Consider the following 236,533-nt stretch of genomic DNA (forward strand, 5'->3'; position numbering starts at 1 on the left):
GTTGCTGGACTCTTCTGTGTATGAACAGAACAGTGGCAGAAAGCCTTCAGACACTAAAAAGCCAACATCCCCTCTGTCCTTGCGGAGAAGTTACAAAGAAATGGAAGATAGCTAACTATTCACGCTCAACATTTGCCTATACGCTACAGCCTCTAATCAGTGACAGACTCTGACAATTAGAATGTCATTTGCCCTGTGTCATCAGCCATGACAATATTGCAACATCACAGCCACCAAAACACTGATTAAACAAAAATCCTCTTACCCATCCAGCTAAGCCCTCATAAAACGGTGCTCTATACATTCACACAATATATTTACTTCACAGCCCAACCTAAACCATATGATTGTACAGTAGGACAAACTCCTACTTTTTGGGCGAGAATATTTTGGTTTGATTTGAGTACAGGCAGGTCAAACCATACAAAGTGTGTTAGGGAAGTAGAACACAGGGAAGAATACAATGTTATGGCTGTAGGGAAGGTGCACAAAGAGCAAAGTCCATTCAGAAATCTGTTAACAGTGGGAAGAAGCTGTTCTTGAATCTGTTGGTATGTGGTTTAAGCTTTTTTAATATTAACTACAACCAGGTGGAGTGCTTTCTCCACTTGGCCCCACCAATGTGCAGAATCTTACAAATGTTCCTCCGCATCCTTGCCACTCACACAAGGAGGAGAATTTGAATCTGTGAGTCGGGTTTAATATGAATCTGTGGTTCCAGAATTGAGGAGACAATGTGCTGAAGAAAACTGATGGAATTTCCAGAGTACTTTGTAGAATTTGGGTTGGTTAACGTAGAGGCCTGAAACCAGTTGTGGGATTCTCTTTGATACCATATTTGCAGTTCCCATGTTTTCCAATTGAATTTCTACCATGAGAAGATACGTGAAAAGAGAGACATGTCAAGGAAATGACATCAAACGTCTGTGTCACAATTTTCCTTATCGTGTTACTCATTTGATTATTCACAAAATTTACTATCTGCACTGTCAAACTTTAAAATAGCTTTAATTTAGAAAGTATGTAGTAATTGTAATCTCAAAAAGATAAATAGACATTTCTAATCATGTTTATGGACAGTTATCACCCAGTTATGGACAATTTATCAGTTATAAGAATTTATCATTCACAATTAATTAATGCAAGACTTTATTAAATTGTACACAATCATCACACACAAAGGATTTGTTTCATTTGTAAAGATGACTAGAATTTTTTCTTGCTACAAAACAAAACAGGACTCATATGATTCACATATGGAGTGGAATGTTTAATATAAACAAATAATTGAATTCTGCTTGGTAATTATTAGCTAATCTGAAAACGCTTTGCCAAACAGTACTCACCTAGAAGTGAAAAAAATAAAAGCGCCATTGTGATTTTCCCGAAAAAACCTGATCAAGCTGAAGGCAAATTTAAATTAGGCAAACTTGAGATTCAACTACAAAAACAAAAATAATGTGCTTTGCAGGTTCTAAAATGTAGAAACTGGGCTTTTCTCTGACCTTTGTCCAAGATTGAAATTACATGGAATTGTGTGGCAACTACCAATATTTTTATAAGCAGAGAGAAGTTAATGCAGATTGTTTTTATATATTCAGACAACTGTGTAATTTTCTTGCGACTCTAACTTGCTCCTCCTGTCCAGATGTCAATCAGAGTTGTTATCATGTTGAACACTCCTGACCCAGACAACTGGTCATAATTTACAAAAACAGTCAATACATTCTCTCTAGGTGCAGAAAATCCAGCAATCCCAGCCCACAGCTAATAAGGGAACAGTTCTTCATAAAATATTCTTAAGCCTTTTTTTCAACATTTTAAAATTTGTTTTGCAGCTGCCAAAGTATTTTGAGCAATATTTTATTTTCAAAAGGCTCTTCAGATAACAAAGTTTGCCAACCACTGTCCAGCAAAATAATAACATATTATCTAATTAAATATCTTATTTAATTTGTGCAACTTAGCAGAGATCAAATATTCTGCTGAGTTCAGAGCTGTAACAACTTTCGTTATGACTCACTGGGGCAGTGCACTGAAAATCAAGCCCTACTATTCCCAGAGACATCATAAGTGTGAAAAGATGTAACCAAACTTTCTAAAATCTTCTATTTGCCTGACTGATGCTCTCATGTTAAAAAGAAACACTCACCAGGTGTCTGTACTTAACAAAAAATATTTATTTAGTACAAACAAATTGTCTTTGATAAATGGCAATTAGGAAATATGAATTGCTAGCTTTCAACACCTCGTAACTTAAAGGCTAGCACTTCTTAATTTCCCCCTTTTCACAAAAGGACTGACTCACAAAGATAGAAAGCGCATGAGCATTTAAAGTGGAAGGGAAAAACATTATGGAAACACAGTTCACTAGCACCAGTTTGAGCACAGGAGGAAATGAATTGCTTTCATTCTCTTGTTTTGAATTTGTTGAAGTTAACACAAGCTTATTGGCATATCCATGTCCAGTCTTTCACTCACTTATTGAGAATTCAACATTTCACTGTTTTTGAATGCATTTTACTTTTCTGTCAACATAGGATCTGCAGAAAAAACTGAGAGGAAGCCACTAGCTGTTACTGAAGACCTTATTTCTCATAGGGGAGAGTTTTTTTTTATACCTTTTTCCTTGCACATGTGATTCTCTGCTACACTGGCTCCATAGAAAGCATCATCACCTTGTCAGTATCACAATGAATTGTCAGCCCAAATTGGCTGTTCAGGTCTTGAGATGCACAGCAGCAAAAACTACAAAACTATCTTTCTCAGACACATCTTAGATGTTGCTCCTTAGGTCTCTATTTATTCTATCCATGCCCCTCATGATTTTATAAACCTCTATAAGGTCACCCCTCAGCCTCCAATGCTCCAGGGAAAACAGCCCCAGCCCATTCAACTTCTCCCTATAGCTCAAATTCTCCAACCCTGGCAACATCCTTGTAAATCTTTTCTGAACCCTTTCAAGTTTCACAACGTCTGTCCGATAGGAAGGAGACCAGAATTGCACGCAATATTCCAACAGTGGCCGAACCAATGTCTGCACAGCTGCAATATGACCTCCCAACTCCTGTACTCAATACTCTGACCAATAAAGGAAAGCATACGAAACACCTTCTTCACTATCCTAAAACCTGTGAGACCACTTTCAAGGAGCTATGAACCTGCACTCCAAGGTCTCTTTATTCAGCAACACAACCGGGGACCTTACCATTAAGTGTATAAGTCCTGCTAAGATTTGCTTTCCCAAAATGCAGTACCTCACATTTATCTAAATTAAACTCCATCTGTCACTTCTCAGCCCATTAGCCCATCTGATCAAGATCCCGTTGTAATCTGAGGTAACCTTCTTCGCTGTCCATTACACCTCCAATTTTGGTGTCATCTGCAAACTTATTAACTATAGCTCTTATGCTCACATCCAAATCATTCGTATACATGATGAAACGTAGTGGACCCAGCACCGATCCTGGTGGCACTCCACTGGTCTCAGGCCTCCAGTCTGAAAAACAACCCTCCACCACCATCCTCTGTCTTCTACCTTTGCGCCAGTTCTGTATCCAAATGGTGAATTCTCCCTGTTTTCCATGAGATCTAACCTTGCTCACCAGTGTCCCATGAGGAACCTTGTCAAATGCCTTACTGAAGTCCATATAGAGCACATCTACCACTCTGCCCTCATCAATCCTCTTTGTTCCTTCTTCAAATAACTCAATCAAGTTTGTGAGATGTGATTTCCCACGCTTAAAGCCATGCTGACTATCCCTAATCAGTCCTTCCCTTTCCAAATACATGTACATCCTGTCCCTCAGGATTCCCTCCAACAACTTGCCTACCACTGACATCAGGCTCACTGGTCTATAGTTCCCTGGCTTGTTCTTACCGTCCTTCTTAAACAGTGGCACCACGTTAGCCAACCTCCAGTCTTCCAGCACCTCACCTGTGACTATTGATGATACAAATATCTCAGTAAGTAGCCCGACCTGATCAGGTCCTGGGGATTTATCCACTTTATGTGTTTCAAGACATCCAGCACTTCCTCCTCTGTAATACGGACATTTTTCAAGATGTCATCGTCTATTTCCCTACATTCTATATCCTCAATGTCCTTTTCCACACTAGGTACTGATACAAAATACTTGTTTAGTATCTGCCCCATCTCCTGCGGCTCCACACAAAGACCGTCTTGCTGATCTTTGAGGGGCCCTATTCTTTCCCTAGATACCCTTTTGTCCTTAATGCATTTGTGAAATCCCTTGGATTCTCCTTAACTCTATTTGCTAAAGCTATCTCATGTCCTCTTTCTACCCTCCTGATTTCTCTCTTAATTACAGTCCTACTGCCTTCATTCCTGAAGAAGGGCTCATGCCTGAAACATCAGTTCTCCTGCTCCTTGGATGCTGCCTGACCTGCTGCGCTTTTCCAGCAACACATTTTCAGCTCTGATCTCCAGCATCTGCAGTCCTCACTTTCTCCTACTGCCTTTATACTCTTCTAAGGATTCACTGGATCTATCCTGTCTATACAGTACTAATTAACAAGAGGAAGACAGCCAAGATTTAAGGAAATGCAATTTCCGCTAGTGTGTCAGAAACAATATATCACATCTACTGAACTGATTGCCTTATTTCCAAATATTGGTATACATTAGAAAATCAGCCTAAATCCACTTGTACTGAAGAGTCTCCTTTTATTCATACTGTATACAGGGCAGCTAACTATGAAATTTTTTTCTTTAGCCAATGTCAGAGAGCTTTGTTTTAAAACCCCCTCCCAGCATGACTCCAAGTTTATATCCACTAACTTTCATGCAGTTGCTCTGCAATGACACTGCTGAGGTACCCAGGAACTACAGCATAACAGAAGGCTTCTCAGCTCCAGCAATAAATGGAAGCGGCCTGTGTTTATCTGAAGAATTCACTGCATGGGCTGATTAGCAGCCAGTGAAAACAAAGGTCTCAAGCTGTGATCTGAGTACTTCTTGTATAATGATGATTATTAATCATCTTCTGCTTTTCTCAGCAGTCCAGACACTTCACTGTCTGTAATCAATGCAGCACTTTGACACTGAGTAATGAACATCATACACCCGACTTGTCTCCTTCAATAACCCACAGAGCTGTGTGTGGGCAATTTTTGGATAAGGGCAGAAGGTTACAAGGAGGAGCGACATCCAGAATGACTGCTTATGATCTGTATCCACTGTCTGGGGCTGAGAAAGGTCTGTGCGTTGACATTGAGAAGAATAAGCCTTAGTCTGATGCATATTCTACTCAGACCAAATATTCCACTAACACACATGTCTGAATTTTCCACATTTAGCCTGTTTGGCAACTTTGGAAGATAGGAGGCTGAATATTAATGCAACGAGTTGTGGTATTTGCAAGGCATTTCACAAACATTAAACCCCATCAATTGGCATCTCACCAAGGGAGATTTGTGCCATGCTGCTTATGAAAACTGTAAATGATGAGCAAGGTGATTGCAACATTAAGGTGGGCCTTGCCACACTTGTCACCTGATTCTGCCACACATCTCGGCATCACCCATGTCACCGTCACCCCTAAGATTGCATCTGTAAAATTGAGTGCAATGGGAAAATAAGCAAATGCCACACCCTCCCCCACCCGCCCCCTCCACCTTAATTTTGAAGATTTCTGGATGCTGTATTTTTAAAATCTATGATTAAAGTATGGGCATCATAAGCAAGGCTGACATTTATTGCCATTCTCAGATTCTCTTGGCAAGGTGATAATAGTCCTTCTCCCTGAATCATTGCTCTTTGTCTGGTAGAGATTGTCCTGCATTATTAATAAGTGGAGGGGCGAGGTTCCAGTAATTTAGCCCAGCAACAATGAAGCAATCATGATATGTGTCCAAGTCAAAATGACGTGTGACTTGATGAGGAACTTGATATTGTTCCCATTACTTGTTGCCCTGGCTTTATCCTTCCAGCTGGTGGATATTGGAGGTTTGGGAGCAATGTCTCTTGAACTATATGCAGTAGCTTGTTGCTCACTGTCTTGGTGGAACAGGAGTTAAACAGAAGGTTGCACCTACATAGGATGTTTTCAAGCTGCATCCTAACTAAATGCCATGGGTTTCATTACTTTATGGAAACTATAAAGAAATTGAGAAAGTTTGAGTGTACTGAAAAGAATGTGGCAGTTGAAAATACATTTTTATATTTTATGCTTTTAAAATTAAGGTGAATATTGTCATTCATCCATGTCTTGCTGGTGTGAAATCCAAAAAGTATAATCCATAACATCATGGCCTGGATTTTCCGAGCAGTGATTATCTCACGCAGATTGCCCTGTAGTGTAGAGCAACTGGGGGAAGGCAAACCATAGTATATTTATCACAGCAGTCAGTTGCTGCTTTCTGAAAATTATAGATCCAGAATCACAGGCAGGAGGCTGGAAGAAGTCAGCAAGCCAGGCAGCATTAGGAGATGCACAAGTCGACGTTTCAGGTGTCACCCTTCTTCCGGACTTTAGGTCGACTTCTCTACCTCCAGATGCTCCCTGTCTTGCTGTGTTCTTCCAGTCTCCTGCCGTGACCTCCCCAGAATCACAGACAACCACTTGAACAGCTCCTGTGAAAGGGTGAGTGTGTAAGGTGAATGTGAGGCTCAGTGCTTGGAGGGAAATGTGCTGAGTGGGTAACAGAAGCAGGAGTAAGACATCAGCCCTTTGACCATGCTCTATCATTCCATATGCTTATGGTTGATCCTGTACCTCAATGGATATTCCCACTTTCTATCCATTCTCCCAATACCTATACAATCTGAACATTTCTTTCTTTCTTGAACATATTCAGCGACTGTGCCTCATAGCATTCTGTGGTAGAGAATTCCATAGATTCACTACTCTTTGAGTGAAGCAATCTTTCCTCATCTCACTCCTTAATGGTCTACCCAATATCCTGACACAGTCTTCTAGGCTCCCCATCTAGGGAAAACATTGTCTTTGCATCTAATCTGTTCAGCCCTGTTAGACTTCTATCACAGTTCAGTCAGATCCCCTCTCATTCTTTTGAGCTCTAGTAAATACAGACCCTGTCTAAGCAATGTTTCCTCATAATGCAGTCCTGCCATCCCCTGTATTAACCTAGTAAGCCTGTACTGCACCAGGGAGATCAAAACTGCATGCAATACTCCAGGTGTGGTCTCACCAAGACTGCATACAACTACAGTAAGATCCCTACTCTGAACTCAAATCTTCTCGCAATGAAGGCCAGTATGCCATTTGCCTTCCTGATTGTTTGCTGACCTTACCTGTCTACTTTCATTGACTAGTGTACATGAATACTCAGACGCATTTTACATCCACACGCCCCAAAGTATCACCATTTAAACAACACTCTTCCATTCAGTTTTTCAAACCAATGTGTATAACTTCACATTTAGCCATATTGTGCTGCATCTGCCATGTGTTTGCCCACTCAATCAACTTGTCCAAATTCTTTGAAGACTCTGTGTTCTCCTCAAAAACCCATCAGGTATGTATCATCAACAAACTTAGAAGGATTACACTTTGGTTCCCTCATCCAGTTCATTTATACATTACGTGAATACTTGGGCCCAATCATCCCAATAGTCACTGCCAGCCATTCAGAAAAAGACCCATTTCCTCCTATTGTCTCTTTCCTGCCTGTCAATTAATTCTTGATCCATGCCAATGGTTTATTTCCTGTCATATATACTTTAACTTTGCCCGTTAACTTCATGAGGGGGTCCTGATGTAAAATCTTCTCAAAATCCAATTATGTACACTAGTTCTCCCTTATCTATACTACTAGTTAAATCCTCAAAAGGCTAATTTATTAATTTAATTTAATTTACAGTTAACTTGTTAAGCATGATTCGCCTGTTATAAACTCATGCTGGATACAATTCCAATAATGCTTTCCAAATTTCCACTTTTGTTTGTCATTTATAAAAATAATATAGATGAGAAAATAGCAAGCAAGATTGGTTGTATTGTGAACAATGAAGAAGGTTATCTAAAATTACAAAAGAATCTTGATCAATTGGGTCAGTGGGCTGAAGAGCAGCAGATTGAGTTTAGTTTTGATAAATACAAGGTATTGCATTTTGGTAAAACAAAGGCAAGACTTATATAATTAAAAATAGGGCCTTGGGTAATGTTGTAGATAGAGAGACATAGGGGTTCAGGTAGATAATTCTTTAAAGTTTGCATCAAGTGTAGAGATGGTAGTTAAGAAGGGATTTAACATGCTTGTCTTTGTTGCTCAGACAGTTGAGCACAGGAATTGGGACATTATGTTAAATTTGTACAGGATGTTGGTGAGGCCACTTCTGAAGTGCTGTTTCCAGTTCTGGTTTCCCTGTTAAAGGAACGATATGATTAAACTGGTGAGGATTCAGAAGAAATTTACCAGATGTTGCCAGGAATAGAGGGTTTGAGTTAAAAGGAGAGGCTGGATAGGTTGTGCCTTTTTTACTGGAGTGCAGAAGGTGACCTTATAGAAGTTTATGAAATAATGAGAGGTATAGATGAGGTGAATGGCAGGTGACCTTTCCCTAGGGTGGGGGATTTCAAGACTAGGGGGCATATTTTTAAGGTGAGAGGAGAAAGTTTTTTAAAATACATGAATAACAAGTTATTTACACAGTGGTTCTTGTGTGGAATGAACTTCCAGATAAAATGATGGATGCAGGCACAGTTACAACGTTTAAAAGACATTTATTTAAGTACATGAGTAAGAAATGTTTGGAGGGAAATGGGCATGTTGGAGTAATTTAGTTTAGGATTATGGTCAGCATGGACTAGTTGGACTGAAGGGTCTGTTTTGGTGCTGTATGACTCGACCTCTTCTGTCATCGTGTCTTTGTAATAGACTCTAGCATTTCCCAGACTAACAATGTTTAACTAACTGATCTGTAACCTATCTGTAATTCTGTATTTTCTCTCCTCCGTCCGCCCACCTCTTTTTAAATAGTGGGGTTACATTTGCCACTGTCCAACTTTTTGCAGGTAATGCTCCACAGGCTATAGAATTTTGGAAGATGCCATTGATGAATTCAATATTTCAAGGGCTACATCATTCAGTGGTCTGGGACATAGATTATTAGTCATGGTGATTTGTCAGCCATTCTCTCCATTAATTTCCCCAGCACCATTTTCTTACTAATACTGATTTCCTTCAATTTCAACCTCTCACCCTTGGTTGCCTAACATTTCTGGATAGAGGGTAGGGTGCCAGGTAAGTAGTGCCAGGTGCATAGGGTGCAAGGAAAATGTCCCAGGTCAGTGCGGTGGCAAGGAATTAGGTAAGTGATTTAGTCCTTAGGTTAGGTCAGGGTGTGTGGGTGATATCAGAAGAGTGGCAGTGTTTGCAGTGGGTTGTCGGGGGGTGGGGGGGGGGGGGGGGGTTGCGACCTGGAAGAGTACAGGGTGTATTGAATGTGGCAGCAGGACTGGTTAGTCAGCTGTCAGTGGGGTGGGGATGGGGTTCAGGTCCACAGCTTGGCTTTTGGGTCCAGAGCGAGGGGGGTGGGGATGTTGGGTCCGTAGATGGTGTGGTCTGAGTGGCCTGTTCTTGTGGTTAAATGTCAATTCATGCAGTTTGTAATTTGTTACAAAAAAATGTAATGTCATATTAATTTAAAATTTGTGTTCAGGCTTGGAAACTCAGAGGAATCCAAATGTGCCTCAGTTTCTGGCATAAACCCAGATGCAAGAGACGATATCGACTGTTCCATAAGGTGTTTGATTTTTAACACCATTGATGGCCATGGAACAACATATGAGGCATTGTGTATAATGGACAGGCCATCTAATAATGCCTCCTAATGTCACAATCTGACATGAAAGTTTGCCCGACTCCATTCTATCGGTAAGTCATTGTGGGCAAACATTACACATAACCCAAAAACAACAGCAATAGTTCTGACTGAGGGCCTCTGTTTAAAAGCACACGAGTTTGTTTTTTTTTCTTTTCAGGGATTAATGGAACTGCTGTGTAATTACAACAATTCTTTTGCTTTTATGTCAGGAACCAGAATGTTTTCCAATAAGCTTCATAATGACTCTAGTCATCTCACGTGACCATCTCTCCTTTCCTCCAAAAATGCCTGCAACCAAAGCAGAGTACAAGAGTTCCATTGTGCAACATTTGACAACATTTGACAAATGCCTGTTTTTTTGCTTTCTCGGTTTAATGTTGATCTTTCAAGGATGAAAATGTAACATCATACTCACCTTAAAAATCACCCTCCCCTCCCCTATCAGCATTCCGTACTCTCCCCTCCCCTATCAGCATTCCGTACCCTCCCCTCCCCTATCAGCATTCCGTACCCTCCCCTCCCCTATCAGCATTCCGTATATATTTCCCTCCCCTCCCCTATCAGCATTCCGTAAAGACCACTCCCTCCGTGACTCCCTTGTCAGATCCACACCCCCCCACCAACCCAACCTCCACTCCCGGCACCTTCCCCTGCAACCGCAGGAGGTGCAAGACTTGCGCCCACACCTCCCCCCTCACCTCCCTCCAAGGCCCCAAAGGAAACTTCCATATCTGCCACAGATTCACCTGTACCTCCACACATATCATCTATTGCATCCTTTGCACCCGATGTGGCCTCCTCTATATTGGGGAGACGGGCCGCCTACTTGCGGAGCATTTCAGGGAACACCTCTGGGACACCCGGACCAACCAACCCAACCACCCTGTAGCTCAACATTTCAATTCCCCCTCCCACTCCACCAAGGATATGCAGGTCTTTGGACTCCTCCATCATCAGACCACAGGTTGGAGGAAGAACGCCTCATCTTCCGGCTAGGAACCCTCCAACCACAAGGGATGAACTCGGATTTCACCAGTTTCCTCATTTCCCCTCCCCCCAGCCTGTCTCAGTCAAATCCATCAAATTCAGCACCGCCTTCCTAACCTGCAATCTTCTTCCCGACCTCTCCGCCCCCACCCCAGTCTGACCTATCACCCTCACCTTGACCTCTTTCCACCTATCACATTTCCGACGCCCCTCCCCAAAGTCCCTCCTCCCTATCTTTTATCTTAGCCTGCTGGACCAACTTTCCTCATTCCTGAAGAAGGGCTAATGCCCGAAACGTCGATTCTCCTGTTCCCTAGATGCTGCCTGACCTGCTGCGCTTTTCCAGCAACACATTTCCATCTCTGATCTCCAGCATCTGCAGACCTCACTTTCTCCTCACCTTAATTAAATACAGTTACACCATTTGTTGAATTATCCAATTGATAGAAGCCTTAATCATTGTAACAATTATTTCAGAAGAAAGAAAAGTCCTCGAACGCAAATGCGAAAAATGGGTCATTTATAGTTGAATTGTTTTGGTTAATTACAATGGCACACTCGAAACAAAGAAATCATGTGACCAAAATTGCAAGCAAAGTCCTTCGATTAGTGCCAGTGACATACTCCATAGACTATTATGGTCTACTCTGAGGGTGCACTGAAGGAGTAATTGGGACATAAAGGATGTTTAATCCTGAGGTTTACTAATCACGGTTGAAGTATTGATTAAGATCTTGGTTAAGAAATGGGTTCATTCCTAAACATTCACCGATAGTCACTACCTTAATGAGGATTCAACCTGCACCCCCTCCTGTCCGCCATATTTTGTAGGTTGCATTAGATTGGAAAATGGTTAAGTGCATGACAATAGGGACTTAATTATGAAGGAATTTCAAGGCATTTATGGACAAAATTGAGTGATCATATTTCTTCCATTTCTATCCTATGTTGAGTACTGATTTGGAGAGTATATTGGAACTTAGGGGCAGGAGTAAGCCATTCATACCACCCTCTCAAGAGTAACTAGGGACGGGTAATAAATGCTGGCCTTGTCAGCATTGTCCATGTCCCACATGTGAATTACAAAGAAATTCTGCCAGATCCTTCACCATCTTTCAAGATCATGGCTGATCATCCATTACAGTACTACTTCTAGTGCTATCCCCATATTGAGTCATAGAGTCATAGAGGTATACAGCATGTAAAAAGATCCTTCGATCCAACTTGTTCATGACCAGACATCCGAACCTAATCTAGTCCCATTTGCCAGCGCTTGGCCCATATTCCTCTACACCCTTCCTAATCATATACCTATCCAGATGCTTTTTGAAGGTTGCAATTGTACCAGCCTCTACTACTTCCTCTGGCAGAACATTCTATATACACTCCATCCTCTGCATGAAAACCTTGCCCCTGAGGTCCCTTTTATATCTTTCCCCTCTCACCTAAACCTATATCCTCTAGTTATAGAGTCATAGAGTCATAGAGATGTACAGCATGGAAACAGACCCTTCGGTCCAACCCGTCCATGCCAACCAGATAGCCCAACCCAATCTATTCCCATTTGCCAGCACCTGGCCCATGTCCCTCGAAACACTTCCTATTCATATACCCATCCAGATGCCTTTTAAATGTTGTAATTGTACAAGCCTTCACAACTTCCTCTGGCAGCTCATTCCATACACGTACCACCCTCTGCGTGTAAAGGTTGCCCCGTAGGACTCTTTTATATCTTTCCCCTCTCACCTTAAACTTGTGCCCTCTAGTTCTGGACTCCCCCACCTCAGGGAAAAGATTTTGTCTATTTATTCTATCCATGCCCCTCATGATTTTATAAACCTCTATAACGTCACCCCTCAGCCTCCAACGCTCCAGGGAAAACAGCCCAAGCCTATTCAACCTCTCCTTATACCTCAAATCCTCCAACCCTAGCAACATCCTTGTAAATTATGTCTGAACCCTTTCAGGTTTCACAACATCCTTCTGATAGGGAGGGGACCAGAATTGCACACAATATTCCAACAATGGCCTAACCAATGTCCTGTACAGCTGCAATAAGACCTCCCAACTCCTGTACTCAATAGTCTGACCAATAAAGAAAAGCATACCAAATGCCTTCTTCACTATCCTATCTACTTGCGACTCCACTTTCAAGGAGCTATGAACCTGCACTCCAAGGTCTCTTTGTTCAGCAACACTCCCTAGGACCTGACCATTAAGTGTATAAGTCCTGGTAAGATTTCCTTTCCCAAAATGCAGCACCTCACATTTGTCTAAATTAAACTCCATCTGCCACTTCTCAGCCCATTGGTCCATCTGATCAGGATCACGCTGTAATATGAAGTGACCTTCTTCGCTGTCCACTACACCTCCAATTTTGGTGCCATCAGCAAACTTACTAACTATACCTCTTATGCTCATATCCAAATCATTTATATGAATGACAAAAAGTAGAGGACCCAACACCGGTCCTTGTGGCACTCCATTGGTCACAAGCCTCCAGTCTGAAAAATAAACCTCCAACACCACCCTCTGTCTTCTACCTTTGAGCCAGTTCTGTATCCAAATGGCAAGTACTCCCTGTATTCCATGAGATCTAACCTTGTTCATCAGGTCGAACGCCTTACTGAAGTCCATAGACATCACATCTACCGCTCTGCCCTCATCAATCCTCTTTGTTACTTCTTCAAAAAACTCAATCAAGTTGGTGAGACATGATTTCCCACGCATAAAGCCATGTTGACTATCCCTAATCAGTCCTTGCCTTTCCAAATACATGTACCTCCTGTCCCTCAGGATTCCGTCCAACAACTTGCCCACCACTGACGTCAGGCTCACTGGTCTATTGTTCCCTGGCTTGTCCTTACCACCTTTCTTAAATAATGGTACCACGTTAGCCAACCTCCAGTCTTCTGGCATCTCACCTGTGACTATCGATGATACAAATATCTCAGCAAGGGACCCAGCAATCACTTCCTTAGCTGCCCACAGAGTTCTAGGGTACACCTGATCAGATCCTGGGGATTTATCCACTTTTATGCATTTCAAGACATCCAGAACTTTCTCCTCTGTAATATGGACATTTTTCAAGATGTCACCATCTATTTCCCTACATTCTATATCTTCCATGTCCTTTTCCACAGTAAATACTGTGCAAAATATTCGTTTAGTATCTGCCCCATCTCCTCCAGCTCCACACAAAGGCCACCTTGCTGATCTTTGATTGGCTCTATTCTCTCCCTTTTGTCCTTAATGTATTTGTAAAACCCCTTTGGATTCTCCTTACCTCTATTTGCCAAAGCTATCTCATGTCCCCTTTTTGCCCTCCTGATTTCTCTCTTAAGTATACTCCTACTGCCTTTATACTTTTCTAAGGATTCACTCGATCTACCCTGTCTATACCTGACATATGCTTCCTTCTTTTTCTTAACCAAACCCTCAATTTCTTTAGTCATCCAGCATTTTCTGGACTCCCCACACCAGGGAAAAGACTTTGTCTGTTTATCCTATCCACATCCCTCATGATTACATAAATCTCTGTAGGGTCAACCCTCAGTCTCCAATGCTCCAGGGAAAACAGCCCAAGCCTATTCAGCTTCTCCTTATATCTGAAACCCTCCAACCCTGGCAACATCCTTGTAAATCTTTTCTGAACCCTTTCAAGTTTCGCAACATTCTTCCGATACGAAGGAGACCAGAATTCCATGTATTATTCCTAAAGTGGCCTCACCAACGTCCTGTACAGCCCCAACATGACCTCCCAACTCTTGTACTTAATACTCTGACCAATAAAGAAAAGTATATCAAACACGTTCTTCACTATCATATCAACTAGCAACTTTACTTTCAAGAAACTATGAATCTGCACTCAAAGGTCCCCCTTGATGTTATTAACATCTAGACATCTATCAATCTCAACTTTGAATATACTTACACAGTTCTCTGGAGTAGAGAATTCCCCTCTGAGTGAAGAAATTCCTTCTTAACTCAGTTTCAAACAAATTGTGCCTTATTCTATTTTGGATTCCTGATTCTATACCACTTCCAACCAGGGAGCATTACCAGTGATACATGTCACAGTACCTTCACTGCTGCTGCTTTAAGCCAAACTTTGGTAATAGTGATCTCAGTCTTGAATGTATAAAGTGATCAGGGCTAGCCTGTAGCCAAACAGTCACTACTCTCCCACAGTAAAAGTGAAAAACCTATATAAATATAAGAATGATAAAAGTACTTTTGAGACTTCAGTGTGATTAATTGCATCATTCAGAATATGCATGAGTAACTTAACCAAGTACCAGCGGTGGGGCACTATGTAGTTTCAATTCCTCTTCCCTCACTCCACCCCCAGCCTTTGAAAATGTCTAGCCAGCAACAAGAGTGTGCAGCTCTTTCCCAGCCTCACTCAGTACCCCGCCCTTGCATGTAGACAGATGTCCAGTCATTTTCATCCCTGTAGCACATGAATGTTCTCACTGACCATCCAATTTCTTGAAGCCTGGCATCAGTTGTAAGTCCATTACAGAAGGTTTAATAACTGAGCACTTGGAAAACAAAGAGAGGATTGGAAAGAGTCAGCATGGATTTATAAAAAGGGAATTCATGCTTGACAAATCATAGAAGACCATACAATCCCTACAGTGTGGAAGCAGGCCATTCAGCTCATCGAGACCACATTGCCCATCTGAAGAGGATACCACTCAGACCCACCCTAGCCCTGGAACCCTGGATTTCCCATGGCCCATCTACCTAATCTGCACATCTTTGGATTGTGGAAGGAAATCAGAGCAATGGAGGAAGCCCACACAGATACAGGGAGAATGTGCAAACTCCACACAGACAGTCACCCAAGGGTGGAATTTAGTGTCCCTGGCACTATGAGGCAGCAGTACTGACCACCATGCCACCCATCAACTAGAAGTTTTCAATAATGCAACCAGGAAAGTTGATAAAGATGAGCCAGTAGATTTGGCTCGAGTTCATTTGGATTTGGAAGACTTTTGGACATGGTCCCATAGAAGAGATTAACGTGTAAACCTAAAGCACATGGGATTGAGCCATGCACTGATATGGATAGAGAACTGGTTTCAGAGAGGGAACAAAGAGTAGGAATAAATAGGTTTTTTTTCTGAGTGGCAGGCAGTGATAGGCGGGGTAAAATAGGGATCAGTGTTTGGAGCCAGACGAGTCACAATATATATTTATGATTTAGGTGATGCAACTAAATATAATATATCCAAGTTTGCAGAAGATACAAAGTTGGCTGTGAGTGTAAGCTGCAGGAAGGATGCAGGAATTGTCATGACTTGGTCATTCAGCCCATCAAATACGCACTGCTCATCGAGACCAACCCTATCCCTGTAACCCCACATTTCCCATGGCTAATGAGATATGCAGGTGCAGCAGGTAGTAAAGAAAGCAAACGGTATGTATATATTCATAGTGAGAGGATTCAAGTACAGGAGCAGGGAAGTCTTGCTAAAATTCTACAGGTCCCTGGTGAGACCACTTCTGGAAGATTATGTGCAGTTTTGGTCTCCTTATCTAAGTAAGGGCAATCTGGTTATGAGTGCAATGACAGTTTACCAGACTGGGGTGGCAAGACTGATGTATGAGGAGAGAATGGATTGGTTAGGACAGTGTTCACTGGAGCTTAGAAGAATGAGGGGGCATCTTATAGAAATCCACAAAACTCTAACAGGACTAGACATGGTAAACACAGGATGCTTCCAAAGACTTGGCAGTCCATAACCACAGATCTAATCTAAGGTTATAGTGCAGGCCACTTAGGACTGAGATGAGGAGAAATTTCTTCACCCAGAGAGTAATGAGCCTGTGGAATTCTCAGCCATAGAAAGCGGTTGAGACAGAAATATTAAATGTTTTCAAAAAGGAGTTAAATATAATTCTTAGGGCTGTAAGGTCCAAAGAAATGGGAATAGGGTACTGAATTGGTAAGATCAACCATGCTCATATTGAATGGTAGAGCAATCTTGAAGGGCTGAATGGCCTACTTCTCCTCTTGATTATATGTTTTCCGACCCAGTCCTGTCCCAACGAGCACTTGCTCAAGTAATTGCCAGCTGTTTTCCTTCCACAGTCCCGTGAGAATCAGATGTCCTGTTTACTTCTCAGCTTCTGTAACCCTGTCACCACCTCCTGTGCTTTATGGCTATGCTATTGGTCTTGACCTCACCTTGACTTAGCAGCTTGGAACTGCCTTTCAGGCCATTTTCAACCATCTCTGCACTCAGTGAGCAGTCCATGCCCCCTTCCATAACCTGCTCTCTTTCCTTGGTCACCACTCACGCTCAGGTTAATTAAAAGCTGTTGTTCCACCTGGACCATGTTTTTAAATTTTTTAAAATGTATTCATTTTGTGGGATGTGGGCATCACTAGCTGGGCGAGCACTTATTGCCCGTCCCTCGTTGCCCTTGAGAAGATGGCGGTGAACTGCCTTCTTGAACCACTGCAGCCCACCTGCTGTGGGTTGACCCTCAATGCCATGAAGCAGTGAATTCCAGAATTTGGACCCAGCAACAGCAATATATTCAGCAACGTAGACAAGATGAGTGATGTGAGAACCAAGGACAATTCAGGAGGGATATAGGCCTTATTTTAAGAATCTGGTTGAGGATTATTGTTGAATTAAAAAGCCTCAGCCTTCAATTAAATATATTATTTCTGACTTGGTTTATGCCATAATCAGGTGCATTACTCAATGGCCTGTCATGAGACATTTTTACTTCTGCTTTATTTTCATGTGGTGCATGAATTCTGTTTTCTTTTTCTGTTACCATGATCACCTGATTAATGTGATCATTGTTGCAAATGCACAGCAAAAATCTGAAGAGTCATTATTAGTAGTTACACTTCCTACGCTTGGTTGATATTTTCTTTCCAGGGCGCCATTTGCTATGAGGTGTGATTAATGAGCTGAGTGATGTTATTGCGGATCATTGTTCAATTCTTGTACAAACATATGAAACTAAGCTGTCCCATCTAGGCTGAGGCAGAAAAAAAGAAAGATTTGCATTGATAAAATACCTTTCCCATCCTCACAATGTTTACATTGCTTCACTGCTATTGTAATTCCTCGTAAGTGTAGTCACTGTTACAATGTGGGAAACACAACAGCCAATTTGTGCGCAGAAAGCTCCCATAACAGCAATGTGATAATGACCAGATCACTGAGTTTTTGTTTTCATTGATTTCGTTGGAAGGTAAATGATTGCCAACTCATTGAAGATAACAGAAGGAAAATCCCAAACTGGTATTATGGCATCTTTTATGTACACCTGAGAGGACAAATGGAGTCTCAGGTTAATATCTTATCCAAAAGGCAGCACCTACTATAGAGCAGCTTGCCCTCAGTACTATGTAGGACTGTCAGCCTTGATTTTATACTCAAGTTTCTGCATTGGAACTTGAACCCATAACTTTGACTTCAGAAAGAAGCAGCTGATCACTGAGCCACATATATTTTGACAGGGCTTAATATAATTCACCATAAAGGAAGAGTGCATGTATATTTATTTTTAAATCTGAAGGCAGCAGATATTAGCAATGTGAAATGTAATGCTCATCTACATTTGGAACCCAGTGTCAATATCAAGCAGTCCTGAGCCAAGTCTAAGTCTTTGGAAGGTAAACTGCTCAACAGCAGAATTGAATTCCCATGCCACTCCAGACCTGCAGTAAGCACGCAACAAGCAGCCTGGTAACCTGATAGTTTGAAATACACACTTATGCCATGAATCAAGTATGGCAAGTCAATTTTTTACCTTCTGTGCCTTGTTCTGCAATCTCAGAAAGGCACTCATGCACACTGATATGACAGTTTTGTTTCTTCTCCATGTCTGAGATGATGACTGAGTTACCAATGAAACCACAATTTGGGCTGAATTTTGTATAATGTTTGCACTGTATTTCTGTGCTGAACAAGGAATGTGTTAATGCTGCTCACTCATATTTAATATATATACATAGCTACCAGTGAGAGACATTTGTATTATATTAGATCACAAGAGGTCAAAGAGCAAACCACTAACCTATTAAACGACATGAGTCCCATATCTCTTCTAAAAATGGCAGCTGATCGCTGTTCAATGTCAGTCATATATCAGGAAAGCAGCTTTCGCTATAATAATGTAATGATTTAATTCTGTATATATCAGTTCATGTTTTGCCCTCAAGCATCCATGGAGGGAACACAGCCAGGCCTGACAGCCTGCGTCATTGGTAATGAGAAATTCGTCTGTTTTTAAGTGTTGGTTGAGAGATAATCCTGACCAGGACATGTGGGAGAACTCTGTCCTCTTCTTCAAAATGCTTCTATGGGATGTTTTAAGGCCACCTGTTAAGATGTTTTGTTCTGTCATATTTGAAAAGTCAACTTGTTTGTTTCTAAAAATGGTGTGGGTCAAAACTAACCCGAACTTAATATAGAAACTTAGGTCAGTCTTTGCTCCTGTTCAAGTTTCTCCATGTATTTCTTTGACAGCCTGTTTGATTCGGCTTTGATTACCTCATTTGGCTCTATTTTTCTTTTCCTTACATCTTTATGCCTCTTTCCTTTGTCTGGTTTAGAGAGTCTATCAGTAACCTTGAATAGCCCCTATTTCTTCGTCACAGTATTGCAATTACATCTGGATTGATAGCTCAAGGTTGTCCCATAAATGTAATGTAATGTGAACCAGGGATTAGTCATAGTGCTGGTAGATTTCTCTCGATCTATTTCAGAGCATTCAGTTTCAGAAGCTTGCAAGTTCTTTTTTCACATGTTACATAAAAGAACAAAGTGCTCCCTGAGTGCTTGGATGGTTTCTCTTCAAAATTACTTATCCAAAGTGACTTTGTACAGTCATCCAACCTCACTTTTCTAAAAGAAACTTCTTCATGGGTTCTTTAAAAATCATTTTTCAGTGCACTTCTGTTCAAGTGGATGAGCAGTACCTGTATTGATTGGTGAAAATTTTGTTTTTCAGGTTATTGCAGTCAATCAACATGAAGTAATCCAGGTTAGCCCATGGCTAATCCACAGAGTAAAACGACATCCATCCATATATACTGGTATAAAAAATATATTTTTGAAACCAATTTCTTGACCTCTGTGTAGGCAATGTTTCTGAGGGGATTGCTTTCACCAATCCAACAAACTCGACATGACTCAGAAATTAATCTCTAAGGTAATTGGATGGCAGTGTGGCTCAGTGGTTAACTGCTGTCTCACAGCACCAGGGACCTGGTTTTGATTCCACCCTTGGGTGACTGTCTGTGTCTGCATGGGTTTCCTCCCACAGTCGAGACATGTGCAGGCTTCAATGGCTTGGCCATTCTAAATACACATAGCGTCCAGGGATCTGCAATCTAGGAGAATGAGTGATGGGAAAGGCAGGGTGACAGGGATAGGATAGGGAGGTGGGCCTAGTTTAAAGAGCTGATGTGGGACCCGATGGGCCAAATGGCCTACTTCCATCCTGTATGGAGTTCTATGATTCTAGTTAGGGAAGTGGTGTCACACCTGCTGTTTATTGTCTCTTTTTTATCATCTTTCCACCCTCTGTTGTGACTGAGGACTTCCTCACCTAGCAACAGAGCCTCCCCCCTACACTCCCCCTCCAACACCCCCCCCCCCTGCTTCCCCCTACCAAACTCCTCACCCTACAGGAGAGGAAGTAATGGTGTCAGCTGGGCCTGTGGTTTCAATTCTATTTGGAGGGCAGGGAAAGAAAAAGGAAGGGAAGGGTTAAATCTTTGGGGGCTGTTTTGCTGACAGCCCCCAGACTTTGACTGAGGCTCTTGTGCAGAGAGATTGCACTGAGTCAGCATTTGAAAAGGCCCAATTGGCAAGTCCTGAGCACCCCTCTTTCCCTCCCCAGCAAGACCAAAGGTGATGACAAAGATCACAAATCCCAGGCATTCATTTAATTAAAGTTCGCTCCTGAGGTTGTTCCTGTATCCTGTTTCAATGTGCACTGTTTATTACTTTTCTACAATCTGCCAGTTTATCCCAATAAAAATCCAAATCAACCTGCATTCTTCCTGTCTTAAATGACAAGCAGGAACTAGAGGAAATGTGGTAAGTATAACTTTCTTGATGAATAATAAGTTGAGGTTTTTGATGTGACTGTAGACGTTAATATGGTGCCACTTGACAAGTTGTTTTAATTCCAGATTTTATTCAAGTTTCACAATCTGCCTTGATAAGGTTCAAACCTGTATCCCCAGAGCTTGGGGATCTGAATTATCAGTCCAGTCACATTACCACTAAAACTCTCACAATCAGATTAAAACATTGCAAAAGAGAAAGGTATTGATATAGGAAATGATAAACAGGTCATGTTTGATTAGATTAGATTAGATTACATTACAGTGTAGAAACAGGCCCTTCGGCCCAACAAGTCCACACCGACCCGCCGAAGCGAAACCCACCCATACCCCTACATTTACCCCTTACCTAACACTACGGGCAATTTAGCATGGCCAATTCACCTGACCCTGCACATCTTTTGGACTGTGGGAGGAAACCGGAGCACCCGGAGGAAACCCACGCAGACACGGGGAGAACGTGCAAACTCCACACAGTCAGTCGCCTGAGGCGGGAATTGAACCCGGGTCTCAGGCGCTGTGAGGCAGCAGTGCTAACCACTGTGCCACCGTGCCGCCCACGAAGGGAAAGAAAAAGCAAATGTTAGAATAAATCAAGATATAAAGTGAGAAAGCACAAAAAGAATTAAAGGATTAAACTAAGGGGCTCTGTATTTGGTGAAGGTAGCATTCAGAAGAGCTCAGATGAGGGTGCAAATAGAAATAAATAAACACGATCTGACAGTCCTTACGGAGATTTGATTACAAGATGATGTGGATTGGTAGGTAAATATTAAAGGGTACAGGACATTTAGGAAGGACAGGAGGCTAGGAAAGGGTGAAGTCTCTGTGAATTAATAATGGCATTAGCATAGTAGAAAGAGATGACTTAAGTTCAAGAAATCAGATGTGGAAATGGTTTGGGGAGGGATGAGGAATGAAGAAGGGATGAAGTCATTTGCGGCAGTGGTGTCCAGGCCCACTAAAAAGAACCAAATGGTAGGGTGAAGCAAAGAAATGGGGCTTGTTGATAATCATGAGGGATTGTAAAGTATCTAGACTGGGAAAATCAGATAGGCAAAGGTAGCCTCAATGAGGAGTTCAAATAACGTCTTTTGAGGTGCTTTCTTTGAACAGCATTTCTGGAGCTAATGGGAAGTGTTATGAGATAGAATTAATTCAAGTTTTCAAAGTTAAAATGCCCCTAAGTAGAGAAACCATAATACAATTAAGTTTTACATTCAGTTTGAAAGAGAGGAGTGGGTCAAAGACTATATATTTAAATTTAAATCAGGAAAATTGTGAGATCACAAAAGCACAGCTGGCTAAGGTGAAGTAGCAAATTAGGTTGGGGATAGGTCATTAGAGTTGCAGTGGCAGACAATTAAGAGCATGCATCACAAATACATTCCAAGTAGCAAGGAGAATTCCAGGGGATTAACCTAACATCCATGATTATCTAGAAAAGTTAAAAATAGTATCAAACCAGAAAAATTACGCATAATTGTGCACAGACAGGTTACAGGTCAGCAGATTAGACAGAATATTTTAAAAATCATAAAATGACAAAAAGATTAAGGAGTGAAGAATTAGACTAAAGAGAAAACTAGCTAGATTTATGAAAATAACTGACAATAAGAAATTCTATACATATTTTAACAAGAAAAGAGTTCCCAAAGTAAGTGTAGTTCCTATAGAAAATAAGTCTGGAGAATTAATAATGGAAAATAATGGCCCTCACTGGTGATAATTACTTGTTAATGGGTACAATTGGCCACTTAGGAACGTCCATGTAACTGGTCATGGGTCCTGTGGATCCTTGTGAGGCTGATGAGCCCGATCCCATAGCCACATCTCCGACCATACACTTGGCGGGAGGTGGAAATGATCATTCGCCTTGAGATTGTTGACATTTCTTTCTCTGGCTCCTTTTACTTACTTTCTCTTATTGATGGGCATTTTCAAAGAATTAAGTCCTTTCATATAGGAGGTTCCTTCAAAATGTTCCTTATTCTTCTGAATAAGGGACTCCCATGTGTTGACATCTATGTTGCATTTCTTAAGGAAACTCTTCAGGGAGTCTTTGAAACACTTTCATTATCCCTCTCTAGTTTGAATGCTTTCCTTCAGCTGGGCAAAGAAATTTGGCTTTGGTATTCAAACTCAGCCATCCCGAGAGGTTGAATAGGCTGGGGCTATCTTCTCTGGAGCGTGAGAGGCTGAGGGGTGGTCTTATGGAGGTTTATAAAATCATGAGGGGCATGGATAGGATAAATAGACAAAGTCTCTTCCCTGGGGTGGGGGGAGTCCAGAACTAGAGACCATAGATTTAGGGTGAGAGGGGAAATATATAAAAGAAACCTAATGGGCAACTTTTTCATGCAGAGGTTGGAACGTTAATGGAATGAGCTGCCAGAGGAAGTGGTGGAGGCTAGAACAATTACAACATTTAAAAGCCATCCAGATGGATATATGAATGGGAAGGGTTTGGAGGGATATGGGGCGGGTGCTGGCAGGCGGGACTAGATTGGGTTGGAATATCTGGTAGGAATGGACGAGTAGGACCGAAGGGTCTGTTTCCGTGCTATACCTCTTTATGATTCTTTGACTCTATGATTCTATGACTCTTAGTACATGGCCAGCCCAGCAGAGTTGGTGTTAGATGATCATGGCCTCAATGCTGGTGCTATTAGCTGCTTTAAGATGCTGATGTTAGTGTGCCTGTTCTCCCAACTGATCTGGCAAATCCATCTCAATCAATGATGATGGTGCTTCTCAAGAGTCTTGAGGTGATGTCTAAATGTAGTCCAGGTTTTGGAGCCTTATAGAACAGTCAAAAGGATGACTGCCTAATGCACAAGGATCTTGGTATCAGCACGGATGCCACATTCATCAAAGACTCTCACCCTTAAGCATCCAAAGGTGACATTGGCAGATTGGATGCAATATAAAACCTCTGCATCAATATCAACCTTGGATGAGAGGTAGCTTCCTACGTAAGGGAAATGTTCCACATTTGGAACGGTTTCTCCATTGATCTTAATAGAGATGGAGTGGAACTTGACCTGGAACAGGTTGGTGAAAGATTTGCATCTTCTTAATGTTGAGGGTGAGACCAATTCTTCGATGTGCTTCTGCATAAAGGTATGGCAGATGTGACCAGGCATTTTGCATCAGTCTTCACTATTGAGGACACAATGCCAACTCAAAAGTAGCTGTAAATCAGGAAATGGATGAAAGGGCAGAAATCAAAAACATTACAATCACTGTGCAAATTATTGGATCTGTGGTTGATAAGTGTCCAAGTCCTGATGAACTTCATTTGAAAAGAAGTGAGGTAGTTGATGTATTTTTTTTAATTTTATAAAACTCTCTGTATTTATGGAAGGTCTGATTAGATTGGAAGATAACAAATGTAACTAGTCTATTCAAAAAAGGAGGGAAATTTAAATCAGAGAACCATAGCCCAGGTAATAAGTGTCAAAGTGATAATCAAAGTTTGTGAGAAGATTTGTAGCTCAGGTGCTCATTGTTGTGGTTCAGTTCGCCGAGCTGGGAATTTGTGTTGCAGACATTTCGTCCCCTGTCTAGGTGACATCCTCAGTGCTTGGGAGCCTCCTGTAAAGCCCTTCTGTGATGTTTCCTCCGGTATTAATAGTGGTTTGTCTCTGCCGCTTCCAGGTGTCAGTTCCAGCTGTCTGCTGCAGTGGCCGGTATATTGGGTCCAGGTCAATGTGTTTGTTGATAGAATCTGTGGATGAGTGCCATGCCTCTAGGAATTCCCTGGCTGTTCTCTGTTTGGCTTGTTCTATAATAGTAGTGTAGTCCCAGTCGAACCCATGTTGCTTGTCATCTGAATGTGTGGCTACTAAGGATAGCTGGTCGTGTCGTTTCATGGCTAGTTGGTGTTCATGGATGCGGATCGTTAGCTGTCTTCCTGGTTGTCCTATGTAGTGTTTTGTGCAGTCCTTGCATGGGATTTTGTACACTACGTTGGTTTTGCTCATGCTGGGTATTGGGTCCTTTGTCCTGGTGAGTTGTTGTCTGAGAGTGGCTGTTGGTTTGTGTGCTGTTATGAGTCCTAGTGGTTGTAGTAGTCTGGCTGTCAATTCAGAAATGTTCTTTATGTATGGTAACGTGGCTAGTCCTTTGGGTTGTGGCATGTCCTCGTTCCGTTGTCTTTCTCTTAGGCATCTGTTGATGAAATTGTGGGGGTATCCGCTTTTGGCAAATACATTGTATAGGCGCTCTTCTTCCTCTTTTTGCAGTTCTGGTGTACTGCAGTGTGTTGTGGCCCTTTTGAACAGTGTCTTGATGCAACTTCTTTTGTGTGTGTTGGGGTGGTTGCTTTCGTAGTTCAGCACTTGGTCTGTGTGTGTGGCTTTCCTGTATACCTTTGTCGTGAATTCTCCGTTCAGTGTTCTCTGTACCATCACGTTTAGGAATGGGAGTTGGTTGTCCTTTTCTTCCTCTCTAGTAAATCGGATTCCTGTGAGTGTGGCGTTGATGATCTTGTGTGTGTTTTCTATTTCTGTTTTTAATGATTACATAGGTGTCATCTACATATCTGACCCAGAGTTTGGGTTGAATTTGCGGTAAGACTGTTTGTTCTAATCTTTGCATTAGAACAGCACTAAAAGAAAAAATGGCCATACTAACACACAACAGAGAGGACACCAGAACACACTCCTGGATTAGAAACCTCTCCCACAGACAGCTCACGGACACAGAAAGAACAATACTGGCCAAGGGACTCAACTACAACAACAGGGACGCCAAGACAGCAGACATCCTAGCAGCACTAGAATGCACACTCAGGAACAATGGACTAACAGAAGAGACACAACAAACAGTGAGACAAAGTATCGTACCTCTGATAACAAGGAAAAGACAAACACATAACCTCAACACCAAGGAGAGGGAAGCACTAAAAGCACAAAGAAACGATAAGAACATAATCATACTACCAGCAGACAAAGGCAGAATGACGGTCATCCTGGACAAAGCAGAGTACATCCAAAAAGCACAACAACTACTTGCAGATACCAACACCTACCAAAAGAGGGAGTTTGACCCCACCCCACAGCTCACCAATAGGATAAACAACACACTGAGGAACCGACAAAAAAACGGACAGATAACCAAGTTTGACCTACAGAGAATGAAACCTGAAAGCAACAACACTCCCAGATTCTATGGACTACCTAAAGTGCACAAACCAAACATCCCACTCAGACCCATCATATCGCTACCAGGGACACCATCACACAAACTTGCTAAAGAACTACAGCAGAAACTGAAACACATGATCAGCGGATCCCGACACTCGATACAGTCAACATAGGAATTTTTGGACATCATCAGAAATATACACATAGACAAGGAAGAAACTATGGTCTCATTCGATGTAATGGCACTGTTCACCTCTATTGACAAAACCCTAGCCAGAGAAACAATAGCCAACCTGCTGGACATACAGAACAGACAACAGGACAGGGAACCTATCAACAAAGACGGCATACTCAAACTACTGGACCTATGCCTCACAACACACTTCACATTCAACAACCAAATATATGAACAAATAACCCATGGACTCACCCATCTCTGGACTCATAGCAGAAGCGATAATGCAAAGATTAGAACAAACAGTCTTAACGCAAATTCAACCCAAACTCTGGGTCAGATATTTAGATGACACCTTTGTAATCATTAAAAACAGAAATAGAAAACTCACACCGGATCATCAACGCCACACTCACAGAAATCCGATTTACTAGAGAGGAAGAAAAGGACAACCAACTCCCATTCCTAGACGTGATGGTACAGAGAACACCGAACGGAGAATTCACCACAAAGGTATACAGGAAAGTCACACACACAGACCAAGTCCTGAACTACGAAAGCAACCACCCCAACACACACAAAAGAAGTTGCATCAAGACACTGTTCAAAAGGGCCACAACACACTGCAGTACACCAGAACTGCAAAAAGAGGAAGAAGAACACCTCTACAATGTATTTGCCAAAAATGGATACCCCCGCAATTTCATCAACAGATGCCCAAGGGAAAGACAACCGAATGAGGACATGCCACAACCCAAAGGACTAGCCACGTTACCATACATAAAGAACGTTTCTGAACTGACAGCCAGATTACTACGACCACTAGGACTCATAACAGCACACAAATCAACAGCCACTCTCAGACAACAACTCACCAGGACAAAGGATCCAATACCCAGCATAAGCAAAACCAACGTAGTATACAAAATCCCATGCAAGGACTGCACAAAACACACATAGGACAACCAGGAAGACAGCTAACGGTCCGCATCCATGAACACCAACTAGCCACGAAACGACATGACCAGCTATCCTTAGTAGCCACACACTCAGATGACAAGCAACATGAGTTTGAATGGGACAACACTACTATTATAGGACAAGCCAAACAGAGAACAGCCAGGGAATTCCTAGAGGCATGTACTCATCCACAGATTCTATCAATAAGCACATCGACCTGGACCCAATATACCGGCCACTGCAACGGACAGCTGGAACTGACAACTGGAAGCAGCAGAGACAAACCACTATGAACATTATGCTTCAGTTATGTAAAGCACTGGTAAGTCCTCATTAACAGTACGGTTTATAGCATTGGTAATTTTTTTTAAGGAAGGATGCAACTGTATTGAAGGCAGTTCAGAGAAGGTTTATTAGATTAATACATGGAATGGCTGGTTAATTTATGAGGAGAGTTCAGACAGGCTAAGTTGTATCTGCTGGAGTCCAGAAAAGTGACAGGTAAGTTGATTGAAATATATAAGATCATGAGTGGTCTCGACAGGATGGATATCTCTCCTTACGTAAGAATCTAGAATGAAAGGATTCTGTTTAAAAATCAAGATCATTCATTTAAAACAGACATGAGGCAATTATTTTTCTCTTAAAAGCTCATGAGTCTTTGGAAATATCCTCTTGGAAAGGTGACTCAAGTAGTTTTTAATAGCTTTGAAAATGAGATGATTTGATTTATTATAGTCGTATGTGCCTAGGTGCAGCGAAAAGTTTTGTTTTGCATGCAGTACAACAGATCATAGCATATGAAGACACAAAGGTCACAGGGTGATTGAATAGAGCACGGAGTACAAAGTTACAGCTGCAAAGATGGTGTACAGAAAGCAAAACCAGTATTAGATTTGAAATTTGAAAGGTCCATTCAGAAGTCTAATTACAGCGGGAAAGGAGCTGTTATTGAACCTGTTGGTATGTGGATGTAAGCGTTTGTATCTTCTGCCTAGGTAAATAGGTTCTTGGTTTAAAAAATGTAAAAAAATTATTAGCAGGAGATGAAAATGTGGAGTCATCAGGTTAGCCTGGTGGAATGGTGGAATGAATTCGAGGGGCCTATTTCAACTTCTAATTCATTTGTCCCTATCTGAAAGGTGGCAACAGCTAATTAGGAAGCTACCACTGCTTCCAAATGAGGATTAACTTGTTGATGACATTATGAGAGGCCAATTTGTATATTCAAAGAAGACAACTCTTAAGGCCAATTGTATTGTGGCCTGTAATTTAAAATTTAATTTGGCAGGAAACCATCCAGAAGTTTCTTACTTCTCCTTGAAGTGCCCACCAGCCTGCTTTCCGTTAAATGGTTGGAGGAGTTAAAATTAAATATACTGTCTATCTATAAAATCTCCATTGATACTAATTTACTAATCTTACCAGGAACTCCCCTCCTCCCCAATCACACAACCATCAAAAGCAAGTATAATTAGAAACATTTTATGTAGAAATTATTTAGAATTCTGAAAATCCTATTCAAGATCAGTTACATAATAGAACAAAATATTCATGGCTGTGGGTTATGATTATTTGAAGGAGATACTTGAAGTGTTTTCAGTTTAAGACCTTGTAGGAACTCAACAAGTTATTTGCATAGCTAAAAATGATGCAACTGGACTGGAATCTATTTGTATGGTATAAAAGTTTCTCACAGATTTATAAATAACAAGCCAGCTAATCACTCACTGATTGCATATGGAATATGATTGTGACAAATCAGCAACAAGTTTCATGTATCGAAGCATTGTCAGAAACTGCTGATATTAGGATTGGGTTTAAAGCTCAACATAACTGGCAAAATAGTTGAGTCAAACTATCACACACAATATTGTTTATTGCAAGGTTAAATGGATTAAGTCAAAATAAAGCATTTGGTAATCATACTGGCAAAAGATACTGAACACCTCAAACTCCATCCCAAAAATGAAATAGGTAGTAACGGGCTGAAACTCAAAATGTTGTGCCTGTTCTAAAGGCATAAAATAGCAGCAAACATATGTTGAAGCCATTGCTAAATTGGTCAGGGTTTAGTTTTAGGGAACTTTGGTGCCAAATAAAATGAATGCAGACTTCACTTCAACATTGAATAGAGATTCCTCTTCCCATTTCTGTCCCAGATTCCTCAATTAACTTTGTACATAATCCCACTTTAATTAGCATTTCCAGATTTTTAGCTCATTTACTAAACCAAAGGTCCTCTGAAAGGCAGCCTCGAGGTACAAAACCTATGCAATTTTTTTTTGTGGACTCAGAAGGAGCAGACAGACTTCCCATAGTTCTATAAAACCACTATAGGCCAGTACTAACTCTTACCTACGTCTCCACACCCAAACAACCACTCATCCTCAGACATCACTGTGGCCTACGTGGTGCCAACCAAATTGGATAGGCCCTGATTCTCCCAATTATGATGTTTAAACCAGAATACAAATTTGTTTCGTCCACTTCTCAAATCTTGCATGCCATTGTTATGAGGCTTCAGCGCAGTTTGGGGCTATGACCTCTGTTAGACCCTAGTATTTCCGGAACTTGATACAAGAGACATTTCTTTGGCTTCCAATGTTAATTTCTCAAATGCTGCAATCTGGTGTATATTGATGATGCCTGTAGGTACATGACAGAACACTTTCCCTTCCAGAAAAGTCTGAATTGGGAACCAACATTTTTTGTAATAATTTTCTTTTGAGTCCAAGAGAAAATTGGGCAAGTCTGGGATGCTTAAGAATACACAAAAAAGAAAATTATTGTGGGAATTCAGGAAAAAATAGAAATTGTCAATCACCTTCAAGAGGATTCAGTTTTAAAGCTCTATCTTTTATTTTTAGTCACAATTGGTTTGCTTCATTTTATTTTAAACACTGTATATGAATTAAGCACTCAAACACCTAGCTATGACCATCTGTTCTTGTAGACATTATGATGAAAGGTCATACCTCTTCATTGGTATTGCCAGACTTGCTGAGCAATTCCTGCATTTTTTTAAAAATATATGGTACTGTAAACTATTAGTAAGCACTCCTGTTCTTCATCAAATTATTCTGGAGAATGTTGTAAAACCACCCATGAGAGTAGACATCCTTTTGGCTTAATTTCCTATGTGAGAGATGTCACCTCTGACTATACAGCATATCCTTAGTACTGCATTAGATTACTTACAGTGTGGAAACAGATCCTTCGGCCCAACAAGTCCACCCCGACCCGCCGAAGCGCAACCCACCCATACCCCTACATTTACCCCTTTAACCTAACACTACAGGCAATTTAGCATGGCCAATTCACCTGACCCGCACATCTTTGCGACTGTGGGAGGAAACCGGAGCACCCGGAGGAAACCCACGCAGACACGGGGAGAATGTGCAAACTCCACACAGTCAGTCGCCTGAGTCGGGAATTGAACCCGGGTCTCTGGCGCTGTGAGGCAGCAGTGCTAACCACTGTGCCACCGTGCCGCCCACATTGAAGTGTAGTTTTAGTAGGACAGCCGAAAATCATATTGGCATGAAAACAACAAATGCTGGAGATCACGGTGGGTCAGATAGCATCCATGGAGAGACAGCAAACTAATGTTTCAAGTCTAGATGACTCTGCATCAGAGCTGATGAAGCTATTGTGTGCTCAGCTCTGATGCAGAGTCATCTAGACTCAAATGTTCGCTTGCTCTCTCCATGGATGCTATCTGACCCGCTGCGATTTCCTGCATTTGTTGCTTTCAGTACAGATTCTAGCATCTGCAGTAATTTGCCCAACCTTAATTTGATGAAGAACAGGAGAGCTCTTCCTGATATTGTAACCAATATTTATCCCGTAAGTAGCATCACTAAAGCAGATCATTATCACAATGCTGTTAGTTGGATTTTGTTCCGTGGAAATCAACTACATTATAACAGCTGGTACACTTCCAAACTTATTCAATTGGCTGCAAAGTGCTTTGAAGCGTCCTGAGGTTTTGAAAGATGTTATATAAACAATCATTTTTCTTTATGCGGTATGAGATCGAATAGCTAAACTACATTTCCCGTAAGTGTGAGTTCATAATACAAAACGTATCTGTTTTGCCTCACGTAGATGCCTACAGAGTTCATCTGCAAAATGCTCATTGAATTATTGTGAAGAATGTTAACGTATAGGTGTGAATTTTTTTGAGGAAATAGTGAGGATTGCAGATGCTGGAGAACAGAGCCGAGAATGTGGTGCTGGAAAAGTACAGCTGGTCAGGCAGCATCCGAGGAGCAGGAGTATCAACATTTCGGGCATAAGCCGTTCATCAGGAGTTCTTCCTGATGAAGGGCTTATTCCGGAAACGTCGATTCTTCTGGTCCTCGGACGCTGCCTGACCTGCTGTGCTTTTCCAGACCACATTATGTGAATTTTTTTTTGATTTTGATGCCCAGCACCAGCAAAAACCATTAGCAGGCCAGGAAAGTAAAAAGGGCAAAATGCTGCATCACAACATTTTAAAATCATTTTTCTTCATTCTGCATACTGGGTAATCTGTTCATAGGAATATAAGAACAAGAATTGGTCATTCGGCCCCTCGAGTGTGTTCTGCCATTCAATGAGCTCATGGCTGATCTGTGGCCTAACTCTCTATACCTACTTTTAGCCCATATCATATCCTTAATACAGTTTACCTTAGATTTAAAATTAACAGCTGATCTAGGACCAACTGCCATTTGTGGAAGAGTTCCAAACCTCTACCAGCCTTTTGTATGTCGAAGTGCTTCCTAACATTTCTCCTGAACAGGTTGGCATTAATTCTCAGACTAAGCCTCCTAGTTCTAGAATCTCCAACCAATGGAAATAATTTGTCTTTATCTACCCTGTCTTTTCCTGTCAATATTTCGAAGATTTCAATCAGATCTCCCCTTAACCTTCTAAATTCTAGAGATAACAGGCCTAATTTGTATAATCTTTCCACATAACTTAATTCCAGAAGTTTAAATATTACCTATTACATGGTGTCTCCAAGATGCATTTATCCTTCTGAAGGTGTGATGCCCAGATCTGCTCACAGTGTTCCAAGTGAGGTCTAACCAGCATTTTGTAAAGCTGCAGCATAACTTTTGTGTCCTTCCACTCCAGTCCTCTTGATGTAAAAGTCAGCATTTTTCTAATTATTTTCTGAACCTCGTGGTATTTTAAAGATCTATGCACCTGAAGTCCTAAGTATCTTTGGACATCGCAATGAATAAAACTTCATAATGTCTCGAAACTGTCAATTACATGCTGTCAACTCATGACCTCTATGAACTTACCTGACTTGGTTCCTTAACACCTGAGACCCTTATCCACCAAGAGTCATCTAGACTCAAAATGTTAGCCTGCTCTCTCTCCATGGATGCTGTTTGACCTGCTGTGATCTCCAGCATTTGTTGTTTTCAGTTGAGAACTAACTCACTTGGTTTTGAAATTTTCAATTGATCTCCAGCTTTACCCATTTTGGGAGAGGGAGTTCCACATTTCAAATACATATTGTACTCTGTGAGGAAGTGCTTCTTGCTTTAACCAGGAGACTGAGCTGTACATGGATTTGTGATTGATCATGTGGCATTAATCAAAATTTTAAGGATGAACTTGTTCAGGCACCATGAGAAAAAAAATGCACCTGCTGTCACTGTTTGTTTGAGAAATTGTAAAACATAATGTGAAGATTCCCCATATTTATGCTTTCAAGTATTTCAAAAAGGCAGTGGTTTCCTTTAGATAAAACATCATTGCCAGGATAATATCATAAAAGTGTTTTCCTATATGTCAGCCATTGTAATATATTACACCAAATCTGGGTTTTTGATGAGGCAGGTGTCTTGAATTTTATCAGCGACCCTAACTATAGACACTGATGTGATTTGTTAGACTTAGTTTGGCTTCTAATAGTTATTTTTGTTACTATTACAATATATACAAGACTGACTAGTTGGATTATTGATGAATTGACTGACTGACTGCTTAACTGAAGGAGAGTGGGTTGGAGAGCCTTTTTACAAGAGGGTCACATGTCTTTATGTCATCATGCTGTCTTAAGGATATAACTTTTCTGAGATCTGTGCAATGATACAACAGACTCTATTTCTGACTTTGCTTGAAATTGCAGACAAATAAAATCTGAACTCTTCAGTTAAGTTACCAGAGTTACAGTAACTGTACCGAATATTCCAAATAATCTCCAGAAGTGACCATGGAACATAGCAGGAGGTGGTGAAGCAGTTAAACGAACAATTGAGTCATAGAACATGGAAACAGACTCTCTGGTCCAACCAGTCCATGCCAACCACAATTCCAACCAAACCAGTCCCACCCATGCTTGACCCATATCCCTCCAAACACGTCACACTTGTGTGCCCATCCAAATGTCTTTCAAACGTTACAACTACATCCACATCCACCACTTCCTCCAAATGTCAATTCCACACACAATGGCTCAGTGCCAGGGACCCGAGCCTGACCCCAGCCTTGGGCGACCACCCGTGTGGAACGCATATACTCCCCCAGTGTCTGCGGTCAGAATATTATTACCACAGCAACAGAAAGGCCAAAAGCTGGAAACACTCAACAGGGCAAGCAAGATCTATGGAAAGAGTTAACACTTCAGGCCAGTAATATTTCATCAGAACTAGAAAATATTGTGGATGTACGTTTGCTCGCTGAGTTGGAAAGTTAATTTTCAGACGTTTCGTCACCATACTAGGTAACATCTTCAGTGAGTCTCCGAACAAAGCTGGTATTTCCTGCTTTCTATTTATATGTTTGGATGCCCTTACTGGCATAAACCTCACTAAAGAGGAGGGAAACTACGACAAACTGCCATTCCTAGATGTCACAGTAGAGCGAACAGCCAATGGTTGAAATTTAAAATCAGCATCTACAGGAAAACAACACATACGGACAAAATATTGAACTACAGAAGCAATCATCCCAACATCCACAAACGAAGCTGCATCAGAACATTATTTCAACGAGCCACCTCACACTGCAGCACAGAGGAACTATGCAGAGCAGAGGAAAATCACCTATACAGTGTATTAGAAAAGAATGGGTACCCAATGAACACAGTCCACCAATTTTTCAGCAACAAACCCAAACAAGCAGACAAAATGCATCCAGAACCCCTATCCACTCTCCCCTACATCAAAGACATCTCGAAAATGACTGCCAGACTGCTCAGACCCCTTGGCATTATGGTAGCCCACAAAACCACCAACACACTAAAACAGCAGCTAATGAACTTGAAAGACCCTATACAGACAACAGGCAAAACTAATGTCACTTACAAAATACTGTGCAAGAACTGTAACAAACATTACATTGGACAAACAGGCAGAAAACTAGCCACCAGGATACATGAACATCAATTAGCCACAAAATGACATGACTCTCTCTCACTAGTATCCTTACATACAGATAAGGAAGGACACCACTTCGACTGGACCAACACATTCATCCTTGGACAAGCCAAACAATGACATGCACGAGAATTCCTCGAGGCATGGCATTCCAACCGGAACTCTATCAACAAACACATTGACTTGGATCCCATTTACCACCCCCTGAGGGGAAAAAACAAGAAGTGACATCACCATGGGAAATGATGTCACCACAGGAAATGACATCACCAACCCAAGGAAACCCAAACATATAAATAGAAAGCAGGAAACACCACTAGTGCTTTGTCTAGAGGCTTACTGGAGATGTTACTTAGTATGGCGATGAAACATCTGAAAATGAACCTTCCAGCTCAGCGAGCAAATCTACATCCAGAACCTCCACCTGAGCTACAAATCTTCTCAAAATGTGCTAGAAAATGTTACAAATGCAACAGGGTTGGAAGCGACTGCAGAAGCAGGAAAGGGCAGGAATGAGGGGAGGAAAGGGAAAAAGTGAAGGTCCACAGCAGGATGGAAGGCAGGAAAAGTTAAATGAGAAAAGGGAAAATGTACAATTTAAAACAAGATTGCTAATGGAGCAAATAAAGAACCAAAAGATGAATCCATGGGAACCATACATGGCATCAGAAAAATAATTGTCAGTACCCACGCTTTGAAAAATATACAAAAAGTGAAGTTATTGAGCTCAATGTTACATCTGGGATGTTGTAAAATTCTAATTGGTTGCTGCTACTCCGGATCTTGAACTTCTTTTTAACTTCAAGGAAATGGTTCAGGCAGATGGAAGTGGGCAAAGACTAAAATATATCAAGCTACCAGCAGCTTGCATCCACATTTGCTGACAGAATGGCAGCGTTCAGCAAAGAAATCTCAGCCTGCATTTGGTCTCGCTACTTTAGAGGCACACATGTGATAAGCAGTGAATACATTACATGTACTTGAAGGAAATTGTGGAAGGAGTGTTTGGTGGGTGGGCGGAGGTGAAATGACAAATGTTGCAACTTCTGCACTTATTTTAGACAGTGCTGTGAAAAGGGAAGTGGGATTTGGAGTGATGGAGGTGTGCACCAAGATATCACAGAGGGAACAGTCCCTTTGGAGAAAGTGAGGACTGCGGGAGGAAACAGAGCAAACCCACGCATTTGGGATGCTGGAGAGCAGAGTCAAAAAGTGTGTTGCTGGAAAAATCCAGCAAGTCAGGCAGCATCTCTGGAGGAGGAAAGTCAACGGTTCGGGCATAAGCTCTTCATCAGTCTCTTTGGAATAATACAAAGGGAGGAGAAAGGAACATGTGCTTGGTAGTGTCAGGATGGAAGTGGCTTAAATCCTTGGGGATAGTCGATTGAATGTGAAGGCTGGTGGGATGGAAAGAATTGGATTGTTAAGGGGTACCTAAGTTATGGTTTTGTAGGGATAGGAAGGTGGTATTACAACTGGCAATTTCTTGGCATGTATAAGATTTTTTCAAATCAGAGATGTTATTGCACACCTCTGGAGCAGGTAGGATTTGATGTGCGTCCTCCTGGCCAAGAGGTAGGGACATTACCTCTGCACCACAAGAACATTAAGTAATTAAGGAAATCACACTTTGATGAGGTCTGAGGAAGTATTGAAGCTACATGAAAACTTTACTTTGCCTGAAGCGCAGTGATCAGAGCTTTAAAGCAGTACCTCTGTAACTGAAAATGATGAGAATAGAAAATGGGTGCCTTTAACTGCATGGCGTTGCCTAAAATAACCAGGTGCTATTTAAGTTATGGGGTCTGTATTTCATCTACCTCCACCAGTCAAATGTGAATCCTCTCTTTTTCTGTTAATTCACAAGAAATCCATTTTTTAACAGAAAGAATAGGGAGATATCCTGATACACTGGGGTCAGTGGTGTTGCAATAGGTATAAATGGGAAAATCTATGAAAGAATTAAATGGATACGATTCATATATCTAGTGGGAATTTGCAAAATCTTTGGAGAAGAAATTTCTGTGTCAATAAAACTACTGCACATCGCCAAGGAACATTCTTGGTGTAAGTTCAGGAAGATAAAGAAAAGCTGGTCATTGTCCCAAACTACCATAAGATGCAAAGAGACAAGACTTGCTGAGAAGTTCTTGCAAATATGACATGTTGAAAGGTTAGAAAAGAGGAGTTCTAAAAAGTTAGAAATAATTTAAGGCAGTGAAATGCACAACTGTGAGAAGGGCCGGTCCTCAACTTACTTTCCAAAATCTGTTTAAGGAAGTCAATGGCTATAAGAGGACTTTATTTCGCTTAACAAAATCCTAAAAGCATAAAATTAATTTTGCCCAGTTTAGTATTTTGGGTCCATTTAATGTACCTCACCCTGAGGATAAAAGGAGAGAACAAGGGATCCTGGTGCATGGTTAGCACTGCTGCCTCACAGCACCAGGGTCCCAGGTTTGATTCCAGCCTTAGGCGACTGTGTGGAGTTTGCACATTCTCCCCGAGTCTGTACGGGTTTGCTCCAGTTTCCTCCCACAGTTCAAAGATGTGTAGGTCAGGTAAATTGACCATGTTAAATTGCCCAGCGTGTTAGGTGCATCATTCAGAGGGACAAGGGCCTGGGTGGGTTATTCTTAGGAGGGTCGGTGTGGATTTGTTGGGCCAAAGGGCCTGTTTCCATACTGTAGTGAATCTAATCTAAACAGCTGGAATCAGACTGAATAATTAGCGTTGTCATCAAATTTGGAAAAGATATGCTTTGTAAATGTGACCATGGTGCATTATGTTTCCTGAAACATCTCAATGTATTTGCAGAATTAGACATAGTCAAATACATCATCTCCTCCGATATGTTTTCTCTATTGTTCAGCTGAGTGTGACTGTCCTTGCCTGGTTGTCATCTTATCTGTCAGTCATAGCAAAGGACCCTCTTGCAGTGATATCTCTTCACTCTCTAAAGCAGGCACCTCTGTAATCCTCTAAACATCTAACCTTCTCACCCCTTTTATTTCTCACCTACACATTATCTCTAAGTGACATCATACGATAACATAAAGAAATGATCACATATACACTAGTGTCATGCAACTCTCTCATTAATACCTCCCCCAACCCCAATCATTCTGTTGTCAGAATACTTGTCCAGTCCTAGATTTCCTCAAATTAATCAAGGCCAACACCATTTTCTTTCTCCCATCACCAACTTTGTTTTCTTACCATCAAAATCATTCCCTCCCAAGCCATTATCTAAGGACATTATTAAAATAGTTGACACCAGAAATAACAAAATGATGGTTTCAATGCAGATAAGCTGAGGCAAACCTGGAGTTGCACAAGGTACAGAGATGAAAGCTGGCAGTCTTTGTATTGAGAAAATATTGGGTTAGAATCCCAATTCAGGGCCAGCTAGAATGGAAAGTTGTCAACAGTCTAATTGCAAGATTAATTGATAGATTTTAATTGCTATAATAAACCAATAACTTCAGCAATTCTTGAAAACGAGACATGATGATAGAAAGTAAAACGAGACGGGCCTTATTGTGCACCACATTAAATGGACTAGGATGGAAGATTTTGACAGTAAGCCAAACATTGTTTTAACAAACTGACATGGAATGTTGTCTACTCAGATCACAAATGGATTGCGAAATAAAATGCTGCTAATGTTGAAAAGCATGCTCAGTTAAGTGGCTATAAGAATCTGGTGCTATAGTGACTCGTTACTGAAAACAATAATATATACCACACTGAAGAACATTAGCTGTACTTCTGAGAACCCAGGTGAGTCATAATCAATTTGACTGTATTGGGTTTGTTAATTTGTGTTTTTTCAATAAACTTACAGTTTGTCTAAGGGCACACATTTTTCATTACCAAGCAGAACAAAATAGACAAGTTTCTCTGAAAGTACAATGGTTATTGATCAACAAAAACAAAACATTTGCCAAATTCTCCTAATAAAGACCTCTGCTTGACTTCTGAAAGAACAGAACTTCTTCATGTACTAAGGATTTTTGAAAGCGCTTTACAACCAAGGAATCATTTTTGAGGTAAAGTCACACCAATGATATTACAGGCATATGTAGCAACCAACCTGTCTCTAACAAAGTTTAGGGAATAACAGATGACATAAATGGGCAAGTAACCTGTTTGCTCATGATGGTTGAGAGACTAGTAATCCTGTTCTTTTTTTTGAAGAGTGTCATGGGTTCTGTGTCCATCCACCAATGAAACAAAAGCCTTGGCTCAAAATATGATTCAACGTTAGCACATACAGCAATGCAGCATTCCTTCAGCATTGTGACAAAGTGTCAATCTAAATTGTATGCTCTGTGCATGTAATGAGACAAAACAAACTGCAGATACTGGAATCCAAGGTAGACAAGCAGGAGGATGGAAGAACACAGCAAACCAGGCAACATCAGGAGGAGGAGAAGTCAACATTTCGTGTGTAACCCTTCTTCAGTATGGGGTTGGATGTAAGTGGAGCTGCAGATGAAGGGGGTGGGGTGGCAGGGTGTTGAGGTGGGGATAGGTGAAGACAATTAGAGGGTACGAACTGGTTGGTTGATGGTAGGAATGAATGCGGTTGGTGACTGGAAAGAAGGCTCTAGGAGAGGAGCTGGAAAAGAGTGAGAGGAGCTGGAAAAGGAGTTGGGGGTTGTGAAGGTAGGTTATTTGAAATTGGAGAACTCAATGTTGAGTCCTCCAGGCTGTAGGCTGCCCAGGCAGAAGATGAGGTGTTGTTTCTCCAATTTGCGGTCTGATTTGTTCTGGACGCTACCAAGAACATCTTCTTCTTCCTACCCCTCTCTGCCTTCTGCAAGGACCATTCCCTTCACCAATCCTTGGTTTGCGCCACTCTCCCCACCAACTGCCCTGAATCCCAGGTACCTTCTCCTGCAACTGGAAAAGATGCAAAACCTGCCTTCACACCACCCCCTCACCTCCATCCAGGGCCCCAAACAGTCTTTCCAAATGAGACAGAGGTTCACCTGCCTCTCCTCAAACCTAATTTACCACATTAGGTGCTCCCGATGTGGTCTTCTCTACATCAGAGAGACCAAACATAAACTTATGTAATGGTTCACCGAGCATCTCAGCTGGGCCTGCAGGGGCTGACCAGACCTCCCAGCTACTGCCAATTTTAATTCCCCTTCCCATCCCTTTCTGACATGACCATCCTTGGCCTCTTCCAATGCCACAATGAATCAGACTGCAAATTGGAGGAACAACACCTCATCTTCCGCCTGGGCAGCCTACAGTCCAGAGGACTCAACATCGAGTTCTCCAATTTAAAATAACCTCCCTTCCCATCCATGACTCCCTTCCCAGCCCCTTCCCCTCCCTTCCATTCCTCTCATCGACCCTTCCATTCCTCTCATCGACCCTTCCTTCCAGCAACCAACCAGATTCATTCCAGCCAGGTTGTACCCTCTACCTGTGTTCATCTATCCCTACCTCACCACCCTGCCCCGCACCCCCTTTATCTGCAGCTCCCCTTACACCCACCCCCAGTCCTGAAGAAAGGTTACAGCTGAAACATTGACCTCCTGATGCTGCCTGGCTTCCTGTGTTCGTCCAGCCTCGTGCATATAATGACACAAATATCTACAACTACTTCATACTTAAAACTGCTCCCCTTGAAAGAAGCTGATATAAATGCTGTAAATTGTTTTGATCTATCTGCCATCTCATGGTTAATAATAAGTTAAGGTAAATTAGGTCAATAGGATTGCTTAGAATTTTAGGTAATAACTCTGAATCACTTCTCTATAACCTGACCTTAAATTAAACTCAGATCAATAGGATGAAAATCTGTGCAGAATGAGACAGGACCATCTTTTGAAAATTAAGTACTCAACATGAAACACTATTTATTACTGATGTGATTTACAAGCACACTTAAAAAAGTCAAGGTCAGTATCAGAATGGATATTTTTCTGATTTTGCCCTTTATGTGTGAATAAGGACTTTAGCTTGTAATTGATTGTGTTATACACAGTAATAGAACAAAGATATGTATAAATTATTTCCATCCACTGACACTTCTTATCTTGCTGAGCAAAAGTAGTCAATAAAACATAAATAAAGTAGCATGCTGTAACTCATTAGTAGCCTTGAACTGAAACAACTCATTATATAGAATATTTCATCTAATAAGATGTCCCAAGGTGCTACACATACGCATTATAAACAAAATTAGACACGATATTGTGATAAATAGCCAAAAGCTTGATCAAAGAGGCAGGATTTTAAAGAACATCTTAAGAAAGATTGGTAATCATTTGGAGAGGGTCAGACAGTCAAACCTAGGCAGTTGCAAGGCGTAGACACCAATGTGGATTAATTAAAGCGAGGGATCCCCGGGCTTAAATGAGCTGATAACCTTCAGGGTTGTGGGGCTGAAGCAGATTTCAGAGACAGGGAGAGATATGAAGGCTTGCAGTGATTTCAAAAACAGAATGAGAATTTTAATAACAAGGTTGCACAACTAGGAACCAATGTAAGTCCTTAAACAAACAGATACTAGGTGAATGAAATATTGAATGAGTAAGGACACGTGAAACAGAATCTCTGAATGACCCAGAGTTATGCAGGGTATAGTAGGGGCAGTTAACTAGGAATAGAGTAATCAAGTCTAAATGTAACAAATGTATGAAAGATGGTTTCAGCATATACTGAGTTAAGGCAGGAGCGAAGATGTAAAATGTTAAGGAGATGAAAATACATGGTCTTACCAACAGTATGATATATGATCGTGGTTAAAAGCTCATCTCAGGATCAATATGACACCAAGGCTACAGTCTGGTTTCCTCTTATTTAGTTGCTTGGGAAAGGAATGGAGTCAATAGCTAGGGAAAGACGTTTGTCACCAGGTCACAAGACAAAAGTCTTACCAATATTTAATTGTTAAAAAAAAACTGAGCTTGTACATTATTCCGTGTGCCATAAAAGGACTGATAACATAGCCAGTAGACGAATAGAACGAGGTGGAGGTGAGGTAGAGCTGAATGGCATCAGCATCAGGTGAAACTTAACACTTTCAGATGGCATTGCTGAGGAGCAAATAGAAAATAAAAGGGGGCTACGGATAAGTCCTGGGGGAACACTAACGATCTTGATGTGGCAGTATGAAGTACAATGATTATAAAGTGAATAGTACCAGTTTATTTATTAGCTTTTGCTGAATGTTTTAATTCTTTCTAACTTAAACATAGCTGCTATAATGCAGGACAAGATAATAATGCTGAGAGCCATTTTTAGCATTTGTACATTTCTTTGGACACAGCAGATCGGTTCTCTCTGGTGTAAACAAGTCCCACTTAATGTTATTGGTATTGTTGTGGTTCTGTTCGCCGAGCTGGGAATTTGTGTTGCAGATGTTTCGTCCCCTGTCTAGGTGACATCCTCAGTACTTGGGAGCTTCCTGTGAAGCGCTTCTGTGATCTTTCCTCCGGCATTTATAGTGGTTTGTCTCTGCCGCTTCCGGTTGTCAGTTCCAGCTGTCCGTTGCAGTGGTTGGTATATTGGGTCCAGGTCGATGTGCTTATTGATAGAATCTGTGGATGAGTGCCATGCCTCTAGGAATTCCCTAGCTGTTCTCTGTTTGGCTTGTCCTATAATAGTAGTGTTGTCCCAGTCGAACTCATGTTGCTTGTCATCTGAATGTGTGGCTACTAAGGACAGCTGGTCATGTCGTTTCGTGGCGAGTTGGTGTTCATGGATGCGGACCGTTAGCTGTCTTCCTATTTGTCCTATGTAGTGTTTTGTGCAGTCCTTGCATGGGATTTTGTATACTACATTGGTTTTGCTCATGCTGGGTATCGGGTCCTTCGTCCTGGTGAGTTGTTGTCTAAGAGTGGCTGTTGGTTTGTGTGCTGTTATGAGTCCTAGTGATCGCAGTAGTCTGGCTGTCAGTTCAGAAATGTTTTTGATGTATGGTAGTGTGGCTAGTCCTTTGGGTTGTGGCATGTCCTCATTCCGTTGTCTTTCCCTTAGGCATCTGTTGATGAAATTGCGGGGTTATCCGTTTTTGGCGAATACATTGGATAGGTGTTCTTCTTCCTCTCTTTGCAGTTCTGGTGTGCTGCAGTGTGTTGTGGCCCTTTTGAACAGTGTCTTGATGCAACTTCTTTTGTGTGTGTTGGGGTGGTTGCTTTCGTAGTTCAGGACTTGGTCTGTGTGTGTGGCTTTCCTGTATACCTTTGTGGTGAATTCTCCATTCGGTGTTCTCTGTACCATCACGTCTAGGAATAGGAGTTGGTTGTCCTTTTCTTCCTCTCTAGTGAATCGGATTCCTGTGAGTGTGGCGTTGATGATCCGGTGTGTGTTTTCTATTTCTGTGCTTTTAATGATTACAAAGGTGTCATCTACATATCTGACCCAGAGTTTGGGTTGAATTTGCGTTAAGACTGTTTGTTCTAACCTTTGCATTACCACTTCTGCTATGCATCCAGAGATGGGTGAGCCCATGGGTGTGCCGTTGATTTGTTCATATATTTGGTTGTTGAATGTGAAGTGTGTTGCGAGGCACAGGTCCAGTAGTTTGAGTATGCAGTCTTTGTTGATAGGTTTCCCGTCTTGTTGTCTGTTCTGTATGTCCAGCAGGTTGGCTATTGTTTCTCTGGCTAGGGTTTTGTCAATAGAGGTGAACAGTGCCATTACATCGAATGAGACCATAGTTTCTTCCTTGTCTATGTGTATATTTCTGATGATGTCCAAAAATTCCTATGTTGACTGTATCGAGTGTCGGGATCCGCTGATCATGTGTTTCAGTTTCTGCTGTAGTTCTTTAGCAAGTTTGTGTGATGGTGTCCCTGGTAGCGATATGATGGGTCTGAGTGGGATGTTTGGTTTGTGCACTTTAGGTAGTCCATAGAATCTGGGAGTGTTGTTGCTTTCAGGTTTCATTCTCTGTAGGTCAAACTTGGTTATCTGTCCGTTTTTTTGTCGGTTCCTCAGTGTGTTGTTTATCCTATTGGTGAGCTGTGGGGTGGGGTCAAACTCCCTCTTTTGGTAGGTGTTGGTATCTGCAAGTAGTTGTTGTGCTTTTTGGATGTACTCTGCTTTGTCCAGGATGACCGTCATTCTGCCTTTGTCTGCTGGTAGTATGATTATGTTCTTATCGTTTCTTTGTGCTTTTAGTGCTTCCCTCTCCTTGGTGTTGAGGTTATGTGTTTGTCTTTTCCTTGTTATCAGAGGTACGATACTTTGTCTCACTGTTTGTTGTGTCTCTTCTGTTAGTCCATTGTTCCTGAGTGTGCATTCTAGTGCTGCTAGGATGTCTGCTGTCTTGGCGTCCCTGTTGTTGTAGTTGAGTCCCTTGGCCAGTATTGTTCTTTCTGTGTCCGTGAGCTGTCTGTGGGAGAGGTTTCTAATCCAGGAGTGTGTTCTGGTGTCCTCTCTGTTGTGTGTTAGTATGGCCATTTTTTCTTTTAGTGCCGTGTTTTTGCCGTGTGTGGTCCTGTTCTGTCCTATGGTGACGGCCTGCTCTATGGTCCGGATCCATTCCTGATTGGTGGTTTTTGAAATTAATGATTTTTGGCGAGCAATGTCTTGTCTGTATTTGTGCGTCTGTAATCATTACCTGGATCATCCTGAGTCCGTGCTGTCTGGCTGTGTCTCTGGCTTGTGGGTTGTTGACTGGTGGTCTGTACCTGACACATTGTGGAAGGATTCGATTCTTTCGGCATTCATGCAGGAACCGGAGTTGTTCGTATGTGGCGGTTAGGCGGTTGGCACAGGATTCCCATTTCCTGGCTTGTCTTAGTGTCTCTCGCCCATAGGTGTTCAAAGATTGTGGAGAAAGTGAGGTCTGCAGATGCTGGAGATCAAAGTTGAAACTTTATTGCTGGAACAGCACAGCAGGTCAGGCAGCATCCAGGGAACAGGAAATTCGACGTTTCGGGCACAGGCCCTTCTTCAGGAATGAGATTGTGAAAAGATTGTGAAAAGATTTGTAGCTCGGGTGATCGTTGTTGTGGTTCTGTTTGCCGATCGGGGAATTTGTGTTGCAAACGTTTCGTCCCCTGTCTAGGTGACATCCTCAGTACTTGGGAGCCTTCTGTGAAGTGCTTCTGTGATGTTTCCTCCGGCATTTATAGTGGTTTGTCACTGCCGCTTCCGGGTGTCAGTTCCAGCTGTCTGCTGCAGTGGCCGGTATATTGGGTCCAGGTCGATGTGCTTATTGATTGACAACTGGAACTGGAACTGACAACCTGAAGTGGCAAATAGAAACCACTATAAATGCCAGAAGAAACATCACAGAAGCGCTTCACAGAAGGCTCCCAAGCACTGAGGATGTCACCTAGACAGGGGACGAAACGTCTGCAACACAAATTCCCAGCTCGGCGAACAGAACCACAACAACAAGCACCCGAATTACAAATCTTCTCCCAAAAGTTATTGGTATTATTTTCTTGTACAATGCATTTTCACATTAAAATTCATTACATTTTCACAAAAAATTCTCTCAATGTGATATAGTTTACATAGAAGCATAGAATACAAGAGAACCTCAATAAGGAAATAAAGGGTATCTTCTCCAATATGTATCTACCAAATCTTATGTCTGAGAAAATATTCTGTGCCCTTTATGTTTATAGATAATAATTTTTAAGTTGCCATTATGCAGAGATGCCAGTGTTTGCATGGGGTGGACAAAGTTGAAGCTTTTTAACTAACTTGCCATTAGCATCTGACTTCCAGCATATTGGGAACCATTGGATGTGATTATCTCCATTGTTCTTGCTGTGCTCAATCCCAAAAGAAGGTAAATTGATGCAGCATTAATGTCCTTAAGTGGTAAACTATTCTGCAAATACAAAAGTGATAACATTAAAATTATTTTGATCAAGTTCTGAAAAAGGCTTGTTAATTTTATACTTGCCTTCCCATGATGGCATTGCTCGTAAAACTTTGTTTATGAACAGCCTTGAAACATCAAAGCTATCCAATCAGTTGCCTTTGGTGCAGAGTGCTTTGTATGGTCATACATTTATGATCCAATTAAATGACTTTTTAACTGCACAAACATGTTAGTCTTTGCACCGGCCACTCCAGAAACTTGTGATTTATGAGAGGCATAAACGTAATTTTAAAATATTGCTCAGTATAATTGCTGCTAAGTAATTAAAATAGCAGTAAACTGAGGAGTGATGGAATCATGATGTTTTACTGGTCTATCCTCCTTTAAGTCACTCCTTAAAATCTCACTCTTTGACCAAATCTGACCTCTTATCTCCTTATGTTGCTTGTTGTTGACTTTTGAATGATAGGCTTTTGTGAAATGCCTGGGATCCTTTACAATGTTAAAGGCACTGGATGCTATATTTAAAGTAATTGGCAAAAGAAGCAACAAAGACAAAAATTATTTCACGCATTGAAGAGTTTGGATCTGGACTGCATTGCTTGAGAATATGGTGGAAATATTTGGAATGGAGGCATTTTACAAGAAATTTAGGTCATTATCTAAAAAAAAGGAAGAATGTGCAGCAAGATATGTAGCAGCATGAGGTAAGATGCTACTTTAAAGAGCCCATGTGGATGACAGGGCAAATAGGTTTGTGTTATAACCATTCTGCTCTATAGAGTCATAGAGACACAGAGATGTACAGAAGGAAACAGACCCTTCGGTTCAACCCATCCATGCCAACCAGTTATCCCAACTCAACGTAGTTCCACCTGCCAGCACCCAGACCATATCCCTCCAAAACCTTCCTATTCATATACCCATCCAAATGCCTTTTAAATGTTGCAATTGTACCAGCCTCCACCACTTCCTCTGACAGCTCATTCCATACACGCACCACCCTCTGCGTGAAAAAGCTGCCCATACATGCAAGTTGTTACTTTATATTGTGACATTGAGATTTATTAAATAAAACTTGACTGTATGATTATGCTAAAACTATTAATTTACAGCAATGTGTTTACCTTGATGTCCATCTGTAACTGTGGGATATAAGGGTCTGTTTCTGTGCTGTACATCCCTATGACTCCATTTGAAATTACATTCTATCCTCTCTTATGAAAGAGCTCAAATTCCTTCATCGTCACAACATCATAGTCACATTAAGTTTACATCCCTTCAACATCATATGTTGTGTTCTTAAGTCAGCATAATGTCTACAATCATGTATAGGGAAGGAATTTGTCAGTTCCTGAAGTGTGAGATTTTAAAGCCACCAGCACTACTTTCAGGCCATGAATTAAACTGCCAATCAAACATTGCGATCAGGAATCATCTGGTCATTCTGTGTACTGTGACCTTGTATGTTGACTGAAGGCTGCCTGCATTTGGTATTTGAATGAAATTCTGAGCATGCTGCTTTGGAAATGTTGGCTGTTCTTGTGTTTTATACTAACTGGCAAACTGGGTGGAGTGGAGGCAAAATACTGTTCTGATGAAAGTAATGTGGCTCTATTTTCTAATCAACCATAGGTTAAATTCGTGATCCAGACAGATAACAATGTTTATATTTGCAGGTCAATAAGGCGTACATTTTATACATGCGTATATTTCTGAGAAAGAGAGCTTCCAACTCAGAAAGAAAAGTGACCACAAGCTATAACACAAACACACAGTTAGTGCCAAAAGTACAGTCACTATTTGGAAAGTTCAAAAAATAGGCTTGGTCTCTCCCTCCATGGTTCCTTCACGCTTAGTTGTCATCTGCCGTTCGTTACTGCTTTAAAACGTCGAACACTCCTGTTTGAAGAAAATCTACTGGAAACCCTCGATCTACAGTGAACCGTTGTGCTGGGAATCCAAAGTCTCCATTACCTGTCAGAACAACAGTTATTTAACAGTCTTGATTACATTTAAGACAACAAAAAAATGTTACAGCAGAGTTGCTGGGAACGTCCAGGTTTGTTTTGTTATTCGCATGGATATTCACAATTGTGGGTGTTTATTGGTTCCAATTTCCTCCCAGCCATGTGTGAGGATTTTGAATTGCCTGTTTGGTGCTATAATCCCAGGTTCCGTTCATTGTCTCTCCCTTTGCTCCATGTATTGGACTTGGCAACACCGCCAGAATGCAAATACATGGCATTGTTGTGGAGCGGGCCACCCGCTCCAGACAGGAGGGGTGGCCACTGGACTAAACATCAGAAGTCAGCGGAGGACACTTCTCTTTAGAACGCAGCACGGGCAGCCGTCGACTTTTACAGCAAGGAAACACTCATTGCAACCGAAGATGGACGCCTACTTAAATCCTAATGGATGCAGTCGACATTGACCGCGCCTCCTCCCCCCGGCGCTGCAATGGTAGAGGTAAAGTCGCTGTCTTGGTACCCGATACAATTGTGTCACTGGTGAAACCTTGCACAGGATGACGCGGTCTGGATGTGTGAATTACAAGGGAATTCCTGTCTTCTGACTTGATTTGAACCGAGCACCTTTTGCAGCTCACAAATATTGCTTTTCCCCCCTTTTATCGTTTCGTTTTCGCTCGGGTAAGAGGCACAATACTTTTATCTTTTTTTGCTAAAAACAATTATTGAATGATAAACTTGCATGAATTGTGTTCAGATTGTCAGATTTGGAAAGCAGTTGTCACGTTTATTTATTTTACCCGCCCCCCCAAGTATCAACGAAGACAATACTACCTCTACCATATCTCCCTGTTACGGCAGTCACATAACCGACCGGTTTATTGTAATCCAATTTCTGTCAGTTTCATGAATACAGGACAGCGTTTCCCCTGCTCGGATTAATTCAGAAGCGAGTCAGCAAATTGTATTTAAATATCACAGGGCCAACTGGTAGTAAGCAGGGAGATTGCGAAGAAGTAATTGCAAAAATGCAGGCTTTTTTAAAATTAAAATTGAGGCTAAAGTTTAAAAGAAATCGTTCCTCCTCCCCACCCTCCAACAAATTATGTTATATGGAATAGCTCCAACTAAAATTTGAGTTCTCCTTAGTGACTGTGTGGAAATCACATGCATTTGTACATCATGTGATTTAAGTCCCGTCCCCCCCCCGTGTGTGGTGCTGTGTTAAATGGAGAGAGAAAAAGAAAAAAAAAGAACCGCGTCAGGACATTTTTATAACCGCGTCTTGGCGTTAAGGGTCTTTCCAGCTCTTGAGTGAAGTTGCTTCGTCTGACTAGTTGTATTATTTTATCTCGGGATGTTGTAATCGTCTGTCCTGGACATAACACCGTGTTCACTGCCCGTCACTTTGTTTAATTTTAATAGACTTTTTAAAGCAATCTTTGTGTTTACGGTACAGCGACTGGAAACGACCTGACCCCAGTGCTGACGCGACACCCTTTTTTTATTGCGATATGTCGGAGTTATTTTCTTCCCCATAATTGGCATCACCACTGCACACTGGAACTGTAAATATTGGTTCATTCCACATTTCCAGCTGTTTCTCGAAACTCAAACTTCCCCCACACGCCCAGTCGATTTTCTTTGTAAATATTTGTTCTCGGATGTGAGCTCTTGAGGCCAGTAATAATTGGGATTTTCCTGGGAGGCCGATTTCCTGGAAGAGTCCGTCAGTTAATTTCCCATTTCCAAAAAAAGGTTCAGTTTGGACATGTTGCCGCCTCGGCGGATATGCTCTTGAAGCAAATACTGGGCCAGTGTAACTATTTTTACCTCAACCTGTTTGAGGTAATATTAACATTATTATTCTATTAAGTCGTGTTCTGTTTGTTTCAAATAGTTAGCACACCTCAAAATTATTGTACAGTATCTGAAGAGTTTTGAGAGTTGTGATAAATGAGTATATTTAAGGAACCAGTTTGTAGAGGTGAATGCAAAACACTGAAAGGGGATTTCGTAACAATGTTAATGGAACCACCCATTCTCAAACAGAGACGCGTTTTATTTAATGCCTTTTGGCATCTTATTACACCTCTGCACTGCTTCAAGAAAGCATCTCACCACCACCACAAATGCTGGCAACTGGTGACGCCCACTTCCCTTGAACATTTTTTTTAAAAGGGATGCCTCAGAAGCTTCTCTGGCAGAGGTACTTTAGAAGTTGACTTGGTGTTAGAGGAAACACGCAGCAAGCCCCTATATTTGAACTACACAATGATCGGGTAATCTATTTTAGGGATAATGTTTAGCAGATCAATGTTGGCTAGGATAGCAAGGATAACTTCCCCTGCTATTTTTCAAAATTGTGTCATTGGATCTTTAACACCCTCCTCAGAGGGTGGATGTTGCTTTGCTTAATGTCTGCTCTGAAAGATAGTGCACTGTCATTAGTACAGTCTCAGTATTGCATTGTTGTAGTGGCCTAAATTTTAAATATAGCTACCTGACTTACAATCTGGCACTGTGGTTGAGGTTGCTGGTTAAATGTTAAGATATTGCTTAGAAGGGATATGTGTAAAGAAAGCTGCAGTATTTACTTGTCTTTCTCCAGTGTTTTTCAAATTTCTAGAACTATAGGCTTCACTTAGAAGCCTTCTGTCTTTTGGAGGATATTTTTAAAACAGAGTGTTTGATTAAGCTGCCTATGAATTGGTGCATTCTAATATGTTGTTTGAAATTTTCTTTCCGGAAGAAAACCCACCATTGTTTTGAATACTGGCCCCATTTGTGGGGAGATCTTTTCCAACACTCACTGACCCCTATAGGGGACAGGGAAAGATGCTTTTGAGAGAATATAAAGGTAATTTGATGATAAAAGGAACAACTGAAAAAAAAGTATAATGCAAAAGTTATCTTTGTGTTAAAAAACACACAACACCAGGTTATAATCCAACACGTTTATTTGGCAGCACTGGCTTTTGGTGTGCTGCTCCTTCAGTAGGTGGTTGTTGAAAGATTAAGTTCCATCACTTGACTTTAACACATCTGGATAAGGGGCACAGATGTTTTGGACACTTTTTAAAATATTATATATTTTGTAAGAATATTTGCTTTTCTTTTCTAGAATTTCAGATTCTGGAACAGTACGGTATGCAAGGAAATTGATTCTTAAGTTGACTATTTTCTCCCATGGGATTGGCATCTGGGTGATGCTACCTGACATGATTTAGAAACTGCAGGGTATTGGTAGAAGTAGTGTGTGGTTTTTCTGGCCTTGATTAGAGAAATTCTGGGTCTGTGATAGCTTTGACTTTTCTGACTACCTTCCCCATTGCCCATGGGCAAGAAATCTCATCGAAGTACAGGGCACATTTCATACCTGAATTGCTTGACTGGTGAAACCAGTGAATATCTGAGATGTAAGGATCTGTTTTGAGCCTTGAACTGTGCTGCATCAGCACTTCTCAGCAAGATAATTATAAAGTTGCTAAAATTGTTTTTGGTGTCCTTGAATTAGAGAAATCGAAGGTGTGCAAGTAAATGTGATGACCACAAGTTCTCTTTCCTCCCCCATTGTCAGTCACTTGCTAACACTGGCTGTCTAAGTATTCACCTGAGTAAAGAGTGACCATTGACATAGTGGAGGGTGTGAAGTACTGTACTTTAACAGAAGGTTAAACTATAAAAACCTCTGCCATGATGCTACAAAAAGGATGTGTCCCAGCTGATAATACACAATGATTAATGGAGATCCCAAAGACACATATATAAAAGATAGTCCTAGAGATGTACAACATGGAAACAGATCTTTCAGTCCAACCTGTCCATGCCGATCAGCATTCCTAAATTGCTCTAGTGTCATTTGCCTACATTTGGCCCATATCCCCCTAAACCCTTCATTTTCATGTACCCATTCAGATGCTGTTTAAATGTTGTAATTGTACGACTACCATCACTTCCTCTGGCAGCTCATTTCATACACGTGCCACCCTCTGCGTGAAAAGATTGCCCCTTAGGTCTCTTTTATATCTTTCCTCTCACCCTAAACCTGTGCCCTCTAGTTCTGGACTCCTCCACTCTGGGAAAAATACCTCATCTACTTACCCTATCCATGCCCCTCATTTTATGAACATCAATAGAGTCACTCCTCAGCCTCTGACGTGCCAGGGAAACAGCCCCAGCCTATTCAGCCTCTCCCGATAGCTCAAACCCTCCAACCCTGGCAACATCCTAATAAATCTTTTCTGAATCTTTCAAGTTTTGCAATATCTTTCCTATAGCAGGGAGACCAGAATAGCACACAGTATTCCAAAAATGGTCTAGCCAACGTCCTGTACATCGCAACATGACCTCCCAACAACTACACTCAATGCGTTGACCAATAAAGGCAAGCATACCAAGCGCTTTCTTCACTATCTCATCTACCTGTGACTCCACTTTTAAGGAACTATGAACCTGCACTCCAAGGTCTCTTTGTTTAGCAACATTCCCCAGGACCTTAGCGAATCGGTCATGCTCTGATTCGCCTTTCCAAAATGCAGCACCTCACATTTACTTAAACTGAACTCCATTTGCGACTGAGCCTTGATTTATATTATCAGTTGACACATTACTATCACAGTGAATTCAAGGAAAGGCAAATTGGCAAAAGAAGTATCAAATTTTTTCACTAAGTTCTATTCCTGTTATAATTGTTGAGTGCTTTTTGAATGCATATGAAGTACAACACTAGCTCATCCAGCTTGCTCTATTTATAACTTCACAGCCAGGATCCATTCAGATAATTTTCATCTATTTCCTTTCCAGCTGTTTTTGACAATGTTCATTGGTAATGAAATTGTGCAGAGGTGGGAGTATTAGTCTGTCATAAGTGATAGTCGAAGCAAAAATTGAGCACTGTTCTTTGAAAATGTGCTTCATAAACTGAGAGAAATGAAAACTTGTTGAGAGGAGAGATTTTTATTGGAACATCACAAGAACTCCTTTTTTATTTAATTGGAGTGGGTTTTACAGAATATTTTCTTTATGGTTATAGCTCTGCTACCTGATATCCATTCATAATTGCATTGAAATAGCCTACAGTTATTGTTGTAGAGAACTGTCCATTTTTATCTACAAGACCCGTTTAGAATGATATTCAATTGAATAAACTTGTTTTTAAAGGCACTTCTGTGGCAGAAATGTTTTGAGTGAAAGTGCCTCAGCAACGCAAGCCTACCATGAGGTAGTATCATGCTGTTTAATAAAAGCAAATTTGGTGTGAATGCTAGAAATCTGAAATAGAAATAACAAATACTGAAGATATTCATTGGGCCTGACAACATTTGAGGACAGAAAAACAGCTGTTAACTTTGAAGTAACTGAGCTCGAAACATGTAACCCTCTTTCTCTCTCCACAGATGCTACCAGACCTGCTGAGTTTCTACAGTGTTTCCTGTTTTTATTTTAGTATCATACTGTGCCTCTGGAGTAGAAGTGGAATTTACAACTTGGATCAGGGCACAGTTACTGACAGTTATAACTGAGTTCACCATGTTGTTTGAGACAGATTGTGTTGTAACAAAGGAGCCATATTCAATGAATAGAAGCCACTTGATTTATGTTTTGTGATTTAACTGGATATGAGAGTTTGTGTTTATTAGAGAATCTGTTCAACTGATAACTATACCCTTATCCTACCAGACTATAATTATGTCAAAGTCTGTACTTTTGATAGGGGTTTTATTCTTTTTTGATGGTTGAAGTTGGGAACAAAAGATGATCTTTGGAATTTCGAGAGCTCGGGTCTGAATAATCCCATTCTTTAATAGTGCTAATTCGTCCTAAGTGTTTTGCTTTATGCATTTTAAATCGAACAGAAGTGGCACTTGTGGCACAGTGGTAGTGTGCCTGCCTCTGGGCCATGAAACCCATGTTGAAATCCCATCTGCTCCAGAGGTGTATAATAATATCCCTGAACATGTTGACTTAGAAAATATATTAAACTGCTTTTTTGTGTGTTTATATCTTTTGACCCAAAGTCTATGTCCCAACTGACAAAATGTTCTTTTGAGAGCCCTAGTACTATCTCACACCAAACTGAGGTACCAAATTTGTTTTTTTTTTGTGTAAAAATGAATAATATCCTTTTTTGTTTTATTTACTTAAGCAAAATGAAGTAAAATTAGTAAACTGTCATCCACTCGCTCCAATTACTTTTCTTCAGTTTAGTATCACTCTGTACCAATAGAAGATGATGGACAAGTAAGTGATTAGCTACTGTTTATCTTTTGCTGTTCTATACTCACCCTGGAGGAAATGATTTGTGAGTGATGCAATTTGGCATCAGAGCTATGAATCAGGGTATTATTTTGAAGTCTCTCCTGTTGGACTGGTGTTACCTTGTCAGAATTACAGTGCAAAGCCTGTTGATCTGTATCAAGGAGATTTACACCACTTATGTCAAAGTGATGTTAGTAGTGGTTATAAGTTAGAGGAAATTCCTGCCTGAATTGCTGGGTTTAAACACAGAGTTGAATGACAATAGTTTGTAAATAATAGATAATTGGGGCAATGAATAGAAACATCAGAAGTAGCAAATTGCAAGATGTCTTATGCCATTGTCATTAGCCTCCCAACCACAGGAGCTCACCATCATCTGTTCCATTGTGAAGAATTCTATTTGTGCCAGTAAACCAAATTGAAGAAGCTGCAGAAAGTTTGAGACATACTGCAAAAAATGGTGAGATTTATCTTCCTGCACACTCTCACTCCCCCACCCACCCACTTCACCACCATCCAACCTGTATTCTCTATATTTCTGTACTTATCTCTAATTCATCTTATTTATTCTCTGCTCTTCCTCTGCTTTTCTCATTAAGGAGACAGTTATCCAGTGAATTCCCTGATGAGCTGCTGACCTCATCATTCGCAGCTCCCTCTCCCAATAATATGCTGCAAAACTACTTTTTCGAGCTGAGAGTAAAGAAAAAAAACAAGAACAAATTGAGTGTTCCGTGAGAAACCCTGTTCCAGCAAATTCTTAGCAATCCTTTTCTTTCCCTCTGTCGTTCTGCTATACCTTGATATGCCCATTGTTGACTTCCTGTGCCCCAAATTTATGGCACTTTGTCACAAAGCTGCATATCTTATTTAAAGGATATTGTGTATGGATGACATTATTGATTTTTGTTTTTGCATTATATCTCAGGGAAGGGTATGTGATATTGCCATTACCAATTAGCACTTTTTGTTGTGGAGCATAGGAGACTGAGGGCGACCTTATAAGAGGTCTATAAAATCATGAGAGGCATAGATAAAGTAGATAGCAAAAAGGTATTTCCAATGTGGTGGGGTGGAGGGTTTAAAACTAGAGAGCATAGATTGAAAGTGAGAAGGGAGAGATAGAGAAGGGTCCACAGGGACAATTTTGTCAGAGGGTGAGTGTGTCTGGAATGGACTGTTAGAGGTAGTGGTGGAGGTCAGTATGGTGTTGTCATTTTAGAAACATTTGGACAGGTACATGGATGGGATAGATACAGAGAGATATTGGCCAGACGCAGATAAATGGGACTCGATTAATTATGAGAACTGGACAGCATGGACAAATTGGGCCGAAGGGTCCATTTCCATGCTGTAAATATCTATACACTATAAATGACAGCCTTCTCTTTGTTTAATTAGGAACGTCCCTGGAATAGTTTTTTTTTAAAAATGCTGTTCATTCACCTAGTTCCATTCTCGACTTCTTTCAGAGAAGAAATTTAATAAATGGTGTCACACTGTGGCTCAGATCGTAGCACCCTCCACTCTGAATAACCAGGAACTAGGTTCAAGTCTCACTACAGAACTTTAATGCCACCATTAAAGCTGACACTTCAGTGTGGTGCTGAGCAGTACTGCTCTGTCAGAAGTGTCATCTTTCAGAGGAACTGTTAAACTGAGGCCCCATCTGCGTGTTCATCGGGATGTTAAAGATTTCATGGCACTCTTTTGAAGAAGAGCATGGGGTGTTATTCCCAACCCCCCATCAACATCACAAAAACAGATTATCTGGTCTTTATCACATTTCTGTACGTGGGAGTATGCTGAGTGCAAATTGGCTGCCACATTTCCTATGTTAGAACAGTGATTACATTTCAAAGTACATCATAAAGCACTTGAGACGTCTGGTGGTTTTGTCAAATGTTATATTAACGTGTGATGCAATTCGTAACATTTGCATTCATTAGTACCATGTGAGTCAGCAGTGTGTGAAAATTGTAACTTAAGGAAGACTGTTCCAAGAGGTTGTTAACTTTGACTGTTCAAAAGTATTATTTATGTTTAATACTGCCTACAAGCAAGGGCATGAATTCTTACAATTTTTAAAAAATAGATCTCTCAAAGTGTTAAAGATTCACCAAACAGTGGTCTGGTGGTTACAGTCCGGTTAGAGATAGTGGGGGGATTGACAAAGATGCAAAAGTAGGCTCATGCAAAAAGAATATGCTGTTAAGTTGTGTAGGGGCTTGGGGAGTGTCACAAGAAGTGCCGAGTAGCCCTGTGCAGTGAGGACGCTTGAGGTTCTCTGAGCTAGTAAGTGCAGGTTAGCGTTGGAGTAAGGCTCAGGAAATTCCTGGAAGTTATGAGGGAAACCTGAGAGTGGATGGTACTTCAGTGCCACCGAGAGTGAGGATTGCAAAGCCCCTGGATGTACCTGCGTAACATTAGAATTCTGGGTGAAGAAAAGAGACAAGTGGCAACACTAGCTTGGTAAAGCTGAAATTGCGATGATGAGTAAGTACTGGATTACTGCAGGAACCAGGAGAAGAGCATAGTCTGAGGAAAAGAGGATGAAGAGCTACAATATGAGAAATTGAGGAGGTAATCAATAATGGTGTGGCTTTTGAGTGAGTTCTGAAGTTGAGCCTTCAAATTGAGAAGAATTGGAATCCTTTGTCTGGTTTTGATAAAAATTGTTGAACCACAGTGCCATTAACATTTGGATTAGTTGAGAAATCCAAGAAGTTTGACTTGATTACATTTGCTGTTTGATGGGCTCCATGAGATGTTCAACCACAGTTAGTCTGTTACTGACATTTACCTCCAGTTAAATCTGGAGGTGCATCTTGGTTGATGACTAGAGTGTGGTGCTGAACAAGGCCAACAGTGTGGGATCCATCCTCGTACCGACTGTGGTAGTTCATGGAGACCTCAGTCCTTGCTGTGTCCTATTCTTTTGGAGTAACTATCCTCTGCTATAATGAACTAATCATCTATTTTCTAACTGAGAGATACTTAAATTACTTGTAGACTATGGATCCGTGTGATTTGTGGATATTATATTCTGTATACAGTAGATGGTTTACTGCTCTAACTTTGTAAAGTTTGTTGCAGTTTATTCAAAACTTTGGAGTATTGAGGCATTAGTCTTTTAGATTTTACATTTTTGTCTTTTTTTTCAAGTTGTTGCTCCTTTGTCTCATTGTAACAAATTTGGTAGAATAGTTTGGATCATAAATGCGAATCTTTCCTTTTCACTCCTGCATTTCCATGATGTGGTGAATCCTACCTGACTGAAGTGACTGTGATTCTGATGTATTTTGCCTGTAAAGGGGATATCCTGAGATTGTGGAAGATGCTACAAATTAAAAGTATTCTTTCCATTAGATCAAACTAAGTGGATGGCTATTCTTTAAAGAAAGAAAATCTCCAATTTGCTGCTTGCAGTTATAAAAATAGAACCTATGCTTCCTGAATGAACGTAGTGCAGGATTGATGAATGCTAGGGCTTCGAAAATAGGTTAACTTCTTCATCTGAGCGCGAGGACCTTGATCTGTTGGTTTGGAGATGGCGCATAAACAGGGCAGTCAGTTTTCGGCTGTAAAATACATGAAGAACAACCCTTTTTTTTTTCATGGTGAAATAAATTAAATCTGTTGTACTGAATATTTTCTTTCAGCAAAGTCCTGGAAAGTAAGTTGCCAAAGTGGCTTTTCCCAATGAAAATGGCAGTGAGCAATTCTCAAAGCAAATGCAAATGAATTCCAACTGCAAAATTGATTTTTCTTTTATAAGTTTTATAGCAAATTATCTTGCAGTATTGGCATTATGTCACTGTCAACTAGAGCTTTGTGGCAGTTATTAAAAACTTGTTTTGACTCTACAATTGGCAGAGACATGGCTTGGATTGAAGCTTGCTAATTGGATATCTTTGGGAGCAGGGCAGCAGTACTGATCAGATAGTTCTTTTCAAGAGCCGGGCCAGTCGTAGTTGTGCTGATTTGCCACCCAAGCTCTGATTCCTGAAAAGGAGATTGAATCCTGTGCTAACTGGACATCTAGCCAACCAGCCAACCAACTGCCCAAACTCCTGGCTATAAATGCCCTGAGTGGAATTGGCTTTGCCCAGGTTTAGCCAACTCTGTGACCCAACCTTTAATTTGATACTGAAATGATAATCTCAGAGCAGTGATGGGATATCGGAAATCTAAATTGTCTCCGGATACATTAGTGACTTGGATCTGAAATATATCATTGAGTGGAGGAAATTGTTCTGTGTCTAAATGCACTGTACTTAATTGGTTGAAGTGGAAAGTGTTACGTTCTTTGGCACTAACATACTGTACCTTTTTTGAGTCTCAAAATTCGTAAAAAGGACACAATGTTAGACTTAAATCCTGATAGTCACAAATGGCAGAATTGCCACTTTAGGGAATGAAAGTTTTACTGAAGTAGTATTTCTAACATTTCTACAAAAAACATATTTACAGAATTAAACAACTGATCTGTAGGGCTGTCTTCTAGGATGTTCCTTTTAAGACTTGTGTTCCTGCACTGAGTTAAGTGGCACTGCATGGAAATCCCTGCAGTAATGGAAAGGACTGAATTCAGTCTGCATGAATATAGGACTAATGGAGCTCACTTTCAAAATGAGAGAATTTGTTTTATTTAGTATCAAACTTGTTGCAAAAGAAAAAGTCCTGCCAATATAGTAACTAACTGTACCTTTCTAATTGATATGTTAAATCCTCAATAGTCTGGAAAATAAAACTGCATGAGTATGTTAGCAGCCGAGTGTGACACTGGAAGAGTACAGCAGGTCAGGCATCATCCGAGGAGCAGGAGAATTGGCGTTTTGGGCATAAGCCCTTTGTCAGCTCTTGCCTGAAACATTGACTCTTCTGCTCCTTGGATGCTGCCTGACCTGCTGTACTCTTCCAGCACAACACTCTTGACTCTGATCTGCAGTCCTCACTTTCTCCTGAGTATGACAGCGGTTTTCATTCTGTGTTTGTAAAACAATTTAACTCATTGTTCTAACACGTGCAGGCAAACATTTCAATTTATCTAACATTGGATCTTTTGTCTTAAAAAAGATGGCTGTTTTTGCATGTTTGTTTGTATTTATGGTTGTGTAGGGTTTGAGCCAGGCAGTGGAACAGCTTCAGTTTTGGCCAGCTTGGATCAGCATCAACAAATCCCAAGAGAGATTTAAAACAAAGTAGGCAGGAACAGATCATACAGTCCATCAAACCAACCTGACAAAGCCTGAAACAGCATCATTTGACACCTTTTACCAAACAGAAATGTATAATGGCAAAATCAAAATTAAAATGGAAAGCCAATTGGGGGAAGAAATTTCTGATTTCAAGATTGTAACTAAGGGGCCAGACAAAGTTGTGTGTTTTCATCACTTGGTCATAAAAGGAGGATTAAATTTGGGATCTCTGCCCTTGCCACAGGTTCACCAAACCCCATGAAAAGTATAGGCTGTAGAGCTAGCTGTCAGCTCACAAGTCAGATTTTAGTTCAAGAAACCCACTATTACTACTTTTTTTTTTAAAAGATGTGAGAGATTGTGTTGGAGAAGAGGATATTCCAGAGCTTAGCGCCTTGGCATGTAAAGGCACAGCCAGTAATAGCAGGGAGACTAAAATCAGGGATGCTCAAGAGGCTAGAATTGGCAGACTATAGCTTTCTGTAAGGAGATTATAGGTCCAGGGAGGGCTGAGGGTGTGGAGGGATTAAAAAATCAGAACATGGATCAGGCATGGCTTAACTGGGAGCTATAGGTGAGAAAACACCAGACTAACCAGTGAATGGGACTTGGTTCAAGATAGAGTTTTGGATAAGCTCAAGTCTACTTTTGGGAGAAGTTGTTAAGTTGGCCAGGAGAACATTGAATTGATCAAGTCGAGGAGTAGTAAATACTTCCAGAGTTTAAGCAGCAATTGAGCTGAGGTAGGGCCGATTTATCGAGGTTATGGAAGAAGGTGATCTGCATGCTGACAGATGTGCAATGGGAAAATTATCTCTTAACTTGATGTTGTCAGCAGTCTGGTTCGGCTTTGAGAGAGTTCCCAGGGTGAAGGTTGGAGTGGATGAGAGAGCAGAGTTTGTGGATAGAAGATTATAATGGGCTGTGCTCGACAAAACCTCGCTGGTATAATTTCGATGAGGGTCCTGGTGGGTTTCTGTCTGAGATCTAGAGAGTTATCTTGTGCAGTTCTCTGCTGATCTTTTCTTTGAGAATACACCATGTTGCTTTGGCATCCCACTTGGACTATCTTGTGACTACTGTCGGCAAAGTACTCACCATTGCTGGGAGGTTTGCTACTGGAACCATTTAAAGACCAGCTGTGTGCCTGGCCAAGCGATGCCAGCCACAAATAGCTCATCACTGCACATAATAGGAGGGAAATGGATGGCATGTGGGTGGCATGGGTGACTCATTGTTGGAAATAAGCTCCATTTTATAAATGGGATGTTGCTACTTTACATCACCTGTCTGACGATGTAACTACAGCTACAAGAATTAATGTACACAGACTATCCATCCCTAGCCCCATGCCATTGTTAGAACCCTGTCCAATGGAGTGCTAATCTTTCCCAAATGCTTGGCATGGCACAAGATTGTCATTATGCAATGTGGGCACATGAATTGCTGGAAAGTCTTTAAACAGATTAAAACGTTGCTTTTTTTAAAAATTGAATAACCGGACAAATGGGAGAAAAAAAATTCAAAGGCTACATTTGCTTCTGGGAATAAATAGCAGCTGCTTGCTTTGCGAGCAGCAACAAGTTAACAGACCATGAATGATCACTTTATCCAGTTCTGATCAATTGGAAATTGGTGTCAATGAAGTCCTGTTGGGTCTTTTTCACTTGACAGTACACCACTTGTTCATGCTGAATGTGGTATTAACCCTGCCCCTTTCCCAATCTTCGGTGTTTATTGGATCCACTCATTGTCTGCACCAGTGATGCAGAGCACCACATTCAAGGATTATGCCTGTTGTACTACAGTGAACCCTCCTCTACAGGAGGCCGATCACCTGCCTCTCTGTGGCCCTGGAAGAACTAGCTGAATTGTGTGGTGTTTGACCTCAGTCAGGAGGTTGCATGACCGAGTCATCAGCCATGGTTTGCAGATGGTATCTTTATTTTTTGGGAAACATCTTTGTATAGCATCTGGCCTCTGGGACAAAGCAGGGACATGAGTCAAGGATATAGGCTTCATGGTAGCTTTCAGGATACATGATGCAGACCTCTGAGATGCAGTATCAATAATCCGAGATGACTTGTACATTGAAATGGAACCCTTTTCCTGTGGATGTTAGCTGCATTATTGTGTGGCACTGTCAACATGACGTACACAGTCCATCAGGACCTACACCTGGGTAAGCCAGCTATGTTGGCAAAGCCCTCTGCTCGAGTTGCTGCATTGACCTGTCACTCGGGAGACCAGATGAAGTGGTGTGAATGTCAGAAATTGCATCAATAATTGCTTTATATTTGTGGGTTGAGGATCGAGTTTCCACATTGTTTCCCTGTGGATCTATGAAAGCAGCCTGTCGCAACTGTCACTTGATAGCCAATAGGAAAGGACAGCCACCCACTCCAGTTGGCACAGTCTGTCCCATCTCCACATCCTGTGGGGGTCATTCAGCTGCACCACCTTCATGGGGAGGCTGTTTGGCAGCTCCTGGAGGTTGTTACTGGTCCTGGGTCACTGACACATTGATTCCTCCTCAATATCCATACATCTGTGAAAGGATGCCTCACAGGTGGATGTATTCCACCTGCGGCTGGATTCTACGGTTACTAAAACAGTTCTTTAGTCAGCATATCACTCCAATGATAGTCCAGCATAGTCTTCCATTTGTACTGGGTCTTGCAGAACTCCCAAAAAGGAGTAGCATGGAATACCTCTCCATGGATTTGTTTGATACGGGACCTATTCTGATGTATGCCACACAAGATTATAAATGCAGTATGATTTAATGAAACTTTGTCTCCACTCCAAATCCCCACATTACTGAAGGAGGGAAACACAAGTACAGTGCGTATCCTCAGACAGGAAATTCCATTTACACCATCCACTGCAGATGCGGTGGCAGCTATTTATCAATAGTATTGTGCATTTAGATGAGGGTAGAACACAACATGGCTTATGCTTTGCATTGAGTTAAAAATCACATCACCAGATTATAGTCCAACGGGTTTATTTCGGAGCGCTGCTCCTTCATCGGGTGGTTGTGGAGGTTAAATTCATGCTCACAGAATTTATAGCTAAAGGTGTCCAGTGTCATGGAGCTGTGATCCAGTGAATAATCTTAGGTTAAACCTTTCATCTTTTATAATGGGATATGCTGGGTTCTATTCTGTTCTGTGTGATTTTTAACTTTGTCCACCCTAGTCCAACACTGGCACCTCCAAGTCATGCCTTGTAGTGAGACATCCTTAAATATCTGACCACGGCAGTGACCTTTGATAATCTACCTTGGCTTTCAGTGAGGAGAACTCCAGCAATGACTATAACCCTTCCCGCCACCCAACCACCACCTCAGACTGACCTGGATGGACAGATCTGACTGATGAGTGACTGGACCCCTGACCAATCTCTGACTTAGCACTGATCTCCCCAGACTGGTTGGTCTGGCTGTGGCCCACTCTCCAGCAGTTAGTGGTACAAAGCCCTGTAATGCCCCAAGCAGACAATTAATCCTTCCCAAGTCTCCGGGCTGATATTGCTTCTTGTCCCTAACTGTGGGGACTGGTTGACTAATGACAGTTCTCCCAGGTTTGACTGAAGACTGACGTTTTCTCTCAGATTGAGATGTAGCCCTTTGGTTGAAGCCATATGCAGCTTGTTTACCACATAAACTGCTGGTACATGATGTAGGTGTGATGTTGACATAGCATGGTACTGTACAGCAACACGTCCACCTCCCTGACGGATCACTGCCGATAGCTGTGACAATCTGTCTGGCTTTGTGTTCGCACTAAAAGGCGCAGCAAGACAGAACTATCCTGAACCTGTAAGCTCTGAATGAGGCAGCAACGCCCAATGGCAAGGCAAGACAGAGGTACTTAGAGCACCCAAGTAGATTTGGTGCATAAGTGCTAAGAAAACAAAGAGCCCTAATATCCATCCTGCTCCATTGCATGAAATTTAATTTGAAGTGATTTATTATTGTCATGTGTACTGAGATACAGTGAAAAGTTTTGTTTTGCAGGCTATCCAGACAAATCATGTGTTACATTAGGGTAATAGAACACAAATGCAGAATATAGTGTTACATCTGCAGAGAAGATGCAGTGAGAGAGAGATCAACTCTAATATGAGAGGTCCATTCATAAGTCTGGTAACAGTGGAGAAGAAGCTGTTTTTAAATTTGTTGGAGCGTGTTTTCAAACTTTTGTGCCTTTTGTCTGATTGAAGAGGGTGGGAGGGATGAATTTGGAGATGCCAGTGTTGGACTAGGATGGACAAAGTTAAAAATCACACATCAGGTTATAGTCCAACAGGCTTCTATGGAAGCACTAGCTTTTGGAGTGCTGCTCCTTCATCAGGTGGTTGTGGAGTATAAGATCATAAGGTGTGAGGGGTCTTTGATTATGTTGGCTGCTTTCCTGAGGCAGTGGAAAGTATAGACTGAGTCAGTGGATAGAAGGTTGGTTTCCACGATGGACTGGATTGTGTTTACAACTCTCCCTACGTTCTTGCGATCTTGGCAGGGCAGTTGCCATGCAAGCTATGATGAATCTGTAAACGTTGGTAAGAGTCATTGTGGACATTCTGAAATTTCTTAGCCTTCTGAGGAAGTAGAGGAATTGGTGTGCTTTCTTGACTTAGCATTGATGTGGATGGATCAGGATAGACCATTTGTGATATTTACACCACTGATATAGACAGTGACGTGTCCTCCACTCCACTTCCTGCAGTTGATGACCATCTGCTTTGTTTTGCTGATATTGAGGGAGAGATTGTTTTCACACCATGCTCCTGCCTATAAATGGAGCAGGATAGGCAATAATGAAATATTAAGTGCAGATAGGCCTTTCGCTACTTACTAGCAAGATTCCCATTTTGCCATTCAAATCTTTGCTTAATCTTTCTCTTCCTCGGTCGAGTCTCGTTTTATTTTTATCTCGCTATATTTTCCCAACTGACTAGCCACTGTCCACGTCGTTCAGTGCCTGGAAAATCTCCACCCCAATTTCTGCTTATGAAATATGGGTAAGCTGTCTTGTATAATTTAGTAAACATGAAGGGATCAAGAGAGCTAGTGCTGAAATAAAGCTAAGTGTCATCACGATAGATTTTGAGATGGACCACTGAAAATATGTCAGAGGGGTATCATGTAGGAGAGAAATAGAAGAGCCAGGATAAAGCCTGAAGGGAGACTGGAGGTAACAAGACCGCTTCTGAAAAGAAAGAGTTTGTAAGTCATTCTCTGGCTGTGGTTGTGTACATACAAGTGTGGAATCAGCTGGCAATGGAGGATGGTGTGGTCAAAGCAGCAGACAAGATGAGGGATAATTTGCCTTAGTCACAATTGACATCCTATTTAAGTGTGACATTGATAAAGAGCCATTTCAACGCTGTACTGGGAGAGGAATTCATAGGAGTTGCAGGAAAGTAGAGTCTCAATTTGTGAAACAACAACACATTCAAGAACTTTGGAGAGGACAGAAAGATTGGAGAGGTTGTTTAGAAGTTGAGGGAAAGCTGATATTTACTTTTGAGATATTTTCGTGGTAGTCAATTGGAACGATTGATCTTTTGAAGAAAGAGGCCTTGATAATAAATGAGGGAGCCAGGAAGGGATGCTGGGTGGCGCGCACATCAGTGAGAAAGCTGGTCAGTGAAGCAGGAACTGGGTCCTGCTGGCAAGGTGACCTATGAGCAGGCATGAGAAAAGGTAGCACTACAGGGGTGAAGTGAGGAGGACAATTGACCTGGTAAACTAGCAGAGTGAATGGCAAGAGATAGAACATCTGATTTGATTCTCAACTGACAGCGGTATTAGCTCCTCATGACTTTGTAGACCTATCTCCGGCTGTTCTTGCACCACCAACCCCCAGCCCCATCTAGATGCGCACACTGGCAATGATCAACTAGGGTATACGTTTGTCTTTCAACTAATGCTATTTTAAAATTGTCAGCCAATCACTGAGTCTTTGTGCATATCTCTATTTTGATTGAAGTCAACCCTTTAAGCCTTGGAGTTGTTAAGGTTTCGCAACTGAAGACACAGTCTCTCCAACAATGATTTCAACTTGAACTCTTAAAAAGATATGCCATTTTGCATCTGCATGCAAGTTTTCCATTTACCTCATTTAACTTCCCTGAATTGACTGACACTAAATTTACATCTATACAATGCCTTTATTAGGGGTATTATTCTGTAAAGCATTCCATACTATCTGTGATACAGCAAATACTTAGTAAAAAGGATTAAAGGTCTTGTGTGGGAGATTTATTATGAAAGTTAAACTTCTTGCAGTAGGAATAAAAGTAACAATTATAGATACAGTGAAGCCAGGATTTAGAGAGAAATTGGATAGTTTTTATGTAAAGTTGGCCCAGGTAGGATTGGCTGATTAACCACATCCTGTGCTTTTAAGATTGAATTTAGCTAAGGCGATTAAGAATCATTCAATCATTAGTTCATTGAAGCTTATTTTAACACCGCATAGAGAGAAGAGGGAGATATTGCAAGCCTAAATGCTTTTTTTTTGGCATCTGATATAGTAGTGAAACTTCTTAATGCACAAAAGACAACTGTGGATGCTGAATCTGAGAGAAAAAAAATCCTAGAAGCTGCTGGAGAACCTCAGCAGGTCATCAGAACCAAGAAGTGGCGTCACTGAACCTGAAACGTTAATCCTGCTTTTGCTCAATAGATGCTGCCAGACCCATGTTTCTCCTCTAAACCTATCTGATATTAATACCTGCTCAGAATAACTAATAATGTTGGGTGTGGCTTCAGTCGAACATTTACAATGGAACAGGAGTGTCAGTTGAATTCCAGTATACTGCACTGTGGAATTATTGTAAAGATTTGTTTTTGAAAATTTAAGCAGACTTGACTTGTTTGGTATTAAATTTGTTCCAAACAAAGACATAGTGACATGACTGGTAATAGAATAATATTGCTCGTTACGGATTGACTGTACACTAGAAATGTATTTTCAGAATTAAATGTTCATGGAAAAGAAGTCCCTAGCTTCTCCAGTGGTTTAGTTGGTGAACATTCTGAGAGGAACTGGTAAAATTTCAGGCTCACTTTGCTCCAAGTTACTTGATCTAGAATACAACAGCCTGAAGGCTGTATGGAGCCATTGTGTTAGGAAGTAAAATGTCTATGTGGATCTCATGAATCTGATTGCTGTCCTGCGACATTTGCTGGAAAGTGTGTCTGTAGACGTCGGGGAAAGATATTATTATGGTTTCTCTTCATCTCCACTATAAGCTAACTTCCTATTTTCATGTATGAGGAATGGCCACTTGGAATGTATTGCAAGGGGGACAGTGCCTGTGTGGAACTAATGCCACACAGAATGCTGTCAACATTATGGAGGAGAAGATTAGGAAAGGATAGAGAATTTTCATTTCGCTAAAGGTTTGTCAAAACCCTGAGAGGTACCATTGACCAAAACTGAACTGGGCTAGTCGTATAAATATTGTGGCTGTAGAGCAGGTTAGAAGCTCGGAATACTGTGGCGAGTCACTCCCCTCCTGACTCTCAAAGCCTGTCCACCATCTACAATTCGGAAGTGTGATGGAATACTCCCCACTTGTCTGGATGAGTGCAGCTCCATCAACACTCCAGAAGCTTGACACCATCCAGAACAAAGCAACCCGCTTAATTGGCATCGCATCCACTCCCTCCACTCAATAACAGCAGTGTGCACTATCTACAAGATGCACTGCAGAAATTCACCCAAGATCCTTAAACAGTCCCTTCCAAACACACGTTCACTTCCATTTAGGAAGACAAGGGCAGTGATACATGAGAACACCACCATCATCATGTTCCCTTCCAAGCCACTTCTGACCTGGCAATATAATCACCATTTCTTCACTGTCGCTGTGTCAAAGTCCTGGAAGCTCCCTCCCTGGTATTTTGGGTCTACCTACAGTAAATAGACTGCAGCGTTCCTGGAAGGCAGGTCACCAACATCTTTGCAAAGGATGAGTTAGGGAATAAATGCTGGCCCTAGCCAGCAACACCCACCTCACATGAATTAATTTTTAAAAATGGAGATGGTGGTGTTGTAGCAGTTGACGCTGAAGTTACAGCTTTAACTACTGGTAATGAATCTTCCCAGTGACTGGCTGAGGGTGGAGGCAAAGTACTCCAGTTGTTCCAGGACTAAATCTGCTTGAAATCCTGTTGAAAGTTTAGGAGCTTATTGTTGGATTCATAACTAATTTGTTCATTGACCTAAACCGTTATGTAACTGCCTGTTTTTTTAAACTTCCTTTGCTTTAGCAGTTGAAAATGGTTTACTGTCCAATTGGTTTTATTGGCTTGAGATCTGTTTTCATGAGCCAGAGAATGTTGAGCTTATAGTGGGACTGTGCCAGCTGAATATGATACCTATTATTCCATGAAATATTAAGAAATATTATAGCAGTGTTCTCGCTCTTCTGCCCTCTTGCTCCCCCTCTCCCTCTCATTTAGTTCACCTTGCTGTCAGACATTCTGTGCTAGTTAGGTGTCAGGGGGAGAATACTTTGTTTGCATGCTAACGCTGTGTTTTTGAATAAAAGGTTCATGAAAAGTGACGGTGCAGCCATATGCTATTCTGTTTGTTGTGAAATTGTGGAGAAACATCCGTTGGCTAAATTTGAAAATTTGTCATCTGTCTCATTATGTTATTGTGAAGGAAGTTACACTTAGGTACTTAATGTCATCTCTTCTTTCCTAAGGAAACTTAGATTAGTCAAAAGATTTGGAAAGGGTGTCTATAATCTGATAGTTAATCTGAGAATGTAAATCAAAATACCTAAACTCTATAAATTGCCGGTCTTCTTAATGCTTTCCTGGAGGCCAGTAGAGACTATTTTTGTATTTCTCATGTACAACCAATTGGTAGCTCAATGCCATGGGATGTCAGTGGATAGACAATACAGTTTGTGGTATGTCTCCAATCTTTTGGTTCATATGCACCAACCAACCAACCCCATCTTCCCGTGGCCATCCATTTCAACTCTTGACCCCCCCTGATGATGACATGTCCATTCTGGGCCTCCTCCACTGCGTAAACAAGACCACCCGCAAACTGGAGGAGGAACACCTCATCTTCCGCCTCGAGAGCCTACAACCACACGGCCTCAACATTGAATTCACAAGTTTCCAAATTTCCCCTTCCCCAGCCCGCCCGAACTTAGATCCTACCCTCTAACTCTGCAATGCCTTCTTGACTGGACCTACCTGTCCATCTTCCTTCCTACCTATTCGCTCCATACTTCCCACCGACCAATCACAATCGCCTCCTACCTTCATTCGTCTATTGCCATCCCAACCACCCTTCGGTAAATGATGGATTATGCTGAAATGTCTACACTCTTGCTGCTGAGATGCTGCATGATCTGCTGTACCTTTTCCAGCACTACACAGACTCTCCAGCATTTGCAGTCCTACTGTCTCCAATTTGTTTAACTTGTTCTTTGGGAATGTGTGTGACACTGGAAAGGTGAATGGCAAGTTCACTTCCCTAAAACACGTTAGTGAGTCAGTGATAATCTGAACAAGTTTCACGGTCTTTCTTTTTTGAACCTACTAGTTCCAAAATACTATGTTTAAACAGACCCCTGGATGTTAAATGGATTGACAGCAAGAAAGAGTTGCAGTCACAACATCTCAAAACACTTGGCAGCTGTTGGCAGCCAATTTGTGCAGAACCCACTCCCACAAGTGGCAGATGATAATGATAATATTTGGTTTTGTTTTAGTGATACTGATCACAGAATAAATATTATCCAAGGTGTGGGATAATACCCTTGTTCTTTTAAATAGTGCCATGGGACCTTTTTATGTTGAACTGAGAGAGCAGATGGGGCCTTGTCTTAACACCTCATCTAAAAGGCAACATCTGCATCAATGCAGCATTTTCCACTACATTGGTGCATCAGCCTTAATTTTATATGCTCTGATCCTGGAGTGGTCATATGTACCACAAGTTTCTGACCCCCAGCTAGAGCGTTGACTAAAACACAAGGCTGTTCACCATTCTGCTTGGACTACGAAAGGACTGGACGTTGGGTCGCTTGGTCTGTTTTCACCTTTTGCTTTCATAATTCCTATTGAAATTTTAATTTAATTTTATCAATGGGCCGATATAATTGAAATGAAGACATGGCAGTACTAAAAGAACAAAAGGAGTCCAGCTCAATGTGGCATGGAGAGGAGAGTTGTATAAAATGATTTCTGGTATCCAGCTGTGTTGGGAGAATAGCTATCCCGAGCAGATCATGAAGTTTTTTTTCAGATGGTTTCAATGAACTAGAAAATTCCAGTTTGGTTGCACATTCAGTAAATAAGAGTCGCTTTATCGGGAACCAATTGCCCTAACTTTCTCATATATTGTGAAAGTCAGTAAGTTGTATTTTAAAGTGAGCAGTGAGGTGGTTGTGCAACAAGAAATTTCTCCTGAGGGACTAATTTTCTGGTGTGAACCCGCACGCTTCCCCAGAGTGACAAATAGTCTGAATGCATGGGACAGGCCATTACTTGGGATAGTTTTTTTTTCTTATGTTGCAACCGAATCCAACCAATGCCTTTTTGAAGGGTGAATAAAACTGGGAATCCGATCTGATTTATTTGTGGCGGTCAACAAAAACACTTTGCTGTTTAACTAACTAGAATCCAATTCAGGTTGAACTAATCAAGATAGGATTTGGCCAGCAAGCGATGATTTTTTAATTGAAACTCCAATAATTATCTGGAAGAGAGAATTTCTAGATTTAATTGTCGGTGGGATACTTGTTTAAGTCATTTAAGTGCAATTATATTGCTGTGGTTGTTGAATTGCTAGTTCAGAAATTGGCATTTTTCCATCAGATTTTCATGAGCATTTATGTTTTCTTGACTCTGCCATTGTTTTTATGATTACGTATTTTTATTTTATGCAGGCAAATTCATTTGTATTCCTTAATGTGGAACATTGACCACTTGTGAATGGTGGTTCTATGACATTGGTAATAAAATCATAGAGTCATAGAGATGTCCAGCACGGAAACAGACCCTTCGGTCCAACTCGTCTATGCCGACCAGATCTTCTAACCCAATTTAGTCCCACCTGTCAGCACCTGGCCCATATCACTCCAAACTATCATGTACCTGTCCAGATGCCTTTTAAATATTGCAATTGTGCTAATCTCCACCACTTCCTCTGGCAGCTCATTCCATACACTCACCACCCTTTGCGTCAAAAAGTTGCCCCTTAGGACTCTTTTATATCTTTCCCCTCTCACCCTAATTCCCTCTAGTTCTGGACTCTGCCACCTCCGGGAAAAGACCTTGTTTGTTTAACCTATCCATGCCCCTCATGATTTTATAAACCTCCATAAGGTCACCCCTCAGCCTCCGACGCTCCAGGGAAAACAGCCCGAGCCTACTCAACCTCTTCCTATAGCTCAAATCCTCCAACCCTGGCAATATCCTTATAAATCTTTTCTGAACCCTTTCAAGTTTTACAACCCCTTTCTGATAGGAAGGAGACCAGAATTGCACGCAAAATTCCAACAGTGGCCTAACCAATGTCCTGTACAGCTGCAACATGACCTCCCAACTCCTGTACTCAATACACTGACCAATAAAGGAAAGCATACCAAATACCGCCTTCACTATCCTATCTACCTGCAACTCCACTTTCAAGGAGCTATAAACCTGCACTCCGAGGTCTCTTTGTTCAGCAACATTCCCTAGGACCTTACCATTAAGTGTATAAGTCCTGCTAAGATTTGCTACGTGATGATGGTTTGCCACGTTCATTGTTTAATGTATCTGTCACGATTAGAGTGTATGGCTCTATCCCTGTAACACTGTGCTTTTCCACAGCTGGAGGAGTATTGCCTTCTATGTGGTAATGGAGGTCATTAATAGCCAAGAACTTCCCTGCAGCTCTGGGTCACTCCTGACAACTTAATGTGGTCTTGGGTGGGTAGAAATAGAGATTTCCCTTTTTGATTATCCACTGAATTTTGTTTTCAAGACCCTTTCATTTGTTTTCTCTCTTCCACTCCTATGTACTCACCCTTTTAATGAAAGGAATTGCCCACAGTTCAAAACTATCCCGGGCAAAGAGTCCACGTATTTCCATCCTATTTACTACCTTAAACATGGATCCCTGGTGTACTGTGCCCACCTACAAAATCGCAAAGATTTCTCCAAAAATCCCTCCTGAACCTGTGACCTGGGAGATGTGCGTGCGGTGAGAAAAAAGGAGAGAGAGTAGTGGTAAATTATTTAATGTCATTTATATGATTATATCTGCATACAATGGATGAACTTCCTTAAAGGCAAGGAGTGCATGCAACAGTGTTACCCAAAGAAAGCTGGAAAACAAACTTCCTTTGATGTGCTTGTGAATTTATGTTGGTGTTGGTATTTGGGTTCCAGGTTTAGCTCCCTATGTTTGGGCAGCATGTTGTCTTCGATGCTTTATCCATTGTCACGGCAAAAAAGCTGGGGCTACCTTAACTACAGAACTGTTTGCTTTATTAATGTCTCGCTGGTCTATTCCTCTTGCTCCATGATGAAAAGTGAAAAGAAATCTGACTTTCAAGGCCCCTCTTCACAGCCTCATCCCTTTTTGTAAATTGTTTAGCCACAGTGGCTTCTCTGCTCAAGTCGAATTTCAAATTTGAGTTAGGCTTCAAGAATCTCCTCAACCTACAAATATGTTTAAAGGAAAAGACTACTGTCTTCAGATGGGTACCTTTTCTTAAAATTAATATATATACCGAACAGGTGAGGAAAGGATGGATAAATTATCTGGCAGCACATGGATGACCCACTTTTTAAATCTTATTTCTGCTTAGTTGGGGTTGGATTGTAAATCCCATAACCAGCAAATGAATAATGTCTTCTATTAATAGAAGTGTGACGTTACAGTTGTTAGTTTTGTACTGGGGAGGATTGCATTCTGTTTCTGTCTCTCTCTCTCTCTCTCTCTCTCTCTCTCTCTCTCTCTCTCTCTCGACATTAACAAAAAGTGATGTCTGATTAAGTGCCACATAGATAGCAGGTGCACATGTCCTTTTTACTGTTTTTACTGCTGTGTTTAGGTTTTGGTAGCTGCAATGGTTTGTGTAGTATTCACCTCATTGTACATTTTAAATTGCATTTTGTTTGCAATTCTAGTATGGGATTTAGATATCACTGACAAGACCAACATTTGTTCATCTCTAATTGCCATTGAAAAAGTAGTGATGAGCCATTGCCTTGAACCGCTCTAATTCATCTGACACCAGTTAACCCACAGTGCGATGAGGAGTAGAGTTCCAGGATTTTGACCTAATGATAGCCAAAGAACAGTAATTACAGTTCCAAGTCAAGATGGCTCAAAGAGAAACTTTGTTGCCATATATCGAGTGCCCTTGTGACCTCAACCACCTAGAAATGCATGGAAGGTGCTATCATGAATTTGATAGCATTTGATAAGGTTCCCCATGGTAGGCTCATTCAGAAGGTCAGGAGGAATGGGATACAGGGGAACTTAGCTGTCTGGATACAGAACTGGCTGTCCAACAGAAGCAGCGAGTGGTAGTAGAAGGAAAATATTCTGCCTGGACGTCAGTGGTGAGTGGTGTTCCACAGGGCTCTGTCCTTGGGCCTCTACTGTTTGTAATTTTTATTAATGACTTGGATGAGGGGATTGAAGGATGGGTTAGCAAGTTTGCAGACAACACAAAGGTTGGAGGTGTTGTTGACAGTATAGAGGGCTGTTGTAGGCTGCAGCGGGACATTGACAGGATGCAGAGATGGGCTGAGAGGTGGCAGATGGAGTTCAACCTGGATAAATGTGAGGTGATGCATTTTGGAAGGTCGAATTTGAAAGCTCAATTACAGGATTAAGGATAGGATTCTTGGCAGTGTGGAGTTACAGAGGGATCTTGGTGTGCAGGTACATAGATCCCTTAAAATGGCCACCCAAGTGGACAGGGTTGTTAAGAAAGCATGTGGTGTTTTGGCTTTCATTAACAGGGGGATTGAGTTTAAGAGTCGTGAGATCTTGTTGCAGCTCTATAAAACTTTGGTTAGACCGCACTTGGAATACTGCGTCCAGTTCTGTCACCCTATTATAGGAAAGATGTGGATGCTTTGGAGAGGGTTCAGAGGAGGTTTACCAGGATGCTGCCTGGACTGGAGGGCTTATCTTATGAAGAGAGGTTGACTGAGCTCAGACTTTTTTCATTGGAGAAAAGGAGGAGGAGAGGGGACCTAATTGAAGTAAAGAAGATAATGAGAGACATAGATAGAGTCGATGGCCAGAGACTATTTCCCAGGGCAGAAATGACTAACATGAGGGGTCATAGTTTTAAGCTGGTTGGAGGAAAGTTTAGAGGGGATGTCAGAGGTGGGTTCTTTACACAGAGTTGTGAGAGCATCGAATGCGTTGCCAGCAGCGGTTGTGGAAGAAAGGTTATTGGGGACATTTAAGAGACTACTGGACATGCATATGGTCACAGAAGTTTGAGGGTGCATAGATGAGGATCAATGGTCGGCACAACATCGTGGGCTGAAGGGCCTGTTCTGTGCTGTACTGTTCTCTGTTCTATGAATGTTCAGAAGGGAAGGGTGGAGAAGAGCAATAGTTATTGGGGACTCAATAGTTCGGGGCACAGATAGGCGGTTTTGTGGGAGCGAGAGAGACTTGTGTTTGGTATGTTGCCTCCCAGGTGCAAGGGTACGTGACGTCTCTGATCGTGTTTTCCGGGTCCTTAAGGGGGAGGGGGAGCAGCCCGAAGTCGTGGTCCACATTGGCACCAACGACATAGGTAGGAAGAGGGGTGAGGATGTTAGACAGACTTTCAGGGAGCTAGGTTGGAAGCTCAGAGTTAGAACGAACAGAGTTGTTGTCTCTGGTTTGTTACCCGTGCCACGTGATAGAGAGTCGAGGAATAGGGAGAGAGAACAGTTAAATGCGTGGCTACAGGGATGGTGCAGGAGGGAAGGATTCCGGTATCTGGATAACTGGGGTTCTTTCTGGGGAAGGTGAGACCTCTATAAACAGGATGGTCTACAGCTGAACCTGAGGGGCACCAGTATCCTTGGGGGGAGGTTTGCTAGTGCTCTTGGGGGGGGGAAGAGGAGTTTAAACTAACTCTGCAGGGGCTTGGGAACCTAGACTGTAGCTTTAGGGTGCAGGACCTGGAGTATAGGGAGGTTAGGAACATGGCATCAATCTCAAAGGAGGGTGCCTGTAAACAGGAAAGTGGCTTGAAGTGTGTATACTTCAATGAAAGAAGTATACGAAATAAGGTAGGTGAACTTGCAGCGTGGGTTGGTACCTGGGATTTCGATGTTGTGGCTATTACGGAGACATGGTTAGAACAGGGACAGGATTGGCTGTTGCAGGTTCCAGGGTTTAAATGTTTTAGTAGGGTCAGAGGTGGGGGTAAAAGAGGGGGAGGTGTGGCATTGCTTGTCAAAGATAGTATTACAGTGGTGGAAAGGACGATGGATGAAGACTCGCCATCTGAGATAGTTTGGGCTGAGGTTAGGAATAGGAAAGGTGAGGTCACCCTGTTAAGAGTTTTCTAAAGGCCTCCTAATAGTCCTAGAAACGTAGAAGAAAGGATTGCGAGGATGATTCAGGAGAAGAGTGAAAGTAATAGAGTGGTTGTTATTGGGGACTTTAACTTTCCAAATATTGACTGGGAAAGCTATAGCTCGAATTCGTTAGATGGGTCGGTGTTTGTCCAATGTGTGCAGGAGGGTTTCTTGACACAATATGTAGACAGGCCAACAAGAGGTGAGGCCATACTGGATTTGGTTCTGGGTAACGAACCAGGCCAGGTGTTTGAATTGGAGGTAGATGAGCATTTTGGGGATAGTGACCACAATTCGGTGACTTTTACTCTAGTGATGGAGAGGGATAAGTGTGCACTACAGGGCAAGAGTTATAGCTGGGGGCAGGGAAATTATGATGCGGTGAGGCATGACTTAGGATGCGTGGCTTGGAAAAGTCGGCCTCAAGGGAAGGGTGCAATTGATATGTGGAGCTTGTTCAAGGAGCAACTATTGAGTGTCCTTGATAAGTATGTACCCGTCAGGCAGGGAGGAAAGGATCGTGTGAGGGAGCCGTGGTTTAATAAGGAATTGGAATCCTTGTTAAAGGGAAGAGGGTGGCCTATATAAAGATGAGGCGTGAAGGTTCAATTGGGGCGATTGAGAGTTATAAGGTAGCCAGGAAGGATCTGAAGAGAGAGCTAAGAGCAGCAAGGAGGGGACATGAAAAGTCCTTCGTTGGTAGGATTAGGGAAAACCCAAAGGCTTTCTATAGGTATGTCAGGAATAAAAGAATGACTAGGGTAGGAATAGGTCCAGTCAAGGATAGTAGTGGGAAGTTGGGTGTGGAGGCTGAAGAGATTGGGGAGACACTGAATGAATACTTTTCGTCAGTATTCACTCAGGAACAGGACATTGTTGCCGATGTGAATACTGAGTCACAATTAATTAGAATGGATGGCTTTGAGGTATGTAGGGAAGAGGTGTTGGAAATTCTGGAAAGGGTGAAAATAGATAGGTCCCCTGGGCCTGATGGCATTTATCCTAGGATTCTCTGGGAAGCAAGGGAGGAGATTGCAGAGCCATTGGCCTTGATTTTTATGCCCTCGTTGTCGACAGGAATAGTGCCAGAAGACTGGAGGCTAGCAAATGTGGTTCTCTTGTTCAAGAAGGGGAGTAGGGATAACCCTAGTAACTATAGGCCGGTGAGTCTCACTTCTGTTGTGGGCAAAGTCTTAGAGAAAATTGTAAGGGATAGGATTTATGAACATCTGGATAGGAATAATGTGATCAAGGAAAGTCAGCATGGTTTTGTGAAGGGCAGGTCGTGCCTCACAAACCTTATTGAATTCTTTGAGAAGGTGACTAAGGAGGTGGACGAGGGTAAAGCGGTAGATGTGGTGTATATGGATTTTAGTAAGGCGTTTGATAAGGTTCCCCATGGTAGGCTACTGCAAAAAATACGGAGGTATGGCATTGAGGGTGAGTTGGAGGTTTGGATTAGGAGTTGGCTGGCTGGAAGAACTCAGAGGGTAGTAGTTGATGGTAAAGGTTCATCTTGGAGTGCCGTCACGAGCGGTGTTCTGCAAGGATCTGTTTTGGGACCATTGCTGTTTGTCATTTTTATAAAATGACAAGGTTGGGTGAGCAAGTTTGCGGATGATACGAACGTCGGTGGAGTTGTTGACAGTGAGGAAGGATGTGTCAGGTTACAGCGGGATATAGATAAGCTGCAGAACTGGGCAGAAAGATGGCAAATGGAGTTCAATGTAGGTAAGTGTGAGGTGATTCACTTTGGTAGGAGTAACAAAAAGATGGGGTATTGGGCTAATGGTCGGATACTTGGTAGTGTGGATGAGCAGTGGGATCTTGGTGTCCGTGTACACAGATCTCTGAAAGTTGCCACCCAGGTAAATAGTGCGGTGAAGAAGGCATATGGCGTACTGGCTTTTATTGGTAGAGGAATTGAGTTCCGGAGTCCTGAGGTCATGTGGCAGTTGTATAAGACTCTGGTGCGGCCGCATCTGGAGTATTGTGTGCAGTTTTGGTCGCCATACTATAGGAAGGATGTGGAGGCACTGGAACGGGTGCAGAGGAGGTTTACCAGGATGTTGCCTGGTATGGAAGGAAGATCGTATGAGGAAAGGCTGAGGCACTTGGGGTTGTTTTCATTGGAGAAAAGAAGGTTTAGGGGTGACTTGATAGAGGTGTACAAGATGATTAGGGGTTTAGATAGGGTTGACCATGAGAACCTTTTTCCACGTATGGAGTCCGCTATTACGAGGGGGCATAGCTTTAAATTAAGGGGTGGTAGGTATAGGACAGATGTTAGGGTAGATTCTTGACTCAGCGAGTCGTGAGTTCATGGAATGCCCTGCCAGTAGCAGTGATGGACTCTCCCTCTTTATGGGCATTTAAACGGGCATTGGATAGGCATATGGAGGATAGTGGGCTAGTGTAGGTTAGGTGGGCTTGGATCGGCACAACATCGAGGGCCAAAGAGCCTGTACTGCGCTGTATATTTCTATGTCTATGTCTATGCAGTGCACCTTGTATGTGGTATAACCTGCTGCCACTAAACCGGTGGTGGAGAGAGTGAATCTTTCTAATAAAACAGAACTATATGCCAAAAATGTGAAACAAAAACAGAACTTGCTGGAGAAATCCAAAGATGTGCAGTTTAGGTGAATTGGCTGTGCTAAATTGCCTATAGTAATCAGGGATGTGTAGATTAGATGCATTAGTTAGGGGTAAATAATAGGGTGGAGGAATGGGTCTGGTTGGGTTACTCTTCAGAGGGTCGGTATGGACTTGGGTCAAAGGGGCAGTTTCCTCACTGTAGGGAATCTATTCTGGATTCTATTCTATTCTATTCTCAGCAGATCTGGCAGCATCTGTGGAGAGAAAGCAGTTTTGGTGAATGGTCAGAAGACCCAAAACTCTGTTAGTTTTCTCTCCACAGATGCTACCAGACCTGCTTAGTTTCTCCAGCAATTTCTGTTTTTGATTGAATCTTTAAGTTGAGAGATGAGATATCGAACAAGTGTGCAATGTTGACATGGCTGGTGATGACCATCTTCAGTGTTGGAGCTGCACCCATTATAGCAACTGGACAGTGTTCCATCTCATTCCTGACTTGGATTTATATGCTGGACAAGTTAGGTGGAGACTTGCACAAGACAGAATTCCTAGCCTCTGACTAGTTCTTGTAGTCACAGTTTTGACATGGCTAGTCCAGTTCAGGCTGTAGTCTGTGGTACCCTATAAAGTGCTGATGGTGATGTTTAAGCAATGATAATGCCCAGGGGAAGTGGTTAGATCCTGTATTGTTGAAGATGGTCATTGCCTGGCATCTGTTTGGCACAAACCTTATTTGCCACTTATAGGTCCAGAACTGAATGTTATCCAGATTTTCACATGGACACTGGCTTCAATAACTGAGGAATCTCTATCTCTGAGCCAGGAGGCATGGGTTCAAGTCCTCCCTACAACAGTGGGGTTTAGTAACCTCTGTGAACAGATTGATTGGAAAATATCTGAGGACTTGCATTGTACCACATTCAATGCCAATCATCAGGCTTTACCATAGTAAATATGACCAATTTTCTCCCCTTAAAATGAACCAGATGGGTTATTTAAATTTGTAGCAGTTCCATAGCTCTAATACTGAGATTAGCCCTCAGTTCTACGTTTTATTAATTATTCGCTCCTAGTATATTAGAGTAGGGCCCTGAATTATAAGCCCAGTGAAAATAATAGTACACCATCCTCACAAGTTTGTTTTCTGACTTCCATTCTATTTTTATACTGAGGTGTGTGACATTGGACATGTCTACACTGAAGCAATTTATTTTGACTTGTGCTGTTATGTACAATGCACAGCCATCATGTGGACAGTAAAACAGCTCAGGCCATGATGAATTACTGCCGATGCTCAACTTTGTTTTGAAAATATAACTTGACTTGTTTAGATTTTCAAATTTTTGTACCTGACAATCTTGGATAGGTCAGTTCCTCATTGGCCGTGAGGCAATTGATCAGAATGACAGAACGCTCATGGAGGCTATTTTTCACGTGAAAGAGACAACTAGACAAACAGCAGGGAGTTCACGGCTGTCAGCACATTTTGTCTTTGTGTCATTAACCATAACTCTACATTTGATAGTCTCCTGACCATCTGTTATCAGTTCCTGGCCCTTCTCCTTGCATCACTTAAAACTTGTTTGAATGCATTGCACATCCATTTCTGAAATTGAGATTCACTCCATTGCTCAAATCCAGATTTTCTTCAATTTCTTTTTACTTTTGTGAAGCTGTTCTAGTAGGCTGCAGAATTTCAAAGCCAGTTTAGTATCACTTACATCCTTATCACTTTTTTTGTATCTTTTTTGTCCTTGTTTCACACCAGTACTTGTGCTTCCAAGGATTTCATTTTGTTATGAAGGCCTTCGGGACAATGAGACGTCATTGAAGGAGCTTGCTGAATGCATCTTTGTCCATCAGTTACATAGCATTAATGATAAAGGATTGGGAACTAATTATTTGTGAATATGCACCCAGGATGCCAAATTTACTGTTAAACTACAGTGGGGTTCTGGACAATAACGTATCAATCCACCAGTCACATGGAGAGCAGAAAGAAGTACAATCAATGAAGCTCCTGAATTTTGAGTCTAAAAGCATGATCATTTTGAATTTACAGGAATTGGAAGTTAACAACTTGTTTTGACCACCTTGTCCTGCAATACATATCTTGCCCATAATCTATAGCTTCCTGATTTTATTTTGTATCTTTTAAAAAAAAAACGTACTTTTTAAAAAATTCTACTTTCTGCTTGGCAAAAATCCCCTTGGCACGGTGCACTGTTCTCTGCTAAAATGTCACATCTAATCAACATAGATGCATAAATCCTAGTCGAGTGACAACAGAAATGGGCAGATACCATACCAGAGAGAACCGAAAGGACTGCGAATGCCATAAATCAGAAACAAAAACTGAAGTTGCTGGAAAAGCTCAGCATGTCTGGCAGCATCTGTGGGGAGAAAGCAGAGTTAATGTTTCGGGTTGAGTGATCCATCCTCAGAACTGAAACGTTAGCAATACCAGAGAAACCTTTGTTAAAGAATCTCGGACGAAGAACTGAACCTTTTGATCTAGTTCATGCCATCATCAAGGTCATCAGGAGTTGATTTATATTTCCTGTTGTCACCGTTTTCTGGGACTGTATTGGCAGTCCATTCCTCAGCAAATTCTCTATGGCTTTTTGCTGAAACTTCCAAAGAAACCATCCTGTACCCATGATTTGGAGATGCTGGTTTTGGACTGAGGTTTACAAAGTTTAAAAATCTCACAACACCAGTTTATAGTCCAACAGGTTTAATTGGAAGCACACTAGCTTTGAGTGTCTCTACCTCATCACGTGAAGGAGCGACGCTCCAAAAGCTAGTGTGCTTCCAATTCGACCTGGAACACAGGACTAGAACCTGGTGTTGTATAATCCCGTACCCAGTGTGCTAGTCTTTCCTACATGTGTAACGTGGACACCTCTCACATTAATAATGTTCCTACCACTTTCTGAGAATAGACTGCATTCCAGTTTGCAGTGTATACATTTCACCATGAAATAAGTTTGAATAACGTCACTGGCACAGGCCCAGGAAAGTTAGCACTTCCATTAACGGGCTGTCGTGTTATAAAATGTGGGGTTAAAGCTTAATTACACCTTGAGCAACACAAATTCCCAACACTCTACATGTGTAGCCTTAAGAAATGAGGTCAGAGATACAAAAGCAGTTTGACTGAGAATAATTATAAATATTTGCTACAATTTAGTCAGATGTTATGACATACCTTTGTCACAGGTAGGACTTGAACCTGAATCTTCTAGCCAAGAGGTAAGGACACTACCACTATATCACAAGAGTTCCCAAAGGAGATATTTTTAAGTTTATGCATGCCTAAACTGAATTTAAACAGCAAAAGTGCAAGGATTTATTTTCTTTGGAGGTTTTGGTTGAAGAGCATCAATTGTGAAAATTCTTCCTTTTTTATTTTTAGCAATGCCTTTGGAGACATGCCCAGATTGCCTTTGCCTTTGATTATCTGTTTTGTTAGTTTAGCTGCATTTCTTTTGGAACGCTGTCTTTTTTAAAAATGACATAAATAACATTCCGGAAGGATTAATTTGCTTTTGACAGGAAGTTACAGATTTTAATAAGATTTTAAAAGATCTATTGGGAATTCAACTTCTGTTTAAACCTTGCTCATCTGCAGATTTTTATAGCCTGTGCCTAATGAAAGCTAAGACAGGATCAAATCCTGCTGATGGCACTGAGAGCTGAGTGGCTGTCAGTTTATTGGAGAGGCTGCGACCTCAATCTGCCTCCGATCCAATTGATGCATACTCCATGGCAACACCTCAACCAACCAGAGGCTACTTTGCAACCAATCAAGCTCCTCCCTTCTAATGCAATATAAAAATGGTTCTTTTTTTTCCCCACATTTGCTACTCTTGCAAATTATCCTGATGAAGCTTTTTGTCAAACATTCAGCAAAATGTTTTTTCCTGTAATGTGCAAATTAGAGTTTAAAAGAAAACAGTACATGGGCAAACATTACTTGAATTTTGAAATGTAACTGAGAAACACTTTGAAATACTCCACAGGTTTGGCAACAGAGAGAAACAGTTAATGTTCTGTCTTGATGAGTTGATGAAAGAACATTAATCTGAAACATTTTAATTTTGCTTCTATCTAAATAAGTGGCTGAAATTTGACAGGAGGATCCAAAATGTTGGATATGATTTCTGAGGAAGGATTTCGCTCTGAAGTAAAAGCAAAATACTGGGATCTGGAGATCTGAAATACAAACTAAGTGCTTGAGAAACGGTAGAGGTTTGGCAGTCTCTCTGGAGAAAAAAAAAAACGAGTTAACATTTTGAGTCCAATGTGGCTTTTTTTTTCAGAATTGAAGGGGCTGGAAAAATGATGGCATTTATGTGATGGAAAAGTGAGGTGTAAGAGCAAATGGAGCAGATAAGGGTGCATTAAAAAAAGGCAACGTCAATGCAAATGGTAGTAGAGTACGGGAATAAATGAAGACTAAGTGTTAATGGTCGGTGTTGATAATCGATAACAGGTAGCAATGGGGTTGGGGAGGGATGCAAAACGAATGGCAGAATCATGGTCAGAATTTAATGTTGAGTCCTGAAGGCTGTAAAATGCCGAAGTGGAAATTTAGGGGCTGATCCTCCAGCTTGCATTGGGCCTCACTGGAACACAGGAGTAGGCTTAGGACAGAAATGTTAGCAGAAGTTCAAAATGGTTAAAATAACAGCAACTGGAAGGTTTGGTGTCATTTCTGAAGAAAGGGCAGAGGTGTTGCACAAAGCAGTCCTGCAATCTACATTTGTTCTCACCAATATACAGTAGAGCATACTCCTGGCAGTGAATACAGTAAATCAGAATGAAAGAAGTGCAGGTATAACACTGCATTACCTGGAAAGTGCTTTGAAGGGTCCTTGGGCTTTTTTATCCATAGCTGCTGGAAAAACCTGCTGAGTTTCTTGAGCACTTTGTACCTCTCAACTATTGACTCATCTTCGAGGGAATAAAAAGATACCTCCTGAGCATTTTTGTGGTATTCTATTATGAGCTAATTGACTTGGGACATGGTAAGTGAGATAACATTACATTTTCTATAATGATCAAAAATCTGTTTTTTCGCTAGATGCAGTGATGATAAATATATATCTTGCTCCCAGACTGAGTGTGCTGGCATTTAAAATATTGTCATTTTACTTGGTCTTGCTAATCAGTGGGAACGAATGTCTGTGTACAGATGACCTTGATTAGGGTCTTGTGGTACAATGATTAGTGTCATGAAGTTTGGGTCAAATTGCACCTGCCCTGGAGGCACTTCATAATGTGTCTAATTGGATTGATTTATAAATATTACTTTTCTGAAATAACTATCTTTCTAGATTACTGTCACTGGATTTTGTAGCAGCAACTAGAATTTTGAGGTCTTTTAACCCTGAAACTTAGTCTGCCCATTTAGATTCCAATGGCCTGTTCCCTTAATTTTTCTCCCTGATGCATGCCTTCTCATGGATGCCTGTACTACAGGGTTGTTGACTCAGGTTAGTCATGTTCCTGGAGGTTTTCTCACATTACCGCTTGCTTCTTACTTTTCCGCCTCCTCTCTGCTGCTGTTCACTGTTGACAGGCTCATCCTCGAGATGCACTGTCTTCCCACTTCATTTGAAAAAGTGTATCGGCTCTTCACCCCAAATGTTTGATTCGTAACTGTCAATTATGTACTCCCTCTTTTCCCATGTCCTGTATTTTTACAACAAATTTGTCAAAAAAAGGTTTGCAATAGCTGGTGTAAGATTAATTTGTTTTCAATTTTTATGACTGTAGGTTAATGCTTGAAGGATGCGAGCTATGCTATCCTTGACTGAGGAGAATCGACGTTTCGGGCATAAGCCCTTTGCTTTTCTAGCAACACTTTTTTTTCAGCTCTGATCTCCACCATCTGCAGTCTTCACTTTCTCCTATTCTTGCCTCAGTCAAGTCCTGAGAAATATGTAAATTGAGCCTTGCCTCAGCACTGCTGGGCTACCTCTGAATTGTTCTTGACAAACCCTCTGTATCAAAAGTAGAGCCCCACCCTTTCGGGTTGAGGGTCATTGTTCTTCAAGTAGCCTGATTCCTTTGTACTTGCTACCTATAGTTGCAGAGTTTCCCCACCCAATGCACTGCTTCTTTGCTAGCTGAGTTCTTTATTAATTATCTGTTTTGCCATAAAGTGAAAAATCACACAATACCAGGTTATAGTCCAACAGGTTTAATTGGAAGCACACTAGCTTTCGGAGCAGTGGACTATAAATTGGTGTTGTGATTTTTAACTTTGTACACCCCAGTCCAACACCGGCATCTTCAAATCATGGCTATAGAGTGAAGTAGCCACCTTCTTTAAAATATGTGTTAACCATAAACTTTGCCTGTTTCCCTTGGAATATTTAAAAGTGTCACTGATACAGGTGCATCCCTCTTTTTTTGTGGAGATTGGCGAAAGAATATGATCCAACGTGGCATTAGGGTTAACAACTCTCCACGATTGCCCTGGAGTCTCTAGGTATTGAAAATGGACAAAGTGCCACTGATGTACTAGGAATAATAAAGCTAATAGCCAAATGTGAACTAATGAGCTATTGAAAACATGTTTGTTTACTAAGTGGCATGGAAAGGTGTGTTGTGAAGATTGATGAATATAGGGCGACCAGGAATATGAGACTGGGGTCAGAAAAGGTCAAGTGATGAAGCTACCAGAGTTGACAACCAAAGGAGACATGCAGGCAAATGTATGCATGTTCAGTTATAGTGTACCTTTTATACCATCATCTGTGTGCTCTGAAACAGAGTGCCATATCTAGGCATATCTGAAACAACCTTCAAATGAAGCACAGAATTCCCAGAGGAAACTAGCACTGATCTCTGTGCAGTTCTGCAGCTAGAATGAAAACCGCTTTCAATGTAGGAACAATTGTGTCAAAGATTGTGAAAGTCATTGATGTGCTGAACTATTGGTATTTTGATCCTTCTAAGCAATGAAAGGAGATATCTGTCAAATGTATGAAAACAATTCTAATTTATGCTTTGAGGGGGAGTATTTTAAGATATTAAAATTGTATTAGGAAAATCTATCTTAAACATGTTTTGTGCAACTATTAGTTCTTAAACTGAACTTGCTTTCTACCCTCCTTCTATAGTGGTTTTGACGTGAATTTGTAATTCCCTGATAGCCAAAACTTAAAACTAAATACATTATTTGACTTGTACTCTTGTGGTCATCTAACTGTACAGTATGTTGCCTTCCAGTGACCTGATTGATCTCTGATCTCTGGGGAACCATGCAGTCATCGAATCCCGACAGGATCATGGAATCCCTCCAGTGCAGAAACAAGCCATTTGGCTCAACAAGTCCACACCGACCCTCTGAAGAGTATCCCACCCAGACCCATTCCCCTACTCTATTGCTCTACATTTCCCCTAACTAAAGCACCTAGCCTACACATTCCTGAACACCAGTGGGCAATTTAACACGGCCAGTTTACCTAACCTGTACATCTTTGGACTGTGGGAGGAAACTGGAGTACCTGGCAGAAGCCCACGCCAACACCGTTGGAATCAAACCCAGGTCCCTGGTGCTGTGAGGCAACAGTGCTAACCACTGAGCCACCATGATCTGTGACACTATGGTTACTCACTGATTTTGCTTTCTTTGGGTAATGGCAATTGCTGTCAATTTTTGTTTTCTCTTCTCAGCCCTACTGCTGTTTCTGACATCTGTTAGAACTCCAGGTGTCCTCCTTTAGCTGCTGGCCTCGCCCCCTTTCTCATCTCCTCCCCAATAAAGAAACTTTTTGTTCATAAATTAAAAATGTTAAATTCACTGCTCGAATCACCCGGCACGAACTTTTTAAAAGAGGAATGCAGCCTGCCTGCACTCTGATCCGAGCTTGCCAGCTAATTCCTTCCAGCTGTGACCTTCTGCTCAATCCTCCCCTCCTACTAGCAGCTCCCAAGTGTTGACCTTTTGCTCTCACCACACTGACCTTGAATACTTTGGCTTTACTCCCTCCCACTACTGCTCTGGGACTTGGAGTGGCAAGTTACTAAGGAGCAAGTTAGCCTCAGAGGGGAGTAGAGATGACTAAATCTCCAGTACTGAGCAATAATGTTTACTTTTCATAACTGACCTTGAGACCAATGTAGCGTTTTGTGTTTCAGATGAATAGGTGCACCTCAGACAGCTGTGTATCTGACCATAGGGCCAGCAATTGAGAGAATCTGCTCATTGTCCTTCTGGATAAACCTGTTGTCTGTGTTTGGCCTGTCTTGGAACCAAGCCCATGTATACATCTATACCTCCAGCAGTTAGATAATTGAAAGACAGATTTTAATTATACAGCATTTTTCACAGCCCCCCGGGTGTACCAATGCATTCAATCAAATGAGGCACTTTGCAAAAGTAGTCAGTATTGAAATGTAGGAAATGAGTTTCTGAATAAAAACTGAACCGAGCGCAATTTGTGGTAATATTGATAGTTGATCCAATATGTGACAACTGAACTAAACCAGCTACATATTTGCCTTTTTTTTTAAGAACAACCCCATTAATACCATCCTTGCTGTTTTCTTTGCTGTGTACATCTCTGCTCTGCGTGTCTGTGTTTTTGACATTAGCACCACAGCCCATTTTTGCTTTTGTGCTAAACATCACTAATGGCACCATTTGCTTCATTTCCACAATGTTCCTTGATCCAGAGTCTGTGCTTTAGCAGATCCGGAAGGTCTTGCACCATGGTTCGATTCCAGTCTCTCAACCAGTTGCACTCCTCATTCAAATATCCTACTCCAGAACTTTACATTCACCATTGCTGTCAACTATCCTATGGCCATCAAATGCCCCAAACTCCCCACTGTCAGGGGATGTTCCTAATTGTTGCTTGCATGGCAAGACCATATCGGGTGACCTCAATCAAACAGGTATTCATGTGTACGAGGAAATATGAAAAGCACAGCTATATCGTTTAAAAAGTATATCTGAGGAAATAGTTAAAGTACATTTGAGATTTTGAAGAGACAGAATTGAGAGGAAGCCAGGAGGAGAAGTACAGAAAATGTAAAAAAGAGTGAAGACAAACAGGAATGTGGAGATGACAAAGGCTCAGAAATGAGAGGTTAACATCAGCGAGTGAAAATAATTAACTTAGTGAGTTTTGCAGGATTTTAAAGGAACTGAGAGAATGAGATTTTGAAAATGACAAACGATAGCACGGGGGGGACATTTCTCCGATGAGGGAAAGACTATTATGCAACTCTGCAATGTCAATGCAGAGTAACAAACACTGCTGCATTAAAAGGATTTACTTTTTTTGGTAGCCATTGTTATTCTTCAGGGATAGTGCCAAGGAGTTATCATAGTGACTGAAATGTATTCTTTCATAGTGATTGCTGTTTACATACAACCAGTATCTCAGTAATTGCACTGCAAACATTTTAAAATTCAGATGAACTGCATCCATGGAAATTGCATTTATGACTTCAAACAATTTTAGAATTTAATATGTAACTCTAGAAGTTGAGCCCTTGGAGAGTAACTATCATAAACTACCAGCTGCTGCAGAGAGAATGTGGGAACATGTTTGTCATCATCCTTTCATAATTGAAGATGCAAGAGCTAATATTATCAACAAGTCCATCACTGACACTAAAGCTGTGCTATTATCACTGACACACTTAGCTGTACACCTTTTTTGTGAATTTTTCATAGCTTTGTTACAAGCCGTTTTTTAAAAAAAGCATCCATAATGCCTGTATTGTCAATTAGAGGCAGTTCTTAATATGCAAACACTGTCATACAAAGTGCAAACATGGGTGAGCTGTCAGAAAGTTCATGCTGAGGATAAAACATCAGTTGACAAGGGTAGTATACTAAGGAATGGAAGAAAGAGACATCAAATAGAATGAAAACAAAATATATCAGAGTAATTACTTCTTTGATTCACTAGCAATCTTTTTATCCAATTTCTACCTTTCACAGATTGGGCCCAGTCAGTATAAGGATGGCAAGAGTCTAATCTTGGAGCATAAAAATTTGGACAGAGCCACTTTTTAAAAAAAAGTGTCGAGTAGCATATGACTCTGAGGGAAGGTAGGTTGCATTTATCTGCTGAATTATTTGGGTACTTTTCACCACCTAAGAATCTTCCAAGTTGATTTTGGAACTAAGATGAAAGGTGGAGGAGATGTAAGCTAATTGATGGTTCTTGCGTTTTTGTTTGACTGAGTGAGCAATTGTACAAAGATTATTGATAGTACTCTTCTTTCAATAACACAGACTTGTCTGTTTATAGCACCATTTTAACACAAAGTATTCCATGGCCCTTTGCAGGAACCAGGTAAAGCAAAATTTACCTTGAGATATTTGCTCAGGTAGTGAAAAGCTTAGTTGGGGGGGGGAGTTTTTCAGTGCCTTAAGATAGAAAATTAGGCAGAGAGATGGAAAGCTTAAGGCCCAGGCAGCTGAAAGCATAACCACTAGTGGTGAAGCAATTAAACTCGGGGATTTTGAAGAGGCTGGAGTTAGATGGATACAGATGTATTGGATGACTGTGGAGTTAGAGGAGATTACAGACTCGAGGGGGCAATGCAACAGAGGATTTTGAAATTGAGGATATCAAAATTAAAACTAAGTTGTTGTTAAACTTCAGTTTGATTTGTAGGTTGGTGAGTACAGGAGTGATGTGTAAATGGAGTTTTGAGAAGATTTGTAGTTCCGGTTGAGGTTCTGGATGTAAGTTTGCTCACTGAACTGGAAGGTTCATTTTCAGATGTTTTGTCATCATACTGGGTAACATCATCAGTGAGCCTCTGGTGAAGCACTGATGTTATGGCTTGCTCTCTGTGTTTAGGTTTCCTTGGGTTGGTGATGTCATTCTGTAGTAATGTCATTTCCTGTTCCTGAACCTGAAAGACCCTATACAGACAACAAGCAAAACCAACACCATTTACAAAATACCTTACAAGAACTGTAACAAACACTACATTGGACACAAAGAAAACTAGCCACCAGGATACATGAACATCAACTTGCCACAAAAAGACATGACCACCTATCACAAATATCCTTTCGTATAAATGAGGAAGGACACCACTTTGACTGGGACAACACATCCATACTAGGACAAGCCAAACAAAGACACGCATGAGAATTCCCAGAAGAATGGCATTCCAACTGGAACTCTATCAACAAACACATCAATTTGGATCCCATCTATCACTTTGAGAAAAAGAACAGGAAATGACATCACCAACCCAAGGAAAACTAAACATGTAAATAGAAAGCGGGCCATAACAGCAGTGCTTCACCAGAGGCTCACTGATGTTACCTTGTTTGGTGATGAAACATCTGAAAAATGAACCTTCCAGCTCAGTGAGCAAACTTGTATCCAGAGCCAAGTTTTGTATGATATCAATTTGATTTTGCAAAATTATAAATGTTCTGGAAGCTGATGTTTTAAGGCCAGGGTAAGATCAACCCAAGTCTTTCAGGATAGCTTCTACTGCTAATTGCCTCAATCAAATTGTCAACAGTCATTACCCTATTCTGTTTTTTAAAATGCAGTTCTTTCTATTATATATGCTAAAAATTTCAATTTAGCAAAAATTAAATTATCCTCTGGCCCTCATAGCCTCTCTAAGTGCACTTGATACAACTTTCCCAGTGTTATTAGTTATTCATCCATTTTGCAACGCATGTTTAAATTTTTGTTCTGCTGGGTAATATAGTGCTTGCATTTACTTGTATCCACAGAGTGCTTCAAACCTGAAATTCCCCTTTGTGCTTTAACTACCTCAGCCTTGCCATTTGGAGTGAGGTGGAGGACAATAAAATGAGTGCATCACTTGTTTCTGTGTTCATTCTATTCACACCAGCTTCGGTGTGTTCATGCTCCATGTGAGCTGCTTCCTGAATCATTAGAGCACAATCCTGTATTACCATCTCCCTTGTGCCTTTATGTATTTTGCCTTTAAAGCATCTTTTCCCTATTTTGGTCAACTAATCATTGTGATAGCAAGCTTGTCATTCAAGCAACTCTGGCCAAGATAATATTTCCTTTTTCCCTATTGGATTCATAAGTGAATGTATTAAGTGTGTGACTTCCAGTTTGGGTCGACTCCTTGACTGGAAATATCTATCATGTTAAATAAAAGCAAAATACTTGGCTTATTGGAGTTGTGAAGAAGTGTAATACTTGACTCAAAACATTTAACTCTATATTTTTCTCCATTAAGTTTTTCCAGTATCTGCTATTGAAAGCCTGTTCAAACCCTTTGATAATTTTAAAGGCCTCCATCAAGCCAGTCATCACTTGTTTTAGCCTATCTTTTTCTACAAGTCCCAGCCTGCTCAACCATTTTCTGATAGGTGTAACATAAAACATATAGAACAATAAAGCACAGAATAGGCCCTTCGGCCCACGATGTTGTACTGAACATTTGTCCTAGCTTAAGCACCTATCCATGTAACCTGTCTGGATCGAATGGAACAGATGTTTTTCTATGCTTTTCTGAGTATCTGACCCTAACAGAGTGGGGAGAGGCCAAGGAGATTGTAGGCTTTTTTGGTTCGTGCAGGAAATTTCTTGGAGGAAATGAAGTTAAATAGAATGAGTGGCAGTGTGACTTGTCTGTAAAAATTGCAAAGTAATTATTGAAGACCACTCTTGACTAGTTTTAATGAGTAGTTGTTGGCTTATAGGGCCATGTAATTGCGATGTTTGCAATGGTAAAGGGAACTGTTTTGCATTGTTGGATAAAATAGTTTGAATTGCTCTGAAGTGAAAATACAATGGTGCTCGTTTTTGGGCATGAGATTAGCCTGCCTGAACTAGGAAGCCTGAGTTGAACTAGAGGTCTCATCTAAATAATGTGGGCTTTAAGAGGCTGTTCTTGCTGCTTTGAAGTTTGGGTTGCCCTGGCTCACTTGGCACAGTGCTCAGAGTGAAATGAATCTAGGAGAGAGATCAGGGCAGACCTGTCTATGATTCGAAGGAATTGGGTGGATCAGGCTTAACTCATCTCATCTGCTGCAAGTCACTTTTGATGAAGGGCACAAATAGATATTACCTCTGATTTCAAATTGTAAAAGACTAATATCTATTTTAAAGGTTGCTTGGGGCTTCAGAAAACTGGTGTGACCCAGTTTTGGTCTCTGATTTGATTTTTTTTTGGTGGTGGGAAGTAGGATGTTGGTCCTCAAAATTGTCTTGTTGCATCCAATAAAACTAGCACAATGAGATCTAATTTCTACTGTAGTGGATTTCTGAGGTTGGGTTGAATGGATTTCCAACAAATCACAGTATCCTTTGTGTTGGCGTTAACTGTGAAGTTTGTTGTGTTTGTGAATACAAGCCAAGTAACATTTGAAATACTTTGGATCATACAGACTTGGGCTTTATGCTCACTTTTTGTTGTTTCCATGGTGACTGTACTGCTGTGTCCTCACGTGTTTTTGATACAGTAAATCACTGCAGCAACTCTGTCCAGTGTTTTCTCGGCCGATGGGACATCTGGCCATGCTGTGTGCCCTGGAGGGATCTCTTATTTGTTTGCAGAGATGACTAGGTCACGTGTAAATGAATATGTTTTTAGAAACGCTAGATAGTAGTGAAACTTAGACCATTTATGTTCAGGGGAAGGGGGCCAGGGAGGGAGGAGGAGTCAAATGTGCAACCAGGTGCTCAATAACTATCATGGCTGCAGTTCAAAATTTCCAATGCATATTGATACTATCAAAACACACAAACAGTTCAAAATATTCTACAATTTAGTCACAAGTTTGATATTGCTTTGATAAAGTGATTTGAAGTTTTTAACCCTTTCCCACGACAAATGGTCAGGCCCATGCAAATTGTTCTGTGATTGAAATTCAGCAAACTACCAGAGCTTAGTGTTCTAAGTCTATATGATGTAATTGTGGCATTCAGTATTATTAAGGGATTTGATGGGGTAGGTTCGTATATAAAAGATTTGGTTTCTGATCTGTGCTTAACTAATCTCAATCTGGATAATGGTTTTGGTCATACTACAATTTGATTTACTGCCTTCCTGGCACACTCAGGGGTGGGAGGGGAGGTAGGATAAATCAAATCTGATGCAACTGATTGTTCACAGACTAGCAGTAAATATGAACTGGGAGAGGATGGGCAATAATGGATCTCGTGATGAATGACCCACATGCTCCCTTCCCTATTCATGTGAAGCCCTATTCGTAACCCTAGTGTAAAGTTGGCTGAGGTTTGTACAACTTTATGAAGATGAGGAAGTGATGGAGAAACTGATCAAAACTAAACTTATATAGATTATATTGGAGACAATTTCATGCTGATGATCTGAAGACTATATCTGAATTCATTGATTTGTCTCAAAACATTACAGGGAGAAAAAATGAAATTATTGGCTAGGTGAATAGATGCATTTTTGTTTTATAAAGGAAGCCATTATTTCAAGTATTATTTAAACTAATTTTGAACGGGAGTGTCCCAAATTTGAAAGTTTGTTTGATTTGAGGTTGCCCTTGCTGTGTATGATTACATATTTGGGAATATTAAATGAAAAGGTTGACATTAATCCTACTAAAGGGGACATTTGTTGTATTTTTACATGATTTGCAAATGTACATGTTCAATCGTTTCAACGTTTCATCCTCCTCAGTGTTTTATGTAGCACATTAGAATAGGAATGGATGTGAAAGTTGCTCCACAATTCCGAAAACAGTTTTGTGAAAATGTTGAGTATGAAAATGAAAAATCTTGCCATAAACATTAAACCGGAGCCTGTGTATCAATTGTTTTTGTTCTCCTCCATTTCATCAAACTGCTCCTAATCCACTTGTATGACTGTGGCAAATCTTTTGTCTCTGATAGAATGGATGATTCTGCACTGATACCTTCCTGAATCAATCAAATTATTCAGTGATGTTTTTTCATAAATTGAAGTGATTAACCTTTTGCATCCTATACTGTGTACTTGTATTCATTAAACTGTGACATTGATTTCATAAAATTCTAATAAAAATCCCATGAGCCTTACACAAGTATGCCCCTTCATAACATGTGTGATTTCTGAACCTAATTTCTTTACCATAACCAAAGAAATCTCAGGTTGCCCCCGAAATAATAATAGCAGTTCATTGCAGATCAGTCAGATTGAATTGTCTTTACTCATTACAAAATTGTTGGATTGTTAACAGAGTCTGCATTAGCACAACTGTGATGAGAGCCACCCTTATTGGTCAGAATAGTTCACTTAATTTCATTAGAGTGCTCAACTGGATTAAGAGGCAATTTTGAGTAGGCTTAAGGAGCTTGAGCACCTATTTATGCAAACCTGGCTAATAAGAACTTGAGAGAACGAACAACTTAAGTATATAAGGCTAACGCCCTGCATGTTGGGAATGCAATCACTAAACAAACATTAATAGGCTCTCGTGGATCAAAATATAATCTATTCATGAATCCACTTATTTCGATTTCCTTTCTAGAAACTCTGAAAGCAGCACTTGGAAACTTTCCAGCAGTAACTTTAGAATACAATTGTTTACATTTTTTTTTCTCTGCTGTTTTCCCCCACTCCCCAATTTTTCCTTTCCTATCATAGGTATTTGTCATCTATCAAGACAGTGTGAGAATTGGGGGAAGATGAGAAAATTATCTCTCTTTTTTCTAATCTGCTAAATTATAGTAGGTCATCTTTAGATTTCTTGATGGTAGTCACGAGGAAGGGAACACTATACGTCACTAGCATACATCAGATATCCTTATGCTTACAGGAATTCATAGTTCAAAAATGCATCCATTTCCATCTGTCTGTTGTGTCCAGTCTACTTCATATAAGGAGATCAAAACTGCACATAATAATCACGGTATGATCTCACAAATGTCTTGTTAAACTGAACCATATCAACCTGGCTTTTAGGTTCAGTTCCTCTCCATAAAGGATAGTATTCCATAAACCACCTTAATTATGTGCTGCAACTTTCTGAACCGTATACTGCATTTGAAATTATGTGGTGATTAATTTAATTATTGCTCTGCATTAGTACTCTATCGTTTTAAGAGAGCATAAGCTGTGCAGCAATGAAATACTCTAGTATTGGTCTGGAGTTTGAAAGTAAATTGAAATTTTCTAATAAGCAGGAAGTATTTTGGAAATTTTTGTGTAAATGTGATAACCTGAATGTAAAGTGGAATTTTTTAAAAAAAATAATAACCTGCTTGGGCTTGCCATGTTATATGATTTCAAACCAAGTAAAGGTCACCGAATTGGCAACTTTGACTTTTTTTTGGTTGGTTGGCTTTGAACTAGAATCTAGTATTCAGGTTATACATAAAAGCTAAATTTAAAAAGCCAAAGAACTGTAGCTGCAGGAAAACAGAAATTGTTGGAAAAACTCGGCAACTGTGGCAACATTTGTGGATGAAGGTAGTGAAGGATCAGTGGACCAAAACATTAACTCTGCTTACTCTTCACAAATGCTACCAGAGTTGTTGAAATTTCCCAGCAATTTTTCTCTTTATGTATTGAATCTGTTTTACTATAATTGTGTTTGCCAAGAATTTTGGAATGGTGAATCACTAAATACATCTCAATTTTTAAAATATATTTTTAAAAAATCTCTCTTCCAAGTTTGTTTTATGCAAATAGCTTTATGCTGCAAGAGCTCGTGGTGGACAAGTTAGAGCAGATTCCTCTACTGGTTTCATTATTAGTGAATGTGCATATTGCAAGCACTGAACTGAACAGCCATAACACATCCATGAACTCTCACCTGATTGAATGAAATTTAAAATCGTGTGAATTATTGATTTTAATTGCTTTAGCATTGTAGAATTTGATCAGAGGTTTTTCTTTTCTGCTTAATGACATGACAGTTGGATGAATGACTGTTCTATTAAATTTCTGTTAATATCTGACTGTTCTGTTATCATAGAATCTCCACAGTGTGGAAGCAAGCCATATGTTAAATATTGTTGTATTTCGAGGAACACTGATACAGATGATTTATAGGTCGAAATAAGACAAAGGCTTTGTTCTATCCTTTATATTTAAAAAAATGTAATTTTTGGAATATGGGTGTTGCTGGTTGGGCATTTTTTGCTCATTTCCAGTTTCCTTCGAGAAGGTGATGGTCTTGAATCACTATAACCTGTTTTTGTAGGTCGACCCATAATCCCACTAGGGAGGGACTTCTGGGAATTTTGAACCAGTGACACTGAAAGAACAGTGATTATATCTTTCCAAATCAGAGTGGTGTGTGAATTGGAGGGGAGCTTGTAAGTGATGGTGTTCTCATGCATCTGTTGACTTTTGCCCTCCTAGATGATGATGATTGTGGGCTTGGAAGAGGTCTTTGGATCTTTGCTGAATTTCTGAACTGCATCTTGTAGGTTAGTACACATTGCTGCTTTTGAATGTTTGCTACTTGAATAGCTAGTCCAGTTCAATGGTAACCCCCAAGATGTTGTTTGTGGGGAATTCAGTGATGGTAATGCCAGTGAATCTTAAGGGCCGATGGTTCGATTCTTTCTTGGTGGAAATGGTCATTGCTTGGCACTTTGTAGAATATAGCTCAAGATAGGCTGTACAAGAAACGAGGCTTCCTTACATTCTTATACACTGAGGTATACCATTTGTCACATAAACAGTAAGATCAACAATTTTGCAACAGATGCTTAAAATGCAAAACTGAGCAGTGTTATCACCTTTTTAAACAAATGTCCTGTGGATTAATTTTGTCTTGACTTGATTGTTAAAAATTGAAAATCAAAATCAATGTACAGCTAGGATTTCTGCTTTTGTTTCATCTGTGAGTGGTATCCTCACCATCATGAACTGTTGATGTTCCCTGTAATCTCACTCTCAGCCTATCTTCTTAATCAGAGAAGGTGATTAAAGGGTTCTTACCAGAAAAGAATATTTTAGCCTTTTCCCAGATGTTCTTGCCCTCTGTGACGTATAAAAGACAGGGAGTCAACTCAGACTTTGATGAAACAAATCCTTTCATTATTTAACTTTTTAGATACCGATTATTCAATATCAAACTTAGACTCATAGCTTCCCTTTAGTGCAGAAGCACACCATTCAGCCCGATGAGTCAACACTAACTCTCTGAAGAGCATCCCACCCAGACTTCCCCCTTGACCTGTTCCTGTAACCTTGCATTTAGCATGGTCAATCCCACCTAGCCTGCACATCTTTGGAGTGTGGGAAGGAAACCAGAGCACCTGGTGGAAAACCATGCAGATACGGGGAGAATGTGCAAACTGCACATATGCTTGAGGATGGAATCAAACCAGGGTTGCAGATGCTGTGAGGCAGCAGTGCTAACCTCTGAGCCACCATTTCGCCCTCATTAAACATTTACTTCTTTCTTCTAGTTTAACTTCAACTTGAATTCACTTCATCTGACAACTTAATTCACATGTAATGCAAACTTTAATTCAATAAGTTTGGCTTGAAACAAATATAACCTATATTTGAGTGAAGTGGCCAACTTCCGCTTTCAGTGTAGATCTTGCCTCTTGATTTTTTGTTTCTGAAAGTAACTTCAGGGCACATGCTTTCTCAAATATTGACCTCTGTTCGCTCCTGCAAAATCCTTTGTGCTGGTAACTTTTATCTCATGCTCACTTTTCATAAACTTCTCTGGTACTTAGCCAATGAATTGACCAAATCTAATTCCAGCCAATGAAGTTAAATGATAAACGATTCCCAAATGTTTCTACAAAGTAGTAGACAGTCATATGCCGTGCTCCACACAAGATCATAACGGTGCCAGTATGTCTAGCAGACCACCATGACACCTCCCCTATTTGGTCAACACAGGAAATCGTAGGTCACACCATGTCTTGGCTGCAGTTTAAATCGAAGTCAGAGTTGAAACTAGCTTGACCAAAGTTCCCAGCATCTTGATTGTTGCTCTTAGCCAGCAGCAGAAATGGCTATGAGACTGGTTATCTAACTGTAGGGTACTTGCAAACTCTATAGCAAGATGATAAATATGGCTTGCATTTTTTTTCATAACTTAACAAACTGCATATATTTTAAAATTGCAGAAGTTGCTATGTGAAGTTTTCGGTTGAATTCAAACTTGAATATTGAAACGCATTTTGATTTGAGAGGCTTGGCAAGGATTTTGATCTGGGTTCCTTTTGGGAGAGAGAGAGAGACTGTCTAGTCCTAACTTTAAAAACTATTCAAGCAGTTTGAAATTTCAATATGTACTTGACTGTATCAATATAAATTGCTGTTGTGCTGTAAACTCTTAAATTGTTGGATGTATATTGGCATCAGAATCCCTCAGAGGGGTTGGTGTGGGAGAGGAGAAAATAATGGGATCAGAGGGAAAAGTGAACAACTACAAATTAATGTTGTGCAGTATATTTTAAGGATGATACAAAAATTACGTGAAGAAACAGAAGCAATTGAGCAAGATGAAAGCAAGAATATGCAACCTCCATTACATGAAGTTAAATTACTGTTTTTTTTGGTTGAAACATAGCAGATTGAAAGGATATCTGATTCGAGCTGTTAAAATTCTGAGCATTTCTCTTGAAATAAACTGGGGAGAGAAAAGCTATTTATACTCTTAATGAAATGACATAAATCAAAGAGCGTCACTGGAAGGTTAGAAGTTTTTTTTTTACTGAAAGGGCTGTTTGGACATTTGAGTGCTGAACAGTGGTGGAAACAGATGTTTAAAAGGCAGCACATAAATATTTTAAGACAAAATGCTGAGAGTGAGCAACAGGGGAACTCTTTAAAAGAGTTGGCACAACACAACGGGCCAAAAGGCAACCTCCTGTGTTTAAAAACTATATGACACAACAAGATGGTTATCCACGCTGTGCAGCTATTTTCAGAAAGGCGACTGCTGTAATAGAATAGGGTATGTGACAGCATGTGATTGAGAGAGTTGCTGGTTAGAGGGCAAAAGTAGAAGTCACCTACAGGCTTTGTCATTTCTTAGCTGTCTTATGAAATAGACAAGAACACAGTCGTCTTGCTTGGCGATAGGAGAGAGGGGAGCATATAAGGGAGTATAAACTAGTAAAGAGTATCTGCCAAAGCCAGTTGCAAATGAACTGAGTGTGGGCTGATCACGCAACTTGTATAGACTATAGCCAAGGAGCGTTGAGCAGCCCACTCTGTTTTCTTCTGTATGGCACTGTGTGACTTGCACAGTGAAAGTAGAGTTGGAGATGAAAGGATACACAATTATTGTGTAGAACTGTACATGTTAATAATGCTGTCCAAAAATACTTGATGCTGAACTAAATTATAGTCTTGCTTCTCATGATCACATATATTAAGTGTCATAAAATTATAGTGTTATCACTTGATAGAGAGATCATCAACTATTTATAATCGAGGTGGTGTTTAGGCTGCTTAGAACATGGTGAACTTGCAAATAGGCATTTCTCTCATTTCACAGCATTATACTGTACTGTTGCAAAACACAAATGGCATGCAGTGATGTGAAATACTATTTGAGTAGTTTTGTTTGCACCTAGAGTCTCAGTTCCTACAAAATCAGAAAAGAGATTTTTGGAGCTGACCATATATCACCAAACCTTTACATTCCAGTTTACAGATGATCAACAACTTTAGACTGCAATATATTGAATTCAAATTTAAATTACAGCTGTGGCTACTTTCCTTCTGATGTGCAAAGTCAGCCTGTAAAACTGATAAGTTAGATTTCAAATATTAACGTGTATCCGAGACCACCTCTGATTTCATGCCTAATAAAATTCAATGTTGCTTGAAACTTTGCTTTGGGACTATTTGAATTCTGAATTAGGTTTTATTGTCACGTACTTTAGAGGAGTATAGTGGAAAGTGTACAATGTTGCCCCACATGGCACCATCTTAGGTACAAATCTGAGATACTAAAATAGATTAAGTACTAAAATAGAGAAATAAAGAAAAAAGCTAAATGTTTTACATCTTTGAGAGTATCTGAAAACACTTTAAGTCTGGGTGGGTAATGGAGGGAAATACATTAGGAACTGACAAAATAAATCATATGCAATGGTTAGTGCATGAATGAGATGAGCTTGGTTGGGTTAGATGGGCCATTTCTCATTCTTATGAGTTGACCAAATAATGATCTGACATAATAGGTACAGTTGCTCATTGAAAGCAGAGGAAGCAATGTGGAGAGAATTTTTAACTTAAGCATTTTGTGAGATTATATAATAAATGTTAATATTTTGTAAGGGGTTGTGCTCATTTTAAAACTGGATTTTGACCACTGAATGTACTTGCGGTTTTACTGCTATTAATTTAGATTCACATTACTGAAAATCGTCTTAATTGTGGACATCAGCAATTAAGTAGAAAATCAGCAATCAAATCCCTAATATATAATCATGACAGACCAAGAGTCTGACCAATTCCCTGTCAGATTTTGACCAGCAATTATGGGTTTTATTAAACTCAATATTAGCTTCTTTTCAACTCAGCAGGCAAGTATTTATTTTGCAATCTTGAGTGTACAGATGAAGTGAAGTATTTTTAGAAATCATCAATCTTGGCTGAGCTGTGATCGTGGAGTTTTGGAGGGATTTTGCATCATCTTAGACGGTAACCTTGGTTCTCTTTTGGTAGCTAATTTCGTATCTAGCTCAGATACATTGAAAAGGTTGATTGATATGCACTGTACCACAGCTCTCAATTGCTGAGGTGAAAAGTATTCATATCCTTTACTCAGGAAAATGCAGATACCTAGAATCATTCTCTTGGTGTTACCAGTTGGGTGGGAGCATTGAATTGAAGCAAGGGTGTATCATTGGAGTGATTGGGAGTGGTGGGATTTTGTTAGATGAATTGTTTTCTCTAATGACCATAATTTTATCTCTTAGTATTGAATAAATGAATCTATGTTAACTACAATGGTAGGGATCTTGGTTGTATCACTACATATTTCTTTAATTCTTCTTTTGAAACTTTGATTTTACCATGTTTTTGTCCTATATTCACATTCCTACTTGCTCTTATCACTTTGTTTTGTATGTAAGAAATATTATTAGTGTCCTTGTTTTTTCACAGCTTGGATTAAGTTAATTAAAAATGCATTTGGTTTCTTCTGTGGCTAATTCAATGGCTTTAATGAACAGAATGTTATCTGATGTACATCAATGTATGCTTGAAGAAGTCTTGGGAATTTATTCCCCCCAGGTGGACAGAAATCTGAAAGTTCTACTCAAATTTGACATACTCTTGCACTAAAGTAAAGTATATTCATGCTGTTTCCCTCCACTATTTGAATCTGTATGCAAATTGTGCTTTTGTTTCTGTTTTGTTGTCCTCCAGTTAATTGTAGAGTTTTCTTTATTGCTGCCAAATATCCACCTTAAATTTGCAAAATGTCCCCTGAACAACATTGTCTCTTTCTGTGGACCCTTAGTTGACTTTTGTTTTTACCTCAGTAAATCTATGACTGCAGATGCTGGAAACCAGATTCTGGATTAGTGGTGCTGGAAGAGCACAGCAGTTCAGGCAGCATCCGAGGAGCAGCGAAATCGACATTTTGGGCAAAAGCCCTTCATCAGGAATAAAGGCAGAGAGCCTGAAGCGTGGAGAGATAAGCTAGAGGAGGGTAGGGAGAAAGTAGCATGGAGTACAATAGGTGAGTGGGGGAGGGGATGAAGGTGATAGGTCAGGGAGGAGAGGGTGGAGTGGATAGGTGGAAAAGGAGATAGGCAGGTAGGACAAGTCCGGACAAGTCATGGGGACAGTACTGAGCTGGAAGTTTGGAACTGGGGTGAGGTGGGGGAAGGGGAAATGAGGAAACTGTTGAAGTCCACATTGATGCCCTGGGGTTGAAGTGTTCCGAGGTGGAAGATGAGGCGTTCTTCCTCCAGGTGTCTGGTGATGAGGGAGCGGCGGTGAAGGAGGCCCAGGACCTCCATGTCCTCGGCAGAGTGGGAGGGGGAGTTGAAATGTTGGGCCACGGGGCGGTTTACTGTACTGTACTGTTCTTTCCCTACCAAAACACTACTTGTGTAGATAGTGAAACCGCCTTCATTATTACACTCTTACCATAAATGAGATGGTTCAAAACTCACCTGCTCTGAGAACAAATTACAAGAATGTTTTGGATTATTGTGTGCAAGTCTGGTCTCCATATTATCGGAAGGATGTTGTTAAACTTGAAAGGTTCCAAAAAAGATGGAGGATGTTGCCAGGGTTGGAGGATTTGAGCTATAGGGAGAGGCTGAATAGGCTGGGGCTGTTTTCCCTGGATCGTCGGAGGCTGAAGGGTGACCTTTATAGAGGTTTATAAAATAATGGATAGGGTTAATAGGCCAGGTCTTTTCCCTAGGGTGGGGGAGTCCAGAACTAGAGAGCATCAGTTTAAGGTGAGGCAGGAAAGATTTAAAAGGGAAATAATGTGCAACTTTTTCATGCAGAGGGTGGTGTGTCTGGGGAATGAACTGCCAGAGGAAGTGGTGGAGGATGTTACAATTAGAGCATTTAAAAGGCATCTGGATGGATATGTGAATAGGAAGGGTTTAGAGGGATATGGGCCAAGTGCTAGCAGATGGGACTAGATTAGGTTAGAATGTCTGGTCGGCATTGACCAGTTGGACTGAAGGGTCTGTTTCCATGCTGTACATCTCGATTCTAATTAAGGATCATCTTGTGGTGTAGTAGTAATGTCCCTATCTCTGAGCCAGGAGGCCTGGGTTCAAGGCCCACCTGCTCCAGAGGTATGTAGTATAAAAAAGTACATCAGTAAGTTGGAGTTTCTTGTGTCCCTCAGTCTGAGCCAGGAGACCCAGGTTCAAGTCCCACCTGCTCCAGAAATCCATCATATCCCTGAAAGGTTGAATAAAAAATATCTACACCAAGTGGTTAGACACTGGTGGTACTTACATCAAAATTGTGAAGTTGTTGTTGAAAGCTGGCAATGTAGGCCAAGCAAAAGGCTTATTCATTTTGTACGCTGTCATGAATGAGAGACAGCCGAGACACAATCCCAGCTTTAAGAAAAGATGAACTTCTAGATTTTGCTTTGCTCGCCTATTATTTATAAAAATACCATGCTGAATAATCTGCGTCAATAACTACTCAACCTGAATCTCAGGTTATATTCCTGGACCTTGATTGAAATCAATGATCCTTTAGCGTACCATATTTAGTTTTAACAAGATACATCTACTTAAGGTTGAGTGGTGATTAAAACAGAACCCCTGAGTTACACATTTTAAAAATAGCCACTGAAATGATACACAGCTGTTGAGAATTGGGTATTAAATATATTAAAGATTTGGAAAGCAGATTATATGGGGGAAAGTCTTCATTAAGTAACTGGAACAGTTGAATTTAATTCTCTGAAATGAGTAATGTGAAGAGTCCCCCTCAGAATTGCATAGCAATTAGAACACGCAAATGCACAACCAGTCCATGTTGCTTTTTATCCTCCAGGTAAACAATCTTCCCATATGTCTGCACTATTGCTATATAATTCAAATAATGTGTCGTCTTTGTATGTGGAGTTATTAAAATGTTGCTTCCTTGTGACTGGTGAGTTGTCATTTAGTAAAATCTGCTTTTAGACAGTTTGATTTGGATGTTTAGTTTTATTAAATTTTGATTGACTGAGGATGAATCTCCGATAGGTATTAGTGTAGAACCTGTGGCAACATTGGAAATGTGTCATTATCATGAGTGCAGGTAGCTCCCTGTGAAATCTTTCATTGTTAGAAACTAAATGGTACCTTTGTACCTTGGTAACGGGATGACAATTCTGTGTTGTTGTATTTGGGTCCCGTTTGTCCTTGATTTTTGTACACAGTAGTGCAAAAATATTTAGCTGTTTTGAAGTCTCCCGTTGCAACTGTTGTACTGCAGTATATTGAGAATTGGTCTTATGATGAGGTAGTAACGTATAGCATGGTGTAACAGTCATCCGTCGGGTGCAAGAGGCAAAGACAGAATGGAGTAATTGGTACCAGTGAGAGATGTATTTTGAACAGTTTTATGTAGAGTAGCATAACTGGGATCAGACAGCAATTCCTGCTGGGTAAGGGGAAACCACTCCAGATCACAAACTACTGGAAGACAGCCAGATCTTCACTGAACAGAATGGAACCCTATGCCACAAGCCATGTGGTAACACAAAAACCAGCTGCCTTTTTCCCTCTGTCTCATGAGAGTCTCCTTGCTGTTGTTTGGCAAAGATGAAAAATACAATGAATCTATATCCTGCAGATTGCTGCTCTCACCACTGCACTTTGATTCATAGAGCTGTACAGCACAAAAACTGACCCTTCGGTCCAACTCATTTCATGCTGACCAGACATCCTAAAATAATCTGGTCCCATTTGCCAGCATTTAGCCGGTACCCATCTAAACCCTTGCTATTCATGAACCTATCCAGATGTCTTTTAAATGTTGTATAGACCCTTGGATTATGATTCTGGATGGGGTTTGAACTTATGTACTTCTTGAGTCAGAGGTGACAGTGCTACCTGCTGAGCCACACTTATGTTCCTTATCTTCTCAGATTTTCACCCAGTGCTGACCTGTTGCCTTTCCCACTCAGTTAACTTCTTGTGACAGACCAGTTTGTAATGGAATAAATAAATTTGTATTTTATGTCCCTCCTTGATACTTCCTTATCTGTAATCTTTTTAAAACTATCAAAAAAGTTAGTGAACTCCCTAAGAAATTCACACTTTCCAAGCTGATGTACCATTTAATATAATGACACAATGAGGCTTAAAACCTTTTGCCAAAATTGCTGTCTTTGCCCCATGGATCAGAGGAAACACATCTTCATAGTGCAGTGTAATCAGTATCCTATATCAGATACTGAATTTCTTGCTCCGGAGTGTTCATGATTAGGATAAAAGTTTGGATTTTAGTGGCTTGATGTTCTGCAGAAAAAATAAATTCAAACCCCAATTTTTACCCCCTCTCCTTTCACATAAAAGTAATGAATTTTGCAGGATTATTAATAATTCTAGCCCTGCAGTACTTACCTACGACTGTGCTTCCTTGCATGGTCACCCACAAAAGTGAGTTAAAGGCAGGTTATTTGGCACTGGAGAGCACTTCAGCTTGGCCCAATGCAATTCCTGAGCAATATCCATTCAAAGTTGTTGCTATGTCTTTGGGACAGGATCAGGAGATATTGTTCTCCAGCCTGTATTCTCCCACTGGTGCACTCACAGTAATACTGTTACTGTACCAGGAACCCAAACACCTGGATTGGTGACCGGGAGACCACAGAGGCTGGGGTCAATAAACTAAATTTAATTTATGGAGAAACCAACCCATCTCAGTAATGTTAACTATGAAACTACCAGATTGTGATAGTGAACCAGATGTTTTTTTGCGAATGAAATCCAAGAATGCATTGCTATCTTTGTGTTTCTTGTTTATATGGCCTTAGGAATGTGGGCACATAGACAAACGTCTTGTGGACTGCAACTTCTTGCAGGAAATTCAAGATGGGCAATAAACGAAGTAATTGTGATGCTGACATCACATGAATGAATTATCTATAAAAAGCTTGCAGTTACCATACTTCAACAACTAATATATCCAAGATTCCGACATTTGTGGATGGATGGCATGGTGCCTTAGCAGGTAGTTGTTTTCATTGTCAGTCAACAAGACGCCTCCCCCGAGGACTTTGCCCTTTAAATGACCTTGTAGCAAATCGAACCAGATTTTCCCTTAACATAGTCATAGAGATGTATAGCATGGAAACAGACCCTTAGTCCAACTTGTTCATGCCGACCAGATAGCCTAAACAAATCTAGTTCGATTTGGCCCATATCCCTCTAAACCCTTCCTATTGATCTATCCATCCCAATGTCTTTTGTCTTTTTTTCATATGATCCTCCTCTGAAATGATTATCTGTATTACAAACTGTAAATTATATAAACCGATTCAATATCTGTCTGCAATAAAACATTATTTCACGTAGTTGCATTCTTTTCATGATCCAGCTTTCTATTTCCCCTCTGATCTTAACTTAATTGTGCCACTGCATTAAGCAAGTAAATAAAAATGATTTCTCAACTGAGTGGTCACCCCACAGTAAATGCTATCTTTAAAAAAACTGGCTGTGGTTTTGATGGAAGAAGTTAACTTCTGTGTTACTGTGTATTATTGGTGGATTTTTGTGGAGATGATATGCTTCTGAAGCAGCGGGGATTTTGCCAATTCCCTTTAAACAAAGTGAATATATGCTAATTAAATGCATATTATAGCTCACTTCCAATTACCAAATAGTTCAAAGGAATCTTTCCAACTTTGAGAAATATTGAGAGATTTGGTTGATCTGATTATGGACACAAGTGTTGCAAAATGTTTTTGAAAGTTGACACTAGACTCAAATTTGTTCCCTGAATGCATTTCCCTCACCCCCTGCTACCACAATAATAAAAAAAAAGGATAGGAAAAGAAAGCTGTTTGTGAAGTATTTTCATTTATTATAAGAGTATCTGAAAATTGCTTTATAGCCAGTGAACTAATGTTTGAAGTATTGCTATTATAAGGCCGGGAAAAATGGGTGGGTAATTGAGAGTCGGTTGGAAAAGAGAGTAGAATCCAATCGACAAATTGGTAATTTTAAAATTAATTTTTAAAAAAATGCTTCTCCAGTTGCCATCTTCAATCCAGTGACATCTTGCAGCACACTTTAAGATGTATGGTTTCTTAAGATGTGTGTATACCAGTATGTTCTGCCATTTGCCATTCTTGTGAGAATTGATAGTGTGTTCTGAAAGGTTATTCCAGTTCATTGTTGAGAACAATCTTGCCCTCACTTTTCACACTCCAGTAGTGATTAATACCATTTGAGACCTTTTGTAGCCTGACCTTTCTCAGCCTATATAGAGCAGCTATTCACTGCTTTCTATTTGAACCAGTGGAGGGGACATAGAGTCATAGAGATATACAGCATGGAAACAGACACTTCAGGCCAACCTGTCCATGCCGACCAGATATCCAAACCCAATCTAGTCCCACCTGTCAGCACCCGGCCCATATCCCTCCAAACACTTCCTATTCATATTCTGGATTACTGGTGCTGGAAGAGCACAGCAGTTCAGGCAGTATCCAAGGAGCAGCGAAATCATGCTGCCTGAACTGCTGTGCTCTTCCAGCACCACTAATCCAGAATCTGGTTTCCAGCATCTGCAATCATTGTTTTTACTTCCTATTCATATACCCATCCAAATGCCTTTTAAATGTTGCAATTGGACCAGCCTCCACTACATCCTCTGGCAGCTCATTCCATACACGTACCACACTCTGCTGAAAAAGTTGCTGCGTAGGTCTCTTTTTTTTTATATCTTGCCCCTCTCACCCTAAACTTATGCCCTCTAGTTCTGGACTTCCTGACCCCAGGGAAAAGACTTTGTCTATTTACCCTATCCATGCCCCTCATAATTTTGTAAACCTCTATAAGGTCACCCCTCAGCCTCCGACGCTCCAGGGAAAACAGCCCCAGCCTGTTCAGCCTCTCCCTGGAGCTCAAATCCTCCAACCCTGGCAACATCCTTGTAAATCTTTTCTGAACCCTTTCAAGTTTCACAACATCGTTCCGATAGGAAGAAGACCAGAATTGCATGCAATATTCCAACAATGGCCTAACCAATGTCCTGTACAGCCGCAACATGACCTCCCAATTCCTGTACGCAATACTCTGACCAATAAAGGAAAGCATACCAAACGCCTTCTTCACTATCCTATTTACCTGCGACTCCACTTTCAAGGAGCTATGAACCTGCACTCCAAGGTCTCTTTGTTCAGCAACACTCCCTAGGACCTTACCATTAAGCGTATAAGCCCTGCTAAGATTTGCTTTCCCAAAATGCAGCACCTCGCATTTATCTGAATTAAACTCCATCTAGTCAAGATCCTGTTGTAATCTGCAGTAATCCTCTTTGCTGTCCACTACACCTCAAATTTTGGTGTCATCTGCAAACTTACTAATTGTATCTCTTATGCTCGCATCCAAATCATTTATGTAAATGACAGAAAGTAGAGGGCCCAGCACCGATCCTTGTGGCACTCCACTGGTCACAGGCCTCCAGTCTGAAAAGCAACCCTCCACCACCACCCTCTGTCTTCTACCTTTTTTGAGCTAGTTCTGTATCCAAATGGCTAGTTCTCCCTGTATTCCATGAGATCTAACCTTGCCAATCAGTCTCCCATGGGGAACCTTGTCGAACGCCTTACTGAAATCCATATAGATCACAACTACTGCTCTGTCCTCATCAATCCTCTTTGTTACTTCTTCAAAAAAACTCATCAAGTTTGTGCGACATGATTTCCCACGCACAAAGCCATGTTGACTATCCCTAATCAGTCCTTGCCTTTCCAAATACATGTACATCTTCACTCATTGTTAGCATTTAACTTTTGGTCAGTAAATGGGCATGATGATTGCACTCTTTCATATCCTTTATCATTTTATTGTGTACACTTACTGCTTAATATACATAGAAATATGATCACAAGAAAGAATCTGAACATTTGCAAATGCCAAACTTGATGATTGGTTTGAGTTAAATCCTCTAGAAGTGAGGAGGCAGAACAGAAGATTAATTAAGAATACCATTGCTCAGCACTAAGGGTTGCAAGATGGTATGAAATTTATGTTTGATGCATGGATTGGAAGCTGGAGGCCGAAGTAATACTGTTCGAGCCTGTGGGGAAGAGGGGATATGATTCTAAAATGGTAAATAGTCATCATCCTGGCTAAAAGAACAAAATTGAAGAATCATCACCATGATGATAAGTGATCACCATGGACATTTGAATCACCTTGAAGGGACTCAAATAACTTCAATTCAAATTACTTTCCATGAGGACAGGAACTTCTATTAAGGTAATTCATTTCAATGTATTATATAAATGGGTTAAAGAAGCAATTACTTTCTTTCTGGCGTAAAACAATTGAGAGAAATAATGTAAAAGCAGGTCAGTACTGTCAATTACCAAAATGTTAAAAAGCAGGATGTAATAGCTTTTGTAAATTCCAAAGCCCACCATTGGAGCAGCGTGCATTTGGAAGTTTACTGAGCATAGAGATTGTGTTGGCTTTGTACAACATGTAATTTATGAGACACTCTCCAGTGTCTATTGGGAAATGCCAGAGTTAATGGAGCAGGAAGATGAGCTGCTATGGGATTCTGTGTATGACTGGTATCTGAGACTGGATCCAGGTGATTGAAGTTTCCCCAGCTGGGTGGCAGTGGGGAAACATAGTGGAGGATGGTGCAGTCCATAATCATACAATCTATACAGTATGGAAACAGGCCATTTGGCCCAACGAGTCCACACTTACCCTCCATAGAGTATTCCGCCCAGATCCATCCCCCTACCCTATCCCTGTAACCCTGCATTTTCCATGGCTAAAGCACTAAGAAACAGCGATCAAGTTAATGACTGTACATAAGGTCATGTATCACTTATAACTTTCAAACCTGGAGGCAATAGTGCTGACAAGGAACTACAGCTGACGCCTGCCAAATATTGGATCTCTTCAGGTGTCTTCCTTTTAAAGAATACAGGCTTTAGGAATAACATTAAAACGTTAAATGAGAGTTAACAATACAGAATCCTGTAGATTCCTTGGTTCTTTACTATGAAGTTAAATTTGATTTTCTGCCTGTTGGTGACTACTATGCAGTGTTTACTGCACATAGACTTAAAGATTTTAATTAGAACAATCAATGTAAATCATCTGTATAAATATTGATTATAATTAATTTTGAAAGAAAAAGGAACAGGTATTAAAAATGTCAAAATGACTGACTCTTGAGTTATTACCTTGAGGCTATATCACAATCCAGAAGGTTCTGCTGTAATGTTAAGAGATTAAATTGGAATATATCTCTGGACATTAATGTAATATTAAAGAGTTGAACTGCACTGAGTGAACATTCTGGAAATGGGTTGAGATGACGTTTATGCAGGAATGCAGATGACTCCCACACCATTTAGACAGTTATTTTCTACTATTCCCCCTACAACCAAATTAAATTACCATTCGATCTCTACATTCAGAAATGCTTTCTAGTCATCCTGTAAAGCTAGGTATGTCACACCTACATTGCTTGGGGAATCACGGATCAAGAAATTGTCTGCATAACGATTCCCCAGGATTAGGGCATTTACATTTGCAATATCTCTGAGGATGATCTCCTCCTCCCACTGTACCTGTGGTAACGTGTGATTGTGAGGAAGTGGCTGGGGGTTGTTTTGAGTGGCATGTGACTGTGTGTGGGAGTGGCCAGAGTATCTGTGAACTTCACCACTGACCTGTATAAAGGGGATGTGTTTTCTTTGTTCAGTGCCTCTTTGACTTGACTTCACGTGCCTGCGAAAAGGGTCAAAGGGATCACTTAGCTTATATAAGCTTTAATAAACTAACTATTTCCACAAGTTGGTATGTGCAAATTGCATCTAGTGTGTGAAACCTCAGGATAAGAGCCTAACACTGTATCTTGTTTCTGACAAAATTCTGTGTAGCTGTTAGGCTGATGCTTAGCAAAGGAAGGTGAAGCAATGCAATACATGATGTTTCAGGTTTCCAGCATCAAGTTCAAACAGCACAATCAGAGTTAAACTCTCTTTTCTATGTTGAATTAAAAATGTGCCTCCTCTCCAGTCATCGAAGGACATCCCCTCCCCCTACTATAGTGGCTCAGTGGTTAGCATGGCTGCTTCACAGTGCCAGGGACCCGGGTTCCATTCCAGGCTCTGGTGACTGTCTGTGTGGAGTTTGCATATTCTTCCTGTATCTGCATGGGTTTCCTTCAGCTGCTCTGGTTTCCCCCCACAGTCCAAAGATGTGCAGGTTAGGTGGCTTGGCCGTGGGGAAACTCCGGGTTACAGGATTAGGGTTGGGGAGTGGGTTTGGTTGGCATGCTCTTCAGAGGGTCAGTGTGGACTCGATGGGCCCAATGGCCAGCTTCGACACTTTTTTGTTGTGTTCATAGAATTATACGGTGCAGAAGAGGCCCTTTGTCCCATTGAATTTGTACTACTTCATACACTAGTCCCACATTCCCACACTTTGAATGTTAGCCTTGAATTTCCTGTTAAACTGCAGGGGATTGTTAAATCAGTTTCACAAGAGGCTTAATCAGGCAACAAATGGAGCATGTACTCACCCATTAATTAATCTAAAGCTGATTTAAAAACTGGTACCAGACATGATGTGCCACTGGTTTATCCACTACATAAACTATCTTTGGAGAACAAATTTCATATCTTCACTTTCATTAGGTCAGATTGGTCTGCATTGATGGGATTCATTTGATTTGAGAGAAATTTTGTGAAGTGTTGCTAAAACTACAATTGTATTCTGCAAGGACACAAAGCATTTTGCTTTTTAAGTTTTGACAAAAATACATAGAGTACAATACATTGGTTGCAGTATTTGGAAAGGCAAGGACTGATTAGAAATAGTCAATATGACTTTATGCATAGGAAATCATGTCTCACAAACTTGATTGAGTTATTTGAAGAAGTAATAAAGAGGATTGATGAGGACAGATCAATAGATATGATCTATATGGACTTCAATGAGGTGTTCGACAAGGTTCCCCATGGGAGACTGGTTAGCAAGGTTAGATCTCATGGAATATGGGGAGAACAAACCATTTGGATACAGAACTGGGGTGGTGGTGGAGAGTTGTTTTTCTGACCAGTGGAGTGCCACAAGGATCAGTGCTGGGTCCACTACTTTTCGTCATTTATATAAATGATTTGAATGTGAGCATAAGAGGTATAGTTAGTAAGTTTACAGATGACAAAAAATTGGAGGTGTAGTGGACAGCAAAGAAGGTTACCTCCGATTACAACAGGGTCCTGATTAGATGGGCCAATGGACTGAGAAGTGACAGAGGGAGTTTTTAGATAAATGTGAGGTATTGCATTTTGGGAAAGCAAATCTTAGCAGGACTTATACACTTAATGGTAAGGTCCGAGGGAGTGTTGCTGAACAAAGAGACCTTGGAGTGCAGGTTCATAGCTCCTTGAAAGTGGAGTCGCAGGTAGATAGGATAGTGAAGAAGATATTTAGTATGCTTTTCTGTATTGGTCAGTGTATTGAGTACAGGAGTTAGGAGGTAATGTTGCAGCTGTACAGGACATTGGTTAGGAATATTGCGTCTCCTTCCTATCGGAAAGATGTTGTGAAACTTGAAAGGGTTCAGAAAAAATTTACAAGGATGTTGCCAGGGTTGGAGGATTTGAGCCATAGGGAGAGGCTGAACAGGCTGGGGCTGTTTTCCCTGGAGCGTCGGAGGCTGAGGGGTGACCTTACAAAGGTTTACAAAATTGAGGGGCATGGATAGACAAAGTCTTTTCCCTGGGGTCAGGGAGTCCAGAACTAGAGGGCATAGGTTTAGGGTGAAAGGGGCAAGATCTAAAAGAGGCAGCTTTTTCATGCAGAGGGTGGTACATGTATGGAATGAGCTGCCAGAGGATGTGGTGGAGGCTGGTACAATTGCAACATTTAAGAGGCATTTGGATGAGTATATGAATAGGAAGGGTTTGGAGGGATATGGGCCGGATGCTGGCAGGTGGGACTAGATTGGGTTGGGATATCTGGTTGGCATGGACGGGTTGGACTAAAGGGTCTGTTTCTGTGCTGTACATCTCTATGACTCTATTAAAAATTCTTCAGACTTGCAATAGGAAACCATTTTAATGAACCCTTATGAGGGTTTGCTAACAAATAATGATTAGGTTACTGGTGGGCGTTACTAGTTGACTAATTTTGCAAGACGATGATGGTCAAGAATCTTGCACCTCAATTGCTTTTGAAACTTGCAGTGATCTAACACAGCATTGTTGTTAACCTCCAGCGTGTGATCAATGTCATTCTGTTACTGGCTTGACTATTGTGCCATAAATGCATTTACCACAAGGTTGACTTATATCCAGCAAAATAAAGCCAACACAATCACAATGTGTTAACTGTAAATATCTGCAAATCATTGTTATATTTACACTACTCATGATTTCAAACACTTAGCCCAGAGATTAGCAAATTAGACAAACTTATTTTCCTTCATTTTTCTCTGAAGTTGCAACATGAAAGTAGAATAATTAGATCAAAGTCAGATATAGTTGTAGCATACCTTCCTTAATCATCTTCTTCATCCTCTTTTTACATGCTCCTGTGAATTTAGGAGACATTGGCTTTGCATCTCTCATTGTGTCTCATCAGAAGGTGATGACCTACTGCCTTGAATCACTACCATCCATTTGGTTCAGTACAACTCTGATTCTAGAGAGAGAGTGGGTCAAAATCCTGGCAATCAAAGACAGAATGGCAGTATATTTCCAGATCATGATGGTGAGTGGATTGGAGGGGAACTTGCAGATGATGCCATTCCCTAGTCCTTGTTCTTCTAGATGTTAGAGGTTGAGAGTTTGAAAAGTATTGTCTAAGGAGCCTTGATGAACTTCCGCAGTGTAGCTAGTAGATGATACACTGCCACTGAGTGTTTGTGATGAAGGGATTGAATGTTTGTTTGTGGATGTGGTGACAATTAAGCAGGCAGCTTTGTCCTGGTGATGTCAAGCTTCTTGAGTGTTGTTGGAGCTGCACTTGGCTGGGCAAGTGGGGAGTATTCCATCACATTCCTGATTTGTGCCTTGTAGGTTGTGGATGTGCTCTGAGTTACTTGTTACAGTAGTCCTAGCATTTGATCTGCTCTTGTAATCGCCAAATTTAAATCAATGACCAGAAACTGGAACAATGGTAATACCAGGACTTTGTTGGGGGTTTTGGAGATGATAATGCTATTGAATACCAATGGGTGATGGTTAGATAGTCAGGCATTGCCTGACATTCATGTGACAAACATGTTACATGCCCAAGCTGGATATTATCCAGGTCTTGCTGCATTTGGACATGTGACTGCTTCAATATTGGAGGAGTTGTGAATTGTGTTGAATGTGGTATAATCATTAGTGAACATCCTTCTTCTGATCTTCTGGGCGAAAAGTCATTGAAGCTGCTGGGCCTAGGACACTCCCTGAACTACTACAGAGTTGTGGGAGCTGGGCTGACTGAACTCCCACATCCTAGGTTTGACTCCAACTAGCAGAGAATTTCCCCTTGTTTCCCATTGATTCCAGATGTCATGTAATTACTCTCATCTCACCTCTGAACTTCAGCGCTTTTGTCAACGTTTGAACCAAGGTTGTAATGAGGTTGGAAGCTAAGTAGCCCTGGTGAAACCAAACTGAGCTTGACTGAGCAGCTTCTTGCTAAGCAAGTCCATCACTTCACTTATTAGAGAGTGTGGACTAATGAGGTGGTAATTGGCCAGTTGGATTTTTTTGCATTTTGTGTACAGATTATACCTGGGCAGTTGTCTGTAATGTTGGGTAGATGTCTGTATCATAGCTGTGTACCCCTAGCCAAGCGGTTCTAGTACAAAGTTCTGCCAGGTCCATAATACCATTATCAGTTGTTGTGCCCATAGCCTTTGTCGGACCCAGTGCTTTCAGCTGTTTCTTTATCGTGTGCTTTTCTAACTTGCCTTCCTAATTGTTTGCTACATCTGCAAGTTAACTTTTTCGTGTTCAGATTCCTCAACATCAGTATTCTAATAGTCAGAAGAATAGTGTTTCTGGATTATTCCAAAGTGAGTACAGTTTCATCACATTTCCTGAGATTATGCACCATGTGCTTTGCTTTTACCCACTTGTTTAATCTATCCATTTCCTTTTGTAACCTCTTGTCCTCCACAAAACTTATGTTTTTGTCTAGCTTTACACTATTAGCAAACTTTGATATATTACACTGGATGCAGATTGTAAAGAGGTGAGGTCGAGGCACCTGCAGTAACAGCATGTCAACCTGAAAATATTCTTCTGACTATTAGTTATATGTTTTCTGTTTTCTGCTTTTAACCAAGGCCCAACCCATTGTATAATATTGTCTCAATACCACGATGCCTTGTGTTGCACAATAACCTTTGGTATGGCATTATATCAACCACCTTTTTTGAAATTGCAAGAGCACTGAAACCAATGTTTTGCCTTTATTTACACTATCCCTTTTATCCTTTAAGAATTCAATAGATTTGCCAAACTTAATTCTATCTTCCATAAACTATGACTCTGCAAAATAGTGTGTTACAATTTTCTTTGTGGGATTCAGCATTTTTCAACAAAATGACATAACTGGCCTTTATCTCCCTATGTTCGTCCATTCATCTGTCCGTCCATCCTCCTTCCATCCATCTATGGAAGTGTTAAGTTCACTACCTTTTCAGACAACTGGGATCTTCCAGAATCTAGTGAAGTTGGAAGATCACAATCCATGCAACCAACAACTGTCTATTTTAGAACCGAACTTTGGGTTCAGGAAATGTTTTGTTGTAGTTACATGAATTTCTCCAATACTTTGTTTACCCATGAGTCCTTGAAATTCCTCAATCATTCAATTCTCTAATGCAACAGCAGTTCATAAGTTTGACTCCATTATCTTGCTCTTGACCATGGGGCTCTAGTGATTTTTTTTTTAAGCTCTTGACATTGATTGCAATCTTTCAATATCACTCCATATGTCTTTACATTTTTAAGTTTGATTTTCTATCCATTTGGAATTTCTTGGCAGCAGAATATCCATTTACAACTGCCAAATAATTTGTTAAATTCACTTGAGTGCCATGCCTTATACCTCATGATTTGGTGTTAATTTTGTAGCCAGCTCTAGGGCCTTGACAACCTTTTGCTTGTGAATGATTCGTTTAGAGAACTTGATGAGGCAGGCATTTTTTTTAAATTTTATTTTCATTTGATACATCTCATCTGATTGTATGCATGTTTATGTTGGGAGGAGTTTTGCAAGAATCCCATTATGAAACGTTCTCACTGTCTGATGGGTATAGCAACAGTTCTGAAAGAGTTCATGTTGAGGTTGCATTCGCTCCACCCAATCAATTGATGTCACACAGCATTTGTCTGGAGATTACCAAGGTATTCACAGGGAGCAGATTTATTCTGTGCTGTTCTCAAGAGTCCTTAGTCATTATGCCTGACTTGCAATATTTTTTTGTGGTGTTGCATTAAAGTGAAAAACCGTCTTAACCTCCCCAGTGACCTATCCCGCTATACAGGCCTTTGACAGTCTAGACAAAGAAGGGTTGGTTGTAGTGAACTACTTTGAACAGCCATTGTGATGTGCCATCTACTGGGAGAGGTGAAATATACCACAAGGCATCAGCAGCAGCAATTTGAGGCAAATACCACATCAATACTGAGGCATCCGCTTTAGTTTCTGAACAGAGTGCCAAATCCCTTTAGGTGGCTATGTTTTTCTTTGTTTTTTTTTCATTTTCTGCATAATCATTCGCTAGAATAAAAATGCTTCATAAGAAACTCAACGAATAATAGTATAGTACATATAATGAGGAATTGTCATTGAGCAAAAGTGGTCAGTTATTGAAATTAGCTGATAAAATGGTGCTCAAAATGTAAGCGAAGGCTTCATTTTAATAAAAGAAAAGTTGTATTGTTATGCCTCCTTGGTTTTGTGTAGTAGAAATCAAGCTATGCTACTCCTGAAGGAGTCAAAAGTTAAAGATGGTGTTTTATTAATTAAAAAATAACTCTATTTTCAAAAAACACAATTCCTTGAATTTTTAACCCAATTTTGACAAACCATAAACCAGGTTTCTGTACTTAACAAGCATTACTTTCTCTTGTCGTAAATAGATTCAAGCTGCTAGTAAACAATTATAAACAGTTGCTATTAGTTGAAACTCAAATGCCCTTATATTCTAACCTCCTTAAACTTATGCTTAACAAGCATGGATGGACACACTGGACCCAGACCCAGTTATGGGCAGATGGAAAATCTGGCAAAGTCCCTGTTCACAGCAGTTGTGGAGATGATTATTGTGCTGATCAGAACATTGCCTCTTGATCTTCTGTTTCCAGGCACTTTATTTGTTTGCAGAAGGCACAGGGTGACTAGTGTACATTTGTTCAGAAAGATCTCTAAATTATTAATTACAAGTTCCCAGTTACAGCAACTGCTGAAAGAAAAATAAATTTATTTTCTTTGGCTTAGTAGTTAACACGGCTGGCTCACAGCACCAGGGACCCAGGTTTGATTCTACCTTTTGGTCTGTGTCAAGTCAGCACCTTCGCCCCATGTCTGCATGGGTTTCCTCTGGCTGCACCAGTTTCCTCCCACAGTCTAACAATGTCCCAGATCGTTGGATTAGCCATGGTTTATAAGGATAGGGTGGGGAGGTGGTCTGGGTGGGATGCTGTTTGGAGGCTTGGTATGGACTTGATAGGCAGAATGGCCTGCTTCCACACTAGGAATCTATGATTCTACGTTATGTAAACAACTTATTTGTTGGACAAATCATAGCAAAACAAGTTTAAAATCTAAAGTTCCACTCTGCTTAAAGTTCATAAGCAACATTATTTTGCAACATCTTATTCTGTGACTGGAAGCAAGAACTGGTGCATTCTATTTTTGCTCTGAAATATAGTTTTGACTTTTGCATCTAATCTGCAGTTAAAGTATCCTCTTTAGCAATTTACCTTCAGTCAATTGTCACTTAATGTCTTTTACCAATATGGCCATCAACTGATTAATATTAACACCATTTTCCTACTACACACGCGAAAAAAATCTATTTTATTTTCTTTCTGTGGCACATATCCTATTGATGTGAGCAGCTACTAAAAAAGGACCTATGTTTCTATATCACCTTGCATGACCCCAGTACTTCTAAACAAATATCAGTTTTGAATTGCAGCCACGATTATAATACAGAAAGTGAATATTGCTAAAGGGATACTTATGCTGTCAAAGCTTTGTTTTGCACACCAGGACTGAAGCATGAATGCTAATCATCGAAGGGAACAACAGTTTATAAACAGGTGCTGACCGGTTGGCGTGTGAATTCTGGTCAAGGAACATGGGGTAATGAACTGTTCTCCCCTAAATATTTTTTAAAATTCAAATAAGGCAAGATAACACTAATTGAGTTGCTGTGGAAATTGCATTAATAAATAGTTGTCCCCCCATTTTGGATTTGTCCTGCATCCCTATACCTTCAAGCAAGCATCAGAGAGCCACATTGTGAACCAGATGGTAATCTTAAATTCATAGTACGCTTTTAATTTTCATGGTGTGTTGGCTGCTCATGGACTCGCATCTAATTTGGACACTGAATTTTTCAAGCTAAGACCTGTTCAATATGGTCAGCGCTCTACCTATCACAAACAGATGAAGGGTCATGCTGTTTGGTTTGATTCACCAGTCACTGGGATGTATTGTTGATGTGACTGGCATCACATTACCACTGAAATTTATACACCACATTTATTTGTATCGTCAGAAGAATGTCTTTTCTGTTTGGTGATATCCTATTGTTACTGGAGTACAATGCCAGTACTGATATTGGCTAGTGCTTCAGGTTGCCATTGAGGCTAGTCGTAAGAGTACAGTTCTGTAGGAATTTGAACTGGAATATTGACTGGAACTATTAAGTGAAAGTTGTCAGTATGTTCACAGTAAGTTGCACAAACAGCAATGAGATAAATAATCAGATAACAAACGCATGCGGATACTGGAGATCTCAAAAAAAAACAAATTGCTAGTGAAACTCACCAGGTATGGCACCATCTGTGGGAAGAAAGCAAAGTTAATGGTTTGAGTCCACTGACTCTTCAGAACTGTTTCAGCTGGGAAAACATGGTATTTATGCAGAAAACTAAGTTGGAGGGGAAGGGAGAGATGAGCAGGTAGGTGGAGATGGAGCCCAGTGAAAAAGAGATATGAAAGGAGTAGGTAAACGAGGAGATCATGGGTAGCAGGCCAGTTTAGAAGAAAAGCTGAATAATTGATATTAAGAGCTGAAATGAGAGCATGGGTGAGTTGAACTAAAAGCAATCCATGTCTTAAGAGGACCATGTGTTGATTGGGGAGGGAGAAGAGATAAAAAGGATAGAATCAGACTGTGAAATTACTGAACTCAGTGTTAGGTCCTAGAGGCCGCAGGATCCCCAAGTGGAAAATGTGATCACGTTCTTCGAGCTACCTGATTCTGCAGCCTCAGAAACATTGCATTAATCCAAGCCAGAATGTAATCTTCTGTTTCAACTATGCATTTTAGGAGAAAATAAGGAAACTGAATGGAACTGGGAATCAATGATTTGTTGGGAATGTCATGAGTTTGTTAAAATGGAGCTATTTTTAAGGTAACAACTTCTTACTTTGGGTGGGTGTTGCAACTTAGAATGGTGATGAATGCAGCCGGTATTTACTGTCGTTGCCCACTGTTGACTAAGCTGTACATAGCTGAATTATGTAATTTTTACCACAGTTTTAAACCAATTTTGTGACTGTTTAAATAACTGAGTTCCTTCATGATGTGGCTATTCTGAGCCTGCAGCAAAGTTGCCCTTCAGTTTTTTTTCTTTGCTTTTAAGCTCTCTGCTTAGGTGCTGCTTTGATTTGAGGAGGTACATCTGCAGTGTCGGTCTGAATCAGGAGCATTGATGTTAATGAGGATGCTCCAAACAGTTCTGTCAAGTGCATCGCATGGATTCTAACTGGAGTAGATTCAAGCTGATACTAAGCTGTACATACAGAGCTCATCTTATTTCTGACTTGCTGTTTGCCCACCTGCTATCTTTGCTAATATCTTGTGATTTTTGAGAATGTTTATCTTTATAGCTCATCATTGGTACAAATGTGGCAGTATGGGATGACTTTGAATTACTTCCCAACCATCTGCCTTGATGTTGACCCTGTTGAAAGTTCTCAGATCAGCCCAGTATTCATGGTCTGTGAAAGCTTGACAACATTGGTTTGGGAGCTTTCCTGTACGAAGATGGATAATGGCACCTTGAATGTAATGAAAGGTGTGCACTTTATATACACCCACACATGCATATTATACATTTTTGAGATTTGGATTTTGAAATGGAGGCAGAGCAGTTCTGCAAAGACGTTTTTTTAAAATCTAGAATTTATGATTAAGGAAGAAAAATCAGGGCATTTAGATAGGTTTAACACAAAATCAGCATAGATTTGTGAAAGGGAAATTATGGTTAACAAGTGTTTTTTTTCTGAGGATATAACAAGTGGAATTGATTTAAAGGGAGACCAGACTGGGTGATTTATTTGGATTTCCAGAAGGTTTTAGATAAGAGTCTTATAAATGCTATTGTGCAAAAATGGTGCTTAGTGTTTCGGTGAGATGTGAGCATGGATTGGTGTTTGATTGACACACGAGACAGAATTATTGGGTTTTCTTTTCAGGCTGGAAAGAGATAACTTGTAGAATGTCACCAGAGCTTCAACTGTTGTTACTGTTAATGACTTGGAGGAGGGGGCAGAATATAGTATCCAAATTTGCAGCTGACACAAAAATAGGTGGGGCAGCGTGGCATGATGAGGACATCAGGAATCTGCAAGAGAATAGAGAGAAATTGAGCAAGTGAACAAAACATGGACAGTTTAATGTCGGCAGCTGACTTTAAATGTCAGGGAGTTGAGAACTAGGAGGAGCTGAGGCCTGGAGCAGATCAACAATGACCTCATTGAATGAATAGTACGGCAGGTCTGAGGAGCCAACATAGCTTGCTCCTGCTCCTATTTCCTATTTCTTGTCATCTTATGTTTTTTTTTAAAGATCAGAAAGCCATTAATTTTTTAATCTTTTTCAGGAGGGGAAACCAGTATCTGTTCGCAGGAGAATTGAGCTTTTAGTTCAGTGGAGTCATCCTAACTGAAGTTTTGTTACTTATGGAGCCACCAAACCACAGAGTTTGGATAGAAATATTGAAGTTGTTAGAACTGAAAAAGTTTCAGGACAGTCAGAATTGTGAAAACTTTGTGCCAGGAACTCTGAAAGAGATCCTAAAACTGCTTCCAAAGTCCATAGTGAGGGAACTGGGAGGAGTCACTTCAGCTAAACCTGAAAGCATTGAAATAAGTGATTTGTTTTTGGATTTGAATGTTCATGAAAGGAACAGGTTGAAACATCGTTTCACTGTTTCTTTGTAACAGGCGTTTTATGTTATAAGCTTGTGTTCTGTTGCTAAAGAACTCCTTGCAGCCTCCTGTGAATATCAGTGAATAACCACCACAGTAACCAACTGCAAAAATTAAATGTGATCATCAAGCCAGGTTTCATTTATCCAGTATTACCATCAGCAGAGATCATAACACTAGAATTACAAACTTTTACAATACAGAAGGAGGCCATTTGGCTTATTGTGCAGGGGATCTAAAAGAGTGATTTAATTTTGTCACATTACTCCAAGCTTTTCCTGTATCTTTTCTCTAAGGGGTTAAAAAACATCAGTTCTATTTATTGTCATACTTAAAAGGTCTTGTATGTAGGCTTTTTTCTGTGGAAAGAATATTTGCAGAATTAGCTGCCATTGGATATCTTCTATCTTTTTGAACACACAGGACTTCAAGTAACATCTCATCTATGAAACAGTATCTCCAACTGTGAACAGTGTCAAGTATGACTTTAAAGTAATAGTCCAGATGATGCGGACAAGTCCTGCAGCGGAGCTTGAAACTTTGATTTTATTTTCTTTTGGTATTTGGGAAGCAGGTTTTTTTTAGTGCAACGTTCTGTTGTTAGAATTCAAGGACCCTTGAGCAACCTTGTAATGATGTCATGGAGCTGAACATCACTGAGCATAAATAGAGCAGTATGGGCAGAGTTATAATCATCTGGACTCGAAGATTCTCATGAGCACACAAAGATGGATATATCAGGCTCTGACTTAGTTAAATTAGATAAGGACTATCCCATGGCTACAGAATTCGACATCAAAGAGCTCATGCTGGAAACGCTGACACTCCTGCTCCTCGGATGCTGGCTGACTGGCTGTGCTTTTCCAGCACCACACTTTTCAACTCTGATCTCCAGCATCTGCAGTCCTCACTTGCCTGTTTAAGCTACTGTTTAATCCTGAAGACCATTCATGACTTTGCTTTTGCCTCTACCAGATTGCTATGAACCCAAATTTATAGTTATGGCATCAAGCCACAGAATAAATTAATTCCACGTCTTCGTGGGGCTATAGTGGGGAAAGGTTCAGGAAGCATTGCTTTAGAATATAGTTGTTTCCAGTGGGAAAATTGAATTAGGGAATTCATAATTTTACTTTATCTGTATGGCGTAAATTTAAAATCATTAGGTACTTGGGGCAAAAAAATGTTTCACTACTATTCATGCAATCATAGATCGGGTACAGGACAGGAAGAGGGCTTTGGGAGCATCATGTTCATGCTATTCCTCTGCAGAAGCTCATACATTTATTTTCCTGTGGGCTGCACGGCATTTAGTTTTGGATTGTTAAGCAAAGAATGGATTTAGGCTGAAGAATGCTTTGCTGTAAACTAACATGGTTACATACAATTCATACCTGAAACGGAGACAGGGTCATGATTCCCACTTTTGGAATATTTAATGTTTTCATCAGACCTTTCTAAAATTATCCCAGAAGTCCGAAAACCACATTGCATGCAGCACCCTGAAAATCAGAGTTCTATGTTTGATTTCATTTAATGACTTTCCTGTTCTTTTAGATACTGTTTGAATGCGTCCTTCTTCCTGTTTCAGAATGCAACACAGCTGATTGATTTGTTCCTGCTGTTTAATTATAGATCTAGGGCATCCAATGCTTTCAGTTCAAGCATTTCAAATCTGACCACGCATTTGTTAGCTTGTTACCAGCAGGGTATCAATTCCTCTGGTACCTGAGAGAGAAAACAGTTTATTTCTGTTACCTTCTCCATATCCAGCCAGCTCTAAAATTAAAGGATAGAAAATTTGGTAAATTCTGTGGTGTTGACATTCTTGAATTTGTTTGCACTCCCTGTACACATTTAAATCCTCTTGACAAATGGACAAAATTAAGCAGTGCACCAGGAATGAAACAATTGCCTCATGAGAAACTCAAATCAACAAAGGGTAGGAATTGTGACATTGAATAATCGAATTGTATGTTACTGGTGCAGTTAAATTGCTGTAGAGAGAGAGAGAGAGAGAGTCTGTAATGGGGCACCAATTTGAATGTTTCAAAAGGGAAGTGTGGGCAAACAAATGAAATTCATGCCCATCTCATGGCACTGGTGAATTAAACTGGCCTTTCACTGAACTGCCTTGCAAATTGTGTGCAGCAAAAGATCATTTTAAAATCACGTTTCACTTTATGCATTTTCAAAATGATGTTTTGCACATTTTTGATTTTTTTCCACAATTACTTGCTGCACAATTATTTCCCAGTTGGGAACTGCATCCTTGCTAGCTTTAGTTTGTTTTTAAATGGGGATAGTCATTTGGGTGTTGGTGACTTAGTGCCAGTTATTTGGAAGAACTCTCGGTTACACTTTTGTATGATAAGACCCAAAATTGTTCTGAAGAGCCCCACTTGAAACTAAATTTTCTTGGGCTTGCTTTGATATCTTTTAGGATATAGTGGCAAAGTTATAGTTTCAAAATAAGTTTGATTAACTCTGAAACTAGCATTATAGCTTCAGTAAATGGCTGCAATGATCCAGTGAAGAACAGTGCACAGTAAGCAATCTTCACTGAATTTATCCAATGTTTCTGTGTATGAAGTTACTAAGTAATTCTTTCATCATTACCTAATCAATCAAGTTTTCTTATCCTGGAAGTTGAGATGAGTTGGGAATGAGAAAGTTGCATTACACTCATCTTGAAGCATCAATCTGATTATGGCAGATTTAATATGCACAGCTTATACTTCATAACATAGTCAAACTGCAGAATGCTTAAATATTAAAATAAATAACTTATTATTTAATTGGGAAAGTGCTAAAATAAGCTAATGGAATAACAAAGTTTAAATCTGCTTATAAAGGCTTGAGATTCTGTCAGTTGGCAGCCAGTATGTTATGTACATCCTTCTGCATTTTGGAAATGTTTCAATTTTATAAATTCACTCATTGTTTCATTAGTTGATCCAGCAAAAAAACATTATTTGCAGAACATAAAATGACAACTTAACAATATATTCCCTGTTTCTCAGTATGGAGAACATATAACCACTATGTTTGCTGCAGTTTTAAACTGGAAGTACAAGGATGTCAGATACCCACGATTTTTGTATTTTAGCAACTGAGACTAACAATATCCAGAGAAAGTAATTTTAGTTTCCTATCGCTGAAGTGATTGTTTAGTAAACTTTGTTTCCTTAAGGCAATTTATGTTTTGATTGGATCAATCATAATATTCTGGCAAATTATTAACTTTGCTTACTTTTATAGGCAGTAACAGCAACAATGACCATCCTTGTGTTTTCATATCAGTTACGGCACAGCTCAAATAATTAAAGCCTGAGTTTTGTTCATTAGCATTTTGCGGTTATTCAAGGTCAGAGTTAATATATGATATGTTCTTTTGCCAACCATTTATGACGTTAAGAAAAGGTGCTGTGTTGCCTGGGAAAATTACCCCACTGAAGGTGCTGGAGAGATGGGATACTGATACACAAATCACGAAAAATGAAATCGTAAAAAAAAAGCAAGAGGAGTTTTAAAGCCAAAAATGAATGCTATTCTCTGGTATAAAGTTAGTATAATGTATATTATCATTGAATACTGTAACAATTAACATGGAATATGTTGTCAATATTTGCAGTGTAAGCCTTAAACAATAACTGCTTGCATTTATCTATTGCCTTTACACAATAAAACATCCCAAGAAGCTTCACGGGCTCCATGGCAAACAAAATTTGACATTGAGCCACATGATGTACTAGCACTTGTGACAAGGACGAAAGTAGTAAGTTTAAAGTTTGAGCAATTTTGACATAAACCACTACAGACAGACCACCTTGTGAATGAATTGAAAATTAGATGTACAAGAGATTAGATGCGGAGTGGAACATTGATTTCAGAGGGCTGTGCAAGAAATGGAGAGGTGCAAGGTCAGAAAGATTTGAAAATGGGAATAAGGCTCCTGATGAAGTAACACTTTTTGATGTTAAAATGCTCAACCACCATAACTACTCCATGGTCCACTCCTCCCTAACTCCATTCACCCACACGACCCTTTTGATATCTGTGCTTATCTAATTTTGGGCTCTTGACCGGTCCTAATCCTAACTGATCCTCTATTTGGTTGCAGTGTCTTCAGCTGATCGGTGAATATTGATCTCCAACTCGCGTACAACTCTGTCTATTTTGTGGTTGATCATTCTGTCAATCAGTTTTGCAACTTATATCTCAGAGTTGCTCTTTGCTGCTGAGGGTTAGGACCAGGAGTAATTCGCAACACTTTAGGATCCCACAATACACTTGTATCTTTACTTTGCATGATATTCCTATTTAGGTGGTGCTTTATATAAACTAATGGTTTCGAAGGGTCAAAAAATTGTCAAATCATGGAGTACTATACTGTACTGAGTATCAGTGTCCAGCTAGCAGAATGTTTTAGCAAATTGGATATCCTAAAAAACACCAATCTTTTGTTAAAAAACAAATTGATCTAGCATCAATTACCATGATGGCGTATACCTTTTAGTGTGTACAATTATTTCATACTTTCTAACTCCTGGACAAGTAAAAAATGCTGGCACAGCCAGCGATGCCCACATCCCACCAAATGGAAAAAAAAAACTGGTAGACCAAAGTGGGTTCCCAGCTTATTGAAATTAGGAATATGATTACCCAAATTCTTGAGATAAATAATAAAGTAATGAATTTTCATCATTTGTGGGTGGCACGGTGGCACAGTGGCTAGCACTGCTGCCTCACAGCGCCAGAGTACCGGGTTCAATTCCCGCCTCAGGCGACTGACTGTGTGGAGTTTGCACGTTCTCCCCGTGTCTGCGTGGGTTTCCTCCGGGTGCTCCGGTTTCCTCCCACAGTCCAAAGATGTGCAGGTCAGGTGAATTGGCCATGCTAAATTGCCTGTAGTGTTAGGTTAGGGGTAAATGCAGAGTAATGGGTGGGTTGCGCTTCGGCGGGTCGGTGTGGACTTGTTGGGCCGAAGGGCCTGTTTCCACACTGTAAATAATCTAATCTAAAGTGTATCCAGGAATGAAAAGAGGTAAAGTTGACTTTGTCCCAGAGGACCACACTGCTGCTGCTCTCAATTAGAGGGCAGAGGTTGAGAAGTGAGTCTTTCAGGATAACTTGAGCTGGTGTGAGAATTGAACCCACAATATTGGCATGACTGCATTGTACATGATCACTACAGCAGCTGGTAAAAGGGAGCAGTGACTGTATTGGGGTAAGTTGTTCTAGTTCATTGAATGTGACTTTCACTGACAATGTTTCTTTCCCACCCTGACTGTCCTTGAGAAGAAAATAGCAAGCTGCTGTCTTGAACTATTGAAGTACATATGATATAGGCACACCCACAGTGCAGGTAGGGAGGAAATTTCAGAATTCAAGCAATGATAGTGAAGAAAGATTTGATTATTATAGTATGAAATCAGGATAGTGCGTGGTTTGGGATAGTGCCTGTTGTTCCTGTGTTTTCCTACCTTTGCTTATCTGGATGGTAGATGTTGTGGGTTTGAAAGAAGAAGTGAGAGTTATTATAGTGCATCTTCTGGATGGCACATGTTTTCTGCCACTATATGCTGGTGGTAAATAGGATGTTGTGGAAGCAGGTTGCTTTGTCCTGGATGGATGGTGTCAAAATTCTTGGGTGATGTTGGAGGTGTATTCATCCAGGCAAACTGAGTGGATTTCATCATACCTCTGATTCATCTCTTGTAGGTAGTGAACAGATTTGGGCATCAAATAGTTTGTTACTTTCGGAGAACTCATAGCCATGTTATCTATGGGGCCAGTCAAGTTCAATTTCTGGTCTGTCTCCAGATTTTGTTGGATGATTCACAGATAATGTCATTGTACACCAAGCAGAAATGATTACATTCTGTAGGTGTAAATGATCCATTGCATGGTGCCTGTATGATGTGAATGTTGCTTAACAGCCCAAGGTTTGTACAGTTCTTGCTTCAAGAGGGCAGAGACTGCTTCAGTCCTTCTCAAGGGCCAATATTCTATTACCATGCATTATCCCTCTTTGAAAGCTTTTTGAAGATTGTCTAGTTTTTCTTTTGCCCTTGCTTGACTAGCTTTGCAATGTCAGCTGAGGATAGAGTTTTAAGTTGATGCAGTGAACTGCATGTTTGTGAGCAAAAATCTACTTTGCTTCTATAGGATGTTGTGAAACTTGAAAGGGTTCAGAAAGGATTTACAAGGATGTTGCCAGGGTTGGAGGCTGAATTGCCTGGGGCTGTTTTTTCTGGAAGGACAGAGGCTGAGGGGTGACTTTACAGAGATTTATAAAATCAAGAGGGGCATGGAATAGGGTCTTTTTTCTGGGATGGGGGAGTCCAGAACTGGAGGTTTAGGGTGAGAGGGGAAAGATTTAAAAGGGATCCAAGAGGCAACTTTTTCTTGCAGAGAGTGGTGGGTGTATGGAATGAGCTGCCAGAGGAATGGTGGAGGTTGGTACAATTGCAGCTTTTAGAAGTTAAAAATCACACCATCAGGTTACAGTTTAACAGGTTTATTTTTAACTCTGTCCATCTCATTCAAACACCGGCACCTCCAAATCATAACATTTAGAAGGCATCTGATGGGTATACAAATATGAATTTTTAGATGTGGGCTATGTGCTGAAAAATGGGACTAGATTATTCCCATCTGGTTGGCATGGACAGGGGTCTGTTTCTGTGCTGTACATCTGAGTCGACTAATTATTCTAGACATTATCAACTCATGATTTGATCAAAAAATATATTGGCCTATGGGAATAAATAAATTGCAAAATTAGATAAACATTTTAAAATTATATTAGCTATTTTTAAGTGAGCAACAGGCTGAAAGGCCTAATTGGCGCTTTTCCCCATGTTATTTGATGAGAGTGTTAATTAGATATGGAAATGTGTTGCTGGAAAAGCGCAGCAGGTCAGGCAGCATCTAGGGAACAGGAGAATCGACGTTTCGGGCATTAGCCCTTCTTCAGGAATGAGGAAAGTTGGTCCAGCAGGCTAAGATAAAAGATAGGGAGGAGGGACTTGGGGGAGGGGCGTTGGAAATGTGATAGGTGGGAAGAGGTCAAGGTGACTGGGGTGGGGGCGGAGAGGTCGGGAAGAAGATTGCAGGTTAGGAAGGCGGTGCTGAATTTGATGGATTTGACTGAGACAGGCTGGGGGGAGGGGAAATGAGGAAACTGGTGAAATCCAAGTTCATCCCTTGTGGTTGGAGGGTTCCTAGCCGGAAGATGAGGCGTTCTTCCTCCAACCGTCGTTTCGCTGTGGTCTGACGATGGAGGAGTCCAAAGACCTGCATATCCTTGGTGGAGTGGGAGGGGGAATTGAAATGTTGAGCTACAGGGTGGTTGGGTTGGTTGGTCCGGGTGTCCCAGAGGTGTTCCCTGAAACGCTCCGCAAGTAGGCGGCCCGTCTCCCCAATATAGAGGAGGCCACATCGGGTGCAAAGGATGCAATAGATGATATGTGTGGAGGTACAGGTGAATCTGTGGCGGATATGGAAGTTGATTCATATTGGAGCTACGCACCTTCCCAACTGATGTGTATATTTTTTCACATCCACAGGACATGTAATATGATGTAACTCATTAAGAGTTGTACAGGTTTGTCACAAAGCCTAACATATTTCTATCCTTTTCTTACTGTGACATGTGGGATATAAATCCAGCAAACCAGAAGTATTGGTTGTATGCTGATAAGAAAGGCACTGATGCAAGCTTTTTGCTCAGCATCATCTCAGCCTCTGACCCCAATTTTCATTCCCAGTTCAAGCATATAGGGGCAGAGAAATTCCCAATTCTGGTGAACACCTCTTTTTAAAAGTGGCTGCCTAAACCTCCCCTTTTAAGGGGGGGGGGAAGAAGAAATGTTATACATCAGGCTGGACTGGGAATCTGGCCAGGCAATCTGAGAATAGCTAAGGAAACTGCCTGTTCCTGAGATAAGCTGGACAGAAAATCCCCCTAGGTGCACTTCAGTGCAGTGGCTAAAAAGCAAACCAAAATAATCAAATAGTGAATATTGCCATTATCCCTTGTGCCTTACCTGTGCTACCTAATGCCTTCTACCCATTCCCCATGTACCCGTTACCTCCCCTTGGCCTTGCCCACTTCTACAAATTTGGCCATACACCCAATCCCAACTTAGTGCCTACTTCCACCCATTATCTCCCCCTTATCTACCATGCAAATTAATCTAATACCCAACACAGGAGGGGGGAAGAAAAGTTTTTTATTTTGCAGATTATTCTCGATTGAGAATTCTCTCCATCCATAAGTACAGATTTTGATCTGTCTTAACTGCTTTGAGATTTGACAAGTCTTCATGCTTCTTGCCAGGTCTTGGCTAAAAGTTAGACAGTACCAAGGGGCATATACACCTTTTACACACCATCTTCTCCACAGTTAACAATCTCAGAGGGCTCCTGCCCTGAACCCTAACCACCTTCATCTATTAACTATCTTCACCATGAGGTATCCTGAGACCATATCCACAGGGATATCCCAGCTGTCTAAAGAGATATCCTGGCTATCCAAAAGAAATGCACTCCGATCAGACCTAGTCCAGTCTCCTAGGTTTGAGGCACCAAGGATTCCAATTTGGAATTGAGTGGAGGCAGCTAATTAATTAAGTGAACCTCCTGGCCCTAAAATATGGGAAATGCTGGGTTCAGGGTGGGGCTTATGATTTCCAATGCGTTCGGTCATTTTTGCTATAGTGGAGAAGATCTCCGTCCTGTCAAAAATCTGGATCTTTGTATTCCTCATAATATAATTTTAGTTGAAGTGCAGCAACTGAATTGTATAGAATGTTGAGAGATTTCATTTGTAGAAAAACATATTTTGAGTTATGAACTCAGCCTACAGGCATCTCCATGGATTCCACCAGAAACTCTGTTTGAGTCATGAACATTTAATTAAGGCTTTGTTAATTTTCCATTCCTCCTCAAACAATCCAGCTGAGACTTGCTAAAAGTCACTGTTTAGACAAGGTTCTTGCGTGAATTCTAGCCAACAGGAAGATTTGAACTTTGTTCCCACAATTTGGAGCCTAGCACCCTTTAATCTTGCACCACCTTTTATGGTAGTAGTTATTTCGTAATCGGTAAGTAAACAGTTAACTATACTAAATCTGTAATTTGTCTGTGGATGGCAATTAATGATGCAGGCTGGCTGTAAAAATAATTTAGTATCATCAATCTTTTAAATTACTCATAAAATAACCTTGCAAGCTGATTAAATGTAGTTTGGAGAAATGCACGTTTCAAATTAATTTCGTTTACTTGATTTGCAGCAAGTAGCTTAAAGATTTACAACTTCTCCATATGAGGAGGAAGAAAGCTTATGTTAGAATGAGACGTGAAGGCTCAGTTAGGGCGCTTGAGAGTTACAAGTTAGCCAGAAAAGACCTAAAGAGAGAGCTAAGAAAAGCCGGGAGGCACATGAGAAGACTTTGGCGGGTAGGATCAAGGAAAACCCTAAAGCTTTCTATAGGTTTATCAGGAATAAAAGAATGATTAGAGAAAGATTAGGGCCAATCAAGGATAGTAGTGGGAAGTTGTGCATGGAGTCAGAGGATAGGGGAAGCGTTAAATGAATATTTTTCATCAGTATGCACGCTGGAAAAAGACAATGTGATCAAGGAGAATACTGAGATATCGGCTACTAGAATGGACGGGAATGAGGTACACTAGGAGGAGGTATATAGCAATTCTGGAAGATGTGAAAATCGGTAAGTCCCCTGGGCCGGATTTATCCTAGGATTCTCTGGGAAGTCGGGTGCCAGAAGACTGGAGGATAGCAAATGTTGTCCCCTTGTTCAAGAAGGGGAGTAGAGACAACTCTGGTAATTATAGACCAGTTAACCTTACTTTGGTTGTGGGTAAAGTGTTGGAAAAGGTTATAAGAGATAGGATTTATAATAATCTGGAGAGGAATAAGTTGATTAGGGATAGTCAACACTGTTTTGTGAAGGGTAGGTCGTGCCTCACAAACCTTACTGAGTTCTTTGAGAAGGTGACCAAACAGGTGGAGGAGGGTAAAGCAGTTGATGTGGTGCATATGGATTTCAGTAAGGCATTTGATAAGGTTCCCAGAGGTTGGCTATTGCATAAAATATGGAGGCATGGGATTAAGGGTGATTTAGCAGTTTGGATTAGAAATTGGCTAGCTGAAAGAAGATAGAGGGTGGTGATTGATGGGAAATGTTCATCCTGGAGTTCAGTTACTAGTGATGTACCACTAGCATCTGTTTTGGGGCCACTGGGGTTTGTTATTTTTATAAGTGACCTGGATAAGGGCATAGAAGGATGGGCTAGTAAATTTGCGGATGACAGTAAAGTCAGTGGAGTTGTGGATAGTGCTGAAAGATGTTGCAGGTTACAGAGGAACATAGATAAACTGCAGAGCTGGGCTGAGAGGTGGCAAATGGAATTTAATGTGGAAAAGTATGAGGTGATTCACTTTGGAAGGAGCAACATGAATGCAGAGCATTTGGCGAATGGTAAGATTCTTGGTAGTGTAGATGAGCAGGGAGATCTATGTACATGGACACAGATCCCTCAAAGTTGCTAGCCAGGTTAATGGGGTTGTTAAGAAGGCATACAGTACGTTAGCTTTTATTGGTAGAGAGATTGAGTTTTGGAGCCACAAGGTCATGCTACAGCTGTACAAAACACTGGTGCGGCCACATTTGGAGTATTGCATACAGTTCTGATCACCGCATTATAGGAAGGATGTGGAAGCTTTGGAAAGGGTGTAGAGGAGATTTACTAGGATGTTGCCTGGTATGGAGAGAAGGTCTTATGAGGAAAGGCTGAGGGACTTGAGGCTGTTTTCTTTCGAGAGAAAGTTGAGAGGTGACTTAATTGAGACATAAGATAATTAGAGGGTTAGATAGGATGGACAGTGAGCGCCTTTGTCCTTGGATGGTGATGGCTAGCACGAGGGGACATAACTTTTAATTGAGTGGTGATAGATAGAGGGCAGATGTCAGAGTTCTTTACTCAGAAAGTAGTAGGGGCATGGAACGCACTGTCTGCAACAGTAGTAGACTCGCCAACCTTAAGGGCATTAAAATTGTCATATATGGATGAAATTAGAATAGTGTAGGATAGATGGGCTTCAGATTGGCTCCACAGGTTGGCGCAACATCGAGAGCCAAAGGGCCTGTTCTGCACTAAGTGGACTTTAGAGAAGCAAAAGTATCATGGCAATGCAATTTTATTTAGCTGCACTTCAATTTTATTTTGACTAATCTGCTGCATTGTTACTATATTGCAGTTTTCTTGATTGAAAACATAAGGATAAAGGAACCTTTTTTGAGAGTTAAAGAAATTCAGCAATTTTGAATGGCAGCACACTTCATATTATCCCTCGCAATTTTGTTTTCAGGGATCTCTGTTTCGTTACAGGCCATGCACACTCTGACTAAATCCATTTGACCATTCTACATATGCTACCTAATGCAAAAAAAAGTGAATTCACATCGAAGTATGTTCAGTATCACGTGCCACCACAATGGGGATATTTTTATTGCAAAAATATACTTTATTCATAAAAGTAATTTTTGTGTATACACATTGTCATAAATGTAATTTGGTTCTGTACACTAGCATATCAAGTAAACAAACAAACATTTGCATTTGACTCTATCCCAACAAACTAAAGTTCTCTCTTACACACACAAGACCATATTTGCTTGCACTGAGGTAGCAGGAGGGTCCGATAACTGAACCACAACGGTGAGGAATGTTGGTGTAATCATAGATTTTTTTCTTTGCATTGTCCATTAACTTGGATTTGACTCTGGTTCTTGCTGTGCTTATTGCAACATCACAGTGAGACTGACTAATCAAGTGCTATCTCATTCCTATAACCTTTTATTTGTTAGCTTGTATTTGATCTACTGCTGATCCTAATCAAAGTAAATTGTGTAAGACTGTGACTCCAGTGTCTTGATACAGCTGCCATTTCGTAGTTGAGCAATATGTTGTTTTCTGATGAATATCATTTTGACGCCTGGTACTGCAATGCCAATTAGTTAGCCTTATGGTAAAATTGAGTGCCAATCTGAAATGTGCAAACCAAAACAGCCTTGGTTTATAAATTGTACGTAGAATGCATCTCAGTCCTGACACTTGAACCTTTAATTTCAAAGCCATTCAAATCTGATATCCACATTATAATACAAATGATCTTTTAGTACATTTATGGGAATCTTAAACTGTGCTGACATTTATAAAAAAAAAACTGAGATGCTAAAAGCAGAAATTTCATCATTTCCTTTGATTGGGTATTGATTTATGATGCCTTGAATTCTATTGGCTTTGAATTCTATTCTGCAGTTTGGGGAGAGAGCTTACCTTTGTCTGTTGGTAGTCTGTGGCCTGTAATGGGTTCCCCTTTATCTATGAGTGACTGCTACCTAATTGGTTTCTGCAAATTTTTCTTTTGCAGAATTTTAAATGGTATTACTCTTTATGTATATTTTTGACTAGTATAGACTACTCCTATCCTTCGGTCCCTTGCTCATATCAGTTATGCAAGATCTCGGTGTTCACTTTATTAACTTGGTTTTTAAAAATAATTGAGAGAACCAAACTAAACATTTACTAGGTGCAAGTCTGTCTTCAGAAGATTCAGAATTTGATGTTTATCATAAGTAGGACACAAAATGTTACTCTGATAAAAAGAGGTGGTTTTCATTCAATCCACTGAATGAAACCAGCCTGCATTTCTGGCTGACCTGGTACATGTCTCTTATTTTGACTAAAGTTGTCCTTCTGCATTCAGTCATCTTCGGGTACACCAAAATACTTGGAATCACTGATTTATTAACCCTTGGTAATCATTATTACTTGTGTCAGATCGGAGATATCTTGAACATTTATTGGCATTCTATCACATGAAGAGCACATGATCTCAGATGGCCACACACATTTTAGCCAAATTTGTATTTGGTTTCTTTCAACCTGATCATCATCTTATCGGATTCTGAAATTCAATTCAACTTGATCATCAGATTAGGCTGGGATGGTGGTGAAGTGCTGTTAAATAGGAGACCATTCTGGGTATAAGATTCATCTGTGTGGTAAGTTATCAAAACATATTATACTTAACTCGACAGTGAACTCTGCTGTTAGAGAATGGATTAGCGACCCTCAGTGGCTGGGCTGCTGTTTCATAGAACATAGAAGAATACAGCGCAGTACAGGCCCTTCGGCCCTCGATGTTGCGCCGATCCAAGCCCACCTAACCTACACTAGCCCACTATCCTCCATATGCCTATCCAATGCCCGCTTAAATGCCCATAATGAGGGAGAGTCCACCACTGCTACTGGCAGGGCATTCCATGAACTCACGACTTGCTGAGTAAAGAACCTACCCCTAACATCTGTCCTATACCTACCCCCCCTTAATTTAAAGCTATGCCCCCTTGTAATAGCTGATTCCATACGTGGAAAAAGATTCTCACTGTCGACCCTATCTAAACCCCTAATCATCTTGTACACCTCTATCAAGTCACCCCTAAACCTTCTTTTCTCCAATGAAAACAACCCCAAGTGCCTCAACCTTTCCTCATACGATCTTTCTACCATACCAGGCAACATCCTGGTAAACCTCCTCTGCACCCGTTCCAGTGCCTCCACATCCTTCCTATAGTATGGCGACCAAAACTGCACACAATACTCCAGATGCGGCCGCACCAGAGTCTTATACAACTGCAACATGACCTCAGTACTCCGGAACTCAATTCCTCTACCAATAAAAGCCAGTACGCCATATGCCTTCTTCACCGCACTATTTACCTGGGTGGCAACTTTCAAAGATCTGTGTACATGGACACCAAGATCCCTCTGCTCATCCACACTACCAAGTATCCGACCATTAGCCCAGTACCCCATCTTTTTGTTACTCCTACCAAAGTGAATCACCTCACACTTAGCTACATTGAACTCCATTTGCCACCTTTCTGCCCAGTTCTGCAGCTTATCTATATCCCGCTGTAACCTGCCACATCCTTCCTTACTGTCTACAACTCCTCCGACTTTCGTATCATCTGCAAACTTGCTCACCCAACCTTCTAACCCCTCCTCCAGGTCATTTATAAAAATGACAAACAGCAATGGTCCCAAAACAGATCCTTGCGGAACACCGCTCATGACGGCACTCCAAGATGAACCTTTGCCATCAACTACTACCCTCTGTCTTCTTCCAGCCAGCCAACTCCTAATCCAAACCTCCAACTCACCCTCAATGCCATACCTCCGTATTTTTTGCAGTAGTCTACCATGGGGAACCTTATCAAACGCCTTACTAAAATCCATATACACCACATCTACCGCTTTACCCTCGTCCACCTCCTTAGTCACCTTCTCAAAGAATTCAATAAGGTTTGTGAGGCACGACCTGCCCTTCACAAAACCATGCTGACTATCCTTGATCACATTATTCCTATCCAGATGTTCATAAATCCTATCCCTTACAATTCTCTCTAAGACTTTGCCCACAATAGAAGTGAGACTCACCGGCCTATAGTTACTAGGGTTATCCCCACTCCCCTTCTTGAACAAGGGAACCACATTTACTAGCCTCCAATCTTCTGGCATTACTCCTGTAGACAACGAGGACATAAAAATCAAGGCCAATGGCTCTGCAATCTCCTCCCTTGCTTCCCAGAGAATCCTAGGATAAATGCCATCAGGCCCAGGGGACTTATCTATTTTCACCCTTTCCAGAATTTCCAACACCTCTTCTCTACATACCTCAAAGCCATCCATTCTACTTAATTGTGACTCAGTATTCACATTGACAACAATGTCCTGTTCCTGATTGAATACTGACGAAAAGTATTCATTCAGTGTCTCCCCAATCTCTTCAGCCTCCACACGCATCTTCCCACTACTATCCTTGACTGGACCTATTCCTACCCCAGTCATTCTTTTATTCCTGACATACCTATAGAAAGCCTTTGGGTTTTCTGTAATCTTACCAACTAAGGACCTTTCATGTCCCCTCCTTGCTGCTCTTAACTCTCTCTTCAGGTCCTTCCTGGCTACCTTATAACTCTCAATCACCCCAATTGAACCTTCACGCCTCATCTTTACATAGGCCGCCCTCTTCCATTTAACAAGGGATTCCAATTTCTTATTAAACCACGGCTCCCTCACACGACCTTTTCCTCCCTGCCTGACGGGTACATACTTATCAAGGACACTCAATAGTTGCTCCTTGAACAAGCTCCACATATCAATTATGCCCTTGCCTTGAAGCTTACTTTTCCAAGCCACACATCCTAAGTCATGCCTCACCGCATCATAATTTCCCTGCCCCCAGCTATAACTCTTGCCCTGTAGTGCACACTTATCCCTCTCCATCACTAGAGTAAAAGTCACCGAATTGTGGTCACTGTCCCCAAAGTGCTCACCTACCTCTAATTCTAACACCTGGCCTGGTTCATTACCCAGAACCAAATCCAGTATGGCCTCACCTCTTGTTGGCCTATCTACATATTGTGTCAGGAAACCCTCCTGTACACATTGGACAAACACTGACCCATCTAAAGAACTTGAGCTATAGCTTTCCCAATCAATATCAGGAAAGTTAAAGTCCCCCATAACAACCACCCTATTACTTTCACTCTTCTCTTGAATCATCCTCGCAATCCTTTCTTCTACGTTTCTAGGGCTATTAGGAGGCCTGTAAAACTCCTAACAGGGTGACCTCACCTTTCCTATTCCTAACCTCAGCCCAAACTACCTCAGATGGCGAGTCTTCATCCATCGTCCTTTCCACCACTGTAATACTATCTTTGACAAGCAATGCTACACCTCCCCCTCTTTTACCCCCACCTCTGACCCTACTAAAACATTTAAACCCTGGGACCTGCAACAGCCAATCCTGTCCCTGTTCTACCCATGTCTCCGTAATAGCCACAACATCGAAGTCCCAGGTACCAATCCACGCTGCAAGTTCACCTACCTTAATTCGTATACTTGCATTGAAGTATACACACTTCAAGCCACTTTCCTGTTTACAGGCACCCTCCTTTGAGATTGATGCCATGTTCCTAACCTCCCTACACTCCAGGTCCTGCACCCTAAAGCTACAGTCTGGGTTCCAATGCCCCTGCAGAGTTAGTTTAACCCCCCCCCCCCCCCCCCCAAGAGCACTAGCAAACCTCCCACCAAGGATACTGGTGCCCCTCAGGTTCAGGTGCAGACCATCCTGTTTATAGAGGTCCCACCTTCCCCAGAAAGAACCCCAGTTATCCAAATACCGGAATCCCTCCCTCCTGCACCATCCCTGTAGCCACGCATTTAACTGTTCTCTCTCCCTATTCCTCGACACTATCACATGGCACGGGTAACAAACCAGAGACAACAACTCTGTTCGTTCTAACTTTGAGCTTCCAACCTAGCTCCCTGAAAGCCTGCCTAACATCCTCAGTGCTCCTCCTACCTATGTCATTGGTGCCAATGTGGACCATGACTTCGGGCTGCTCCCCCTCCCCCTTAAGGACCCGGAAAACACGATCAGAGACATCACGTACCCTTGCACCTGGGAGGCAACATACCAAACGTGAGTCTCTCTCGTTCCCACAAAACCGCCTATCTGTGCCCCGAACTATCGAGTCCCCAATTACTATTGCTCTGCTCTTATCCACCCTTCCCTTCTGAGTAACGGGGACAGGCTCCGTGCCAGAGGCCTGAGCACCGTTACTTACCCCTGGTAAGTCGTCCCCCCCACAAGTATCCAAAATGGTATACTTGTTCTTGAGGGGAACGGCCGCAGGGGGTCCCTGCACTGGCTGCTTCCTCCCAGTCCCCCTCACTGTCACCCATCTATCTGCCATCTTTGGAGTTACTACTTCCCTAAAGCTCCAATCTATGACCCCCTCTGCCTCCCGAATGATCCTAAGTTCATCCAACTCCAGCTCCAGTTCCCTAACACTGTTTTGGAGGAGCTGGAGATGGGTGCACTTCCTGCAAGTGTAATCAGCAGGGACGTCCATGGCATCCCTCACCTCAAACATGTTGCAAGAGGAACATTGCACTGCCTTCACTGCCATCCCTCTGAAAGTAACCTTTTTTTAAAAAAAACTGGGTCTAAAGAATACAACAAGCAAAATGCAGCACTTACCTACTTACCACAACGGGTCTTATTATTTAGGTTAGAGGAGGAGGGCGGGTGGGAGACACTACCTCTGTAGTGCCTCGGGTTCTTCTCCTGCACGCTTTTAAAGGGGAAAAAAAACCTACCCGGCTGCCCCTCTGGTCTTCGTCACTTCCCCCTGCTGCTCCCGCTCTTTCTGTGAAGAGAAAAAAAAAACACCGCTGCCCGCTACCAGTAAGTAATTTTAAAACAAACTGTCTTACCTTAGCTTCTGCTCGCACTCAAAGTCCTTCTCCATTCTGTGCACACAACCCTTTCCATATCACAACCCACAGGATGATCAATTAATGTCATTACATGTTGATAGATCTAGCTGAGGTGAGGCTCATTGCTAATTGGTTTAAATGATATGTGATCTGGAGTACTCAACAGGTCTGGCCAACATCTGTGGAGAGAAAGCAGTGTCAACATTTTGGTTGTGACCTTTCTTCAGAACTGTTGTGCCCAAATTTCGTTGAGGTGGGGTGCAGAGGGATAAAGATAAGACCTTTGCTGAGTACACAATGTTCAATATCAGAGAGCAGAAGGTCAGAGGGATAATAAGCATCCAACAAGAGGTGCAGTAAGGAGAAGGGATGGAGAGGAAGGGGAGGATAGGCAAGTTTCTGAGACAGGTGGGTATCTGGGTTGTTGCAACTTGTGTTCCCAGAGGAACCTCGATTATCTGAAGGACATGGGCAGGGAGTATTTCGTTCAGTTAACAGAATGCCGGACAACATAGTTTAGCCAAGTTTCAGGACCTTGTGATCTTGCCAGATAATCTGATAATTGGATAATCGCATGCTGGATAATCGAGGTTCCTCTGTATGTGAAAGAAAGAGAAAAGGTTTCAAGTTACAATATTCAACGAGCCCGGAGAATGAAGTGAAACTTGAGGACTGGACAGGGCTGAAACAGCAGGAGGAAGTGCTAATAGAGGTTATGATTCGGAGATGCCGGTGTTGGACTGGGGTGTACAAAGTTAAAAATCACACAACACCAGGTTATAGTCCCAACAGGTTTAATTGGAAGCACACTAGCTTTCGGAGCGACGCTCCTTCATCAGGTGATTGTGGAGGGCTCGATCGTAACACAGAATTTATAGCAAAAACTTGCAGTGTGATGTAACTGAAATTATACATTGAAGAATTGATTGTCTGTTAAGCCTTTCATCTGTTAGAATACAGTGATAGTTTCACTTCTTTCATGTGTAAATCACAAACCCCTTTTTTTTAAAAAGTTGCATTCTCGGGTTAGCTGTTAACAATGGTGATAGCTAGACAATATGTTGAAGGTGTTAGCCCCCTGTGTCCTCTGTCTATGACCTGATGTTTAGATTGATTCCAATCTAAAAAGTGAAATAACAGAGTTTTACATAAATTCATGCAGTTTTTGAGCTCAGAGTTCGACACGAATCTATGTGGTTTTTGAGCAAAGTGCAATGTAACTCTGAAAGTACCAAAAAAGTTCACCACACACAATATATATCTGTGCATGTGGGTCTTTGTCTGTCTGTGTGTGTCTGTCTGGGGTGGGGTGTGTGTGTGTGTGTGTGTGTGTGTGTGTGTGTGTGTGTGTATAGTGAGTGCAGAGTGTCTTAAGTCTGTGAGGGGGTGCATGTGTGGGAGTCTATGTGTCTACAAGGGTGTGTGTGGGTGTCTGTGTGCGCGTCTGTGTGTATCTGTGTCCGTGTGTGTGTGTGTAGTGAAATGGTGATCACCTGTAATGTGACATGAACCCAAGGTCCCGGTTGAGGCCCTCCCTATTGGTTCCAAACTTAGCTATCAGCCTCTGCTCAGCCACTTTCCTCTGCTGCCTGTCCCGAAGTCCACCTTGGAGGATGGTCACCCGAAGGTCCGAGGCTGAATGTCCTGGACCACTGAAGTGTTCCCCAACTGGGAGGGAACCCTCCTGTCTGTTGATTGTTGTGCGGTGCCCATTCATCCGTTGTCGTAGCCTTTGCTCAGTTTCCCCAATGTACCATGCCTTCGGGCATCCTTGCCTGCAACATATAAGATAGACAATGTTGGCTGAGTCACATGAGTACCTGCCATGTACACGGTGGGAGGTGTTTCCACGCGTAATAGTGGTATCTATGTCCACAATCTGACACGTTTTGCAGCGTCCACTGTGACAGGGTTGTATGGAGTAGTCCAAGAAGATCGCACATATCGACACAGACATCAAGTTTCTACAGGAATGCAGGCAAGCAGGAAAGATCCCGAAAGGATTACGGATCACGAACCCACTTAGGTCGACCTACAACACAGACTACACAGAGAGACTTTGCCACCGCACCTCTCGTAAACTTCTCAATCATCTCGTGCACCAACTCTACAGCAGGCGCCACAACCTTGAAATTCAGATGGAATCCACACTCTCAGCCTGCACACAGGATACATCAGTACAATTACGTGACATCGCCAAACAGACAAGGCAACAAAACTACACCACGTACATGCACGCCAAGAACAAAAAACTGGAGAAGCTTGGCATTCTCACCAGTAATAGCAAAGCCCGCCCTGGAACCACAGTAGACAACATTATCACTGCGGGGAAGTCTATTGTCAACTTATCGGACCACACTCTTCGACCGGAAGAGATTGAAATCCTGAGTAGGGGTCTCAACTTCTGCCCCACCACCAAAATGGACCAGTTGGTTCTGGCAGCAGACACAGAGGAGTTCATCAGATGAATGAAACTCCAGGAATTCTTTCAAGGTGCTGGCAGTGATCCCACTGATGAACTAGAACAGTCATCACAGGGATCTGTAGAGGAGCAACCAAAGGTGTCGTCAACATGGACCCCACCGGATGGCCGCTGCCCTGGGCTTGACATGTATGCTCAAACGGTCAGGAAATATATAAATGCCAGATTCATCAGCCATACCCATAAGGTAGAGCAAAACATCACCCGTTCCCAACGCAATGCCATCCAGGCTCTCAAAACCAATCACAACATTGTCATCAAACCTGCAGATAAAGGAGGAGTCGTTGTCATTCAGAATAGAACAGATTACTGCAAGGAAGTGTACCGACAACTGAACAACCAGGAACACTACAGGCAACAACCAGCTGATCCGACCAAAGAACATATCCGAGAATTAAACACACTGATCAGAACTTTGGATCCAGTCCTTCAGAGCTCCCCACGCGCCCTCATCCCACGTACTTCTCGTGAAGGCGACCTCTACTGCCTTCCAAAGGTACACAAAGCCAACACACCGGGACGTCCCATCGTGTCGGGAAATGGGACCCTATGTGAGAATCTCTCTGGCTATGTGGAAGGCATCCCCTATTGTACAGGGGATCCCCAGCTTCTGTCGCGACACTACGGATTTCTTACAGAAACTCAGCACCCATGGACCAGTCGAACCAGGAACATTCCTCGTCACAATGGATGTTTCCGCACTCTACACCAGCATCCCCCAATGATGGCATCGCGCAACAGCCTCAGTACTCAACACCAACAACTGCCAGTCTCTAAACACCATCCTACAACTCATCCGCTTTATCCTCGATCATAACGTCTTCACCTTTGACAACCAATTCTTCATCCAGACACACAGAACAGCCATGGGGATCAAATTTGCACCCCAATATGCCAACATTTTTATGCACAGGTTCAAACAAGATTTCTTCTCTATGCAGGATCTCCAACCGACATTGTACACCAGGTACATTGATGACATTTTCTTCCTCTGGACCCATGGCGAGGAGTCACTGATAAAACTACACAGTGACATCAACAATTTTCATCCCACCATCAAACTCACCATGGACTACTCTCGACTGTCTGTCTCATTCTTGGACACGTGTGTCTCCATCAAGGACGGACACCTGAGCACCACACTCTACCGCAAACCCACAGACAACCTCACAATGCTACACTTCTCCAGCTTCCACCCAAAACATATTAAAACAGCCATTCCCTATGGACAAGCCCTACGCATACACCGGATCTGCTCAGATGAGGAGGAACGTGACGGACACCTGGAAGTACTCAAGGATGCCCTCACAAGAATGGGGTACAATGTTCAACTCATCAACCGCCAGTTCCGACGTGCCACAGCAAGGAACCGTAATGACCTCCTCAGGAGACAGACACGGGCTGCAATTGACAGGGTAGCCTTCATTGTTCAGTACTTCCCGGGGGCTGAAATATTACGCCATGTTCTTCGTGACCTGCAACACATTATCAATGGAGATGAGCACCTCACCAAGACCTTCCCCACACCTCCACTACTTGCCTTTAAACAACCGCCAAACCTCAAACAGATCATTGTTTGTAGCAACTGCCTGGCTCTCAGGACAACTCCATACAACCCTGTCACGGTGGATGCTGCAAAACGTGTCAGATTTTGGACATAGATACCACTATTACGCGTGGGAACACCTCCCACCATGTACATGGCAGGTACTCATGTGACTCAGCCAACATTGTCTATCTTATACGTTGCAGGCAGGTTTGCCCAGAGGCATGGTACATTGGGGAAACTGAGCAAAGGCTACGACAACGGATGAATGGGCACCACATAACAATCAACAGACAGGAGGGTTCCCTCCCAGTTGGGGAACACTTCAGTGGTCCAGGACATTCAGCCTCGGACCTTCGGGTGACCATCCTCCAAGGTGGACTTCGGGACAGGCAGCAGAGGAAAGTGGCTGAGCAGAGGCTGATAGCTAAGTTTGGAACCAATAGGGAGGGCCTCAACCGGGACCTTGGGTTCATGTCACATTACAGGTGATCACCATTGCACTACACACACACACACACACGGACACAGATACACACAGACGCGCACACAGACACCCACACACACCCTTGTAGACACACAGACTCCCACACATGCACCCCCTCACAGACTTAAGACACTCTGCACTCACTACACACACACACACACACACACACTTTCTCACACTCACAACCCCCACCCCAGACAGACACACACACAGACAGACAAAGACCCACATGCACACATATATATTGTGTGTGGTGAACTTTTTTGGTACTTTCAGAGTTACATTGCACTTTGCTCAAAAACCACACAGATTCATGTCGAACTCTGAGCTCAAAAACTGCATGAATTTATGTAAAACTCTGTTATTTTACTTTTTAGATTGGAATCAATCTAAACATCAGGTCATAGACAGAGAACACAGGGGGCTAACACCTTCAACATATTGTCTAGCTATCACCATTGTTAACAGCTAACCCGAGAATGCAACTTTTTAAAAAAAAAAGGGGTTTGTGATTTACACATGAAAGAAGTGAAACTATCACTGTATTCTAACAGATGAAAGGCTTAACAGACAATCAATTCTTCAATGTATAATTTCAGTTACATCACACTGCAAATTTTTGCTATAAATTCTGTGTTACGATCGAGCCCTCCACAATCACCTGATAAAGGAGCGTCGCTCCGAAAGCTGGTGTGCTTCCAATTAACCCTGTTGGACTATAACCTGGTGTTGTATGATTTTTAACCTAATAGAGGTTGTGAGTGTGCATATGGTGGTGCATAGCACTGAGAATAGATCTCAGGATGCAGTGAGACCAGCTGTCTGAAGTGTTGTTATTGTTAATTCTGCTTTCTCTCCACAGATGCTCAGCACAGAACAGGCTCAGCTTCTCCAGCAATTTCCATTCTTGTTGTTTCAGATCTCCAACATCCACAGTTACTTGTTTTATTCCAGTGTACAGTCCAGCTGTTTATCAATATTTTCTCAGTGCAGGAACTCCCTTTTTTCCTTCTCTGTTGTTGATAATTTAAAGAATTGGGAGGACTCGCCAGTTTGACCTTGAGGTTTGCTTGCTTTCATTTTATGATTGAGAACAAGCTAAATGGGGGCAGGGGAGTCTCCGTATTTTCCCTATAATTTTAAAACATAAGTATGTTACTTTCAATCTGTTCACAGTAGCACCTAGATTATCTGAACATCAGTTATCCAAATTTCGCATTATCCAAACAAGATCTCAGGGTCCTGTAAAAACCTGTATTAGGCAACTCGGCATTCACTTATCAGTTAAACGGCTTTATGATGTGCATTGCCGGATAACCAAGAAATTTTCGGATAACTGGCACTCATAAATTACCACTTGTTTCCAGTTATCCGAACGATCAATTATCCAAGCAAATATCTCCTCGTCTGTCTTGTTTGGATAATCGAGGTTTTACTGTTCAACAAAATAGTGCATTTCTTTCCCAAATGGAGCTCAGCTAAAATCTGTATTTTTTTTTTATTGAATAAAACAGAATAGTGTTATAATTTATGAATCAATGAATGTACTTTGTGCGGTTATAACTAAACCGATATCAATTTCTCTCAATCCTATAAGTTCATTTTACTGATATCACTTGTTAATATCTCCTTTTTAATGGCTTTTTATGAAAGCTGGACCCTCTTAGCTTACCAACTTCATAGATCTCTGCCAGTGTAATATGGCACCAGTAGAATAATTGATATATCTGCTTTGAATTTGTTGCTTCACCCTCCAGTAAATAATATCCTAAATGTTCCAGTTGGTACATCTGAGTACTCTGTAAAATACCAAAACGTATCTATATCCTTTAATTAAAAGAATCATGTGTGACCCTACAATAACTTTGTTTAAGCAATTTTACTAAGTTAATTCAAAAGATGATACTGGATCCTTTTGGCCTCCAAGGATCCTACCATATTACTATACTAAAAAAAAATTATTAGATACCAAAGCAAATTGCAAAATTCATAGTGAAAAATAACCATACAAAACTAACCACTAACATACAAAACTAATATGACATAGCCCTGTTACATTCTTTAAGTTACAAGTCTAAATACTTTTACTGAAAGACAGCAATGTTTTAAACTGTTTTACTTCAATGCATTTTTACATTTGTTATCCTAAGTTTACATTGGTGTGGGATACAAATCCATGGTCGCCTTTTTCACTGGGCCACATATCTATTCTTACTTACAAAAAGTGTTTTACAACTGCACACAATCCAACAGAATATAATTCCTCACTTGCTTAACTAAGAAAACATTATAACTAGAATTGAGCTTTTCAATGTAGAACACCATCTTTTTATCATATATTCTCATGTAATGGGTATTACAATGTACAGTATTTATTGTATACACCATAAGACATAGGAGTGGAAGCAAGGCCATTCGGCTCATCAAGCCACTCTGCCATTTAATCATGGCTGATGGGCATTTCAATTCCACTTACCCGCACTCTGCCCATAGCCCTTAAATTCTTGATCTCTCAAGGAATTATCAATCTCTGCCTTGAAGACACCCAACGACCCAGCCTCCACTGCACTCGGTGTAAATGAATTCCACAGGCCCACCACATTCTGGCTAAAGAAATGTCTCTCCTCATTTCTGTTCTAAATTGACCTCCTCTAACCTTAAGGCTGTGCCCACGGGTCCTAGTCTCCCTCCCAGCGTCCATCCTTTCTAAGTCATGCATTACCTTGTAAGTTTCTATTAGATCTACCCTCAATCTTCTAAACTCATACGTTATGTCAGTGATTTGCTGTTAAGGTTTGAATCATACGAGTCTTGATACAATAAAAATGCATATGTTTTAAGCAGTCAATTGAACCTTTTAATAACTCATGAATGCTGCAGGATCGAAAATAATGTTTGCAATATCACATTCTTGTTTTTCATTGGCTCATGAAGACTGCAAACTCATCTTCATTTTTATTAGAATTAGCCCAGCAATTCTATTCCATTGCTCTCGCTCTCGAAGTTGCATTTGACTTTTTCTTGAATGGTGCATTTGAGATGATCAATGGAAAAGAACATTGGTGAAACAATGCAATCCCAAATAGGTAATTCAGGTACTGGCTGGTGGAGGAACCATCTGAGTATTTAAAGAAAAAAATTTCTTAATTGCTATTTCATTGCCGACCAGAATGTTTTCTGGTTCATAATGGTACCAGCACCACGACAAAGACTAGAACTCCAATGGACAGAGAACCAGAAACCTGACTAACACATACTTAAAATTCACTCAGGCTTTTAAAACATGCATTAATATAATCCTAAAATCCCAGGCTACAGTCAATCATAATTAATACGTTCAGGGATACTTGGAACAGTTAATACTGTACTGAAATGCTACTCTTAGTAAAGTCATAGAATGGAAAAAAACAGAAATGAACATAATTGAAGGCCCATTTATAGTACAATTTTATTGTAATGTTTCTGTTTTGTTCAAATGACATGTTAGTGGGGACAAAATTAGATTCCAATGAACAGGAAACTTGCAAAAACTTTTATAACTACAAAAAAGGTCAATTTTAAAACTTGATTGAAACTATAATAAGACTTAGTGATAATACCTGTAATAAGATCGACAAAGTTAATATACATTCAAGCTAAATGGCAACACCATTTAGTTTAGACAGCAAGTTTATTTTAAGCAAAAGTGAATACTTGCAGATGCTAGAGATCAGAGTCTTAGAGTGTGATGCTGGAAAAGCACAGCAGGTCAGGTAGTATCCGAGGAGCGTGAAAATCGACGTTTCAGGCAAAAGCCCTTCATCAGGAATTTTACCAGCAAATTTATCTTGCTCACTCTGACTCATCCTATGCCTTTGGATCATTTTTCCTTGATTGAGTAAAGTAGAAGACTCTATTTGCACCATATGGGAATTTTACCAGGAATACAATTGTGATTGTATTATCAGAAAACAGTACCTTACTTTGTGACTGTAACCTAATAAGAGATTTAGGTCTAGAATAAGTCCAGCAATGTATGATTTGTGTAACATTTATTATGTGGTGTGGTGGAATCTGACTTAGGTATGCATTTTTAAAGACAATTAGACATACTCTTCAAGAGGATAAACAGACTGGGATGTGGAATTAAACTGGACAGTTCTTCAAAGAGCTGTGACAGTGATGACCACAGTGTCTACGCTGCAAAGTCTACAGCCCTTCAATGAATCTTTTTTAAAAAAAAAAGTAGAACAAATTGCATAACCTTCATTTATGAATGGTTTCATCATTATAGGGACTTTTAAACATTGTTACCACCTTCCCTCAAAAACCTAAGATTTCTTTCGTACCTAGCCTATTTTGAATTTTGAAGCGGTCTTCTAAATCTGTACAAACTTCTGCAGCCAGGTTTCCATCACACTCTCAGCAGTAAAATGGTCCTCGTCAATGTCACAAATTTTGGTCTACTATAGCTGCAAAGGACGCACGTGATCCTTCCATGAAGCTTTTAGCATTCCTTCAACGTCCTGTTCTATTGTCATCAATTGGTTCATGTTCTATCCAATAGCTTTTACATCAGTGCCAGCAATGACATCACTTCCAAGCTCTCCCTCCATAAATTGCAAACCCCACCTCCCCTCTTTCCCCCAAAAAGCTCTCCTTAGACCTTTTATAATATCCTTGTCAACATATTGCCGGTAACTTCACTTTTGTTGTGGTTGTGTTCGCCAAGCTGGGAATTTGTGTTGCAGACATTTCATCCCCTGTCTAGGTGACATCCTCAGTGCTTGGGAGCTTCCTGTGAAGCGCTTCTGTGCTGTTTCCTCCGGCATTTATAGTGGTTTGTCTCTGCCGCTTCCGGTTGTCAGTTCCAGCTATCCGCTGCAGTGGCCGGTATATTGGGTCCAGGTCGATGCGTTTGTTGATAGCCACACACACAGATATCAAGCAACATGAGTTCGACTGGGACAACACTACTATTATTGGACAAGCCAAACAGAGAACAGCCAGGGAATTCCTAGAGGCATGGCACTCATCCACAGATTCAATCAATAAGCACATCGACCTGGACCCAATATACCGACCACTGCAACGGACAGCTGGAACTAACAACTGGAAGCGGCAGAGACAAACCACTATAAATGCTGGAGGAAACAACACAGAAGCGCTTCACAGGAGGCTCCCAAGCACTGAGGATGTCACCTAGACAGGGGACGAAACGTCTGCAACACAAATTCCCAGCTTGGCGAACAGAACCACAACAACAAGCACCCAAGCTACAAATCTTCTCACAAACTTTGAACTGCACTTTTCATGGGCATGGATTCAATTTTCACACGGAGTGATGCCAGCCTTTCCCTGTCTGTGTTGTCAGACTGCTTGGTCAACATTTAGACTTGCAAGAGCAGTAGTTGAACATCAGAAAGGCTAAAGGCATTGGCTTTGATTTAAAGCTGATTCATATTGTGTCCTATCTGACCCAAGTTAGTTTCTTATCACATCTATTTGACTCTTTCAGCTTTTTAGATCTTCTTCCAAAGTCACCTCTCCTAGCATTTCATTTAGGGCCAGCTCCCAATTGATTCAGATTGGTATATCTAATTACCTAGTTGACCTACCAATGCATAGTGTCCTCTGTTCAATACAAATGATTCCCCATGTTAGAGAGCTACTTCCGTGTCCCTGGCCTAGCACCACACCCTCCACCCCCACATGAAGTGGAGGCAGCAGTAGTGTGGTTTGTTGTATTAGGAAATGGTCTGAAACAGCTGACCTATTTATACTGGATCAGGTTTCAATCAACCTTATTATGTCTCAATCTTTTTGGTGGGAGGAATCTAGCATGAGGTGGTGATGGAGCAAAAAAACATCGTGTGAGGTTTTGGTTAAGAAAAAGAAGGAAGCGTGTCAGGTATAGACAGGATAGATCGAGTGAATTCTTAGAGGATAAAGGAAGTAGGAGTATACTAAAGAGGGAAGTCGGGAGGGCAAAAAGGAGACATGAGATAGCTTTGGCAAATAGTTAAGGAGAATCCAAAGGGCTTTTACAAATACATTCAGGACAAAAGGGTAACTAGGGAGAGAATAGAGCCCCTCAAAGATCAGCGAGGTGGCCTTTGTATGGAGCTGGGGGAGATAATAAATGAATATTTTGCACCAATATTTACTGTGGAAAAGGACATGGAAGATATAAAATGTAGGGAAATAAAGGGTGACATCTTGAAGAATGTCCATATTACAGAGGAGAAAATGCTGGATGTCTTGAAATGCATAGAAGTGGATAAATCCCTAGGACCTGATCAGGTGTACCCTTGAACTCTGTGGGAAGCTAGGGGAGTGATCGCTGAGCCTCTTATTGAGATATTTATATCCTCGATAGTCACAGGTAAAGTGCCGGAAGACTGGAGTTTGGCTAACGTGGTGCCACTGTTTAAGATGGGGGGTAAGGACAAGCCAGGAAACTATAGACCAGTGAGTCTGATGTCGGGGGCAAGTTGTTGGAGGGAATTACGAGGGACAGGATATATATGTATTTGGAACGGCAAGGACTGATTAGAGATAGTCAAGGTGGTTTTGTGCATGGAAATAATGTCTCACAAACTTGATTGAGTTTTTTGAAGAAGTAACAAAGGGGATTGATGAGGGCAGAACAGTGGACATGATCTATATGGACTTCAGAAAGGAATTCAACAAGGTTCCCCATGGGAGACTGGTTAGCAAGTTAGATCGCATGGAATACAAGGAGAACTAGCCATGTGGAGACAGAACTGGCTCAAAGGTAGAAGACAGAGGGTGGTAGTGGAGGGTTGTTTTTCACACTGGAGGCCTGTGACCAGTGGAGTGCCACAAGGATCGTTGCTGGGTCCACTACTTTTCATTATTTATATAAATGATTTGGATGCGAGCATAAGAGGTAGACCTAGTAAGTTTGCAGATGACACCAAAATTGGGGGTGTAGTGGACAGCAAAGAAGGTTACCCTCAGATTACAACAGGATCTTGAAAAGATGGGCTGAGGAGTAGCAGATGGAGTTTAATTTAGACAAATGTGAGGTACTGCATTTTGGGAAAGCATATCTTAGCAGGACCTGTACACTTAATGATAAGGTCCTAGGGAGTGTTACCGAAGCAAGAGACCTTGGAGTGCAGGTTCATAGCTCCTTGAAATTGGAATCACAGTAGATAGGATAGTGAAGAAGATGTTTAGTATGGTTTCCTTTATTGTCAGAGTATTGAGTACAGGGGTTGGGAGGTTATGTTGCGGCTGTACAGGACGTTCGTTAGGCCAATGTTGGAATATTGTATGCAATTCTGATCTCCTTCCTATCGGAAAGATGATGTGAAACTTGAAAGGGTTCAGGAAAGATTGATAAGGATGTTGCCAGGGTTGGAGGATTTGAGTTATAGGAAGAGGTTGAATAGGCTATGACTGTTTTCCCTGGAGTGTTGAAGGCTGAGGGGTGACATTATAGAGGTTTACAAAATCATGACGGACATGGATAGGACAAGTAGACAAAATCTTTTCCCTGGGGTCGGGGAGTCTAGAACTAGAGGGCATAAGTTTAGGGTGAGAGGGGAAAGATATTAAAAAAATCTAAGAGGCAACTTTTTCAGTGTTGTGTACGTATGGAATGAGCTGCCAGAGGAAGTGGTGGAGGCTGGTACAATTGTAACATTTAAAAGGCATCTGGATGGGTATATGAATAGGAAGGTTTTGGAAGGATGTGGGCTGGGTGCTGGTAGGTGGGACTAGATTGGGTTGGGATATCTGGTTGCCATGGACGAGTTGGACTGAAGAGTCTGTTTCTGTGCTGTATATCTCTATGGTAGTCATGATAATTGTATCTAACTAGTCAATGTAACCAGTACTTCCTGCTATTGTGCAATGAACTACATCATCATCTTAAATATGTGCCTCTTCCGATTAAACTCAATCTTAGTTTATCCTCTACGCAACTAATTAGATAGGCCTTCGACATACCACATTACAATGCCCTTTAGGGTTTTGTGGTACATGGTAGTGTCCCTACCTCTGAGCCAGGAGGTCTGGGTACAAGTCCCACCTGCTCCACAGTTAAGTAATTGGTTGATTTGAAATTATCTGTTACAATGCTGTCTTGATGCCTGGCTAATGCAGCAGTATGATGAATACAAGCCTCTCATTAGGCAATCAAGGCTTTTGGGCCAGAAGGTCCTGGATCAAGTCTTTCTTGCCCCAGATTGTAATTTATTATTTTATTTTTTATTAATTTATTATTTTAAAATTTTTATTATTTTTATTATTTTAATTTAAATAATTACAACTGTCTTAATATGTTGCTATGCCCCTCGGGGCTGCTAATGTTTATTTTATATGTTTCGCCACCTGATTACTAACCTTTCTACAATTTTAAAGTAATGCAACAAAAGAAAGGGTGGACCTTGAATTGGAATTTAGAGAGCTTTCCTTTGAGAAGCAAAGCACACTGACAAGGATTCAACAGTGTTTCACTTTTTTAAAAGGTCAAAGAGTTGTGTTTTTGTTAATTGTAATTCAACCATCAACTGAAGACATTTTTTTGACTACTTGTTTTCTTGACTTCCCAGCAGGATCCACAATCTGCAGGTTTCCAGGGTGCTGAGTAATTCCAGCATTTTCTGCTTTTATTTTGACTTTTCAGAATCTGTAGTGTTTTGCTTCTGTACAAGCAAATAATAACTCTAATGTCTAAACTGACATTCTGATTACCTTGCCTCCTTCTATGTAACAGAAAACGTAATGAATTGTATGCCCAACATGGATTAAATGCCTATCAAATTCGACACAAATCTGAATTCTTTGTCAGATTGTAGGAAACAATATGCCATTGTACAAAACTGAGGAGAGTAGGTTTTGTGCACTCTCTCTTTTCAGGAGCAGAATAATGAACTGGGATAATAGGGTTGTCTTATGAATACTGTGGCTCATGTTAATTTAGTATTGTCATTCCTTAGAATCTAAAGTTCAATTCTGATCCAGCACTTTGTCACATTATACAATACTGTTATTCTCACAACATGATAGCTACCTTTTTACAGCACACTATAATAAATATAATGAATCACTGACCATCTTTTGCAATGGGGGTTTTTGAAACTCAGACTGGCTGTCACCTAACATCACCTTCATTTTAATATAGCAAATCTATCAGCATCTTTTTAAATTGAAACAGTAGCTTTCTTTTCGAAGAGCATGTAAGGTTCTACACTGAAAATATGCTGCTATATTTTTGTTTGTATATACTGATATTCCTGCCATTTACTTTCCCTATATATATGCAGTTTGAAGTTTTATTAAGATATTTATTGCGATCTACTGGCTCTTGTTGTAGAAACTTGAGGGAGTGCTGCATTTAACATGCTTGTTAATATAAGCTTTTTACATACAAAAGTATATTATTGAGTCTACATCTCCCAAAAAAATGCAGCTCCAGCAATTAAATGTTTCATTACCCTCCACGTTTATTGCTCAGGACAAAAATTATATTTGACAGTAAAAGAAATAATAGGGGCAGGGAAAACAAAAGCATAGTACTGCTTTTAACATGGGATAGGGTTTGATTGAGGTGAGTGTGAGGCTTAAATTCTGGAACAGAAAGCAAGCTCTAGCTATTTTAATTCCCGGGTTTAATTCTCACCTGAAGCAGTCGGCATCACAGAATTGCCAAGTGGAAAGCAAAAGCCTGAATCCAATTTGTAGACTACAGATTACAGGCTATCAGAACACTCTGGGTACCCTCTACGACTGAAAAGGTTTGGCTGGGATGTCGGATTTGTTCTTGGGTGTGGACCCAGTGTGGTTCCAACCCAGGTAGTTTTTGTTATGAAGAAATGGCCTCCATCTGCCAAAACTAAATTAAAATGTAACTTCACAGGATCCTGATTTGTATATTATAAGCAACTTCTATCTGACAAGTCAGCAGTCTTGATAGACCCACAGCAATATAGTGACAGTAGAGCACAGCATTACATGGTATTATGTTCATTGTGATGTGGCCTCAGTTTTTGTTTGATAAGGAGGTCTAAAAGTCATTGTATAAATCTTTGGCGATATCCTTGGCTACATTGAAAATTTGGTTTGCTATTAGCAGTTTGCCACCTATTCATTTTAGATTAGATTATATTCCCTGCAGTAGGGAAACAGGCTCTTTGGCCCAATGAGTCCACACCTGCTCTCTGAACAGCAACCCATTCCCCTGTCCTATATTTGCCTCTGACTAATGCACCTAACACTATGGACGATTTAGCATGCCCAATTCACCTGACCTGCACATCTTTGCATTGTAGAAGGAAACCAGAGCACCCAGAGGAAATCCACGCAGACATGGGGAGAATGTGCAAACTCCACACACAGGAGGTTGGAGTTTGGAATCAAACCTGGGTCCCTGGCGCTGTGAGGTAGCAGTGTTAACCATTGAGCCACCATGCCATTCTGGTTTTGATGTTCAGAAATTGAGTACTTTGTGTCTGGATTTCGATATATATTGACCATAGATAATACTACTCATCATGGGGAAAAGTATATAAAATTACCCCTCCAGTTCTTTTGTGTTGTGATTTCATGCTACGTTGAGTTGGTGTTTAAGACAAACTGGTTGAGGAGATGACAAAATCATAGACAATCTTTAGGCTTTGACTTCAAAGTAACATGATATTTATTATATGTTAATAAATGCTGCCATACTTTTTAAACCTAGTTATACCAGGAGCTGACTCATAGTTTAGTCCTTACCTAATGTAGCTATGTTCTGTATGTGTTTATGTCCATGTGCTCTCTGTATCTTTAATTCATACCTTTTAAGAGAGAAATTCAGTGTTCTTTCCAGACTCTTATAATTCTGTGCTATTTAGGTTCAATGATTTGTAGTTCTGTGACGTAATCAAACTTGTTCCAGGGTCTTGAAGCCCTCCCACAAAACAAGTATCTGCATCAATATATTTGTTGGTCATGCGTATGCAGATAAAGACAATGGTTTTCATAGATTCAGATGAAAACATAATCTATGTTGGGGAATCTAAAATGTTTGCAATCTAGCCAGGGCAAGAAACAGTGGCAAACAAAAATGAATTCAGATTTTTAAAAACTGAATATTTTGATATTCAAAATATTTTGCAGGAGATGTTTATCTCTGGAATAGTGCACTTTTTTTTCTCATCCTGCTGGGTAGCTGTGAAAGCTGTCAAAATATGGTGAGATTGTTACCTGAAGTGTGCAATTTACATCTATTTTCAAAAGGCCGAAAGTGAACCATGCTTTGGTCCCTAGTTGCTGATTGTATCCAATGTTCGGAGCCAAATAGTCACCTACCAGGTTTTAGTTTTTCATCTTGGTATCTGTGTGTGGCAGTGAATGTTAATTAAATATAATCAGTTTCTTATGACTGATTTGCAATTGGTAGCAAACGCAAGCTTCTGTCAAAGTATATGTTATGGGAGCATAATAGGGTTTTGAATAGGAACATAACCTAATGATTAGGCATTCCCATGACATCATCGAGTCATAATTGGCATACATTTTGCGTAATTGTATATAGCTGAACCTTGTTTTGCAGAAATGTTGGTGAAATAGTGTCTCCATTTGACTATAACTCTGACATTATTAGATCAAGGAGTTTCAGTGCAAACTGACAAGAATTGAACTGAGCTGGAAATGTGTTGCTGGAAAAGCGCAGCAGGTCAGGCAGCATCCAGGGAACAGGAGAATCGACGTTTCGGGCATAAGCCCTCCTGAAGAAGGGCTTATGCCCGAAACGTCGATTCTCCTGTTCCCTGGATGCTGCCTGACCTGCTGCGCTTTTCCAGCAACACATTTCCAGCTCTGATCTCCAGCATCTGCAGACCTCACTTTCTCCTCAAAGAATTGAACTGAGTTTGTTTCTGTGATTGCTCGCCAATTAATATCTATTTTATATGAAAATGACAATAAATGGAAAAATGAGATTTTCTCCAATTCCATTCTCCTCAATCTCTTGTCCATATTCATACCTAATAAGAACAGCATTGTTAATAATTCTGATTTACAACAATACGCACTTTTTTTGTGGATCCCAAGAGCTGTAATGTGTGATGTTGCAAAATCTTCCTCCCAACTCTCCAATGGGCTGTTGAAACATTAGCAAAAATAATGGAAAAATCAAATGTCATGTCACTTATCTCAAATTTTCCATTCTCATAAAAGGGCATTATGCCTGCCCAAACTGGAGCCACAAACAATTTGTTGTCAAAATGTAACTGAGTCCGATCAAAAAGCCTCAAGGTTTGAATTAAATAACATTTGGTGGATATTCTGTTTGTGTGCCCAGCTGCAACTGATGAATGACAAAGATGAAAACTGGGAGAAAGTGAGGACTGCAGATGCAGGAGACCAGAGTCGAAGAGTGTGGTGCTGAAAAAGCACAGCTGGTCAGGCAGCATCAGAGGAACAAGAGAGTCGACATTTTGAGCACAAACTCTTCATCAAGAATGAAGAGCTTATACTCAAAACATCGACTCTCCTGCTCCTTGGATGCTGCCCGACCTGCTGTGCTTCTCCAGCATCACAAAGGTGAAAACTGAACTGAATATGGTTCTGATGCTTTTTTAAAAAAAACTAGCAACTGTGGGATGCCCATGCTGAAGCATAGGGAAAGCAACAAATTTGAGATGTTGAAGCTCCACATGCTTGCAGTTGAAAATGACTTTGTACAAATGTTAGCATTTAATTACAAGCTCTGGGAGGTATTTCTTGCTCATTAAATATAAAACTGAAAAGGCAGGAAATCATTTGAGGTCCCTACTTCTGAACATCACTCAAAGATTTGCTTCTCAAGCAATTAGGGATGGACAATAAAGACTGACCTAGCCAGTAGCACCCATGTTCCATGAACAGATTTTTAAAAAGTGTACCAAGGATAGGATTGCACTGGATTGGACTGTGAATGTAATCTGATTAAATTGCTCCCAGAACATGAATTAAGGAAATTTAACTGCATTTTCTAAGTTGGCATTGAATAATGGCTTTTGGTGGTGATATTCGACATAAGTTACAACTTGTGAATCACGACCCTACATGAATCATTGCTTTAAGAAAGGAAAGCATTAAAAGAGAAAATTTACAAGAAAAATAACAGGAATTATTGATTAAAATTAGAGTAAAACATTTGCTACATTCTTAGGTAACCTGGAGAAACATTACATCATAGTCTGAGTACAGCAGAAGGATCACTGTGGAAAACAGAAATGCAAACGTGTGTTCCTATGGCCCCCACAAAGACTCGACTCCGTCTTGTGGCACCAGTGAGTGGCTGCTGAAAAGTGTGGCTTTACTTTTCTTAAATTCAGATGTTAGGTTCTTTCTCTTGAGAGTCCTACACACTTAATGCAACTGCAATACGCCAACTTCTGTAAACGAGCAAAATTTTATTATGCAAATACAAGCTATGGAGGAACCCTTAACACTCTGCAATGCTTGCGAAGCCATGTTAAGGGATCTGCCTGAACCAAGGAAACAGTCCGTCCTCACACTATAGGGATTCTATGATTATACAAAACCTTTACATCGCAGTCAGTTATGCCCACAAGACAACCCACAGCCACAGCCCCCAGTTACATGCCACTCAAGACACAATGCAGTGGCCTGATCGTCTCCAGAAACCATGCAATGTAAATCAGCCCTTAATGGCCCAATCTGTTGTAAATCGTTTCTTAACCACAGGGAACAGTCAATTTTAACTGCAGTGTTCTTATTGATTCCTGAATAGGGGATAATAATGTAATTATTTTACTGTAACCAGGAAATGGCCATGCAAATAGTTCTGAATGGCAAGAGATGGAAATGTAAATTCCTTACATCCTATCTGTAAGACAGAGATATCCCAACCTAGCCTCAGGTCATCCAATTTCCTGCAGGTCGGCAGAGCAAATTAACCCTTTAATATTTCATAAGCACCTGGCTGGTGGGACATTAGAGGACCAGCAGTTAAAATTAGTAGAGACCTACCCTTGGAAATGCTGAGTTCAAAGACTGTTGATGCCCTGAAATTAAAATGCATGCCTCTAGTGATACTTGAAAATGGAATACTCTACAGTATTTCAGCTAGTTATAAATTCAGTGCCACTAAACTTGGATTTTCAGCTATTAATGAAGAGATATTGTGCTCTGGATCTATATTCTCAAACATGGAAAAATCCCATTCTTCTTTGTACAAGTTGTTCTATAACACGATGGTTGTGTTCTTGTGCAATCTCGTGCTATATAAAAATTGTGCAATAAAACTGTGTTAGCAATGCAATTGCATTATAGCCAACATTGTTTCTAAAGCATAAACTTTTAAAACATGTCTTCATTTGTTAATCTCGTTATAGCCAATTCGTATTAACGAAACACACTGTAGCAGAACGACCTGTGCTGAAACTCTCCCTCAGTGCACATTTTAAGTACTGCTGTTCACTGACCTCTAATGAGGGCTGCCTTCAGCATGATTCATTTGATCAGTTTCATTGGCAACATCATAATCAGCTGGATGCAAATAAGACTGGCTGTTGCACTGGACAGATATAAAGAATGTAGAAAAACATCAGGTTTAGGAGTGAAAATAGTGTGGAGGATTCACAGCCAGTTCCTTTAATTTTCTGAAATATGACAAAGTGCATGAGATCAGCAAGGTAACAAAATGCAATCCACACATTAATTCACAAAAGCAAGTTACTTATGCAACAGTTACAGTATGGTCTATGTTATGACAGTATGAGGATCAGAAAAATTATGTTTATAATAATCTCCTGTAACCTCCTAAACTACACCCTTTTAAATCTCACTTAAGATTCGAAGTCCTATTTTTAAATGTCAAAGAATTCTTAAATGATGTGGTTCTGTTCGCCGAGCTGGGAATTTGTGTTGCAGATGTTTCGTCCCCTGTCTAGGTGACATCCTCAGTGCTTGGGAGCCTCCTGTGAAGCGCTTCTGTGATCTTTCCTCCGGCATTTGTAGTGGTTTGAATCTGCCGCTTCCGGTTGTCAGTTCCAGCTGTCCGTTGCAGTGGTCGGTATATTGGGTCCAGATCGATGTGCTTATTGATTTGAATCTGTGGATGAATGCCATGTCTCTAGGAATTCCCTGGCTGTTCTGTTTGGCTTGTCCTATAATAGTAGTGTTGTCCCAGTCGAATTCATGTTGTTTGTCATCTGCGTGTGCGGCTAGTAAGGATAGCTGGTCGTGTCATTTGGTGGTTACTAGCCACGAAACGACACGATCAGCTACCCCCCCCCCACCAAAGAATCTGTACCTAGGTACCTTGCTGCCTAAGGTGGTGCTGTAATTGGCAACTTGAAAACTTTTCACTGTATTCAAGTGAGTCACTTGTGATGGGGACAAATCTAACAATGTCCCATGGTGAGATAAATGACAAAATAATCTACATTACTCAAAATACGCCACTCACAGGGAGAATGTTTCTAATCTTCACATACAGTTCTGGGATATTTTCCCAGTTGAGGGCAAACTCCTTTAAAAGGCACCTTTTTTTTTTATTTTTTATTTCTTTAAATCATCATGTTCAAATGAGAAAATGGCCTGCATATTTTTTGGAGAACCTGCATATGTTTTTAAATTTGAGAATTGTTAATTTGGCTGAACAATGAGAGTATATGCCTCTAAAAGTGCAAGCTCCAAATCAGATGGTGTGAGCTTTTTAATAGGTACATTTGGAGTGCTGAAGAATCGACAGAAAACAGTTTAAAATAAAGACATTCTCATTGAGATTTGTAGAGTGCGATTGATTATGTCCATTCATGTAGATTTTGGTCATAATGACCAGATGCATTTTTAATAAACCCAATAATCTCAATGGTTAACAACCACCCATGATTAATAGCTAAAGTAATTACATCATCTCTGTTGATTATTGCCAGACTAGTGTTTTCAAAACCTGGATTGAAGATAATTTACATTAGTGGCCTTTTTAAGTTATAAATGAAACTGGAGGTGATCTAACTGGTCTTTGAGATTAAAATTACCCAGTAAAAAATATAATCTGTTTGCATTATAAACATATTAAGGTTAATCTTCAATAATATCAGTACCATTCCCTTTAAACTTAAAGGCCACAATTAGTGTCCTGATGGGAAGGACATCCACGAGTTACGCAGGGATCTATACTGCTTGTGTTGGGAATGGAGTGGTGTCACCTCCCCCAAGTACTCAAGAACATATTTCAGTTTGATATTTGGGGTGATGTTGGGATGCATAGGCTTTGCTGTATTCAGAGCTTTCAGCTGTTTCTTGATTACGTGGAGCGAATCGAATTGACAGAGAAATAAGTCTGTGATGTTGATGACTTCAAGGAGAGGTCAGGGTCGATTATTCACTTGGTATTTCTGGCTGAAAATGGTTGAAAGTGATTCAGCATATTGTTTTTGCACACGTATTATGCTCTGCCATAATTGAAAATGGAAGTATTCTTGAAGCTGCCTCCTCCAGTTAGTTGTGTAAGTGTCCACTACCATTCATGATTGGATGGAGGAGGACTGCACAACTTTGAATTGATCCATTTGTGGGATCACTTAACTCTGTCTATAACATGCTGCTTTCACTTTTTAAGAATGCCTCGAGATCCATGTGGTAGCTTTGTCTGTTTGGCAGTGTATTTTAAGGGTGTCTGGTACTGCTCCTTGCATGCTCTCACATTCCTTTCCGACATCCCGAGTTGATGGTAAAAGCAGAGACTGCCATGACATTTCAGATTTATGTTGAATACAATTTTGCTGTTCATATTGAGACTGGGGATTCAATATGAAGTGGTTGCACTTGTTAACAGATGGTGCCTCTATATTCTGTGGCTGTTAAACATTTAAGTCTGTGATTTGTGATTCAGTCCCCTGTTTTTGTTTGTATCTCCAGCTCCTGCATCTTTGGTTTCCTTTCCATACTACTTCCCTCTGTTCACTCTAGAATGGCACAGCTTTTAGCAAAGCTCTCTTAAAGCCCTCCATTTTACTAATTCTGTCTGTATTTTCACATGTATCCTAGAAGCTTATTTTGATTATATTTGTCCCTATTGTCTGAATTTTGTTTTTATAAGCATTTTGGAATGTTTAAAGATACTGAAGACCAAGTTGTTGAAATGTTCAATACTCTATATTTTCAGGTGGTAAAAGTGAGATTTTGCTGCAATGACTGAGGTGGAACCTGTGCTGGACTTTGCTACGTCAGGACGGACAGGCCGAAGAAATGCTTTGCCTGACATCCTAGGCTCACCTGCTGGAGTCAGTCCATCGGAACTTCCCATGAAATTGGCAGAACTATCTATTAATGCAGGTATGATCTGTTTTGTTTCCATTTGTTTAGATGTGTCTTTTGAGAGGGATTAGTCATTAATTAGCCATTTGACCATGCTCAGACTGGGCCCTTCTAAATTCGTGTACTGTCATTCCCCTGCTTTCCCTATGTAACCTTGCACACTCCTCTTCAGTAAATCAGAAAATATTGAAAAATTGATTGCACATTAAGAACCGACACTGTGTCTACTGAAAAATGAATGTCCTGGCTTAATTCCATTTTTCAGCATTTGATCCATATTCTTGGAGATTAAGGGACTTCACTTGTACCTTTTATAATCAGTTGAGAGTTTCTCACTCTACAACCGTTTCATGTAGTGAGTTCCTGGTCCCTACCATATTCCTATATGAAAATGTTTTTCCTAATCTCCCCACAAATCCGAAAGCTCTGCTACTGCTGTTCATGCCCAGGTTCCATTAAATATCTTCATGCAGTTTACAACTTCCCTCATCACTATCGAACACATGGCCAATTTTTGTCATCTTCAAATTTCTGGACAGGGCATCCTATAGTTATATCCAAATTTTTAATATAACCACAACAAGCAGAGGAGTTAAAACTGAGCCCTATGAAAAGCTGATGGGAAACAGTTTTCCAGTTGTAAAAGCACTCAGTTACTTTTACTCTTGAATAAAGGGAAAGTACTGGAGATTTGAAACAAATGCAGAGAATTCAAAGTTTGTGAGAAGATTTGTAGCTCAGGTGCTTGTTATTGTGGTTCTGTTCGCCGAGCTGGGAATTTGTGTTGCAGATGTTTCGTCCCCTGTCTGGGTGACATCCTCAGTGCTTGGGAGCCTCCTGTGAAGCGCTTCTGTGTTGTTTCCTCTGGCATTTATAGTGGTTTGTCTCTGCCGCTTCCGGTTGTTAGTTCCAGCTGTCCATTGCAGTGGTCGGTATATTGGGTCCAGGTCGATGTGCTTATTGATTTGAATCTGTGGATGAGTGCCATGCCTCTAGGAATTCCCTGGCTGTTCTCTGTTTGGCTTGTCCTATAATAGTAGTGTTTAGATTAGATTAGATTAGATTAGATTAGATTTCTTTAGATTAGATTTCTTACAGTGTGGAAACAGGCCCTTCGGCCCAACAAGTCCACACCGCCCGCCGAAGTGCAACCCACCCATACCCCTACATTTACCCCTTATCTAACACTACGGGCAATTTAGCATGGCCAATTCACCTGACCTGCACATCTTTGGACAGTGGGAGGAAACCGGAGCACCTGGAGGAAACCCACGCAGACACGGGGAGAATGTGCAAACTCCACACAGTCAGTCACCTGAGTCGGGAATTGAACCCGGGTCTCTGGCGCTGTGAGGCAGCAGTGCTAACCACTGTGCCGCCCAGTCGAATTCATGTTGCTTGTCATCTGCGTGTGTGGCTACTAAGGATAGCTGGTCGTGTCATTTCGTGGCACTGTGCCGCCCACGGTAGCACAGTGGTTAGCACTGCTGCTTCACAGCGCCAGAGACCCGGGTTCAATTCCCGCCTCAGGCGACTCTCTGTGTGGAGTTTGCACATTCTCCCCGTGTCTGCGTGGGTTTCCTCCGGGTGCTCCGGTTTCCTCCCACAATCCAAAAATGTGCAGGGGTTAGGTAAATTGGCCATGCTAAATTGCCCGTAGTGTTAGGTGAAGGGGTAAATGTAGGAGAATGGGTCTGGGTGGGTTACGCTTCGGCGGGTCGGTGTGGACTTGTTGGGCCGAAGGGCCTGTTTCCACACTGTAAGTAATCTAATCTAAATCTAATCTAATCTAAATGCAGAGAATGCTGGAGAAACTCAGGTCTGAAAGCATCAATGGAGAAACAGACTTAATATTTTGAATCCAGTGTGACTTCTGTTCAGAAACAAAAAAAATGTCATTTCGCTTTTGTTTTCTGCCAACTTTTGTACCTAGCTTGCTAAGGTCACTTGGATTTCATGGTTTTTAAAAATCTTTGGCCAGTACACGTGAAACATCATCATCAAAAGTCTTGCTAAATTCCGTGTATATCACCTCATCATCTGCACGATCCTCCTCAATCCTCCTAGTCAGATGCAACCTTCCTTGTTCTGTATCTGCATGATAAGGGAACTGGTAGATTCCACTATGGTTCATAGTCACCACATCTGTAGCAAGTGTTGATTGCACAAGAAACTCTGGCTCAGAACTGATGAGATGAAGTCTAAGTTTTGATCACTGCAACACATCAGGCAGGGGGAACAGTTACTTGGATGCTGGGTTTCAGGAGACAATCACACAGTGTTGGTCAAGTCCTTCAAATTTAGCCAGTGGTCAGTGACAGGAAGGGTGTGATTACAAGTGAAGCAGGCAGAGAGATCATGAATTTAGCATTGGGGGAAGCCTCCATTCTTGACATTGTCTAACAGCTATGAAGTATTTGGTCCTTGAGAAAAAGCACTATAGGGAGGATTGGAAAACTGACTAATGCACCATGGTATAGGAGGTCATTCAAGCCTGTGTGGGCAGGAGCAAAAAAAAAAGTGTTAGGGATACAGACAGTATCCTATGTAAGCAGGATTGAGAATCCCTCATGGTGTGTGGCCTTTGTAAGTAACATCTCGAACTAGCTTGAGAGGATATTGGAGGATAAGGATGTTACTGGTGTCTTCATGGCTGATAAGTCAGGGACAACGTAAAAACGGGAGAAACTGAGGACTGCAGATGCTGGAGATCAGAGTCGAGAGTGTGTTGCTGGGAAAGCCCAGCAGGTCAGGCAGCATCCTAGGAGCAAGAGAATTGACGATTCAGGCATAAGCCCTTCATAAGGGCTTTCCCAGCAACACGATCTTTACAACAAAAAAGCAAAAGAAAAAGCATAAAATTTCGGGAAGATTAGTGGAAATCATAAGAATTGAGAGCCTTTAAAAATCAGTTACTAACAACTAAAAAAGCATTTTTGGGGTGGAGGAAAGATGAAATATAATATCTAAAAGGTAAGAGAGAGAGGCAAGAGTGGACAATGGACCACTGGAAAATGAGGCTGGTGAAATGGCAATGGGGAACAAAGAAATGGCAGAGGAGCTGAATGGGACCTTTACATCAGTTTTCACGGTGGAAGACACCAGTAACATACCAGAATTTCAAGGGAGTTGGGGCAGAAGTGGGTGTACTGGCCATCGCTAAGGAGAAGGTATTAGGTAAGCTGATAAGTTTGAAGGTGGATGAATCACCCAGACCAGAGAGACTACACTCCAGGGTTCTGAATGAGAAAGCTGAGGAAATTGTGGAGGCATTGATAGTGATCTTTCAGGAATCACTGCAGTCAGGGAGAGCCCCAGGAACTGGAAAAAAACTAATGTAACACTTTTAAGAAGGGAGGGAGGCAGAAGACAGGAAATTATAGGCTGGTTGGCCTGAACTCTGTTATCTGTATGATTTTAGAGTGCAATATAAGGATGAAATTGCAGAGTACTTGGAATTGCATGGTAAAATAGGGCTGAGTCAGTATGGCTTTGTCAAGGGGTGATCATGCCTGCCAAATCTGTTAGAGTTCTCTGAGGTAACAAGCACGTTTGACAAAGGAGAGCCACTGGATATGATCTATCTGGATGTTAAGTAGCCCTTTGTCAAGGTGGCTGATAGGAGGCTGCCAAATAAGAAATTAGCCCATGATCTTGGGGCAAGTTACTGCCGTGGAGAGAGAATTGTGTGTAGGAATAAAGGGGTCCTTTTTCAGGATGGGAGCCAGTGACTAATAATGTTCTACAGGCATCCGTATTGGGCTGCAGAGGACTTGGACAATAGGCAAAGAAGTGGCTGATAGAATTGTGAGATTATCAACTTCGATAGGAAGATTAGAGGTGTAAGCTATTTTTGAAATGAGCAAAGACTTTGGAAATCTGAAGTACACAGATTTAGGAGTCCCAGTTCAGAATTCTCTTAAGTTAACATGCAGGTTCAATTGGCAGTTGGGAAGGTAAATGCAATGTTGGTATTCCTTTTGAGAGGGTTAGAATGCAAGAATATTCTGAGGCTGTATAAGGTTCTGGTCAGACTGCATTTGGAATATGCTGAGAAGTTTTGGGCCTCGTATCTAAATAAGCATGTGCTAGCTTTGGTGGGGATCCACAGGAGGTTTATAAGTATTATCTCAGAAATGAAGGGTTTGTCGAATAAGGACCAGTTGAGGACTCTGGGTCTGTACTCGCTAGAGTTTAAAAGGATGAGAGGGGATCTCATTAATATTTGCAGAATATTGAAAGACCTGGATAGAGTGGACGTAGAAGACTGTTAGGACAGATTAGGAGCGGAAGCCACCCCCCAGAGTTCTAAAGGGTTGTCCCTACAGTGAGATGAGAGAGAGAATTTCTTCAGCCAGTGGACAGTGAATCTGTGGGACTTGTTGACTGAGAAGGCTGTGGAGGCCAAATCATTGAATATCTTTAAGACAGCTATAGATAGGTTCCTAATTAGTGTGAGGATCATGGGATCCAGGAGAAGGCAGGAGAATTGGATTGAGAAGCACATCATGCATGATTGAATGGTGGAGCAGACCTGTTGGACTGAATGGCCTATTTCTGCTCCTTTTTCTTATGTTCCTGTGATCTTAACAAATTCATGCTGACTCTCCTTGGTTACTGGATGCCTAGAATTCTAAATTATAGTTTATCTTATGCCTCAGAATTGATTCCAGTACTTTTCCAATGACAAAAATTGGACTGACTAATTATTCAGTCTATTCCTTGACCACTCTTTAAATAGTCCTTCAAGCTTTCAGCATTGCACCCCAGTGAGGATTGGAAAACTAGGGTCATAGTGTCCATTTCCTCTCTAGCTTTTTCTAACAGCCTGGAATACATTTTATCTTGAACTGGTGGATTATCTACTTTTTAAGGATGCTAATCTTTAATATTTCTCATTCTCTATGTTTATCACATTTCATCATTCACAGACTTCGTCAACTGCAATGCTGGCATCATCCTTCATTTATTTTTTTTGAAGGCTGAAGCATTTTTTGAACAGAAATACCCACATCTACTGACTCTACATGTTGGTCTTTTATGAGTCCTACTCTTTTCTTAACTTTTCTCTTGCTCTTAATGCATTGATTTTACTTAGCAATATTCATTCATGCCCTTTCTTTACCACCTTTAAATATCTTATTGATTTCACCCCTGTATTTTCTCCACATTAAACTTGCTGCAGTATTGAGTTCTTGACATCTGGCATCAGCTTTCCTTTTCTTCCTTAATTCACCTTGTATGTTCCTTGGTATCTAGGGAGTTTCACAGGCCACTGCACTCCATAGCGAGGAGCAGCAAACTGCTAGCTTGCATAAATTGTTTTCCTTTTTATGACATCAAACTTCCATTTTTAAAAATAAGGTATTTTTCCTTAACTATAGTGCACCCCGCTGATTGTGAAATGGTATTACTACTACCTTTTACAGTATTCTATTTTCTTTCCCCTATCTCTCCTGGTCGTATTGACGTGTACGGCTTGTTCTGACACTGAAACACAGTCAAAGCAAATCAACTCAATTTCCTTACATTTGCAACACCCTAAATAAAATACTCAATGACTCTCAAAATTGCTGTAATGGCTCCCAATCAGATTTTTTAAAATAACCCGTACGAGATTTTCTGCATAACTGATACCAGATACCAAGTTTATAGTTTAAACAAAAGCATTAACAATTTATTAATAATGCAGTAACAGAGGAAAGTTAAACCACAAGGTAATTTAATTAGTGTCAATGATTTAACTCCAATCTTTATTGATTCTAGTCTCTCTCATTTCTCAAAGACATAGAGACAAATGGGGGTCTAGATTAGAGTGGTGCTGGAAATGCACAGCAGTTCAGGCAGCATCCGAGGAGCAGTAAAATCGACGTTTCGGGCAAAAGTCCTTAATCAGGAAAAGTCGATTTTACTGCTCCTCGGATGCTGCCTGAACTGCTGTGCTTTTACAACACCACTCTAGACTCTGGTTTCCAGCATCTGCAGTCATTGTTTTTACCTAGACAAACACACATGGTTAAGGGATAAATCAAAAGACAAAATGAGATGTAACTGGCTGGTGCATTTGTGCAGACTGCACAATCCATAACATTATAGGCATGTGGGATTGTCTCTTGTTTGGTTTCTGAAAACACCACTGCATGCAACTAGCTGCAATTAGGTTCTGAGGAATATTCACTTAATACTTATAACTCCAGATTCTATTCTCCAAACCTAACAGGAAGGATGGAGGCCAACCAGACAGCAATCAAACATCCATCCTTTCATAGGCACAACCCTTCTGGTTTAAATACAATTCAAAACAAGTTGGAACACTTGGTTTCTGTTTGTTAGACTGGTCCTCTCCCTATGAGGATATGGTTAACATTCAATGTCTGCTTGAGTGTAATGTAAGTCTGCAACTGAAAGGTCTAGAGTATTCTTTGAACAAGAATCAACCTGCAGCTGACTTCCAAGTCTGGTGTCATAAACAAATATCAGTTTGTTTTAAAGTTCACCTTCAACTCCTCAGATCCAAACCAGAATTGAAAAATCAGTGAGGGTTCTAACAGTGCAGAATACATGTCCTCTGATCAGCTGGCTATTCATGAAAACAAAATACTACCTATCCCGAACATCTGAAACAAACACTGTGGGAGAATCTCTGGAGAGAAAAACAGAATTAATTATTCAAATACTATATGATTCTTCTTTGGAACACTCTTAATTCTGAAGAAGTCATATAAAACTCTCCATGTCACATCTGTTTCTCTCTCCACAAATGCTGGTAGATCTGCTGAGTTTCTCCAGCACTCTGTTTATTTCAACAATCCTTCACAAAGGAGTTAAGGTGGCCTCTTGATAGATTCCATTTCTGTCCACTGCAGAGAATTTTACTTGCAGCCTGCAGGAGTCACTGCATAGTTGTCTGGATTGGCTACCAATGTGAATTTTTGCCCACCCTTCATCAATTGCCTTTTCTAAACCGCTGCCCTGAGCAGCTATTCTGATAGCTTACCACAGTTTTTGATACAGAGTACAGTAATTTATATACATTACATTTTAATGTCATTTTGCATGCTATTGATTATCTTTCTTTAAAACAAATGGCTTACGTGCAGTTTCATAGTGTGAAAAGATTAGTTCTGTTTTTTAAAATATGTTGCTTTTGTGTAGAGTGATAGCAATCTGAAAATGCAATCACTTGCCATTTTCAAAATTTATCCACACTCACCATGTTTTCATTCTGGTTCTCTATCCCCACTTGTCTCTTTACTATTTTTGTTTGCCTTTGCGACTATTCCTAATAACATAGTCCATAATTCTACATTCATATAGGCATAGAGATTTACAGCATGGAAATAGACCCTTTGATCCGACCCGTCCATGCCGACTAGATATCCCAACCCAATCTAGTTCCACCTGCCAGCACTCGGCTCATATCCATCCAAACCCTTGCTATTCATTTACCCATCCAAATGCTTTTTAAATGTTGCAATTGTACCAACCTCCTCCACTTCCTCCGGCAGCTCATTACATACACGTACCACCCTCTGCGTGAAAACGTTGCCCCTTTGGACTCCTTTATATGTTTCCCCTCTCACCCTAAACCTATGCCCTCTAATTCTGCACTCCCCACCCCAGGGAAAAGACTTTGTCTATTTATCCTATCCATGCCCCTCATAATTTTGTAAACCTCTAAGGTCACCCCTCAGCCTCTGACGCTCCAGAGAAAACCGCCCCAGCCTGTTCAGCCCCTCCCTATAACTCAAATCCTCTAACCCTGGCAACATCCTTGTCAATTTTTTCTGAACCCTTTCAAGTTTCACAACATCTTTCCGATAGGACGGAGACCAGAATTGCACGCAATATTCCAACAGTGGCCTAACCAATGTCCTGTACAGCTGCAACATGACCTCCCAACTCCTGTACTCAATACTCTGACCAAGAAAGGAAAGCATACCAAACGCCGCCTTTACTATTCTATCTCCCTGCGACTCCACTTTCAAGGAGCTATGAACCTGCACTCCAAGGTCTCTTTGTTCAGCAACACTCTCTAGGACCTTATCATTAAGTGTATAAGTCCTGCTAAGGTTTGCTTCCCCAAAATGCAGCACCTCGCATTTATCTGAATTAAACTCCATCTGCTACTTCTCAGCCCATTGGCCCATCTGATCAAGATCCTGTTGTAATCTGAAGTAACCTTCTTTGCTGTCCACTACACCTCCAATTTTTGTGTCATCTGCAAACTTACTAACTGTACCTCTTATGCTCGCATACAAATCATTTATGTAAATGACAAAATGTAGAGGACCCAGCACCGATCCTTGTGGTACTCCATTGGTCACAGGCCTCCAGTCTGAAAAACAACCCTCCACCACCACCCTCTGTCTTCTACCTTTGCGCCAGTTCTGTATCCAAATTGCACAGTTAAAATGTTCTGCCCAAGTTGCCTTCTGGTAACATTCTACATTATAAAAATTATTTTCTGCTGGAATGAGCTGCCAGAGGAAGTGGTGGCAGCTGGTACAATTGCAACACTTAAAAAGCATTTGGATGGGTGTATGAATAGGAAGGGTTTGGAGGGATATGGGTCGGGTGCTGGCGGGTTGGGACCAGATTGGGTTGGGATGTCTGGTCAGCGTGGATGAGTTGGACTGAAGGGGGTGTTTCCATGCTGTACATATCTATGACTCTGATTCACAGTGAATCATCATCTACCGTGAATAATTATATAGCATATTGAAACTAATCACAGTATATGTACATGTACACAGTGGGAAGAAACTGTCTTGTTGTAGCATGGCCCATGGCAATCAATTTCAAATAAATTATCTGGATAAATAGTGAATACCCTGCATATGAATGTATTTATTGAATGAAATTAACTTTTTTATTCAAATTTTTACATTTTTTACTGTGACTCTGTATGTATTGAGAAATCTAGCAAGAATAATGAAATGGGATTTTAAAACTTAATATCAGGAATTTCTTACTAAATGTCAAATCACTGACATTAATACCCCTTCTATTTTTTTTCTTTGAAAACTGCTCTTAGAGTTCATCAAAATGTTGCTCCTACAGGTCTGTACCATTGGCAATTGATATATAAACCCAAGTACCATCAAATTATTCCAGTTAGCCTTTTTAATTGTTTCCTTTGCTTGAATTGCAAGACAGCATTCCTGAAGATTCAATAAGTAATGGCAAATTATACTGGGTCAAAAAGCCGGACATAGCTGAGGCTGAGGATCTATGCTGTTTTATGCTGAAAGGTGTAATATTTACATGTGGTTTGAATAGCTGACTAACACGTGTTGTCTAGGCTATCAGAATTGCCAGCTGGATGCAAAATTGGCTTGATAGAAGGGAACAGAAGGTGGTGGTGTTGGTGGATTCTTATTTGGACTGGAAGCCTGTGACCAGTGATGTTCCGCAGGGATCCGTGCTGTGTACACTATTGTTTGTCATTTTACATAAACAATTTCGATGAGAATTTGGAAAGCAAGGTTGGCAAGTTTGCGAATGACCCCAAAATTGGTGGTGTAGTGGACAGTGAAGAAGGGTGCCTAAAATGACAAAGGGATCTTGATCAATTGGGACAATGATGAGTGACAGGTGGAGTTTAATTTGGATAAATGTGAGGTATTGAATTTTAGTAAAAGTAACAAGGGCTGGACTTGCACAGTTATTGGAAGGGACCTGTGTAATGTTATCGAACAGAGAGACCTAGGAGTTCAGAAATATTGTTCTTTAAAAGTGGCATCGCAGGTACACAGGTTGGTTAAGAAGGCTTTTAGTATATGCTGGCCTTCGTTGCTGAGACCATTTGAGTATAGGAATTGGAAGGTCATGTTGAAGTTGTGCAGGACGTTGCTGAGGTTACTTTTGGAGTACTATGTACAGTTCTCGTTGCTCTGCTATGGGAAGGATGTTATTAAATTGGAGAGGGTGCATAAACATTTTACCAAGATGTTGCCAGGACTAGAGGGTTTGAGTTATAAGGAGATACTAGATAGGCTGGGACTTTTTCATTGGATGGTAGGAGGCTGACCTTTATGGAGGTTTGTAAAATCATATGGGGCATAGAAAAAGTGAATACCCAAGGTCTTTTCCCTTGGGTAGGGAAGTCAAAAACTAGAGTGCATGATTTTAAGGTGAGAGGAGAAAGCTTTAAAAGGGGCCTGAGGGGCAGTGTTTTCACAGAGGATGGTTCATATGTGGAATGAACTGCCAGAGGAAGTGGCACATGCAGGTACAGTTACATTATCTAAAAGACATTTGGATAGGTAAAAGAATAAAAGGTTGAGAGAGATATGGGCCAAATGCAGGCAAATGGCGGTAGTTTGGTTTTGGAAACTTGACCGGCATGGATGAGTTGGACTGAAGAGTCTATTGCCATGCTGTATAATTCTAGGATTTGTAATTGCTGTGTGTGGTGTACTAATCTACATCCAGTGCCTGTGCAGTATTGAATTAGAGCAAGTCTTTACCTCAAAGAAAAAGCATGGGGGAAACTGAAGTGGGAATGTCTTTTAAAAATAATGAGGCATCACAAAAGCTACAGACTGGGAATAAGAGGTAGAAATGTAGAAGCACTATATTTAATATCTTGGACATCTTCAGATTTGGGTAGCTAAATGTGTTTCACTATCACTGACAAATTAGAAAATGTACTTTATTTGATAAACGATACTGAGATTTGATTTGATGGTATTGGTGTACCATCTAAGAATATGAGACAAACATGGAAATTAAGTTGTGGCAGTTTCTACAGAAATGTTATCACTCGTTGTCTTATACAGGTGTCAACAATAAAGGAGTTTTAAAAATTAACATCCTGTTGTTTTATTTTTCATGAAGGAGGAGGAGAAGGAAGTCAGACACCATCAACAGAGGTGCCACCTGAATCAACAGAAACTCCAGAGCTAAAAGATGCATCATAACATGTTGAGGAAAGACATTTATAATAGACTGTCAGTAAAGCTTTAAATCAAATGACCTGAAAGTCATCAGGGTTCCTTGATTCTGTCACGTTCACCTCAGTCTGCAAGGTCAAAACAGAAGACAAGGTGTGGAGAAAATTTACTGAACAAGATAAGATAAATCGCCATCGTGACTTGGAAAAGAAGCCTGGAAAACTTTAATATCAAATTCCGAAGATAATCTCCCAAGCTTAACATTTGATGAACTATCACATGGATTGAGATCTCAGTGGTGATAGAAATGACTGTTTCACAGTTAATTGCCAGCAATCCCTCACTGTGACTGCTGATGTAAACCATTATAATCTATCAATGCAGTGAAGATACATAGCAGAAGTATTGATTATTTGTATAGGAATCTGTTTTAGAATCACTAAATCCCAATTTATGGACTTTTCTAGCTTAAGTCACTAAACACATTTTAAAAGTCTGCATCTTACTTGGTAAACATTTTGTCTTTATTCTTAATACAGTCCATTTTGTACGCTTGTGCGCAAGTTGACTTCAAATATTCGAGTTCAATTTTTGAGCAGCTTTGAGCAAGGATTTAATTGGGTCAAAATTGTGTTATTTGTATGAAATTTGTATAATTCAAAGAACTGCAACCTGTTTTGAAACCACTGCTTGAATTTTAACTCTGTTTTTGGTTATTTGTATTTTGCTTGTCAGTTGAATGTTGCAGTTTATACAGGTCTCTATTCCCACGGTCTGTTGTTAACTGATATATCATTAACACACCGTACCTTTTAATCAACTCTACTTCCTTCTATCAATAATTAAAAATATCTTTCAACCCAGTATTTGAGGAAAAATAATAAGTCATAGAGCTCCTAACATTGTGGAAATGTCAGCAGTGGAATCTAGGATCAAAATTGAGACATCATAAAACCATTTAATCACTAGTTGTAGTTACTAGAAGTGAAATACATAAAATAGGCTCAATTTCTGAATCAAGGGGAATGTATTTTGTTTGTGGTAAGAGTTACTTGTTTTTTTTTCTAATATAGTAAATTGCATATGTGTGTACTGCTCCAACAGTGAGATTGTTCATAGCTGTGGGAACATAGGTTAGTTTTTTTCATAACCCAGCATTTCACAGCTCTGAACCTGGTCAAGAACTATTCTGAATCAGTGGGTGACGTTTTCACAAAGTGAGCTGAAACATGCCAGAATGTTTTCAGATTTCAAGGTTTCAAACTGCAAGGTTTACAGATTTTTCTCTCAAAGCATGCTGGAGCGTGAAATAATATCACGACAGTCAGCTACACATACTGTGGTATTCACAAACTGGTTTGCAGTGATGGAATTTTATGGGAGCATCCCAAATGGGTATATCTAAAGGTTCTGGAAATGTCACAATAGACTTCATCCCTTGAAAATATCCAATTGTTAAAGGTTCTTTGTTTTGATGCTCTGACCCAAGTGGAGTAATGCCTGAAGAGGTTTAACCTCCGATGCATTACAATTTAATCGTGGGCTGCAGATATAATATCCTATAAAAGGTGGGCTTGGATAAGAAGCTAACTATACCCTAAGTACAAGGTAATTTGTCATTTTGAACTATGTCGCCACTGCACTTTTCAATCTCATATCTTGCACATTGTCAGTTGGATAAGTTTGTGCCTATAATAACAGGAGCAGATAGTTTAGAATAGAACAACCTGTGTTAAGTACTGTTGGTGCTTTTATCTTCTGTCCAGTATCTTGTGTATGAATGATTATATACTGTACAAATTGTAAATTAATCTCTAAATTGCATATAACTTCATATGAAATCCCTTAGGTGTCCTGTGGTATGTTGTATAAAATGCTAATTTGTAAAGTTTTGTCTGCAGAAGTGAGTGGGTGTGAATGGTTAAATGGCAAAATGTAGCATATTTTGACCATGTTACACTTGCTAAGACATACATCCATATGTTTTTAAAAATCCTGGAATGTCTCTAATTAAAATAACCATAAATTGCAATACGTATTCCACTAACAAGTGTTTCTAACCAATTACAGTACAAATACAAAAGGGGAAAGGATTATTTTTCTGAACATTTACATTTATCATTGTTGAATACTGCTGAAAAGTGATAGATATTGCTGAAGCTTTTTGTCTGACATTTCATTAGGTCAAAATGCATAAAGGCCAAATTTCAAGTATGTTTAATAATTTATAAATCAGGAAACAAAAGGTACTCATTGGCTGGTAAGGTTGAGTCAGATTGATTTGAGATAAGTCATAGACAAAGTAATGACCAACTATTGACTTGCCCAAAACTGCAGAAATTCAAAAAAGGCGCACGCCTAGAAAATATTCTTGTTTTCAGAGAACGAGCCTGTGTATATGAATATATTGATTTCAGCAAATGGAAATGACCTTCAACAGTACACTTGGGATGTTTCTGCAACAAGTTTTGGTTCTTGGAGTTTGGACTGGTTGATTACAAACTGTACTCAGCCTTATATGAACATCTAAAGAAACATCTTTATTATGCAATCAGCCATTTACTGGGATGTACAGTCATGTACATGGTATTGCATCAGCACTGAAGTTCATACATGACCGGGGTCAATCATGTGGTAGGCAGAACATTATTTTGGACTAAAACAGCCATCCTATTAGTGGAAAATGCCTCACCTATAGCCACTGTTAAGGTGATGCCAGGTATGCTTGTTGGAAACAACATATATTCAAAACATGACCTGTTTCTCTCAAACAAAAATATGTCAAGCCTTGAAACTTTTTTGCATTACCAGGGAGCTTAGGGGAAATCTATAATTCCTTGTAGCTTTCTTGATAAAAACATCTTGTGTAATCTGAGTCCACTTGTGAACCAATCAACACCATTTTCACCTTCCGTATAAACTGTCATTGTTTGAAATTTGGCATTCTTGTTTGTCCAGCTGAAAATGTCAAGTTAAATTTTCAGCAACCTGTTCTTCTTTTCAGCAATATTCAAGTTCTATATTAGAAAACAACTTCATTCTCCTTGGTGAGAGTTTTGGGTATGGAGTAATGTAAACCAAATCCCTTTATTATCATTTCACTATTAAATATCAACTCTTTAAAATTCTTAAAACAATTTGTCAAAATATTATCCTAGGTAATATCCTAATATCAACATTAATGTTTTATATTAATTGATTTGTCAAATATGTGATAATTTACCATTCTATAAACATTTTGTTCAAAATTTAAGAAGATTTTGTAAAAATTCACTGACTTTGGGACATCTGCTGTTCCATTACAAAATTTTCCAGCATCAAAATGGTAGAGGCTTCCAGCTGAAAATTTGCCAGGTTGTTCCTGGTTGCTTCAGATAATGCACTTAGCCGAAAACGTAGTACTGTAACATTATCCTTTTTAATGAAAGTGGTTTGAAAGTAATTAAGTACAGCAAATACTTTGAAGGAATATCAGGATTTTGCTGCATGATACTGGACTTTTCATGAGAACATATGGGATCAGACATTGGGCAATTATTTGACTTTAAAATATTGTAGCCCAACATCTAATTATGCATTCTCAATCTGTCTCCCTACTTAGAAATAAAAGGTTACTATTACCCCAAATATCTTCATTCTCTACTAAAGGGCACTGATTTTTTTTCTTTCGCTTATTTCCAATCAGTGAGCTTTTTAAAACAGTTAACACTGTACAACTGGAGAGGAAAGGAGAGTGCAAAAATGTCACGTAAACACAAGTTGGTGAATGGCAAATTTAGAAGGAACATCAGAGATTTTCATGGACACTGCTCAACATGTTGTGTGAGAATTGAAAGTACAGAAGTAGCAACTGAAACTCTGCAATCATGTGATTACTGCAGTGGCGAGGGGTTGACATTTAATTATGGATGAAATAAGATAGACTGAATAGCCTTCATATCCCTAACCACAGCCTAATAGAGTGTGACAGGCAGGTCAGACAGCATCTGAGAAGCAGGAGTTGATGTTTCAGGCATATGCCCTTATTCATTCTTGAAGGACCTATGTCCGAATCGTTGACTCTCCTGCTCCTCCAATGCTGCCTGACATGCCGTGCTTTTCCAGCGCCAATCTTTTCGACTTTGACAGTCCTCACTTTCTCTCAGACTAATGGACTCCTGCAAAACTTATACTGGTCTGCTTGAATGTTACAAAGATTTTAAACTGTTTATGTTCATACCATTTGCTCCTGTGAGGGTGGATGTCAGCAATATCATTTTGTTCAAAGTTTAAATGTAAAATTTTGTAAAGATTCACTGTCTTTTTGGAAATCTGCTATTGCACTGCAAAATTGTCCAGCATCAAAATGGTGATGAACATTTGCTAGATTTTTCAGCTAAATGCAGCCAGAAACACTTTGTAGTACGACAATACCATCCTTTTTAATGAAAATTATTCTAAAGCAATTGAGTGCGGCAAATACTTTGAAGGAATTAAGGGCTATTACTTTGTGATCTAGGACTTTTAGTGAGAACATGCTGATAGAGATCAGAAGTCAATAAATTATTTGGGGTTACAATGTTGTAGCCCAACATCTAGTTCTGTTCTGAATCTGTCAACATCCTGGGGTTTACTATTGGCCAGCCTTATAAATACTGTGCGAGAGCAGGTTAGAGACAGGGAACTTTGTGGTGGGTATCTCATGTCTTAACTCTTAACAGCCTGTCCACCATCTACAAGACACATGTCCAGGGTGTAATAGAATATGATGATGTCTTCCAACATATGATAATTAAACCTGTAGGATATCTCCATGAATGGTAAATTGGTGGAATAGATCTTAATCGTTATTGAAAATTTACTGAAAGCAAGATGTGAAAATCTGTGTTGTTTATTTTTGAAGATGGATAATGCTTCCTGCCAGATTACTGCAAAGGTGATAAAGATGAAAATTAAATATTTGTACAGTTGCTGGAGTTAAAGATGCAATCAACATTTTGAATCATAATGTTTTTATAAAAAATTAGACATCCTTACTATTTATTGTGTAGCCCTGCCTGAAAATTCCAGCTTATGCCACTGTACTATCAGATATACAGCAAGGTGCATTTCTACTTATCGATCTGCTCTGGTGTTTAATCTCACTATCTCTGAATTCCCTGGAATTCCTTCCCTTACACTAGCCATACTACTTGGTTTCTATTCTGACTCTAGTATGAGGTTGTAATTATAAGATTATTATGATAATTCCAGTTTTAAAACAAAGTGAACAAAGGAATTTACAGAATATAATTATTTTTGCAGAACAGAGACTGAATTATGTTTACAGTTTTGCATAACCTCCCACCTAACCTTATTTCACCAAAGGCTATACTTGATTTTGCTGCCTTCTGCACAATGGCATGAGAAAATGTTTAAAACCACACATCACCAGCTTATCGTCCAACAAGTTTATTTGGAAGCACTATCTTTTGGAGCATTGCTCCTTCAGGTGGTTGTAGAGAGTAAGACCATAAGAAATAGAATTTATAGCAAAAGATTACAGGGTCATGTAACTGAAATGATATATTGAACAAATCTGGATTGTTGAAGTCTTTCATCTTTCAGAATCGATTGAAAGTTTTCATTCATTAATATGTTAAATCTCAGAACTACTTTTAAGTAACCACCTTGCGCTAACAAAGGGTGACATCTCAGCTTAGACAATGCATTAAAGGTGTGAGGTTAGTCTGTCTGTCTATCCCAATCTTGGAGTCAGACTGATTCTATTTCCAAAGTGGCATTTACAAAATATTACATGGATTGACTACCTGCAGACTGAGCAAAACAGAATGCATCTGCCAATATAATTCTATACATACACACACACGTGCGTGCATACACACACACACACACACACACAGACACAGTCTATGGGTGAATTTGTGTGTGAGAGTGCATATGCCTATGTGTTAGCGTGAGTGAAAGCTTGATAAAACATGGCTATGGGGGTGATGGAATATAAGCCTGTGAGAGGATGTGTGCATGGGTGAGAGTGTGGGAACCCCTCTCGATATGTTGAAGGCATCTTGAAACCCATTGTACAGGGGACCCCCAGCCTCTGGCGTGACACTATAGCTATCTTACAGAAACTGAGCACCCATGGACAAGTCAAACCAGGAAATTTCCTCATCCCAATGAACATTTCAGCACTCTACACCAGCATCACCCATGATAACGACATCACTGCAATAGCCTCAGTACTCCATTCCAACAATTACCAATCTCCGAGCACCATCTGACAACTCATCTGCCTCATCCTTAACCACAACATTTTCACCTTTGACAACCAGTTCTTCACTCAGACACATGGAACAGCCATGCAGATGAAATTTGCATCCCAATATGCAAACATTTTCATGCACAAGCTCGACTTCTTTGCTGCACAGGAACTCCAATCAACACCATACACCAGATGTACTGGCGATATTTTCTTCCTCCGGACCTATGGCGAGGAGTCACTGAAATAAACAGAAGGTGACGTCAACGAGTTTCATTCCACCATCAAACTTATCATGGACTACTCTTTAGTGTCTGTCTCATTCTTGGCCACGTGCATCTCCAATTTGGTTGGGTACCTCAGTCAGACTGATTCTATTTCCAAAGTGGCATTTACAAAATATTACATGGATTGACTCCTCAGTACCCAACCGCAAACCCACAGAGAACCTAACAATGCCTACACTTTTCTAGCTTCCACCCTAAATATTAAAAATAGCCATCCCTTACAGATAAGCTCTATGCATACACAGGATGTGTTCAGATGAGGAGGAATGTGACAGACACCTGAAGATGCTCATGGATGCCCTCATAAAAACAGGGTATGATGCTCAACTCATCGATCACCTGTTCTGACATGCCACAGCGAGAAACCACAGTGATCTCAGGAGACAGACTTGAGTTGCAACTGATAGGGTACCCATTGTTGTCCAGTATTTTTCGTGAGCCAAAAGTTTATGCTACGTTCTTCGCAGCCAGCAACACATTATCAATGAGCTGAACACCTCACCAAGACTTTCCCTTTGCCTCTGCTTCTCACGTTTAAACAACAGCCAAACCTTAAGCAGATCATTGTTCACAGCAAATTGCCCAGCCTTCAGGACAACATCAACCACAATACTGTACAACCGTGTCATGTCAACTACTGCAAGACGTGTCAGAGTGTCAACACAGATACTACCATTACATGTGGGGACAGCACCCATCATGTACGCAGCAGGTACTCGTGATTCGGCCAACATTGCAAGCGAGGATGTCCTGAGGCATGGTACTCGGCAAGAGCAAGCAGGCGCTATTACAACAGATCAATGACACCACACAACAATCACCAGACAAGGGTGTTTCCTCCCAGTTGGGAAACACTTCAACGGTCAGGGACATTCAGAGTGACCATCCTCTAAGGCGCACTTCGGGATAGGCAACAACGCAGAATGGCCAAGCAGAGGCTGATAGCCAAATAGGATACCCATGAAGATGGACTAAACTGGGATCTTGGGTTCATGTCACACTACAGGTAACCCCACTATATTATACACTCTCTCATGTATATGCACACACACACTCTCTTTTACATTCTCTCACTCTCCCGCAGACCCTCCCTCATACACGAACACACTCAGGCTTATACTCCATCATACCCACGTATACAGTTTACCAAGCTTGCACACATGCAAACACACTCACTCTCACGTGCACTGACACTCACATGCAAACACACATGCTCACTCACATGCTCTCTCTCTCTCTCAAACACATGCACACTCACAGTCTATGGGGTGAGTTTGTATTTGCAGATATGTTCTATTTTGCTCAAAAAATGCACAATCTGAAGGCAGTCAATACATGTAAATTCCACTTTGGAAATAGAACTAGTCTGACTCAAGATTGGGATACACACAGACTAAGCTCACACCTTTAATGCATTGTCTGAGCTGAGATGTCACCTTTCGCTATAAAACTGTAAGTTATCTCGAAGGTGACTTAAAAGTAATAAACCAAGACCTGCATATTAATAAACCAAGACCTGCAACCCATTCTAAAAGATGAAAGGAATAGCAATCCAGGTTTGTTCATTATATCATTTCAATTACATGACACTGTAATCTTGTGCTATAAATTCTGTCTTATGCTCTTATTCTCCACAACCACCTAATGAAGGAGCAGCGCTCCGAAAGCTAGTACTTCTAAATAAACCTGTTGGACTATAATCTGGTGTTGTGTGATTTTTTAACTTTATCCACTCCAGTCAAACACTGACTCCTCCACATCATGAGAAAACTGTTTACAGCAATAACTATTTGGATAGTTTCCACCCCTAATAGAGGTTTGTTTACGATCAAACTATTTGATCTGTCTTTCAAGTGGAATTAGGGTAGCCTTTGGAGACCATTGGCAATTGGGAAAGGAGTAAGTGTATTTGTAATATTGTAATATTCCCCGCCCCCTCCCCCCACCAACACCACCACCTCTGCCTAAAAGTCTGATATTGCCTTTGAATGACATTATCGGCAAAAACGTTGAATCTTGACTCTTGAATCTGCTTCACAATTCTTCTTCTCCATTGGCTCTCTATTTTTATGGTATTTGGTGACCTCTGCTGGTGAAATTATTGCTAAATATTCTGATCAAGTTACAGTGCTTGTGTTTAAAAGAATTTTTTTGAAGTTTGGCAGCCACACAGATAGTTCTCCTATAACGCGGTAGTTGCGTTCCTGTGCGACACCATGTTATAGAAAATCGTTCAATACAAATGATGACGCCTATGGGAAAAACAGGATCGGGGCGAATCACCAAAGAAATTAGTAAAACTCAAAACAAAAATAGTAGTTATGTTAACACAAATGACAGCATAGTCTAAGTAAATCTTTCAATCATAAATTTACTGTATTACTTCATTAAAATATAACACTTTAAGACAAATCACTGACTACAGCATTGTACCTTTCGTGAAGCTCTTCACCAGAAAGGACGATAGCCAACTGACATAAAGTCCAGTCCTCCTCAAGATTCTCCCCCAGTTTGAAATAAAATTCCTTCTAAATGTAGGCTACAATTCCCAGTTTCAAGCTAACTTCCAAGGCTGGCAGAGCTGACTGCATTTGTGTTATAGCTGATTGCACTAAATTTGAATTTTGCTGAGCTGGGTTTTGCTATTCAGCTAGTGCCAGGGATGGAATCGCGTAAAAGTGAAATGGAGTTAGTTTTATATTTAAATAAAAAGTTCAAAATTCACAAATCACGCTAAATAAACGCACATTATAGGAGAACTGTATATATGTATAAGCAGTTACTTTTATTGTCTGTTTTTCTAATTTTGTTTCTCATGACTTTTTTATTGTTTGTGCAAACTGAATTATGAATGGCATTCTATAAAGTAGCTCTCAATTATACTTTAAAATACATACATTCAATTGTTGGGGGTTGGGGCAGCAATAAAAAGGGGTATTTCAGTTTGCTAAGTGAATGAAGTTTCTCCATCAAACTTGTTTCCTTTTGAGAAAATAGTCATAGAGTCATATAGGTGTACAGTACGGAAACAGACCCTACGCTCCAACTCGTCCATGCCGATCAGATATCCCAACCTAATCTAGTCCCATTTGCCAGCACTTGACCCATATCCGTCTAAACCCTTCCTATTCATATACCCATCCAGGTGCCTTTTAAATGTTACAATTGTACCAATCTCCACCACTTCATCTGGCAGCTCATTCCATACACGTACCACCCTCTGCATGAAAATGTTGCCCCAAAGGTCCCTTTTATATCTTTCCCCTCTCACCCTAAACCTATGCCCTCTAGTTCTGGACTCTCCCATCACAGGGAAAAGACTTTGTCTATTTAACCTATCCATGCCCCTCATGGTTTTATAAACCTCTATAAGGTCACCCATCAGCCTCCAACACTCCAAGGAAAACAGCCCCAGCCAATTCAGCTTCTCTCTAAAGCTCAAATCCTCCAACCCTGGCAACATCATTGTAAATCTTTTCAAGTTTCACAACATCCCTCCGATAGAAGAAGACCAGAATTGCACACAATATTCCAAGAGTGGCCTAACTGATGTCCTGTGCAACAGCAACATGACCTCTCAACTCCTGTACTCAATATTCAGACCAATAAAGGAAAGCATACCAAACATATCCTTCACTATTCTATCTGCCTGAGAGTCCACTTTCAAGGAACTATGAACCCACACTCAAAAGGTCACTTTGTTCAGCAGCACTCCCTAGGACCCAACCATCAAGTGTATAGGTCCTGCTCTGATTTGCTGTTCTGAAATGCCGCACCTTGCATTTATCTAAATTAAACTCCATCCGATACTCCTCAGCCCACTGGCCTGAGCACGATCCCATTGTCAGCTAAGATAACCTTCTTCACTGTCCACTGCACCTCCAATTTTGGTGTCATCCACAAACTGTAACTATACCTCCTATGTTCACATCCAAATAATTTATATAAATAACAAAAAATAGTCACCCAGCACTGATCCTTGCGGCACTCCACTGGTCACAGGCCTCCAGTCTGAAAAGCAACCTTCTACGTAGAAGGTACTTTGGGGGGCCCCAAAGTGCTCCCCCACTGACACCTCAGTCAACTGCCCTTCCTTATTTCCCAAGAGCAGATGGGCACAGGGGACAGCACTGGGAGAAAGTGAGGTCTGCAGGTGCTGGAGATCAGAGTCGAGAGTGTGTTGCTGGAAAGGCACAGTAGGTCAGGCAGCATCCGAGGAGCAGGAGAATCAATGTTTTGGGCCGGAGCCCTTCAGCAGGCATTTCTGATGAAGGGCTCCGGCCTAAAACATTGATTCTCCTGCTCCTCAGATGCTGCCTGACCTGCCGCGCTTTTCCAGCAACACATTCTCGAAAGGGAACAACACTGCCTTGTTAGTAAGAAATGAAATTAAATCAATAGCAAGAAGCAATCTGTGTGGATAGAGTTGAGGAACTGCAAAGGAAAAAAGCCCTGATGTGAGTAATATATCAGCCTTCAAGTAATAGTCAGGATATGATGCAGAAAATAAATCAGGAGATAGAAAAGGGATGTAAGAAAGACACTATTACAATAATCATGGGTACTTCAATATTCTGGTTGGATTGGGAAAATCAGGTTGGTATTGGAGCCCAAGGAAAGGAATTTAAGGAGTGTCAACAAGGTGGATTTTTTGGAGCAACTTGTTTTTGGAACCCAATAGGGAATAGATAATTCTCGATTTTGTCATGTGTAATGAGGATACTTGATTAGAGAGCTTAAGGTGGAGGAATCCTTTTACAGCAGTAACCACAATATGATAGAATATAGTTTGAGAGGGAGAAGCTAGAATGAGACGTATTCGTATTACAATTACACAAGGGTGATCTCATAAAGATTGATAAAAATATGAGAGGCATAGTTAAGGTAGATAGCCAACTACTTTTCTCCATGGCAGGGGGAGTCTAAAACTAGGGGGCATAGGTTTAAGGCGAGAGGGGAGATATACAAAACGGTCCGAGGAGCAATTTTTTTCCAGAGGGTGGGGCGTGTCTGGAATGGGCTGCCAGAGCTAGTGATAGAGTCCAGTACAATTACGTCAATAAGAAACATTTGGACAAGTACATGGATGGGGCAGGTATGGAGGACATGGACCAAAAGCAAGCAATGGGACTAGTTTAGTTGTGAAAACTGAATGGCTTAGACAAATTGGGCCGAAGGTGTCTGTGGTGGGCTGTAGAAGAACTTGGACAGACTAGGAGTGTAGGCCAGGAAGTGGCAGAAAGATACAATATTGAAAAATGTGAGCTTATGCACTTTGCTGGAAAAAATAGAGGGGTAGATTATTTCATGGATGGGGAAAGGCTTTGGAAATCTGAAACATAAAGGGATTTAGGAGTCCTAATTCAGGATTGTTTTCAGGTTAACATGCAAGTTCAGTTGGCAATTAGGAAAGCAAATGCAATATGTGGGCACAGAATATTTAAAAGTGCTATCCAATTAGTCCTACTGTTCTTCTATGCCTTTAAGAGATGTGTTCTGTCCTGTTCCTGTTGCAGAGGGATGTGTCACAGTGGTACCAAAACATCTCATTCATACAGGCAGTTGATATCCAGCTTTGAGTTGTCCCTGGGTGTTTATTTAAAGACAAAAGAATCATGAGTGGGCAGGGTCAAGCACACACAGACACAAGTCTGATTGTTTCTTTTGGTTTTCTTTCTGCTGGTTTGAGAGACATGGTACATGAGAATAATAAATGTAGGTGAATTGCCTTTGCCAATGATGTGTATATAGAATGTTGCCAATATTGGAACAATTGATTAGTGATTAAATAATACATTATCTTGTTAAGTATTTCAATAGAGTAAAGTTACACCAATTGTTATTTTTGCTGTATTTTAGCTGTGTTGTAAGAATAAAGTGTGTTTTGATTAAAGTTTTTAGTGATAGACCAAATGTATTGTATCTGGATCATAGTGCCTTATACTTGCCTTTTAAAAACAATTGTTAGGGTCTAGTCTATCTCCATAATATACTTTGTGGAGGAGAGATGGAGGGATTTGGGAAGAGGAAGAACCGATTTGGTCAATAGCACCTCCCTTTCAGCAGAACTCTCCACATTTTTTCCATTGCAGTTAGAATTATTTGTCCAATTTCCTTTGGAAATTACTCTTGAATTTGCTTCTATTGCTCTTTTTAAGGCGGTGTACGCCAGATCAAAATCTCTTAATAGTTGTATTAACTAATTACTCAAATCAGTTGTCTTTGTCATTTTCTTTGTCCAGCTCACCAGGCCTAACATCCTTTTAAGGTTCCATCCATCCAACTTTGATCTTGTATCCTTTTATACCTTCCCTTTTATCGTACCTCCTGCTCTACTCATTTATGACTCTTGCTTCTTGCTCTCTCACTCGTATTCCTACGAAACTAACGAACTACAAAATTACATCCAACTTCCCAACTTGTCTTACATGGTAGCTGATAGCTAATATCTCTCCTACGGTTCTGTACCTCACTTTGTAAAATCTGCTCCTACCATCAACACCTCAAACAATTCTTTATCCCTCCATCTTTCTAATCTACTACCTCATCTCTAACCTCCTTTACCTCTCAAATGTTTTTGACATTACTGTCACTTCCCATAGTGCTTTCCCAATTTCTCCCAACTCTTTTTTGAATCCCTTAATCAGTTTACTTCCCCTGATAAGAATCTTGTGACTCTGATAGAGGCAAACTATCTACCTTAATTCATCTTGTCCTGTCTGCAGCTTTTTGCATGGATAACCATACCATCCTCTCCTGTGTCTTTCCATGATCATCTTACATGGTGGGTCTGCAATCTCTTGATACCATTCTTATTTACCTAGTTATAGCCTAAGAATTGCTTTCAATGGCTTCTCCCTGTTTCCATACAACTAACTGTGGTGTGCCCAAGGATATATCCTTGGATCTCCCCTATTTTTCATCTACATGCATCCCTTGGTGGCAGCTTCCAAAAATACATCAATTTCCATGTGTGTATTGATTAAGCCCAGCTTTACCTCCCATTATGTCCTCTCTCAATTCCTATGTGTAAGACTGTTCATCCAATGTTGGGCACTAGATAAGCACATATTTCTTTAAGTTAAATATTATGAAAGCTTAAGTCATTATCTTAGGATTCCACCAGAAACTCCATTCCCTCAGCACACAATCCATCCCTCTCTTTACAACTGAGGCTGAAACTTTTGGCAATCTTTTGGCAATCTCACAGTCATATCTGACTTGATAGTTCTCAACTACTTTTCAGTGCCATCACTAATACCACCTATTCTGACCTCCAAACCCCATTCTTCTGCTGTTATGTCCAAACTTTACTGTTCAAATGGGCTCTTGGCCTAAGTTTGTAAGTTAGCTCACTGTGCTGGAAGGTTTGTTTTCAGACGTTTCGTCACCACTACTAGGTAACATTTTCAGTGAGAATCTCTGGTGAAGCACTGGTGGTATGTCCTGCCTCTCTATTTATAGGTCTTGGTTTCTTAAGGTGAGTGATGTCATTTCCAGTTCTTTTTTTCAAGGGAAGGTAGACAGAGTCTAAATCAATGTGTTTATTGATGGACTTCTGGTTAGAGTGCCATGCCTCGAGGAATTCTTGTGCAGGTCTTTGTTTCGCCTGTCCTAGAATGTGTGTGTTGTCCCAGTCAAAGTCAAAAAAATCTATAGCCATCAAAAGACTGACCCACTAGTTTCCATACATACAGACAAAGAAGGATACCACTTTGACTGAGACAACACACACACCCTAGGACAAGCGAAACAAAGACACGCACAAGAATTGTTAGAGGCATGGCATTCTAACCAGAACTCCATCAATAAACACATTGACTTAGATCCCACCTACCTTCCCTTGAAAAAGAGAACTGAAATGGGATCACCGACCTTAAGAAACCAAGACCTATAAACAGAGAGGTGGGATATACCACCAGTGGAGACTCTCACTGATAATGTTACCTAGTCATGGTGATGCAACGTCTGAAAACAAATCTTCCAGCTCAGCAAGTTAGCTTACATACTTATCATCAACCTGAGCTACAAATCTTCTCAAAAAAGGACTCTTGGCCTGTTTCCCATGTTCTACCTTTGTAAATTTGAGATAATCTAAAACTTTGCATGTGCCCTGATTTGCTCAAAATGGCATTCACCAATCATCCTTGTGTTTGCTGGCTCCTGTTTAAACCGCACTTCAATTTTAAAATGATCATAATTGGTTTTCAAATTTCTTCAAAGCTTAGCCCCTCAGTTTCCCTGCTTTCTCCTCCAGTTAAGATAGCTATAATCAAGATATCTACATTCTGTACTGCTGGCCTCTTGAGCATCCCCAATTTTAATTGCTCAATCATTTATGCCAGTGCCTTCAGTTACCAAATTTCTGAACTCTAGAATTGTTTCCCTAAACGTTTCTGACTTTCTACTTCATTTTTCTTCAAACATTCCTTAAATTCCATTTTATTTTTATTCATTCACAGAATGTGGGCGTGACTGGCTAGGTTAGACTTTATTGCACATTCCCTACTTGTCCTTGAGAATGTGATGTTCAGCTGCCTTCTTGAACTGCTGCAGTCATTTAGTGTAGGTAGATTCATCTGTCTTTAAGGATGGAGTTCAAGGATTTTGGTCCAGCAACACTAAAGGAAGAGAGATAAATTTCCATGTCGGTGTGGTGAGTGGCTTGGAGGGGAAATCAGTTAGATCAATTCAAGCATGATGTGTTTTTTTTTACAAATCTTTGGTTACCTTTAAATAACTAACCTCTCAAGTATTCAATTTTCAAAAAAAATTGGAAGAAATTGATCAAAAATATTGTGACAATGATAATGTGGCACTAACTAATAAGCAGACAATCTGTATTGAATAGCAACATAAATCTTCACAATTTTTATACAATTATGTAAAACAAGCTAGTCTCTGTTACTCAAAAAATATAAATGTAAATGATGTGGTTAGAAATGTGCAGACTGTTTTTAAAACAAACATTCCAAAAATGACTGGGCATCTTCAATATAATATTTATTAATTTTAAATGCATACTATTTAGGGATTTACCATGAAATTTCAACTGTAATTAGGAGTGTGATCAAAACTGCAATGTAAGACATAATTTATTTTCATTCTATTCATTTTGCAAGATTAATGATATGTTTCCTTGGCCAGCCTCTAGTGCTGACTAGTTCAGTGACACAGTTATAACCTTTCATTTTATAAGTATTTTCTATGCCAAATTCGCATTTCAGGTTTGGTTCTTGTTTTCTGAATTGTTTTCAGCAGCATAAGAAATACTGCCATTAGGATATAGTATTGTCACCTTGTCAATAATTACTCAGACAGAATATCATGAACAGAAAAAGCTGGGCTAATGTTTCATATGTCGAAACTGTGTGACAGTTAATGATTAGACTGTTGCCTGTTAGGGTGACCATTACAGTATTATTTAATTGGCTGGTTCAGAGGTAGCCAAAATGGACTAGATTAGATAAGTCTGGTCAGTGCACACCACTTTGGTTCTAGATCATTTTTGTACTTGGTTCAGGAAATCTGAAAATTGTGGCGCTGCAAACTGGAAAAAAGCAGCACCATCTTCAGTAAATAATGGAAGTTGTAATAATCTGGTGAAATATCCTTCAACTAAGCAGAGATGTTATTACCATCAATTAGGACCAGCTAGAATGGAACTGTATTATAGCATTGTAATAGTGATTTGGAGACAGATATAGATAGGTTGAGTGAGTGGGCAAAATTCTGGCAGTACAATGTTGGAAAAAGTGAAGTTGTTCACTTTGCCAGAAAGTGTAATAAACAGGGTATTACTTGATTTGAGATTGAGTGTAGAATTCTAGGTGCAGAGGCATTTAGGTTCTCCAGTACACAAATTATTAAGAAGGCCAGTAGATTACAAAATTATGAGGGGCATGGATAGGAAAAATAGACAAAGTCTTTTCCCTGGAGTGGAGGAGTCCAGAGCTAGAGGTATAGGTTTAGAGTGAGAGGGGAAAGATATAAAAGAGGCCGGAGGAGCAACATTTTCACACAGAGGGTGGTACGTTATGGAATGAGCTGCCAGAGGAAGTGGTGGAGGCTGGTACAATTGCAACATTTAAAAGGGATTTGGATGGGTATATGAATAGGAAGGGTTTGGAGGGATATGGGCCGGGTGCTAGCAGGTGGGATGACATTAGGTTGGGATATCTGGTCAGCAGAGACGAGTTGGAATGAAGGGTCTGTTTCCGTGCTGTACATCTCTATGACTCTATTTAGGCTTTGAACATAAAAGTACAGTAGATAGTTAGGAAAGTTAATCAAATTTTATTTTTCCTTGCAAGGGGAATTTAATATACAAATAAATAGATTGTACTTTAGTTATATTGCGAACACCATGTTTGAAACTCTGGCACACTATTGGTCTCTTCCTTTAAAGAGGGACATAAATGCATTGGCAGTACTTTAGAGGAATTTTAATAAACCAATACCTTGAACAGACGGATTGTATGTGGGGAACTTTTGGATAGACTAAGCTTGTATCTGCTAGAATTTGAATAGTGAAGGAGAGAGTGGAGGGAAAGAGAAGCACAGTGAGGGGAGGGAGAGGTGTAGATGGATGGAGAGAGAGAAAAATGGAATGGAGGGGAGGAAAAAAGGTGCAGGAAGAGGAAGCCGAAAGGAGAGAGTTCAGGGAGAGATTGGTGGGGGCGTGAGGTTTGAAAAGATGGAGGAAATGAAAGGGACAGGTTGGCCAAGAAGGAAGGCGAGATCTCGAGGAAAGCTGAGGAGTGGGGGCAGGAGAAGGAGGATGGATAGAAGGAAGATAAGGGAGGATGATGAGAGGAAGCGTGTGCAGACATAGGAGGGGAATGGGAGGTGTGGAAGACTGGACGGAGAGAAAAAGGGGAGATGAAAAGTGACTGGAGGAAGGAGAGGAGAGAGATGAGGCGAAGGGTGGGGTGAGTGAGCGGTGGGGAGAATGATTGGATCTTTCGAAAGATGGGGAGGCGGTACTCTTCTCATCCTCCACGTTCATTTATCTGGAATCATGGAACCTTTTTTGGGCTCCTGGAGGCTGGTGGATACCCAGAATTTCGATAATTACATGAGGGAACTGGGTAAGTGCCGCACAAAACCATTGGCGGGGCGGGGAGTGAGTTGAAACAAAACTCAACGGCAATAATAACAAAAAAAACTGTCGACTTTAAAGCTTACCAAAATGCAATAACAGATAGATCAGATGCTCAAGTGACATTTACGATATAAAAAGAAACAAACTCAAGTATATTGCCCCTGAAAGGAGGTAGTAAAACCTCAGCCAAATTGCAATCTATATAACGATTTTTTACAAAACAATTATCAGTTAAATTATTAATTATTGATAAGTCTTTACCGTTTATTATTGATCCTTTCTCGGTCTGTTGCTGATGGATAAGGGTCTCGAGCACAGCCATAACAGCGCTGGTGTTTCCCGCCTTCCGATGACCGTTATTCCCCACCCCAACATTATCAATAATCATCATTCAAATATTAACAACAACCACACTCAGTATTAACTTCAGCGATGACGGTACTCTTCTTTCTTTTCGGAAGCATGTAGCTTTAACACAAGTGCTACTTGATCGATGACTATTTTGCTATTTTTAATTTATATTTCTGATTTGCAGTTTTATTTTTGCCAGTTGCATTTATATTGTGATTAGTCATATGTCTTGTTAGATTTTAAACTATTGGTTTAATTCTGATTTCCAGTCGCGATTACAGGATGTATTATAACTTGTTTACTAATATAATAGCTGCTGATTTATCAGACTCTAAATTCTTCATCTGGAGATTTGAGGTTTATAAGGATCAACTTCAACCCTCCACATTTTGAGCACGTGGTTATAATCGTGCTTTCTGATTAGAGGCAGAGAAATATTGTTATATTTGTGTGAGTACAACTTTATGTGTGTGAAATTCTCAGTTTCATGGTCATATTTATGACTCCTGTTTATTTAGCATCATGAGCTAAAGTTGGAGTGCAGGTTCATAGCTCCTTGAAAGCGGAGTATCAGATAGACAGGATAGCAAAGAAGGCGGTTGGTATGCTTTCATTTATTGGTCGCGCCTGGGAGATCATGTTGTACAGGATATTAGTTAGCCCATTTTTGAAATACTTCGAGCAATTCTGGTCTTCCTGCTAAAGGAAACAATTGTGAGACATGAAAGGGTACAGAAAATATTTAAAAGGATGTCACCAAGGTTGGAGGGTTTGAGCTACAGGGAGAAGCTGAATAGGATGGGGCTATTTTTTCTGAAGCTGATGGGTGACCTTATAGAGGTTTATAAAATCATGAGGGACATGGATAGGGTAAATAGACAAGGCCTTTTTCCCAGGTGCCAAAACTATAGGGGATAGGTTTAAGGTGAGAGGGGAAAGATTTAAAAGGGATCTAAGGGCAATTTTTTCTAGCAGAGTGTAATGTGTGCATGGAATGAGCTGCCAGAGGAAATGGTGGAGGATGGTACAATTACAACATTTAAAAGGCATCTGGATGGGTATACGATTGGACGGGTTTAAAGGGATATAGGCCAAATGCTGACAAATGGGACTAGATTAATTTAAGATATATAGTTGGCATGATGAGTTGGACCAAAAGGTCTGTTTCTGTGCTGTACGTCCCTGTGGCTTTATGATTGTACAGTGTAGGATAATAGTTTGTTCTTGTTCAGCAACTAAATAGCATATATCATCAGCGATGCCTGCTGATGTCAATACATATGGAGCAGGAACCGGAGCAGAGGGGCTTTTGGGATGCTTTCTCTTACTTAACTTTTGTAAATATGTTTTATTGTTTAATAAAGATCCTCGGTTGCAAGGATGGCAGTGTCTGATTGTGAGGTGAAATGGCTCTTGAGAAAATTTAAAACAAAGGTAACCAACCATAGACCAGCTCTGACACAGAAGCCCCCAGTCACACCAGCAAACCTCAGAATGGGCAAGACCTCAAAGGTGACTGTAGCCAATGGTATTGAATCATGGAGATAAAGCTCTGAGGCCTTCACATGAAATGGCATGGCAAATATGAGCAGCAACCCGAACACTGGACTAGGCATTGTGAGAGATCAACTATTGCCTGGGTAAGCTGTACAAATTTGTTTTAACCCACCTGCAGCCTTTACAGATAACACAGTGCAGAGTCCCAGACAAGCTTCTCACTGGTGGAACTACCATAGACAGATGGAATCAAAAGTGTGCCGCAGCAGAAATGGTGGAGCCGTTCTATAAAGGTGGTAACTGCTATTTTACTGGCCACTAAAATCAGTGTGAAGAAGCATTACAGGCTGTCCACACCCAGGAAGCTATAATGCAACTGTGATATTCCTTGTTCATCACAAAAGCTTGTATCGAAATGAACAGAATTTGAAAGACATTACCAGCTCATCAAAATCTGGCTCTAGGAACAGTCGTGGACCATGTTAGTCAACAATGGAGTGCAGAAATTGTTGTCAGTGGCCACTACATGCACCATTCAAGTGGAGGGAGCAACAAGGAATGTAGTGTAGATGATAAGATAGTGAGGGGTCTGACAGCATTCTCCACAGCAAAGAGTGAGAATGCAGACAGTTGTGTTTGACCCAGTGCCACAGTTTGGGATATCTGCTTCGAGTCGCAAAGGAACTTGCACTTGGAGGGGGAGTTTACGTAGATATCAATGGCATAAGTAGAATTGGAAAGAGGTTCTTCAGAGAAAATTTGGTGCCCTATACCACTTTTTAAAAAATTCCTCATCGGTGGTAATGCTGGCTAAAGTATACAAGAAGAATTACTTGGTGTTTGTGATATAGGAATGAAAATAATCATAGATGATTTTAATCTACATATAAAGAGAAAATATCAGTTTGGCAATAGTAGCCTGAATGAGGTAATAAAATAGTTTTGCGATAATTTCTCAGAGCAGCACCTCTGGAACCAACTAAAGAGCAGGCGATACTAGATTCCCTACAGTGCGGAAACAGGCCCTTCAGCCCAACAAGTCCACACTGACCCTCCGAAGAGTAACCCACCCAGACCAGTTTCCCTCTGACTAATGCACCTAACACTATGGGCAATTTAGCATGGTCAATTCACCTGACCTACACATCTTCGGACTGTGGGAGGAAACCCACGCAGACACGGGGAGATGTGCAAACTCCACACAGACAATTACCCGAGGTTGGAATCGAACCTGGATCCCTGGCACTGTAAGGCAGTAGTGCTAGCCACTGTGCCACCCCATCAAATCTACTAGATTTGGTAATGTGACAGGATTAATTACTGACCTGAAAATAGAGACTGGCCTAGTGAGGAGTGACACTAATTAATTTTTACATTTGTAAATTAATGCACTCAGTGGCAGATATTTAAATGGATATTTCAGAAAACTCAGAATACATGAATTGTTCTTTGTATTGAAAATATAAATGGCAGGACCCAATTGACATGGTTAAACTAAATAAATTAAGAAAAGCATCACACTGAAGGAAAACCCATATCCTGCACAAAGATGAATGACTGGTCAAATGAATGGCCAGAATGAAAAGAACAGCAGAGAATGACTAACGGGCCAGTGGGAAGATAAATTAGGAAATGTGTAGCTCTAAATTTTGAAATGCTTAACAGATTCTACAGATATTTAGAAGAAAATGAATAAGTAAACCGAATGTTAATCCTCTAAACAGTAAGAATGGGAAATTATTAGTGGAGAAAAAAGGAAATGGCACATGAAATTAATAATAGTTTGCTTCGGCCTTTTACTACAAAGCATACCAGAAACATGTTAGAACTAGCTGTAAACCAAAAAAAGGAAGGAAAAGATGATTGTAGTGCAATATCAAAAAGAGCGAAGCAGTATTGAACAAACTGATGGAGCATTAGGCTGGCAAGTCTGTGGGTCCTCATTCCTTCATCCTAGGTTCTTAAAGGGGTGGCTAACAAGGTAGTCGATTCATTAGTTTTCATTTCCCCAAACTTCCCTAAATTCAGAAAAGTAGCAAATATAGCCCCTCTCATCAAGAACAGAAAGAACGAAAAAAATCAGGAAACCATAGGCCAGTTGGCATCACATTTGGCATGGGGAAGGTGGTAAAATTGATCGTTAAAGAGATTATAGTTGGACATTTGGATAAACTCAAGGTCATTTTTTGTGAAGAGTCAGTATGTTTTCTGAAAGGAAAATCATGTTTATTAGATTTGAAGGAGTAACATGTGGATGAAGGGGAGACTGAGTGCACTAAACAAATTTTCAGAAGGAATATAATGAAGTGCCACAATAAAGGTGTTGCAGAAAATAAAAGATCATTGTGTATGTGGTAATGTATTAAAATGAATAGAAGATTGGCTGTCTGGTAGAAAGCAGTAAGTATACATAAAATGGTCGTCTGACTAACTAGAAGAAAGTGAGGGCTGCAGATGCTGGAGATCAGAGTCGAGAGTGCGGTGCTGGAAAAGCACCGCAAGTCAGGCAGCATCCGAGGAGCAGGAGAATCTAACTAACTCACAGGTGACAAAGATACATTGGAAGGTATGTTGTGAAGAAGGGAGTTTACAGACAGCCTTTGGTTGAATGGAAATAAAAGGGAGTAAACATGGGAAAATGTGAAGTTGTTCATTTTGGCAAGAAGAATGAGAAGCTGAAAAGTACTTAAGTGTACATCGACTGCAGACTCTAAGCTGCAGGACATTTCAGGTGTCCTAATGCATAAGTTGCAAAACATTAATATGTAGGTACAACAAGAAGGCCTTTATAAGAGTTGAGCATAAAAGTAAAGATGTTATGTTTAAATTATGAAGGACATTGATGACCACCTCAAATACTGTGTGTAGTTTTCGTTTCCTTATTTAAGAAAGGATATAAATGTGTTGGGTGTGGTTCAGAGGGGCTTTGGTAAATAGGGAAACATTCATTGCAGATATCTATCAGGATGGGTTGGATGGGCTTTTGATTGAAGTAAATTAGATACTTCAAGGTGCTGACAGGTGGATGTGGAAAGAATGTGCTGGATTTTCCAAGGATTGGCAAATTGATGCACATTGCCACATGGTTTTATTTTAATCAAAGACGGGGGCTCTGCATTTATGAGGATATTCCACTCACTACATTCAGAAATGTGGAGCTGTTGTCCCATTCTTACAGTTTTTTTGTAGCACATAAAGAGATTGTAGAATAGTGTTTTCAGTCCTAATATGCAAATGATATAGGAGACATTATCAATGATGTCTACTGACATTGGTACACATAGAGCTGGGACAGGTGCAAAAAAGATTTCAGAATTCTTTCTCTTACCTTTGTAATTATTATATGTTGTTAACATAGAGTTCTCGGTTGAAAGAAATTGTTCCAGAGTCATCTCTAGAAGACTTTACAATATACAGTGGTGTTTTTATGATTTACAACAGTTGCATTATTGCTGTATGTACAGACATTTCTGCTTCCTGACCCTCAGGAATGGACTTCGCGAACCGACAGGTGGGCAACGTCCTCAAACCCATCACAATCATCAAAGTAGATGGCGATAATATTATTCTGCAAACCAAGAGCACCTACAGAAACACAGAAATTATCTTCCAGCTTGACAAACCATTCAATGAACATACTGCTGACAATAGAGATTGTAAGGTAAGGTTCTTGAAAAACGTACACATCTGAATAAGTTAAGAGCATACAGAATCAGGGAACGAGTAGCAACATAGGCAGCTAGCTATTTGCAAGACAGAGGCTAAAGTAAAAGACAGATATCATAGTAATCAAAGATGGGAAGTGAGATCCCATTGTGATGAAGGTTTGTTTATCTGTCATCATTATTTGAGAATTTGGATTCTAACGTTTAGGGATCAGAGACACGATTGCTTTTAGCAGTGGATCAAAACACTATTTTCAAGAAATCATGTGACCTAAGCTAAATGATTAGTCAGACTACATGGTGACACAATTGCTGAAGTGTTTACTAAGTTGAACTTTTATGACCTGTAGAAAGAAAAGCCAGTGGCAAGTCTAATTCAAAAGAAAAGATTCATACCAGCAGAAAGGCAGTTTCATTTTGACTGAGCTTGAAATAAATCTTTAGTTGTTTCATCAGTCCAAGTGGATAGGGATGGAATAAGCATTGAGCTTTGCTTTAGTTCAATGAGAAAAGTCAGTGAGTTAGCATGTATATCTCCATGTCTCTATCTCTGGGGAAGATGGAAAGGATGACATTGCTAAAGGTAAAAAGTTACTGAAAACAAATACATGTGAGCTCACCTGTTGAGAAATTAAAGAGTGAAGATAGGGGTGTTACTTCTGTGATTGAATGTCTGCAAAGAGTGTTGCTGGAAATCTGGGTTGAATCTTTTTGCTGCTGATGAACTTTTATATCTACATACAGTTTTTTTTAAATTTAGTATAATAAACTTTTTTTTTGTTACAAATGCATTTGTAGCCCTGTGTGAATATGTTCAATGAGTGACCACTACAGTAACCAAATCAGGAAAGAAAGGCTTTGGTTGATTCAGCCACATTTTACTATCAGCTTGAATCATAACAAAGTTGAGGTTTTTGGCAGGACAGGAAGTCATGGAATTTATAAGGGCCCTGTGAAAGTTTTTTAAAAAATACAATCCTGTGGAGGTAATGGACATAAAGTGTGGAAGGTTGCTGTGAAGTATATTTTACAGATTGGACCTTCAAAATGGCCTTGAATGTTGCTAAGCCTTTGAGAGTAGAAAGTATAACATGGATTACCTGAAATCTTTGAGTATGGCTACACTGAGAGAATTAGCAGGTAAATTGAACAGAAGAATGAGAAATATTTACCCAGTATTTAAAACAAGAATTAAAAGGCGGGAAACCTGAAATTCATAGAATCCCTACAGTGTGGAAATCGACTCTTTGGCCTAACGAGTCCACACTGACTCTCTGAAGAGCATCTCACCTAGACCCACTCCCTATCTTGCAACCCCACGTTTACCATGGCTAATCTAGCTAACTTGCACCTCCCTTGACACTATGGAACAAATTATCATCGCCAATCCACTCAATATTTACACCTTTGGACTGTGGGAGGAAATTGGAGCACCCAGAGGAAACCCATGCAGATATCGAGAATGTGCAAACTCCTCACAGTCTCCCAAGGCTGGAATCAAACTGGGGTCCCTAGCATTAACCACTGAACTACGGTGCCTCCCAAATTGATATATCATTGCTAGAATTAAGGTAGGATTGAGTTAAAAATAAAACAAAAGTTTGAAATAAGAAAATAGATGATTAGAGAGAGATGAGAAAGAAGGGCAACTGGAACCAACGAAGCTTGAATTCCAAAGAGGCAGAAAGAAACTGTACGTCATGACTTAACATAAAAGCTTAAAAGAATAAAGAAAAGCTAGGAGCTCAGAGGATAATTCTGATTCCATTGAATTTGATAAGTAGAAATCTGTGTTTAATGCCTGAAGTTATACAGGAAGATGTTTAAAGATATTGCATCTCATTTGAAAAGATAACTGTGAAAAGGGAGTATCTAAAACAATGTTTGGACATTAACGTTACAGAGTGTCTTGGTGGGTACAGCTATGAATTTCTACACCAGTTTGAAAAGCAGTCTGCGGACTATGAAACTGTTAAAAGAGCAGTACTTCATACGTATGACTTTGTTCCTGAGGTTTGTCAATTTAAATTTACAATTATAAGAAAGAAGCCTAATCAGACATTTTGTAGAATTTACAAGGGAGAAAGAAATGTTGTATGGTCACTGAAGATAGAAAAACAAGAGAATGTGAGGGAAATCATGATTATAAACTCCAAAATATTATGAGGTTAACGGGTGACTTTACAGACTTTTATAGAATAATGAGAGGTATGGATCTAGTGAATAGCCAAGGCCTTTTTTCGAGGGTAGAGGAGTCCTAAACCAGAGGTGTAAGGTGAGAGGGGAAAGATCTAAAAGGGACCAAAGAGACAACTTTTCTCACACACAGTGCTGCATGTTTGGAATAAGCGCCAGAGAAAATGGTGGAGGCTGGTACAGTTACAAGATTTAAAAGGTATCTGGATGGTACATGAACTGGAAGAATTTAGACCGATATGGGCCAAATGCTGGTAAATTGGACTAGATTAATTTAGGATATCTGGTTGGCACAGACGCATTGGACCGAAGAGTCTGTTTCTGTGCTGTAAAACTATTGACTCAAGACTTATCCAGATACGTGTCAAGCATCAAATCTCCAGGAAGCAGCAGTTCTAGCAAATATTGATGATATCTCACATACAGGCGTGGGGAAGTGGTTGTTGGGAATCAACAAAGAAATTGAATGAATGCGTAAAATATTCGTTTTAGGGAGCAAAGAGAAGGACATCAGAATAATAAAGGAGAAAGAGTAGGAAATAAAAGTGACTAAAGGAAATAATGTGCTTTTACTATGTCACAACACATAGAGGTAGTTCACTGGAAATTAAGCTCCACTCTTCCCAGAGCTGTTACAAATATGAAAAGATTTAGAGTCATAGAGATATACAGCACAAAAATAGACCCTTTGGTCCAACTCATCCATGCCGCCGAGATATCCCATTTACCAGCACTTGGCCCTTATCCCTCCAAACCCTTCCTATTCATATGCCCATCCAGATGCCTTTTAAATGCTGTAATTGTACCAGCCTCTACCACTTCCTCTGGCAGCTCATTCCATACATGCACCACTCTCTGCGTGAAATAATTGCCCCTTTGGTCTCTTTTATATCTTTCCCCTCTCACTCTAAACCTATGCCCGCCAGTTCTACACTCGTACACCCCAGGGAAAATACATTGTCTGTTTATCCTACCCATGCGCCTCATAATTTTATAAACCTCCATAAGGTCACCCCTCAGCCTCCAATGCTCCAGGGAAAACAGCCGCAGCCTATTCAGCCTCTGCCTATAGCTCAAATCCTCCAACCCTGGCAACATCCCTGTAAATCTTTTCTGAACCCTTTCAAGTTTCACAACATCCTTCCGATAGAAAGGATACCAGAATTGCATGCAATTTTCCAAAAGCAGTCTAACCAATGTCCTATACAATCGCAACATGACCTCCCAACTCTTTACTCAATACTCTGACCCATAAAGAAAAGCATACCAAATGCCTTTTTCACTGTCATATCTACCTGCAACTCTCCTTTCAAGGAATTGTTGACCTGCACTCCGAGGTCTCTTTGTTCAGCAACACTCCCAAGGACCTTACCATCAAGTGTATAAATCCTGCTCTGATTTACTTTACCAAAATGCAGCACCTCACATTTATCTAAATTAAACTCCATCTGCCAATCTTCAGCACATTGGCCCATCTGATCAAGATCCCATTGCAATCTGAAGTAACCTTCTTCGCTGTCCACTAATCGCCAATTTTGTTACATTTACAAACTTACTAATATACCTCCTATGTTCACATCCAAATCATTTATATAAATGACAAAAAGCAGTGGACCCAGCACCGATCCTTGTGGTACACCACTGGTCACAGGCTTCCAGTCTGAAAAGCAACCCTCTTTCTTCTACCTTGAAGCCAGTTTTGTATCCAATTGGCTAGTTCTCCCTGTATTCCATGAGATCTAATCTTGCTAACCAGTGTCCCATGAGGAACCTTGTCGAATACCTTACTGAAGTCTATATAGAGCACATCCAGTTCTCTGCCCTCACAATCCTCTTTGTTAATTCTTCAAAAAACTCAATCAAGATTGTGAGACATGACATCCCATGCATTATCCCTAATCAGTCCTTGCCTTTTCAAATATATGTAAGTCCTGTCCCTCAGGATTCCCTCCAACAATTTGCCCACCACCGATGTCAGGTTCACTGGTCTATAGTTCCCTGGCTTTTCCTTACCGCCTTTCTTAAATAGTGGCACTATGTTAACCACCCTCCAGTCTGCTGGCACCTCATCTGTGACTATCAGTGATACAAATATCTCAGCAAGAGGCCCAGTAACCACTTCCCTAGCTTCCCACCTAGGTTCCTAATTTACCTAAATAACAACTCACGTTCAAATATACCACTCAACAGGTTCCTGTACTTGTCAAGAAAATGATTGGTTAAAGACAATTTGTTTTATAATAGGCACTGACAAATTGGGAAATATGAATTCCTAACTTATAACTGTATAATATAAACTCATCTCTTCTTAAAATCCCCCCTTCACATTCAGACAAGACACACAGAGACAGATAAGAAATGAATATTAAGTGTTAAAAATCACACTAGCTTTTGGAGCATTGCTCCTTCATCAGATGGTTATGAAGTATACCTTATACTCCACAACCACCTGATGAAGGAGCAGTGCTGTGAAAGCTAGTGCCTCCAAATAAAACTGTTGGACTATAACCTGGTGTTCTGTGATTGCTAACTTTGTACATCCCAGTCGAACACTGGCACCTCAAACTCATGAATATTAAATGTGAATAGGAAAAGATAAGGAAAACAATTCAATATTACTGATCTGGACCACAGGCTTTGAATAGTTTCTTTTTCCACTTCCTTTTCAATTCATTTTTAGTTCTTTGCTGTTGTCACAAAGTTGTTTGTGCACTGATGCTCTCTTTCATTCACTGGTTGAGAATTTATCCTTTCATTATTGTTAAAGGCATTTTATTTCCTCCAACAACAGGGGGATCTGCAGAGAAAACCACTAGTGGAGACATCTGCTCACAACAGAGACACATACAAAGAGAGATTTTTCAATGCTTTCTCCTGGCAGGCTAGATGGTTCTCTGTTGCACTGGGCCACACAAGTCATGGCCACCTCATCAGGAACCAATCAGAACACTGCAGTCAGCAGTTTTCGCATAGTTTACAGTGTGGTGGCTACTTCTGTTCTCACAGATCCAGGAAAATGCACGATATAGAATTCTCAATGTTCTCCTGTAAACATGATAGTTTGAACTGCAGAAATCTCTTTGCACAGTCCTCTTGGGTTTAAAACATTATTTTTCTTTTTTAAATCATTGTCTAAAAATAAAGAAAGTAAAATATGGTCTTTCCAATTGTAGTAAGAGTGGACACTGAAACTAATTTCTGAAAGTTAAATTGGAGATCTATTGAAGTAGTATAACATCTGAAGAATCCTCAGAAAAGGCTGCAGCATGAAACTTGGCAGCTAGGGTATAGATGGAGTGTGTTCCCTCAGAACCAACTAGGAACGGAAGGATGATTCGCAGTAGTCAGCCAAATTCTTCCTCAATATTGTTAAATAGAACTAGATTACCTAAGTTATAATTATTTTATTGCAAAGAAAAAAGTATTTTTTCTTTAACTCAAGAAGGTACAAAAGGAGTTGATTTTGCTTTGGGAATGACTTGGCTGGTTCAAAGATATTGGCTGCACATAGCATGTTGAAACAACCAGTGGAAACAAAAGAAATAGATGCTACAAGAGGAACATCCTCAATTATTTCCTGTCTCTGTTTTGACTAGATGTCAGGTTCAGAATTAGACTGAAAGAGTAGGAATCAATGAAAAAAAGGACAAGGGATGGAAAATCAGTTTTCTAACAGTATTTTAAGAACTTAAGGGAAAAAAAATGAAGCTAAAGAGAATGAGTTAGACCTGTTTAGCCCACTTTCTTTAATAAAAATGCAACATCAAATCCAGAATTGGAAGAGTTGTGTCAAGCATTCTACTCAGAAATTGACACAACCAATTCCCGTATGTTGTTATTTAAAATACAAAGTGTTAATGAAGAATTGAGGATCACCCCAAATGCCAGCCGACAAGGTATGGGAACAGATGACAGTTCCTGCTCAGCATCGTAAAAAGTTTACCAGTGGCTCACAGAATTCCACTGGTAAGTCACTAAGATATTAGGAAATCTCAGGCTAAAATGCTAAACCACTTTTATTGACCAGGATTAAATGTGGTTAAATTTTGCCAGATACGCCATACAAGTCAGGTAGCAAGAAGTCTTTACTTTTTAAACTGCTTTACTTTTAATACTAACAATGAATTGTTTAACAAGGTAATAATAGATTGTGTGGGACTTCTAAAACCAGGAATGTACCTTTTAACGTTTTGACAGCATTTCCTGAGGCAGTGCCTTTTGAAAAAGACCTCGTATAAAAAATCTAGTGGAAAAGTTTGACCAGTTTTCTTTACAAGATATAGATTACCCTAAGAAATACAATCTGATAGTGATTCAAAATTAATTTCATGAATATTCAAAGAAATAATGAATAGTTTGGCAAAAGAAGAACAATTTTGTGTCTTCAGCTTATCACCCACAATCCCAAAGAGTAAATCGATCCTGATTAGAGTGCATTTTCATCGAAGTGCCAGTGATTAGGATAAAGGAATTCTGTTGTTACTGTTGCCATTAAGGATGTTTCTAAAGAGTTCCCAGTATTCAGACTTGTCAAACTGATATATGGACAGAGGTGAGAAGACCCCTAAATTAATTAGATAAAAAATTCATAAACCAAAACTCAGAGACTACATTTCTGACCCGTGTGTCAAGTTTTCTGGGAAAAAACTAACCAAAGTGTGTGCTTTTGTCAAAAAGCAGTTGCTCAACAACAATAAAAACTAGAACAGACAAAAAATTTTGTTGCTGAAGATAAGATTTTAGTACTGGTACTGGTCTCTTGAAAACAATTAAAGGAAAGATTCACTGGATTATATCAAATCAAAACGAGACTCAATAACGTGAATTATTAGTGAGTACTTCAGACAGGAGGAAAAATCAATGAGTGTGTCAAGCTAATATTTTAAAGCGATCATGTAACAGGGAGATAGTGAGAACAGAAGTGCATTTACAGTGGTGAAAGAAATAAGGAGTGAAAGAAAAGTATCAGAACAAATGGCAACTCAATCAGAAAAATGGGAGAATGAAATATTGATCTCCAGTAATCAAATTAGATAATACAAAGGTGCTTAAACTGTTAGATAGAATATTATAATTTTTTAATAATCTAAGTTTTGAATCAACCTGTTCAAAGATGTTATTTCATACCTGTGAGCAGTTGGCACTTGATCCCAGGCCTCCTGGGCCAGGTACATTACCACTGTACCACAGGAGGGCTCCTGTTATCTTCCAGAAAACTGGTTGAGTAACTTCCAAAACTATGACAGATTCCTAAATCGATTTGTATAAATAGGCCATGAAAAACATGTTTATTTATACATAATGTGGATGATGTATTACCCACAAAACAAACTTACATACTCAAACCCGACAAGTTAGATCAAGTGAGGAAAGAGATAAAATTAATAATGGACAATGACATTATTAAACAGTCATAGCAGCTGGAACATATTTATTGTGATGGTGCTAACTGCAGGTGACCAAAAACTATTATGTTTCAGTTATTGGAAAGTTAACTTGGTCATCTGATTTTGGCCTTCATCACAATAAATGTGGATTAATTTTCAGTTCCATGCTTGGAAGATTGCATTGACAGAATTGGCCAAGCACAAATTGTTACATACGTTCATTAGAATATACAGTTCATAATATAAAGAAACCAAGCACTAGGGTTTATTTTTTGAGTGATAGAATTTGAAAGTAAATAAGTTATGCCAAATTTGTATCACACCTTGATTGGAACACAATTAGAGAACCAGTTAGAGTTCTGCTTTCTATATTATATACTGGAATTGTAAATGGAGGCAGCAGTTGGGATGCAGGTAAGATTTATAAGTGTGCTGACAGAACTGTGAAAATAAGATGAACAACCTGGATTATTTTTTCTTGAAAAGGTAAAGCTGAGGGGTGATCTAATGGAGTTGTGCAAAACTATGAAAAGTTTTGATCAAGATAGATGAAGTTAGATTTAAAAAGTCTTTTCACTTGGGGGAGAAAAATAAACTAAAGGGTGTTAATATAAGATAGTTACCAAGATGCCAAACGTGAAATTTAAAAAAATGCCGCACCACCATGGTTGACAGGGCCATCAGCTATGTTTGTCCCATATCCCTTAGTTCTGCCTCACCCCTTCTCTTCCCTCCCACACACTGAACCCGGTCTCCATTTACCACCCTCCAGTATCTGCATCCAAAGGATCATAAGCTGCCAATTCTGCCAGCTCAGCAGAATACCGCCACCTTTATCACTCCCTTCTCTGGTCAGCTTTCTGCAGGACACCTTGATCCACCCCTTCTCCATTCTCAAAGCCTCCCCATAGCACCTTAACATGCACTTGCAGAAGGTGCAACCCATTTACATCCTCCCAACTCACATTCCAAGGATCTTTGTTGGCAGCTTTCTTTGAGATTAATTACGAGCATTAATTGAATATCAGTCATGTTTAAATGAAATCTTGTGGAAGACTATAATTGGCTTTTACTTGAGCAGATATAAAGAGACACCCAGTGAAACTGGTGAAGTTGCATTTGGAAGTGTAGGCTTGTAATGCTTCACTCTTAATTGTACGTTAGATTTGGCTCTAGTACCATTTTACATCAATTGGTTTTCTAGAGCTAGACCTACACGGCACAGTGGCATAGAGTTTAGCACTTATGCCTCACAGCGCCAGCTACCTGGGTTTGATTACAGCCTCAGATGGCTGTATGCGTGGAGTTTGCATGTTCTCCCTGTGTCTTCATGAGAATACCCCGCATCCTTTGGTTTCTTCCAGTCTAAAAATGTGCACGTTAGATGAATTAGCTCTACTCAATTGCCCTGTAGTGTCTGGGAATGTGCAGGCTAGTTGGGATAGTCATGTGAAATGTGAAGTTATGGGTATAGAGTGGCGGTCTGTGTGGGGTGTTCTTCGGAGGGTCAGTACAGACTCATTGGGCGAATGGTCTCTTTCTAATGAGGTATTCAATGATTCTATGAACAGGCAGAGGCTCTGTATGTGACCTATCAAGCTTTGTCTAAAACACACGTTGAAGAATAGGTAAGTGAAAGATGCTGAAGAGCTGCTTGTCCAATCACAGGCTACAGTTGTCAACATAGAAATTAGGAACAAAGGTATGCCCTTGGCCCTTTGAGCCTGTTCCCCAATTCAGTACAATCTTGGTTGATTTGATCCCTGCACATTCCAGCTTACTGCTGATAACTTCTCCTCTCTTTGCTTATCAAGAATGTATCTACCTCTCCCTTAAATATATTCAAAGACTTTGATTCCAAGGCCTTTCAAGGAAGAGTTCAGGGAAGACTCAACAACCTTCTGTGAGAAGAAAAGAAGCCCCTCATCTCTCTTCAGTGGATAAGCCCTTACTTTTAACAGTGACTTCCAGTTCTCAATTGTTTCATGAGAGGAAACGTTCTCTCCATGCCCGCTGTGAAAAATGGTGATCTTATTAGTTTCAATCAAGTTGTCTCTTGCCTTTCTAATCATTAGCAGTTATAAGCTTAGCCGATCCAACGTTTCCTCATGAGACAACCTACCCATTCCAGAAATCATTCTGGTAAACCTTCCTGAATTACCTTCAATACATTTACACCTCTTCTTAGATATGGAGGCCAATACTGCATACAGTAATCCAGACATTGCCTCACCAATACCGAGTGTAACTGAAACAATGTCCGTACTAATACCGAGTGGAATTGAAACATAATGTCCTTACTTTTGAATTCAGTACCCTTCACAATAAACAATATATTTTGTTAGTTTTGCTAATTACTTGCTGAACCTGCAAACACACATTAGTGCGTTAGGCGCAAGGACACCCAGATCTCTCTACATTTCAGAGGTTTGCAATCTCACCATTAGACAACATGCTTCTTTTTTCCTTCTTGAAATGGACAAGTTCATATTTTCCCACATTACACTCTATTTGCCAGATATTTGCCCTCTTATTTCTATGTCCCTTTGTAGCCTCTCTACGCTCCTCCTTACAACTTACTTTCCTACCCATCCTTGTGTCATCAGCAAATTTAAACAACCATCTCTTGGTTGTTTCATCCACGTCATTTATATAAATTGCAAAGCATTGAGCCCCAGCACTGATACCTATGACATGCAACTCATTACATTTTGGTATTTTTGATTGCAGACTGAAATGTAAAAAAAAGCTGTTTTAAAAACTAAGGATTGATGAAGGATTACTACAGGTTTTGAAACCAAGTAATTTGACACTCAATTTAAGTGCCATTTACACAGATGCTTGTTCAAGCAGCAGCTGAAGTGTGTTTTGTAGACAAACAAGAACCAAGGATGTTTGGATTCAGCCAGCAACAAGTAGTTGATTGGTCTCTGGATTAGTGATCAGTTATCGATGAAAAATCATAATTCCATAAACTTGCTCAAGCTGACTCTTTCCATAAATATATTCCCCTTTTAAAAATATCCATTTGACTTTCTCCTTTATTCCTTGCTTTCTAACTTGAAATGGTTGCTTCTATTATTCACATTAGTTGACACTTCAGTTAATTCCCTGTAAAGAGAAATGTTATATTTTAGTTTTGTACCGGTTCTGTGTCATGATCTATAGGTCATGTTTTTGTTTAGCAAGACTTTGTGCATTAAAATGTTCACTCTGAACATGGCATATGGTTTCCAAGGTCTATTTATAGTTTGCTGAACTGAGAATATTAAGCACAACACCTTAATTAAACAGGCTGGTTAGGATGGCAACATTTTTTTTGAATTTAGTTCAAATCCCAATGAACATTTCCTTATGAAAGAAACTACCCAGTAAGATAATCTGGAGAAATGATTAAGGGAAATTGTGTCTCACTAACCTGATTGAGTTTTTTTGAAGAAGTGACAAAGAAGATTGGTGAAAGCAGAGCGGTAGGCATTATCTATATGGACTTCAGTGAGATTCTGCATGGTAGACTGGTTAGCAAGGTTAAATCATATGGACCTAGGGGGAGCTTGCCAATTAGATACAAGTTTGGCTTGAAGGTAGGAGACAGAGTGTGATGGTAGAGGGTTGTCTTTTGGACTAGAGACCTGTGACCAGTGATGTGCTGCAAGGATCACTGCTGGGTCTACTGCTTTTTGTCATTTACATAAATAATTTGGATGTGCATATTGGAGGTGTGGTTAGTAAATTTACAAGTGACACCAAAATTGGTGGTGTAGTGGACAGTGAAGAAGGATATTACAGAATACAATGGATTCTTGATCAGATGGGTCACTGGGCTGAGGAGTGGCAGATGTGTTTAATTTAGATAAATGTGAGGTGTTGCATTTTGGTAAGGAAAATCAGAGCAGGAATTATACAATTAACGGTAGAGTCCGGGGAGTGTTACCGAACAGAGACCTAGGGGTGCAGGTTCATTGTTCCTTGAAAATGGAATTGCAGGCAGATACTGGTGGTGAAGAAGGCACTTGGCATGCTTACCTTTACTGGTTTGTGCATTTAGTGTAGAAGTCATGTTGCAGCTGTACAGGACATTTTAGAACATTGTATTCACTTCTGTTCCTGCTATATGAAAGATGTTGTTAAACTTGAGATCATTCAGAAAAGATATACAAGAATAATGCTGGGATTGGGTGGGTTTGAGGTATAAAGAGAGACTGAATAGGCTGGAGCTTTGATCCCTGGATCTTCAGAGGGTATAGATGTTTATAAAATCATGAGCGGCTTGGATAGAACCAAGGTCTTTTTCCCAGGTAAAGGAATCCAAAACTAACGAGCATAGATTTAAGGTGAGAAGGGAAAGATATAAAAGGGACCTGAGGTGCAGTTTTTCACAGAGGGTGATGCATCAATACAGTGAGCTGCCAGAGGAAGTGATGGAGGCTGGTACAATTCCAACTTTAAAAAGCATCTGGATGGGTACATGAATTGGAAGTGTTTAGAGGGATATGGACCAAATGCTGGCAAATGGGCCAAGATCAGTTTAGGATATCTGGTCAGCATGAACGAGTTGGACTGAAGAGTCTGTTTCTGACCTGTATAACTTTAGGACTCTATAATTCTATGATTAAAGGAAAAAAAATGGTTGTGGTTCTGTTCGCCGAGCTGGAAGTTTTTGTTGTAAATGTTTCGCCCCCTGGCTAGGCGACATCATCAGTGCTTGGGAGCCTCCTGCGAAGCGCTTCTTTGATGTTTCCTCCGGTATTTATAGTGGTCTGTCCCTGCCGCTTCCGGTTGTCAGTTTCAGCTGTCCGCTGTAGTGGTTGGTATATTGGGTCCAGGTCGACGGCACACAAACCAACAGCCACGCTCAGACAACAACTCACCAGAACGAAGCACCCGATACCCAACATGAGCAAAACTAATGTAGTGTACAAAATACCATGCAAGGACTGCACAAAACACTATATAGGACAAACAGGAAGACAGCTAACAATCTGCATACATGAACATCAACTAGCCACGAAACGACATGACCAGCTATCCTTAGTAGCCACACACGCAGACAACAAGCAACATGAATTCGACTGGGACAACACTACTATCATAGGGCAAACCAGACAGAGAACAGCCAGGGAATTCCTAGAGGCATGGCATTCATCCATAAACTCCATCAACAAACACATCGACCTGGACCCAATATACCAACCACTACAGCGGACAGCTGAAACTGACAACCGGAAGCGACAGGGACAGACCACTATAAACACCGGAGGAAACATCAAAGAAGCGCTTCGCAGGAGGCTCCCAAGCACTGATGATGTCGCCTAGCCAGGGAACGAAACGTTTGCAACAAAAACTTCCAGCTCGGCGAACAGAACCACAACAACGAGCACCCGAGCTACAAATCTTCGCACAAACTTTGAAAAAAAATGGATTAAACAACAATGACAATTGTACCTAACATAACTGAAACTGTGTGTGCAGTCTTGGCTCATTGTTTATTATTAAGTAGTATGTCCATTTGAATGGATTGGGCACCGAGCTTACAGAACTTTTGTGGAATGTGGAGAACCTAAATTCTGTCTTATCAACTAAAGAAGAGTAATATACTGACTTTTTGTTACAGACAGTTGTATCATTGGAAGGTGATAAATTGATACAGGTTCAGAAATGGGATGGAAAACAAACAACACTCACCCGTGAAATCAAGAATGAGCATCTCATATTGGTATGTTGAAGAAAAAGGAAACTTTGTATTATATACCATATATCACATCTGAGAATTTTGACTTACTTTAAATTAGGGGTTTTATTCAATGAGGTGGTGAAGCAGGGCATGAATTTCACAATGATTGTAGCCTGTTCCCCACTAATTCGCCTTTAAATCAAAGTACAACTTTTAGTCTTTAAACTGAATGTCTGCACATTTTAAAAATGTGTTCTTGGTATGTAGATGCCGCTGGCTAAGCCAACATTTATTGCCTAACCCCAATGCCCAGAGGACTGTTAAGAGTCAACCATATTGCTGTGGATCTGGAATCACATGTAACCCAGACCAGATAAGGAAGCTGATTTCCTTATTGAAAGGACAGTAGTGAACCAGATGGGTTTTTACAATCATCAACATGCATGTGTTATATGACCACCATTAGCCAGCTATTATAATTCCAGATTTCTTTAAAAATTTTATTCAATTTTCATCATTTGCCAAGGTGAGATTCAGGCCCATGTCCCTAGAACATTACATGGTTATTCTGGATTACTAGTCTTGTGACTTCACTATTATGCCACCACCTCCTCAATGAGAATGAGAAGCAGAGCCTAATGTTGCTCTCCAGGTCAGGTATAAACCAATTAGATTAAAATGTTCTTTAATAAGCCTCTATACTCCTCAATTCTAATCTGCAGTTGAGGTGCATAGGTAATATACAGGCAAGGCAGTGACACTTTGTAATGCGATGAACTAATAATCTAGAGACCCAGGCTAATGCTATGAGGGCATGGGTTCAATTCTCATTATGGCAGATAGTGAACTTTGAATTAAATTAATAAAACTTAAATTCTAGTCTAATGATGACCATGAATCAATTATTATAAAAATTCAACTGGTTTACTAATACCTTTTAGGGAAGGAAATCTGTGTTTTTACCTGGTCTGGCCGAACTTAGATATGCCTCCAGGCTCACAGCAGTGTGGTTGAGTCTTAAATGCCCTCTGAAATTGCCTAGCAAGCTGTTATTAAACCCTTTGTTCTTAAACTCATTCTCTTAATATCTGTAGGGCACGTAACGCTGACAATCTCCAAGATACCATGATCACTATCCCTGTCCTTTTCCCACAGGCCAACCACAGATAGTGGAGTTACAGGACAGTGGGAATAACATCGGAGGGCATTTCTCTTGGGGTACTGAAAACTTACTCTGGAATTTCTTGTGAAGTCTCCTATCATCAGGTCACACATATGCAAAGAAATCTCCTGCTATTTACCACCTACAACCTCACTCCCACCTTGGCTGATGTTTTAATACTTCTCATGATGAGTGGATCAAGTCCTGAGAGCGATGAGAACATGAAGTGTACTCTGAATAGGGCAGTTCATTGTCTACAACCAAGCGTGTCTCAGTAGCACCGGTACTGAACAAGCTGACTGAGTCCTCAACGACATAACTGTTAGACTGGGCCTGCAATGGATGGTGAGGGAGCCAACAAGATAGAAAAACCTTCTTGACTTCATGTTCACCAGTCTACTAGTTGCAGATACATGTGCCCACAACAGTATTGAGAGTAGTGATCACCGCACAGTACATGTTTTCACATTGAGGATACCCTTCATCATGTTGTCAACACAGCACTTAATGAGGTATATCCAAAAAGATCCAGCAACACAAAACTGGAGAACAGCAGAATTGTAAAAAAATAATCTGTAACTTCATGGCCTTGCATACTGGTTTCACTATATAATTACCACTAATTCAGGGCATCAATCCTGCTTCACTGAAGATTGCAGGAGGCCATGCCAAGAGCAGCATCAATTAGAATTTAGGTGTCAATCTGATGAGGCTATAACACTGCATTGCGGTGCAGATCTCCAGCACAGAGTCTGTCCCTGTTGCACAGAAGGGAAGGGGACAAAGGAGGAGAGTGTTAGTCATTGGGGACTCAGTAGTTAGAGGGTCAGATAGAAGGTTTGTTGGGAACGAAAGAGACTCGCGATTGATGTGTTGCCTCCCAGGTGCCAGGGTTCATATGTCTCAGATTGTGTCTTTGGGGTCCTGAAAGGAGAGGGTGACCAGCCCCAGTTGTGGTCCACATAGGTACCAACGACATAGGTAGAAAGAGGGATAGGGATGTAAGGCAGGATTTCAAAGAGCAAGGGTGGAAGCTGAGAGCTAAAACAAACAGAGTCATTATCTCTGGTTTGTTACCCGTGCCACATGATAGCGAAGTGAGGAACAGGGAGCGATATCAGCTAAACAGGTGGCTGCAGGGATGGTGCAGGAGGGACGCTTTCAGAAATATGGATAATTGGGTGGGACCTCTACAAACAGGACCGTCTTCACTTGAACGAGGAGGGTACGAATATCATGGGTGGGAAATTTGCTAGTGCTATTCAGGTGGGTTTAAACTAGCTCAGCAGGGGAATGGAAACCTGTGGTGTACCTCCAGTGCACAGGAGTATGTGAGTTGGGAGGACATGGACAGGATTTCATGGTCCCAGGAATGTGCTGGCAGGTAGCAAGCTGGTTTGAAGTGTGTCTACTTCACCACCAGGAGTATCTGGAATAAGGTAGATAAAGTTGTGGCATGGATAGGTACCTGGGACTTCGATGTTGTGGCCATTTCAGAGACATGGATAGAGTAGGGTCAGGAATGAATGTTGCAAGCTCCAGGGTTTAGATCTTTCATTAAGAACAGGGAAGGTGGTAAAAGAGGGGAAGGTGTAGCTTTGTTAGTCAAGAACAGTATAACGGTGGCTGAAAGAACTTCTGACGAGCACTCGTCTACTGAGGTGGATTTGGGCTGAGGTTAGAAACAGGAGAGGAGATGTCACACTGCCTAGGAGATTTTTTTATAGGCCTCCGCAATGTTCCAGGAATGTGGAGGAGAGGATTGGCAAAACAATTCTGGGTAGGAGAGAAATGAACAGGGTGGTCATTATGGGGTCTTTAACTTCCCCAACATTGACTGGAAGGGCTATAACTCTAGTACGCCAGATGGATCAGTTTTTATCTAATGTATGTAGGAGGGTTTCATAATACAGTATGTTGAAGGGCTGACAAGAGGGGAAACCACACTGGATCTGGTGCTTGGTAATGAACCAGGCCAGATGTTTGATTTAGTGATAGGTGAGCACTTTGAAGAGAGTGACCATAACTCGGTTACCTTTAATTTAGCGATGGAAAGGGAAAGGTACATGCCACATGGCAAGAGTTATAGATGGGGCAAGGGCAATTATAATGCAATTAGGCAAGACTTGGGAGGCATAGAATGGGATCACAAAATGCAGGGGATGGGGCAGTCAAAATGTGGAGCTGCTTTAAGGAACAGATATTGTGTGTTTTTGATAGGAATGTCCCTGTCAGGCAGGGAGAAAGTGATATGGTAAGTGAACCATGGTTTACCAAAGAAATTGTATCTCTTGTTAAGTGGACGAGGAAGGCTTATGTGACGTTGAGATGAGATGGTTCAGATGAGACAATGGAGAGCTACAGATTAACTGGGAAGGATTTAAAGAGAGAGTTAAGAAGAGCAAGGAGGAGACATGAGCAGTTTTTAGCAGGGAAAATAAAGGAGAACCCTAAAGCTTTCTATAGGTATGTGAGGGATAAAAGGATGACTCGGGTAGGAATAGGGCCAGTCAAAGACAGAAGTGGGAAGTTGTGTGTGGACCTTGTGGAAATCGGAGAGTTGCTAAACGAATATTTCTCATCTGTTTTCACTCAGGAAAAGGAGAATATTGCAGAGGAAAAGACTGAGATATGGGCTATAAGACTAGAAAGTATTGAGGTTAGTAAGGAGCAGGTATTATCAATTCTAGAATGTGTGAAAGTAGATAAGTCCCCTGGGCTGGATGGCATTTATCTGAGGATTCTCTGGGAAGCTAGGGCGGAACCTTTGGCCTTGATCTTTAAGTCATTGTCTACAGGTTTAATACTAGAGGACTGGAGGATTGCAAATGTTGTGCCCTTGTTCAAGAAGGATAGTAGGGATGACCCAGGTAATTATGTTTGTTGTGGGAAAAGTTTTGCATAGGACTATAAGAAATAGGATTTATAATCATCCAGCAAGCAACAATTTGATCGGAGATAGTTAACATGGTTTCATCAAGGGCAAGTCATGTATCACAAACCTCATTGAGTTTTTTCAGAAGCTGACCAAGCATGTGGATGAGGGTAGGCCGATTGATGTGATGTACATGGACTCCAGTAAAGCCTTTGATCAGGTTCCACATGGTAGGCTTTTGGAGAAAATGCGGAAGCGTGGGATTGAGGGTGATTTAGCATTTTGGATTAGAAACTGGCTTTCTGTAAGAAGGCAGCGAGTGGTGGTTGATGGAAAATATTAAGCCTGGAATCCAGTTTTACTAGTGGTGTGCCATAATGATCTGTTTTGGGACCACTGCTGTTTGTCATTTTTACAAATGATTTGGATGCAGGCATAGGTGGATGGGTTAGTAAGTTTGCAGATGACACTAAAGTCAATGGAGTGGTGGAGACTGTGTAAAAATGTTGCAGGGGGACTTGGATAAACTGCAGAATTGGGCTGAGAGTTGGCAAATTTCAATGCAGATAAATGTGAGGTGATTCACTTTGGGAACCATAACAGGAAGGCAGAACACTGGGTCAATGGAAAAGTTCTTGGTAGTGTGGATGTGCAGAGGGATCTTGGTGTCAATGTACACAGATCCCTGAATGTTGCCACCCAGGTTGATTGTGCTGTTAAGAAGGCATACGGTATGTTAGGTTTTATTGGTAGAGGGATTGAGTTCCAGAGCCGTGATGTCATGCTGAAACTATATAAAACGCTAGTGTGGCCTCACTTGGAATATTGTGTACAGTTCTGGACACCCCATTACAGGAAGGATGTGGAAGCATTGGAAAAGGTGCAGAGGAGATTTACCAGGATGTTGCCTGGTGTGGAGGGAAGGTCTTAAAAGGAAAGGCTGAGGGACTTGGGCCTGTTTTCATTGGAGAGATGAAGGCGAGGTGGGGATTTAATAGAGACATAGAAGACGATCAGAGGATTAGATAGGGCGGACAGTGAGAGTCTTCTTCCTAGGATGATGACGCCGGCTTGTATGAGAGGGCATAGCTGCAAATTGATGGGTGATAGATTTAAGACAGATGTCAGAGGCAGGTTCTTTACTCAGAGTGGTAGGAGTGTGGAATGCCCTGCCTGCCAATGTAGTTAACTCGGCCACATTAGGGAATTTAAACAGTCCATGGATAAGCATATGAATGATGATGGGATAGTGTTGGGGTTGGGCTTAGATTATTTCACAGGTCGGTGCAACATCAAGGGCCGAAGGGCCTGTTCTACGCTGTATTGTTCTATTACTTACACGCCAAACAATAGAAGCAGCATGCAGTAGACAGAGAAGATCATTTCAAAACTTTCTGCCATATGAAGGTTAGAAGTAAGGCTTTGTACAATCTTTAGCAAATATGCTTGGCATTATCCACCACCCCTGGATACTGAAGTAGCCGGTATTCATATCCAACAAGACCTGGACAATATCAAGTCTTTAGCTGATAAGTGATGTAACATTTGTGCTGTCTATGTGTCAGGCTATATCCTTCACCAGATGAGGAAATAGTCTTCTCCCTAGATATTTAATGGTATTACTACTCAGTTCACCACTACCAATATTCATGAACTTACCTTTACCCAGAAACAGAACCAGACTAGACAAATTAATACTGTAAGTAGGTCAAGTGCTGGGAGTTCTATGGTGACTAACTCATCACCTATCCCTCTGATGCTACTCCACCATCTATAAATCAGAAATGCGATGGAACATTCTTTAGAAATCTTAGAATTATACAACCAGAATTATGTCAGAATTCTTTGATGAGGTAACAAGCAGAATAGATAGAGAGGAAGCACTGAATATATTATACTTGGATTTTCAGAAGGTGTTCAATAAGGTACCGTTAAGCTAATTGAAAAGAAAGAAGCTCATGGTGTTGGAGGTAAGTACATTAGCACAAATAGAGGATTGGCTAACTAATAAAAGGCAGAGAGTTGGGATAAAAAAAAGCATTTTCAGAAGGGCAACCTGTAACTCATGGATGCTGCAGGGATTAGTGCTGGGACCATAGTTATAAGAATACTTGAAGGATACAAGTTAATTATTATAACCAGTTTTGCAAATGACATACAAAAATAAATGGGAAACTAAATGGTTGAAACAAAATATTGCAGAAATTTTGAACAAACAGCTTAAGCAAATGGACAAATACCCAGCAGGTGGAATATATTATGGGAAAATGTGAGATAATGCACTTTGGCAGGGAGATGAGGGGCACTGAATATCATTTAAATGGAGAAAGAATGCAGAGAGCTGCAGAACAGAGGGATTTGAGAGTCTTCATACATAAATCTAGCATACATGTTCACCAGGTAATAGAGAAGACAAATGGAAGGTTAGCCTTTATTTCGAAGGGAATGTATTATAAAAATCGAGAGGTCTTACTAAAACTACACACAGCACTAATCAGATCATACTAAAATATTGTGAACAGATTTTGTCCCTTTTCGAAGGAAGGATTCTGAGAGGACTTGATAGGATAGATGTGGAAAGGTTGTTTCCTCTTGTGGCAGATCTAGGACCAGAGGGCATTATTGCAGTACAGGTCATCCTGCTATAACGCATGTTTTGTCAGCACAAATTGGCTATAATGCGATTGATGAATGCGTGTAGCGATTTTGTATTAGTGATCTTCTACAGAATGGTTTTCTGTAGCGGTTTTCCATAGAGCTATTTTCTATAGCGTGAGGTTGCAGAGGAACACAACTGACATATTATACTAGAATGACCTTTAAAGAGTTGTGCACTTGAAATAGAGATGATGAGGTTAAAAATCACAACACCAACAGTTTTAAATAGAAGCACTAGCTTTCGGAGTGCTGTTCCTTCATCAGGTGGTTGTGGAGTATAAGATTGTAAGGCACAGAATTTATAGCAAAGGTTTATAGTGTGATGTAACTGAAATTATATGTTGTAAAAGACCTGGATTGTTTGTTTAGTCTCTCATCTGTTAGAATGACCATATTGGTTTCAGTTCTTTCATATGTAAATTGCAACACTTTTTTAAAAGTTACATTCTCAAGTGAACTTTAACAATTAGTATCATGTTGGCCCAGATAATTTATTGAAAGTGCGAGCTTCCCTGTGTGAGACTATCTGTGCCACAGTGGTCAGACTGATTATAATCTAAAAAAGGGATTTACAGAATCTTACATGGATTCATGCAGTTTTTGAACAAAGTAAAATGTAATTCTGCAAGTACAGATTCACCCCACAAACTTATATGTGTATGTGTGCATGTGTGTTGCGGGTGGGGGGGGGGGTGGTGGGAGCGGTTATGGGTGTGTATGTGAGTGTAAAGGTGTATAAGTCTGTGAGAGGATGAGTGTGTTTGTGTGAGCGCTTGAGAGAGGGTCTGTGTGTGTGTGTGTAGAAGTTTGTGTATGTATGTAGGGGTGTGTCGTGGAAATTAAATCGACTTGACTCAATTATTAGTAAAAGCAAAGAAAGGATCTTTATTTTAAATCCTGCAGGATTGACTCACTACACTAAGCCAGATGCCTCAAAGAAAGGAGTACTGAGCCTTGTTCAGACACTTGCCTTATACTGTTTCTTAACACGCTGTCAAGGGCAGAGACTGGGAAAGCTCAAGTTATTATTCTCTCATCCCCTGGTCTTAGACATAACAGTTCTTCAGCTTTCGTTGAGTTAGACTATCACAAGGTCGAGTCGAATGTTTACAGAATTCAAACAGAGATAAGCTAACTACGACCTTCATCAAAGTATCATTTACAAAGCTCAGTACAGCATTGAGTTGAAGAAAAGCATTCTCTTTTAAATTCATAGTAAATGGATAATTAATTTCACAGTAAATGGATAATTTTCCATTCCAGGGTGGGTGTGTGTGTGTGCATAGGAGTGTCTATGTGTCTGCATCTGTCTGTGTGTATGTATAGTTCAATGGGGTCACCTGTAGTGTGACATTGAACCTAAGGTCCCGGTTGAGGCCATCTGTTTTTTAGATTAGAATCAGTGTGACCATTGTGGTAAAGACAGTCTCACACAGGGAAGCTCACACCTTCAATATATTATCTGGGCCAACATGACACCAATTGTTAAAGTTCATTTAAGAATGTAACTTTTAAAAAAGTTTTGCAATTTACGTATGAAAGAACTGAAACCAACATGGTCATTCTAACAGATGAGAGTTATAACAAACAACCCAGGTTTTTTTCAATATATAATTTTAGTTACATCACACTGCAAACTTTTGCTATAAGTTCTGTGTCTTACAATCTTATATTTCACAACCACCTGATGAAGGAGTAGCACTCCGAAATCTTGTGCTTCTAAAAATACCTGGTGGACTATAACCTGGTGTTGTGTGATTTTTAACTTTGTATACCCCACTCCAACACCAGCACCTCCAAATCAAAGATGATAAGGAATTTCTTTTCTGTGGAATTCTTTACCAAGAATAGTGTAGAGGCTGGTTCTTTAAGTATATTCAAGACTGAGTTTGACAGATTTTTAATTCAGTAAGGGAATCAAGCATTATGGGGAAAAGGCAGGATAGTGGAATTGAAGATTATCAGATTAGCCAAGATTTCATTAAATATTAAGCAGACCCGATGAGCTGAATGACCTACTTCTGCTCCTATGCTTTATAGTGTTATGGCATTCTTGGATGAATGCTATTGAGAAAAGACCAAAGAATCTCTACACAATCCAGGACAAAACAGCCCATTCAATTGCCACCATATCTACCACCTTCAACATTCACTGCAGCAACTCACCCATGCTTCTCAGACAGCACCAATCAAACCTACGACTTATACAAACAGGAAGGTCAAGAGCAGCAGATGCATGTGAACATGATCACTTGTAAGTTCACGTCCAAGCCATCTCCCACAATAACTTGGAACTATGTAATTGCTACTTCATTGTTGCAGGATCAAACTTTTGGGTACTGCCTACCTAACAGCACATTGGATATACCTACACCTCAAGGACTGTACAACGTCATGGAGGCAGACCACTATCATCTGTAGGACAATTAGGGATGGGCAATAACAAGTGACACCTAGATCCTGTGAATAAATTTAATGAAAATGTCTATTTCTTGTATTATCCATTTGGTATGCTGCAATTGGGACTGCCCATTGACAGCCCAATCAGGCCAGTTTTAGTTTGTTGGCTCATGTCATTTAACTGAATTGACAGGGCAAAACTGATGTCATAAGGAAATGCATCTTCTTATAATTTTGCATTTAAACTGAAGTTTGCGCACTCTACTTAGCAAATATTGTTTTCTAACAGATTGCATTGTTTTCTTTTTTCTAGACTCTTACCCTAAATGACGTGGTTTCTGTTCGCACATATGAGAGAGAACTTGTATGAAAAAACTCCTTTCTTCATATTACTATGCTGTTAGATGAACCTCCTTATGTAATAACTTTGCCTAAAAATAAATTACCATCCGGATGTCCCAATACTATACCAGTGATAGTTTATTGTGAATTATGAAGGGAATTTAATTTTTCTTAAATGTGACCTTTGTCATGGACCTTTTGTGGTGTGTGCTATGAAATAGCAAAAGGTTCAACAATCCTGCCAACAGATTGTATATAAATTGTTCTTGTCCTCTCCCAATTTGTTTATTCTTAATCTTAAGTGGTTTAAACCTCAGAATCGTCAGTACTGACCCTAGGCATAGCAATAGGACACCTTTTAAAAATAAAATGCTAAAAATTGCAATCTAATTGTAGGATTACTACTATGAGGACTTATTTTGACCTTGTATATGGGGTGCACAAAATTATATTTTTTAATGATGAAATTAAATATTTTTATGAATGTCAGCATGTATGTATTGTAAGCATATTGGAAGCACAGCAGCCAAGAAGCTAAATCAAAGTGCAACAACATTAACCATGTTCAATTACACATTGAGCTTGTAACCTGCATTTTAACCTCCAAAAAAATGTCAAATTCTTTGCTCTGTGGAATTTGAATTCAGTTACTATAGCTTGAATTAAGAGATAGATTAATGCCTGTCACAAAAACCTTACGATAAAAACCATTTATCAGTGCCTTTCAGGGAAGACCTACCATCCTTGTCTGCTCTGGCCTACATGTGACTTCAGATCCATGGCAATGTTGACTTGTAACTGCCCTTTGAAATGACCAAGCAAATCTCTCAGTTTTATTAAACCTCTCTGAAGTCTAAAGAAAGGAACAAAACCAGTTCAACTATACAGCTTTGACATGGATACCACAAATGAAAACAGCAACACAGTCCACTTTGCTCCTTTCTAATATCTGAGGACTTTGCTAAAATTGAGATAATTTAAAAACAATTTAAAAAATAATAAAGCACTTGTACACAAGTGTAGAAATTGTCTACCACACTACTCAGATCCCAGCTGATGGTAATACTAAACAAGTCGGGTCAAATGGCCTCCTTCTGCACTGTAACAATTCTGTGATTCTGTGAATAAGTCAGATCTAAGAATGAAGCCTGGCTTGATAGATCATAAGTTTTCTTTTTGCAGTTTGCTTACCATGGCGGCCAGCTCACAGAGCATTGTTACATGATGCTAACTTTTTTTAAACAAAAGAATATAAATATATTGCACACAAGAAACAAAAAGCAAAGCTCAATGTACAGTACAATTTAGGAAGATGTTAACATAAATAGCAAAGTGTAATATTCAGTCTTAAGTCATTCAGTTACAGTGAAATATCACTCCTGTCTTAACTTTCTAATTTATTACTCAGTTAACTTGTCAGCCTTTCTTCTTGGACTGTTGAAGAAACTTAAGCTTTCTTTTTGGTTCTGATTACATGAAGACTTCTTTCCAATTTTCACAGCCTGGGAATATGTACAAACTAAAAAAAACTGCCCATCTGAACTCAACCTGCTTAATGGCTGCTTACGACTAGTTTCCATAACATGAAGCTCAACTTTGAAAACTTTAGTAACTAATTCCCCATATGGCTAATCAAATCATTTAAGTCTTATGTTTCTTGGAAGAACTGTCTCAACTCCAATGCCCAAAATAACTTTATAACCTTTATTACTGGAATTTCGTGAGCCACTCAAAACTTTCCAATACCATCTTGAATTGATAACATTTCCAGTCAATGTTGGGGATGTTAAAGTCCCCCATAATGACACCCTGTTCCTTTCACTCCTCCCCGGAATCATTTTGCCAATCCTCTCCTCCACATCCCTGAAACTCTGCAGAGGCCTATAAAAAATCCCCAGCAGTGTGACCTTCTCTCCTGCTTCTAACCTCAGCCCATACCACCTCAGTAGACGAGTGCTCATCAAAGTTCTTTCAGCCACTGTTATACTGTCCTTGATTAACAAGGCCATACCTCCCCCTTTTTTACCACCTTCCCTGTTCTTAATGAAAGATCTAAACCCTGGAACTTGCAACGTCCATTCCTGACCCTGCTCTACTTATGTCTCTGAAATGGTCACAACATCGAAGTCCCAGGTACCTATCCATGCTGCAAGCTCACCTACCTTATTTCGGATACTTCTGGCGTTGAAGTAGACACACTTCACACCAGCTGCCAGCACATTCCTGTGACCATGAAATCCTGTCCATTCCATCCCTACTCTCATCCTTCTGTGCACTGGAACTATACCTCAGGTTCCCATTCCCCTGCTGAGCTAGTTTAAACCCACCCGAGTAGCACCAGTAAATTTCCCACCAGAATATTAGTACCCCTCTCATTCAAGTGAAGACCGTCCCATTTGTAGAGGTCCCACCTACCACAGAATTAACCCCAATTATCAATATAGCTGAAACCCTTTCTCCTGCACCATCCCTGCAGCCACATGTTCAGCTGATATCTCTTCCCTGTTCCTCACCTCGCTATCTCGTGACACTGGTAACAACTCTGTTTGTTCTAGCTCTCAGCTTCCACCCTAGCTCCTGCCTTACTTCCATATCCCTCTTCCTACCTATGTCGTTGGTATCTACGTAGACCATGACTTGGGACTGGTCACCTTTTCCCTTCAGGAGCCAAAAGATACGATCTGAGACATTACGGACCCTGGCACCTGGGAGGCAACACACCAACCATGAGTCCAATTCATTCCCAACAAACCTTCTATCTGAACCTTGAACTATTGAGTCCCCAAAGACTAACCGTCTCCTCTTTTACCTCCTTCTCTTCTGCGCAACATGGACAGACTTTGTGCCAGAGACCTGCACTCCACTGCATGCCCCTGGTAAGTCATCCCCCCCACAGTATCCAAAACGGTACACTTGTTTTTCAGGGGAATGACCACAGGAGATCCCTGCATTGACTGTTTTTTCTCCTTTGAGCAGTTACCCAGCTTTCTTCGTGCCTAGGAGTAACCATTTCCCTGTAACTCTTATCTATCACAGCCTCTGCCTCCCGAATGACCCAAAGTTCATCCAGCTCCTGCTCAGTTCTCTAATGCGGTCTTGGAGGAGCGAGACTTGGGTGCACTTCCCGCAGATGTACTTGGATGGGACACTAATGGTGTCCCTCACCTCAAACATCATGCAGGAAGAACATCCCTCTTCCTGCACTTCCATCCTTGCATGTCTCTTATCAGAATGTAAACAAGAGAAGCTTAATTATGTGTCCCTGGTGTTTAAGGTTATAGGAGGTGGTTGGGTGGGCGGCCATACAAAGATAAGGTCTTGAGTTTAGAAAACAGTCACTTATATAGCTGGAGGGAAATAAAAAAGTCCCTCCTTTCCCAGAAACTTCTGCTCTCCGATGTCAGATGTAAAGACTCAAATCAGTGACTCCCCGGTCCAAGCTCCCACCCTTCGTGCTGCTGCTGCTGAAAAACAAATGGAGGATAGGTCACGTCTCACAAATCTCATTGAGTTTGTTGAGAAGGTGGCCAAGCATGTGGATGAGGGTAGGGCAGTTAACGTGGTGTTCATGGACTTCAGTAAAGCATTTGATAAGATTCCACATAGTCGGCTGTTTTTATAAATGACTTAAACACAGGCATAGGTGGATTGGCTAGTAAGTTTGCAGATGACACTAAAGTTGGTGGAGTAGTGGACAGTGAGGAAGAATGTTGCAGGGGGACTTGGATATACTGCAGAATTGGGCTGAGAGGTGGCAAATGGAGTTCAATGCAGATAAATGTGAGGTTATTCACTTTGGGAAGAATAACAAGAAGGCAGAATACTGGATCAATGGAAAGATTCTTAGATCACTGAAAGTTGCCATCCAGATTGATAGTGCTGTTAAAAAGGCACACACTATGTTAGGTTTTATTGGTAGAAATATTGAGTTCCGGAGCCATACTGTACAAAACGCTAGCGCGGCCACACTTGGAATATTGTATACAGTTCTGGTCACCCCATTACAGGAAGGATGTGGAAGCATTGGAAAAGGTGCAGAGATTTATCAGGATGTTGCCTGGTCTGGAGGAAAGGTCTTAAGAGGAAAGACTGAGAGACTTGGGTCTGTTCTCATTGGAAAGAAGAAGGCGAAGAGGGGATTTGATAGAGACATACAAGATGATCAGAGGATTAGATAGGGTGGACAGTGAAAGTCTTTTTCCTAGGATGATGACGTCAGCTTGTACGAGGGGGCATAATTACAAATAGATTTTAGACAGATGTCAGGTTCTTTAATCAGAGAGTGGTAAGGGTGTGGAATGCCCTGCCTGCCAATGTAGTTAACTCGGCCACATTAGGGGCATTTAAACAGTCCTTGAATAAGCATATGAATGATGATGGGATAGTTAGGGGGGTGAGCTTAGATTAGTTCACAGGTCGGTGCAACATTGAGGGCCGAATGGCCTGTCCTGCGCTGTATTGTTCTATGTTTTATCTGATGGACTGCTGTCTCATTCATCATCAGCTGGTTTCTAGGGTGGTCTCCACTTCTACATTTATCTTTTAAAGAATAGCATTCAGGTTATTAGTTTGGATTAAATTTCTGAGTAGACTGATGTATTTCTGACAATTCAGGATCTATCTGTTTTGCTTCTAGCGTAGAAGGTGGACTAAATATGTCAGCCTTGTTATTTTTTCCTTTGTAATTTTACTGCACAAAACCATTTTTTGATCTTTGTGAAAGTCACCTTCATAGAGTTAAAAACTAAAATCTGTTTTTCTGCTCCTTTCAAACCCAAGTTCCCACATGATAATGATATACTAGAAGTCAACAGCACAATCAGCTGAAAAGCTTATCTAGGAATAATTACATCGACATTAAAACTCAGCATTTGAATTTACACTAACAGCGAGACCTTTAAGTGTCCCTGGGATGAGACTTCTTGAGTAGAAGAATAACTGGAACAAAGATTAGAATTAGAATCCCTACTGTGTGGAAACAGGCCCATCGGCCCAACAAGGCCATACCGACCCTCCAGAGTATCCCATCCAAATCCATTCCACTATATTTACATCCGTGAACACTATGGGCAATTAAGCATGACCAATTCACTAATTTAGCACAACCAATTTGGATTGTGAGAGGAAACCCTGGAGAACCTGAACGAAACCCATGCAGACATGGAGAGAATGTGCAAACCCCACACAGACAGTTGCCCGGGGCTGGAATTGAATTCCAGTCCTGGTGATGTGAGGCAGCAGTGGTAAACACTGAGCCACTGTGCCATCCCCCAAAACTCATTATTCATAGAGGATTGAAATGTCACTATCTATGTAAAAGCATAATAGGGGAATTCTGCCCAAGGACTACCAAAACTCTTTGTTAAAAATAAATTGTCTCTATTTGGGCCAACATCAAACCCCGTCATGTGAGATTCCAGAATTATAATCATCTGTTTTTTATGACCAGAAACAGTAACATTCAGCAGCATCAAAAAGAAGGATTCTCTCTCTCTGCCTTTGCAAGTGGCATACTCAGTTTTGGAAATGTGATTCGCTGTGAAGGAGAACGTGGAGTGAAAGATCTTTTAAACTGTGGAAATCTACTCAGTATAACTACATCCAAGGGAACTTATTTCTTATCAATTCTACTTAGCATCTCTCACCTTTTACTGTGTTCTGTTTTTATGCATGCATGAATGTTTGTGGTGGGCCCATCATGGAACTCAAGACAGGTTTCATCTTTTTCTAATGTTTGTACTTCTATTGAGTGAGTTTATAATAAAATTAACTCCTTAATTTGATTACCTCGAGATCTGACTAGCTTAGTTCTTCACAGTTTTACACATGTTCACATGAATGTTGAACACCTTTTTAAACCTTTAAACTTTGTATACTATCCTAAGGAGTAAAAAGAATAGAATTTATTCACGTCTCCAGACTTGATCAGACCAGTAGACAAAGCTAAAAGATCCAACAAGGAACAGACCATATCTAAGCTCAATAATATCTAATTGCTGAGGAGAAATCTACTACAAACCAACCGACTCCCACAGCTACCTGGACTACACCACCTCCCATCCTGCCCCCTGTAAAAACGCCATCCCATTCTCCCAATTCCTTCGTCTCCGCCGCATCTGCTCCCAGGAGGACCAGTTCAAAATACGTACAACACAGATGGCCTCCTTCTTCAAGGACCGCAATTTCCCCCCCGACGTGGTCGACGGTGCCCTCCACCGCATCTCCTCCACTTCCCGCTCCTCCGCCCTTGAGCCCCGCCCCTCCAACCGCCACCAGGACAGAACCCCACTGGTCCTCACCTACCACCCCACCAATCTCCATGTACAGCGCATCATCCGCCGTCACTTCCGCCACCTCCAAACAGACCCCAGCACCAAGGATATATTTCCCTCCCCTCCCCTATCAGCTTTCCGTAGAGACCACTCCCTCCGCGACTCCCTTGTCAGATCCACACCCCCCACCGACCCAACCTCCACTCCCGGCACCTTCCCTTGCAACCGCAGGAGGTGCAACACTTGCGCCCACACCTCCCCCCTCACTTCTCTCCAAGGCCCCAAAGGAAACTTCCATATCCGCCACAGATTCACCTGCACCTCCACCCACATCATCTACTGCAGCCGGTGTGGCCTCCTCTATATTGGGGAGACAGGCCGCCTACTTGCGGAGCGATTCAGAGAGCACCTCTGGGCCACCCGGACGAACCAACCCAACCACCCTGTAGCACAGCATTTCAACTCCCCCTCCCACTCCACCGAGGATATGCAGGTCATTGGACTCATCCACCGCCAAACCACAACAACGCGACGGTCGGAGGAGGAGCGTCTTATCTTCCGACTGGGAACCCTCCAACCACAGGGGATGAACTTGGACTTCACCAGTTTCTTCATCCCCCCTCCCCCCACCTTGTCTCAGCCGAATCCCTCCAGCCCGGCACCGCCTTCCTGACCTGCAGTCTTCTTCTTGACCTCTCCGCCTCCATCCTACTCCGACCTATCACCCTCACCTTGACCTCTTTCCACCTATCACATTTCCAACGCCCCTCCTCCAAGTCCCTCCTCCCTACCTTTTATCTTCTCCTGCTGAACACTCTCTGCTCATTCCTGAAGAAGGGCCTGTGCCCGAAACGTCGAATCTCCTGTTCCCTGGATGCTGCCTGACCTGCTGTGCTGTTCCAGCAATAAAGTTTCAACAATATCTAATTGCTATCATGCATCAAACTTCATCTTGTTTAACCTCTTCTTGTTTGACTACCTCGTGATTTTCCTCCACTGCAAAGCTGATCCTCTAAATCCCAACCTAAAAAGAGGAATGGGGGGGCAGCCAATCTACCTTATGGCGATTGAGAATCCAGCAAGCTCATACAAAACGGTGCCAGAAGCAATCCTTCGAAGATTTAATTAGCCAAACCATAATCTCCAGCACATCAATATGAGGGACAAAGTTAAACCATTTGCGACCATCTTCAGCCAGACGTTTTGGGTAAATGATCATTCTCTCTTTGTTCGCAAGGTCCTCAACATCACAATGTCAGTCTTCAGCCAATTCATTTCACTCCACATGATATCTAGAAATAACTGAAACCACTGGAAACTGAGAAGACAGTAATTTCTCTACATGTTCTGACAATAGTACTGTAGACTTGTTTTCATGGCCCATTAGCCATTGCAGTATCTAATGCCGACAGCCGTTTCTAGATATAACATGAAAGAATCACATTAGCTAAAGACTGGCATCTATGATGTTGAGGCCCTATCGAGAACGCCAAGATGGATTATCCACTTGATATTTCTGGCTAAAGGTTGTTGTAAGCGCTTCAGCCTTCAATTTTGCATTAATGTGCTGGAATCACCCCTGATTGAGAATAAGGATGTTTGTGGAGCCTCCTCCTCCAGTAAGTTGTTTAATTGTCGACCACCATTCACCACTAGATGTAGCAAGACTGCAGACTTTAAATGCAATCTATTGGTTGTGGAATCAATTAGCTCTTTCTATCACTTATTGCTTGAGCTGTTTGGCACACAAGTAATCCTATTATGTACCTTCACTGGGCTGAAATCTAAACTTCAGTTAAAAATCATACAACACCAGGTTATAGTCCCAACAGGTTTGTTTGGAAGCACCAGCTTTCGGAGCGCTGCTCATTCATCAGTTGGTTGTGGAGTATAAGATCGTAAGACAGACTTTATAGCAAAAGTTTAGAGTGTGATATAACTGAAATTATATATTGAAAAAGACATGGATTGTTTGTTAAGTTTCTCATCTTTTAGAATGACCATGTTGGTTTCAGTTCTTTCATATGTAAATCGCAGGACTTATTTTAAAGTTACATTCTCAAGTGAACTTTAACAATAGGAGCCATGTCGGCCCAGATAATGCATTGTATCAAGATCGCAAGAGATAAAAATAGGAATCTATAAACTTCATTCAACAATACTTGATACAAAAGGATTAAATGAAAGTAGGAGACAATGGTTGTAATAACTTTTTATAACACTTTTCTCAAAATTAGTACCACAACTGCAGATGGAGTATTACAGTATGTATTATTTTTAAAGTTTGGTTAATGTGAATTAGCTTTAATCTGATTGAAGAATTTAGACAGTTATTTGTAGAATGCGGACTTTTTTTTACCTGTATTGGATATAACACAATTTTGGCTCCATTACTTTAAATGGCGCGGCTATTGTGTGATTCTCCTGTAACGCAACTTCACATGAGAACGGAACTTTTACGTTATATCAAAACCGACTGTAAATTGCGACGTATGTGTGCTTTAAAAAAAATTAACATTTTGTACAAGTCTGGGAAAAACAACACTCAACTTCAGTGGTGTTCCTGGTGGGTCAAAATAAAAACGATCTTATATTTTTGTACTATCCTCCTTGAGGGCAGTACATGGATATTTACCTCTATTGATGAGAATCTGAAAGTATGCATTCAAATTAGTGAGTTTTCCATCCCTGAACCTACATCTACTCACCATGATATTTATGGCAGTAAATTGGCTGATAATGCATCTTAACCAAATACACTAGACCACATAAACTACATCCTCCACTTTTACTTGCCACATGGTAGGGCATCTCGTGAACTCACTTTCATTCTGAATGGCAAAAATTCTTAGATATTAGGGCAACACCATTAATTGATCACTAACCTATAACTAATGAATAAAATTTTTGGAACCATAAAGTTGCTAATTCAAATGAATACAACATACCGCGGAAGCTGGAAATCTGGAACAAATACTAAAAATGCTGGAAAAACCCCGGTCTGACAGCATCTATGAAGAGAAACAAAGTTAACATTTTGAATCTGATATGACTTCAGAACTGAAAAAGGTTGGAAAATGTTGTGTTTAATACTTTTGACAGAGGCAGAGGAGGGATGAAGGGATCAGTTGTATGGAAGCCCTGTGAAAGATAAAGGGGTTTGCTAATCGGAGTGAAGGAGAAATGGAGATGTGAAATGGGTCTAATGCAATATGTTGTAGGGTAAAAATGAGTCTTCTTGATTGAGGGAAAACTGAAAATGGGTTGGACGGGAGCGTGCAGTAGGAGGAGAATGGAAGAAAGCTGGGGGGCAAACATCATGAGGTCATGGTTTGAAGTTATCAGATTCAACATTGACTCCTGAAGATGGTAAAGTGCCAAATCTGTAAATGAGGTATTGTACCTCAAGATGGTGCTGTGCTTCAGTGGAATATTGCATCAGGCCCAGGACAGAAATGTGTGGCATGAGAGTAAGAGGAATTATTGAAATGACAAAAAACTGAAAGGACAGTGTTATTCCTAAAGACTGAGCAAAGGTGTTCCACAAAGTGGTCACCTAGTAGTGACCAACAGGGACTAGATCGATCAAAGGGGAAGTAAAATCATCTGAAAGATAAGTTTGTGGCATTGGACAATATGAAGAGTGGAGATGAATGGGCAAGTGTTATATCTTCTGCGGTTGCATGGGAAGGTGCCATGGGACAGTAAATTATAAGGTCTGTACCAGAATGTCACAGGGAAAAAGTCCCTCTGGAATGCTGACAGTGGAAAGAAGGGGAAGATATGTTTCAGGATGGCCTTGTACTAGTGGTGGAAATAGAGGAGGTCAATCCTTTGAATGAGGAGACTGGTTGGGAGGAAAATGAGAAGGAAATGCTATTAGTATTCTGCAAAGGAAGGGAAAGAGTGAGGGCAGAAATGTGGGATACAGGTTGGATTATGGCTGAGGGCTCTGTCAATCACAGTAGGGGAGACTCCTTGGTTATAGTAAAAAGGCATGTTAGAGACAGATGAGTGGATGTTGGCATAATCAGAATAGATGAGACAAAGATCGAGAAACTGGGAGAATGGAATAGAATCCTTGTAGAAAATTGGGTGTTAGGTTAATCAAGGTTACTGTGGTTTTTGGTGAGCTTGTAATGGATGTTGATGGACAATGCATCCCAAAAATGGAAACCGAGAAATCAAGGAAGGATATGGACCACATAAAGTTGAGAGCAGTATGGAAAATTGAAGCAAAATTGAATAGCTTTTCCAATTCTAGATAAGAGCAGGAAGCAGGACTAATGATATCACTAATGTATTGGAGAAAGATTTGTGTGTGAGGGTCCAAGTTGGACTGGTACAAGGGATGTTCCACATACCCCACAAAGCAGCAGGGATAGCTGGGACCTGCGTGAGTATCCAAAGCCACACATCCACTTGGAGAAAGTGAGATGAGCTACGGTTGCTAATTCACTCTGATTTTTAATTATTCTTTACCTGGACACCAAAGGTTTATCTGATTCTTTTGCCTGTGGCAAACTATCCAAGACACTATCAAGATTAGAGGAGCCATATATCAAAATTTATTAAACTGCATTCAGCAATAGTTGATGCAAAAGGATGAAAGGGATTCAGGAGACAATGTTTGTAATAACTTTTTATAATGTTTTCCTTAAAATAATTACAGATTGAGTATTACAATGTTTTCTTTTTAGGAGTCCGGTCCAGAATTCTTCCTCAATTTCATAAGCAGCTGCTTGATTGAATTACCACTGGGGCCTGATTTGGCAGAGTGTATGTGGTTAACATCAGTGTTTTATAAGCCAAACTTTCTAAATTTCCATATACTTGAAGGTAGAACATGGATATTTACCTCTGCTAATGTATCAAAGTATGCATTCAAATTAGTGACTTTTCAATTCCAGAATCCACATCTATTCATGCTGGCTGAAATGACATCTTCAACTAAATACAACAAAAACTGCATACTCCATCTGTTACACACCCAATGTTAATGTATCTCATCACTTTCATCCTCAATAGTAAACTTCTTAAAGATCATTTTTTAAAATAGTAGGGCTCCATCCTCAATGGGCTACTAACCTACAATTAATAGAATTTGTAAACCATTGTGTTGTTAATTCAAATGAAAGCAACATACTGTGGATGCTGGAAATCAAAACAAAAGCAGACAATGTTGGAGAAACTGAAGACAGGTAGCATTCTTGGAGAGAGAGAACATTTTTGAGTCCATTATGACTTTTTCAGAGCTGAAAGGGGTTGGAAAATGGTGGTGTTTTTTATACGTTTGACAGAGGCAAGGGGTGGTGTGGACATGTAGTGTAAAAGGCAAAGGAGTTGTTAACTAGGGTAAAAGAGAAGTAGAGGAGTGAAATGGGTGAAAAATCAAGAAGTAGAAGGTGGAAAATGAGTCCTCTCAGCTGAAAGAAAACTGTACAAGACAGAAAGCAGGCAAGCCTGTTGGTGGAGCAGAAGAATGTAAGGAAAGACAAATATCAAAAAGTCAGGCTTTGATGTGGTGACATTCAACATTGAATCCTGGAGGCTGTAAAATGTCTATAGAGAAAATGAGGTGTTCCTTAAGCTTGCATTGTGTGGAAGCTTCAGTGGAATGTTCAGCAGGTCAGGATAGAAATGTTAGCATGGGATCAAGGCAACATATTGGAATGGCAAGAAAATGGAAGGTTGGGGTCATTCCTATGGATAGAGTGGAGATGTTTTGCAAAACAGCTACCCAATCTGAGCTTGGTCTCATCAATGTAAAGAAGACCACTTTGTGAGCAGCAAATACAGTAAACCAGATTGACCAAAGTGCAAGTAAAACACTGCTTCCCCTGAAGGTGTGTCTGGGGCCTTGGCCTGTAAAGAGGATGGGGGTAAACTGACAAGTGTTGCATCTTCTGCAATTGCATGGGAAGGTGCCTTGGGAAAATGAGGAAATGGGAGGATTGATGATGAATGGACGAGGGAATTATGGTCTGCTGAGTGGAATGGAGGGGAAGTCATATTTGATGATGGCATTATGCTGCAATTGGCAGAAATGGTGGAAAATGATGTTTTCAATTTGGACGCTAGTCACATTGAAGGAGGGCAGGACAAGGAGAACCCTATTATTATTCTCTGAAGGAGAGGGAGAGATCAGGGGTAGAAGTACGGGAAATGAGTTGGACATGGCTGAGGGCGCTGTCTCCCCCAGGAGTGGGAAATCTTGGATTGAGGATAAAGGAGATCATGTTGGAGGCAGCACAGAGGAAGGTAGCATCATCAGAACAGTTGTGACAAATCACAGTGTTGTGTGATTTTTAGTTGTGACAAAGTTAGAGAAACAGAGAGAATGGGAATAGAATCCTTGCAAGAAGTACATTGTGAAGAGGTGTAGTCAAGGTGGGGGTTGGTGAGCCTGTATTAGATATTGGTGGACCGTCTATTCCCAGAACTGGAAACAGAAAAGTCGAATAGGTAGACCCACAACACCATTAAAGAGGGAAATCTATGATTTTTGACACAGCAACATAAAAGGAATGGTGATATATTTCCAAGTTAAAATGATGAATGGCTTGGAAGTGAACTTGCAGGTGGTGATGCCATTCCTGTTCTTCCAGATGGAAGTTGTCATGAGTTTGTAAGGTGCTGTCTATTCCCCTTTGGAGAAGTTCTGCATCTTGCTGATGGTACACATTGCTAATATTACATGTTTATGGTGGAGGGAATGGATGTTTGTGGACATTATGCCAATCAAACATGTTGCTTTGTCTTGGATGGTGTCAAGTTTTTTCAGTGTTGTTAGAGCTGCACCAATAAAGCAAGTGGGAGTATACCATCACAATATTTACTAATACTATTTCCTGATGAAGGGCTTTTGCCCGAAACATCGATTTTCCTGCTCTCGGATGCTGCCTGACCTGCTGTGCTTTTCCAGTACCACTCTGATCTAAACTCAGCTATCAGAGAAACACATTCAGTTCACTAATCTTCTTTAGTGAAGGAAACTGCTGCCCTTACCTGATCTGGCTATGTGTGATTACAGACCCACAGCAACTTGATTCACTTTTAACTGCCCCCTAAAATAGCCTAGAAAATCACACAGTTGTAAAATCTGTTAAAATGAATTAAATGAATGAAAATGGGCAGACTGCCTGGCATCAGCCCAGGCACTAGAAATGACAATGAAAAAAATCAGCACAGTTAAAATTAAGAGGTTATTGGCAAATTTGGGAGTACTGTTCTACAGATTAGTCAAGCAACAGCCTGACACAGTCATATCCATGATACTCACAAGAACCATATCTCACAGACAACGTCCCAGACACCATCATCACCAGCAGGACAGATACAGCAGATGTGGTAGCACAGTGGTAGACAGTCAGGCAACTCAAGATTGGGTATCCACGAGGCACTGTGGGCTATCAGTAGCAGCCATTTTGTACTTTCACAACCATCAAGCCAGAGAATCAACGGCGATTCAATGAGGAGGAGGGAGGGCATGCTAGGAGTTCAATTTTCCTAAAACTGATGTGTCAATTTAGTGAATCGACAACACAGGCCTACTTGCATACCAAACAGTAAATGCAGCCAGCGATAGATAGAGCTTCATGATCCCACAATCAGTGGATCAGATCTAAGGTCTGCAATCCTGCTATATCCAGTCATGAATGACGGTCGACAATTAAACAACTCACTGGAGGAGGAGACTCCAAAAATATCTCTGTCTTCAATGATGTCAAAGCCCAGCACATTAGTAAAAAATGTAAAACTGAAGCATCTGCAGCAATCTTCAGCCAGAAATGTCAAGTCGGTGATCTTTCTCAGCCTCCTCTGGAGGTCTTCAGCCAATTTGATTCGCTCAATGCAATAGTCAGAAACAGTTGAAGGCATTGGAATAACAAAGACTATAGGCTTTGACAATATTCTAGTAATAGTACTGAAGATTTGTGCTCTGGAACTTGCTTCACCTCAAGCTGAGCTGTTTTGCACCTAGCCAACAATTTAGAAAATTGCCCAGTTATGTCCTGTACACAAAAAGCAGGACAAATAAACCCAGCTAATTACACCTCATTAGTTTACACTTGATCATTAGTAAAGTGATGGAAGGTGTCGTCAACAGTGCGATCAAGCAGCATGCACCTAGCAATAGCTTGCTTGCTGATGCCAAGTTTGGGTTCTGCCAGGGCCAATCATCTCCTGACCTCATTATAGTCTTGGTTCAAATACCAATAAAAATCCAGGGGTGAGGTGAGAGTGACTGCCTTTGACATCAAGGCTGCAGTTGGCCAAGTGTAGCATCAAAGAACCCAGGCAAACCTGGAGTCAATGGGAATCAGGGAAAAAACTTCATGATGGTTAGAGTTATACTGGCACATTGGAAGAGGGTTGTGGTTGTTGGAGGTCAGTCACCTGAGCTCCAGGGCATCTCTGCAGGAATTTTGCAGGGGAGTGTCCTAGGCCCAACTATGTTCAGCTGCTTCATTGGTTACCTTCCCTCCATCATAAGGTTATAAGTGGAGTTCTTTGTCAATGATTGCACAATATTCGACACCATTTGTGACTCCTCAGACACTGAAGCAGTCCATGCCCAAATTCACAGAGACCTGGACAATATCCAGACTTGGACTAACAAGTGACAAGTAACATTTACACCAAACAAGTGCCAGGCAATTACCATACAGTCATAGTCATACAGCACAGAAACAGATCCTTCAGTCCAATCAGTCCATGTTGAACATAATCCTAAAGTAAACTAGTCCCATCTGCCTGCTTCTGGCCCATATCCCTCCAAACTTTTCCTTTTCATATACCCATCCTAAGAGACAATCTAACCATAGTCCCTTGACAACCAATGACATTATCATCACTGAACTGGATGAGTCATCTAAATACTGAGGCTACCAAAGCAGGTCAATGGCTAGGAATATTGCAGTGAGTAACTTACCTCCTGACTGCCCACATTCTGTCCACTATCTGTACTGTTGTTTTGCTTGCTTTTCACATGAAGAAAGATTTATTCTAAAAATGAATTAAAGTGGAATCTGTTATCACCTAACAAAATCTACTGTAACGGGAATACTAGAGACCTAATAAAAATAGGGAAGAGGCTATGATTATATATTAGTTAGGGGAAAACTGGGTGCAAATTAGATGTACAAATATAGGGAATAAGTGTTCTAGTATTTGTGGTGTGTGAGCTAGAAACAACACTTTAACTGGAAAAGTATATGGTTTGACTCTAAGTGGTATTTTAATCTTTGATATGTAACAATATGTACCACTGCTCATTATGTTTTATATGCTCTCTGTACTGTTGCTCACCATCGGGTAGCATCCACCTTTATGGTAGAAATCTAGAGGACCTCGTGCAGTAGAGGAAGAGACTTTTGTCTTGAACAAGATGTTTATTGTAGAATGGCTGCTAAGTACAAATTCTTATAGAGACTACAAGCAAGATCCAAATAACAGGTGTTCACCCTTCAAAGTCCAAAGTTGCTTTCCTCAGCCTCTGTCCCGGGTCCATGTGACATCATTATTGTGAGTACAGCTTAAGGCATTTCTCAGTTTTAACCTTTTCAGACCCTTGGACAACAGAAATGTTTGGAATAGATTGTTACTCAGCAAGGAGTAAAACCTTGGGACATGCTTCAAATAAGAATGATGCAAATAAATGCATTCAACAATTTGAAAAGATGATTCAATGGGCAAAAGAATGAGATAATGTTGCAGAACTGTTGGAGTTATAGAGGAGTAAAATTAGACAGACTAGATTACCTGATGGAGCCATTTCTGTGCCAAATATTTCATAACATTAGTAGGTGTGGATTCCAGGATTGAAAAATTGCTTATTTGCTTATTCGAAGGCATATTTTGCTCTCCTCATCACCTGAGGTGAATATCCGCATTATGCTCTCAGGGAGGATTGGATGGAAATTTGAAAGATTTGGCTTGCAAACTGGTGATGTGAGTCAGGTACACTCTGTCACCATAGGCCACTGGAATAACAAGCCAAGGATCTAGTTAAAGTTCTGGGGAGCCAGCTTTGAGTCGTGCCGTGTCAGATGGTAGAGTTTGGACTTGAAAAAAATCTAGAATTAAGAATTTAGTGATAACCATGAAACTATTGTCAGCTATCAGAGAAAATTTCTGGCTAGCTTTCTCTCATATACTAACTTTTCCCTCTTTATTAATTTATTGGTTGTTATTTGCTTTTCAAAATATTCTGTCCAGTCTTCTTACCTTCAAACTTACTTTATATACTATTTAAAAAATTTAACAGTATCATTAACATTTCTAGTTAACTATGGATGGTGGGTCCATCTCTTACAAAGTTTCTTGCTTGTTGGGATTTTTCTGCTCTGTGTGTTCTGAAATATCTGCCTGAATACCTGCTATTGCAGCAATATTAATCTACATTTTAACCTAACTTGCTAATCCACTTGAGCCAGCTTTGCTTTTTTGCACTCATGCCGCTACTGAAGATTCCAAAAATGGATCTTCGTCAATTACCAGACACTTACCAAAGTTTTTCTCCTGCAATAGAGTGAGAATCAATACCTGAGGCTTTAATAGTTAGGAATGACAAAAACAAAAGCAACAGAGCACTTCTTTCTCTTCCTACCATAATCATTTGATTTTAGAACTCTGTTGTAAGTCACATTCATAGAATCGTAGAATCCCTACTGAGTTAAAAACCCTCATAACATTAAAGAAGTATTAAGATGTGCATAGAACATAGAACGTAGAACAGTACAGCACAATACTGGCCCCTTGGCCCTCGATGTTGTGCTGACCTTGTGAGTGCAGAAAGAGGCCATTTGACGCATTCTGTCTGCACCAACCACCCAATCTGTCTGCACCAACCATCCAAAGAGTATCCCACTCAGACCAACCCTGTCCCCAAATACATGCATTTTTTTTTAACCATGGCTAACCCACCCATCCTGCACATTCCTGGACACTACTGAGCAATCTTTAGCTTGACCATTCCACCTAACCTGTAAATCTTTGGACTTAAGTGCTAAGCTCTCAAGTACTAAAATATAGTTAGCTAGTTTTATGTGCTCCTAAGACAAAAAGCTTAATTGACTCATTAAGGATCTAGTTTCAGTTGGTTCTTAATTAAGCTGCTCTTTAACGGGAAGCCTTTTCAAAACATGGCTTAAGGCTGGCAACTTCAACTTTTAAATAAGATTTCAGTTTGATCCCAGCTACAAACTACACAATAAATTATCTTTGTAGACAATAAAAAATCAGACTTCTGTACTGAAAAACTGGTTGCAACTGAATGACCCGTAAGGCCATTTTGGAAGACAGTTATAGTCAACCACAATGCTGAGGGTGTGAAAACGAAGGATGGCAAATTTCCTTCTGGAAAGAACATTGGTGAACCAAATGGGTTTTCATATCAATCAATTAATTTTACGCAGACTACTAACATTATTTTGGACAGTTTTTACTACAGATGTATTAATTAAATTTAAATCCGACCAACTGTGAAGATAAACTTTTAATTTATATCTCCAAAGCCATAGTCTGGACTCTTGAATTTCTAGTCCAGTTACATTATCAATGTGGTAATATTGCATTACTTAAATTAGATAGTTATTTTAAAGGAAAGACCATAAACTAACATGGAAACTCCATGTGTGAACAGGATTAGGACTACGGTTCATGTGAAATATGAATGCATGCGTCATCCTGCTAAATAATCTCTATTTTGAAATATATTTGCTTTACCAAAAATGTTTTTTTTTAATTAAAGCTGCTACAGCACTTTAAATCTTGTAGCTGTGTGCAAGATCCAAAACAAAGTTAACTTGACTCTCCTTACAACCCTCATAGACCTCCAAACAGCTGCAATTCTGGAGCACAGCGGAAAACCATTTTTCCTGTCTGTTTGTGCACTGGGATATCGTGCAAGCATTCCCATTGGGACGTTACATAAGAGGTTGCAAATACTGTATTTGGACTGATTTAAATGGATACATTTGTTCCCCTACATAAACTCTCAAAACTGTTGGATCATGAAGAGAGGACAGAGATCTGCACACTTTTTCTGATATTTGCATCAAGGAACAGCTCATTTTATTGGTGGAAAGGCCTGGAAAATTGGTCTTGTAATATGTTTTAGTATTGTGAATTATTTTGAACAAATTCTGAAGGAAATCTCTTAACTTTAGATGACAAATCTACAATGGACAATGAAGGCAAGAAGCAAATATGAAGGCATCTTATTTGTAAAACGCATACATACAATTGAGCACATCAAATGGCTGGAGGACTTCAAAGTGGATCCACATCTTCCACTCATTGTTATTTTTCCCAAATCATGTCAGAACCTGTCATAATGATAGGGGAGTCCAAAACTAGAGGACATAGATTTAAGGTGAGAGGGGAAAGATTTAAAAGAAACCTATGAGGCAACTTTTTCATGCAGAGGATGGTGCATTTATGGAATGAACTGCCAGGGGAAGTGGTGGAGGCTGGTACAATTACAACATTTAAAAGCACCTGGATGGGTATATGAATATGAAGCGTTTAGAGGGATATGGGGTAAATGCTAGCAAACAGGACTAGATTAATTTAGGATATCTTTTCAGCATGGATGAGTTGAACCAAATGGTCTGTTTCCGTGCTGTCCATCTCAATGATGTTAGGTGGATTGGCCATACTGAACTGCCCATAATGTCCAGGGGTGTGCGGTATAGGTGGATTAGCCATGGGAAATGCAGAGTTCCAGGGATAAGGTGGGAGGTGAGTCTGGGTGAGACACTCTTCAGAGGGTCAGTGTGGACTGGATGGGCCAAATGGCTTGTTTCCACATTGTAGAGATTTTATGATTGAAAATGAGAAGACAGCAATTTAATGTGCTAAACAGAAGAATCAGTAGTGATATGAGGTAGAACGTTGTTATACAGCGAGCGGCTGGGATCTGGAAAGCACTACCGAGAATATGGTGTCTTTGGATTGAATTGGGGCTTCTAAATGGAATTGTAAAAGAGCCTGAAGTGAAAAGATTTGCAGGCCATATGGAAAGCCTGGAGGAGTGGGAATAGCTGAGTTAATTTTCAGAGCGTTGGCATGAGCAACGTGGGCAGGATGGGCTCTTTCAGTTCTGTAACCATTCTTTAGGTCGAATATTTCCAGGTTTTAGGGCTATGGCAGCACATCTGGGAAAATTGGATGAGATGTCCAGTGAGGCCCTTCTCAAAATCAAGACCAAAAGCTTGCATTATCCAACAGCATGATAGACGTTCAGACAAGATTCTGACTAGTGACTGGCAAGAGGCCTAGCACCAGACATTATCACCAACATTATTATCTTATCTCACCTCTTGAAACCAGCTGCCAAGTGTTGCTGATTTGAAAGTTGGAGTGGTTGCCTGGTGACTCCAGGTCTCCACTTGCTCCTCTGGGTCTCCATCTTGGACATTTAGCACCAATATCTGAGGATAGGCTTTACATCCTACATCCATAGATCTTGGCATGCAATAAGTACCAACCTCACTGCATCATCATTGCACATCTTGGATGCATTTACAATATGCTTCTGCATTTCAATAGTGCACCTTTGAGCACAAGAGCGTCTTTCGTGGGAATGCTGCTGCCAGGACACTTTGTGCACAGATTGGACTAGGCTGCAACTCAGGGATGCTCACTTGCTCTCTCTCACTTTGTGCTTATCTGGATGCTCACAACAACCCTGCCTTCCTTTGTCTTTTTATGCGTTAGCCCCTAAGCTCAACATTAAAGTTTAACTGTGCTTCTAACTGTATGGCACTACACCAAATCAATATCACATCTACCAGCCATGTACATGCTAAACACACTGTATGTGCTACACACAAATGACTGTGTTTCAAAATCTATGGGGGTTAGTCTTCAGTCAAGTCCAATGAGACACCAAACAAAAAGAAATGCAGATGTTGGAAATCTGAACCAAAAACAGAAATTGCTAGAGAAACTCAGCAGGTTTGGGAGCATCTATGGAGAGAAAGAAGAGTTAACTTATCAGGGATCCCTCTTCAGAACACTGACTACTGCTTGGAAGAAAGGGCAGAATTTTAAAGGGAGCTGAATGACCTGAGCTCAGGAGATATTTGGTGAGTGGCAAGTACGTCCAGGAAGACAAGTAGTAGAATGGGAATAGAATCGTGTGAGAAAGACACCATATGGGCAGGATAGGTAGTTTTCAGGCACTTTTGGTGAGATGCAGTGAGAAAACTCACCAGGCCTTATGGAGAGAAAATATAATCAAACTGTTTTTAAACAAGGGCAAAAAATTGAATGCTAATACATAACTTTGATGTAAACTCTACTAATTCTTTACAATTCCCATAGACATGCAAACAGACACTCAAAGAGACAAGACACAAATATAATGGATGGGGACTGAAATGAAAGTCAGAAAAATATAATTCTAACATCCGTTTGCATCATGGATATTGATGTGTTGTTTTCTTTTGGCTCATTTCAATTCCTTTTGATTTCTTCTGACTCTTTGCGAGATAAAGGGTTTACAGATTCTTAATATTTCATTCATTTGTTAGGGATTCAGTCTGTCAGTACCTCTGAAGGTGTATTTTCCCCTTTTTCTTTTAACAGGGGATTTGCAAAGAGAGCAGCTCACTCAGGAGTGGCAATGGAGTATGGATAGTTACCAAGGATTTTCTTTTATTCCTGAGAGATGGATGCTTTCTCTTCACAGGCTGGGTGTTACTGCTATACTGCCCCTCCCAAGGCAGCAGCTACCTGCCCAGGAACTAATCAAGATTGTTTGGATTTCTTACTTGTACTCTCTACCCATTTTGCATTAAGAATAGATCCCTACTTGCTCTCTCATTGCGTACTTCTTTCATTCTCCTCAGTCTTTGAAGAAGAAAGTCAGAATAGTGAGACAACTGGTATAACTTGCATTGGTGAGGGAAATCCCTCTTTCGATTGGTATTGCATGAAAATAGAGCAATGGAAAACAAAAATCTTGTTTTATTGCTCAATATTTAATGATCATTGACTTAATCATGTGTACTATTTTGAAACAGTGTCTCTCAAGCTGGATTAAGTTTTTTGAAGAGGTGAATAAGAAGATCGATAAAGCAGATTGGTAGATGTTATCTACATAGAGTTTAGCAAGGCCTTCAACAAGGTTCCACATGGTAGACTGGTTAGTAAAGTTAGATCGGATGGGATTCAGGGAGTGTTAGCTAATTGGATTCAAAATTAGCTTGATGGTTGGAGAGAGGTAGTAGAGGGTTGTTGTTCAAACTGGAGGCTTATGATCAGTGGTGTGCCGCAAGGATCTGTGCTGAGTCCACTGTTTATAAATTAT

General features: G+C 40.6%; 1 protein-coding gene across 12 annotated transcripts; it reads left to right on the plus strand.

Moving 5' to 3' along the window:
- The first annotated feature begins 47,538 nt into the window (after positions 1–47,538).
- On the plus strand, positions 47,539–220,710 carry LOC122563627 (fatty acid-binding protein, brain-like). Of its 12 annotated transcripts, none has more exons than XM_043717603.2 (7): positions 47,874–48,043; positions 86,973–87,083; positions 158,054–158,223; positions 192,069–192,241; positions 205,443–205,544; positions 214,911–214,961; positions 217,777–220,710. In XM_043717603.2, the coding sequence occupies exons 3-7, from the start codon at positions 158,079–158,081 to the stop codon at positions 217,891–217,893; spliced, it is 588 nt and encodes a 195-aa protein (XP_043573538.2). In that variant the 5' UTR covers positions 47,874–48,043; positions 86,973–87,083; positions 158,054–158,078; the 3' UTR covers positions 217,894–220,710. The 12 variants fall into 12 exon arrangements, with proteins under 12 accessions (XP_043573543.2, XP_043573538.2, XP_087832933.1 ...); XM_087976810.1 differs by lacking the exon at positions 86,973–87,083 and having other exon boundaries at positions 47,892–48,043; positions 217,777–217,815; positions 220,389–220,700; XM_043717608.2 differs by lacking the exons at positions 47,874–48,043; positions 86,973–87,083 and adding an exon at positions 47,539–47,861.
- The last annotated feature ends 15,823 nt before the right edge of the window (positions 220,711–236,533 follow it).

This window comes from Chiloscyllium plagiosum, unplaced genomic scaffold, assembly GCF_037043375.1.
Source record: "Chiloscyllium plagiosum isolate Xiang-an unplaced genomic scaffold, Cpla_swu_hap1 HiC_scaffold_30, whole genome shotgun sequence".
Taxonomy (NCBI): domain Eukaryota; kingdom Metazoa; phylum Chordata; class Chondrichthyes; order Orectolobiformes; family Hemiscylliidae; genus Chiloscyllium; species Chiloscyllium plagiosum.

Excerpts from the sequence above, each read along its gene's own strand:
- LOC122563627 (XM_043717608.2), top strand. The coding sequence starts at position 158,079 with ATGACTGAGGTGGAACCTGTGCTGGACTTTGCTACGTCAGGACGGACA. Across the intron at positions 192,242-205,442 it reads CTGACAATAGAGATTGTAAG|ACAGTTGTATCATTGGAAGG; the intron begins GTAAGGTTCTTG and ends TTTTTGTTACAG. Across the intron at positions 205,545-214,910 it reads AGAATGAGCATCTCATATTG|ACTCTTACCCTAAATGACGT; the intron begins GTATGTTGAAGA and ends TCTTTTTTCTAG.